Genomic DNA, 288,358 nt, shown 5'->3' with positions numbered 1-288,358 from the left:
TTTGGAATGTGAAAGAAAATGGCTATTATGTCTACAAAAAGAAAAAAAATGGAATTTGGTTGGGACAAGATATTTTAGTGAAATCATAATACAAGAAAGAGACGAGGGAGATGGAGAACTCGGTGAAAAAAAACAAAATACAGCCACAAAATCAACATGATGAGAATATGTAATGGCAGTTACACACTGTGTTCAGTGTGCTCTGTAAAAATGAGCAAATAATATTTGCAATGAATAATTTAGTTTACTAATTTGGCTGTTTATCGCTTTGTGGAGTATTTGCAAGCAGGCTGCAGTGTCCTCAAATCTTAACTGCATGGGAATAAGTTTGCCCAGGGGAAAAAAAATATAAATTATCAAGTGAAGCATTCATTAGGCAGACCATGCAAAGTATGTTTCTGTGGGCTCCTTCAGTGAGGGCAACACAAACTGTTATTGACCTTGTTTGAATTTATCCTTCAGTAAGGAGAGGTTGAAGTAAATATGGGAAAAGAATGTCTGAAATCAGAATCTTTATTAAAAAGAAGGAAAGCCCAGAAATGTGGAGAATTTCCAGGTTCTAGAGTTTTATCTTTGTATGCTAAGAAAACAAAAAGTGGGGGAGCAGGAGTATACTGTGAGAGCTGTAACAAAGAGCTCTGCTAATTAGCAGCAGGAAAAACAACTGTGCCTTCTCTCAAAAGTAATTGTATGCAAAACCATTTTTTTTTCATTCAAAGGAATAATTAATATAGAAGAGGCATAATTACTTTATGTACAGAAGAATAATTAAATCTGGCATCTTAAATGCCTTCTGGGCAACTTCTACAAGACATGACTACATTTTTGGTGCCAGTAGAAACAGTAAGTTTCATTGTGCATCTATTGAGGACATTTACAATTGTTACTTTACCTCTTTAAAACAATAAATAAATAAAAACAATTGAAGAAGGAAATTTCCTGTAGGAAAGGAACGATGCACATTAGCAAAGTTACATAAGATGAAGAGGAGTGGCACTGCCTGCAACTTGGTCTTTACTTACTTTTAGTAGTAAAGTCATGTTAAAATGAAATACCAGTGTCTACAGAGCCTACCCTGAGCTGTTCCACTCAACAGGTGTTACAAATCATGCCATTGTGAAAACTCCTGATCTTTGTGAAACTGGAGGCATGTCCTGGCCACAGTCTGGCAGGTCCTGGGGAAAAGGGAGCCTGCCCCCCTGTGCAGGGCTCTGTCCTGCCCATCCTGTGACCAAGTGGCAGGAAAATCTACCAAGGGCTCAGATCTGCATAGCCTTCAGCACTTCAGCAAGTAACCCTAGGTCTGGGTCTAAAAATACGCAGGACTTTGTGCCTGTTGTGGACTAGAGCCTGGATGGTCAGCATTTTGCATAATGGAGCCCTGCAGGAAAGCCTTTCAGCTGATTTGTTGCAGTGAAGTTGAACAATCTCAGTCAATTCCTTATGAACAGTTTCTGTACACTGGGTTCCACTCAGTTAAAGCAGCTCTGAGGTGTACATTACAATGTGCTTTTTGAATCATAGAATGGTCCAGGTCAGAAGAGACCTTCAAAGGTCACCTAGTGCAGTGCCCGTGTAATAAGCAGGGACATCTTCAATTTGATCAGGTTGCCCAGAACCACATCCAGCCTGGCCTTGGATGTATCCAGGGATGGGGTATCCATCACCTCTGGGCAACCTGTGCCAGTGTTTCATCACCCTCATTTTAAAGGATGTTTTCCTCACATCCAGCTTGAATCTCCTTTCTTTTGATTTAAGACCATCATTCCTTGTCCTGTTGCTATAGGCCCTACTAAAATATCTCTCCCTGCCAGGCCCCTTTTAAAAACTGAAAGTCTGCAAGAAGGTCTCCCTGGAGGCTTTTCCTCTCCAGGCTGAACAACCCCTGCTGTTCCTCAAAGGAGAGATGTTCCAGCCCTCTGACAATTTTTGTGTCCTTTCTCTGGACTCTGTGCAATGGCATCATTTGCTGATTTTAATGGGCAAAGAGAGCTTAGCCCTTTCATGAGTGGTAGAGTATGACTGTGGTAAAAAAACAAAACACTTCCGTCATAAACGTTTTGAACATTCAAGTAAACCAGTTTGGGATAATATTGACAAATATTAAAAATACCAAGACATCGGAATGTCAAAAGACTAAAAATCAGTGGGACTACTCATAAAATAGATGCTAGAGTAAGGCTTTACTTAGATAACTGAGCTTAGATCTGTAAGATATTTAGGTATCCAATTTCAGTTGGATCAACAAGAATTAGAAGCATGAAATTGACTTGATCTTACAGTACTGTGGTGTTCGTGAACTTTTGATTTGGTAGTCTTTGGCTATCCCTGTTTAGTTCAATAGATCTTTTTTTTTTGCCTGAATATCTCTGAGCTCCAGAAACACTATTCTGTCTTGAAATCATTCTTCACCTAAGCCTGTGATAGAAAAATAAATGAAATTGTTCCTCCTCATTCCTTCTTTAATTCTTTACTATAAGAATGAATTATTGCACAATTTAAAAGTCTAGTTTGTTGTGTAATTATGGGGCTGAATGCTATGTATCTGTAAACTGTTCATTCCTTGGTAAACAGACCATTGGAAAGTAATGGGTAAGTTGCAGGAAAGTATTAGTTCAAGCTAAGAGACAAATAGATGAAATGAAAATGCTTCAGATTGGCTATGTGATCATATATGATTACAACAATTTTTGGAAAAGAGATTGTAGATAAATAGACCATCCATTAATTGGAGCTGTAGGTTAAGTACAGTTTCTCCTCTTACTAATAACGATCATGTATGCCTCTCATGAGACACAGGTCATCTAAAGCAGAAAAATCACTATTCAAGCTTTCCTTATGGTTCAAGCTGACACACAAATAGGGGTTCCTCTCTCATTTCTGTAACTTGGCCATCATAACCCCTTCATGTGCCCTAATTCAAGATAAACCAATGATCTCCACCTTCTACTTGTTCAAGTTCTATCCGTAATAAGTGTTCTACATTGGACTGGGACCTGAAAAGGGAATAACACCAGAACTGAGAATTATATTTAACTGCTACACAGCTAGGTTGTGATGCTTTTACTGTTCACAGTTCCTACTGGTATCAGTGTTGCTGGATCCAGCTGGATGTCTATATAGGATAAAAAGAAAACAAAACACTTCCATATTATCTCTCAGTGCTTTTGTAGGAGGTGAGACATTTGGACAATATTTATTTTTAACTAGCTAATGCTTCACACATCAGTTTGCAATTCCATAGAAGTAAAGATGCCAAAGTATTGCTGCTGCTGAAGCAAGATCCTAACCCAAATGTAAGTACCCCTCAGATTACACCTAAAACCCAGAAATCTATAGAAGTCTTTGGTTGTAACAACATGGTTCTTATAAACCAGTGATGATTCCTACAAGCACTTAATTTGGATGCAGTGTTTGTGCCAAAAGATTTAGTGAAAAGTCAACTTAATTTCATGAGTTGCTAGCCATAACCTTAAAGTTTGCTCTCCAGATCCATAGCATCTATATCATTTTAATAGATTCAGCTTCTACATTAAAGACAAAATGTGGGAGACTGACAAACAGAAGTAAAGAAACATGATAAAACTTTTTCCTGGGGACAGAAGAAGTGGTGAATTTGTTCTTTATTAAAAACAAAGTGGAAATACCAGCACCTGAGACAGCTGGGAGGGATCTCTTTATTTTAATGTACATCAGGACATTAAAACAAATCTTGGTGGTCTACGAATTTTAGTGACAGCTTGTGCTTTGCACAACTTTGTTTTTCCAAGGAAGCCATTGTGATTTCTGGCCTCATTTTCTTGATCTGGCCTTGGAATAGAGATTTGACTTTGTCACAATGTGCCAAAATACAGAATTCTATGTTGGTATGACTGAACTTGGAATGGGCTAAAAGTTTAATGTATAGAGCTTTGTTTTCATTTCTGGCATGAACTTTAATAATGTTTTGGCCAAGAAGATCCACCAGGAAACTGAATTAACAAAAAAACCCCACTTTATCACACTGTGACAAACTGAATACAACTAGAAAATAACTGTCAGCTGCAACTAGGAAACAGCTAAATTCAGCCCAATACTATTTACTTCTGTATTGCTCTATTTGATAAGTGGGATGGAAATCTTAGCAGAAGTCCTAAGACTTTACTACTAGAAGAACTTCTGCTGAGAACAGATCCATTCTAGGGGTCCAAGTACCAAGTTTATTTACATAGTTAATTTATTTCTCGAACACTTCAGGTGCAAACTTGATTTATAAATATCACTTCAGTGAAGGACTAAGTATAAGTTTGAGCACTACTGGAGTCCTAGTAACGTTCTCAGAACTATTGCACGTATTAATTGGCATAAAAAATAAATTCAGAATTTTTTAATTAATCTACACATTATTCATTTACCACTGAGACATGGTGAAATCAAAGCTTTAGTTACTCTTAATCTGAACTAAAACACAGGTTTTGTTTTTGTCTTAAATGTTGCATGCTCAGAGATGGGTTGCAACAGTGCATGATTAGTGTATTCCTCCTACTGCCTTTTTCTGGTTATTTTCTTCTTTACAATGATTTCTATCAGTTTCAGGATATCATCCCAAAACTCTCCTTTACTTTTCTTAGTTTGGGATTACGTGAAGTCACGTAGTTTTCCTTGAATCCTTGTGTTCTCTTACATTACTTTAATGAGTTTATGCCAAAGCCCTTAGATTTAGAAAACCTATTTCCTTCAGCAGATTTTGTGTGAAGTTTGGATTATACTTCTTGCTTCTTCCATAAAAGTGGGTGCTACAGTTTCTTGATTATAGGATGCCTGCACTGCTTCTGCCCCCCTCCTCATAAGCAGTGTATATGATACTTGTATGCAAAGAAGTGTCAGGAGTCCAACTTGGTGCCTAGCCAGAAACAGTCACATCATAAACTTTTCTTCTTGAAACTCGAAACTGCTTCCCTTAAGCCCTTAATTGCTCTGTAATGTGTAAAACCAGCTGATAGAGAGCAGACTTTGGCCTCTTCAGGAACCTGCTTAGTGAGGTTCCATAGGATATAGCCCTAGAGGTCAGGGGACACAAGACTTTTGGTTGATATTCAAGGATCACCTACTACAGGCTCAAGAGTGTTGCATCCCAACTAGAAGGAAGTGCAGCAGGAGGGCCAGGAGACCTCCTTGGGTGGATAAGGAGCTCCTGAGGAAAATTCAATTGAAAAAAGAGGCTTATAAAAGGTGGAAGCGAGGACAGGTGGCATGGGAAGAGTACAGGGATGTTGTCCGAGAAGCTAGGGACCAGGTTAGGAAAGCTAAGGCTCAGTTAGAATTAAACTTGGCTGGGGATGTGAAAGATAACAGGAAGGGATTCTACAGGTACATAGCGAATAAAAGACAGACTAGGGACAACATAGGCCCCCTTCGGAAGCTCTCAGGAGAACTGGCTACCCTGGATTTAGAGAAGGCTGAGGTTCTGAATGATTTCTTTGCCTTAGTCTTCACTGGCAAAGACTCTGACTGCACCACCCAAGTTTTGGAAGGCAGATACAGGGACTGTGAGAATGAAGACCTTGCGCCCACTGTAGGAGAGGATCTGGTTCGAGACCATCTTAAGAACCTGAACGTGCACAAGTCCATGGGACTTGATGAAATCAAATCGCGGGTCCTGAAGGAGCTGGCAAATGAAGTTGTCAAGCCACTGTCCATCATATTTGAGAAATCATGGCAGTCAGGTGAAGTTCCCGATGACTGGAAAAAGGGAAATATAACCCCCATTTTCAAAAGGGGAAAATGGATGACCCAGGGAATCACAGACCTGCCAAAATCTTGGAGCAGATTCTCCTGGAAGGCATGCTAAGGCACATGAAAATCAACAAAGTGCTTGGTGACAGCCAGCATGGCTTCACTAAGGGGAAATCCTGCCTGACCAATTTGGTAGCCTTCTATGATGGGGCTACAGAACTGATGGACAGGGGTAGAGCAGTTGATGTCATCTGCCTGGACTTGTGCAAAGAGTTCAACATTGTCCCACACGACATCCTTGTCTCTAAATTGGAGAGACATCAATTGGATAGATGGACCACTCGGTGGATAAAGAACTGGCTGGATGGCCACACACAAAGAGTTGTGGTCAATGGCTCAATGTCCGGCTGGAGACCAGTAACGAGTGGTGTCCCTCAGGGATCGGTGTTGGGACCGGTCTTGTTCAACATCTTTGTTGGTGACATGGACAATGGGATTGAGTGCGCCCTCAGCAAGTTTGCCGATGACACCAAGCTGTGTGGTTCCGTTGATATGCTGGAGGGAAGGAATGCCATCCAGAGGGACCTTGACACACTTGTGAGGTGGGCTGATGCCAATATCATGAAGTTTAACCATGCCAAGTGCAAGGTCTTACACCTGGGTCGGAGCAATCCCAGGCACAACTACAGGTTGGGCAGAGAAGAGATTCAGAGCAGCCCTGTGGAGAAGGACTTGGTGGTGTTGGTCAATGAGAAAATGAACATGGGCTGGCTTCAGTGTGTGCTCGCAGCCCAGAAAGCCAACCGTATCCTGGGCTGCATCAAAAGGAGCGTGACCAGCAGGTCGAAGGAGGTGATCCTGCCCCTCTACTCTGCTCTTGTGAGACCTCACTTGGAGTATTGTGTGCATTTCTGGTGTCCTCAAGATAAAAAGGACATGGAACTGTTGGAACAAGTCCAGAGAAGGACCACGAGGATGATCAGGGGACTGGAGCACCTCCCGTATGAAGACAGGCTGAGGAAGTTGGGGCTGTTCAGCCTGGAGAAGAGAAGGCTGCATGGAGACCTCCTAGCAGCCTTCCAGTATCTGAAGGGGGCCTATAGGGATGCTGGAGAGGGGCTCTTCCTTAGGGACTGTAGTGATAGGACAAGGGGTAACGGGTTCAAACTTAAACAGGGGAAGTTTAGATTGGAAGAAATTCTTTCCTGTAAGGGTGGTGAAGCACTGGAATAGGTTGCCCAGGGAGGTTGTGAATTCTCCATCCCTGGTGTTGTTCAAGGCCAGGCTGGACAGAGCCTGGGGTGACATGGTTTAGTGTGAGGTGTCCCTGCTCATGGCAGGGGGGTTGGAACTAGATGATCTTAAGGTCCTTTCAGGCTCTAACTATTCTATAATTCTATGATTCTATATGTCTTCCCTCAGATGCAGCTGATATGGAGCTTTAAACTCTGCTACCTCCAGTTTCAGATTATTTCTATTTGTCTTGGAGGTGCTCAGCAGGAGATGCTTTCTTTTCTCTCCCATTTAAGCAAGAATGAAACAAGTAGTAAAGCAAGGCAGAAACACTGGTGGATTAATCACACCTTCTTGCAATAGTTGTAAATATTCCTGTAGTCCTATGAATCAGCCATGCTTTTATATATTTTTCTCTTTTTAAATAGAAGAAATGAAGACAAGGAAAAGGCAGATTCCAAAATGTACCGAATACATGAGAATTCGTATGCCTGGTAAACAGCTCCTTGAAGCCTTAGTGAATAAAAGGGGGAACAAAAAATAAAAAAAATCCATCCACAAAAAGAGATAAATTAGGGAAATATCTTGGTAGCAACTAACAAGAAACCTAATTGAATCCATTTATCTGGACAGTTTATTAACACTGTGCTACTGTTATTTGTGTCAACATATCTACACATACAAGCTCATGGGAAGTTCTGATGTTCCACTTGGGGTTTCAGGGTAAATAATTAAGAGCTTTAAATTGCATAGGTGCTCAAGTAAATTAAGATTTGGAATATCTTGATCTTATGTTGGTTTTGTTTCCTTAATACATAACAGTTTGTTTTCACCAAGATAAAAATAGAATAAGGTATCTTCATTTCAGAAAACTGTTTTTTTTAATCTATTTGGGACTGCCAAAAAGCAACCATATCTGGAATGAATTGCCTCAGTGATTTCTGAAGGATTATAATGTATGAAAATAGATTAGGAACTGTTATCAGAATATGATTTAAGCTTTCAATTTTTTGATAGATCTTACTCGATGCAGTACTGATATTACAGCATGTTATAAAAATGTCCTATTGTCTTCAATTACTACCGGTAATTATTCCAGAATTCCAAAGAACAGGCCTTGCTACTGCCTTTCAAAAATTATGAAGTATAGTTAATTTTATTTGCACTTCTTTGGCTTGTCATGTTTTTTCCAGAATTCATAACTCCTCTACCAATGAGACCACAAAAATATCAAATATTCCTTAGTAGCTTTTAACATAAAAAAAAAACAAAAGACAACTATGTTTGCACCTTGAAGGCAATCTGTGTTTCCAACTGTGATGGGGTACAACGTTAACTGAACTGATGTCAAAATTATAATATCTTAATACATTAATAAAATTAATAAAGAAAGCAATTTGTTTTTTTTGAAATGTAAGCATTACCAAATTCACTTTACCACATGTTTATATGGAAGAGAATATAGAATTGATAACATAATAGAAACTAGAATTGATGGCAGTCTCATGCCTATATGCCTTCTAATTTTTGCTTCAGTACCCTTTTACTTGAGAAAAGACTGGAGAATAAATATTGGACATTTTAGTAGCAACTTAATGTTACGTTTTCTCTAAAGTAAATTTCTTTAAACTGCCAATCAAGCTGACAGATATTAAAATTAAATTAATATATTTGTAAATTAGTATAATTTTTAGAAACTTAAGTAAGATTGTCTGTTATAATTGCTAAACAAAACTGCTTGAAACCTAGGAATTATTAACCTAACAACAATAGCAGCTGAGCCTCAAGGTTTCAGGTATTTTGCATGTCAAAATTATGAAGCAGGTAATTAGCTGGACAAAGCAGTGTCAATACAGACAGATGATGGGCTATATGGAATAGTTCTGGCTCCAGTGTCCAGGTGGGCCTCTTGCATGGGAGAGGCCAGCCACAGAAGATCATTCAGGCCTTTTCTAAAATGCAGCAGGTGATGCAGAGCTTTCTGGGCTGAAAGAGGTTACTGGTGATAAACCAGGTTCTGATGGCAACTAATCAAAACAGCTCTATAGCTATTTAAATTGCTGAGAATCCAGATGGGTATTACCTTCAGTGTCTAATAAACCAGAGAACATTGCAAAGCATGCAAAACTTTCCTGCAAAAGGATGGCATGCAAGTTCAATGTCCTATTGCAGTGGACCATTAAAGGTTTGTAACAATCACTTGGAGACCCATTCTGCTTCCCTTACTGATGGAGGCATTTTAATTCTGTAGCTCCAGCTGAATGCGTGATGAACTTAGCTGTCAAAAGCCTAATCCTGTAAAGCTATTACTGTGGACATCTGATGTAAATCCAGTGAAGTGGATGAAAGACTTTTAGTGTTGAGGCCTGAGATGAAGGTTCAGAGTGCTCTGGAACATTTCCTTTTTATGAAGCTTAGTTGTCACATCTTAACTCAAGCATTGAACTGGGAACTAGAGAGGTATATCATTGGCAAACCACAGCAATAGTGTGAACAGGTTTTGTCTCTAATTTGGTGTATTCCAACACTGGAGTTTGAGATAAAAACAAGAAAAGAAAATCTACAATTCTGGGATTCTCCAGGAAAACTTGACTATTATTTCATGCTAAAAGGTGGTTACCAGTAGCAGTAGATGATAAGAACTTTTATTTAAGCTGTAAGTTAGGAATTTCTCTTTTTCATGTACTAGCTTATGCTAGTTTAGACCTTTACAAAAGAGAAACATACTCAGTACTAAAGATGAAAAGTACATGTGTTTCTCACTAATCTTTTCCTTTAGGCTATCCATCCACTATTTTTTTTCTGAGATTTGTGAAAACCTCCAGATCAGCATGTGTATTTCAGTATAGAACTCATCCAGCTCTGAACAGGGGCTGCTGATCTGTTTTCTTTTTCTCCTTTGTCCTTCCTTTAATGCAACCAACTGATCTATGAAGATTCTGGTTAAATTATCTCTGAGGTAATATAGAACTTAAATCCAGGCTGTAAGAAGTGTGAAGCTTCATTTTGTTGCCACCTGTCGTGGTTTAAACCCAGTCAGGTAACTTGTTCACTCAAGTGATAGCTTTAGCTTTTGACAACATGTAGAAAATGTAGAAACCTACAGAAACAAATGAGGCTTTTAGAGATGGAAGTCAAAAGAAATAGCATAGGTAAATTTCTACATCTTTTAACCTATAGAAGGCAAGAAAATCAAGCCTTTCAATATTTGCTTTAAAAATGCATATTTTAATGCTGTTTATCTCTGACTTTAGAATTATGTGCAGACATGATTCAGTTTTGTTCCAGTGCGCAGTATGAGTTAGTTGCATCTTTGTGCTTCTTTCAAGCTAGTAGAGTATCCTAACAGGATGCCTAATAACAGCAGCAAGCATAGAGTAGGACTAGTGAGCTGAAGTATATTTTTTTAAAAGCCTCTGTGTATTTGCTCAATGATATTGCTGCTAAGTTTTGACATCGAGCAGCAGAAGTCTTATTTCTTTCATTCAGTTTTCTTCTAATAGTCTAAATTTTAAAGAGGAAGCCAGCTTCACCAAACAATACAACTGACAGTAGCTGTACCTGGACTGAAAACTTTTGAAATCTGAAACAACCTTTTTTTTTACTCTCTTTTCATGCAGAAATTTGATTTGAAATCTAGTTTATGTAGTATGACATTGCCTTTTGCTACATCTTAACAGAAGGGCTTTTACATGGCAATGCAGCAGCAGGCTGAATAATTCTGGAGTCTGCATTGCAAGTGTATATGTTAGTCTGAAATTGGGTCCAAAGCAATGTCCACTCATATCTGTGGATTAGCTCTGCAAATTGACAAGGCACTTGTCAACTGGTACATATTATGGACTGAATTCCTATACTAGAGAAAAGCTATTTGCACAAATAGTTGCTCTAACCAGAGCTACTTGCATGGCTTATATGTGAAAGACATTCGTGGTTGAATTATTAGCTGCCTAGATTCAAAATGACTGTATTTGCTGCTACTCCTTCCTGCAGCATTTGTCTAGAGAGCTCAAAATTCTGTCAGTTCTGCATGTTGTTGGTGCTCAGTTCAATTGTCTGTAAATGCATCTAGTCACACTGCAGCCTGTTTTTTTCACAGGATGATCAACTTTTCAGAACGTCATCTTGTTCTGTTCAGTTGAGACCTTGACTGAAGGAGGCATTCCTATTTAAAATAGTGATCAAGAGTTTGGTAAATAGATTTCATTTGGGGTTTTCCCCTAATGAGAATGTAAACATGCTGTATTGCTGTCCTGAAAGACAGATGATCTTTGTAGCTTCTGAGAGAATCAGGAATTGACCCAAGGAAGTTATGATATTACTGTACTAAGGAGATAGTGCCCACTTAGGAATTTTCTGTGAGAGGCAGCTGCTCAACTACCAGTGTTACACTGCTTCCCCTTTCCATTAAAATAAAAGACTCAGTCTGGCAGATATTCATTAGCATAAACCTTTGATCAGTGTAATTACCTCTAGGCAAAAAGAGTTCTTTTTTTTCCTCCCAAATTAAATAATGAGCAGAGTATTATAAATTCAAAAAATATAGCCACAACCTACTTTAAAACCTATACCTAACATGTGCTGCAGAATGCTGAGAAAGTAATCCTCTTTCTGAAATCCTCTTTCTGTCACTGATTTGTCACAGGGTTGCTTTTTTTTATCAGTCTCATAGCCAAGGTGAACTTTTACTTCAAAGATTTTTTTTTTGTCTTGTTTTTCAAAATGGCCTCTCCTTTTGGTTTTTTTTTTTTTTTTTTTTGTCTTCCCGCTCCTAGTTAGTACTCTGGAGCAAATTCAACAAAGTCATGAATATTACATCAGGGACAAACTTGACCTTGTATTCCTTGTATTACTTGATACCTTTCAAAGTAATGATGATGAAGTGAGCATACAAAAATAAAACACTTTAAGTGTTCCAACTCTTTAAGTGAGCCTTACTGCTTTAACCAGTTGTTCTCTTATGCTATTTGAGGGGAAAGAAAATCAAGAAGCGTGGATGATATTGTGGCAGGACAAAAGGCTTCAGAGAGTAAATTAAGATCACTATTAGGTGCTGAGAAGAGCTGCTTCCAGTTCTGTTTTTAATTTCTGCTTCCAGGGGCAACTTATTACAAGAGAAAAGGAAAGAGGTTGGTTTGTAAGCCTCCTTCTCACAACAAAGTATGAAATAGAGAAAACTCAAACATTCGAACCTTCTCTCCCTTTGACCTTCTGTCAAAGGGTATTTGCTTACAGCACTTCCTTCTTGAGTTCTCTGAATGTAATTGCCTGTATGCTGAAAGCATTTCTTTATCAACATACTGACCACTGTTCTAAATATTGTGTCACATACAACGTTTGCATGCGTACAAATTAAATCTTGTGTTTTTTTCTTAAACAGTTTGTGTTGCAAACCTGCATGCATATGCATCACGTATCCTGTCGTGTTTATTATGATCAGTTTCTAATGCTACTGGATTTATTCCAAAATAAAGCATGCATATTTCAATTTGAACACATGTTTAAATTAGATTAATCTGAATCTATTTTTTTTTTCTTTCACTCTCCTGGTATTATCTTCAAGATCATTTACTTTAAAATATTTCTGCAGATAGAGGCTTCACGATTTCCCTGTTCAACCTGTTCCATTGTCAAATTAGGCTCATTATGAAAGTGTTTTCCTTATATCCAGCTGGAATTTGCCTTGCTGGAAATTGTGATTATAGTCTCTAGTCCTCTCACTATGTGCTTCCAAGAAGACTCTGATTCCACGTTCTCTGTACTAGCTGCTTAACAGTTAAGGACATGAGTCGCATACTACACTCATACACACTCCCAGAGCTCTTCCCTATGTGGAACAAGTCCGAGCCCTTCTGACCCCGAAGAGCCCTTCACTTGGACTCACTACAGTATGACAAAACTTAGGTTTCGGTTCTCCCCTACATATTGATTTTTTTTTTTTTTTTTTGGGGGGGGAGGGGGTTAATTGATTCATTAGCATTCTGAATAGCATTTCCTCAAATTTCTGAGGAAAAAATGTGGTAGAGTGTCTTATAGGGGATAGTAACCATATTTTATTGAACAGTTGGAAAAATTTATATTCTATTAATCAAGTGTAATAATTAAGTATAAGAATAATTTGAAATCCCAAGTATTTGCAGTGAAAAGCTCTTATATTCTAAATTATAAGAGAGTAGCATATTCTAAATCCTTTCTAATATGATTAAATCAGTTAGAAGCTTTAGGTTTCAGCAGTAATGCGATGCAGTCTGGTTTAAGTAGGCTTCTACCACAGATTAAAAAAGGCATTTTGTTTTCAGGCCAAATAAATAAGGTGCCAGTAAACAGATTTATCCCTTTAAAGTCTAGCATCAGAGATGATGCATAAAAGAATTTAAAAGAATGAGTCATAACTGTACAAAGATTATTAGAGCCAAGCTTTTCTGAAATTACGACTATTTATATGTCCTTCAGACTTTGCCTTTTAATATATTCATACTGAAAATTATGTTCTATATCCCTTTCTGGTTTCAGCTTTCCTTGTATATAAATTCAACAGCAAGAAAATGTGTGTCATGGCCACCTTTACAACAAATGAAGAGAAGTTCCCTGCAACAGTAGTCCTGCTGTGGATCTGTTTTAATTAAAAACACATCTAGAAGTTTTTTATTCAGGTGAATGCAAATCTTCAGTAAGCAAAAGTATGAAAAATGTCTGAAATCTCTATAGCTCTGCAAGTTCAAAGTCTGAAGTCACAGCACTGACAGACCTGTGCTATCCATGTTTTGCAAATAAAAATTACATTTTAAGTTTCCAACTGCTTTTAATTTAAAATCTTGGGAACTAAAGCAATACAAATAAAGTATTTCTGCCTGTCTTCAAAATAATAATGTAGGTCTGGAAAAGACATTCTGGGTTATCGAGTTCTGTCTTTTTCTGCCCTCCTGTTAGAGTTATTCTGCTTCAGTACTGCAGAATATCTTATTTCTCTAGAACACATATAAAACGAATGAACAAATCAAGAGCAATTAAAGGAAATATTTATCTGATCTGCACTCATTTTTTAACTGTACGTCTTTCATGAAAATATTTCTCTAAAAGCAAGGGCCATATAGTATTTAAAACTGTGTAGGCTGTTTTCATGAGCTAGCATTTAATTCAGGAAAGGTTTTGGTCTGGAAGACTCAGTCTTGTATAGACCTATGGAGACTGGTTGTACACCATGTTCTCTACTTTATTGGTAACTGGGAATGGATTGGAATTAGAGCATTGGGGTATATTTTTTGTTATATTATCAGTAGAAACAGGCATAGGAACTGAGAGCCTAAGGCAATCTGAATTTAAGCAGTGAGGAGTCTCACTTATTTCAATGGGAGTTACTTCCACCTGCATCAGAGCTGTGTTTGCTTATTTGGCTTTGTGTTGTTGATACCCATTTTCTTTTGGTTTCACTTCTCACAGCAGATAAAAAACACAGCTAGAGAGGAGAGTAAACTGTATATTTATAAACAATTGTGGTATTTACTTTTGTTATAATTGGGAAGAAAAGAGGAAATCCCAAATAAGTTAGTTTTTTATATGAATTGGTAAAAAACCCAAACCAAATCAAAACCAAAAAACAAACCAGAATTGCTGATTGTAACAGAATAGTCATGATTTTGGAAAGATTTAGGAATACTCATAGCTGTAAGCATGACCTTCGATACCACTGTGGTTTGATGTTTGGGATTTTTTTTTAGCACAACTTTTCAGGCACAGCTTTAGCATCAGTGCTGTCAAGAAAGTTTATTACACTCAACTTCTGTTTTTTTAAGTAGTTTTGACCTAAAATTCTTCCTGGGTTTTTGTTTATTTTCAGTTCAGTCTCTTTTGGGCCCAACGTGTTGCTTAGGGCCATCCAGAGACTTGTTTTCCTTTGATCTGTGTGCTGGAGCACAGGGGCTGTGCAATACCTGTAGATGAGACTTATCTCTCTGGAACACTGATTTACAAACTCTAATTTGTATTCTTGAATGTCTTAGAGGAAGATCAGAGCTGAGCACACGTAGGGGTGACAGGGAAAAGAAAGCACAGCTTGAATGCTGCCTAGGGAGCAACAAAATGTGTATCAAGCAGCCTGTTGCAAGTAGTAACTCCCTCAGTAGTCATCCATGGTGAAATAACCCCTGATAAAAACCTAGAGAAGGCTGAGTCCTCAAATAGGTATAGAATTCATGTAAGCAGAACAGCACTGTGGATTCATGGAGCGGGGCAAACGGAGCCGGCAGCCTTACATCTGCCCCCTGGCCAGCTGAGTGTAAACAGGTCTGGATCAGGAGCTGTATGATTGCATGATGCACTTCACGGGCAGTATTTTTTTTCTATAACCTAAGTTTGAGAATGTGGGTGAGGGGAGGATTCCTCCCTCGCAAGTGCAACTTCCTTTCCTATGGCAGGCCATGCTGATTCCACATCCAGTCCTGGTTTTGGCCACTTCTCTTGCGTTGCATCCTGCCCCACTGCTGCTGTTGTTTTACCATGTACATTGCATATTGAGTTTATGAACTTATTCTTTGACAAATAAATGGCCATATGAAATTAGTATCCCAAGGTTTATGTGAAGATGGAAAATATTTTGCCCATCTTAGTTATTCTCTGCCAGGATGATGTGCACCAATTATATGAAATATCCTGCAGTTCATGCTGGGGGACAGGGATTCAGATGTACTTAACACAGTAGTAACTCTGCATTTGCCTAAAGAACTTTTTTTATTGTTTTCATAAGCAACAGAATTAGGACCATGATGAAATTTTTCAGAATTCTTATAGTTGTAGTCCCTGTTTATTAGCTAATAGCCACAGAATTAGATCTGAACCTTCCTCAATGGAGACTAAACTGGTCCCAGTTGCAGTTATCTCTAGTGGGTTAATCTCCTCGTGAAAGAAACAAACAACAAATCATGTTTTATAATTCTGTGATTCTATGTACGATTTCAATTAGCAGTATGTTTAAGAAATCAAACCAGCCCCACCAATCCAGGAACATAAGTAAGGGGGAAGTAAGTCTTTCCTGTGTAAAACATTAGTCACAGTACGTTGCTTCTCATGCAAAAGTAGATCTGTGAACTGCTGAAGTCAGAGCTGTACATTTTGCCAAGAGGCAAGTGGTCATCAACCCTTCTGCTTTTGTTACTGTGCCCATATAGAGCAATCCATTATCATTATCACTTTGTATAACACTTTTTCACGTTTATAATTTTGGAGCCAGTTTCTTGCATTTGTGCCCTGCTTTGAAATGTTAATTTTCAAATCTTGCCCGTCTCAACAATAGAGATGTAAACCTCTTCAAGAAATCATAAAACACATTCCTCAAACATTTCCATTTCTCCATTTCAAAATGCTTTTTATTAGAAATAGAATATGACCAAAACCAACCCCTAAATTCCCAAGAGACGTTGTTGAACTTCAATGAACTGGGTGACAAGCTGATAGTTCCACAGCAAAGCACAAAATTCACACAGTGAAAATGGGAAGGATTTCAAAGTAAACATCTGTGAAACCCAGAACCCATCTCTGTCAGCAGCACAGATTACCTGAAATTGGTATGAATGATTGCTGGGACTTTTCCAAAGTAGGGCTGAAGATGCTTGAAAACACTCATGATATTAACTAACTGCCTTTTAGCAAAATGCTACACACTTAACCTTTCCTCACCATCCTGTGTCGCAGCCAGTACAAAAGAAGCTGTCAAAATGTCAAAGAATATAAAATAAATACAAGACTTAAATCAGAGTAGGTTTTAATTGCTGATTCTGCTAAAATACTTTGACATCCAGGATTGGGGATTGGTAACTTATTATATATTGAAATTTAGAGCAACAGACACAATAGGAATTCAGTTCCAATATTATTATAGACAAGTTCTCTGTTTTCATCAGGCAGCCATCACACAGTGTCTTGCTGCCTGCCTGTAGCGTGGCCTATTCATAACGGTAGCTACTCCTTCTTGTAAGGTATTGAGCAACAGTATGTGTTTTAAAGTTGGTGTTATTAATGGTGAACTGATAACTGCAAGCATTTTCAGTAACTGTGGATATACATTGTTTTTGCAAGTTGGCATTTCTAAAAGCAGAGTAATTCCTAGCTGTAGGCTGAAGTAATAGAAAAAATAAGAATTTCGTGGCATCAGCTGTGCACAGGTGGAATGGTCTGAGACAAAGCGTGCTCTGAGACTCCATTCTTCTTACACACTATGCACTGTCAAACAATAAATTCAAAACCTGTTTTTGGAAGCGGGATGATTTTATTTTAATACTCATCTGTTTTTGTTTTACATATATATACACACACATCTGTAATTCTTTCATTCATAAAATTCATACATACAATGTAATGTATTTTTTCCCCTTTTCACACTTCACATGTGGCTATTTGGATGTGCCTGCCTCTCTGGTTAAGATCAATAATGTTACATCTTGACGACAGGGATGGCATCTTAGGTTTTCCATGAGGAAACTAAAAGATGTCTTCTAAACAGAACTGAAAGTACATATAATGTAATTAAAGAGACCTACTACAATCTCCTATTGTCAAGAAATTGGTTTTCCTTCTCCCCATCTTGACTTATTTCCAGATGACCTCTTCTTACAGCTTATGCAAGAAGCTGACATGCTAGGCAAGCCCAGAAGGAAGGAGATCTCCAGGGACAAAATGCACTTTAATACTGCTGTTTCTATAATTAGCATATGTGGTAACGTAGGACACTTTCACAGCTGTCACTGGAATCTGTAAAACTTCCTACTGGAAACGACTAGTCCCTAATTCAGTGAGAAGAGGTTTGCATGAAAATCAACAGCAAAGGCCACAAGATCTCATGAAAGAATTGCAGTTTCACAGTTACAACTTTATTCAATCTATATCAATTTGGACACGGGCACTCAGACACATGTTACAAATGTTAAATACAAGTATGAAGTCATTTTGGGTTGTTTGTCTGATTCAGTGCTAATTTTTTGTTCTTTATTTCAGGACCTTTGAGACTGGGTACTTGTGTAAGAACTCATTCCTATTAAGTAGTGCATGAAGGAAATCAATCTTTCTTCTTAGATTTCTGCTTCCATAAGCAATAATTAACCACGTTATACTACTGGTATAAAAATAGATGGTGCGTAAAATAATTTGTTAATTTCCCTGTAGGACTGTCTCTACTTTTCATGGAATTTAATTTTTTTGTTACTGGAAATTTCCTTTGTGAACTGGTGTGTCACTTCCCCCACAATAACGTCTTACACATTTTGATGCATTTAACAACTTTTGCTGAGCACTCTCTCCTGTTAGGTTCTTGCAGCCTTTTATTCCTCCAGGGATGCACTCAGCCTCTTGAAAGATCCAATCCATTCCTTGTCATTGATGAAAATCATTCGAGTATGGATTTTAGAATTCGTCTCACTCAGATCATCAGGTTATGATGAAATTTCAAATATTGCTACATTTTTAATTTTCCTTTTAACCCAGTAGTAAAAGAGATGCCCCTTTGTGATTCAGATCCATAATCTCAATCTTTAATCATATTTAGAATTGGGTGGTTTTGTCTCTGATCACCTGGTTGGATCATGTTTTTCACAAGGTTTTTTATGTCTGGATGAGACTGTATTAATTATGGGCATATGCTTCAGAACTGTGAAATTTCCCCTGAGAATTAGACCTTCTTGTTAGGCTATAGCATATATATGCTTATGAAAGCTGCATTGTGTTCTATAGGTTGGTTATCACAGATGTGTAATACACTTAGGAAGCATAATTGTGTAATAATCATACTTTCTCTGTCATGTTTTGTCCTAAGTGCAAAATGATGTCTGGAGTAGGTCTGTCCTTACAGTGCAGCTTCTGACCATGCTCTGATTTTGCATGTTGAATCACCAGTTTTCAGTTGTTGCATTTACAGGTTGTAGTTTTTTAACTGACATTTCAATAAAATACAATTTTATAAAAATATTTCATATAAAGGGAAACATTTTATTTTAAAAGCTGATGTTTTTTTCTGCTTTGGTTATGAAGGATAGTTGTATTAATTGATAATGGTAGTGTTAGAAACTTATAAACTTTTTTTGTAAAGTCTCAGGCTAGACACATCAATGAAGCAGCTATTTATTAAGTGTTTCTGCAATAAGGGCTGTCTTAGTGAGTAGGCACACCCTGGTTACAAGGCTTTACCTTTTTATCTGCTATTTCCAACCACAAAGTCCCTCCTTGTTTTCCTACTGGCTAGGTAACCCAAGGTTTGTCGCCTATCCAAAGGGCCTGAGTTACCTGTGCAAAGTCCATCCCTGGTTACATCTCCCACTACTATGCTTTAAGCGCCCCTTCCCCTTATTTACTTGTTCCCTTTTATGGTATAGTCATCTAACTCCTTCCTCCCCAACCCTGCTCCCACTTGGGAAACTACATTTTAAGTATCGATCCTTGTTCTAGCCCTTTTATCACTCTGACTACAGTGAGTTTTGCTGAAACCTCCCAGCTATTTGCCACCTTCCTCTTTTATCTTTTGTTATCACACTAGCTATTCTTAGAAAGCTGTAACAGCAATACAGTGGTATTTCTTACAGTGTCATAAACTAATGGATAAAACAGGCTGAATTAAGGAGTAATAGTTTTTACTTCATTTGTTGAAATGATGTCATCAATGTAGGTGTTCTTTGTGTTGTAACCATATGTTCCGTGACACAGACTGAAGTACTATCATGTGAGGTACTCACTGCATTTTCTACATAAAAACGAAAACTCTGCTAGTTACAAAATGAAATGCATCACAAAATCCCAATAATATTTTACTTCATAAATAATAGTTAGGGCTACACCAAGAATATCTGTGAAGGATTGGGTAAGAAATGGTAAGAAATGGTAAGAAAGAAATTAGGTAAGAAAATGTTTCTCGTCAGAGTTTTCATCTTTGTAAGAACCGGAAAGAAATTTGATTTTTTTCAGTATTGAAATATTGGAGACTTTGAGTAACAATAGGGAAGATTTCATGGAAGTTACTTCCAGATCACAACTAACTTCCTGTGGCCAAGGAGCATGAATCTGACTTGAGCCCACTCTTCTCTTCCCTATAGTGCAAGCTGGTTCCCCACTGGTTCTCTTCTGCTTCTGCATTCTGTTAGAAGTCACTAAATGGCTTATACCATGTAGAAGGTATATATATAATTCATCAAATCATTCCTTCTGAGAAGGAATAAAACATACACATCTGAGTATGGGTGAAGAAACTTCCTGTTCTCTTGTAAAGCCTACAATTACTACCTCTGAAAAGGTCTCTGTAGCAGTGCTGAATGATGAAATTCCTATTTTGTACATTGTTTTTTCAGCTAGACCTTTTCTTCCTAAGCTATTAAAGAATTCCATTAAATGGAGACCTTTTTCCTGTGGAGGTCCTGTGGAGCAGCCAAAGAGAGAAAATACAGTGTGCTCTGCAAAAATGCATAACAACTATATTTTGTATGACAAATGAACACTATTCATTTTCCTATAGTGTCTTTCACAGAGATAATCTGTATATAGAAGTCAATTAAATGCTGAAGAGAATAGAAAGGTTTAAATCTGCTATTTTAATTGGTGTATTCCACAGGAAATATACTGAGAAAGCAGCTCAGGTTTTACTCTATCCCTTCCCAGCTGCAAAGATTGACATGGAAGGCTTAAAGAATGTAAGAATGTAAAGAATCACAACAAAAGTCAAAAGAGCTGATTGATAAAATGTCAGCAAATGAAACCTCCAGCGGTCTGAAAGAGCTCCAGGGCCATTTTGTTCAGGTTCAGTGATGGGGACAAAGTTCAGAGGAAAAGAAAAATATTGAGAGTAATATTCTTTTCTGAAAGGATATTTTAATCTATTGCATTGCAAAGAGATGGGAAAGATGATAATAGATTTCTGGTCAAGAAATGTATTTTCAGACTATTAAAACAAACCATTAGATAGAGAAACAATAAAGACTACCAATGTCTGTGTACTGTTGCTACTATAATAACTCTAAATGGATACATTAGAAGATTGTGTAAGAACATATTCCAGAACTGAAAAGAATTTATTAATTTCATAAAATGGATTCTCTAGTGGTTATCTGAAGCACAGTGTTACCATTTGGCAATGTGCAGGTTTTTTTTTAGGGATTGAAGTTGGTTTTATATATTGCTTTTATGCTGAGTTCCAATGGCCAAGCCATTTAAGAGACATTTCCAGAAATAACTTTTCTGGAAAGGTGTTTTCAAGTATAGGATTAATTTCTACTTAGGATTTTGCTTAAGTCAGTTTCGAAAGCGAAGCACAAGTTAGCATTCATCCTGTCTAGATTCATTCATATTAAAAAAAAAAAAAATTATCTATCTAGTGTATTCTTGCTTTTAGGACTCCTTAGTAATGAATAGACACACAGAGGGGACTTTTTATCTCACCCATTATACCTTCCTTCCATCCCTGAGGTCTCTTTTTTCCTGCTCTAATAGGGCTATTATTTCTGTCATGTTTTATATTGGATGTATAATAATCCTCTACATGTCAGTCCAACAGTGTGGTCTGTGTGGTTTGGATTTTACAGGCAGCTGAGGGCTCTGAAGTCATGTGGATAACATGTAACAAAGGGTTTCAACAACCAGCCCTTGGTGGACTCTGGTGAGAATTACAGACTTTTTCAGTATTGTATGTCATTCTAATGCTACATTCAGAAAAAAAGAGAATGAAATGCATCCCTGCTTCTGTACTTAAATTAACTTCAGGAAATACATATAATTTCAGGAGGAATATAAATCAACCACTAAGTGATGGGACTTTGCAAAGAGTTTATCCTGGTGGGAGAATTTTACAGTGTTCAGAAATGCTCAGCTTTTTGGCACATTCACACTTGACTGAGGAAGCCTCAGAAGAGACTTTTATCTGGCTTGATATGTATGGCAAAGGCTACATGCCCTATAATTATTTTATAGTAACCACTAAAGTTTTCATGTACATTACACAACGCTCCTTTGATAATATGATCTGCTTAGGAGACCATCGCATCTATATTTGTAACTTGCCCATGAATAATTCCACTTTTTTCTCTTCCTATTACCATACAATGTTTCAAAACTTCGCAAGTGTACCTAGTTAGTTAAATGCTGATGCTCTGACTCTGAGGAGGTATTTTGTAAATCCTTAGAATCTCACTCACAAATACATTTATTGAGTAATTGCCTGAAATCCGTTGAATTATGTATCAGAAAGCAAGATAATTTGTTTCTTTAAAATTTTCATTTAAAATCATAGAATCACAGAATAGTTAGGGTTGGAAAGGACCTTAAGATCATCTAGTTCCAAACCCCCTGCCATGGGCAGGGACACCTCATACTAAACCATCTCACCCAAGGCCTCATCCAACCTGCCCTTGAACACTGCCAGGGATGGAGAATTCACAACCTCCCTGGGCAACCTATTCCAGGGCCTCACCACCCTAACAGGAAAGAATTTCCTTCTTATATCCAATCTAAACTTCCCCTGTTTAAGTTTTAACCCATTACCCCTTGTCCTGTCACTAGTCTCTAATGAAGAGTCCCTCCCCAGCATCCCTATAGGCCCCCTTCAGATACTGGAAGGCTGCTATGAGGTCTCCACGCAGCCTTCTCTTCTCCAGGCTGAACAGCCCCAACTTCCTCACCCTGTCTTCATACGGGAGGTGCTCCAGTCCCCTGATCATCCTCGTGGCCCTTCTCTGGACTTGTTCCAACAGTTCCATGTCCTTTTTATCTTGAGGACACCAGAAATGCACACAATACTCCAGGTGAGGTCTCACGAGAGCAGAGCAGAGCAGAGGGGCAGGATCACCTCCTTCGACCTGCTGGTCATGCTCCTTTTGATGCAGCCCAGGATACGGTTCGCTTTCTGGGCTGCGAGCACACACTGAAGCCGGCTCATGTTCATTTTCTCATTGACCAACACCACCAAGTCCTTCTCCACAGGGCTGCTCTGAATCTCTTCTCTGCCCAACCTGTAGCTGTGCCTGGGATTGCTCCGACCTAGCTGTAGGACCTTGCACTTGGCATGGTTAAACTTCATGATATTGGCATCAGCCCACCTCACAAGTGTGTCAAGGTCCCTCTGGATGGCATTCCTTCCCTCCAGCATATCAACGGAACCACACAGCTTGGTGTCATCGGCAAACTTGCTGAGGGCACACTCAATCCCACTGTCCATGTCACCAACAAAGATGTTGAACAAGACCAGTCCCAACACTGATCCCTCAGGGACACCACTCGTTACTGGTCTCCAGCTGGACATTGAGCCATTGACCACAACTCTTTGTGTGTGGCCATCCAGCCAGTTCTTTATCCACCGAGTGGTCCATCCATCAAATTGATGTCTCTCCAATTTAGAGACAAGGATGTCGTGTGGGACAGTGTCAAACGCTTTACACAAGTCCAGGCAGATGACATCAACTGCTCTACCCCTGTCCATCAGTTCTGTAGCCCCATCATAGAAGGCTACCAAATTGGTCAGGCAGGATTTCCCCTTAGTGAAGCCATGCTGGCTGTCACCAAGCACTTTGTTGATTTTCATGTGCCTTAGCATGCCTTCCAGGAGAATCTGCTCCAAGATTTTGCCAGGCACAGAGGTGAGACTGACTGCTCTGTAGTTCCCTGGGTCATCCATTTTCCCCTTCTTGAAAATGGGGGTTATATTTCCCTTTTTCCAGTCATCAGGACCTTCACCTGACTGCCATGATTTCTCAAATATGATGGCCAGCGGCTTTGCAACTTCATTTGCCAGCTCCTTCAGGACCCGTGGATGGATCTCATCAGGACCCATGGACTTGTGCACGTTCAGATTTTTAAGATGGTCTCGAACCAGATCCTCTCCTACAGTGGGCGCAAGGTCTTCATTCTCACAGTCCCTGCATCTGCCTTCCAAGACTTGGGTGGTGCAGTCAGAGCCTTTGCCAGTGAAGACCGAGGCAAAGAAGTCATTCAGAACCTCAGCCTTCTCCAAATCCCGTGTAGCCAGTTCTCCTGAGAGCTTCCTGAGGGGGCCTACATGCTCCCTAGTCTGTTTTTTATTTGCTATGTACCTGTAGAATCCCTTCCTGTTATCTTTAATACCTCTAGCTAAGTTTAATTCTAACTGAGCCTTAGCTTTCCTAACCTGGTCCCTAGCTTCTCGGACAACATCCCTGAACTCTTCCCATGCCACATGTCCTTGTTTCCACCTTTTATAAGCCTCTTTTTTTCAATTGAATTTTCCTCAGGAGCTCCTTATCCATCCAAGGAGGTCTCCTGGCCCTCCTGCTGCACTTCCTTCTGGTTGGGATGCAACACTCCTGAGCTTGTAGCAGGTGATCCTTGAATATCAACCAACAGGCTTGGGCCCCCTTGCCCTCTAGGGCTGTATCCCATGGAACCTCCCGAAGCAGGTTCCTGAAGTGGCCAAAGTCTGCTCTTTTGAAGTCCAGTGCAGTGAGCTTGCTGCACGCTTTTCTCACTGTCCTGAGGATCTCAAATTAGAGCATCTCATGATCGCTGCATCCAAGGTTGCCCTGGAGCATCACATTTCCAACGATCCCTTCCCTGTTGGTGAGCACGAGGTCAAGCACGGCACCTCTCCTTGTCAGCTCCTCTGTTACTTGCAGAAGGAAGTTGTCTTCCACACAATCGAGGAACCTCCTGGATTGCTTGTGCCGGGCCGTACCGTCATTCCAACAGATGTCAGGGTGGTTGAAGTCCCCCATGAGAACAAGGGCCTGCGAGTGTGAGGCTGTTCCTATCTGTCTATAGAGTGCTTCATCCGCAGGTTCTTCTTGATCAGGCAGTCTGTAGCAGATCCCCACAGTAATGTCTACCATAGCTATATTCCCTTTAACCCTGACCCACAAACTCTCTGTGGACTGCTCACCTATCCCCAGACAGAGTTCCATACTCTCCAGCCTATCCCTAACATAAAGGGCAACTCCCTCTCCCCATCTGCCGGGCCTGTCTTTTCTAAAGAGCCTGCAACCTTCCATTCCAACACTCCAGTCATAGGAGCCATCCCACCATGTTTCTGTGATGCCTATTATATCATACCCCTGTAGACGTGCACACATCTCTAATTCCTCTTGTTTGTTCCCCATGCTACGGGTGTTTGTATAGAGGCATCTGAGCCGAGCTCCAACTGAAGCTGGCTCATTGGCTGGAGCAGCTGGGATATCTCTACATTGCTCCAAGCATTTATTATAGGTGCTGGCAACTGACTGGGTGTGTTGGGATGGAATGATGCCCCCTCCCCCGACACATCTAGTTTAAAGCATCCTTGACCAGCCTGGCAAGCCTCCTACCAAAACTGCTCTTTCCCTTCTTTATCATCAGACCAGCTCCACCAGCCCCCACTAGACCTGGCCTACAAGCTTGGGTCCTGTCTTCAAGACACCCAAACCCCTGACTATGACACCACCCTTTTAACCAGTTATTAACCTAGCCAATCCTCCTAGCCTTTTTTGGGTCCTCCCCTGTGCCCTGGAGAATTGATGAAAAGACCACCTGAGCTCCAGAGCCCCTAACCACCTCCCCCAGGGCTCTGTAGTCCTTCTTTATGTTCCCCAGGCTACTACTATCTATATCCCTAGCACCCACATGTATCACTAGAAGTGGGTAATAGTCTGTGGGACTTACTAGAGCAGGCAGCCTCTCTGCCACATCCCTGATCCATGCCCCCGGTAGGCAACACACCTCCCTTGAGACGGGATCTGGCCGGCAGACGAGTGCTTCTGTCCCTTTCAGTGTAGAGTCCCCTACTACTACGACCCACCGCTTTTTCCTAGCAGCACCAGTAGAGATCTTCTTTAGGAGTGCATCAGCCGGCTGTTTCTGGCTCGAGCGCGCTTCCTCATTAGCCCCCTGCAGGACAGCAAAGTTGTTCTGCGTGGAGACAGGGGATTTAGGGGGAAGCCCCTCGCTTTTGGTTGTCCTTTTCCTTCTTTTTTTCTTTGTTTTTTTTTTTTTTTTTTTTTTTGTCACTAATTCCCAGCTTCCCAGGTTAACGGCCTCCTTCTTTCCTTCAGGAGGCAGAGGTGAAGCTCGAGGCCCCTGCACAGTTTGGGCCAGGAGCAAGCATTCCTGCTTCCTCTCAGCTTCCACCTGACATCTTGCAGCCTACTGACAGCATCCCGCAGCTCAGCCCCTGCTGCAGGAGGACCTGCACCGGGGAGCACCGAGTGCAGCCCTGCCCATTGCGCACCCTCCCCTCACCAGACCAGTGCAGGCACTCTCTACACCCCGAGCTCTGCACTGCAGCCTCCCCTCTCACCGGCTCTGTCTGGGTGCCTACGCTGCCACCGCCGGGGCAGCCAGAGCAGAGCTCCCGGACCGGGCCCTGGTCATGAGGCGAGTGCTCACCATTCAGCAATTTAGATTGCTTTCTGAGTGTAAATGATCTGTGGAAGACTGAGTACTGTAATATATACCATTCTGTTATTTCAGATAGCTTGAGAAAGGAAAGGTCCATTTAAATATCACTAAGAGATACACAGATGACAGCTACAGGTTACTAAGAATCAACCTGAAGTTAATGTTTGATGGAAAAAGCTCACTGATGCAAAACTACCAAACTCGTGCACACAAACCCAATACAGGGATTATGGCAAAACTTTTACATTAAAAGTTGGCACTTGAAAAACTCCAATTTAACTGGGAATTTTGCTGTCTCTCTAGAAATAGGTATGACTTCAGTAGGATCAGTAGGAGTAGAATCATGCATGTCAATATTTTGCAGCCATTCAGCATTCAGATACTAAAATTTCAAGAAAGCAATGATAAAGAAAGAACGCACATCCCGATTTCCGTATTCATTTTGTCTTTGCTCCCTACGGAGAGCCAGTAGTGGCTGTGTTTTTTACATGACAATAAGTGTTAGTAGTCCATAACAAGCTAAATGCCATTGCCAAAGAGTTGTCATCTAGATTTTTTTCCCGTCATTTCACTTATTCAAAGGGAATGATGTAGTTTGGCCACTTTCAGAGCTTATTTGAACAGAAAAGGTTTATCTGCCCAGTCTCTGTTCTGTAATATGACCGGACTTAATGTGCATGCTCGATACAGTCAGTCTTCAAATGTCCAGTGCTTTCTAGGAAGTGTCAAGTATATTGTGCGCATATACTCTCTATTGCACAAGATGCCATGCGTAGAAAGGATGTGGCTGTCATCTCCAGTATTGCCTTAGGGAAAGCAAACAACCTGAAAATGGGCTGAAACTATTGTGTGAGATGCTTTTGTCAGCATAAGTTATTATGGCTCATGCCAGGCAATTCTGCAGTAGTCGCAGAAGACTTCTAGACACATTTACTTGTTCTGGCAGCAGCAGCTTTTTCAGCTGTCATCATTCCTTGGCATTCAAAAGCACATTTCTGGTTTGTGCCTGGGTATACATTGACAAATATTAACGTGAATTTGAGACACCCTTCTCAGATGGGACCTGCAGGAAAAAAAGGTTCCAGGAATAGACTTGGGAAGGGTTCTTACAGGCTGAGAGCCTCTCCCTAAGGAACTTTTAGGGAAGAAGATGGGGATGGCCTCTTTTTTCACATTTATCTTGGTGGGAATTCATATTATAGAGCATTTTAAATAAGGATGAGCCCCAAAATGGATCTCAGAACTGTATATTTCAAAAGAAGAAGTGCTTTTGTGCATTACTAGATGATTTTCTAACCTAAAAAGTAAAAGGTCAGTTGTCTTTTTTGATAACATTCTGGTATCACTTTCTTGTTGTCAAATAGGAAGGAATATTAGTTCTATTCATTTTAATTATCAGACTTCCAGATCTGACTACAATCTCAAATTGATTGCTGATTTTTTTTTCTCCTGAAAGTTGGTGAAAGGGATAAGTATAAATGTTTTGGTTTGGAATTTTTTTTTTGTTTTAATTTCATAGATGATGTTCTGATTAATTCTATTATGAAACTTTGTGAGGGAAAAAAAATCATATAATTCATGAAAACTTTTCTACTGTATTAAAGACTCATTTATGAAATTGCTTGGTTTTCAGCTGGAGTGGCATGCAAGAACTTTTATTTCAAATACTAACAGGTTTTTGATAAAATCTGAAGTTGTATTTGATTTACTATGAAGGCAAAAGGGGACATTTGGGTGGCAATGGATTTTACTCTTCATTAGTCATATATCCCCCATTTTCCTAAGCAATCCTCATTTACCTAATTGTTTTCAGCTTGTTTTTTTTCTGGCATAATGCAATCAATAAAGAGGAAGAAGTTAACAAAAATGTTTTTCCTTCCACTTAGCAGGAAAGTCTACCCACAGTTATAGCATTTATAACTATACTGTGTTCTGCAAGGTCTGAATGTGGTGTTCTTCCTGTGTTTGAAATCACTGCATTGAAGACTGTTGCAGAAATCAAGATCCTAATTATACAACCTTAATGCCACAAATTAATCGTAATTGGATCAGCATTTAAAATCTAGGCTTTATCGCTCTCATGCAGGCTGTAAATATATGAGCAGGTGTTCATAACCTCCAGCCTAAATATATGGTATTTACATTTACAAGCTGTTCCATTTATATCAGATGAGTATATGTGGCTTTTATGTTCAGCTGTCATTGACAGTTATCAATACTTACAACAGAACAACCTCAAAAGAATCATAGCCCTGCTGGATCAATGGGACCATGACCTGATGCTGTACTTTCTTCAAAGGAGGGAACCAGAGGTTATAGAATTAAGACTAAATATGAAGACTAGGAGCTTATTCAATTTTATGCTTGCATTTCAATGAGAAAGGTGAGTCTTAAAATTTTAGTTAAAAACAAATGCTCATTTTGCTTTTTTTTTTTCTTTCTTGAGTAAAATCTACATCTATTCATAGTATCAGTTTACATTTGTTTAGTCAGAGTGATCGTATCTGTATATGTGTGCTGTGCTGGTAATGATCATAAGATCCGAAGAGTTCACAGATCATATAATGAAATTTAGAGGAACATAAGCATTCTTCCTGTGCTGATACTATTATTGTTTTTATACTAAACTTGCACCTAAAGCAAAAGTGTGTATAGGTAGTCCTATTGCAATTTTAATTCTCTTTGAACACTGTTGTACATAATAGGAATTTAGCTGCATGTTCTAGTTAGCTCTAGTGAGTTAACACTGATTGTCAGAGATGATCCGTCTGATGGCATAGCAAAACATCTGGAAACTGCTGCATCCCCTCAGAGCCCTCCCCAGGGAGTGAGATTCTGGACAATTTTCAGAGCTGCTTTCTGTCTATAATTACAGTGTTTTCCCTCACCTTTTTCACATAATATATTGTGAACAACAGCCTTTCATAACTTCCTATTACCAACACAGTTTGTTCATTTGTTTTGAAATATCAAGGGCATGACTGGTTTTGAAAGTCTTTAGTCTTGTTGATTGAGAACAATAACACTGCACTCCCAAATTTTCTAACTGAGTCATCAGAACTAATCCTGACACTAATCCTAGGTTTAGGTCCAGCTATATAGGTTTTGTACCTTTTTTTCCTGAGGTATAGAAGTTAGGGATTAGTCCTGTAAAGACACAAAACTTTTTTTTTTCCTACAATATAAACTGTATTTTGATGCAAGGACAACACAGGAAAATATTACAAAAACCTATAAAACATACGTAATGGAAAAAAACCATGCATTCATTAATGGCATACTAAGAAACCTTTCTAAACCTGTACCTAGAAAACTTTCTATTCAAGCACATTGTGTTCTTCGAAAAAGAATCTACAGCATTTTCTTCTTTCAAATGCAGCCAGTATAGTAAGGCTAGGAATCAGGTTAATCTAAAACTTCAGGCTGCATAAAATATTTTTCTTCTCTTAGACTGATTTTTTTTTTCAGCTTTCTACTATTTACTCAAATGAAGAATAAAACTGGGCATGATAAATAACATAATTTGACATCTGTTTCTTAAAAAAGGTATGGAAGGAAGAAAAACAGTAGTGGATTGATATATTCAGTTCATTATTTTAACTATATCTAAGAATTTTGCACCAGTATCTGACTTCCAGAGATGAATGACTCCTCTTTTCTTAAAAAATGAGTTTAAAAAAAGTCAATTTTTTTTTGGAATAGACATTCATGCCACTTTAAATTAGGGGCAGTTTGAGCTCTCTATGCAGTTTTAATAAGAATCCACCAGATGGCATAGGAAAAGGAACCTCATTAATAGGACTTTTGGCTTGCTCGATTATTTAGCCAAAAAGTCTTATTTTTAAGCAATATTTTTTTTCTTAAAAGTGTCTTTGTGATATTAAAATGTTTAAAAATCAGTTAAGCATCTTCTCCACTTCTAAGTGGCCAGTGGGGCTGGGGGAGGGATGAAAAAATTAAAAGCATTGCCCCAAAATCTATTTCTCTTTCTCTGTCCTTTTTTAAAATGTCTTTTATTTTTTATTTTTTTTCTTCCTATGGTAATGTAAAGTGATTCCCCATAATCAATGTAATCCTGACCAAACAGAGCATTGAATCATGTTCCTAGCTTTAATTTCCAAGTGCCTTTTCATTTGGGGTAAAATGGGATCAAGATTGAAATGCATCACTTCAGGTTCATCTGTAATTAACCCAGAATACTATGCTTATGGCCACATCTTGGAGTCATTAAACAAAGCTTCATCTTCCCAACCCTAAAGTCAAGCAAAAGCTCTTGTTGAGTTTACATGAAATATTATCACATGCCAATGTTTGGATAAAATTGCTTTGAATTTAAAAGGACAGTATTGGCCATTCAGGCCATGCCTATATTAGCAAGTAGCGAACCACATTAACAAGACACCTGCAGAGCAAAATAGTTGGTGCTGAAGACTCAACATCAACTAACTTTACATTTTGGGACTTATCTCTACCTTACTTCTGTGAATACTGGGGCCTTGGGAAGCTAGAGTGCATTAATGTGCTTTTATGGTATAACTTCCAGTTTAATTTTCAGTAAAGTTCAAGCTAACAAACACTCAGTGAGAAGAAACAGAACATTTGTGTCAGAAATGCACTTAAGACCTGAGCTAAAATGCTGTGAATGTATCCTCTGTCGTTTTAGAGGACATTGGGTTTAAATAGTAAGAACTGAAAGATTTCTTTCTTATTTGCCTTTCAGTAATTTTCAGACTCCAAAAGAAAATGAGAAATACCCACAGGTATATTCTTTCTCACTTCTGACCTGTGAATATTTTTATGATTTGCAATTTTATAAAATATCAACAGTTTCATACGGCTTTGTCCTACATACATTTGCCTAAATTTTAAATATGAAAGGTCAACAATTTTTCAGGCTTTTTCATAATCTCTTGTTCTATTTACCTCAGAAGGAGCTGTAAATTACAATTAAGCAACTTAGATGGGCATCTCAATGCATTTTCCAGTTCCTCATCTTCAATTCAATATAAACAGTCATCTTTACTGAAGAAATACAGCCAGAAATTTGACCTCCCTGCTTAATCAGAACTTCCCTTGTTTCCGCTCATGCCAATTCTCTCTTATCCTCTCACTATCTACATTTGAGAAGAATCCATCTTCTTTAAATCCTCCTATCACAAAACTGCAGACAGCAGTGAGATTCTGTCCCATCCTTAATCCTCCCTTTCCGGAGCTGCGTGAGCCCAGCACTCTCACCTCTCCCCGTGTAACATGTCCTCCAGGCTCTCCACCATCTTGGTGACTGTCTGCTGAACTCACTCCAGTATGACAATGTCTTTCTTGTACAGGGGAGCCCAGAGCTGGACACAGAGCTCCAGATTATGGTTGCCTCAGTTCCAAAAATATTGTCTTTGCTTGAGGTGTTGAAAGGTGTGTTGGAGACGTCTGAGGCAATTTGTGTGTGCAAATTTCAGTCTGATGATATCTCCACGCTAGGCATTCCAGGCGATCAGATCAGTCATTGGGAATTTGTGAGCTTAAGCAGCCAGGAGCAACTAGAGATTGCCCCTTCAAGTTCTGCTGAAGTCTCTTCTCCCCCTGCTCTAGGCAGTGCCACCAGCCTTTGTTAGAGTATCAAGGACTAGATCTTGCAGTGAAACTCTCAAGCCTTTTACTTTCACAAAGAAGATGGAGTTTAGCTCAATGTAAAATTACAAGATGAGCAAAACCTAAAGAAAATTACAACTTTAAGAAGTCATCAGCCAAATATTATGCGGATGATTTCTGAGACTGAAGAAAATCTGGACGCTCATGGATTTTGCACTCTCAGTTTTGTATAGCTGTGAGGACTTTCCAATGGCATAAATGATCACTTATTGATTATATTTGGTAAGTATTGACAAACCCAACATGTGTGGATGAGTCACATGGCATGTATACATATATACGTAGTACACACTCTGCCCCAATTTCCTAAAATCTAAATTACGAGAGATATCAGGTGGAAGAGGTGAGTGGGGTTCATTAGAGAATCCATGCCAAAGTCTGGAAATGAACCTGGTTTTGTGGTATTTGTCCACAAGCCAGGATGTGTACATTACACTGGCTTCAAATAAAGCATGTTCTACCTGCATGTTGGAGAGTCTTCTTCCCACTCTCTGGGGTGGGAGTGACAGCATGAAATCAAAAAGCCCAGTCAGTTTTGTTAAAAGCGTAACACCGTAACACCTGTTGCTTTATTGTGAACTCTTTCAGGTAAAAGCCTAAATTGGCTGATGTTCAGTACTTTAAGCAGAACATGTAGCCAGATAAACGGACAACAAGAAAATAGGCTCACAGCAAAACCAGATAATCCTGTCATCTGAATGGTTATATTATACATCAAGTAGAAGAAATATTATTTTTTGATTGTTAGTGCCAGGTAGAAAAACATTTCATAAGATAATCAGGACACTGTACTTTTATCTATCTAAAGATAGATAAAAGAATTGAAACATTGGTTTGTGTTCTGGGAATTCATAACAGTTCAGAATTGCCTAATGTTATGGGTTTGGTTTTAATCAAACATAATAATAGAGAAATCTGCTTATTATACAAGCAGAACTCTGTTACTGATTGCAGACAGCAAGCTTGTGACATTCAGAAATGTTGATCTTAAGAAGTTAACAATATCAAAAACTCCAGTGTCTACATTTTGGTTTTAGTTCTCAGTTCTTACTTCTGATGGTTCACATTTTCATGTCACAGGATCATTAATTCTTGCTCTCTTCAGGCACCTTTTCCAAAGAATCTGCAGAAAGTTAAACGGTTTTCACCCGGAGAATGCCTTGATAAATAAAAATTGGTCTGTTTTGTTGCTAATAATTTTTAAATGGCACTAGTCCCATAATTCAACATTGTTTATCTGTAAAGAGAAATGCAGCATGTTGAAAACTGACATGACAAACAAATCTTTGTTTTCAGTTTCCAGCAAATAAGAGAATTGAAGAATAGTGTACTGTAGCACCAAGAATAATCTTTGATTCAGCTGCCTGTCTCCCAACACTTCTTATAGCATCATATAGATTTTTTTCAAAGTTGCATGGCTAATAGACACCTCTTACAGAGAAACTTCATATTCTGGGACAAATCTATATATATTGATCTTGTTCCAACTAAAAAATACAATAAGAACTTCCTCTTTTACTGATACCTACCTACTACCATTAAAGAAGATTGAACTTCTTCTACTGGAATAATTTTTTTCTGAGGCAACAAAGTGACTCATGCTTGGAGTTGCCTCATAATTATGATAAGAGACATGCTAAAATTTTATTCCAAGTAATTTCCAGTTTCACTAGAGAAAACTTATTCTGATACAGAAGAGATTCTGACGCTAAACTGATTCTGATACTAAGTCTCAAGGAAAAAATAAAGAATTTTCTAGTCTCAAAATGGCATTTATTAAAAATAATGGGATGATTTTGCTTTCCTTTCACCTTGCCATTTTTCTATCATTTTGATAAAATCAGAATACTTCCCATCTTAATTTTAAAACTTTACTTTAAAATGCAGTTACAAGAAAACTAGACAAATTATTTCAAACTTAACAGCCCTTATTAAAAAAAAAGGCCTGTTGATTTTCTTAATTTAGTTTAGTATTTATGTCAAATGTTGGATCATAGTACAGCTTTTTGTTAATTCAAAGAGATATTTTCAGAAGTCTCTACTACAACTAGTTAACTGTGAACATCTGAGAAAAACCGTGATTGCCTCTTTTCTTATGTAAACATGTTTATTTCAGCCTTCCACATCAAGGGATACTGTCCCTTAATAGCCAGCTCTGCAGTTCTTCTCAACTCTATCCAGTGTAGCCAGTTCTTCTGAGAGAATTCTTACCTGACGCTAGTTTGTCAAAGCACGCTATTTCTTTCTCACTCTTTTTTTTTTTTCCTACAGTAACTCCTGGCTTCAGAAACTGATGTTAGACTGAAGATACCTCACTTGCATAAGTCTGTATAAATAAGTATATTAAGCCTGGTATTTACACTGAAAGAATTATGAACCCTGTGTTGATACAATCACAATAGTTTTGCACTAGTTTCAGTATATTACAAACAATTTGAGCAGAGTAAAGAAAAGAAATGTCTGTTCCCTTATGTGATATGGATTTTTGGTTTTGAGGTTTTTGGAAATTTTGAAGAACGCTGTTTTAGGGGAATATTTCATCTGTTATATTATCTGATTTTACTGTGAGGGTGATGGTTCACTGTGAGGGTGGTGAGGCACTGGAACAGGTTGCCCAAGGAAGTTGTGAATGCTTCATCACTGGCAGTGTTCAAGGCCACGTTGGACAAAGCCTCGGGTGACACGGTTTAGTGTTAGGTGTCCCTGCCCATGGCAGGGGGGTTGGAACTGGATGATCATAATGTCCTTTCCAACCCTAACTATTCTATGATTCCTTCTGGCATCAGTCTGTCATTAGTCACGTAAACCAGGGCTGAGTACCACAGTACTTGAAAATCACATTTACAATTTTTTGTGTTTATTTTTCTTTCACTTTTTTATGACCAGTAGTTATGAGCATGTGCTTACTAAAGTGTCCTTAGGATTTCTCTTTTCCATATAAAGAAAACAAAGGATTAGAGAAGTGTAGTGTTTTTACAAGAGTAAAGATCTTACTTGCATTCCTAAAGTGTTTTGATGGTTGGGTTTTTTCCCACTCTGGTTAATGACATGACTCAGTTCATGTAAAAAGTGGTAAGAATTACTGTTTGCATTTACTAAAATTATTTTGTTACTAAATAAAGAGCTCTGTGGCCCCCTGTGTTATGATAGCTCTTAGTAAGTAATGTGAAAAAAAATCTATATTCTTGATTTATGTTTTATCATTTAATTAGGTGATCCTGGATAATTTTCTAATGACTCAGTGATTTAATTTTTATGGTAATACCCAGTTTTAGAGAGGACAAATAATTCTTGTGATAAATGCAGATTTCTTACAGACTTAGGCTACGAACTCAGTTTTGGTAGAATGCAAAACTACAAGGCATTGATCAGTCTACTCATCACTCTAAATGTGTAGACTATATAATTGCTGTAAATTAATACCTTTGGCAATTTGCCTCTGACTTCCAAAAATGATACGTTAGGCTTTAATATAAAAACACTGTCTCTTTAAAGAGGTATTTTATTCATGAGGTTAAGTAAAATAAAATGGAAATGTTAAAAATGTAAGTACCTTATGTATAACCGGATCTAATATCTGATGAGAACAAGCGCTTCTCTGTGATAAAGCCATTTTTCAAAGGAGCTCATAAAAAAGAACACAGATACGTACTAATAGGTCAACATATGCATTCCATAAACTGAAGCATATCTGGCCTCTTTCTCTAGCAAATATTCTCATTAAGGAAATCTGTAGACAGGATGTCTCCAGCAGCAGTCCAGTTTTTGGCACAGTCCCCAGAGAAAGAGAGATGATTGGAATTCATTTTGTGTCCTTTGAGCAGTGCATAGTATGCAGATAGAGCATAAAGTCATCCTTTGCTTTACACGTAATTGGACAGCAACCATTGAAGAATTTATTCCCTTTTCTGTGATTTGGGCTCCTGAGTTTGCTCTGCCTTCGCAAAAGCCAATTACCCATAATAGAAGACAATGTTGATTTTGTGCTTACTTCATTCTTAATCAAGTAATAGAAATATAATTCCTGTAGGAAGAGATAGTTGGTATCACTGGACCTCAGTCAGAGTTGGACTCTGTGCCTGGCTGTTTTAGTAATAAGAATCACTACTTGTTTATGAAAACCACAGCATGATCTTGAAATAAAAAAAGAATGTGGCAGTTCAAGGTAATTGAGTGTTAAGAGAACCTTTTCTCAAATGAGGAATTTATAGGCTTTGGCTGGATGCAAAATCTTTCTCTGCTCTGTCATGCTGAAGAGCATATGAATTTTGCTATCAGTTTTGCTGTGAAATTATTACACAGCCTATGATTTATAATTATAAACTCTTGCCCTGCGTTCAGCAGCCGCAGTCATTTTTCTGCTTCATAGTACCTGGTGCAGTGCTGTGTTTTTGACTTTAGTCTGGCAACAGTGCTGATAACACCGATGTTTTTATTTGATGCTCAGTAATGTTTACTCTGATCAAGGACTTTTCTGTCTCATGCTCTGCCAGGGAGGAGGAGAAGCTGGGAGGAAGCACAGACAAGACACTTGACCCAAACTAACCAAAGGGGTATTCCATACCACAGCATGTCATGCCCAGTATAAAAACTGGGGGGTGTTACCTGGAAGGCCCAGATTGCTACTTGGGTTGGACTGGGTATTGGTCAGTGGGTGGTGAGCGGTTGTATTCTCTTCCCTTGTTATTTCCCTTCTCATTATTATTATTGGTGGTAGAAGTAGCGGTTTGTGTTATACTTTAGTTACTGGACTGCTCTTATTTCAACCCATGGGAGTTACATTTTTCCTATTCTCCCTCCCCTCCATCTGGGAGTGGGGAGAAGAAGAGATGGTGAAGTGAGCGAGCGGCTGCGCGGTTCTGAGTTGCTGGCTGGGCTTAAACCATAACAACCCTCCATTTCTTTTGTTATTTCAGGATGTTATTTATTTCAAGGAAATAAGGATAGGAAAACAAAAGGAGGATAAACATAAATAATTATTGTGAGTAGAAAATATGAAGTGCATTATCATGGGGAGTAGGCATATGAAAAATATTACTCTGAATTTCAACATCAAGGTCAATTTCTAATTTTCAAGGTCAATAAGATAATACCATACATGCCCAAAACCCTGCTTATATTAATATAGTTAGTCTTTTGCTGAGTTGCCTATCCTGGAATTTTCACAGTGATTATTGATTTGGATTTGGCAATCATGGTTGTTTTTAGATACATTGAGTTTCTGTAAATTGCTTATATTTGACTATCAAAATCCCCACCCAAAGAAATCTGCTGTTATGATTTTCAACTGTTATTTGGGGTGATGCTTATTCTCCATCTCGCTGCTCATCACACATACAAAAAACCCAAATGGATCAATGCATGGTCCACCTCATCCAGTTGTAAGCCTCCAGCAGTGGGAATAGCAGATGCACTCTAGACAGGAAATAGTTAGCATGCAAGCTAGGTCATTTTATGTGGTCCATTCCCCTCATGCTTTCACAGCATTCACAATTTTTACATTAGGATGCCTGACAGAGGATCCTTACCCTGTTTTTTAACATCCATTTTGGAATCTGTTGCCAAAGAATTTCTTTAATCTCTTTTCCAATTCCCTGACACTGCCTCTGCATCCTCATGTGACAGCAAGATCTGGGCATTCACTACTTACTGGTAAAATATTCATGCTTTTATCTGTCTGAAACCCAAATGTGCACATGCCGTCATGATGTGCTGTATATTTTTCAGGAAGGAAGCTCATGCTTCTATTGCGAGCTAGAGCTTTTGAATCTCTTCCAGAGACCCACTGCACCATACCAGGGGTCACTAGTTGCTTGCTGTCAATATAAGGATAACAACAGGCTCAAGACCAATATGAGCTAAAAAGAAAGACTCATTGTACTTCTGAATTACATGGGAAGTCTGCATGTGTTATCCTGTTATTCTCACACCACCAGTGATGCGTTTATGGCTAAAAGTGCCCCTTTCAGGCAGGAATGCCTCTGAATTCTCAAAGATGGCACAGTTTCACATTGTGCTGCAAACCCTGCAGATTTGGCATGATTTCATAATAATATGTTAATTGGTCTTGAGGAGCTTCTTTTCTCCATTAACTTCTCCGCCTTCTACTTTCATGCCAGAGAAATCAGCTTATCTGGTTTGCTTTGACCCTCGGGAACACTAATAAAGTTTCCCTGTGTCTCACTTTAGATCCTTAAATTTAGGACCTTAAATTCTTCTTGGGTCCATCCTTACATACTTTAAATCTTAACCTTAGGCTTATAAGAAAGTCATGGGACTGGGAGTTGACCTTACAACTCATTGATTCTGTCTGGTTTAGTTATTGCAGCAGTAGCAGCAGTGCTGAATCAGAAATCATGTTACAGAGACTCTGCAGTGGTGGTACATCAGCTCAGGGTGTCTCACTGTACTTCTTGGGGAAAAACCCAAGAAAAAACAGTATCATTCATTTAAGTTATTGCATAATCAAGTGTATCGAATTACATTACTGCAACTGAACTTTTATCAGTTCATTTAATCCAAATCATGTTTCATAAAAGAACTAAAATCTGGAAATTGATTTCTTGTAACATACATTTATTACAAGAATATATGATCCTGAATACAAGAATGTTTGATCCTGAAACATTTTTATCCATGTTCTTACACAGTTGCACAGCAGACCTGCTGTTGCTGCAGCAGCAGTGAGTTTGGTCCTGTGAAAGTAAAGATCTTGATCTGTCAGTATGTCCTCATTGAGGAAATGTTAGCAAATTCCTACTAACCAAGGTCTTCCTTGTTTTCTTCTAGGTGAAGATATAATTGTAATAGCTCCACTGGGTTATGCTGAGTCTTCTGGCTTTTACCTGAATGCATATCATATTTTATACTGAATATAGTTCAACAGTCTTCTTATCCTGAGTTACTCTGTACCTATGCACTGTGTGAGATTATTGTAGGTCATGTTATTTCTTAATTTGCAACTAAACCACGCGATTTGTTGCCCTTATGGGAAGCAGTACTTTGGTGAGGGAGCACAGCAGTGGTGCAAACTGCACCTCTTCCATTTCTCAGAACTCTGAAGTCCTTCTGGATAAAAGGATGTGAAGTGAGATCCCACCAGAAGCAGAAGAGTTCAGCTCTGGGTGACACAGGATGCTTAAGCATGTCATAGCTTATTTCCCTCAGTAGGTCAAATAAGTTGCTGTGACTTCATGTGTGTAAAGTTAAATATGTGTTAAGACCTTTCTGCATCAGGGATTAAGTGCTAATCAAGCCCTTTGCATATCCCAGCACTTGAAATGGCACATCCATGCTTGGAGATTTAAATGATACGGTGAATTTAATCAGCACATTTTCCCTCCTTGCATTCTCTTAAACATTGTTCCTGGTTTCAGCATAATAACAGATCAAATTATTCTCTGAGGGACTGGTTTTGTGACTTCTGGATCTTGACTTTCTGTAGGGAAAAGCCGTGCTTCTTAGGGAAAGGCAGTGCTTTTGTTTGGTAGGAGAGTGGAGTCAGTGATTCCTAGCAGTGAGATGTATTAAAGTTCTTAAAGTCCTTCAAGAAAGAGGTAGGGGCTAGTCAGAAGATGTGAACTGTGCTCTCCTCAAAAGCTAAGCATTACCGGCTTAAAAACCAAAGGATTTTTCATAAAAGTACCTGGTAGCTCCTGGTCCTTTAGTGCTACAGCTGTGCTGCATTGGGAACAATTCAGGTGGTGTTTTCTTCTTCGTGGTTGTGTTTCAAGAACTAAAAGATGCCTACTGGCTCCTACAGGGTGGGGGGGTGGGAGGGTGCAGCCCTTCAGAATATTGAAAATGTTACTGTGTAAGTAGTTCAAAACCATGCATACTGAGCTATGTGAGAAAATGAAAGTGTTTATGTGGTTGGGTTTAAATACGGAACAGTACTGAACAGAAAAAAAAAAAAAAGCCCGTGACTGGGATAATACAAACACACTTATCCTGACTCTCTTTCTACTTGCTTGGGCATCATTCCAGATAAAGTGGGTGGAGTTAAGCTGCTGTTTAAATATGGAGAGTTTCATACATTTATACCAAAAGCAATGAGTGTTTGAACTATGTAATGAAATATCATTTATAAACAGCGTATGCTGTCCCATCAACAACTGTCTTCAGTGTCACAAACATCGGCAGCACCCAAAAAATAACCATGGATTTTGAACAGTTACAAACTAACTGGTATTTAATTAATTTTTTAAATCTGAACATATTTAGTACTTGGATAAGAACCGAAGGGCTCATATGGTGTACTCATAGTGAAAGGGAAATGAATTCAGCTCTCCACATTCAGGTGTTCAGGTTTTATGTTAGGCAGGTGTCCTGGGTTCAGCAGTAGCAGTCATTTTTCTCCTTCTTGGTAGCTGGTGCGGTGCAGTGCAGTGTTTTGACTTTCGGCCTGGGAACAGAGCTGATAACACTGATGTTTTGGTTTGGCCAAGGACTTTGTGAGCCTCATGCTCTGCCAGGGAGGAGGGGAAGCCAGGAGGAAGCAGAGACAGGACACCTGACCCAAACTGACCAAAGAGGTATTCCATACCACAGCACCTCATGCCAAGGATGTAACTGAGAGTTACCCGGAAGGGCTGGGAACTGCGGGGTTGGACGAGGTATCGGTCGGTGCTTGGTCAGGCTGGCGGGGGCGAGTTACTGGTTGGCTAGTGCTGAGGTGTTGTATTCTCTTCCCTTGTTATTTCCTTTATCGTTATTGGTGGTAGCAGTAGTGATTTGTGTCATACCTTAGTTACTGAACTGTTCTTATCTCAACCCGTGGGAGTTGCATTCTTTTCGATTCTCCTCTCCATCCCTCCAGGAGTAGGGGAAGGGAAAGAAGGGGGGGAATGAGTGAACGAGCAGCCTGACTGGATTTAAACCATGACAGCAGGGAAGAGCCAAGCATAGCCACTGTTGTCAGTGTATAGAAACCAAGCTTGATATTCCTTTGATATTTTCAAAGGAATAATTCCGTATGAAATACAGTAAGAGTAGACCCCTATAGCTAGCTATCAGGTGAAGAGAGCTAGCAAGCATAAAAACCAGGGTCATTTTGTAAAACATTGCTGTAATGCTACCTGAGATTAAGGAACTCCCTTTCTTGTATCAGCTGCAACAGTGAACTCTTGTAGTTCTGCTGAAATGCTTGCTGTAGTTTTTACCCAGGTTTTTATTCTTGTACTTTGCAGCATGTATCATGGTAACGTACTACAGGCTATCCTGACTTCAGAAAGAGTAAATGAAATAGATGATTCGAGGCTGAATTTTTTTTTACTTTTTTTTTTTTAAAGACAAAACAGATGTTCTCCCCTCCTTCTCACCCTCACCCCCCTGTAAAAAAAGGCAGACAATAACCCCACGTAACTGTAGTGGAAAATAGAGCTGTACACTGTATTGTCACAAGTTATTGCAGTTTCTTGTTAGTGTCTAGTGTTCAAACACTGTTCTCACGTTATAATGGCTAACAAAGAAATGAAACAAAAGAAGTCTGCTTGGAGACCTCATAGCAGCCTTCAAGCAGGGGTCCTACAAGGACGCTGGAGAGGGACTCTTAATTAGGGACTATAGTGATAAGACAAGTGGGAATGGGTTCAAACCTAACTAGGGGAAGTTCACTATAGATATATGGAAGAAGCTCTTTACTGTGTGGGTGGTGAGGCCCCGGAATGGGTTGCCCAAGGAAATTGTGAATGCTCCACCCCTGGAAGTGTTCAAGGCCAGGCTGGACAGAGCCTTGGGTGACATGGTCTAGTGTGAGGCATTCCTGCCCTTGGCAGGGGGGTTGGAACTGGATGATCATAAGGTACTTTCCAACCCTAACTATTCTATGATTCTATGTATGCATAAAATACCACATGTTTATACAAACTAGCATGGAGGTTCACTTTTACTTTTGAACTAAAAAAAACACTACCTTAAACTTTGTTACAATTTTACTTAGGTTGGGTTGTTCATATAAAATTGTAATTCTTCTAATCAATAAAATGATAGTGTATCTTGCTAGTGCACTCCTCAAACTATTACTGTGGTTGTCTTCAATATCTGCAGGTCCCATTTTAATTCAGCTGGCTCTGTTTCTCTCTCTGTAATCCCATTGGTTCTATCTGAAGGCAAACTGCAGCGTGGAACAGTAAAAGAAAAAAAAATCAAAGTGACTTTTTTTTTGCTGAGCTATAGAACAATATGTGCTCTGCAGCTGCCTTGGATTAAAATAATTGCTTTTCATTTGTGTGGTACTTGCACCTAAATTTCCAAGTTCAGAATAATAGAGAAGGTTTAGCGCAGTCTAACAGCTAAAGGAATAAGCAAAGAAATCCTTTTATCAACTACTCTTAAACACAATAAATAAAGGCTTAGAAGCAAACTGTGTAAAGCAGTCCTAGTTGAATGGGCTACTGCCTCTCTTGAATGTATCCTATAGAGAAAGCTGCTTTTACAGCATACTCTAAGTAAAGCTTAATTGCCTCCATTACCGTTTTAGATGGAAAACACCTGACATGCCTATTCCTAGCATGGATTGCTCATTGGATAGATGTTTGGGAAAGGAAGAAGTCAAGTGTTAGACTGTGTTGTTTTTCTGCTATGCTGGGTCACCTGTTCGAGTGCTTTGTGTCTCTGCTTTTAATGTGTGCTATTAACAGGAAATCCCTCTATAAAAGAGTGACTGCAGGTTTCTTGTGACTTTCTCTGTATTTCAGGTAAGATTTTTCACCTATTGTCTTAGATTTGTCAGCAATACTGGAAATCTTGAGCCAACAAAGAGCAGGAGCTGGGGCAGGAGAGGCTGAAAGAATTGCTACTTAATTTGTCTACAAGCGGGCAACAGAAAGTCTATTTGTTTTTTGCTTCCCAGTGGGGAAAGGAATTCTTTAAGCCTACTTTTATTTTAGAGTGGCAGCATAAGATGAGTAGTATCTGTGTTTTGTCCTAAAGCAGTGAGAGGAAGGCAGGATTCAGTGGGTTACATAGATGTCTTAGTCCTCTGTGTTTTAGTATGATTATTTTTTACAGATTACGTGTTGCAGGATGTGGCAAGCGTGAAACAGCCCCAGGGGTTTTCAGATTGTTTTAATGGTAATTAGAGTATGAAAATGTGAATAGTATTTCACAGTGGCCCCAGGTAGACAATGTTGCAGTGACATAACCTAGAGGTCATAAGAAAGGCAGTTTCAAAGTGAAGCTATGTTGCAAAATATGTTCAGGAAGACAGTCTTGAGTCTAGTGCTTGTCCATAACAGTGACCTCTGAAAGGAGCTATGTCTGATAATACCATGCCATACGGCTGTAGCCTTCAGTGAAGCACTCTGTCTATGATAGAGAACATCAAAGAGTTTCTTGCAGCTTTCAAGGTCTTTGTAGAGCACATCTGAATTTTCAGATGGCCTGTTTAGTTTAATAATCCCAGCACATTCTTCACCTAATCATTCCTTGACTGGCTTTTAACTCTGCTCAGCTAATTTAAACTTGCTACGATTTAAGGGCACAGCCTTGTAGTCTCCATTAAATAAGAAGGCTGCTAGCTGAGGATCTGGAGCTGGCAAATACATTATCCTAATTAGCCAGTGAGTAAATTGATAAAATCTCATCAACTGCACTGCATATGCTATTGCAGATGATCAACTCACTGTAAACAAATAAGATTTTGTCAGCTTGCTGTAGGCAGAAAAGGTATCTCTGTGTGTATATATATGTACATAATATTTACTGGGGGGATAGTGAATGGCTCATGTGTGCTGAGTCCACTTGCCCTGTGGCCAGCCAGTTGATACTTATAATTACACCTTGAAGAATCTCTTAAAAAAATAGAATGAAGTTTATTTTTGAACCACAACTTCAGTACAGTTGTCATTAGTTAATAAGGTAATTTGCATATGAAGCATGGTCTTCAATGGCTGTAACTGCATCGTAAACAGAAAACCAAGTGACTTGCTTCACAGTGCTGGGTCACTCATTCTGCTGCTTCTCTCTGAACTTGCCATTTTTACTAAGCTGCTTGTGTGTTGTTTCTTTTTTTGTCGCGACAAAAACTCATCATGAAGGTAGTAGGGGATGAGGTCTTAAAATATTATTAAATTTAAAATGTTCTGGATTTTCAATTACACCGGTGTGGGGGGGTTAACAAGAAGGAAGGGCTTTGTTATCTAATTCGATATCATTAACTATTTGCTATTATTTATCCAAAAGGTACTTGCATCTATCATACATAGAGCATCATATATAGAATAGCATTACAGTAGAATTTATTTGAATTGGCCCACCAATATGGAATTGAAGTTACTAATATTTTGGTCACGGTGCCCATTCAGGGACAAGGTCTACAGACCACTGATGCTTTGTCCTGAAGGTCAAGGTGTTTTTTAGCAAGTAAAAAAGCAATAGGTTGAAAGTAAGTCTTGCACCACAAAATTGAACACAGTTGATGTAATAACCGTGAATCACAAGTGTATTTGGATGCCAAGAAACAGATGCTTTATGTTTCCATTAGAATGTGTAGACAAAATGACAGTTTTCCAATGAAAATATGATCTAAAAGTTGTTAAATTATATTATATTACTGGTGCAGAAACACTGCTAAAAATTCTTGTTTTACAAATAGCTCCTTCACTTTATAACAGAAGTGTCTAAAGGTAGGGTTGTCCTTTGAGCCAGCCAACCTCTCTGCTGTGATAATGTAATTTTTCACTGGTTAAGTATATAACCTCAATCTATGATCAATATTCTGTATGAATGTTTCTTGTCTCAGACTTCTTCAAAAGAATTAACCTGCTCTGATCTGCATATGATATTACAACTGAGATTCTGGACTTCGCTGTTTGATGTAAAAGTTAATAGGAAAACAGAATAAGGAAAGTGACTTTGAGCAGCTCTACGAAAACTGTGGAATATTAGTTTTGTAAAAACAAACATTGGAGATGTTACATATACACTACTTCTGCTTTATATGCATATATTTATATAAAAATAAAAATCATGAATTGTTGAGGGACGTTTGAATATTTATTAGCTTAGTATTTAAAAGCTCTATCTATTTCACTACCAGGCATAGTTTTTACAAGCCAGTGTTACTGAGTAGTAGGTCTCAGTGGGTAATTCAGTGACTAAATTCGTAGCAATATCTAGTCAAAATGTCAGAGGAAATAATTTTCTTAACTGCTTTGTGACTTTTCTTCAGAGATGTATTATTATTATTGTTATTCATATGTTATTTGCTGTCCATATGCTCTGCTCAAAATATGTTTTGTCAGATGACCTGTTATGACTCATAGAATGAATGAAGACTGCCACTTGTTATGCTTGATGTGCAGCTCAGATTAGTTTAACAGTAGCTAACCATGAAGTGTGTAAACAACAAACTCTGCTGCTGAGCAAAAAAAAAAAACAAAACCAAAAATAAGAATACCCAGAGCTATACAGTTAAACCCTACAGCTAAATCTATTTGGGCCAGCTAAAGGTCTTGATCAGCTTGAAAAAAAGAAAGCTGTGTGGTGACCTCATAGCAGCCTGCCAATATCTGTAGGGGACCTATGAAGATGCTGGGGAGGGACTGTTCATCGGGGACTGTAGTGATAGGATAAGGAGTGATGGGTTTAAACTTAGGGGAAGCTCAGGTGGGAAGCTCAGGTTAAATATAAGAAGTTCTTCCCTGTGAGGGTGGTGAGGCACTGGAGCAGGTTGCCCAAGGAAGTTGTGAATGCTCCACATCTGGCAGTGACCAAGGCCAAGCTGGACAGAGCCTTGAGTGATACGGTCTAGTGTGAAGCGTTTCTGCCCTTGGCAGGAGGGTTGGATGATCATAAGGTCCTTTCCAACCCAAACCATTCTATGAATCTGTGATTCTATGATTCCTTCGGTAGTGGTGGGAAGGTAACTGTAAGATCAGTTTCTTTTGTCTCATGTTTATGACAATACGTTGCAATTACAATACTCATTAGAAATAATGAGTACTTGTGTGTGTATGTGCTTTCAGTGACCATATAATGCATGGTTCTCCTTGAGCACTGCTTTGACTGCGCCTTGGCTAAACAATTGCCAGCTCTGCTAGGTGAATCCCTCTTATATCATGCAGGCCAGTTCTAGTGTGAACATGAAAGTGTGTGAGCCCTACTTTTTTCTGTTCTGTCAGAATGACTTCTGTTCACTTACCACTCAGATTATAAAGGGACAAAAGCTCAGCCAGTGTTATTTAACTGTTAAAATTTGATCAAAGGCTTGAGAAAAGAATCCTCTTCTCCCAGCAATGTGGGGAGATAGAAAGACCTGGAGCTACTGTTGAACTGTGCTCTGCATCAAGTCTTTTGAAGTCTGTGGTCTCGCCAAAGGAATAAAGCCGTTTTGCCAAAGCTGGGGCTGTCATGATAGCAAGCCCCCTCTTTCTCAGCTCCTCAAACTCCTGAGCAGATGGTGGCTGGCAGGAAGCCCACTGATAGTGTGAGTAGGGGACTCTGAAGGGTCACTGGTGAAGTCTTGCCCTGCTCCTTTTCATGAGACCGTATGTAAGTGCAGCTTATGGTCAAACAGACGGGGATGGCAAGCTTCATCCTTTCTGAATTGTTGCCCCCCACCAAACACCGAGGTGTTTTGTTGAGGGTTAAAAGCAGGGCATGGGATATTAGTGCATGGAGATTTAAAAGATAAACAAGTCCCTGCAACAGAAAGACTTCATATATGCTACTTTTTTATATGTTACTGTTAGTTTGAGTAGGGAGGATGTGTGAATCTTCCTAAAGACTCACAAGGCACCTCTTAGTGTTGTTATAAGCAATAATGTTCCTTTGCAGACAGGTGTGGGTTTTAGGATTAGTTCCTGCTTCCTCAAATGCAAAAGAAGGACTGTGATGTCTGGGCTGCACGACTGTGTGCTCAGAGTTTCTTGCTTGCTATGCTTCAATCTAAATTTCTTCCTAAATACTTACTGGCATGATAAAACCTGTTACAGTTATGACGTGATGTGTGTGACCTGTGGTACTTTGCTTATTTAGATCTTGTGAGTAAAACTGTATTCTTATTTGTGTATATGCTAAAATTGATTAAAAATTTCGTTGTTTTTTTTTTTCCCACTTCTTCAAATTAAGGAAGTGCTTATTCTAAAAGGAATTAAAATAATGATCTAAAGACTTCCTCAGTGCTTTGTGACAAATTGAAGCTACTACTTATAATGCAGCACCTGTACATCCCAGTTTTATCAGGTATCCCTTCATTGCTGTTGATTCTGCTATAAATCAAGGGTGGAGTGTGTTTTATATGGTTTTCTTTTTTATTTTGTTTTTTTGTTTCCTGCTGACTTTAGAAGGCAGATTCTTAGACATTGAAATACCAGCACTTAGCACTAAAATATGGATAAAAATCTTTGTAATCAGGTTAGGAAATGAGAAAATGACTGCTTGTGGAACCTTCCTTATGATTAAATATCAACATAGCTTCTGAGATACAGTGCTGCTTCAGTAAGAAAAAATAATTTGGAAGAATGTCTTCAGAACACGTTTCCTTGAAAACTCTTATAAGAACAAAACACAGCTAGAACAAAAAGCCCCGTCAGCAGCCAGTTTCTTATAGAGTTCTCCTTCTTTTCTTTTCCTGTAGGCACTGAACAGTACGTGACAGCACTGCAGGTGCCTGCCTAAAGGAAGCTCTGCTGGGATTTATTGATGTAATTTCTGTATAAGCAGGGTAAAGATATTTTTGTGGTATTTTAGAACTCAATCTGCTTTAAAAGTTGTGAGAATTTTTTTATAAAGCAGAATTTGGCAGAAATTTTATGACACAGGACTCAGGATGGTGCTAAGTAGAACTTCAGCATATATTATGGTTATACTTGTTAAACAATTTATCTCTGATCACGGGAAGGGAAGAAGTTAACAGGACATTTGCCTTGATTATAGCTTTTCTAGGTACCCGTTCTGTTGCATTTATTTACAGGATGTTCTGATTGTAGCTTTTCCCTGCCCTGTAGTTGTTTGAGTAGATTGTTATGGTTAGTTGTATAAAGGGATATAATGAGAATGCTCAAGGTCATAGTCAGTGAGGTGATTTATGTAGTACAGTAGAAAACTTTTCTTGTGTTTTTGACATCTCAGATTTTTAACTGTTCTTGGCTAAAAACAAAATTTGGGACAATTTTTCATCTGATAGAGGTAGTATTAGTATTGGGGGAAAAAAATATTAGGTTATTCATAAATGAGCTATGCAACTTCAAATGGGTTTCTGTGCACTTCTTTTCTGGGAGACAGCTTAGGTTAATACAGAAAGATCTTGATCCTGGAAGTAATTCCTCAACAAGGAAAGAGCACAGTAGTAGGTAACTATGTATCATCCACAAAGTCTATGACCAAGTTCATGTGTCCATATGTCTGTATTGGATGATGATGACTAGAACTGTTGACATCAAGAAATAACTGCGGATAACTGGAGTGTTCAGAAAGGGAAGTGGAGACAATAGCAGAAAGAAGTGGGGAAAAACCTACTGCAGGGAGTGCGTGCTAAGGATAATCTCAGGAAGCTGAAAAGATGGTATGATTCTCGTGTACACTGAAGACACTTGTGCTATGATTATATTGGTGTTAATAAACAAAATACACCCCTAAGTGTTGTTTTCTTTTATTAACAGCAGAGGTACTGAAAGAATATATAAAACAGGGTTGGCAGGGAAGTTAAATGGTATTTTTCTAGATGGTGCTCCTTCACCTTGCTTTTTGATATATGAAAGCTCCAATATGGAATTGATACTGAAGAAAGCATATGATTATACAATATTTTTAATTTTCACTCTTTTTTTTACATTGTCTGAGCTATGCATAAGTAAAAGAAGCACCAGACCTGCAATTCACATAGGAGTTCCTCAGTGGCAAAAACGGTTGCTTAGGCTTGAACAGAAGGGAGCTGAATCAAAATTGTAACATGCTGGTTGGACAAGCTGGAAATTCCTTGGATTTGCAAGTGGATCATTTGAAAATGCATAGGATGATAATGAAGCAAATTAGCAATTTGGTGTTCTGAATTTGATCAGCAAAGGAGAGGAGACGTACAGATTTCTGCTCAGAAAGCCATTGTTGGAAGTGACATACTCTAAAACTTGAACAGAAACGAAGTTTACTTATGGTGTGTCTTACTCCCTGGTGTTTGTATTCTAACAATAGTTCTAAAAGGTACATTTCCATCTATGTAATTTTGTACATTGCTTGGCATGCCTGCAAGGAATATAACAGGAGTTTGAGCACTACAAGTATTTTGGGTTTATTAAATTGGTTTTATTTGTGCCTTTATTACCCTCCTGTATATATAAAAGTTGAAGTCGGTGGTTGTCACAAGTCTGGTGAATCTTATTTGGGGACTTGTGCTTAAATGTTCAGAGGAAAAACTAAAAGACATGCTGTTGGTTTTAAACTATTTCATAACAAGACATATGATTCCTGTAGAATTGCTTTGGGAATAGCAATTGTGAATTAGAGCAAGGTATAAATCTGCATTTAATCACAGAAAAAGGAATGTCTGGACTGTGTTCTGTAATGTTTACGTGATAGTGCTTACTGAATGCCAATGAAATGGGAGGATGATTGTGTGTGGAACTTCTGGTTCTGATTAAGCTAAAATCCTATTTGCAGTGTAGCGGCTCTGTCCTCTCACTGGTTCAGTGCTCAGACTTCCACTATTATGCCGTTCTAATAATAACGGCATTTGGTTATCAGAAACATAGTGACTGACCTAGGCTGATTTCAGACTAAATCATATGCAGCTTTATTCCTTTTAAAATATTTTAATGTTTTTCTCAGATGATTTGTGTTAAATGGGCACATCAATCAAGGAATGCACTGGAACATAGAATTGCACTTGACACTGAGTGTTCTTTTGAAATAAGTACTTCTGCAGAGGTGGAGCCATTTGTTAAGCAAATTATAAAACTAGCTTATGAGCAGAAGCCTATCTCGGTGACCAGTATTGCTTATTTCTGTCCTCACTCTGAATTTTGGTAATCTGAAAATTTATTCCTATGTTTAAGAACACCCAAGGCAAGTCAGCTGTCAAGTCTTAAAATACTTTGAAAGCTGAGAAGCAGAACTGCTGATTTACTGAAAGCTTTAATGCTTTTATCTCTTCTCTTGGTTTTAAATTCATTATTCTTTGGATAGTGGTTTTGGTAGTCTCCAGTTACTTTGTAGTGAGGACCTGGGCTTACAGCCCTCTCTCTCAGGTTCTTCCAGTTCGCATTTTGGACCAAAAGACCACTTGGTTAAATTTATCAGCTTGTAGGTTGGTCAGGAACACTGAAAAAAATATCCAAATTAGGCATAGCCAGTCATTGTTCATAAGGAATTGCAGACTACAAAACGTGCTCTGCAGAATGCTCTAAAATATTTTCAGTACAGAGAAACTTACCTATTGCAAATGACCCTTTCCTTTAAAAACTTGGAACACTAGCAAAATACTGGTAATATTTGTGTGCCAGATGTGGCTCTGGGACAAGCAACAGAAGAAATGAAGTGTGTTAGGGCTAAACAGAGTTTGTTCTTTAGGTAAGAGCTGGATCTCTCCACTAAACAAAAATATTCCAACACTTCTGATAGTACCACATCCCTACCTCTTAAAATCCTCTCATGCCTCTTAATATCTGCATAGTGATATTGGCAGAATCTGGAAATTGCAACTTCCATTTAACTTTTTCAGGTTAATGGTTAATTTCGATCTTTTTCAGACCTCAGTATTCCTTCCCCCCCTCCCCCCTTTTCATCCTTTGTCCTGCTGTTCCTTTATGTGTATCTTTATTTTTCTGCCTGTCCTCTGAGGACTGAGGTCTCCAGTTTCCTAAGCCTGGCAACACTGTTACAGGGTGCTATGTTTCCATGAACATGATTATGCACACCTTCAGGCTACATGCATCCTGCTCGTTTCATGAATGCACCTTTCTGAGCCTTCTTTATCAAGGTTAATTTCTTAAAAAGTTTATTAAAAATTGTAAATTTTTTTTTATTTTTTGTTTGTTCTTTTTTTTTTTTTAAATTTGTTGCCTTCAAGTTACATCTCACATTAGCAAGTTTGGTTGTTTTTTTTCCTGTGAATCAGATAACTGCTTCTTAGACAAATTACTGCCACTTTGACAAATCTTGTTGGGCGTGAGTACTTCTGAGGTTTGTGTTATCCATTAGCTTTTTCAGTGGTAATAATAGCTGTACCAGTTTGTTTTGAGTAATGTAGCAGTCCACAGTTTTGAATTATCTATGCAATAAGTCATACATTTTTCTAGTAAGTTTAAATTTTACAATCATGTCCAAAAATGAAACTCTAAGCAAGTTAATTTTCCATTTTTAGCAATGTTTAAACCTAATATGAATGAGATATAGCTTATATTTCCGTAGGTAGTAACTAGTAACTGGAGGGAGGAGAAAGTTGGTATCTTAATAACATTTCAAAACTAAATGAGGTCATATTAAGTTTGCTTCAGATGAAAACATTAACATGAATTATTACACATTCTAATACACTAGAAAATAATAATAAGAAATAAAAGTTTTCTACCCTTTTTTTGTGTCAGTTTTGCCCAGTATGATATAATTTTGCTACAGTTCTGTCATGAAGTAATACGGAGATGCTGAGAGAGATGTACAGCTTGGAGGTAATTATATCTGAGGCTCAGTGTGCATTGGGATACTAATTGGCTCTTATGTTTGTAGCACACTGAAAGCTGGCTAGACTGAAATAGATATTCCTTCTATTTTCTGCTTGATTTCCAGCAGATATTTGACTCATGCAAGAGAGAATACAAGTAGGAAACAGGAAAAAAGTAAGGGAAAGAGATGGCAGTACATGGATAGGATTTTCTATCTGCTTTAAAGACTTGCTAGTGGGAGGGGAGTAAGGCACTGATAGAGCAAAATAACCCATCTGTCTAGATTGTTAGCATTTATTTGTAGATTAAAATAAAGACACTCTGGCCTGTTCATCAACTGTTAGATACTCCAGTAGCAATGAGCTAAATTTAGGATTCTGATGACTTTTGTTAGAGCATCTCTGTAAATTGTCTTTAGCAAGATTATTCACTGTAGGCCATTATGGAGAACTTTGCTTTTATTCCTCTGATTTTCTAGCATACCAGTACTTACTATTTGAACTATATATGTATAAAATGAACTAGCAGTAGAGTAGTGGAGACACTGATTATCTAAATTAGAAATGAAATAGAAGAGAAACCCCTCAGTAACAACATAGAGAGGCCTTTGGATGTGAACATCCATACTGTTAGGGATTTTGAGGATGCAAATATTTATTTTAACTCTTGCTGAGTTTTCGGCTAGCTAGTTCCCTATGTGGGTATGCATGAGAGGAGGTCAGACTTTGACCTTCATGTTTGGAATTCTGCACAGATCTAATTGTACAAGGCAGAACAGTTCGGTGTGAGTTTTCTAATTAAAATATTGCCCTCCTCCCTTTGAACGTATTGTCCAAAAAAATTCTGGTTGTCTTGTACTTAAATAGCTATGCTACCTTTCATAAGCTGGGTGGCTATTTCTGAAAATAGCCACTGAAAAATTTGACATTTAAACCTGAATTATGATCCTTTTCTGTGGACTTATGGATTCACACAGGTCAATATGTAGAACTGGAGAAAGTTTGAAGTATTTTGAATTCTTTTTCATCTAGCCCAAAGTATAAATACCTCTGTCTCAAACTTCTTCCAACTAGCTTTCTTTTCAGCTAAGAGCAAATATTGATTTCTCTTTAGCAAAGAATTACAGGAAAAGGCATTAAATAATCCCCAGATGGCTGTAGGCATTTGTAATGGAAATGCCATGTCAAACAGAAAACTTGATCGCATATTCTACTGTAGAACAAGGAACAGTGCCCTAATGTGTATTATAGAATCATAGAGTAGTTAGGGTTAGAAAGGACCTTAAGTTAATCTAGTTACAACCCCCTTGCCATGGGCAGGGACACCTCACACTAAACCATGCCACCCAAGGCTCTGTCCAACCTGGCTTATGAACACTGCCAGGGATGGAGCATTTACCATTTATTCAAGTATTTAAATATCAAACTTCAATTTAAAGGGCACATTTAAACCTCAGGAGGTTTAAGTAACTTTAACCCTTATGTATTAAGTGCTTCCAAAAATAGGGGCATGCTGAAATGGTCAGTTTTGCATAGTTTGAATATTACTCATTAGTCACAGTTAATGTGCTTAAGGCGTATTATCATGTTAATTTATTAGCTTGAATTGCTTTATATGTTTCTAGGGCCTTTAAGCAAATAAAGCCTTTTATCTGGTACTAGAAATGCTCATTTTATAATGCATAAAGGATTTGCCAGTCTATGATATATTTTCACCTTTGTGGTTTGAGTGATATCTAACCAGTCTTGCATAGGCTTCTCTTTTGAAGTAACTTTAAAGTTTCAGTAAGTGTTCCTTGCCGTTGGAGTCGGATATCTTGCTGAAGCAAGGATGGCAATGCTGTTACATTGTGGATCATAAACACACACATAAAACTTTTTATCATGCTTTTAAGTTGCTGAATTCTCAAAAGACTTTTCAAACAATGAAAAATCACTGTAAGTAATCTGAGATCCTTGTACTTGAAAATAATTTTTGCAGCACAAGGATGTGTGCTCTTTCTTTTCATCAGGTGTGACTGAAGAATCTACCTACAAACTCTCAGTGCATTGATAAAGTGCACTGTTGTACTGAAGGAGTGCTCTTTGTTGGTTTGAGTGCTGCTCTAATAAATGAAAATTCTTTGTCTTAACTCTTTTTTGCTTTAGTTAAAAAAACACAACAAACCGGCATGCACTCCTTCCCTCCCTCCCCTCCAATCCTAACAGAATAAACATGCAAGCTTAGTAATTCTGTTCAGCAGTAAAAGACTGAGCTGGCTATAAAAGCAGAATGAAGAACATAAACATTTTTATTTTAAAGGCCATGATTACCTTGTCTTGTAACAGTGAAGCTGTTTTGGATTCCCAATTCTTCTAGCCTGTGTTCTGTATCGCCTATCATGATACAACTCTCTATCACCTGTATTCACCAAAATGAACTTGATTTTCTATGATTTCTCTGAAGTAGTTGAGCTGAACTGACATAACTGCAGATCAGGGCAAGAGGGATTTCTCCAGCTTTGCTAAGAAATCATGTCATTGATCTGCAGGAGTCTGTATCTGAGTAATTTGCAAACTGTTTCTACATCATCATGAGGCCTGGGAGTGAATCTATGTCCATGCCAAAACAAATTGGGTAAGTTTGACATTTTGTCATTGTGGAGAGATTACACTAATTTCATACAAATGGAATCTGTTTGGTTACTGTGCAGAGGGAAATGGTTTTGTCCTGAGATGATAACTGGGCTAATAGATGCAATTTAAATGTCATTTGCAGCTGCTAATGAGATAATCTAAATTGCACTTTTGTATATAAATTGCTGCTGTATCTGTGGGGAAAGGGGGAACATCATGGGCAAACCTGAAAAAAAAAAGGCAATTTTTTTAAGAAATTCTAACTTTTCAGTATCTCTTCATAAATCAGAATTAATAAGCTGCCATCTTATAGATAAATCATGAGAAAATTAAAAGATCAAAATAAAAAAGAAAAAAAAACAGGGGAAGAAGGAAGAGTTGGAAGTTTCAAACTTGTAAGAAGTGCTGTAGCTGCAGAACAGCCTTTGCTCAGAGCTAAGAAACAGCTAGCTATAGAGTGAAGCCTGCCAGGATGGAATGGAGACACAAAATGCTGGAAATAGATTTTCATGAAACATCAAGTGTATTTCATGCAGCATTTATGTGACACAGCCTGTATTTCTTTAGAGAGGACCCCTGTTTCTTCCCCCACCCAATGTAAAAAACCTGTTATGTTTTCCTGAATTGATCTTTTGCTTGGTGTGTTGGGGGTTTTTGTATTGGGGAGAGGGAAGGGGCTTGTTCGGGGGTTTTTGTTTGTTTTTAATCTTCTGGGGAAAAACATTAAAAACAATTTCATCTGAACTTACATAAGGGTTGGAAACATGAGCTATGTAAGAGGTGTTATAAAATGCTTATGGAAGTCTGATGTCAGTGCACCCAAACAATAAACACTTCACCTTTTTACAGATTTAGTATGAAAGGTTTATTTATGAATAGAAATGAATATCTGCAGTCTCTCTTCAGTGAGAAGAAATGTGCAACAGGGTTTTCTGCTGCTGTTGTTCGGTGTTCAGGCAAGGGTAGAACATGTTTTTCTGCTGTGTTGACCTTCTAAGATCTGTTCTGCGAAATGCAGGTTTCTGTTCTACAGAGAAGCAGGACTGTTTCTACTCTGCTTTAGGAAACACTAGAAGTAATTTCTTTAAATACTTAGATTTACAATATATCATTATACAAAAAAAAAAATTTGGCTAATTTGTAGTTAAAGCTAGGTTTCTGTTATTAAAGCACCCTTGGTTTTTTTTCCACAAAACCTTTGAGTGATATGACCAGCTTGATTGGGGGGGGGGGGGGGGGGGGGGAAATGTGTGCGCAATATATAGATGATGCGCAAATACAAATTCTTTCTATAGCACATTCTTTTAAAATAGAGTGGTTGCTTCTCCATAAATCAAGAATTAAGTAGTATGAAAGCAGCAAGCTGTTGAAAACAGCTGTTGAAAACTCAGAATTGTTAGACTATAGAAAACTGGGTGAATATTTGGTTAAAATACTTGCACCACACTGATAACAACAGTGGTTGTTAAAGTCAGCAGTTGTTAAGTATGGTGGGGTTTTGCTTGTTAAATTAATTGAGGCTCCTACTGTACTGACCTAGTTTGCTTCATCTGTCTTCAGAGGAAAGTACAAGCTGTGTGTATAATCTTGCTCAAACTATATTTATTTTGAAGCTATAGACCTGCAATATGTGGTTTTAAAGTAAATTTACAAGCAATTCTAGAGTATGGTAATCAGCTTTTAGAGCACACCTTATATTGATAGCAAAACTCACTAGTTGTATCAAATGTAGCATTTTTAAAACAATAACCTAAATGCCTTTATCTTAATTTGAGGGTTTGACTGCATTGTAAATGTAACAGTGTTCTGATTCGTTTACCTACTGGATACTTTTTCAGTAATAAACAGAGAAACAGTCTTGCAGAAAGGTGGGAGGCTGGGTGGGTTAGGGAAAAGAAGGGGCAGACAGGATCATTTGAATTGTGTCACTTGGTCTTTTTTTCCATATGTCAGAGCCCATATTTTAAGTTCCAGAGTTGGAAGACACATCCTGTTCCTTTTCCTCTTCACTGCTGGCTGAAGCTCACCTTAGCTTCCCTTCAGACCTTCATCAAATACATGTTTGATACCTGGACTATCTCTCAGTTGTGAGGCTAACGTTTCTCCCTTTTGTAATATTAGAGCTATTGTATAGCTCCCATGACATTGTTGGTAAGCTAGAAATAAGCAATTGAATTGCAAATGGTATGAGAACTTTTTTCAGTTTAAAGACATAGGTAGTTGTATTTCAGCCATGATATTAATATTTTGGTGATGTTCTGCTCTTCTAATAACAGAAAACACAAGTGTCGCATCTGTATCTTTTTGCTTTAGAAGTTTTTTTACTTGATGGAAGAACTTACAGGGAAGGAAGGGGTAGCAGAAGAGATTTCACTCTCTTCTGAGATTTTGGGTTCTGTTTTCAGTTAAAAAGCAAAATATACACCTTTCAGTGATGTGAAAAGAATTAGTAGTAGACATCCTATTTCTACTGTTAGGCACTCTGAGACATGATGATGATTTCTGTCTTAAATCTCAGTTACCCAGGTAAAGAGAAAAATCTTGTGTTGCAGCTGCTGATGCATGGCTGAGGTTGTGTAAGTAGAGCAGAAGGTCCGAGTCTCTGTTATTAGAGATGACTACCAAGTTTTTTTCCTAACTTTTTGCACAGTTTTATACATACCTAGGGGACTGATGTGGATTCCTTAAAAGCAGCTAAAGTGTCTAATACAGAAATGTGGACATGTATGAAAGCACTTCTTCCATGACTGAGTTGGCAGAATATTGTACCTCCTGTGTAAAGTGCAAATATACCTAATTTGCCTCTCCCTATCTTAAAGGTCTATAATTAATATGAATATTAAATTAAAAGTTCTTGATAATTTTACAGCTAGGGGAAAAAATGTCCTTTCTTCCAGGCATCAAAGTACTTCAAGTTTTTATGACTCTGAGATATTGTGTAGTATACTTGATATACTTGATACACTTATAATTGAGGTATTTGGTGAGAAGTATAATATAACCCTACAGAAACAAATATATCATCTTTAATTACTGCATGGTGATATAGAACATATTCATATTTAGATTCATTTTGGAGCAGAGCCCACTGTATAAAAACACAGTGAAAAAGGGACAATTTCTCTGCAAAAGAATTCAAAAACTAAGCACATGTGTTCCCTTACAGGGAAAGGAGAGGAGAGCAACAGGTATCTGAGGCTAAGAGAATGAAATCAATTTGCTGAAGGTCAAACTCTGCAGTCAGGGCAGGAATCGAACCTTAATCTGTTTATTGCTTTATCAGAACACCTGTGCTCTCAATACTAGAGAATTCTTTTCTCAGATTATTTCTTGATTTTCACTATTTGCTGCTTTGAAAAAACATCAAGAAACTTTGTGGAAGGCAATCCTTTATTAATGGTCAATTAAGGGTGGCAGTGACTCCTGAAAAATTAAACAGGCTGTATCTGAATGTGTGGCACATGCAGTCCCATGTTTAATGACTTGTACAGAGTTGAGAAGTTACAATAGATGACCTCTGTTGCAAGGCAAATTGTTGTTTGAGACTCTTGGTAAATACTGAAAGTATTGAAAAATCTGAGTAATCATAGCAGTAACCTTTTCTTTGAGAGTTATGTGATTTACAAGTTCCTATCATGTCTTCAGGAGAAATTCCTGTAATGTCGCACTGCACATGTACTGTACAATATGAAGTTTGTGTAATTACCTGGCTAAATTACTCATTTTCTAATATAATCTGGACTAGATTGCTTTGTGGTCTATCAATCTCATTGCTTTAAGAGACCTGATACAGCCATCTTGGGGCAGTTTCAGAAAACAACTAACTTAGCAGACAGATACATAGTTGGAGAAAAAAATCTGAAGAGTGCTGAGAGGTAGGAGAGCACAACCCTTCCCTGAAAGAATTACTTTTTATACCTAACTTGGAAGCAAGACCGAACCAACTAGGACTGTGCTTCAGATGGGGCAGAGGTTTGAGGATATGAGAGCTAGAGTTTTTAAATATTAAATGTCTCATTTAAGATGCTGCTGCTTTTTCTTTTTTTCTTTTTGTTTTTTTTTTTAAGCCTTGTTAAACACCACTTTCAGCATATCTGACAAATGAGAAGTGAATTCTCATTGAAACTAAGGGGTGAAACTTTGTGCTCTCTGGAAATTCAGTTTGTGATGAAGATCATTCTAAGCCAGATCTGCGCCTTTGTAGACTCCTGCAGTGTCCTCATATAGTTTGTGAAATGCTTCATGATCTTCTAGTAAACAGTTCAGTTTTTGGCTTCTGGATTTTGTATATGTTGCCAGTTCAGCAGGAAATTGCATAGCTGTTAAGTCACAAAAGTAGATTTCCTTGATAGTCAATGAGCAAATTAAGTTGGTTACCTTCATATTGACTCACCTTTCAAATACAGTGGAAAGAAAGAATGATGGTGCAGGATCTACACAGAAATCCATAAAATGAGTGGGAGTTACTGTAGTGACCGAGCCTCTCCATCAAGACTGCTTTGACAATGCTCATACATTACAGCAGCACTCCATAGAATCGGCTACTTGGGAAAAGACCTTTAAGATCAAGTCCAACCATAAATTTCATTTGCATCAGGAAAGTGTCTCTGGTTTCTGGCTTTCCTCAGCACTCTGCACTTTTCCATTGGCAGCAGCAAGAGAGGAAAAAGCTACATTGTGGGAGCTTTCAACGTGGGGTATCATTTTTCCTTACTCCATGTAAAAAGAATTTAGTGAGGCAATATAAAGCCATAAAAGGTAAGTTAGTACATGGTCCCCCAACTGGCTAGCTATACAGTTAACTCCCATTTGCCAATTGGTTTGACACGCAGTTTTCAAGGCAAATTTTTGATTACGCAACTTGTTGTCAGGTAAATAAATCAAAATGTCTGAGATTTGCGAAAGTTTGGCAGAGAGTCTGGGCTTGAGTTAAAAACCGACCACAAAACTAATCAAACAACAACAAAAGACAAAACCAACCAAATCCAAGCAAACAAAAGTCCAAAACCCAACACAAACAGAACAAACAGGATATTTTGAGTTGCTTTCATTCTAATGCCTAATTTTGAATAATTTGGGATGAAATTAAAGGTAACATTGAAGAGCTATGTAGTAAAATATGTAAGGGCATCTTTTTCTTGGGTGTAGCTGGCTAGCATGCTGTCAAATTCACGCAGATAGTGAGCTGTAGTTCAGCTTTGACCCTCAACTTCACCTTCACTTCATAAGGGTTTTCTTTAGGCTGGCAAAGCTATTCAGAGCTCGCTCTGACGTAGCTGGCAAAACAGGCGGGGAGCAAATAGCAGTCTTCTTTCCGAAGCTGTAATTAAGGGGGAGGTATATGAACTAAGATACCCCTAGCACAGTTGCATTTCCTGTTGTAGCAACCCTTTCACTGTGTACAAGGAGAACCGCTTATTTTTTATTTTATTCAATAGGATTTTTCTGAGCTCTCAGGAAAGGTTCCTGGACTCTCTTGCATACTTCCTGTGTAACCATATTGACAGTTTTCCAGTTGGATAGACCTTAATGAAATGCTGAGAGTGGATAGCAATAGGAAAGAGTGTGTTTGGATTAATGCATGCTGTGTAAGAGGAAATAACGAGAAACAAAGGAATGCGTTTTTTCTGACTAGAAGAAAAACATTTAATTTTTATGTTACAGAGCCCTCCTGAGAAACAGGGGATCCATTTGGGGAATTATAAATAAGACAAAACAGCCAATAGAATGTATTATTTAAAAGGAAATGGGAAATTAAGTATTTTATCTGGTTATTTTTTGGATGGATTTTTTTTTAAATTTCATTTAATTTTGAATTAAATTGTACATTTAATTTTGAATTAAATTGTACTCTTGGTTTGTACATTTAGGAAAAATATTGTGTTAGCATACCATGGTTCTCAGTCTTAGCAGTGCCCCATCTTTAACCAAAGAGTACACTTGAACTCATGTATCCAATTAATGTATGTCAGGGATCTGTATACATTTAGCAAGATGGTAATTAACATGATTAATGTATAAGGGTCAATCCTGTAATATGTCAAATGCAAATATGTTTTACCAGCTATGCAAACATACAGCATATGTAAAACTACTTTGAGACATACTCAAAATAAGAGTCTTCATAAAAAGTAGCATTGTTCAGTTAGAGAAATGTGTAACGTCAAGCCACAGAAGTTCAGTGGCATTTCAGAGGGTTTAGTGAAGTTGAGGGTGTAGAGCAGCATAACCATACATCTCCTGATTCTGAGTCCTGAGCTTTAACTACTGTCAAGCCCTGATTCAACATGAATGGGGACATGCACCTTTAGTAGGTGAGTAAAACCTGACCCTTAATTGCCCTTCAGGCTTTTGTGAACCAAACACCTATTTCCAATTGTTTTCTTTTTTTTTAAAATTCCAGGTCCTTTCTGTTAACAGCTTCAGTTGTTCGATTTTTATTGGTTTGTTTTTTTTTTTTCTTAAGGTTAAGCCAGTGAGAAGAACCCCATGTGGTTAGAACTGCAATGTGGTTGGAAAAAAACAAATAAACAAATGAAAAATGAAAAAAACCAAAACCAAACAACAAACAAACAACAGCAAAAACAAACCCCACATGCAAAAAAAAAAAACCCAAGAAAAACTCCAAGCAAACAAACACCACCCCAAAACTCCCAACAAAACAACAAAACAAAAAACAGGAGCTTTTGAACCTGGATTACTCCCTTTATTTTATCAGCTGTCTTCATCATAGCTTTGTGTCTGTAGACATGACATTAATTGTGTTCATTGTAAGCACAATAAATACTTAGAGGTATGCATTTTGTTACTTTATGCAAATGCTGGTCTCATCATACTTGCAAAAATCATTTAATACTCATAAACAGTACGTATTATCCCAAAGTATATACTGCACTACAAAAAGGAAGAAATCAAAAAATCCTATTGTCTCTGTAGTAACTGAACATGTGTTCCTGGAATAGAGAATTCTTGTCAGGGCAGCTGTGTGAGACAAAGGAAGAGGTTTATATTGGGAGGAGGGAAGGTGGGGTAGAGGGTTATCTATTTTATTTCAATTTAAAACTAGTCCTGTTGCTATTATGCTGATAAATAAGGAAATGCTAAGTTTCAGCTTTATAGAGTTTCTCAGTAATATCCTTGGTGTTACTTAAGCCATTAATAAACATACTAGGCAAGGTCAAAATGTCAAGGTAAAATGCCAGACCTGACACTTAAGGTCTTGACATAGGTTTTTATGTCTAACTGTATCAGACAGAAATGGCTTATTCTACTTGTGCTAGTTATGAGATTTGTATTCAGTTCAGTTGCTGCCTCTTGTAAAGGGCTGAACTCAAGGCAGGTGTGCAGCAGATCAAAAGGTGGAGATTCGAGTAGAAAGCTTTTGTATCTGTTCCAGAAACTGCCTCAGACAGTGGGTAGCTCTTATTCAGGTGGATTATATAAAGGTCTATCAACATAAATGTTGTTGCTACTATCTGGTTGTATGGTTGTTGGGGTCTTTTTTCTGTGAGAACATGAAACGCACTGAGCTTCTAAAACAAGCATAAAACTGATGCCCCCATGGCTTGGTCAAGCGTACCTTTTTTGGCTAACCAGTGCTTGTCTCTTTATGACCTCAACTATGAAAGAAAGCTGTGGAGCTTGTCACTGCTCAAAAATTGCATCATCTGTATATGGCTTTGTGTTTCTTTTTATTAACACAGGTAAGTGTGGTGGCGATAACCCCTTTAAGATAGAGGTGGAGGGGGCAGGCAGTCTTATCCTATGTATTCTCATAGGCCTTCTATTCTGCTGGATTGCAATTGAAACTGGAGGTTCTGTAATAATTTTCAGGCCTTTCTGTCTTTTGACAGTTGATACTGGAAATATTGTGAATAATACCTAGAGCAAGTTCTCAGTTTGTCATTTTTGACCACAGTTAAAGGTACTAAAATACCGTGGAGTGTGATGTGTTGGGAGACAACAGAATTACTGACTGTAAAAGCACCCTTGACAAGAAACATATTTCAGTTATGATTAAAACATATTTTGCCCTTTACTCTTGGTCAGTGTATTGCTATGTTTTGAGGTTTCAAGTTGAGCTGAACAAGTAATAAATTATATAAGCCTATGTGTACATGTATATACAAGAAAACCCTCCAACTCTGAGAAATCAAATGGGTGGTATAAAAGAGCAACTAACGAGGACTTCATATTGCAGACTCAGAAGGCTCAAAGGGAGAATAAAAGTACAGAAAGCCAAAGTGAGAGATGAAAGGAAGGTTACAGAAAAGGCTATGGTAAAGAATAAGAAATTTATAAGCAACAAAAGGTCACTGAAGGAAACAGCCAGGTCTCTGTTCAATAGCAGTAGTAATTTATTGACAAAAGAGATTACAGTGCTAAGAAATTAAATGAATTCTGTTTCAGTGCTTGCAAAGGAGAATCAGAGTGAGATGCCAGAACCAGTCATAAATTCCCCCAGAGCTAAGAACTGTAGTGAATAAACCAGGGGTTGTGCTAAAATAAGTGCTCTAGAAATGAGAAGTTTTGAACCTGAGTGCTAACTAGATTGCACAGTTAAAGCCTGTGAGTCTACCTGTGAGCTGTGCTTAGCACAGCTAAGGGAGCTTAGAATCATAGAATCATAGAATGGTTAGGGTTGGAAAGGACCTTAAGATCATCTAGTTCCAACTCCCCTGCCATGGGCAGGGACACCTCACTCTAAACCATCCCACCCAAGGCTCTGTCCAACCTGGCCTTGAACACTGCCAGGGATGGAGCATTCACAACCTCCCTTGGCAAACCTATTCCAGTGCCTCACCACCCTAACCGGGAAAAATTTCCTCCTTATATCCAATCTAAACTTCCTCTGTTTAAGTTTTAACCCATTACCCCTTGTCCTGTCACTACAGTCCCTAATGAAGAGTCCCTCCCCAGCATCCCTATAGGCCCCCTTCAGATACTGGAAGGCTGCTATGAGCTGTCCACGCAGCCTTCTCTTCTCCAGGCTGAACAGCCCCAACTTCCTCAGCCTGTCTTCATATGGGAGGTGCTCCAGTCCCCTGATCATCCTCGTGGCCCTCCTCTGGACTTGTTCCAACAGTTCCATGTCCGTTTTATGCTGAGGACACCAGAACTGCACACAATACTCCAGGTGAGCTCTCACAGGAGCAGAGGAGAGGGGCAGGATCACCTCCTTCGACCTGCTGGTCACGCTCCTTTTGATGCAGCCGAGGGTACGGTTGGCTTTCTGGGCTGCGAGCGCATGCTGCCGGCTCATGTTCATTTTCTCATCAACAAACACCCCCAAGTCCTTCGCCGCAGGGCTGCTCTGAATCTCTTCTCTAAAGAGAAAAAACTTCTTTTTCTTGATCATTTTTATTTATTTCTCTCTCCCCTGGAGGCAGAATCACTCTGGTAATGGAGATGAGGTTCTGCAGGGTCTCCCCTGTTCATTTCAGTAGAGTAGCAGGAAGGAATACTTTTATCTCCCCCTGTTTTCAGCCAAAAGCTGATTATTTATTTTTCTTTTTTCCTTCTCTCAATCGGTAGTTATTGCTGACTGGGAGACAAAATAAGGTGAGTGCTATCACAAAGACTAAGGATAGTTGTCAGGACAGTGATAGAAAAATGAATATCTGGAGATAATCTCCACAGATGAGGAATTGAAGAAGAGTCAGCTTAGGGAAGGCTCTTGTTTTTTTTGTTGTTTTTTTGTTTGTTTGTTTAGGAAAAAAATACAAATTTAGGAGATAGGCAGAACCTTCTGCAGTGAGAATGTTGAAGGACAAGCACTGGCATCATCTTTACCATTTTTATCTTGTATGGGTTTAACTGTGGTAGGAGAATATCAAATGGACAGTGAAAGTACATCTTGCAGGAAGAAAAAGAAGCTAATTGTGAGTGGAGCCCTGGATTTGATGAAAGAATGTCAAGTTGCCCTCTTTTAGGCAATTATAATTACCAGTGACTTTACACACTGGATTTGGAGACCTTCACAGCTGAAAGAAGTCCATGTATTAATATTTTTTGAGACAGAATACCTGTAGCTATAATCAAAACACTGCTGAACTAAGGGTTCTAATATGAGGGTGTTTATATAAAGATTATTGTGGTTTTTCCTAGTCAGTAGTTGTGACATGTAGGTTCTTGCCATACTTGCTGGCTGCTTTGTACTTTAGTGGTTTTGAAGGCAGTTAAAGAACAGAGTAATCTCTCCAGGGAAGTAAATGTGACTGAGAGAAATACAGTAGTAGTAGAAGAATAACCAAGTGGGCACTGTGAGTGTGTGTGGAATAGAGAAGAAGAAAGTTGGAGTGAAAATGAAGTAGAACTTCAGAGAGGTAGAAAATCTATTGACAAGTTAGGGGAGTGTAAAAGATTTTTTTCAGGTTAAAAGGCTTCCTTAAGAGGGAGGAAATGGTAGGAACAGATGAAACCTGTGAACGCTTCAGGAACATGTTACAAGCTGCCTGCTGCAAGTTGAGATAAACCCTTCACTGCTGTTACTTTTCACTCTTGTTCTTGAAGAACTAAACTAGAACAGCTCAGAATTAGGAGAGATTCTGGCAATCCGAAGCTGTTCATCACTAGCCTTCTGCTAGTCTTCTGCTTTCCATAACTGAATGTGGAGAACTTCAGTGAAGCTTGCAGCATTAGTTTTAAAAGTGGTGCACTGCTAAGTGTGGTGGAAAGGACTTATCAAAGGACTAAATGCACTCACCAGCATGAAGTTTGTGAATAAAGACATCCTAATTCACCTTATATTGTCTTTTGTAAAGCAGACTTTCTAAGTTATCTATGCAAACAACACATAAAATATTTATATTTTAAAATGTTTCCCCTATGAATTTATTAATAAAACTTGTGATCAAATATGATAACTGAAAAACTGTGCATAATTTTGTCTCTGGAGCAGATGCAGCTTCATCTAAACAAGTTTATCTGTGGTTTGATAAGACATTTAGAGTGGAAAATGTTATCCAAATTATTTGACATCTGCCTGGACTCAGACATTTCTAAAACTTCTCTTCTGAAATTTCACATTACAACTTGCTATATACGGAATTGAAAAGAAATCTCCATACACCTTTAGTCTGGAATTATTGGATGGAACCTGCGGTCTGAGTGCTTCACTCAGACCAAAGGAAACATTTGGCTTTTTGTGCCTGTATGTGGGGTGGAAGGGGGGACATCACTTTGATTTTCTTTTATCATGAGACCTCTGAATTCATTGCAACGCTGGAAATGTAAGTTATGGCCAGATAAAACCTCTTCCCACATATTATTAATTAAAACATATTAAGATGGGTGTACCCTCATTATAAGTTTGGGGTTATTTTTGTAGTGGAGCAGACAAAGCAGTCATGCATTATTTTAAAGTACTTCCAACTCTATCACTAGAGTCTTGTGTAGTGTGCATCAACACTAGCAGCAAATTCAACAAGTTAGGTGTTTTTACCCCTGTTAGGATCACAAGATGCGAATATTTTATATATATATATATATGAATAAAATGTGTACATACGTATGTCAAAAATCTCAATTTTTATCAACAGGTACAGCACCAATCTTTGTTTAAACAACCTGGGCAATGTTAGTTCTTATTATCTATTATTAGGTAATACAAACAGCGATCTCCAGTGAATGAAATCTGACCTTATGTTGGAAAGCTGAACTTGATGGGAACCTGATGGGAACTTGGTATTCTGTCTTGTTGATGCTGAACTGCCTTTTTTTAAAAAAGTTTTTGAATTTTAAACTTTTGACCTCTGCAATGTGGAGAACTGTGTTTGTGTCAGTCATCCTGAGTTGATTATACCTGATGCAGGGCTAAGAACACTCTTGAAAATGAAACATCTTGTCCCAAGGCAGTGAAGTATGTGCAAAATGAGTTATTCTCCACAGATGCTTATTTTCATTGACTTTATTAATTGCAGAGAGGGTTTAGACTCACCTTTAGGTCTTTTTAGTATAGATGTCTCCATTGAACTAAGATGCATCTCTCAATAACAGCTTTCCTTTTTTGGAATAAGAGCAAGAGTTGACGCTGCTGTTATAACTGAGGCTTTTCTGATGGCTACCTGACTTCACATTGGTAGTGTTTAATAAATGCTAAATAGATATGGAAGACTACATCAGACAAGGATTAGTAAATAAGGGTTTTTTTCCTTTATAATCAGTAGCACTTAATTCCCCCCCCCCCTTTTTGTGAAAGAAAATTTTTTTCTTCATTCACTGTTTTTTTTTTTTTCCAGCTGTTCTTTGTTTTCCTCATTCTTTTCTGCATTTACCCTTCCTTTTCCTACCCCTCCCCCCTTGTTTTATTTTTTCTGGTTCTGCTAGCTGGAACATCTAAATTGATGTTTTAATCAGTGAAGAACTGCTAAGTAAAACATAGGCTTTCATCTGCAAAATTAGGGATATGTATGTGTGTATGTGCTATGTGGGAGAATGCTGGTAAAACTGGATACTGGTTCAGTTGATGTTTAATAAATGCAACTGTGTGCAGCTAAAATGCTTGGGTTTCTTTCTGGGCATCACATGGATGAGGAGTTCATTGTGCAGTGCTCTCCAAGAACAGCTGGAAGATCACAAGATTGAATATTTCTGTTTTTGCAGTGCAATGCCTGAAAGCTCTTAAACTGTTATGCTTTTTTGGACATGATTTTTTTGTGTAGAAGGATTTATTCGATCTTTGTTTTCTGATACTTTTTTTTTTAGTTCTGGCAACTGAGCTCATAGCTTCAATTTTGTTTTCACAGCATTGATTGGGAAACTGGTGCCCCTGCCACATACCACTGTCTGTCAAACACTTGATTCATTCTGCAGTCTGAAAAAGTTTGAGCTCCACAGTCTGCCAGCGTTACCAGAGTGCTGTGGGCTCCTGTTCCAAGGAACTGTCATGCTGTATATCACTCACAGCTTTGGCACATACAGCCCCTTCCCTATGCGACTCTCTCCTTAGAGACAGCTTCCAGTTGGCTCACCTGGTCTTTAGCACCACAAACTGCTGAAAGAAAGCGGGCAGCAAAATGCTTTCCAAAAGTTTTAAATAAGGAAACCATAACTGAATTGAACCGCAAAGCTATACTTGGGTAATGAATCAACTGTTTCATTTAAATGCAAGATCTGCTGCCTTACTCTATTCTTTAGCAAAGGTGATGGGTGTTACTTAGCTCATTTGAAGCATAGTACGGTACAGGTCAGCTGAAACTGAAGAACTGGAAGGATGGCTATAATTTTGCAGTTATGCATATCATCTGATATGCAACCAGGGGAGTGAGCAATAAGAAAGTAGAAATGTCCTCATCAGTGGCCAAAATCCACAGTATTGTGATGTACTTCATAGCTGGAAAAAAACCTGATCCTCCCAGAAGTTCCTATGGTTAATATATTTTTAACTGTTATGGTATAAGGTACTGTTCACATAGTACATGGTTTCTTCGTTGCCAGACTTTAGAGGTGGTTGCATTCATTGGTGAAGAGAGCAATTTCTTTACCATTTTAATCTTGAAAACATTTTTGAGGCTAAATTATTTTAATGCCTTATCCCTTGCAATAATTAGTGTTTTGCTGATTCAGGTGTTGAGGATATTAGCGGATAACTTCTTTAGCCTTTGTAATATCTCAATATACTTGCCAATAAAGACATGGCAGAAGTGTTTAAAATGCTGTTACACAATAACAGAAACATTCTTTAAAGTTAATCCTATATTTGAAATCTTTGGTAATGATATTTTTCTACCTCTGTAATAAGGGACTTCAAGTCCATTTATCTCTAAAATTTTAATGGTATAAACCAGAAGGGCAGGAAACGGATATGAAGGAAAAATCCCAATTTGGGATAACATATCCAACAAAAGAGTCTTTTAAAGCTGATGATAGCTATTTTTGTTCAATGGTGCCAAACAAGAAAATTGAGGTAATGATTAATGATTTGGCAAGATTCTGCTAAGTAATTCACAGTGCTGGAACTGTATATGGATCAGCTCCTTTTTGGATCTGGTTAAAGAGCATAACTTGATTAATGAACAATTTTTTTTTTACTTTTTTTTTATTATTATTAACAAGAGGTTGTTCCCTTCTGCCTTCTTTTTCTTTAGCAGTCACTGCCCTTATTCTCTTTTGGTTGGTATGTTGTGAGTTGATAGCATTGAGTGAGTAGAGAAGAGAATTTTGCAGGAACCATACATCAAAACTGTCAAAAGTTTCTGGATAGTCTTTAGGGGAGCTCTTTTATTCTAAATTATTATCAGTGACAAAGAGGGTTATTTTGTTTTGCATAACTTATTTTCCTACTATATTATCTTAGGCTTCAAAATTCAAAATAAGTGGTCCTAGGCTGTCTGGTATGAGTTGGTTGTGCATGTCTTTCTAAGGACTTGAAATATGGCACCTCCATTTCATTTGGGGTCTTGGATAAAACAGATCTAAAATGCTGCCCATTTATGTCTGGAAAGACACGACTTGGTTTAAAAAGAAAAGAAAAAGTTTCCAAGGGTGTCATTGTATTGTGGTAAATTCACTGTGAACAGAGTTGGCAAAGAACTTGCTGGGTGTAAGTCAGGCATTTCAATGTCATTATGACAGTGGGTTTTGGCCTCCATATAGAGACTTAAAGGAAAAATGTCTTCTGGGAGTTAGAGCTTAGGGTGGGCTCAGCTTCTGAATGTGGATGTGCCAAAAAGTCCACCTCCAGTAATTATAGAACATAAGAATCTGAAAATGAATATAACAATATGAAGTTCTGACTGTTAAGTGCCAGATTATCTGAGAACTTCAGAAATAGTCCTTGATTTACGGTGGCCTAATTTTAATCTAAACCTTGTTGCTGGCATTTCTTTCTATGTCTGCCCCTGCCAATAGATATAAATGTCTAGTAACTGGAACTAGACATATGAGATTTGGTCATGTTTTTTTAAATACACGTTTTGAACTACTTTAAGCAACTCCAAAAACATCAGTTAAAAGAGAGAGCCTTCTCCAGGTATCATTTGTACTAATCATACTACGGAAGCTGAAATTATACCAGTCTGCAGGTGGCTGGTTCAGTGGCTTACTAGTTTGTTTCCAGACTCTTCCTCTGTCAGTAAATTCTAAGAACCATAACAATAGAGAAGAATAGAGAGTATATTGGACAGTGGGATTGAGTGCGCCCTCAGCAAGTTTGACGATGGCGCTAAACTATGTGGTTCAGTTGACACATTGGAGGGAAGGAATGCCATCCAGAGGTGCCTTGACACACTTGCGTCTGATGCCATGACACACTTGTTGGCTGATGCCAACCTCATGAAGTTTAACCATGCCAAGTGCAAGGTCCTACACCTGGGTCAGAGCAATCCCAGGCACAGCTACAGGTTGGGCAGAGAAGAGATTCAGAGCAGCCCTGTGGAGAAGGACTTGGGGGTGTTGGTTGATGAGAAAATGAACATGGGCCGGCTTCAGTGTGCGTCTGCAGCCCAGAAAGCCAACTGTATCCTGGGCTGCATCAAAAGGAGCGTGACCAGCAGGTCAAAGGAGGTGATCCTGCCCCTCTACTCTGCTGTCGTGAGACCTCATTTGGAGTGTTGTGTACAGTTCTGGTGTCCTCAACATAAAACGGGCATGGAACTGTTGGAACAAGTCCAGAGGAGGGCCACGAGGATGATCAGGGGACTGGAGCACCTCTCGTGTGAAGACAGGCTGAGGAAGTTGGGGCTGTTCAGCCTGGAGAAGAGAAGGATGCGTGGAGACCTCATAGCAGCCTTCCAGTATCTGAAGGGGGCCTATAGGGATGCTGGGGAGGGACTCTTCATTAGGGACTGTAGTGATAAGACAAGGGGTAATAGGTTAAAACTTAAACAGGGGAAGTTTAGATTGGATATAAGAAAGAATTTCTTTACTTTAAGAGTGGTGAGGCACTGGAATGGATACCCAGAGAAACTGTGAATGCTCCATCCCTGGCAGTGTTCAAGGCCAGGTTGGACAGAGCCTTGGGTGACGTGGTCTAGTGTGAGGTGTCCCTGCCCATGGCAGGGATGTTGGAACTTGATGATCTTAAAGTCCTTTCCAACCCTAACTATTTTATGATTTTATGATTCTATTTTATTACATTGTTGTTAATCCCACAATAAAATAATAATATCTGAGTTGTTGTGTGCAGCCTTCCCAGATCTTTGTGGTTTACAATCTTTTCTCAGCAGGTTTATCCCAAGTGGACCAGAACTAAGAATACCAGTATGCTTAGGAGGCATTGTTTGATTAATGAATACATATTCTGAGTGATGCATTAGATTTCCTGCCTTTGAGCCTATCTTAATCAGCTTACTGCAATGGCTCTCCTATCAGTGCACAGACAGATTGTGGTATTTTAAAAACAAAAATATGATAAAAAGGATGTTAATCATGTTCAAATAATGAGCAAAAGTATAGCAGGTTGCTCAGGATGTTATTCTTGGGGGACTTTTTATTCTACATAGCTTTGCTTTCTTACATTGTTTATGTATAAGAGGGGTCAGATGTATAGTGTTTGATGCATTTGAAGCATGTCCTAGGAGGCTGGTGGAAAAAATGAGGTGTACTTGAAATGCAGGGAAGTTTGCCAAGGGTGGGACTAGATCTTGAATCCTAACCTACAGACAGGTAGGTGAACATGACAGTCAATACTTGACATTACTGTGTTTTTCAATATTGTCAGTAGGGTGAAAATTCTTTCTAGCTACTAACAGTTTTAACTTTGTGAGAAAAATCAGGGCTGCTTTGGCATGGGACACCTTCATTTGCTAATTCAGTTTGATTATAAATCTAGCCTCCAGTTCTTTTAAATACGGCAGAATGTTATTCTGTGTTAGCTCTGTGCACTTTTTGTCTTGAGAGCAAAAAGTGAAGATGCAGAAGTGAAAATCTGCAGGAATTTTGAGGTGCTTCAGCTTTTCTAGAGTCATCCCACCCCATTCTGGTGGCAAACCAGGAATATTTGGGCAACAATTAGTGCCAAACTGATTTCCAGGCATTCACAAGTATGTGTACATCTTCCTGTAAGCCCTTATCTGCTAGAACAGCTATTCACCTTGGCTCTGGCTGGTTTGTTTCGATGTATTTTTGCTTTGTTTTGTTATACACATGCACATTATAAAAAGTCTACTGAAGAATCTCTGGTTCACTGCAGCTCACACGTTACTCACTCTTCCTTCTTTCACATGCCATTTTTTTAATATCAGTTTTGAGCACCATCAGTCAAAGTAACATGGAAGTGTCAAACATGTCCGGTATTTTAGTAGTTGCTAAAATTGGTACAAAACATGAATATTCCTCTTTACTCAAATTAATTTTCATTGTGAATATAAGTGTGCCTGAAACTTGAATAACAGTTCAGATAAGCTTACAATTTATAACTGCAGTTGATCACTTCTCTGAAATCAAAGGCTTTGAAATTATTATCATCAGAATTCAGAGCAAAGCATTTGCTGCTTTGCTGCTCATTAGGCCAAAGAAGCTAATCTCCTTTTAATGACTTATCTCATTGGTTTGATCTCTATTTGAAGCTGGATGAAAGCTAAGCTGTTATGTTTTTGAGGTGTACCTATCACCTTTCTATCAGTAATGTTGCAAAAAATATTTAAGTTGTTGGCTATACTAAAAATCGTTAGAAAAGGAGGGAATTTCCATTTCAGCTTTTTTATCTGACTGATGTGCTGAATGTATATATTCTAGAATTATTTTAAGTTTCTAGAACAGTCGAAAAGCTGGGGAGTAAGGCATTAAAAATCAGCCTCCAGTTCTCCATTATGAATAATAAAAAAGCCTACTGAAACCAGATTCAATCTGGGCTAGTAAAATATTACAACTCAAGAAAGGTGTTGATAGTTGTAAACACACACTGATAAGCATTGTTTTCTTTGGCTCCAGTGTTTTCCTAATAATTTCTATTATTATAATTATTGAGATTGTCAGCCTGATGAATGTCTCTATTCAAAGTATGCCTAAATCTGCCTTCCTCAATTGCTTCTTGCTCGTAAAGTGCTTACTTGCAGCTTTCATGATTTTTTAGGTTAGGTGCTGAGAGCCCTGTTCTCAGCGTATGCTCTGCGCATCTCAATATGTTGCTGATGGCTAAACTCAAAAAGAATTAAGAAATTTCTGCCAAGCCTTCAGAAAGGGTTCGTCTGCCTTGTCCTGTACTGCACAGGAGCACCCAAATAGAATTCAGCTTCCTATAAACTGGAGAACGCTGAGCTGTAGAAAATACACTTCTGAAGTGAGAAGGGATTTGAACAGGTGTAATTCACTGCCTGGACAAGGGCTCTGACCTTTAACTTGCTTTGTGAGAGCTGGAAGGGAAGCATCAACCTCGCTACCTTGTTTGGCATCCTATAAGAGAAATTTAACCCTGTTTGATTCATTTAAAAAGCTATTTCTACAGCCAATTTGCAGTCTGACTTGAGTAGATAGTGGTGCATCTTGTCAGGCTAACAACTAGAAAGCATTTTATACTTTTTTGTTATTTCAGTTGCTTGTGAAGACTGTACATTTGTAAGTTCATGAGTTTCCTGGAATGTACCCTTTTTTATTGTTCTTTATTGCTTTTTCTGTTAGGTATAGATATCTTTTTTAGGACTATGGAAAATACAGAACAGTAGTTACGATGTGCTTAGCTACACATCAGGGGCTATGCAATAAATATAGTCCAGGCCTGAGTATCAGAATTTGAAGTCTTGTGTATACTGGATTTTTGGTTATCTAGAAGACAAAAATTCTTAACTGGTGTCTCTTTGTTTTGTTCTTCCATCAGTTCTTCAATAGTGACCCAAAAAAACACCAGCCATAACCCCAGAGCTCCTTTGTAGAAATTCCAAATCCTTATCACTGTGATAATGCTAATTATGTGATGCTGGTAGCTGCCCTTGTTGACAGCAGTAACTGTCAGGCAGTCTGGGTAAGCTGGTTGCTGTTTTTCGGGTCTCTCCCTGTGTGAGGAAGGATGCCATAACTAATAAACTGAATTGCACCTTTCCCCTCTTGTTTCATAGCATGGGTTTTGATTTGTTACAGTTAATAGCATGAGGAATCTGTGTCATATTAACTAGGAAATTCTGGAATACTTAGGTGAACAACAGTACAGCCCTCTGAGGTGATTTTGTTAAAGTGTGACCTTAAAAGAGGAAACAAAAAACCTTTAACTTTTTATCTTGTTACTATGAAACAGAATCATAGAATAGTTAGGGTTGGAAAGGACCTTAAGATCATCTAGTTCCAACCCACCTGCTGTGGGCAGGGATGCCTCACCCTAGACCATGTTGACCAAGGCTCTGTCCTACCTGGCCTTGAACACTGCCAGGGATGGGGCATTTACTACACCTTTGGGCAACCTATTCCAGTGCCTCACCACTGTTACAGTAAAGAACTTCTTCCTTGTATCTAACCTGAACTTCCCCTGACAATCCCTAATGAAGAGTCCCTCTCCAGCATCCCTGTAGGCCTTCTTCAGATATTGGAAGGCTGCTATGAGGTCTCCACACAGTTTCTCTTCTCCAAGCTGAACAGCCCAACTCTCTCAAGCCTGACTTTATGCAGGAGGTGTTCCAGTTTCCTGATCATCCTCGTGGCCCTGCTCTGGACTTTTTCAACAGCTCCATCCTTAAGGTGTTGAGGACACCAGAACTGCACACAATACTCCAGATGAGGTCTCATGAGAGCAGAGTAGAGGGGCAGGATCACCTCCTTCGACCTGCTGGTCAAGCTTCTTTTGATGCAGCCCAGCACGGCTGGCTTTCTGTGCTGTGAGCACACACTGAAGCTGGCTCATGTTCCGTTTCTCATCAACCAATACCCCCAAGTCCTTCTCTGCAGGGCTGCTCTGAATCTCTTCTCTGCCCAACCTGTAGCTGTGTCCAAGATTGCCCTTACCCGGGTGTATGACCTTGCACATTGCTTTGTTGAACTTCACGGTAGGGAAAGAAATGTTTTGGACAGGATATTGAATTAAATTCTTATTAAAATACTTGATCTCAAATACTTTATGTATTTTCTGGCTTTTTGAGAAGTGGAAGAAAATCTTGCATTTCTCAGATTCATGCTGGTTTTGCCATCTATGTTAATTTCTCAGTGTTCGTAATGCTATGCTGGGTAATCATGACAGTTGCTCACTAGTTCTCATACATTTTACACTGCAATGGGTTTGTTACCATCTTAATTTGCATTCAGAAACCCAGCTACATCATATTTTCATTTTCCTTTGATGCAGTACATTGCTAATGAAAGAGAGATCATTAGTTGGATTTCAGACCAACAGCTTTATCTTTTAAGGCCATAAATAAATCTTTTCACTTGCTCTTTTGAAACTGGTTCTCTTAGGGCAATTTGAGTAGTTACCTAACACTAACAATGGAGGTGACTGGTCATCAAGCTTCTGGTTGGATTTTGGAGGTTTCTACTGAACTAGTTCAAACAGACTAATACCTGAGAAAGCATTTCAGTACTCCATTGCTAATACAGCAGCTCTTGAAGTAAAACTTGATGGTGGCAGCTTTCTATAAATGAATGACTCCTGCACCTATATTTATTTTAAATGAGTTGAAGGTCTTGCTGAAAGCATAAAAGAAGCTTAAGCAATGAAAACTTATTTTCCCCATTTGTAGTTAGTCCTCAGCACCTCAGAAGTAACAGACCAAAGTGTGTTACTGTTAGTAAAGGAGTAAGGATGCAAGCGTTTAGGTTGACTACATGCTTAACATGAATTCTTCAAATGTGTCATAGTAGGATTTTTAGTGTAAGAAGGAAAAACAAAATTCATCTTGCCCGTTTGCATGCATTTGTCAGTGGAAGACCTGAGTCCATAAGGAGTTCTTTGGCATGACTTTTCCTTGCTAGGTCATTTTGGAGAGATACTACTGAAAAGCTACTTGTTTTAGAGGTTGTCAACAACATAAGATAGCCTAAAGCTGATTCAGTTCTGAATACATAGCTGCATAAACCAGGCAGTGATTTAGCTGTATATAGGTGGTAAGGGATACTGGAGATACATTTTCATTATTGATACTGGTCCATAGACAGTCTGGATTCATGTGCAGTCAGACATGAAGACAAAATTGGAGTTTTCTTTGTAAGTTTTTCAACATGAAGATTACATCTTTTATTTCTTGAAATACAACAGGTAGACACGCCAAAATAAATTTTATTTAGACGTTATGGAGAAAAATCAGGACTGCAGTGAGATGCTTATATATAATAAGCAGTGACAGGGACTTATAGCTGAAGTTGTCAGGACACTGAATTCACAGCTGGGTTGTTAACCCCTGTGCAGCAGGATGATGATCATGCTTTTGAAATGCTGCTTTTGCTACTAGTAAAATGTATTGCTAAAGTCAAGTTTTTCATATAAAAAAATAGATTTGTGTAATAATCTGCCCCCCCCCCCCCCCCCAAAAATGTGGTAGCCATAGATCCATAGATAGACTGTAAAGGCTCCTAGTATCCTTGTACATATGATTTCTGGGGAGAACAGCAACTGTTATCTAGGCTGTGAGTAAGTTAAGTGACTGCTTTAGTTCAGCTAAACTCAAAATATATGCTAACATGAGTTTCAGGTATGGTAATGAACTGATATCATCCTATTTCTCTAAGGAAGGCAAATAGGCAGAATCAAATATTAATGATGGAATTACTCTATATTAAAGTTACTTCTTTCTAGAAAGGCTCTTTACCTGAATAAGGTAAATGACTAACACTGACATCATGATAAGTCTATTAATAGAATCATAGAACAGTTAGGGTTGGAAAGGACCTTAAGATCATCTAGTTCCAACCCCCCTGCCATGGGCGGGGACACCTCACGCTACATATCACCCAAGGCCTCGTCCAACCTGCCCTTGAACACTGCCAGGGATGGAGCATAAACAACTTCCCTGGGAAACCCATTCCAGTGCCTCACCACCCTAGCAGGAAAGAATTTCCTCCTTATATCTAGTCTAAACTTCCCCTGTTTAAGGTTTAAACCGTTACCCCTTGTCCTATCACTACAGTCTCTAAAGAAGTGTCCCTCCCCAGCATCCCTATAGGCCCCCTTCAGATACTGGAAGGCTGCTATGAGGTCTCCACGCAGCCTTCTCTTCTCCAGGCTGAACAGCACCAACTTTCTCAGCCTGTCTTCATACGGGAGGTGCTCCAGTCCCCTGATCATCCTCGTGGCCCTTCTCTGGACTTGTTCCAACAGTTCCATGTCCTTTTTATGCTGAGGACACCAGAACTGCACACAATACTCCTGGTGAGGTCTCATAAGAGCAGAGCAGATGGGCAGAATCACCTCCTTTGACCTGCTGGTCACGCTCCTTTTGATGCAGCCCAGGATACGGTTGGCTTTCTGGGCTGCGAGCACACACTGAAGCCGGCTCATGTTCATTTTCTCATCAACCAACACCCCCAAGTCCTTCCCCACAGGGCTGCTCTGAATCTCTTCTTTGCACAACCTGTAGCTGTGCCTGGGATTCCTCTGACTCAGGTGTAGGACCTTGCACTTGGCATGGTTGAATAATAATCAAATGTAACATAAACCAACATAAACCATGTATATGCCAGTTCCTGCATGTAGAAGAGAATATCCATAAAATGGATTTTATAGAAGGATCTTTACAGGATCAGAGGAAAATTAGCTTGGAACCTGGATGTTATAAAGGTCTAGTCTCTAGGTATTAACAATTATAATATCGCACAAGGAAAGTAGCACTACACTTTAATCTATCATTTGAGTCTTTGTAGTACACCATCAAGTATTCTGGGGCTACTTGCAAAAGAATCCATGCAGAATTGGTGAAAATTGGTGCAAAAATGGGAAATTCATCTGATCCTGTTAATTTAAAATAATGTGCGATTGATGTATAGCACTACTTTCTTCTTTGGAGGTGGAATACTGCTAGTAATAAAGTAATAACAAAGAATGGACAGTCCAAACAGTTGAAAGGAATTTGTGAGAACCACTATTTCATGGTGCATTTTCAATGCATTAATGTTATGGGCCATGTTACCGATGCGGATACTAGCAACATGACAAAAGGCTGCATAGAATGTAAGGTAAAGTGATGTTCCAAACATTGTCAAGTATCTCAAGTTCTTTAAAAATGCTTTTATTGTTTCTCAAATACTTTAATAACTATGAGCCAGTGAGATTGAAGGAGGAAAGCAGAAGTTATGTATCCACTTTACAGATGGCTAGGCCGAGAACCGAAGAGTAAGCGATGTATTGGAGAATCAGGTACAAGCTGGTCCAGACAAAGTTGTTATACTGGGGTTGTTAAGCATGCTGCATCTCAGAACTACTTGTTCCCAGCCTGGAGTGTGGGTTGGTTCTTTTCATGGTTTCGATTTTTTTTGGTTTTAAAAATAAGGTTTCTCTAGTCGTTGCTAAATTTTTGCAGCAGGATTATACCCTGTGACTTTTATTCAGTGCCAATTTGTATTAGATTTTCATTATTGCTAGCTGTCAGTGTTGTTTTGAGGGTTTGTTGTTTTTTTTTTTTTTTCATGTAGCTATTACATTAGGAATCTGGTATGGTGTAGGAGCTTTGGCTCCTATTACTTTTTATGATGTAAAACATGTATTTGGTGTTATGTACTGTACTTAATATTTGCTATTGGCTCTGTCTTAAAAAAACCCTAAACCTGTTATTTGTATAACTAAATATAAAAGACTATTCAAATTTATGTCTAATAAAATCTGGCAATCTAAAAATTCCTTCTTCCTGACTGAAACACTTGATCAAATTATCTGTAAGAGAAATAAGTATCAACTTCTTTTTACTACACTGTGTAGTGAGGGAGAATGACTAAAACTGGGAGTGTTAAGAGTGGTTTTGCCAACACAAGGTACTCATTTGCTGTGGTGGCAGCCCCTGCAGGGTACTTCAAAAGAAAACAGTAAGAAATGTACTGTACACTGCTGCATAAATTTACTCTGAAAAGGAGCTTGATGCCTCTCAGGGAAGAGTGCCACAAAAGTGATTTCTGTCAAGAGAGATGAAGTGAATCTGAGGGACAAATGTGGGCCCAAGGAACATCAAGCAAAGGTTCTGGCTCTAGCTGAAAGTGGTTTAAGGTGGGCCTTGTGCTTACACTGCTGTACTTTTGTGTAGCGGGCAGCAACTCTTATTAAAGGACAGTCATGTGTCACTCTTACAATAGATGTCTGCAGCAGAACTAGAGTAAATGGATGTGTGAGCAGCATCGGTCTTACTTGAAAATCGATCCAAATAGGATGAAATTCTGTGGGTTAAAGGAAGCCCTGGAAAACCTATTGAAAGAGAAGTCCTGTGAGGCCAGAGTAGTGACCTAGTAAATCTGTTCTTCCCAGCTTTCAGTGCCTTTCACTTCATCTGGGTTAAGTTCTTAAGTGATCAGCATTTCCATTTGCTGTCTGAAGCAGAGATGGTCTACATGTCTGGGAAACTATTCTTGAAGTTGTGATTTTTGTATGCTGGATGACTGTGATGTATATAAAAAAATAAAAGCAAAATCCATCCTCCCTTAATACTGAACAGAGTAACTCATGGAAATGTAGAAGCAATTTAAATCTGTGAAAAGGCAGTTAATGTAATGATTGCAGTACTGAAGTAGGAGTAAAACTACTTTTGGATTTAATGGAAGCTTTGGGTTATTTTTTTGTTTTGGCAGGGAGAAATAAGTAAATCTAGAGAGTGTTTCTTTAATGATACAGTAAATATATATATTTAACTTGATTTACACTTTAAGCACACCAAACTCATGTTCTCTATTGTTGCAAAAGTTACTTTGCTTTATGTTTGACTCCAGTCAAGTAAAGTCCCCTATATGCTTTTTTGATCAACACAGCCTACAAAGTTCTGATCTTGTCTGATTTACTTGTGGTGTCATTTATTTTTCCACAGTGAAGAAAAGATTGGCTTTTTTCAACCACATAAAAAACCCTTCTGAATTGAGGAAAAAGTCATTAATACATCTTTGCACTATAGAATCGGCTAAAAGAACAAATTTGACCTGCGCACTCTGATCAACTGTCTCTGAACAACAGATGAGTTGAACAGTGAAGGAGATGATTTTTGGTGAGTTGGTGACTTTTTGCTTTCTTTTCATATTATTGAATATGTAAGTTTCTCCCTATTGTTGAGGCTTTAATTACATCTAATGTAGTCACTTCTGAATAAAAGATGCAACTAAACTATCCACACTTTTTTGAAAAATTGTCAGTGGAAACTTCTAACTTGTTTCTGGTTCAGTGGAAAAATTTTGTCATGGACTGAAATAGTGAAGGAAAGACATTTAAATTCTTACTGTCGTGTCAGGGACAGGAAACTTGTTTCAAAGCCAGCTGTATTGAAGTATGCTATAATAATATTTCTCAGAAGTATGAGTTAAAGAGGATGACTGAAGTGGCAAAATTATAGCATTTTTAACGCATAGCTCTCTCTGTAAAGAAATCTACTTTGAAAGAGATTAAATGTGAAGCAAGGCTTGCTCAAAGATGTTCAGGAAGGAAATTCTTAGTCTCAAGAAATCACATATACTGAGTCACTGTTGAATTAACTCTAAACAACCTGATTCTGCACACAGACTCTAACCACACCAAGATGCTCCCCAGTACTTTGAATTAAGCCTGATCCCTATTCTATGCAAGTTTGCGACTTGATGACTCAGCTGCACTGTCTGGAATGATGCATTTGATGGTGCATGCATCTGATGACTTAGTCACAGCACTTGAGTGTCTCCATTGTGCCCTAGAAAATGTTATGTGAATGCCTCCAGCTGTAGAATTTTGGAGTTGCAAATTCCAAAAGCATCCTGATGATGATTCATGCAGTTAATGGTTGTTAATTCTCTTCTAGAATTTTATTTCTACTGTCTAGCTGACTAACATATCACTGGGAGCAAGAGAGGGGGTGAGTGTGGAGTAAAATCGCAATTCCTTCTTTTATATAGAGTGTTCAAACATAAAGAACAGTCCTGAAGACTTCACATACATGTAAGGAAAACTTTAGACTTTTTCTGTTAACCTCAGTTCCCTTAAGGCAAGCTCATCCTTGTTTTATTTGTGAATTAGTTACCAGGGATTTTTAGTCAAGATCTGCCACTTAGTTACATGAAATAAAAGATAGAAAATGCTACAACTGAAGATGTGTTCCCTTCCTTCTCTGTGGAAATAGTAAAGGGATTAAGGTTATGAGGTAAAGAGAACACGCGGAAACAAGCTTTTTTATTTTCTTTTTCCTTGTGAAAAAGCTGAGCATTGCACATGTAAATTGCAGTTTGCATAGCTTTACGTTGGAGGAAAGCTCATGAGATTTGGACAGGAAGTTAACATTGTCACAAATGATGCACACTTGTAAATTGACTAGACTTCAGGATTGTGGTCATCACTGATTTGACCTAATTCTCATGGCAGGTCAAGTGCATGAGCAGAGCTTCAAAGCATTTTTGTTTGCACTACTTTAATTTGATCCTGAATGATAACTTTAGCAAAAAAACAAGATACTGAAACAAAAAATATCTAAGGAATTATCAGCTTGCAGTCAGAGCTCCTCTAAGCTAGGAAGCTCTTTTGAATAACTCCCTGTGCCTCCTACACTTTTAAAAATGGCAATGATAAATTTTGGACATCCAAACCCACTTTGTAACTTTAGATAATCTATTTCTTTGAATATGAATATCCTGTGTAACAAGTGCTTCTGCAAGTCTCTAACTGCCTGTTATTTCCTTAGGTGGATTACAGTCCAGTAATTTTTTCTATTATTGTTTTTCATGAGGACTGGGATTGTTCCTTCCGAAAAGGGATACATAGATGGAGAAAGAGAAAGAAATTCTCTAGAGCAAGGAAATTTCTCTGGTGTTTTAGGATACATGATAATTGAACCGGCAATGTGCATATATTTTCACGATAGTAACCCAGGTGTAATTGATCTTCCAGATATCCATCCTGAGTATTGAAGAACAATTCAAAGCTTGCAGTTCTTTCTCATAAGTTATTCAGCTTTTGTGTTAGCTGTTAGCCAGAGCAGCTGAGAGCCTTTTCCTTAATTGGCCTAAGCTGCACATTAGAAAAATTAATCACTAACATGAACAAACTGCTTCTGAAAGAGAAGCTGCTTATCATGTCTTATTGTGCAACACAGCAGCACTAGGAGTAATCAGTAGTGAAATACACAGTTAAATAAAGCCAGTTAGAACCCATGAAAATATCATTTTGTAAGGAAAATCCTATCTGTACTGAAGTGATAATTGGAAGGAACCGAAATGTATGAGCATAGTTCCTTTTAAAGCCTTCAACACGTGTGCATAAAATGCTTGCCTGTATTGGAATGGAGGTGTGGAGTTTTACACGTTCATCTACTAAACATTTCTATTATACAGATATACAATAGCATTTCATAAATGAACCTGTAAATTGGTTGGCTCTCAAAGTCTTACAGAGAACTTTATTTCTGCTGAGTCTTCAGGCTGTGTAACTTGCATAGAAATTCAGGTCACCTAGGGGTGGTGGTTATGTTTCAGTGTGGTAAAGGAATACTTTGGGTATTTTGATGGAAAACAAGGAATCTAGCATAGAGAGAGACATGCTTGTAATGTGGTACGTGCTCCTACAGCAAGATAAATATTTGGAACCAAAGCTTGCTTACACAGACTACTCTGCAGGTGAATGTGAACAGATTTGATGTTGAACCTGGGTAAAGGTGAAGTTTTTGGAACACGCGAATTGATCTGTTTACCACTCAATCTTCCCAGAGACACTTGGAAAAAAATCTCAGTTTTGGGAGTGGACTGCCCCTACTATGACCTAAATCCAAATGGTCTTGTTTCTCCACTCCTTAACAATACATTACTGAGAATTTTTCAGTTGTAGACAGTGTGTAGTTCATCTTCTATTTTCTCCTCTCTATGAGGAGATGAGTAACAACATAAATTTGTCACAGTGAATTTTCTAGTAATAGCAGAGGCTAAGTGGCCTTATTTTGAAGCAATATTCATTGGGTATCTGAGGTACATGCAACTTCCTTCTGTGGATGAAATGTAGGGAGTGTTTTTGTGATGCCATGGCTTTGTTTCGGCCCACTGCCAGAGTTGGAAAATACAGTACCTTTTCCAGTAAACATTAATAATTCTATAAGATGGACATAAATATGCACATATAAAGAATAAAAACCTTAAAGTCAATAAGTTATCCAGCCTCATAATGCCAGGAAGTCATTACTTTGTTGCTTATTTTTCCTGTGTTGTTGTTGTGTCTGATTTGCAGTTGATTGGAGGTGTAACCCTTACCTGTTTTGACAGGTAGACTAGAATTTACCTTCCCAAATGGTGAGAAATGGGAATGTGCATTTGCTCTTGTGTAATGAGAACAAACAGAGACGAGACCAAATCCAGTGTACAGTGACTACCACTATAAGGCATGATGCAGTAATCTGTGAAATACAACTTTGTACCTATAACATAAAAACTTCTAGATAAGTTTTGAAGCTATCAAAAACATGACATGATCACTTATAATAATGGGGCTATTGTTTTCCTTTTACAGTGAGAAAACACCTTATGCTTAATTTTTGTTGCCTTTGCCAAAATGATGCCTCAGTTATTTTGTCAGTTTAACCCTAGGAAGAATCAGTATGGGGATAGAACAACATCAGATCAGCCCATTTTGCCTTTAGAACTTCCCAGCAGCTTTAAAGATATAACTGCAATTGCTTAGTCTGCCTTGTGATGGCAGAAAAATCTATTTGGATAAGTCTATCAAAACCACAGCTTTTGTTTCTTCTGTTGAAGGAGCACCAGTTAGACACATTGACAACATATGCAAACATAAGATTAAAAAAAAGAGGGGTTGACAGGAAAAACTGACATGAGGAAAATGTTAGCTTATCCATTAAGTGAGAAGAATAAAAGCAGAGGAAGCAGAGATGGTAAGAGAAACTGATAGTTTTAAAAAATCATATGCTTCTAAAAATAGAGCTAAACCACTTTTGTTAGAATGGAATAAAGTTATTTGTAAGCTTAAACTCCTAAGCTGGAGAAGTGCTACTAGATTTGGGGGCATTTGAAGCTGAGTGCTGAGCTGTCTTGCAAAACAACTCCAGGATAAAATACATGTTATACATCTTTCTTAATCAGACAACGGGCTTGATTACAAGCAGACTATAAGGTTCCTTTTCTTAACAGTCCATAAATGATGAGCAATAGCTGTTGTGTCACTTTGCCATGCAGCCATACATTCCTGCATTCATTCAGGAATACATTTCTATCTAGAGATAAAAATGCAGACACAATAAGAAAAAAAAGTGGAGATAATGCCCAACCTTTCTTTCAGAAAAACCTGCCATTTACTAAGGGGTAATAGGCATATACTGCAACATCTCAAAGCAAAATACAAACTAGAAAATGGTTTCAGAATATTCTTGTAACATAACAGATCATTAAGTTTTTGAATTAACATATAGCTGCAGCAGAAAGTAATAACCAGAGCAATTGTTATTATTTATTGCTCTTATAATTTAATTTCATAAAAATATGAGGTTAAGACTTCATGAATTAACTTCAGGAGACCAAGCAGATTTTTGGCCTTGCTTAACAAAAGAACTTGCAATTGACTAGCTTTTATATGAGATGTCAGAAACTGATAAAGTACAAAGGAAAAACCCTGTATCCCTCAGTGTTAAATGCCTTGAAAATAATGAAGATGAAATAAAAGAATAATAATGTAATTAAACTGAAGCATGACATCAAACCCACACTGGTTTATGTAGCCATGAAAGAAACGGATTGTCTATTACTTTAGGAAACAAATGTATGAAATGGAAAAGTTGCTAATAAACTAGAAAGGTTGTAATTGCTTTCAATCTACCTTTGTAAAGCACACTTGATTTCCATATAGGAATTTAGAGGGAAAGGTATCTCAGAAAGTTCTTTGTTTATTTGGTACTGGAGGCATTTCCTCTATAGAATGGATATTGGGTTACTGTATTCTTTTTAGCTATATAGGTGAGTAATACAGACTAAGTCAATAGTAATATTTGCATTTATTATGGTTCTGTCTCACAGTAGCTTTTCTCCATTAAGTATCAGAGAAGCTAATGCAGTAGACTTAGAGGGCCTTCAAATCTTGTAAGAAAATCCAAATCAAGGATGAAGTAAACTGATGGGGTGGTATTGATGAACTTTGTCTGATGATCTCTATGTTTAACCGTACAAATAGGTAGCAGAAAGTATTTTTGAAAGCAAGGCCAAACACTTGAAAACTGGAGATCAAAGATTAAATTTCTAGAGAGTTTTTCCCCTCTTGCATAAATTCTTCACAAATTTAGTAGGTTTAGCTTCTTAGGGTTGCTTTCTGCTCCCTTTTCCTTTTTAGTAGCTTCCTGGCTATGTACTACAGAACTCACTGGTTACCATTGTGCTTAAAAATACCTCTTACTTGAGATCCTGGTATTAATCACATATTTAAAAAGAATACTTTACTGAAAGTCATACTTTCAGAATCTTTACAAAACATTTTGAGCTACTGAAATATTACTATGAAGAATTTTTTCCTTTCTCAGGCAATTTATTGTTGAGAAAAAAAAAAAGGTTAAGGCTTTCAAGTAAGCTGTAAGGTAGGTATTTCCTTTAACTTTAGTACAAATGCAGCAATCAATGCTTCTAAAGTGTCAACAATATCCTAGTGTAAACTAGGATGAGACTTCTGAGGCCTCAAAGTCCAGCCTAGGACAATAGTTTTTTGGGGATAGCATGAAGCCAGCTACTTTGCAGTATCAGTAAAATGGAGTGCAACAGGATTGTAACAACAAATACATGAAACCTATTTCCTGAAATTGTTCCTTGTACAGCCAAGCACTGTGGTCCAAGCTACATAAATTACAGGTATTGAAAATGTGTCCTTTAGCAGCAGTCACTGGCTGCACATAGCAATCTGGCTGCCTCCTCAGCTGCAAGCATCCCAAAAAATAAGTGACTCACCAAAAAGTAAACCAGAGATCTTGATCCAAAGTACTCAAGGGTGTTTCAGGGGCAACACACTTTTCCTCCCTTGTTTGAAATTCAAGGTGAAATTTTATTTCAGACATAAATGACTGGTTTCTGCTTCCTCTCTTTCCCCCTTTCCTGCTTTCTTGCAAATTCATGGGAAAGATTCCGCAGCATTCATCTTTGCAGCATGATGGTAGTAGGTAGAAGTATGACCCATCAAACAGTGATCAAAGCTGTACTTTGAATACCTTAAATGCATAATATTCTCTGCAGCGTGCCCGTCTGTTCTTGAAAAAACACATACCTAATCATTAAATCTATTAAAACGCATAATGGCTATGTTTGTATTGTGTGACAAGGATCAAACGAGCTTGTGAATATGTGAGCCTGCCAGAAATAATAACCAACTGGCAGAAATAATAACCAATTAAATTTTCTATAATGTCCTGTAGATGAAGCATGTTGAACTAATAATAAAATTAAGTTAATAAAGGAAGCCTGCCTAGTTCAAAGATGCTGGATATCTTTCTCTATAAACATAAGTCATATTAACCTTGTAATTTACATGCTATGAATTCACATGTTGTGAATTACTGATCTTCTGTCTCTGCTGAAGAATGGAAAAAAATATTTTATTATCTGGGGAGTAATCAAGAAAATAAGTTTTCCCATCACTTGGCGACTTAAGGTGGACTGCAAATCAAGGTTACAGGAAAAGTCAGGGATGAACTCATCCTACTCTTTTTTCACTAGGCTCATGAATTCAGATGTGACATGCTATTGGAATATCTTATCTTATGAAGCTAAATATCCAGCACTGCTGCTAGTAACCGGAGATTCTTGAAATCCCAGTGTTTGCTTCTACAAAGAAGAATGTCTTTAACTCAAAAGCTGTGGTTTGAATTAATTTTCAGGGTTTTTCAGTATTAGAAAGTTAGGGATGTTTTATAATTAGGTTTTCTTGCCTTGCATTTGTACGGAGCATTTGTAAATCCCTATATGAAAATTCATGCTGGGATTCAAGGGTGAAATTCTGCATGGTATTCCAGGAATTTTAATTTATGTCACTTTTGGGGCCTTTATTTATGTGGCTTAAGGACTCAGATCCTTAAGGGTCCCATATAAAGAATGATCATCCCCAGAAACAACACTGTGAACACAGAGGCAGGTTTCCCTTTTCTTCCCAGAACCTCTTGCAGCAGATGACGTGGCCACGAGGGTCTGCCTCAACCTTAGCTCTTGAGTTCCTTTAAATTACTTTAAATTAAAGTTCAGCCTCAGGATCAGCAGATGAAGTTACCTTGGCATTCTCTCCCTCTCTGGGCTGATGTGTATATTGTTTAGCCACAGCACTAAGCAAGCATCTCTATTTAAAAAATAAATAAAAAAGAGGAAGTAGAATATAAATGATAGCTCAATTTCTTAAAAGTGTTTGGCAAAATTCCTCAAAGTGGCTTTAAAAAGGAGAAAAAAGTCAATTCATGTGAGTGGTAGGTAAATTTCATGGATCAAACACAAGCAAAAGGAAAAAGACTTTAAGAAAACTAAAGATCTGGTTATGGCATAGGTGTCGTGGTTTAAACCCAGTCAGGCAACTTGTTCACTCACTCCCAGAGAGTGGTGCCAGGCTGACAACAATCAATGCCCCCCCCCTGCCCCCTAGGGCTCTCCCCTTTCCACTCCCGGAGTAACAGGGAGGAGGATCGAAAGGGTGCAACTCCTACAGGTTCACGTTGAGACAAGAACAGTCCAGCAACCAATGTACAACAGAAATCACCACCGCTACCACCAACGACAACAATGATAAGAGAAAATAACAAGGGAAGAGAATACAATACCACCGGCCAAGAAACGAGTTCCACCCGGAAGCCTGTGTCCTTCCGGGTAACTCCCAGTTACCCCCCACCCCGGGCATGACGTGCTGTGGTATGGAATACCTCTTTGGCTAGCCTGGGTCAGGCACCCCGCCTCTGCTTCCTCACGGCTTCCCCTCCTCCCTGGCAGAGCATGAGCCTCACAAAGTCCTTGGTCAGGGTAAACATCACTTAGCAACAACCGAAAACATCGGTATCACCAACATTGCTCCCAGGCTGGAAGTCAAAACACAGCACTGCACCAGCTACCACAAAGGAGAAACATGACTGCTACTGCTGAACCCAGGACACACATGAAAAAAAATATTTTTGAACAGGCCTTGGAGCACAAAGCTTTATTAAAGATTTACGAAGGTGTATTAATCCTTGGTAGGAAAATCGTCACAGTAGGCAGCAGACCATTTGGAAAGAACACAGAAGCTATTCCAGAAGAACTCAACAGAAGCAGATGTCTGGCAGACTTAGGGTTGACAAATGGAGATCAAAACATGCATGGTAAGATTTTATAAACTTGTTACTGGTAGGTCTGAAACTAGTCACAGGGAAAGGACTTACTGTTACTGTGAAAGAGTAGTAATATTTCAACTGCTTACCTGTGCTCCCAGAAAAAAAGGAATGGATACAAATGGGAAAAAAAAAAAAAAACACAAACCCCACCAAAATTAATTATGTAAGTCATTAAAATTACTTTATAAGAATTATAGTGGAAGTACACCTATGCTACTCCTTGACATAAGAATAGTAAATCAAACTGAAAATTAATGAGTTTTAATATTAATTTAACAATTTTTTTTTTATTATGCAACCTTTTTTAATGGGATAGGTCTCTGCAGAATGTCAAATTTTAAGCAACTGACTGGTGGGGGGGGGACATGGTTTGAGCATGAATGAATGTAGTTGTTGTTGGAATAGGTTAAAAAAAACCATAAATGCAAGTTTTCAAGTTTGTTTTACTTAGGCATAAACAGAAAACCAGAGAAAGAAAACAAACAACTACTTACTGAAATTAACCTGACTAGGAATCCTGCATGGGGATTGTTGAATATTCTTCTGAAATAACCCAAACAAGCAGCTATCCAAAGACTATAACAGTCTTACATTAATGATGTTTTTTGCATTCCCGTATTAAAAACTATAGTCTTCTAGAATCTGGCTTTGAGAACACATTTGAAAGACAAAGCTCTAAGTGTATTGCCTCTGGAACTAGCCCATGTTTGAGGCCAAGCATGCTTCTAGATATATGTTGTAGTGATATCTATGGTTTTAAGGTCTGTTATGATAGATTGTGCTCTACTACAACTTCAAGCTTGCAAAATCCTGGAATAATTGGTTCAGTTTGATTTTCATCTTGCATGTGTTAATGTTTGGCCATTGTAAAGTGCTGGAATTGAGATGGTATACAGTATTAGATCTTTTGGATTTATATATAGAATATATATTGAAGTCTCATTAATGGTTACTTCCTATTTTTTTTACAAAGGAGCAGATAATTCTTGTACATACTACATGATAATCAAGGAAATGTGTTCTTTACAAAAATATTCCTTGGAATTATTTGCTGGGTGACAGTCAACAAAGCCAATGTCTGATGCAGCTATATTTGTTAGTACAGCCTAAAAAAGCTTAACTGGAGTGGGGAATGGGGACAAAACCTGTACACTACCCTTATAATCTAGCTGCACTAAAACATCTGTTGCTTGCTTAAATGCTGTTTACAGTGAGATTTTTGTGCAGATGACAAAGAGCTATGCCTCTTCTGAGGAAGTTACACAGCAGTGTTTGTTCATCACCACCTGCTGCTTTGTGAGTAACAAGACACAGAGCTGGTATGTGGTTGAGGAGTATAAATGTCCAAAAAAGAGGATGACTAAAGAAGGGGATGAGAAGGGGGGGAGCATAAATCATATACACAGAATTACCTCCTGTCATCAGTGACATGTCACTTGGATTGGGGAGGTATGCTGCAAGGCTGTCCTGAAAGTCTAAGCAGTATCACCTTGTTTAAAACTGAGTTATGTTGATGTCTGCAATCTGGGTTTCTATGAAGTGCTTAAGTTAAAGCAAAAAGTGCCAGGGTATTAATACATAATTTAACAATGGTTCCATACGGAAATCACTTGGCTTTTCCATAGGTAATTTGGTATTTTGGTTTTTAGGATTTTTTCTTTTTAAGATTTTACTTCAATATTTAAACATTTCTTCAAGTCTTCTTTTCTGCCCTGTGTGTCCTCGTCCTACCCCCCTCCCCTTTTTCTTTTAAAAAGCTCATTCACTCTTATTGCAAGAGCAATGCTGTTAAAATTGTTCTTAAGCAGACACATGGCACAATCCTGCCAATAATTTTGTTTGTGATATGGGTTACTAGCTGAAGGGATGCTGTGTGGCACTGTTTTTCTAAGAACATGCAGGTGTGCAGGATCTAAAGCATCTATTAGACTGGCTGTTGCTCTGCCCTGTCTGCTTCCTGCAAAAGCTGTACGCTGAAGCACAGCACGAGTCCAGCAAGGTACTATTCTGCATATAATGGAAAATGATGTTTAGAAAACTTCAGTTCGCAGAAACTTGAACCAAGTGGACAGACAATTACAGAAAGGACTTTCAAACTGGATAAAAGCCTGCAGGGATATCAAACCTAAATTGCGAGCACTTGTGCTGTAAGCAACTTTCATCTGAGTGTTCTGCATATCACTTTATTTGTAAAGGGCCAGATCCCTTGTCACTGTAGATAGGCTTGAAAGTTACAAATAGTCAACTACTCAGGAGATCAAAGAGCTGCCAAAGGGAGCTTAGTTTATATCATTTTTACATTAGTTTATTTTTGTCATTTATTTAATGAGAAAAATAGTGAGTTTAATATGCTAGAGATCACTTTTTATTGGAGTGGAATTAAGTGTTTCTCTAAAGTAGCATAGGATAATAGCAGGGTTGAGCTGTTTTGTTTTTAAGACATCATAATTATCCTTAGTCTGAATATATTTAAATAGACAGAATAGTAAAATTGAATGAGTACACTAGTTCTGTCTCCTGTTACATAAAAGCCACTGTGGTTACCTAAGCTATCCAATATTTACTTGCTTTAGAGTGTTTCCACAATCAGGCTTAGTCAAGCCTACCAAAGTTGTGGTTCTAAAGGTTTGTGCAGGCTTGGGGAGGCACAATTAATTGTACAGTTTCCCATTGAAGATAATCTGACTGTAAAAATATGGGTTTGAGACTTTTGTATTCAGTACTGTCAACTATTCTGAAGCAGGCTGAGTAGTTCCTTGTGTAGAAGGATGCAAATTGTGAGAAGTCCATGATAGCTTTTAGGAGTTCCAAGAAGAGTACAGTGAAATTTGGAAGACTTTGGTAACGGTCCTCTTCCACAGAGGGCAGCAAAGGTAACTACTCTAAATCCAATGCGTTATGGTTCCCACTTATGTAGTCTATTATCAAATTAATTTTGTGGTGGGCTTCACCTTGTCATATTGCTACACCAGACTGTGCAATTAACATTTTTGTGTGACAGACAATCGCTAGACAGCAGGGGGTGGTAGGGAAAAGCAAATAATTATATGCCTGGTTTGTGACCTGCATAGCACTTTTCTTTATGTTAGAACTGATGATGGAATCAAACCAAGATGAAGGAACTACAATAGCAAAGTTTTGAACCATTCAACATTAAAGGTTATTTAGTACAAAAGTATAAGTAGGTTGGAGAGGATTTAACTATTTAAAACAGAATGTTTTAAAAGATTGAGACTAGCTAATGAAAAGTGATTAACTAGAGGATTATGTAAAAAGTTCTTCATAAACTAAGATGTGATTTAACAGATTTTACAGGGTAAAGATCTAAGATGTCATCATTTGTCTTAGATGAATAACGCATCTCAATAAAAATGCTTAAGTAATGTATTTAGTGAGTTATTCTTGCAGTCACATCAGCCAGGAGAGTCTATGAACAGTATTAATTACATGTTGATACCTCTTTAATACTTCAGAAATGGTAAACAAATCCTTTCATCACTTCCTATCGCCTTATTGGATGAGATTAAATACTAATACACTGCTGCATACTTTGATTTGCATGACCTTGGTAGCAGAGTCAGCCTTTGGAGAGACACAAAATTCAGAATGGATGACAACTTAGCCATAAATTTGGTATTTGAGAAGGGATACAAAGGCTGTGCTGTTTAATTTTAAGGCTAGAGTAAGACGATACCTCAACCTTACTCTCCAAGAATCTCAGCTATATCTCTCCCTAACTGCTGCTTTATTTAAAAAACAAAACGCTTCATTATAAAGGTCTTTCTAGTGAAGCTGTTGTTAGAAGGTGAATATAACCACAAATTCAGATGAAAACATACGAGTAGGTGATTCTGAATACACAATTGCAAATTGTATATTATGTATTTAACATGTAGATTATGTCTTTAACATATGTATTACATATTTGTCATGTGCAGAAGCTGAAATGTGTCAAAGCAGACCTTTAGGAAGCTCAGTATTGGGAGGTTTACCAATGTATCATCACTTTTGAAGTTCTGCCTGAATGTGTTTGGTCTCTGTTTTAAAGAGGCAGCTGAAATGCCTCAAGTGCCTTTAATGCGTAGTGCTCCATATCATGATGTGTACTCACTAGTTTTTCTCAGCTTAAGCCAGAGAGAACTTTTTTTTTTAACTTTTTCTAGTGAATTACACTGTAAAGTGATTTTTTCTGGAGTGTTTTATTGAAATGCCAGGGTACTTAGAGCTAAATCATCCTACTTTATGCAGAGTTCAAATAAATGAGTTTTTCACAGAACCTGTTGTGGTTAAAGAATGGGATTTGAAAGATGCATAGCTACATGTGTAGATGCCATGTTGCGTGCTGTGCTTTAATGCTGACCACTTTTGCGTGAGCATCTTTTTGACATGACAAAAACCCTCATACTCCTTCTCCAACCGTCTAGCCAGTGGTTATTCAACAAGAGTAGTTCTGAGATGTGTTCTTTGTTGCAAGAATCCACCTTTCTTGAAACAAAAGCAGCAATGAGCTGAGCCATAAAATGACCGAACAGAGGTTTTCTCTGTGCCCTGCCAGACAGTCCCTTGTTTCCTTTGTTTCTTCAGTTGAGCTTTCCAGCCATTAGTACTGGTACCTCTTCCTTCTGCTAATAGAAAACTAGACTAGAAAGGAGAGCTGGGAATTAGCAACAGATAAAGAGAGATAAGTGCTCCTCTTGTATTAATGTTCAGCATGACTATTTGGATATTTCTCTTAAAATCTGAAAAGACAGGTCATGAATGAGTACAAACTTACACTTATGACTGAAAGTAATAAAGAAAAATGCCTCTGCTCTTTGATATCTTGCCCATTTTGCTTGTGTAAATTTTCACAAGATGAGTGCACATGGGATGATTCCTTTCACATTTCTTAATGTGTTTCCCTTCTTTCCTGCAGCAATCCCTGTGTGACAGAAGAAAGCTCTTTTCTTTGCCTTTTTCATTACATTTGTCCACATTACTATTTGATGGTTTTCAGCTATCTTAAAAGCAGGTTTATTAAATCATCTTTTCAAATTACATTTTTTTTTGCATTTATAACAGGTTTTATGTTTATGTGATCATAATTTTATGTTCTACTCCAGGTGAAGAAAAGAAATCAGGGAACAATGTCTGGAAGCATGAAAACTCCCATATCACTTTGGTGGCAAGGTGTGCTAGAAAAAGAGATTGCTAAAGGATTACAGTTTAAGCCTCTGGGCTCTGCTGAAATCCATTAATTGAATCAAGTTCAGTTTGATACTGGACCTTGTAGATGACATATGGCACACCTATACTTGACCAGATTCCTAATGATGATGATAAAATGGTGCATTCTATGAACTCTAGTACTGACATTGAAAGGTAAACAGAACCAGAAATGTTGCGTTACACCACTGCTCAAAAGTTCCAGTTCCTTTTGTTTAAAGATTAAGAACAAATTCTTCTAAGGTAAAGAAAAAAAAATAGTACTACTTTTGTTTGTTTATTTGTTTTATTACTTTTTGTAGTGAGGAATTCTGCTGTAAATGTGAAAATCTTGTGGTTATTCAATGCCATTGTAAAACTACGTTCTTTTTTTTTTTTTTAATGTTGAAAAATTGTACCAGTGAAAGACCCCAATCGTCATGTTTGAAATTAAAAAAAATGTAACATTGAGGTTGCTCACTTATTTGTACTATATAAAATATGACTAATTTTGCCACTTAGGTGTCTAATTTGATATACATACTGGCTTTAATTTGAACTGCAAATTAGGAAAGAGAATACAAGATAATTCTTAAGTGTTATGAATCCTTTTTAGGCCATATTTTGAGAAAATAAAACCCAGTGGTTTCTCTGAAGTTAGTGGAACCATCTGGGCATAGTCTGACATGACTGCTTCAGACTGTTCTTTGTGGGTTTTGTAAAAAGCAAAATTGTTCATTATAATTCAGAGATAGTCAAGATTTTTAATGATGCAATTATAACATAATATTAGTGTGAAAATCTCAGCCTTGATAGTAATTTTCACTGTGTTCCCATTAATTCTGTATTAATGACATTTTGATATGGCTTTGATAGTATAATCTTAATGCATTGTCATGTCTAATCAATTTTGAAGTAGGGCTGGAGTTCTAGATTTTTAAAAATCATTTTTTTAACAGGGTTTAAGAGAAAACAGTTAAAAATACTAGGAAATTCTTAACATTTAATCAAAGAAATTAGATTATTGGTTAAAGCCTTACGTTCCTACTTTATTAGGAGAAGTTAATGCAGGGGGGAAGGAACATGGGTTGCTGGTACGAATATCAGCATACAACATGTTCTATCTATAGCTTTGTAAAGAAACCGTGGAACATTCTCTTACTCAGTCTTTTAAAGTAACCTTTATTTGGCCATAAAAACACTATAACAACTTTTATATTATGAACAACATGATAAAGCAAATAAGTATAGAATAAAGTGGAAAATATGACCATCATAAATAGCCATAGCAGTTTCAGAATGACATAATATAGGTATGGTTTACGTGTGTATCTTCTATGCCGCTAGTTGTTATATTGCATTGTTATATTGCATTGTCTGACTCTTCATTTATACTTTCAAGAGACTACTTCTGATGTTATATAACTTGAAGTCAGGAATACTGTAATGCAAGACTTCTTACGAGCAGCTTATCAACAGCAGTTTCTCTGTGTGATTTCCACCTCCACCCCATCAGATTGTTTCAAATTATTACACACCATAGGTTCCCAAAAGGGAAATGGTGATGAAATTATATGTGGATTTACCAAAAATGCTTAAGTACTTTGGGTATAGGAGTCTGAGAAGTACAGATGTGAGCTCTGATATTCGGATCATCTGCATTGGGATGTTTGCAAAGTTCAGGACTGAAATATCCTAATGACTTTGTTGTAATAATTCTCTCTTGGATCACATTCAATCTCATTATAGCTCTAGAAGACCAAGTGGTTTACAACTGATTTAACTGGATTTCATGTCTTTCTACACATGGCTCTTTTGTTTACATTTTTTGTTTTGTTTTTAAAACTGGTGGTCAGTTAGGATCCAAATATACTGAGAGATCATCTGCCCTACATCTAAGCATAGGTACCAGCCTATGTACCTTTAGCCTTTTAAGTTAAGGTGGGGGAAGGATCATGGAGCAAAGTTGTTAAAGGACTATAAATGTTTTAAAGAAGAATACTTGTTCAGCTTTTCAAGGGACTTTTAATCAGTGTTTTAATTCCTAAGTGAAAAAATTTGGATGGTCTAATGAATTGGTGCTAAATATACTGTATGTGACTATGTGGATAGAGTTCTCTTAGGACTTCGCTTTCACAATAAACACCATTGCTTGTTATCAGCCAAATTCAGTCTTATGGACCAATAAAGTATTAGCAAAGCCCTCTGGAACAGCAAACTGATTTTAAAATATAAAAAAAAAAAAAAATTATTTTGAAATGGAAACAAGTCCTTAAAACAGTTTTTAACATACTCTGAAGTCTAGTGAACCTGATACCCAGAATAAGTCCATCCATTGTGAAACTGATAAGAATGATTCTTGACCATTCCAGAACTACTCAGATGTGACAGAAAATTGTTAGTCTTTCCTTGTTTTGTTAAAAATATTATTAAAATCCTATTGCTTAATCTTTTCAGTTTTTAAACCAACTAGTCTCACAGGAATGGAAAAACAAATTGTTCCTGAGATTTGATTTCTATTTTGTCTGGAATGATTATCAGGTAGCTTTTGTTTTGTAGAGGTCAAATTTCTTCAACTTCATACAATATTCATTAAATTAAAGAAGAAATAGTTTCAGAGTTAAACAATAAATAATTCTTTCATGGACCTGTATGTACATTGTCAAACTACCTTGTTATGCATGTGTTGGGTTTTATTCTGCCTTCAGTTTTGAGTCTGTGCTGACCTCAACAATGTTGAGAAGGACAGTTTGCCCTGAGGTGTCTACTGGAAAAAAGCAAATCTCAGCTCTGAGGTTCTAAAAAAAGGAGTTTTAATGTCAGTGACTGCTGACTGAAGTAGTGTTTCTGAATATGTTCTAACTCCTTTTTCTCTATGACCTTGGTGAACCTGGTGGCATGATTAATTTAAATCTCTGTCCATGTAGCTACAAAATGAAAGAGGCCCCTCTGAAACCTTGAAGTGCTTGGTACATTGGGGTCTACATAAACACCAGTTCATGTGACAGCACCTACAAGTTATCAGGAATGACTTGTTTTAGATGGAAAACGAGAGGCATTTGTAACAGCTTCTGAAGCAGGGCTTCAAAAAAAAAAAAAAGTTTCAAGTATTCTAATATCAAGTAGTATACTGCAGGTCATTTGTAGATGTGGAGGGTTGATCCTAGTTCTTATGCTGGCACAGTTTATGCAGCAAGTATTAAAGGACTGGATTTGCCTTGGTTTTATCTGTTTTCTTCTCCTCCTCCCTTTCCTCTACCACATATAAATTTAAATGTAGATACATGGTTCAGCACTGTTGAGTCTGGTCAATATAGGGAAGCCCAGAAATTCTCAAGCAAGTTGGTTTTCTTGTTCTGTTTTCTGACATCCTAGGACGACTTATTACCATATATGTAGTGGTTGGATCAAGTCTTGCTGTCACTACGAGAATTACTGCAGTTGTAGTATTACATGAGGCTCTGAATATTTCTGAGTATGGGTATATGTCTGAGAGGCAATAATATCCAGTCTCACCTGAAATATATACTTTTCAATGAAAATGGAATAGATGCTCCTGAAGGAGACAGTGCAAGAAACTCTTCCACACTCTTTACTTACATTTGACACTCAAGTACCTTCCTTTGCCATGCAACCTCGTCTCCAGGGGTTCACCACTCAGAGCAAATGGATTTTGTGACGTTTAGAAAAGCCTGCATGTTGAAGATTGAGATGGGAATCAGTCACCCAAACCTATTATCTCACAAAGTGGTATCTTTAGTGTGTCAGGTTTCAATCAAGAATAAGCTGCATGCGTTAGTTCTATGAACGTGTTTGTGCTGATTGTGTTTGTACTTGTGGAGATGAACTATCAGGCCCTGCATATTGAAATGCTACTACCTGAGACTTATGCTTTGCCTTCCTGTTTTGGTGAGAACGTTTGCCCTTCTGTTGTTTAACAGATTTGTCAAGAGTTTAGTTAAATCAAGGAGTGCTTCCAAAGGCAGGGAAATTCTCCACTGAGGGAAAAGAAACGAGAAGATGCAGTGAGAAAAGCAGGTGAAAAATTGGGAAAAGGAATGTCAAATCTGTTTTCAAAGTTAAAGTGAAATCTTTCTTCGGGGGGATAAAGAAACATGGATAAGAGCTGAAGAAGTGTCCTCTCTAAGCTTTTTGTCTCTTCTGCTCCTGCTCCACCAGTAATGTTGCCTCAGAACTCTACTTAGAATCATAGAAGTTAGGGTTGGAAAGGAACTTAAGATCATCTAGGTCCAACCCCCCTGCCATGGGCAGGGACATCTCGCATTAAACCATGACACCCAAGGCCTTGTCCAACCTGCCCTTGAACACTGCCAGGGATGGAGCATTCACAACCTCCCTGGGCAACCCATTCCAGTGCCTCACCAGCCTAACAGGAAAGAATTTCTTCCTTATATCCAATTTAAACCTCCCCTGTTTAAGTTTTAACCCGTTACCCCTTGTCCTGTCACTACAGTCCCTAAAGAAGAGTCCCTCCCCAGCATCCCTGTAGGCCCCCTTCAGATACTGGAAGGCTGCTATGAGGTCTCCACGCATCCTTCTCTTCTCCAGGCTGAACAGCCCAAACTTTCTCAGCCTAGCCCCAACTTTCTCAGGGATGCACCTTGAATCCCTGAAGCGTGCAAGGTTAACTAGCTCACAACAGCCGTTCTATAGAAGAGAGTACTGATGTCTGTGGCTTTGTACAAAGATAAGATACTATTAATCATGCTGTATTTCAGAGATTATTTTATTACTTGGGAGCTTGGTGTGTCTGGACAGTCTTCTCAAGACAGAAATGCAATATGTGGTACAGACTGTGTAAAAATGTATTAAGTCACTGTTCTAGTTACCTAAACTGGTGCTTCAGTTCAGTGAAAATATGTATGTGCATTTTTGTATTCACACGCATATACAAACACATTTAAAAGGTGGCATTCTGCAGTGGCAATACGCTGTCTACATGATAACGTAGTCTGACTCACCAAGCACAGGGCATGAAATTGGAATAGCTGAGTTAAGCCCATGGCTTTGCGTCTCTTGTAGATTCCTTTCACAAATATGTATTTCCTAATTGCATTTGTAAAGCACCCTGAAATAAAATGTACTGGATTTTTTCTAATGGTTGTGCCTTTATTCTTCTTGAAATCTTTTGTGCCAAGTCTTGTGAAGGCTTCAACATTGAGAATTTTAGTATTCAACAGTGAGATACATTAATAGTCTTTGATAAATATGTGTATAGAAATTTCTATTACCATATATGCATTCAAAATAACTGAATACAATATACACCATCATTTCATTATTTCTTCTTTTATTGCCATTATTTCTTCTTTTATTGCCATTATTTCGTCTTTTATTGCCATTATTTCCAAAGAATGAAAATAAAATTAGGACTCCTGTTAGAGCAGTTACTACATAAATACAGGCATAAGTGGATGTCTTTCTGCCCTGGCAAGCAGAAGCTTGCGCTGCCTTTTGCCAAGGGAGACAGTTGATTCATTTTCCTTTCTGAAGTAAGCAATGATATTCCTACACTATCAGTATATTTAGCCAAACTTGCAAGAACCTGCGTGACAACTGGTGTTTGAAATGCCTTGAAATTTTTAAGCAATAGTTCCATTGTTTTCTTCTTATTTATATTTTCTGTTTATGGTTATTTGTAAAAGCATGTGTAATCACCTTCTGCTTGCTAATCTAGGAGTAATTATTTATTTAGTAAGACTGTCAATAAATTTGAGCCAAGAAACAGAAAGCCTTTAATTATACAAATGAAAATATGATCTTTCTTAAGGCTTTCACATATCTCATGTGTTTATATGGAATGTTTCTAGTCAAGGTCTTTGAATTTGTTATACTTCAATGTTTGACCATGCTTTAAGTGTACGCAGCCCTAAACAAATTGACTATACAGTAAAATCTGCAAACAGTTCTCTTCCATTTTTTGATATGTGTTATTCTTAAGTCACATGTTACACTGTTAAAATACACCTCTAAAAACCAAACTGAAAGAAAATCCATCAAACATCAAAACAATACAAAGATACAGATCAAGGTCAGTTAGTTGAATATGAGGGGGAAAAGGACGCTTTTCTTAATGTCTTCAGGCAAGCAGCTTGAGCACAATCAAATCTGACAAGAGTAGCATTTAAGTGCCTGGTCCTTAATTAAACATATTTGCCTCTAAAAATGCAGGTTTTCCTATTGTCCTACCTGCCTTCACTTCTGAGCATTTCTCTCCAGTTTTATCTGGGTGTATGTCAATGATTAGGGTTACAGTTGCTGCACTCCCTGCTTGGCCCTTGCTGCCATCTCCAAGCCCCACCTGGGGTGGGAAAGCTTACTACACATCCTTTACATTGAGCCCTTGAGGTGTTCATGGGCTGAAACTAAGCTGTGACAGTCTTTGTAGAATATTCTCATCGGAGCAGTAGCGTTAGTAAGCACAAAAAGTTGATAATCGTTTAATTGATTTGGATCAGAAGGGAGAATCATAGACTGGTTTAGGTTGGAAGGGACCTTAAAGCTCACCACTTCCAATCCCCTGCCACAGGCAGTGACACCTTCCACTAGACTAGGTCCTGTCCAGCCTTGCCTTGAACACTGCCAGGGATGGGGCAGCCACAGCTTCTCTGGGCAACCTGTGCCACGGCCTCAGCACCCTCACAGGGAAGAACTTCTTCCTAATACCTAATTTAGTGATGTGGCACTATTATGGATGCTCACTACTGGTACTGCAGCCACTAAACCACTTGTGGAGATGGCTCTCCTGTGAAAGCATGGTAAAATATCTGACATGAAACCAGGACATAGCAACAGGCCTCTTTATTCCACCTCACCACTCCCACAAACAAACAAACAAACAAAAGGCAGAGTAGTAATAGAATTAAATAAATACACTCTTACATTGCAAAATTTCACACTTCAGCTCACTCAGCATCATCAGACATAATTTACTCCCTTGATGCACTGGTACCTTCTCTCCTCTCCCTCCCTGTCTGTGTGCACATAAAAGGAAAAGTGGAAGAAGCCTCAGCTGCTGGTCCATGGCTGTGAAACGCTTGGTAGCTTGGTAAAGGCTGGCTTTTTCTGGAAGAGAAAATAACATGCTGACTCCACTTTTTCTGACCTTTCCACTATTCTATCATAAGTATCCATGGTAACATGACTATTCTTTCATGTTGGTATGTAGCATCAAAATAACAATAAATGCTGATTTAAATTAATATGGTTGAATAGAACATGCTGCGAGGTGTGCTGAAAACAGACACTACAGTTGGGACACAAGGAAGAGGTGTCAGAAATACATTAATTTCTTCCTTGTTGGTTATGTGCATTGTGTTTTCTTCTTTTTATGTCCTCTCCTTTTCAGTTTACTGATGAGGAACGTAACCAGTAATTTAATTTATTAATTCTATTTGTATGCCATGTGAATATCTTATTAGGGTCAATACTAATTTCAGCAAGGTTTCCATTCACTTCAAACAGTGAACTTCTTTATGCTTTGATGGCATCCAAAATTTCTCTTCAATTAATAGTTGGATGCAATGACACACCAGCTGAAGCTATGGAAACTTTTGTTTTATGGTTCTGATGTATAATGTAGCTCCTGGATGGCCTTTCATATGGCCAGGAAAGCACATAGATGACCAGAACTCCTTCTTGTAATGCTTTCATTTCATTCACTTGTAGACAAGTTTGTTTGGGATTTTGTGTTTGGCTTTTTGGAGTTTTTGTTTTTTTTTTGTGTTTGTGTGTTTGGGTTTTTTTTGTACTGCAGGGAAAGATGATTTTTGTTTAAATATTAAACTTTGACATCATCTGCCATCTGATCAGCTTCACTTGTGTCAAGGCGAGGAATACTTAAAAAGTCTGAAAACATCTTTAACCAATACAGATTTATTTAAAAGGAAATTAAGATCAGAAGACATACAAACAGGGAAAGCAGGAAAATAGTCTTAATTGCTCTGAAGGCCTTATCAGGGGCTTCAAGTGATGAAGGGCATTTAGTGATGACATCACTGTTTGAAAGTATTATTTAGGATTCTATTGCCCTCAACCTGGTGTGGTTCTGGGGTAAATGAATACTTCATTGAAACAGTAACTTCTGAACACCTGCTTTGCAGACAAGATGCCCTTACAAATTCAGTGTCAGGCTGAGCTGTGCCTTGACACCTGCTTGAGACAATCCCTGTCTCTGGGTTATCTGTTTTGTCTGGATTCACTTCAAATAAAGACACTAAATAGTGGTAGGGGTTTCATTGTAATCTTTTCTCTTTTCTTTTTTCTGTTTTCTTTCCATTTTTTTTTAATTTTCTTTTCTCCTTTTTTTTTTTTTCTGTTTTCTTCTCCCTTTTCTTCTCTTTTCCCTTTTCTCTTTTCTGTTTCTTCTTTTCTTTTTCTTTTCTTTTTTTCCCTTTTCCTTTTTTCTTCTTTTCTTTCTTTCTCATTATTTACCTTTTTGCTTCTTTATACTCTTCCCCCCCCTTTTTTTTTCTTTCTTTTCCCCCATTTCTCCCCTCTTGCCCCTATTTCACGCCCTTTTCCTCCCTCTTTCCTTATTTCCTCCTCTTGCTTTCCCTTTTTCACCCCTTTTCTTCAGGAAGCGTTTCCCCGCTCTGTCCTGCTGCAGCTCCGAAGCGACTTCGCTGCAGTCTGTGCCCACCCCTCTCCGCGTCCCTGCCGCCGCGGTGCCGGGGCTGAAGCCGGCGGGAGAGGGAAGGGGAGGACGCGGCGCCTGCTGCCATCCCCCGCGGCGCTCGCTGTGTCGGCACCAGCGGAGAGAGGGAACCTCCCCCAGGTCCGGGCGAGGCTCTGCTTGGGAGCCGCCTCGGGAGGAGGAGGAAGGAAGAGTCGCTGTGAGCAGCTGAGTGAGGAGCAGAACGCACGAGAGGAGCTCCAGCATGAAATTCATCTCTGCTTATTACTTGCTGCTGCTTTTCCCCTCACTGGTCTTCGGCGCTAGGTGAGTACTGAGAGCTATTTTGCTTAGAGTTTCCCTGGTTTCTTTGCTCTTTGTTTTTTTTTTAGATACAGTGCTGTCGTGAAATAGAGATGTCAGCTGGGGTAGGAAGTTTAGAGCAGATACCTTGTCTGATTCTGCTCTCTTCCCCTCTCTGAAGGGGGGGGGGGGGGAAGAGCAGAAGATACTGAGGCGTCTCTGGGTGTTTCTATGCTTTTTAATTAATGATGTGAAAGAGCTGTATAAGTTGACCTACAGTGTGTGTGATAGAAGGCAGTAACAAACATAAGCTTTACATATACAGCAGTAAAACCAGATAGACTGTTTCATTGGAAATAGGGAAGCCAAACATCTGAAATCGAGAACATGCTAACGTTTTGCCTTACAGAGTGCAATACCCAGAAATACTTGACCAATCTCATCTCGGTTCAGGTTTCAATATCTGAGCATAGACCTAGGGCTTACCTTTTTTACCTGTGAAATGCTGGGGAGATGTTGCAGCATTATGTCAATGTGTTTAGAAGTTGCTGCAACCCACAAGTATTCCTTTCTCTGCAAGTATAATCATGGAGAAAACAGGAACAAAACCTACTGCAGCTTAAAAATAAAACCTTGTCCTGACCATGCAGTGTTCTGATAAGATAACGTGTACGGCACACTTGCTCAGAGATAATAACATTCTTCATGCTCTAGACATAACATGTTCAGCAAAGAAAAGATAAAGCTGAGACACTCTGTCCTGGGTGTCTTGATTTACAAGTTAACACCCTACGGAGCAGCTCTGTTATTAGTGACACTCCTCTCGGTTCAGACTTAACTTCCAGTTACTTGTCAGAAAACCAAGCCCAAATTTTGACTGCTATTTCTCTGCTGTGCTAGAAGTTTATAGGGTAGTTGGTAGTAAGTCCATAAAGCATATTACCAGAAGATATATGTGTGTACCTTCATCAGGGGGATGTGTCTTTTCCCTTATTCTTCATCTCTTCCTGTAAAATCAGCATGTAAGCAGCTTTTTGCAGAAGCGCTGCCCGTTTTAAGTCTTAAATGGTCACTGAGACTTAAATAGTGTGTGCCTGCAAGTACTCAATGTCAGGGACAGCAGGAGCACATCTCTGCCCATACTTCAACAGTGGGAGGTAATAACTGAAAATCTCTGGGTGATAAAAGGCCGGAATGCAGGGGGAAATTTGGAATATCAAAATGATTCACTTAAATGCTTTGCTCTTTTGGAAGGGGATGTTACTGATGAAGAAAGAATACTTTTTTTGGGATAACACTTCACAGTGCCAGTCCATACTAGCTGCTCTGATGTTCTTTGAAATAGAGCACTTGGAAGGATATTGTAATATGTTGTGATATCATCCATGCTGATATAGCAAGTGGTCTAAGGAAACATTCAATAAAACTTCTTGGCAATTTGGATTAATAATTTTACATTTGTGTAAGAGTGATACGTTCTTTGTTAAATTATTTCAGAGTCAGAAAGTGGAGGGAAGCACCAAGCCAGCTTTTGCAAATGAGGGTTTATGCCTTGCATGAGCTTTTGCAGATGGAACTGTAGTGGAAAGAGATATGGAAAACCATTCTAAATGTTTATATTTTCTTGGTTTTATGAAGTGTTTTACAAACTACTTGAACATTTAGGGGACTAAGATGGGACAAGGTAAAGCCCTAAAATCTTCTTTAGAAGATAATACCTGTACAAAAAATGAACTGTGGCACATTCTTGATAACTGTAAAATAAAATTGAAGTCCGTCCCCACCTTTCAAAAACAGTTGGTAAGAAAACGAAGTTTGAGTTGGCATGTGAATCCTAATTATGAACAGTATCACTGATCATAAGTGCATAATTTTGTGGCACATGATGATTTATGTGTTTGTGCAGCTGAGGGATGAAAATTATCAGTGTGGGAGAAATTCCAGTTAAAATTTTCCCCAGGCACAGGTTGTGTTGCAAAGTGAAGTTTTGGTTTTGATACTAGGTTGGCAGTTGTTAAAAAGGAGACTGAAACTCTGCTGTGGAGTAGGATATTTATAAAAGCCCTGGACTACTCTGTTCAGAACGCAGTTGCTTTCTGTCACTTGATTTTGAACTGGCTGTATAGGACATAGAGTAATTTTTCAACAGCACATGATGGAAGTTTAAAAAATGATATGGTGCTATCAATATGCCATCTACTGGAAAGAGACTGTGCTTTAATCAGCAGAAGGCAGCTCTGTCTGTGGTAGTATTACTTGTAAACATGGTTAATTCATTGGTCGGACACAGAGTAGGTTTGCACGACTGGTTGTGTTTGCAAAAAGCAGGGTTTGATAATCCTGCTGTATGAAAGTGCTCAGTGAAGGCGAAGTGTCAGTTTTGCAGCACAGAAAGTTTTCCATTGCGAGGAATTATTTATCTTGAAAGCTGGTACGGTATCTCAGTTTCATATGTTGGTGCTGAAATCAGCCAGCACAGTACTTGCTGCAGAGGTGGACAGCTGCTGCTTTTTGTTCCTTCTCATGTGGTGATGCCATCTTTGCATCATGTCGTGGGAATAGTTTCAGAAGAGCTCAGCATGTGTTCAAGCCTCATTGTAAACAAACATGAACTGATGAGTTCAGCTATGTTAACACAGCATGCCATTTTTTCCTATTTTATAGTATTGTCAAAGAGAGAAAAATACACAGCTATCACTTCTAAGATTGTGTTCAATGTTAACCTGATTTTTAGAACTGTATGCAGCTGACTTGTCAGCATGGTCTGAAATCACAGGTGTGAACCAGATGCCTGTCAAATTACAGAAAGTTCATGTTTTTGTAATGAACAGCCTTTTTTTCCCCATATTATCTAAACTTGGTTTTGGTGCAGCTTTGAAACACAACGGTGACTGTCGTATTTCCATTTGGTTGCAGTAGTCTCATACAAAGTTCGGGGGAATGTTTTTGAAGGTGAATTTAACTTGGTGAAACTTCTCTGAAGTTTGGCTTATCCTGTCCACTTTTGTATTTCCTTAGACATTTTGGTTTTAGCACATGTAAAGTGATGTTTGTGTGTTACTTTTGTCACACTGTGCTGAAGGCAGCATAATTCTTTAATACTACTTAAGGAATGGGTCTCACTGAGTGTATGATAGGCTCAGGGTCTGATTCTGCAGCCAGCTGGTGCTTTTGTGGCCCCAGACACCAAAACATTCTGACTGGAAAACTATTTGTAGAAGGGAATGCTTGCATGAAGTTAGTCATATGGCTTAGTATGTAAGATCCTTGGTCCAAACTATCTTGGCTAACAAGGCTTCCCTACTTTTAGCAAAAAGGACAGTTTCCTGAACATTACTATTGAAAGACTGGATACTTCAATCTTATTTGATCACCAAAAAATTTCTTTTCTCCAAAGGATAGTGAAGCTCGATGTGAAACAGAGCTTGTTTTTTGTTATCCCCCCCCCCGACAGCTAATTCTTTTCTGTCCTAACATGAAATATGACAAAGATTCAAGACATTGAATAATGTTATTTAAGTAGAATGCTTTATAGCTGAGAACAGGACCATAAAACCAACAAGATGCACTTTTAATAGCAATATTACTACTACAACTCATTAAATGTATACACAGACAACAGGGCTGTAAAACCCAATTTATTTTAATGGCAGAGAAATGTTTTTTTTCTGCAAGTGCAGTTCACTGGCAGTCTTGCTACACTTATGTGACAAAGCAATCTGTAAACTGTAGTTTTTTTGTGGGAAAACTAAGTAGTGTGCTCTTCTCTTGCAGGTGGATGTTGGTCAATGAACTTATATGGGTGTTGATCTGGTGTATGTCTATTGTTGGAAGTGAATTCCCTTACCTTGTTAGACATGAGAACCCCACTTAAGTGATTGCTTTTTTCCTGGATGTTTTCAAGGCTGACTGTTTTCTTGGTTTGTTGGGTTTGGTAATTATTTTTTAAGGAATATGAAAGCACTAATATTTTCTCCTCTAAGGTAAGGGTGTGTGAAGGACTCAGTCTGAGACTTGAGGAAAGATGATGGGGAACGTCTTTGATGTTCTTATGCTGGGGGAGAGATGGAGAATGTTCAAAATCCTTGTTTCTAGTTCTCCAGGTCTTTCCCATCTTAGAAGCAGTGTTTGGGCTATAATCAACCCAAATTATATTTATATATAATTTTGAAAGTAACTTTTTCATTTGGACTGCTATGAGAGTAGAGGGAACCCTACTCCTTTCTAGATCATGGATTGGAAGGACGAGGGTCACTGTGTTCTAATGCCCTTGACTGTAGCCCCACAATTGTTTTATGCAGGTAGCCAAAAGTGATTCCCACTTCTGACATCTCAGGCTGAGGTCCAGCAGTGTCCTTCCCTTCCCCAAGATTGAAGGTCAACTCTGCAGAGTGGTAGCAAGCTACTTCTTCAGAATCTTTCAGAAAAGATTTCAAAGCTAGGTTGGATGGGGCTTGGAGCAACCTGGTCTAGTGGAAGGTGTCCATGCCCCTGCCAGGGGATTGGAACTAGATGAGCCTTAAGGTCCCTTCCAAAACAAATTATTATGTGATTCTGTGATGCATTTTTGCTATAGGCTTGGTGGATAACAAAGACCCTCTTAATACCGTGCTTTATGAATTCTTCCAGAAATACAGGGGCATTATCTTTTATCATTTGTCTTCTGCTTAGAATTCCTTTCACGCTTACTTTTGCTGCCTGAGTTTCCTGAGCCGTGAAAGCTTTCCGATTCCTATCAATGTGGATGATGATGCATGTTTGGTTAATGGCTTGTAAGGACTTATGTTTGAGGTACGGAAGTGGCATTTATCATATGGCTTGTGAGTTTACCTAAAGAACCATGTGCTTTGTTGTTGAACTGTATTTAAACATAACGGGATAAATTTACCAGTGGCACAACTCCATTATTTCAAGGAATGTGTTTCGCTTTATTGTGATGGCTTTATTATGATGACTTACAAGCAAGTGCCTAATACAGCAACCTAGAAGCTATCTGGTGAAACAAAGCCTTTTTCTTCTTCTGGGAGACAAGTTATGAGCTCCAGTTTAAAAGAACAAACCCCCCAAAGCCCAACAGCCACTCCCCTGGTCTAAGATACTTAATAGTGCTTTACAGGTTTAAGCTCAGCAACCGAAATTAGAAATGCAGAAAGAAAATAATTCTCAGTTTGGCCAGAAATACTAAAAATAGATTATTTTGTGATGGTTTGTCATTTATGTTCCTGATTTTTGGAATATGAAAGGAAGAAAAGAAAAAAAAAAGGGAAAAATGGATGCCACAAAAAATTTGTAACTTTCAGGAAAGACTTATTTCAGATTTGATCTAATCTACAGTTAAAATATTCTTGAAGTTCTTGGGTATATTATGAGTGTCTCTAGAATGCAGTGTTAATGTAATAGAACAGTTGGAATTCTGCTTGTTATGCTATGTATAATGCATTTCTGCCCAGGAGACTTGCTGAGGAGTTAATTTTGACATTTTAATGTATTCTTAGTGTTTAGGGAAATTATAATGCTGACACTTACCTGCTTATTTCTCGTGTATTAATTTATAGCTAGGGCAGAATATAAAGCAATTTTAATCTAAATTTGTAATCCCAGTTTCTGTGAGATTGTGGGTTTGATATTATCTTCTGTATTTAACAGAAACATGTTCACAGACGGTAATCCTTGTGATGTACCACTGCAGCCAAATAAATCTCATTTATGGAGCTTGTCAAAACCAGTGTTTCTTCTCATTGTCTAGTTTTGCACAATGCATGCATCAGCTGTCTTGTAAGGGGTCAGATCTGTAACTATTCTCTGTATGGAAGACAAGTAATACGTTTGTCATAAAGAAGAAAGATTTTTTCATAGTATATTTCAATCTTAATATTGTGTGAAGGTTTGTGATGTGTATTGTTATATTTGCTTTTTCAAACATATTGGAGTGGCAAGTACCTTTTAGGAATGCTTAAGAATAAATATGATGCTGCATCAAATAGCAGTTTTTGTGTGCTGCTACAGATTTTTGTCCCTTTTTTGTGCTATTACTTACTCATCTTAACCCTTAGCTCATGTCACTCCTGTGTTTATTAATCTTTATACCTACTGTGTATTAGCAATGTTTTTTGTAGCGTTCCCTCTCAAGTCTCTGCTGTGTTTATTGAAATACGCAATGCTTTGTTGAATCATGAGAGATATCAATGTGTGTGACTTACAAGCTGAAGAAACAGGCGTGTATGGTGTGCATTTTCTCAGTTGCTTGTCAATACTGATCAACAGCTTCTATGGAAAGTAGAAGTGTCAAAAAAATCTGTTGTGTTTTGTCTCTGCACGCTACCGTAGGAAGGTAAGGCTAGTATGCTGCCAGCTACTATATTTCACCCAAATTGTTATTTTTTCCAGCCGTTTATATATTTTTCTCATTGTTACTTAAGAATTATTGTATTTGGTCGATTTATGTTCACAATTTCCTTCTAGGAAATAGGTAGGCTTCCTTTTCACTTGCTGCTTATGTAAGGGGAAGCTGGTTGAAAAACAGATTGCCAGACACTGTGCAGCACTTAAGAAACTGAGCCCCTGTTTGCTGCATCCTGTCTAATGGTAGAACTCACACCTTTCCTTTTGAGTTGAAGATGGAGCTGCAGCAGAAATTCTTCTAACATATCCATACAAAATCTTCTAGGCCACCACACGTTTACCCAGTGGTGTGTGTTATCACTTGCATTTTTACTGTGCCCTTACCTAGGGAGCATCAAGAAAGGACGGGCAAATGGGGGTTTATGATGGGGCATAGCTTCTGTAATTTCATATCACTATAATGTAACACAATACATTTTTAGTAGCTGTTACGAGTCTTGATAAAACTTGGTGTGGTGTTGGTGGAGAAACAAATTACCTGGTGCTGTAAGTACTAAGCAATATGTGGTCATGAGCTAGTAATATATAGCTGTGGATTCTCAAAACTTGATACTGCTTTTCAGGTGTTTCTGTGATTTTGTTGATATGAATGAGTACAGAAGTCAGAGCTGGGACTTTGTACCTCAGAATTGCTGGGTGGAACAAGTCAAACAAGGGACATAGAGTGACTGTAAGCCCAGTAATACACTGTAATACACCTATGTAATACATCATGTGTGAATGCTTTTACAGTCATGGGGTTTGTTTCAGGCTACCCTGTGCCAACAAACAAGGGGGAAAAAAAAAGCGAGACTTTACAGAAATGTAGAAGAGAAAAGAAAAAATTGTGTGTAGAAATAATAACTGACAAGACTGAAAAGCAGCTGTGCTCTGGGTGGCTTTAGATTGTCTGTTGTTGAAGTTTCTTCTTCCTGATGCAGCGTAATGAAATGTGTGCTTGATGTGGAAAGAGAGAATTTCTCTCTTGAAAATGGAGTAATAAAATCAGTTTTACTACTGCTTTGCTTACAGCTTTTTTTTGGAAAGTAGTATTTTTCAGGATGGGGTGAAGCTCAACCAGGGTGCGTATCAAATAGCTGTGTTTAGTAACCAGCTGAACCTCAGCTGCTTTGCTGAAACTGATCAGTTGATGATTAATTTTTATTTTATATGTCAAAATCTGAGTCTAATCTGATGATGCCATTGCAATTGCAGAAGGGGACAGCATGTTAGCTGCACTGACTTAAATCTGAGCACAAATGAGATGTATCCTTTGATATTTAGCCTGTTATTTAGTTGCTGCTGTGTATGGGGGATACCCAATTGTCCTCACTGTTAGCAATCCACCATGACCTCTTTTAGAAAGTCTAGCTTTGCTGCTTGCTTTGTTTACTCTCAGCTGAGGAATAAGGTTGTTTGGCTTAATGTAAATGGTAAAGCTTGGGAAATGAAACTGTAACCACGGTACCCAGATGACAGTGGGGCAAGGGGGGGTCAGAACTCCCTTCTGCTTCTTTCATTAAGCATCTCTAACTCTGCAATCAATGCAGCCTGTAATATTTAGTGAAAATCAGTCTCAGATAATGCCTTCTGTGAAATTTCGGCATTCCTACATGAACGATGTATGAAAAAATACTCCTCAAGTGCACAGATAGTGAACAGGGACTCTCTGCAGTTGCTGTTTTGTTTACTTTTAAAGCAACTATTTGCTGTTTGGTATACACAGATGTGCTGTGTTTGGCTCAGGAAAGTTTATGAAAGCAGACATTTAATTTACTATTTTTCTTTAACTCATGCCTCCCTCTCTGTTTCAAACATACTAGTTCCTTCCTGAATTACTGCTCAGCTGCAGCTCTTGTGGCTCAAGGGAAGGTTATTATCTGTTCCTGGAAGCAGAATTATTAAATTGCTGTAAAAATTAAAAGGTAAAATAAAAAAATACTAATCAGTTATTCAAATAGACTCAGAAAAACTTACATTTCTATCTGCTTTAATGTGATAATATGTAATATTGCCTGTTTCAGAAGTACCTAGCCTGACAAAATTTAAATAGCTTCTGAAATTGCTGTGAAGAAACACAAGACATGTATACCAGAACTGAGTACTTAAGGAATATACATTACTTTTGTGAGAGAGGAATCCCCCAGCGCTGGCTTATCAAGCATAATCTGAAAGACTTAACCCATTTCCATCAAATAAGTGATGTACAGAAGCTGGTAACAGGAGTCAGGGTTAAATATTACAGCATTTACTCTTCTTTACTGTAGGGTGATAGTTTCTTTGCTGCTTCAACTTGATTATATCACATGGTAAAATGGTACTTCTATTTGTAATGGAAAACCTTTCCCAATAACTTTCAGTCATTACAGGAACATGAAGGTTTTGTTGCACTGTATTAAACCTCTGCTTAAGAATGGCTGCTACCAGAAGGAGGTGAAAAAAACTTGGAATAAGCAGTGTGGAGTAACTCAATCTGTTCTGCGGAATGAAATGATCCTTAAGGTAGCTTGAGCCATTCCTGTAGAGTAATACTCAGACAGGTAACAGAATCTTTGCTCTTGTAACATAAATAGATGCATGCACAGTAATTCATTTGATGACTACGCTGGAAACAAGAATACATGCCCAAGCAATCCCCTTAGCCACTTGATTTGCAGGGAAACTGTTGGGAGGTTTCAGTATATAAAGTCAGAAGTGAGAAATTCCATAGCCGTTCTGGGACCTGATAGAATGAAATAAAATATCAAAGGAGGGTGATGGGAAAACAGACAATTTTGAACAGACTAATTTAGAAGGACATAGATAAAGGCACATTACATGGTGAATGAGTAACTTTGATTATTGATATGAGGCTAGAGATACTCTATTTACTGGTACCTTACCACAGGCTAGCTACATCCAGGTGCAACTCCTTCTGTATACAAAGAGGAATTAAAAAGCTATGTATGTAGATTGTGAGAAAACACTGGAGGAAAGGAGAATTTTTCTGCTTTGCGTGTTACTGCTCCTGACTTAGAAATTACAGTATTGATGCAGGTTTAATTCTTAAAAGCTTAAAAAATTATTAAAAAATAGAGCTTGGCAGTCTCTTCATGAGAAAGCAGTACAAAGTTAGCCCCTTCACCTCAATTCCAGGGCAGTAGAACATATTCCTCCTGTGCTACAAATTCCTGTGCTCCATACGCTTTAAAGCTCATAAATGATGTAAACCTAATGCTAACTTAATAGTAAATCTTTCAGTGTTCTACAGACAAGAATAGATTGTATGTGTGAAATCTCCTTAGTGCTTATTACTTACCACACACTAATGAGGATGGAGCGAATTCTTACCTGTTTCTTGTTAATTTAATGAAAAAGAGTGGCAGTGGGAAAGTCTCTTCATCTGGAGCAGATGCCAAACCATTTTGTGGATGCTGATAAACAGAAACTAGAGACTGCAAAATTGTATCCAATTCCATTAGTGTATTTTTCTGAATGTAAAAAAGTTGTTTTGCTCAAGGGAAAATACATAAATATGTATAGCATATGTGCCTCTGTGTAAAGGATTTCTAGTTGTAAATGCATAATGAAGTATGAAAAATTGATTTTTGGCTGTCTTTTCTCAGTGGCTTGAATAGATACATATACTTTTGTATAGAGTGAGATGCTCTAAAACAGGTGAATCTTTGGATATGCCTTTTGCAGATAAAAATATCAAAGTATTTCTACAGATGACATTGGGCTTTAATGTTTTAATATAATGCAGCTTCCTTAAAATACAAGAAATTGTACTGGAAATAAACATTGCTTCTGACAAATAAATTATTCTGGAATTATTCTGCTAACTTATACTTTTGCACCCTTTAGGTTGTGCATTTTTGCACTTTGGTGAAAAAGATAAAAAACTTTCTGTAGATGCCTTGTATTTCAACTAAATATTATGTTTATGTTGATAATGACCATTAATTGCTGCTATTATGGCATAGGTTTAACACTGCTGAAGAAGTAGTGTTATGTTAAGTGCTTATAACCTCTAAATCCATGTTAAAAATGTTAGTGGCAGTACTGAAAATGACTATGCTTAAAAAATTGGATTCCAAGCATGATTGGACCAATAGGTGGGATGAGCAGAATCCTGCATCTGCTTTTGAGTAATAATAAAAGACATACTGAGGCACCTTCTGTATGAAGACAGGCTGAGGAAGTTGGGGCTGTTCAGCCTGGAGAAGAGAAGGCTGCCTGGAGACCTCATAGCAGCCTTCCAGTATCTGAAGGGGGCCTATAGGGATGCTGGAGAGGGACTCTTCATTAGGGACTGTAGTGACAGGACAAGGGGTAACGGGTTAAAACTTAAACAGGGGAAGTTTAGATTGGATATGAGGAGGAAATTCTTTCCTGTTAGGGTGGTGAGGCACTGGAATGGGTTGCCCAGGGAGGTTGTGAATGCTCCATCCCTGGCAGTGTTCAAGGGCAGGTTGGACGAGGCCTTGGGTGATATCATATAGCGTGAGGTGTCCCTGCCCATGGCAGGGGGTTTGGAACTAGATGATCTTAAGGTCCTTTCCAACCCTAACTATTCTATGATTCTATGAAAAGTTAAAGATAAGAAATAAAAAATCATGCTTACACTACTTGGGACAGCTGGGCTTTAAGGTATCTCTGTGTTACCTTTGTTAATGAATGAAAATGTCAGTTTTCATACCATATTTACATACAATGATAAGGCCTTAATAAAAGGGGTTAGTGGTCCTAGATACATAAGTAATAAATGACGAGGCAAGGGTATTATGGGAAAAAATTGTTAATAAAATTTGGGCAGTCTAGTCTCCTTTGGACAGGTATCAGTTATTACAAGTTGGTAAATTTACATGTAATCAATATGCATTTCACTGCTTATTTTCTTGAGAGCTGCTGCTCTTACCATACTGTAATCATACTGTAATTTCAGAAATAGTAGAACTAGTAACCTCCTGTGATTAATTTGTTTGTACTTATCCTGATTTGCAATGGCTGAGTATTTAACACTGTCTTTGAATGGGTATTTCAATGATTATTTGCTCATTGCAGTACTTCAGCCTATTGATCCGTGTTACACTGGATTGAAAGGAAAAGAGTAAAGCAATGGAAGCTTTCAGTCAACTATTAGGGATATATACTTTCAGAAGCCACTGGGATTAAAAGATACTTATCTATAAAATTGTATTAAATAATGCCATACTAACTTCAGCAAGAGAGTTTATAGGAGCCAAGAACAGTGTTTGTTCTTTTACCATCATTACAATGCCTTGCAGCATTGTTTTACATTGAGATAATTTGGAACTGATGAAGTGCTCTGTGTTAGCTTCAGATTTTTGTGTGGAGAAGATAAGTAGGAAGATTTCTTTTTCTATTTGCTTTCTGTTATTCTCTTCCTCCAAGATCCTGTGTGGCTATTAAGTTATAAAACTTGGTGAAATCCTGCCTTCATATAAAGCATGGACATGGTTAGGGTCATGCCTGCTTCATTTGATTTGGGTTTTCAGATCAGCAGTAGTCCAAGGATCATTCTTAATATGCTTGTGTAACCACCTGTTTCTTAAAATGCTCAGGAGGTCCAGATTTCCATTACAACTTCATTTGGAATATTGGAAAAAATGAGTGGTATAAAGCAAATGAATTGGTGGGTCTGGTACATTTCTGGCTAAACTGTTTACTTGGTTAAACCTATATGAGTGTTTGTTGCTACAGCCTTGGGTATGTATAAGAAGTGGAGATTGGTTTTGGAGGTTCAGTTGTCTTATAGATGTTGAAGCAGGAAAAATAGAAGAAAATAACTTGGTAATGTATGAAAATATATATATATATATATATATATATATATATATATGAATAATGACCATCAAGATGCAATCTTTGAAAGATTAATCTCAAAAAAACCCCAAACAACAAGAAATCCCAGTAACTCACAAACACTTCAAAAATTATTACTTAAATGGATATTACAGTGTTAGAAGTGTGTTCTGTCTCACCCTTAATCTTTGCTTAATGATTGCATATTCATTTTAAAACTTCAGGCCATGTTCACAAGACCACTGTGTTCACAACTGTGGACTCTGAAATAAATTTCAGAGTGAATAAACTTTCAGTCTGAAGTATAGAGCCTCACACTACACCAGTCCTTTGCCCACCTGTGGTTTGAATTGCTTTTTTATTTTTTTGGTTTACTTTTGTCATAGTAAAGGACTTCCTTTTGTATACAGAAACCACTTTGAACAGCTAAAGTGCCTTGTATATAGCATGTGTAAGACTGAGTTTGATACTTGGTTTCAAAATTCTGGTGGAACAAACAACACAGGACTTTCTCTCTTGTAAGAAAGAGCAACAGATTTGTAACTGCATTTTACCAATGAGGGAGGACCGTGGGCTAAGATATTTTAGGTTAAAAAAAACAAACAAACGGTAAAAACAACCATTCCAAAACTTCATTGTTTTACAATCTCTGTGGGTCAAGGTCATGGAAGTTTCAGCAGATATATAGCCCTGGGAATATTAACTAATTGGCAGGATTCCACTGGAGTAAAACTCTGTAAGGACTGGATCTTTAAATCAATTATTTGGTCACCTTCAGTAATTACTAACAAAAACACCCATCTGACACCTTTGGAATCATTGTACCATCCACTGACTTTACTGACTCACCATGACTCTTGCATTAATGTAAAGCTCTCAAGGGCATCCTTCTAGCACAGATAGTGAGAGAACAAGAAAGAGAGTGAGAAATTGGCTCTCAGTTTAGAAAGTCAAAACCAAGGCAACACTCAAAGATCTTTTTGGGTGGAGAACTTTTTCTTATTTATAGGCAAGATGGTTACAGATTATTTTTCAGTTTGGCCTTCTGATATTTTGCTCTAATTTCTTTGATACTGAAAATCGCACTGGGCTGAGGCTTCTTCTGTGAAATATGGTTGGCTTTTTAATTCTTTATTTTATATTCTTTAATTCTTATGTTGATCCCCCATGGTCCCATTTTTTGCTAATGCATGTCTGATTTACTACACAATTTAAAGTCTAAGGAACCACAGTAAACGTGGAACATGTGATAACACAGGTGTGTCTCCTCTTTTGCTCAGCAAGTTTCTCGTTTTACAACCTGCCAGTATACTCTTTTGTTCTTGGTTTGGGACATATGGAGAAAGTTCATGCATTTACTTGAATCTGGGGCTGTGGGGAGAAAAGGCAGGCTCTTGATACAGATCAGATTAACTGTCACTTTATTATGGGAGTAATCTTTCAGGCTTTGCCCACTTCCCCTTTGACTTTTGACACATTTGGTATCCTGAAGGATACATTTCTTCAGTAGTTTAATGATTTTCTGTTTGAATAAGAAGTACAGATACTAACTGTGTTCTCACTGTCTCCGCTTCTTGGTGTCCTGCTAACAAACACACAAGGGCACTTGGGTATACGAAGCAGTCTAACTTAACTTCCTTTTATCTTTCTCTGAGAGCCATCTCATTCTGTGAAATAAAAGGCATTCTGCTTTCAAATTTGTGGTGTTTCTTTTTATTTTGTGAGTAATACTTATAACACTCTGAAATGTTTGCCTTTTAATGGGTATGGAATAGGTCTTACAGTAGATGTGAGACACCTGTGAAATCTAGTGTCCCAGATACATCTTGAACAGCTTTGGTTTGTTTGTCAAATATTTTAAGCCTTTGATGCTTTAAAAGTTGTTTTCCTGTTACTTTTCTTTACATGTGCTACTAAGAGTGGTTCACAGGTTATCGCTAGTCCTCAGAATAACAAGAACAGTGAAAACAACAATGGAGAAAATGTTTAGCACCCATCAAATTAGTACCGATGAATCTGATGTGCCTTCTAATGCACAGAAGTGAAGAATGCAGGCATGGCAAGGCCTGTGAATCTTACAATTCAGTAACTCAAAGGAATAAAGTGTGTATCTCTAAGTAATTGGATATCGCATGTCAACAGACAGAGTTGTACATCATAGCTGAAGGATGGCTCTGTTGGAAACTTATTCTTGATACTTTAATGTTTAAATTGTGGTTGGATCTGTGCCAATGAGTAAAGAGGAAAACAGTACTCCCCAGTTAAGACTATTTGAGGTCAGTGACTACATTGCAGTTTCAGAAAAACTGTAGTTCCTTCCAGTGTAGAAGAAAGAAACGCAGCACTGTGTTTCAGAGTGGAACTGGCTCGGATCATCAGCTGGCATCTGCAACTTTATTCCAGCTATGGGTCTGGCCGCTAACCAAATGGAGACATTTTTTAATTGTGACCATTGTATCTTTGCCAGCTCAATTAGCACTTTCAACATTTTGATCCAAATTGGTATTTAAGACTTGATTCTTAGGCTGAACTGTGTAAGAACAGCCAGTGTTTAACATCAAACATGAAAAATAATGTTAGGTGACCTCTTGTTTCCAACACTAAACAAGCGCCTTTGAGGTAACTGCAGCTTAGAAACTGAGCTCACTCCAGACTTCTTATGCGGGAATATGTTCTTGCCTGTTTGCTGTTTTCAACGCTTCCACAGTGTATCCAACTTTGTGTGATATTGATCGGTCTGGTGCCTATCTGCCTTCTTTCTTATTCACCTGCGCAGCTACTTCAAAAGATTCCATGTATCTTCTTCACAGGCAGAAGATGTGGAGATGGAGAAGAGAAAATAAAGTGTTTATGTGGGATATAATGATATCTAATATATCTTTCCCTAGCTGCTCACTATATTTAATAGAGACGATTTGTGCTAAGAGTAGGCTGTTAATTTAAATAAATTGTAGTAGGTGAGTCTGCTTTTGTGGGTGATGTCTTTTCCCTTTACCTGCTTAAGTATTTGCAACATCTGGAAACATGATTAGGTTGTCAAAATTATTCCCTGATGCTAAATCAGTGGTGGAGATCACCTAGGAGCTAATATTAATCTTGACAACTTTAGGGTATTTGGGTGGAAATCAGTATTTGTTTATTCCAGTAAATGCTCTTAAGACTCTGAAATAAAGATTAATTTATAATCTGTTACTGTTTTTAATATATTGAGCACAAAAACATAGTCTTTAGTGTTTTCTGAACTTACTTCATGCGGTGTATGGAAAGCCTAATGTTTGTTTGATGTTTATTGCTAATGAAGCAGTACTAAACAAGCAGGGTTGTAGGTCTCTGCATTGAACATGATTTGAAGCTAGAAGCAAGGCTGTTTTACCCCCATACTCTGGTGACCAATAAGATTTCTGTGAAGACTCATAGCTTTTAGGTTTGCTGTCTTTTTCCCTTTGTATTCACATATTTCCTGCTTAAAGGAGATAATAGTGTGTGTTTCTTCAAGAGAATTGTTCATGCTTTAAGCTTCTAGGTATTGCTGTCAGTTGGCTTGTGCCATAGTTGGTGGGGTGTTTTTTGGTAATGTTATGACAGATGCTGGGTTAGTTCCTAGTCTGATGTACTTGTTACCCTTTAAACATGAGGAAAGAGAGCGTACTCTAATTAAAAATACTGCTTTATGGTGCCATACGAAAATACCAGAAAATTCTCAGATTTCCCCTAGCAGTGTCAGAATGCATACAGATATATTGGGGAGAGCAGAATGTCGATCTAAGATGCTGCACTTGTGGGGAATTATAAGGTAGGATGGAGATAGCTGAGACGCAGTATATAGTAGAGATGCTACAGTGCAACAGGACTGCAGAAGTACTTTTGTGTTACCTTGCAGTATCTTTGCCCAGCTCTATTCTGAATCAGATTCAGTGTTCATGCCTTTGCCTTCAAACCTAACTTTGTCAAGGAGGAAAGGGTTTTGTAATGTTTTTGTGTATATATCCCAATGTAATAGGCAGTATGTATGCTTCAAGTGCATGTGTCTTGAAATGTACAGAAAATAACTGCATCATTAAAGTATCTTACATTCAGGGAACTGAGTTGAAAATATTTCTGGGTTTGCTTACCTTATAGGATGAAAGGAATAGGGATAGAAAATCAGTTCTGCTTCAGGAAAGAGGAAGAGAGAAGACAGGTAATAGAGTGAGAGACTGAGATTGAAATCCCATTTATTTCTCTTAGCAGTGCTCTGACAGTGATGTCATATATTAAATACTATTGTCAGGAAAGATTCTTATGGTTTCACTAGGTGACTAACATATGTTCTTTACACTGCAGTGAGAGAGAAACAGGTTCTTTTTTCTCTGAAGGCAAGACTGTAACTGGATTTTAATTCCTGCATGAGCTGAAGCATGAATTCTTGAAGAACTTGGTAAATGAAGCACAACTGAAACAATGGGGATGCAAAATAATGTGTCCCATTTGTTGCTCTGCTGTGGTTTGAGCTTGATGGTTTATGCAGCTTGGAAGAGAAGCTGCATGTTAGGATCTGTGCATTTGGAGATTCTCATGGTGAGTGTGATCTGCTCAGATGCTGCCTGGAGAAGCAAGTGGTACTGGAAGGGTAATTGGAGAAATACAGCTGTCATAATTCAGCAGAGTTATTTGCAGCAGGTAACAGAGACAAAGTGCCGTAGCACTGGAGGAACTGATAAGTAGTGAAGGATGAAGAGGAACATTGCTTGGCAGAGAAACAGAGATCTGAAAACAGGTGACTTGGTAAAAGATGGAGTTGTTGTATTGGAGTTTCTTTTGAGAATGACCATAACATTTAGGAAGAGTCATAGAGATAAGTTAGGGGCAGAACTGAAACATGAAGTCATATGCACGTGTTTCTCTAATTTAAATAGTGAAGGAACATAAATGCCTTGAGTTTGCCAGTACAATGGAAGAAGAGCCAATTTACTGCTTTCTTCTGCTTTACCTTACTAGTGTTGAAATATTAGATCAGAAATATACTTGTCTTGGTTGTAGAGCATTGTCTGGATGGATTTCAACCCAGGATCAGATTCATGAAAATACAACTGGTCTAAGGGAGCTGGTATTGTACCCATATATTTGTTTGCTATGATTTGGTTTGTCTGATGGTCTTAAGTTTGTCTGAACTCGAATCCCTGTTATCCTTACGGCTTTTAATGTCATGCTGCTTTGTTTCCCTCTAAAGATAGGTAAGGAAAGAGGATGAGGGAGAAATTTTTTAGATAAGCCAAATGTGTGATGAAAATGATAGACAATACCATAAAAATGCTGAGAGGGATGTGCTGATGAAACAGAATACTTGTTTTTCTTTTGGCTTATTCCACTGGCCTTAGGAAATTACCTTTCTAAATCATGGAATCACAGAACCACAACATTTCTATTTTTTTTTTTTCTTTTTGAGCAGTTTCATTAGAGCTGTGCTTTGAAGGATAATGAGCAAAACTTAGAGAAATCAAGGTATGAAAATTTATGCTATTTAGAGGAAGAAAAGAAGGAAAATTGTCTTTTGAGAGGAAGACAGGGAGATCTGATCTGCATGAAATAAACTGAGGAGCAGAGAAATGCTACATTTTAAATGGATCTTGAATCAAAACCACACAAGATATTATTTTGGGGTAGTTGTTACTCTATGACATTTTCAACAATTAATGTACTGTCCAAGTAATGCCTGCCTGGGTGAAACTAGGAAGAAGTTACTTGCTTTGTTCAAGTTTGTCAGTGCGCATTTGCCTGCTTCCCATGTTTCTCAGCATTATGCTAAAGTCAAAACCTACTCCAGCTGCAGCCCCTTCTATCCTTGCACCCATTTGCCCTAACACACCCCCCCCCCCGGGTCAGTATCCTGCTGTGACAAAATGATAAAGAAGCTGTTACGCTTCAGTTTCTTCATCATGGAAAGCCTGTGCTGTGATTGGAGGACATGGTTTTAACTGTGGATGCAGTTCTTTTCAGAAGGCCTGTGCACCAGCTGAGTTAGCATTTTTGAGTGTTGTAGGGGAAATGGTATGGCTGAAATGGTGCCTTTTAGGTACAGATGTGTCTTTCTAGGAAATATTTCCGAGGTAACATGTTTATCTTAATAATGCCCAGCTTTACCTTCATATACTCAGCTAAAATAATGGAAAGTGTTGCTGTTGATGCTGATAGAAGTACAGTCAGTTACCTGGTGCTTTTCATGGGCCTTCCTCTTGAAGGGTTGAGCACACTAAAGTATATACTCTTTCCTTATAAAGTAAAAAAATTCAGATACTGAAAAGAAACTTGTCTCCAAAAAATACATTTTTAAATATATACCAGTTAAAACTTATTCTAGGGAATAAAAAAATGCTACTAACTTAGATATTTTATCAGTATTAAGAATCTTTTATTTTGTGAGGATAAAATGTACTATGAATGTAGAATTTATAGTATGAATATAGTCTTTAGTCCTTAAAACCAGCATTCCTCAGGTAGTGTTTTCTTTGAGTTACAAAAAGAATTGTAGGAGAGAACTGAAGTATAAAATCATAGAATAGTTAGGGTTGGAAAGGACCTTAAGATCATCTAGTTCCAACTCCCCTGCCAGGGGCAGGGACACCTCACACTAAACCATGCCCCCCAAGGCTCTGTCCAGCCTGGCCTTGAACACTGCCAGGGATGGAGCATTCACAACCTCCCTGGGCAACCCATTCCAGTGCCTCACCACCCTAACAGGAAAGAATTTCCTCATTATATCCAATCTAAACTTCCCCTGTTTAAGTTTTAACCCATGAAGTATGTTTTGAATTACTCATGTTCTTCCTGAAGAATATTAGTAGGCTTTAGATTGAAATTATGTGGATCTTTTTCTGAAATATATAGTGCTTACCTCATCTTTGTCTCTTTGTGCTGTTTTATAGGCACACAGGATAGTGTAGTATTTGTAGCTTTGGATCATAATTTATGTTATAGGGTTATGATGGTTAGCTCTGAGTAACTAGAGAGGTTTTCTTTAAATGAAAAATCTATAGTTAAGTTTTCCAAATTTTGATTTGCTTCCATTGAAGTAGGTGATAATGACATAGCAGTTAATTTACATTTCCAAACAAAAGGCTTTTTTTCCTTCAGCCTCTTGTAAGGCTATTTTCTCTTCAGGTATTTAATTTTGGAGTTTCAATAGGAAACTGGGGCAAAATGACATACAGTGACTTGCAGCCTGCTGTAAAAGCTGGAAGGCACTAGAGCCCACCTGTTCCAGGCAGTCACAAATGTTTGTTCACTCTTTCACTCCTGCAGTCTCCATTTAAATGTGTGCCTTTATTAAACACTAATGCACAGCATGTTTTAGTGAAATGTAGTTTCTGATGAAATTCAGTGGTTACTGTTGAATTCCTTAATAAAAAAAGATGGTAAATATTCCTCACAAAGGAAGCAGTTTCCCATCAATTAACATGCGGCGTCATCATGTAATTTTTCTGCAACTCATCAGTTGGAACTTTAAATTGACATTTTAGATTAAGCATATAATTTTCAGGACAAAATATTGTGTTAGAATCCTGTTGTGAATGAAGATTGCAAAATTATTTTTACTTAGCTGGTGTATTTGTAGAGATTGGTAACGTATTATCTGCTGCTTACCCAATTTCAAAATTAGCCCTGGGGTTTTGTAGGTCAAAATCACATTTCTTATAAGATGTTATGAGCCTATTATTTTTTTTTAAAAAGTCACTCTTCTTGTCAATCTGCTGTACTTGTTTGCTAACAGTTCAGTATTTTATTAAATAAGAGATGATCTCAAATAATTATGTAATGGTAAATTGGAAATATAAAATAAATGAGGTTAAGAAAGTCTAGGAAAAGGTGGGGTCTGATCCTGTATTGGACATGGCTTTCTTCCTTTTACGGTCTTTTTTTACTTTTGAAGTGTGGTGTTGCAGCTCTAGTACTTCTTTCAATTCTGTCTTTGTAGGCACTATGATGAAACATTTATGTTACTACTACAGAAACATAAGATCATGGAGTATTAAACTATCACATTGGTTGCAACTTTTGAGACTTGATAGAATCCCAGACTGGTTTGGGTTGGAAGGGACCTTAAAGCTCATCCAGTTCTGACCCCTTGCCGTGGGCAGGGACACCTCCCACTAGACCAGGTTGCTTCAAGCTCCATACAGCCTGGCCTTGAACACTGCCAGGGATGGGGCATTACTTGTTTCTTTTCTGTTGCATGATGACTTGACTTGGGAGTACTGAGCACAATATTTCAAAAAAAAAACCCCAACCAAACAAAACCCCACAAAAAACCCTCAAAACCAAACGAACAGAAAGCATTAACACCACAAATCCCCCAAGCCCAAAATTTCCAAACCAAAAAACCAGATAAAGTGAAAGCTTTGAAAAAGCAGTAACAAGTAATATTTGAATTTGTTTGTTTGAATAGCTTTTAGAGACAGACATTCTTAAGCTGATATAAACCCCCATATATGCATAAGTAAAAATGACACAAATAATGAAACTACACTATTACAGTAATAATTTGGTTTTATATTTTGTGACTGAATGTTGGCCTTGCTTTAGAGTCCAAAAGAAACCATGTCATATACTTGACTGAAATCAGAACTTGTTCCTATTATCAAGAACTGTGTGTAAGCATTTATTGGATGAATCCTTCCTGACAACACAGTAATAGCAAAATAGAAGTTTGTTTCTTTTTTTTTCTGAAGACAAAACAAGCTTTCAGTTTCTGTGATCAGGTTACAGTTCAGACAATGAAATTAGAATTCTCCATCAACTCTACTGTTGTGAATTAACACCTAAATGTTCTAGGAACTTGGTGTATGATACATAAGTAAACTCTGAAAGAACGTTCATATAAATGTACTTAAAAGTGTGCTTTCCAAACCAGCAAAGTATGGTTATGTAGTAGCAGCACCACTGTGCAAATTAACGCTTAACTGTATTCTGATGGAGAAAAGTTGAAATGTAAACTTTCTCCCAAGTAAGAGTCTTTGCATAGTTAGGATGATCCCAGTTATAATATCAGAGTTCAAGATGAAGAATATGTGCAACCACTCCTACTGAAAATGAAAAAAAAAAAAAATTCCTGAGGTAATATTGATAGTTCAGGCAGCCTGGGGACCCTGGAGTTATTAGAGATGTGTCATCAGCCTTGGTAACTCTAGAGGTCCATGTGTTGCTTCAAAGTATGAGCATGTAAAGGTTTATTTTTACTCAGGATATTTAGGAAATGATGATGTTCCTGGAGGGAGTTAGTCTGTTCTGTGTGTAGCATGTAGCAACCTGAGATTGTTTCCAGGTTTATCTGAGCACTCCTCTGCTAAAGATCCCAACCAAATGTAACTTTTCCTTAAGATATTTCATCTATGACTGTGAGGAAATTACCTGCTCTTTTTGTTTCCAGACAACAAAGAGGTTATAGGAAATATCTCTCCTTCTCTTACATGATAAAACCTAATAAACTCTTTAGAAATAGGTATTTATTCTGGTTTCACAGGGGAGAGAACAAGAACTCTCATATCGCATATAGTTCTGTGTACTGTAGAATGATGTGAAATATGTTCATGAGGTGTTGTTTAGAATGCTTAGAGTATAAATACATACTTTTTTTTAACTTTAATCTGATACTGTGAAGGTAACCAAATGGTGGTTGGTCCTATAATGTAGCCTTTCTGATTTAGTACATGATTCCTTCTGATGGAAGTACAAAGTTCATTTTAATTTTTCATACATGTCATCTCTACCATGTTGTTATTTGGCTACAAACATTTTATAAAGTTGTTTCTTGAAAATAGTAACAGTGAATATTATTCACAAATCAATATTAGATTAAAAACCTTACTGTTTAAAAAAAGAAAAAATAAAACTGAGAACATACTAACAACATCTGCAGATGTAATTGTTGAATTTATGCAGATAGCCTGTGTAATTTTTCATTGACAGTATAGATTTAGACCTGTGAAATTGCTACAGAGGTCAAGCTGATGGGACATCAGTTGAACTTGTGCACAATAACTTGTGCTATGTATTTAACCCACACAGAATCTGTGCAGTAATGAGGATAAGGGTAATAAGCCTTTTAAGTGAGTTCAAAATGGAAGAGCCTGCCTTTTAAACTCAGGAATCCAACAGTTTTTTAAATCACCCACTCTCCTGGAGGATTTTAATGCAGACATGTCGCAGCAAAATAGCCAGCAGTCAGAAAGGATATCTTTTCAAGTTTAGTTACTATTAATATTGCATATGCAAATCATGCATTAAGAGGCTTCTACAAGAATTAAATGTAAAAACTGAGTGACAAAAGCAGAATTAGGCATTGTGAATCATCAGGCTGTTATCATGCAGAAGAGTAGCTCAGACCTATTTTCTTAGGTTTTAGGATATTAGTTTAATAGGAGCCTTTTGGTTTTGGACTTGGCATATGGTTAATGACCTTTGAATTAGCAAATGAGCTTTGGTGGTCAGACATTGGCGCAGGTTGCTGTGGCTGCCTCCTCCCTGACAGTGTTCAAGGCCAGGTTCAACAGGGCTTGGAAGCAACTTGGTCTAGTGAAAGGTGTCCCTGCCCATGGCAGGGGTTTGGAACTGGATGAGCTTTAAGGTCCCTTCCAACCCAAACTGTTCTGATTTACTATGTACAATGCAAGTAATCACAATTTTTTTCCTCATGAGTGGAATAATTCCTTTTGTTACAAATTTCAAGTCATGACACAGGTGCCCACCCAATGGAAATAAAGGAATGACTAAATATGAGGCATTTGTTCCCTGTTTGTTGCTTTCTAATGTCACATCTCATGTCACTTAACTTGCTAATTTCACATTTAATGTCACATCAAAGCTATTTTTCATCTCTCTCCAGATAGAAGTTAGAGCTCTAGTTAAATTTGGGGAACAGCGAGAGGAAGATCTAACTTTATTTCAGCTCCTGATAGGAGAACTTGACTGGCACCTGAAATAAATAACAGTACTCCTCCTTCACATCAGTCAGAAATGATAAGCAAGTTGAAGTAGGTGATCCTGCCCCTCAACTCTGCTTTCGTGAGACCTCACTTAGAGTATTGTGTACAGTTCTGGTGTCTTCAACATAAAAAGGACATGGAACTGTTGGAACAAGTCCAGAGGAGGGCCACGAGGATGATCAGGGGCCTGGAGCACCTCCTGTATGAAGACAGACTGAGAAAGTTGGGGCTGTTCAGCCTGGAGAAGAAAAGGCTGCGTGGAGACCTCATAGCAGCCTTCCAGTATCTGAAGGGGGCCTATAAGGATGCTTATAGGGGTGGGACTCTTCATTAGGGACTGTAGTAATAGGACAAGGGGTGGCGGGTTAAAACTTAAACAGGGGAAGTTTAGATTGGATATAAGGAAGAAGTTCTCTGCTGTAAGGGTGGTGAGGCACTGGAATGGGTTGCCCGGGGGGTGTGTGTGTGTGAATGCTCCATCCCCGGTGGTGTTCAAGGCCTCTGGATGCGATGGTTTAGTGTGAGGTGTCCCTGCCCATGGCAGGGGGGCTGGAACTTGATGATCTTAAGGTCCTTTCCAACCCTAACTATTCTATGATACTTGCAATTTGTTTTTTACTTTTTGTGGTTTCATTTATAAATGGACATGGCCCCTAAAATACATACATCATTAATTTAATTTTCCTTTGTCACAATTATTGATGAACACCTAATATATTTTGTTCTTATTTGGTAGAACTAGTTTTACTAGTACTATCGCTTATGTAAAAAAAAATCACACAGCAAGTATATATAAAATGGATTCCCCATGAGTATTTGCAGCAGAGACTAGGACTAAGAATTATCCTAGAGTGGTCAGAAGGAAAGAAGCCGTAACGTGAATGTTTTCCTCTTTTCTGAACTGTAAAAATACTTGTGCATTTACTGCATGGACCAAAGCGGAGTGTGATGGTGGTTTGTTAAATAAATGGGTTTTACTACCTCTGAGAAATAAATGGACATTGTGGAAAGAAGCTTTCAGCTCTCCCTGAGGGTCAACTTACATGCCTGTGACTGGAGAAGGTAAAACTGAGTGATGGTTGGAGTGTGCAGGAGCGTGGCGGCTCTGGACAGCACTGCAGGTGGTTGTTGTGAAAGCATGTGTTACTAGGAATCCTGGGAGATGCGAGTTAGGCTGGAGCCTTCACTGGCTCATGGAAGAGAACTTATTAGGGAAGGTAGGACTCTTTCAGATCACTTATGTGGGTCAATGACATTCCAGTAACAGGGTTTAAATCTTATATTTATTTTTCCACATAGAATATAGTTGACAAATATTTTATGTACAGATGTAAATCTGTTTCCTGTATTTCAAACTGTGACCAATAGTCTAAGGCTATGAGTGTTGATAGGATTCTGTAATACCTCAGAGAAGTGCTGATACTTGCATGATGCTGGTCTGATGGTCTTTGCTGCTGCTACTTTTCATATCAGATAAAGGTTTGTTCAGACTCTTGTTATTTTCATTGCCTATTTTTTTACATTGTCCTAAAACCTGCTTTCCTCTTCTGTCACTTGTCTTCTTCGCTTGTAATGTCTCTTTTAAGTTATTCACTAGGTAAGCATAATGAAGAAAGTGTACATTTATAATCTTGGTCAACTCCATTGATGGGCTCCTAGCACACCTAAGAAAGACTCAAATCCAGTCAAAAGCTGGATTCTCTTCTTACATGAAGAGAAGCACGTAGAAACCACAGAAACAGGCAACTGGAAGATTGGATAGTTTTCATGAAGACATAGCAAGTTCATAGCATCATAAAACAAAATGATTATCATAAAACATGATTTGTATGCTTTATTTCTTTTCCTGAGTTTGGTCTTAAATATAGGCATTTGGGAATTTTACAGAGAAAAGGAGGTTTGTATCTGTAGAAATTACGGCATGAATTAACATCCTTCTGGTCTTTTAATGTCAAAGATGGCTTGTAAACAATAATTCCAGAATCATAAAGTGTGTTACAAGCCATTTGTACAGTCTTAGGTGACTTACAGCTTGATATGCTGTAGTTGAGATCAAATTAATTTGAACGTTTTTCTAAAACTATTTCAACTTAAACTTTGAATTTAGTTTGATTCTTCTGTTCATGCTGTTATATAGAAATGCTACGTGGCATGCAAATGTAGTTCCTGTAGACTGCTGAATGTAAATATAACTAGTAACAGGTATAAATAAAGCAAAGTGCAAAATACATTCCTTGTGCTTCTTAAGACTCCTGCATTAAGGATCATTTAGGAGTAGTTTCAATATTATCTGCGGATCAGAAAATTGTTAAGAGTTAGTAGTATGCATTTTATTAAGATGTAGTTAAGAGATAAAGATCTAGATTTTATGAAGTTCCATCTAGAAAAGCTTTATGTAGCTCCATTCTCACATAAATACAAATTTGAATTTGTGCTACAGCTTTACCATACACATCTGCCTGTCTTGGTAGCTGTGGCATCTTCCTTCAGCTCTGCACTGCCTCTTACCTATTAGTATTATGTACTGTGAGTACTGGTAGGTCGCATAAATGTTACTCAGAAGGTTGCAAATAAACATAACTAAATGTGTCAAAATATTTATTATTGATTTTCTACTAAAACTGTTAACCACCGAAGAGCCAGGGAGGTCAAATCTTCAAAACGTCAACATGTATTTATCACTGTGCCATTTTATACAGAACATATTGATTTCTGTTTATATGGACAGGGATAAACTAATCCTTAAAGTCACATCATTGCTGTGCTATATTTGGTGTTGACTGAGCAGTTACTGCCTGCCTCTTCAGCATCAAGCAGAAGCAACTTGCTAGACTTTAATGTGTGCATCTCATCTCATTCAATTTTTGTTTAATAAACTTTGATGGTAAAGTGATTATCTAGATTGTAGCCCCTGAAGGATACCAAGAGTATGCCTTACTTTGAAAGTTCATTTAGACTGTTAGACCCATATTTATGGAAACAAATTACTCAGGAAGATGTTTTTTGTTCCTCTACCCTGTACTGTTTTCATCATATTCCTGTCTTTCAAGACTTTGTGTCAGAGGCAACAGAGCAACAGATGATTTTTGTAATTTCTAGGAACGTGTTTTGCTAAACATATTTATATCTAGAGGAAGAAGCATTAAATAAGTACCAATTCTTGAAGAGAAATAATGGAGTACTTAAAAGTTAAACAGAGAAAATATGAAGAAAATATAAAAGATCTGAAATTCTGTCTGTTGCTGTTGGAGGCTTGGTTATCTTGATCAGTACCTCACTTGTGTTGAATGAAAATGTTTTTCCTATGTTGTAGTGGATTTGGCCATGGCTTTCAATAATCCCTTCTGAGGTGGGTTTGTTAAGTTTTATTCTTCTTTGGAATGAAAATGTCTAGAGATGGTGTCAAGAATAGGTTGTTCCATCACCTTTCCAGGGATGGAGGTAAGGCTGACCGGTCTATAATTACCCGGGTAACTATTAAGATACTTTTTTTCTAAACAAAAGAAGGGAATTCTTGCTGGGTTAATGAACTCTCTTGGGATGAAAACGCCTTCCCTTCAGAATGAAACAAAACAAAACATGCAGCTTGGCAGACGCTTATTTCCCCAAGTGGGGGTTTTGGTGGGTTTGCCAGTGAGTGGTTTGGTTTTTTGTTTGGTTTTGTTGGCTTTGTTGTTGTTTTTTTTCCCCTTGGGAGTGGGTTGTGTTCATTGTGTCTTTGGGGGTTTGTTTAGAGGGAGCTTTTTGCTATGTGGAGGGAAGGCTTGCTGTCTGGAGGGTTTTTGTTGTTAAGTAATTCGTAATAATGAATAGCTAACAATGATCCCTGAAAGCTGAATATTTTTTTTCTTTTCATTTTCTTCAAAGGTATTAACACAAGTGTTTTCTGGAAGTAATGAGTTCTCTGAAAGCATGTTTGTGAGTTAATATAAGGCTGAGTGTATTTAGGGCCCTTGCTGGAAGCTTGAGCAATTTGATTCTTTTGAATTGGTAAAATTATGCAAGGAAATTGAGACGGCTCATGTACTTGTGTCACTTTGGTACATTAGAAGTACTGGAAGCGTTCAGCAGCGCATCTGCTGTGCTCCTCTGGTGGCAACTGCTGTTTCTTTGGCTTTCCATGTGTCATTTCATCTTGTTTGTGTCGTCCACATAAGCTTTAATTTTACTGTAAGAATGCTTTATTAATGGAAAATGCACTTAGACTTTCAAATTTGTATATGAGAAATAATAGAAGGCCAGTCAGCCAGTTTTGTTTTCACCTGTTTCATTCTGTGTATTTCTAGTCTGTACTTCCTTTCAGAAAACCACCCTGAATAAAATTACATGCATAAATGGCTGCAGGCATTTTAATCTCTTGAGAGAATAATACAGTACAGGAGAAACATGCACTAGGGCACAAAACAAGAATTCAGATAATATGGGATTTATTCCCAATTCTGTGTTTATTTTGTCCTCCCCCTGTGATGTTAGTAATGCCATTTTTGGTTTGGTTTTGGTTTAGATCTTTTTGTTTGTTTGTGTCTGCTATCTTTTCTTCAATTGTTTGTTCCAGAAAAATGCTTGAGGGTCCAACAGTATTAATTAATTAGCCATTGTGCTTCACAGAGGAGAGGACATCTGTAATATGGAGGTAAAATGTGAGTTTGGCAGGCAAGTTGAAAATTGAGCTATAAAACTACCTGAAAGATAAATTCAGAGTGATTTGGGTTGGAAAGGACCTTAAAGATAATTTAATTCCACCCCCCCGCCATGATAATAGTCTAATTGCCGAACTAGAATCAATTTGCTCTTCTCTTCAGGGTTAATCTGAAATCTCTATCTTCTACTGCAGAAAAACAGTAATTTCTGGTCCAGAATCCATTACCAGTACTTTTAGAATACAGTTGGATTGAAATAATAGTGACAGCATTGTGCACTTGAGCAGAATGTTCAGTCGGTCTCTTGATACTGAATGAAGCAATAAAGCACAATTACCCCGCCTTGCATAAAGCTCACAATTATGCAAGCAGTTAATTTTAAAAATTGGGACTAGGATATTTTCCAAACAAATGTGCTTTAAAGACCTTCATAAAAATAGGTTGCTGAGTAGGTGGAATTATTGCTCAACACTAGACTGGGACTTAAAATTTAGACTTTATACTCAACAAACTGTTAAAAAAATCAGTTTGGGAACCCAAGGTGATTTTGATTAAACATGAAAAGTAAAGTTTTACCTTTTATATAATAACTGTTCGTATGGAATCAAATTATTAGTGTTTTCTTGGGGAAGAACTCAAAGCCAAACAATGGTTGGTTTACATTATATGTTGTATACATATGTGATAAATGAAAACATCAAGCCTCCAGAAACTTACTTTGCTGTACCCATAATGTCTGGTGCAATGCTTTTTGAATTCATAGAAATACATGACAAATCCAAATTGAAAACCTGAATTGAGAAAGGCCCTGGATTTTTTTTGCTTTGAAAATTGACATATTGAGTAGAAATTTGATTGTGGAAGCCAGTGAAGTGTGGTGAATCAAAAAAAAGAAAGGCAGCCTCTTAATGCTTTAGCATTGTCTTAGAAGAAAACTCATTGTCAAACTGAAGCAGTCACAAGTTGGTCATAGCTGGCATGCATTTGCAGGGATTTATCTTGGCACAGTCCTCAAAAAGTGCATATGGTCAAGTGATTAAGGCAGAATGAGGAGACATGAAGGTCATCAATGAAGGCAGTAGAAGAGTAATAAGTAGGTCCTGACTCTCAAGATGAAGCGTGCATTAGTTTTAGCAGTAAAACCTATTTCCAAGCATTTCTGTTTCTGGACAGGCCAGTTCGGATTCCTGATGTTGCTTTATTGGCACAACGCTGTGAAGTAGGTAGACATAATATATGAAATGGTGCTGCTGTCAAAACCAATGGACATCACTATACCATCCCATGAAATATGCACATTGTGAGCTTTCATCCACAGTTCTACCAGCTGAAGAATATTTAGGTAGTTCCTATGTTACATGAATAATGTATCTGCTTGTGCTAGATGAAACGCTAAAGCATAGCAAAAACACTTAATTCTAAGTGACAGTGTGGCAATCAAAGTGGAAGTAACTTCTTGCGCAGTTGTTGCTGCTGACAGCAAGAAGTCGTGCTGAAACAGAGCAAGGCTGCCTTCTAAACTCTTCTGGAATAGTGTGAATTCCGTATTGGAGAGTCAGAAAAGTATGTTGAAAAAAATAAGAGTAAGAAAGATTTATGTGGCAATATTTAGCAATGGCTCTGTGAAGTACAGAAAATATGAAGTGTGAGCCTACGACATTGACATCTTCAGGCAGGAGAAAGCCATCAACTACCTAAAATCAATGATGCAATGGATTGGGTTTGTTTTTCTTTTTCCCATTTAGTGAGCACATCAAGCCAGTTGGCATGAGTAACAACTACAAATGTAAATGTGTGGGTCAGAGAGAGGCCAAATTAGAGACATTAACCTTGAATGTTTTGTTTGATTATGATTTCAGAAAGTGGAATACCGGTGGTGTTTAAAATTCAGTGTGCATTTGAGATTTTTGACAGACATCAGCAGGTGAAGCTAGAAGTACTTAGGAAGATAAAAAATGTTGAGAATGTGTACTGTAGGGCACAGTAATTTGTTGAATATTTATAGGTAAACAAATGATTAACAGCAAGTAAAACCAAAACCCCAACCCCCTTAACCCCAAGTCCATTAATTTTAGTTGTAAAATTCCTGCTTATTTTTAAGTTGCATTCAGAAATCTTCACTTCAGGAAACCTCAGCTATTGCAGAAAGCTGCTTAGAAATGTGATTCATGTAAAAATATGCAAAGTCCCACTCTTCTGAAGTAGAAGTTTTGTACCTATGAATTTTATGAACTTTTAGCATAGGTAAATGTTAAGATTCAACTTTTACTTTCTGCAATTAGATATGAATGACTGAAAGTAAGTTTGAAAGCTCATTTTGACAGTTAATCACTGTGTATTTGTGGTAACTGAAAAAACGAATTTTGTTGGAAATACAGAGATTTGGAAATGATTTCATTCTATACATATATTTGACTGCATTTGCTCTGATTTAAGTGCATATGGGCACTGGGCCCAGAGTTTTTTAAAGTGGACTATTTGGCTCTTAAAAAATAATTAAAGCATGCTTGGTATTATAGCAATATATACTTCTAAAGTGATGTTTAGGCTTTAATGTGCAAATAGATTATGTTTAAAAGAAATCTTGAAAGGCAAAAATAATTGATTGCTGTGTGATGTCCATCTATAATGACTTTAGCACTGTAATATTCATAGAATCGTAGAACCACAGACTGGTTTGGGTTGGAAGGGACCTTAAAGCTCATCCAGTTCCAATCCTCTGCCATGGGCAGGGACACCTTCCGCTAGATTGGGTTGCTCCAAGCCCCATCCAGCCTGGCCTTGAACCCTGCCAGATATGGGCAGCCACAGCTTCCTTGAGAGTATTAAATATGCATAGTTGAATACCACTTTTTCTGGTATCGCTCAAGTTAGAAAATGTAGGTGCTTGATGCACAAACATTTTCTGTTTATCGCCTGTTTCCCCTCAATGCACAATTAAGAAAATACATATTTGTAGGTTAGATGGAGTGAACAGGTCTGTACGCTACAGAACACATGACTGTAGCTGTGCAGCCAGCTTATTTAGAACCAGCAGGCATTCTGGAATCTAGAAAATAGCCAGGATTTTGTGATTTAGTCTGAGGTAAAACAGTATCTCTTTCTTTTTTCTGTCTAGCGCAGCTTTCAGTTAGAACTTTTGAAGAGTGCGAGTTACTTTCTGATCTAGAGATCTACAGTGAGAGCACGTTTGACCCTTGAGCAATCACTTTTCATAAACTGTTAAGGAGAGAGGGGGCTAGTGGGAGCCCACCTCCAAGAAAATAAAAAAAACCTGCAGAAAAATCTCACCCCCCCAAAAAAAAACCAAATCCAACAGAAAAAAAAACAGAGGCACTAATAAAAACTGGATTTTCTCTCCTGGAGTATTTTGAGATGCCAAATAAACTTGCTTGTTCATTTAAAGACACAACTTGTTTTTCAAGTGGAGTATTAAAATATTGTGGTCTTGACTGGTGATTTCAAACATCTCCTCTCTTGAAAAGTCATGTTTATATACCATACTAAGTGTTAATTTATATTTATTTATTCCACCCAGAAGTTGTCAGATGTCATACTATACTTCAGTATCTGGTATTAGCATACTGAGGAACTTAATTAGGACCATATATATATATATATATAAAATATATATATATTTTTACTAGGTGGGTTTTTGATGACATGTACATGTGTTGGTTTCCAGCTCTTCATGGCTTCTATGGTTCATTTTACTAGTAAATGACATTGCTTGGCCAGCAAAGAAGGTCTTAGTGTGTTACCAAGCTCTCTACAACAGAAAGTCGCAAACAAAAAGGATGCATTGATGGGAGAAATCATTAGAAAAATTATATGCAACCCTCCCTACTTGTGGAATTTCAGGTGCTCGTGCTTTTTCTTCCTGTATGAGGGTGAAAGAAGTTGGTGAATGGTGAGGATTTCAAAGGAAATGATATGCAAATACCTGGTGAACCACTCTGTCCCTTTTTTGGGACCAAGACCGTCAGAATGTTTGACTGTCCTGGGTTCAGCAGTAGCAGTCATTTTTGTCCTTAGTAGCTAGTGCAGTGCTGTGTTTTTGACTTTCAGACTGGGAGCAACACGGATAACACTGATGTTTTTGGTTGGTGCTAAGCAATGGTTATCATGCTCTGCCAGTGAGGAGGGGCAGAAGAAGGTGCAAGGGAGCAGAGACAGGACACCTGACCCAAACTAGCCAAAGGGGTATTCCATGCCACAGCATGTTATGGCCAGTATAGAAACTGGGGGGAATTATCCTGAAGACCCAGATTGCTGCTGGTTTCAGGCTGGGTATCAGTTGACAGGTAGTGAGCAATTGAGTTGTGCATCACTTGTGTTTATTAGTTTCTTTTCTTTTTCTGCTCTCAGTTTTATATTCTCTTCCCTTGTTATTTCCTTTATCATTATTATTATTGGTGGTAGCAGTAGTGATTTGTGTTATACCTTAGTTACTGGACTGTTCTTATCTCAACCTGTGGGAGTTAACATTCTTTCGACTCTTCCTCTCCATCCCTCCAACACTTGGGGGGATGGAATAAAAGGGGGGGAGTGAGGAGGTGACTGCATGGTTCTGAGTTACCGGCTGGACTTAAACCAGGACAGTGACCCTGCAGAGCTAAATACAGGAAAAAAAAAATGCAACTATGTCAGATCTTTTAGTAGAATTGTTTTGTGTCTGTGCAGTAGCTGCACAGGTTTTATCTTTGTCTAACAATGTGAGTAGACCTTTGGTGTGGATGGCCTGAAACATGACTGAACAAGAGAGCCCTGTGCTAGCAATTTCTACAGGGCGGTCTAGGACTACAAATACCTTGTAACTTTAGATCATGCAGGTAGTGAGATTGTTCAGCTATAAGCCAGTGTGTATTATAATCACACACAAAATCCCATCCTCCTTGTCCTCTAGCACATCAAATAATGTGTGTTTTTTGTCTTCATGCTGACAGAGGCTACAAGGTTTTACAGGAGTTGTACTCTGTTTTAATAAATAAAATTTCATTCTGATTCTAACAATGCTACATAGAGAAGTGAAAGTGCTTTGCATTCAAATGATTAAGAGGCAGTGAGTATTACTGAAACGGGGAGAAAAATCCACACAAGCAGTCTGCCTATTCAGTACTGTTCTGTGGGAAGGAATTAGTATCTGGCATAATCAACTAAGTTCCTAAATCATGTTCTGTTTAGCAAAGCATAAAAACCAGGGACTGTAGAAGAAAAAAAATACGAATTTAAAAAAACCCACTAGTTGTATGAGTTGAGAGTGAGTTGTGGTGAGGGTTTTTTTTACTCTAAAGAAGCTTGGACTGGGTTTGTATGCCCCTGAGATTTTTAAAACTTGTTATTCCCTGGCAGGCATTCTCAAAGGAAAAGACAAACTGTTATTTCATAAGTTGTACTAGTTTGGGTTGGAAGGGACCTTAAAGCTCATCCAGTTCCAACCCCCTGACACAAGCAGAAACACCTTGCACTAGACCAGGTTGGAAGTGGTGTGAATAACAAACATGAACCTGTGATTAAGTAGCAGAGAAAATACCCTTCATGGTAGAGTAAGATAGGAAATAAAAAATGGTCTGGCTCTACTTTCCTTATTCTTGCTGATGTCAGTGGAATTGGCCCCATGCACAGGGATCTAGATCTCTTTATCTTATACCTGCATTATAAACATGAAGTACCACGTGAAGAAACATAGAAGAGGACCTTGAGTATTTTTATTCTAGGCTCAGAGACGCAGAGAGAGGGAAGCTACAAACTACAGCTAAGAGAATGTAATATGAAAACCTATGCGTGAAGTTTGCACATCCATTCTTCATTTTCTGTTTTAACCTTTGTAGGGAGAAGAGATTCACAGAACCATGCAGGTAGGTAGTACTATAAATCAAACCAGGGCTAGAAAAGAGCATCCTCCGAAATGCTCAGAATTTCAGGATCTGTTTTGATATTATTCTAAGGCACTTGTCAGGACATCCATTACTCCTGGATTATATCGCCACCTCCCATAATAGCTCACACCACATTCTGTGCCAAAAGAATTTAGGTACCAGTGAAGTCGGACCACACAATCTCTTTTTGGGTAGACACTGAGACTTGTACAGTTTACCCCAGCATGGCAATGAGTCCTCTTAAGTATGAAATTGGCTTCATACACAAGTTACCATTTTACAGTGTGGAGGATTTCTCCAAATTCCTTCCAACAGTAAAATTATACTGAGCAAGCAGCTGTGCTGGCTGAGACACAATACCTCATTTTACATGAGTATCTTCTAACAGAAAAGCAATATAGGTAATCTTGGCAAGCTTTCCTGGAAGCCCAGATTATGTTTATCTCCTTACCCCTTATTTGTCTTAATTTTCCTGTCTCAGATGAAACCTCAGTCACTGTTAATATGGATGTTAGCTTTGAGGTGGGTGGTGTGACTGTGCAACTGAGGCGATTTCTTCTGTTTAGCTTGTGATTTTGGTGGAGTAGCAATATTCTTAGGTACTAGTACAGCATCTGGGGTGTAATAGCATGCAAGATTTCCTTAAACAGTAGTTCTAATACATGGGGTTGAGACAGAGAAAAGAATAGCTGTGCATGGAACTTAACTTTTATAGGTAATGATAATTTTTTTTTATAACTGACATGCACTCATATGGCAATTTAAATTGCCTTTATAACACTAGGATTTAATTCATACAAACCCTCCAAATAAAAATTCAGTACACAGTGGAATACTGACTTTTTTAGCAAGACTCTTTGAAGACTACTTACAGAGAACACGCCACATTTTCCTCACTCCCAGTATTACTTTGGGATAGAATTTCTGTTGTAGCTATATGTTATATACACTATGTAAGAAAGAATGATGTATTTGTAGGTTTAAATCCTCTAATTAAGAGCAGTTTGGGCCAACCTTTTTAAAAACAGGAGGCAAGTGCAGAATACTATATATTGAGGTGAAATATGCTCCACAGTGGAATGATAAAACTGTGTCGTGGTTTAAACCCAGTCAGGTAATTCGTTCACTCACTTCCCCCCCTTTCTTGCCCTCCCCCTGCTCCCGGAGGGAAGGGGAGGAGAATCGAAAAGAATGCAACTCCCACGGGTTGGGATAAGAACAGTTTAGTAACTAAGGTATAACACAGATCACTACTGCTACCATCAATGATAATAATGATAAAGGAAATAACAAGGGAAGAGAATGCAACACCTCAGCACCAGCTGACCGATAACTCGCCCCCCAAGCCCGACCAAGCTCCGACCGATACCTCCTCCAACCCTGCAGTCTCCCAGCCCTTCCGGCTAACTCCCAGTTACATCCTGGGCATGACGTGCTGTGGTATGGAATAGCTCTTTGGTCAGTTTGGGTCAGGTGTCCTGTCTCTGCTTCCTCCTGGCTTCCCCTCCTCCCTGGCAGAGCATGAGGCTCACAAAGTCCTTGGCCAAACCAAAACATCGCTATCAGCTCTGTTCCCGAGCTGAAAGTCAAAACACTGCACTACACCAGCTAGCAAGAAGGAGAAAAATGACTGCTACTGCTGAACCCAGGACAAACTGTAACACAAAACGTGGTTTTGTAGTTATAATGCACATAAAAGTTTCTGCATGCAGCTGCAAACCTGTATTCTCTACAGAATCTGTCCCAGTCTGGTAATTTAAAATGAGAATATCCTAGTTGTATGACAGTTCATTTTTTCTGATAGAGGGTTCTCAGAAATTTTACATGGTTGTGGTTTACAAGTATTGGCTTTCGTGGTGGTGGATTTTGTTAGGGTGTTTTTTTTTGGGGGGGGAGGGGGGTGTTTTGTTTTAAACTAACCTAGTAAAAATGAAGGCACTTGTTATGTTTCCATTTGCTATTATAGTCAGCTAATATTTTTTACTGAAAAGTACTAGAAATGTTAGTTTATTAAATGCTTAATAAATTAACTGTCCTCATTAATACTAGTATACATGAAGATAAAAAGAATTTCGGACTACTGCTCAGTAAGAAGATTGCATGGTCTTAGGTAGCCAAGGTTACAAATTAGTAGTCTTATGCAATAAAATTATTTTAGAAGTCTATGGCCGTTCATAAGCAAGGGAAGTGTAATTTTTGTTCATGCTTTATGAAATAGAAGACTTCTTAGGTAGCAGAGATATCATTGCAGCTTTCAAAGGCTTTAGAAAGAAGAATGATTGCTAATCATAAACATACTGTTGAATTTTCTATCTACTTACCAGTAATTTCACTGTAAAAAAGGCATTCTTTTAATCACTTTTGATCAGCTTGTTTTACCAAATAGGGTACTTCAGTTGATATTAAGAGACATGATTCCTGTTCTTAGCTTTGCTAGGGACCTCTTATCTGACCTTAAGCAATTTACTGCACTTGTGTATCCCTCTTGCCCCACTTCTAATTTCTGATCTGTCGATTAAGTAATGTAAGGCAGAAGTAGTTACTTTTCTTATTATTTGGTATTGTGCCTTTCAATGTCAGTATTTCAATCCTCTGGGCACTAGTGTTGCAAAAATAAACAATAGATTATCATAATTGAATTTTAGATGGTAAAGCAGAAAGAATACTTGAGCTGTTAGTTTTTAGCAACAAATTATAATGGAGCCTTTATTTTGCTTCTACTGTATGTATTAGAAATATTTCTGTTCCACCTGTTTATCTACAAACCTTGATTATAGGGAAAACCGAATCAGAAATTAATAGCTTTAATCTCTAAAGCTTGGAAATAACGGTACATTTATCAATGTGACACCTTTTTCCAGTGATGATGGTGTTGCATTTGTCCAATTAGATTTTGCTTATCTTCTGAAGCCATATAAACTTTGCTTATCTTAAATCATGGACTAGACCAGCTCAGCTGTAGTTGTAACTACTCTTTGTTCTCAGCTTTATGAAGCACAAACTCATTAAAGAGATTAAAACTCAGAGTATGTTTTCAGCATATGCTGAATATCTTCCACAGACTATCTTGAAAACTCTTTGACTTATTTCTAGCAAGTGCTTCTTTTAAATACAAACTCCTGGTTGGTAAGACAAATGCAATAACATTATCAGAAAGTAGGTTAAAGGCACTACCTCTTTAGTAACAAATTTGAATAGACTTTATATAGTTTTCATGGCAATGTGATTAATTTATGGATTTGACCTGATAAAGTTCCACTCCTATTTTTCCAGCATCTAGATGTTTGAGTGTTATTACAGGTAATGCTGTTTCCCAAATAGTAAAATAACACTCATTCAGTCAGTTATGAAAATAGATTCAGTTGTACAGGTGTATAATATTGTAGAATTATCTGTAAACTCTTCTTAAACTCAAGGTCTGTCCTATTTCCTGTTTATTCTACTGCCTATTTATATTGCCTGCATCAAATTATTCATACGAAAATTCCTTAGGAAAAGCAATTTGTGAATGACAAAAGGTTCTAGTTTACTCTGAGGTGCTCTCTGGTGTGTGTTGTCTTGCTCTGTAGGATGTCATTAGACGCCTTCTACAAAAGCACACTAAGACTGGAAAGTCTCTGGTTGTTTTGTTCTTGATGTGCTTGAGTGAGAGGAGAGGGAAATAACATACACCAACTAAACACAACATGGTGGTGGAAAGTCTTAATTGCATGCTACCTGTCACTTAAGTGACAGAAAACTTCAGGTGAATATAGTTGGAGCACAAAACCCATGCAGCACAAAGAAAATATTTTTTTATTCGTAAGCAAGGTGTTCTTAGCAGGTGGCTGAGACTGGTGTATGATTTTTGTTCAGCATGGATTTTAAAGGAAAAATAAACAGCCAAAATAGTGTAATAAGAATAATGGCTTCAACTACCCCTGCCCCTTTCCCCACCCTCCTCCACATGACTAGCGCATATTGTTGGATTGATAGTGATGATAGTCAGTGATGCTATTATTGGATTGATGGTGATGATTAGTCAGTGAGATAATCTGCAATGGTAGTTGTTTCTTGGCACAGATAAAATTTAGACAGTTTCACCCTTGAGACTCAGGCCTGAAACACTGAAAACATCAATAAAGATTGGAAGTTAAGACTAATGCTCTGAGTAGCAGAGGTGAAGAATGAAAAGAGCAGATGAAGATGAGAGCTCAGGATGTGCTATTTCATGATCGGTAAGCAATTAATGAGCATAATGGAACAGTGCATCCAGAACCAGGCATTGCTGAAAGTGACAAATGCAGGAGTTAAAAGCATACTGCTTTTCTTGTTTGGTTTGTGATTTGGTTTTGTAGTGTTTGTTGGTTTTTTTTCAGTTTGGTCAGAAGTTAGTAGTACGTGACCATCATCAATGTCTCCATTTATCTTTGCTTAAGAATATTTGAAATTAATAACCTGAGGAGAAAGAAAAACAAACAGGGAGAAGCCTGACCTACTAATAAACACATGCTGCTGTAAAGAAGGATCAGGAAAATTGGTGCTGTGAAAGGAGATAAAATTGCAAGCATAAATGTATGGTGCTAAATAACTATGAAAGACACAAATATTCCTAGGGAATTTATACAAAAGTACCTTGTAAATAACTGCAGTGGGTTGTCCTTTCACTCTGGGGAATTATTGTGCATGGTTTTGTATATTTTTCTTGTTTGCTCTTGCCTCCGTGGGTTAGTGTTGCCTACGTGGGATTTTGTTAGATGACAGATTTTGTGCATGGACATAATTTGGAAACTTCAGTGATGGTTTATGGCATGATAAATAAACATGGAAGACTTCTTCAAGGCAGGAATTTTCTCTACATTTCCAGAGGTAGAATGACACACAGGCATGGTGTCAGTGTCAGCACCTGTATTGTCAATTTTGAAGAAATACCAACTCTTCCTTTTTGCATGAATGTTTATTAGTTTCTGAAAAACATCATTTGTTGGGTGAAATGCAACACCAACATTTTAATCACATCTGCAAAATAAATTTTTTTTTTTCTTATTTCTGTATGTGCCTGCTGCAAAATGCAGTTTACGGAAAGTAAGCAAAGTAGAACTGATGAACTATTTCTGTAAACGCTGAATCTGTTCCAGAGGTCCAATCTATTTAATGTCAAGGCATGTTTGAGGATCTCTTCTTATATCTGTTCTTAGCATCCTCTTAAAGCTGTTCTAAAAAAGGTTGGACATTCTGTCCAACCATCTGTGATGCATAATAAAATTTTTCTGTGGGTAGCATAAAAGGAAAAGGGAGCTTTGTGAGATTTTCCAGGCTAATATTATTTTCCCAGTGCATTCTGGTTTGTCCTTACTCCAAAGCTCAAATTGGAGTAATCTTATAGCACTTTTACATGCAGGTAACATTTAGCTGATACTGATGTAGTTTATTTTGAAGGGAGTGGAGGACTGATCTGGTTGGCAGAGATGTTCATTACTAAGGATGACTTTAAAGTATTGTCCAGATGAGACCGGTAATAATGGATAACTGTTGCAAGGTAAATCAATTAATCAAGAGAATAGTTATAAGTATTTATAAACCTGAAAATTAGGCAAGTAGCAGTTCATCCCTAAGTATTAGAGTTCCGTGAAATGGGAATTCTTAAGTTGAGCACAAGAATGTAATTTGGCTTTAATCATTAGTCTGCTCTTGAAAAGGTTTCTGACCTTTCTTGAAAATCTGTAGTGTATTCTCAACCAAATAACCTTTCCTTAAAAAAAAATCCCCCCCCCCCCCCCCCGTAAGCAAATATTTCATTAAAGCAAATATGTCATTATTTTACCTTCTGCTGATCACTCTTTTTGGAGCATGTTGGGAGCACCTCATATGGAAGTTAGGAGGTACTTGGCAAAACATTAAACTGTAACTATGCAGCTTTAATAATTCGAAACATGCAGCCAGGCTGGATGTGACTTTGAGCAACCTCCTCTATCACTCTACGATTCATTCATACTATGACCATGTATGAGATTATACTTGGCATTAGTATCATAAAATATCAGCAAAATGTAATGGTTAAGTTTCATTCATTTCAGATACAGATTCTTAACTAATTTTTAGTTTTAGCTATGTGATATTAACATCCTCACTAATCTCTACTCTTAACCTGACATCACTATCTTTTTGTTTTTTCCTAGTTATTTGGAAGGAGAGTGGCGAGAGTAAGAGATTTCATCGTAACCATACTGAAGCATTTTTCATATACGCTAAACTGCTCTTGGCTTTACCGAATTATTAATTTATTTATTGTTGCAAGAGGAGCAGTCGATTTCTCAAGTGAAAGGACAGCTGGTTTGATTGAAATTACTTAGGTAGTAGCAGTGCTACTCTTTTGAGTCAGCAATTTTGTGAATAGCCAGCACTTAATCTGATATCAAAACAGTGTCATACTTCTGTTTTCAGATGAGCATTTCCTTATATATGCATCAGTGTACTTGCTTATGAGGTGTATCAAGGAAATGATCTGGCTGAAGTTTTCTTTATGCTCCTCTATGTGTCTGCACATAACCACTGCTGTTGGCATAAACAAGGAAAGAGGGTCATGTGGTGATTGATAGTCTGTCTGAGACTTATTACAGGTGATAGTCTGTCTTAGACTTATTACAGGTGAAACAAATAAGAGATGCTCCTTGATGTTGTCTTTAAGTTGCTAAGCTAACCGATGTGACATTAAGGTCTATGTACGGACCTGGCAAAAGAATTCCAACTTGATTTCCAGTTCTAAATGTTGTGATGTATTTAACCTGAAATGAGAGGGGCAAAAACTTTCAAGACATGTTTAGCATGTTGTAGCTACTGGAGCATACATGTGTCTAGTATTACTTTCTCCTTTCTGTATGTGCTTCTGTTTCATATGAAAGAGCTCTGTGGATAGCAGTATGATGCCTGATGCTCTCCGAGCCTTACGGAGTTCCCCCTTTGCATCTGTCCATGTTGATGTGAAAACAGGTCTGCCCCGTTGGCTACTGAAAACGGAATGATTTGGGCATTTGTCAGTGCCTAGAAACTGAAAACACAAGGACCTTGCAACTGAGTACATGAAACTTGTACCCTACAGTAACAGAGTATCACCATCTAGGTGAGAATGCTCAGATAATAAAGACTCCTTTAGAGTTAAGGTTTCATTTAGATACTCTATAGCCAATTTCTTTAGTTTTATTAACTCTGTCAAGTAAAAGGTTTCTAAATTTAAATAGACATTTTCTAGGGTTTACTACTAAGTCAGCATATTGATACAGAAATACATGGCAGAGCTTTGGTACCGATACAGACACGTAAGCAAAGAATTAGTGGGGGGGTTTATTTTTCTCATTCAAATGGAAAGTGACATTATTAAAATGCTTTCTGTAATTGTTCAGAAACCTGCAAAGCTACAATTAGAAGTAAAAGCCCTGTGCATCTATTACACACAATATTGTAAAGATTCATTTTCTCCCTCCATTATCTGTCAGCTCAAATTAACAGCCTGTTAGTTTATCTATGATAAATGCACTATATTTAATGCAATGGGACAGTCCCTTAATTTGAGGACCTAGCATGGTGTCAGCCTAAATCTCCTTCAGCTGATTTAATTAGCAAAGCTCCATGTTAATCAATTTGCAATTAAACTTTCAGACTAGTGCTAGAAAAAAAGAATCCCTTCACAAAAGAAAAAGAATTGGGCCAGTGATAGAAGTAATTTACATGCATTTATTTTTAGTGCATGTGTTAAACAGTTGATGAATTGTTTAACACTAGGTGTCTGTAACAGATTTACAGATTTTAATGGGCTTTCCTAATTTGACTTCCTATACTAAATTGTACTGTTTCTTGCATATTTATTAATTGAAAGGATTCATTAGGAAAAATTATTCGTTGATATATAATCTCCTACAAATGATGGCAGTATTTTTTTCCATATTCAGTGATTTATTAACTCAGTGATGCATAAAAATATCATCCTTTTTTTTGTTGTTGTTTTTTCTTTCCTATGGACTAAAATTATTAAACTAGTTTGCTGCTTTCTTTGTGAGGAGTAAAAGGATTATTTTTACTGCAGTTGTCAAAGCTCTTGTCTGGATGTGTTTAATGTTAACGAATACAGGATCCAGTTGTAGGTGCTTCCTCTTAGTTGCTGCTCTTCAAGCTCAAAGATACCAAGTTCTTCACATTGCTGTAAATGTGAAATTCATGGGAGTACGTAAGTCCCTCCTGGGATGCTACTTTCCTGATGTAAAAGAAGCCCCACTGTCTCAAAACCTCCCTTGACTCTCTCAGTGGGATACTCTGGGCCCTTACTGTAGTTTGTGACATCTGTGGGTTACAAAGTGTGCACTCCTGGGGTGGATTTATGTTCTTGCGCAACATTCAGTGGTGTTGGTGCTTTACTGTACCCCAGGCAGACTGGACATAGTATTTGCTGATTTGTGGGTTCTGTCCCCTCCCTCTCTTCTGCCCCTTCATTACAGTCTCTTTGCAACTTCCTCCATGGGTGGAGTTTTGTTGCCTTTTTGTGTGTGTGTGTGGGGGGGGTGTGGTGGTTATTTTTTTGTTGTTGTTGGTTGTTTTTGTGGGTTTAGTTTTTTTTTTTTAATTTTTTTTACTGCTACCTATGATACTATGGCTTGAATCTCTCTTGGCTGCAACGTGTGAAGGAAACTCATTACATTGCTTTTTTAGAGATTTTTTTTTTTTTTTCCTTTCAGGCATATGGTGGTACACCATATATGTTCACATAGAAAATGTCTATTTTAAAATGTTAATTATATATCATGTTGGAGAAGTTACTGTTAATTTTAAAGTAAATCTCTACTTTTAAGCTATTATCAGTTTTGACAGAACTACTTTGAGAAACTCGCAGCTGCTACCATCTGTATACTAAGTCCTCATGTTGAGTGTAACTATATTGGTGGAAAAATGAACTACCAATCAAATGTATTTTAATAGTGTAGCTTTTTGAAGTTCCACTTTGATGTTCCAGTTTAAGTGAACATTTGAAATAATCCAGCCTATATATTCTTGTATAAATTTGTCTCAGTAAGTTAGGTTTTTTAGCACTTCATGTGTTTGTAAATGATGAAAAAGGAGATAAATACAAGAAAGTAACTCATAGAAAATAATAGAAAGAGACGGTAACAGAACCACATTTCCACCTCTCTCTCTGATGTATCCTGCCTTTTTTGAGCATATGTTTTTCTAACATTAGGGCAGTCATAATTACTGGGATGTGCTACATGGGAGAGTGAATTAAGGCAAGCTTGTTACCTTCAAAGAGCCCTGATACTTGGAAAAAGCACAACTCAACATGTGCTAAATTGGGGTGTTCCACCAGATTAACCATATGTTTCTTTGCTCATCTGAGATTAATTGGGGATTTGAACATAATGTAGTTTACAGTTAAAATAAATCCACTCCTAAAAACTGTATGCACACATGTAACGGAAGAGATTTTTTATTTCCATAATGGATGACTGTCTGTATCTGAAATGGGAAAAACAAACTAAGTGTATACAGGTGTGAGTAGGATAATTTGTGCAGCTCAGAGCTGTACTTGCTCAGGTTTCTTTGGTTTCATTGGGTATATCCAAGGAGTTTGCTTGTGAATCAGTAGTGAGAATCAAAATCAAATTAAGTACTACTCCTGAGATTTCCTGTTGTGTCACATTTCACATCATTCAGATGAACAGAGGATTTCCTCATTTAGGGTTTATTTCTCAGACTTGTGGTTGTTATAAATCCAGGGTTCCCTTTATAATGAGTGATGTTTCCATGATCTTTTGTCTCCTTCCATAGATATTTTCTCTCCTTTTTTATTTTTATTTTTTTTTTTGGCAGGGGGTTGGATCAGCAGCTCTGAGGCACAGAAATATGGTGGGAATATGAAGCAATGCCTTCAAAATCAAGGACATGCTCTAAGTATGAAACTGTGTTGAGGCAGTAAGAATATCCTGGAAGAAGCAGTTAGCATGATATGCTTGGGTGTTGACTGCTGAACGGATACAATCTCATGTGTTTGTATGTAGGACCAAATTGCAGATACCAGCTGTGGTCACATAGCTGAGCACTTACCAGATGGAAAGGTTTGTCTATTACTGCCAATTACTGAAATTACTGCCAAAATTACTGAAATTACTGAAATTTGAAGCTGTTTCAGTGAGATAGAAAATAATTTTCCTTTTCTGACCTGCATCCCAGTACATTTATGCCATTCTTTTCCTCCTAGATTATATCCACAAAACAAGGTCTAGTGTAGTGTCAAACCAGGAAACCCAGGAAGAGACAATCGAGAGATAACCTGTGGGAGAATTGATGCATATTTTTGCTATGTGATAAAATAATGTTGAGAATTCTAGGCGAACTTTGGAACTTGTTTGAGGGGCAGAGCTGCTGACCAGGGTTAAGTACTTTAGAAACCACAGTCCTTATGTTTGCCTGGTGTGGTATACTCTTGTGTGGGGTCTGTATTCAGAGTTGTAAGTATCTAGGTAAATGTTTTGAAGTCTTGTTTGTATTGCATGTTACTTGCTTTGCCTTGAGCCTGGCCTTGAACACTGCCAGGGATGGGACATCCACAACATCTCTGGGTAGTATGTTTCTAATGCTTTGCCCTGGCTCCTCCCAGGCTCACCATAGCAGCCACCAGCCATCCAAATCTCCACAAGCCCAGATGAGCACATTTACATTGCCTCTCAGGGCATTTTTAATATAAGGAATATTTCCATCCTGTTCCCTGAACTTCATGGGTGCATCACCCTTGCCAGTCTCCTCTGGGCCTTCTGTCATTGTAGAGGTTTATGGGCCAATCATGATGAGTCAAGGACTCTCTTCAGCTGGCACTTTTACACCTTATTAACGAGAACTCCTCTGCTTGTTTGGTTTAGCTGGAGAGGCTTAATGAATGCTAATGATTGAAGAAGTTGATTCTGTATTTTACATGGTGTTTCTTCTCTCATTTATAGTGCTAGTAATAGAGGCAAGGTCAAGCCATGTTGGTAAAATTTGATTTGAAATTTCCCTACACTCTAACTTTTCAGTTAAATTAATTGATCCATGAAATGCCATGGTAAATGGCACTGGAAAAACATTGAAGGAGACACCGTAAGTAGCTTTCATAGTGCAAAGTGTTTTAGGGTCATCTTTGTGCAGAGGGAAGTGGACTGGTTCCATCCAAGTGGCTTTGGCAGATGAAGACTCTGGATCTCCTCGAGCTTCATGTGTTTTGGGGGATTTTTCTAGTAACACCTAGAGACTAGGTACATCAAGTGAATCAGCATCGCTGAGCAGATTTTCCCATTCTTATTCCCTTGTATGGTGCTGCCTGGCCTTACATGATACCAGAATTAACCAGATTTTTTATCTGCAGTTTCACTTGAATAACTTGGAAATGTTAATGGAAACGTGTCATGTTGGGGTAAAGGCTAGGTGCAAGATACATCACTGATAAAGCAATTGCTACCGAACAGCAAGTTGCTGAAGTGTCATACCAATAGAGATACTTCTTGAGGCTTTTTTCCATTTTTTTTTCCCTGTATTTTTAGACGCCTTTTTCACCTTTTAAAATAATTCTTCTATTACTTTGTTTTGTTTTGGTTTTTGGTTTGTGGGTTTTGTTGGTTTTTCCCCCTGTTTCATTTGGCTTCACTTACATTTGTATTGTCATAATCTGTTTTGGTAGCCAGTGAAAAAATAAGGTGTAATTAGTAAGAGAAAACAGTGCTGCAGGTCCTGCCGGGAAGAAAGAATCCTCTTCAGTATTTTCAGGATGCTCAAGATCTTTTCTGAGCTGCTTTTGTTCTGTCCTTCTCTTCCTTTATGTTCTTTTTTCACATAGTTCAGTACCTATGGCAGAAATAAACCAACTGAAACAGTCTGCTGTTCATGCCTATTGCCACTGTAATTAGCTGTATAGCAATATGAATAACTCCGATTCTTTCCTTTTGGCTCATGCAGGAGCGCTGCTGCTTTCATTCTGTGGATAGTCTTCCTGCTGTTTAATTACCTCTCAGTCTTTTCTCCTGTTAAAGCTGCTTTACTTCTCCAGGGCCATGTAGGTCACGTTACCATCCAATATGATGGTTTGTATTCTTGGCACCAGGACTCTATTTTGGCATGTTCTGTGTCCATGGGCTGATGGGAACATCATTACTGGTTTCCAGACAAGCACCTAGCCTGTAGGTCAAAAGGCTTAGACAATCCAATTCCAGAGCAATATGATCAAACTGGTGTTTCTTTGATGAAATAGCTGGTAACAGGCATGTATATATTTGCATATTGATTCTTACAGGAACCATTATGACTGGGGATGAATACCCTGTCAGAGTTTGAGAATAACGTTAAGGTGCCTCCTACACTGAGTATTTTTATTCATGTCAACTAAACACAAACCCTTTAAATCAGAAAATTGCCAGTAACTGCACACAAGTGTAGTTATTAAGTGTGAGAGCGTAAAAGAAAATCAAACTTCCTTCCCTCATTTTGTTCATTTGGCTTTAAAGCCTGTGGATATTCATCATTCATGTAGATGAAAAACTGTGTTTAAAACCTAGGATTTGCATACTCTGGGCAGCTCAGTGTTTTTGTTTTAGCTTTGTCACCATTTCTGGGGAGAAAAGAAATCAAACTAGGCTAACTAAGAAATGCTGAATCAAAAATGCCAAAAATTTTACTTAAGTATTTTAGATCAAAAGCAGAAACTTTGTTCAGGTGAGGATAACATTTAGTAAATGGGGCTCCTTTGCTTCGATAGCTATGGGAAATGATTGGTTTTTGGTTTTGGTTTTGTTTTTTTTCTTGTAAGCACTATTCTTCTGTTAGCTCATTTAACTACTTTCCCAAAACTGTTAATTCTGGGATGGTTGAGAGCAGCAGAGTGAATGAGATATCTCATTTTATCTCTTGATGCCAGTATTACACTTTAGCTGTTGTTTTCCAGAGCAGGCTGAAGTTATTGTTTTGGTTTTAAATTAATTGGAGAAAAACTCCCATCATCTATAGCAGCTCTGCTGCTGTACATTGCTCCAGGGCCCTGCTTGAATTTATTTTATGCAACTATGGTTTAAAAGAAAAGAGAAAAAAGGGATAACAGCAAAACATAGGCCATATGTAAGGATGGTAGCTCATGTTAGAAGAAAGGCAATGCTACTATGCTTGGACAAACATTCTTTCTATGTTCCTAGTCTGAGATAGAACAGTAGTTACGAGCTCCTCGGATAGAAATTTCAAGTGAAGATCTTGTTTGGATGATAGATTATTATAATTGTCTCTTCTTTACTACTTTTTTAATGGTGGTGTATATTGGATAAGGTAATAACAAAGTTCTACAGAAAATGAACTTGTTCTTACAGGATGGAATACTGTGGAGAGAAAATGCCTATATCTTGAGTCACTTGGAAAGCTTGTATATTTGATTTTATGCTGACTGCTGTTCTTTGTGGGATTTATTTTCACTGTAGTCCCTTCATTAAAGTGGAGGAAGACTTGACAAAGTGAATGGGTGGAGGAGGGGAAAGACTTTGTTGTCTCTGAGACTAATGGGCTTTATATTTAGCAATATCAGTGACAGCTCTTGGGCTTTGTGTCAGCTCAAAGTAAGTAAAAATCCAGGCTGATTTAAAGGCATGGAAATTCTCCTTGCAAAGGTGTATAACTGATTGCACAAAGTAACGAACAGTGGAGATTGTCTTCCTTCTCATTTAATTCCTACTCATTTACTGAGACCTTTCCAGTAACCTTTACTGTTTCCAGTATAGCGTCCCAGTTCTGCAAAAGGGATATCTGTATGCAAAAGACACAGAAGCTGTTTCAGACCCATACCCAAGGAGTATTTCTTGAATCTCTTCAGAAGATAAAATGCACAGTGCTGTGCATCCCTATCACTTAGATTTGAAAAATATGAGCAAGCATGCCTTCTGTACATTCATATTTAGGCTTCAGAGTGGGAGAAAATTATTACAAACCAAAAAACCTTTTATGAAGCATTTAAGCAAACATAAAATACCCACCCATTTTCAGGGGTGTGTGAAAACAAGTTCATTATGAATCTGTTTACTGCCAGTGATTTGCCTTTTTTATCCTGATCTGTGGAACAGCTACTCAGAAGCAAGCTGAGAGATGTGAGTGTTCACCGAGAGGCGAAATAAAAATACAGCACTAAGGAATATTTTCAAAGCGTTCCATTTCAATTTGGAACCCTGCTTTCTTGATTTATTTCTTTATCCTAGCTTTCTCTCTTCCATATTTTCTGGAATGACTAGACATTGAGGACAGCTGTTTATTTTGTAGTCACTGACCTCTATTTTGTCGTCATAAAAACAACCCTCTTAAAGTTCCAAGACATTTAATGACTGAAATCTGTTAAAGGGACTGGCAATTCTGTTTCACTCAGGTTGCTCTGTCATTGCTTTTAATCTCTACTGCAAATTCTTGGAAATGCAGATCAGCAAGATGAACAGGATGGCAAGTAAAGTATTTGTTTCCTGAAATGTTAACCTTCAAATTTGCGCATTGATGAGAGACGTGCTTGCATAGGAAAATAACCCCCCAAAACCAGAAGCAACCTCAAATTTGTTCTCTGTACTGCTCAATCTGTGTTGTATTATCTGTAGTAACTCACTGGCTATCTTTTATATTGCTTTTAAATGGCAATCCTGATCAAAGATGAAGGTGAATTTTTATAGATTCTCAAAAGTAAAGATGTCTGGTTTTGTGGAGATGATTTCTGTACTTATTTATAGACTTGCTGTCCTTTAGAACTTACCTTTTAGTTATAGAGTGGTCAAGTCTATCAGAGAATTTAAGTTCTACTATGTGTGTGTCAGACATCCAATGCTTTATAAATCTGACCTAAGGTTTTAATACTGGGTCATGGATTGTTGCTGCAGCTGTGCAGCTCATGCATATGTAAAATCTCAAAATACTTGTAAGATGTTGCTAGCTATGTTGCCTTACGCTCGGAAGAGTGGCGTTTCCCACGTATTACTGTTATTTGTTAACCTGGGTGTTGATGAGAAAATGAACATGGGCTGGCAGTGTGTGCTTGCAGCCCAGAAAGCCAACCGTATCCTGGGCTGCATCAAAAAGAGCGTGACCAGCAGGTCGAAGGAGGTGATCCTGCCCCTCTGCTCTGGTCTTGTGAGACCTCACCTGGAGTATTGTGTGCAGTTCTGGTGTCCTCAACATAAAAAGGACATGGAACTGTTGGAACAAGTCCAGAGAAGGGCCATGACGATGATCAGGGGACTGGAGCACCTCCTGTATGAAGACAGGCTGAGAAAGTTGGGGCTGTTCAGCGTGGAGAAGAGAAGGCTGCGTGGAGACCTCCTAGCAGCCTTCCAGTATCTGAAGGGGGCCTATAGGAATGCTGGAGAGGGATTCTTCATTAGGGACTGTAGTGATAGGACAAGGGGTAACGGTTTAAAATTTAAACCGGGGAAGTTTAGATTGGATATAAGGAGGCAATTCTTTCCTGTAAGTGTGGTGAGGGACTGGAATAGGTTGCCCAGGGAGGTTGTGAATGCTCCATCCATGGCAGTGTTCAAGACCAGGTTGGATGCGGCCTTGGGTGGTATGATTTAGCGTAAGGTATCCCTGCCCATGGCAGGGGGTTGGAACTAGATGATCTTAAGGTCCTTTCCAACCCTAATTATTCTATGATTCTGTGATTCTATGATCATCTTTATCGGACAGATAAAGAATGTCAAAGATCACTCTTTCTCTAAGTGATAATTTAATAAGCTTTTAATTTTCCTGTATGTATATTAATTCCAACAGGAATTTAATAAATATTGTTGTGAAGCTCTCAGGTTAAGATTAAAAAGTTAAATAACCAATTAAAGCCAAAGAAACCTGGGAATTCTTTTCTTTTTTTTTTTTTTTTTTCATATGGGAAGAGTAATGATATTTTCAATATGGTCCTGAAAATAAGAGAGACAGGACACCGTTATGCTTCTCTTCTATATATTTAATTTAACTGCAGGTATTCTGACTTTAGTTGTTCATAAAATGCATCAAATTGTTTGAATTCTAGTCTAATGCTTTCTATAGCATATACTCCTAGATAATATGAAAATATGCAACCATCATCACTGGCTGGAGGATGTTTGTATATATGTATACTTATACTACAAAAGGCTTTCTAATTCAAAAGCCTTTGCAAGAACTCTTCTTCATATGACAGGGTTTTCATTATTCGTGTCACAGATAACCATCAATGTGTGAACAAATCCCTCTTTTGGCCAATAGTTATTTTTATGAAGTGTAATTTACAATCAATATTCAGGGTAGGCATGTCACTAAAACTGAGAACAGACTGTCTTCTGTAAGATGGTATTTTGCCCTACTGTTATTGAAGTTCTATTGAGACCAACATGTGAAGTAGAAGATGTGTCAGAGCAGTAATTGATTCCATTAGTACTTCTGAAATCAAATCATGTACAGCCTGACATAAACCTGGCATGACTAGACGCAGTTAGACATTAAGTTAGAAAAATTCAGAGGTGTAGACATTAATCAAGATATTTTCATGGCATGATTCCTGAGCAGCTCACTATAGGTCTTTACTGAAGAGGTGAGAATAATTCCATACAGAGATCTCGTGTGTCTAGAGGGAGATCACAGGATTTCACAGTAATCGGAAGTTTACTATTTAATGCTTCTGTTTAAATGGATGCTCAGTTTAAAAACAAGGAAAATGTAAACTGGAAAATATAATACTTGTGATATTTTAGGTTACTTCCCTGTAAGCTCTGTTTCTGATGGGAAGCTGATGTAGTATACAGCTGTGATAGCATTGTCCCTTTACAGGGTTAAAAGGTCTACAAAAAGAAAACGGTTGTACCACCTTAGGCTGTCAAGTGCATTAAATTAGTAGCAGGAAAATGGTGTGCTTTAATTTCATGTAAGTGTTACATATTGCAGGTGTTTTTAAAGAATATTTTTTTGGAAACAAAATTCTTTGTGACAGCCAGAATCATATAATCATTGGTGAAGTCACAAACTTGGAACATTTGCGTTTTCTTTTTCTTTTAAATAATATTTAGTATTAAAAATACGTATGTGACTTGATTGCAGATGTTTTTATGCATATTATCTTTGCTGCAGATTGTATTTAAAGTGTTGGAAAACACAGTCTAATGCTGGTGCTTCAGTTGTGTCTCTGGGACAGTTCATGTACTTTTTACTACACGCAAGTCCACAGCAGCAAAATCATGGGATCTGTGGCTTTTTGGAAATGCCATTATGAAACACAGGATTTAATTCCATTCTGTTCTTGGAGTTTTATCTGTGCTGTTAGCTCCATCTTTGCATTTCCATTGACCCACTGAACTTACTTTTAATAAAATGCGAAGAACATAATTTTAGTTTTAACATAGCCCATGGAGTCACTATCCACTTATGCCTGTAAGAGCTTTGGTGATGAAAATTCCTCAGAGTGTAATCCTGTTTCTTGGTGGTGTCAAGTGTTTTCACTGCTTTTGCATTGTACAAATAATAGGTTGGTGTCTCTCTTGAAAATGGAAAGAAACTGATTATGAGCCTGTACATTCCTATATAGCACTAATATGTATGCCCCCTTGTGACATTGTGTCACTGTCACTGCTATTAGAACAGCTTAAAGACATGTAAAATAGAAGTCACAAGTTGTAACAGCATGGAGTAATAATTTTTCTTTAGGAATTTTCCCTTAAATATTGTTTCTTCTAAACTTATTTTTTTTTAATGGAAAATAAAGTGTTAATTTTTCAAAGGTGATTAATTTTCCTAAACTTATGCTCGGAGAATGCATCTAACCTAAAGTGATAATGTTACAGATTGAAAATAACCAGCCAGAATGGTAATATGATTGCTTTGATTTATAAGGTATTTCAATAAATATCTGGACAACAGCATTCTCTGGGCTTGTTACATTATCATTTTATGTTTTGATAAGTGGTTTGTGCGATGTCCTCAAGTATTCTGACATATCTTTAACCCATAGTGTTACAAATCATATAGTAGGTTTTACAGAGTGGCATGCATTGAAGTTGGATCAAGTGCCTGTTAAAGTCAGAAAAGTAACCCACTGAACACTGAAACTAGCTACTCAACTGTGTGACTTTTGTGTATCTTACTAATTAACAAAGAACGTAGCTTAAACTCTTCTTGAGTGTTAATAAGAAAACTATCAAAGCATTCTTACTTTAGGTGACTGTTTTTCTGGATTATCCAGCATGTGTTCAAAAATGTATTGCTGACTGGAGAAGATGCACCTAGAAATGAATAATGCCAACTAGTAAATGATGGATCTGGTTTTGTGCCAGACAGGAGTGAGTTATGAGCCAAAATCAGTAACTCTCAAAGCACACACATGGCTTTATACTGACCGTAAATATCGACATGCTACCTAATGGATGAAGTAGCTGTGCTTTAAATCAGATGTCAAATAGAGCAGGAAATGTGTCCATTGTTGACATCTGAATTTGCTGAGAGAATATGGATTTGTGTCTAATACCCAGTACTGGTTTTTTTTTAGTTGATGAGCAGGTGGATGTTATTTTCTGTTAAATTTGTTTAGTAGGTAAAAATATAAAATCCTCAATTAAAAAGGGAGGAGCAGAAAGGGCTTAAATGCATGTTAGCAGTCCTTGTAAGTGTGGAAACTATTGGGAATTGAGAAACTCTAAAGTTTACAACATTTATCAGTATTCATTAAAAGTTCTTAAAGGAAAGAAAAAAAAAACAAAAAAACAGAACCAAAACTAGAACCACAAAACCACAGCAAGTTGAGGAAACTTATATTCTATGTATCAGTTGCATTTTGGTATAATAGTAAAAGACATTTAGCTCTGCAATGGACTTAGTTATGAAAGCAGTATCATTAAGACAGTGAGAGCCATCTGCCATTAACAGAAAATAGCAGAGAGAGTCTATTTTTCAGAGCAAGTGGGAGAAGACTAGGAAACGAGAAACGAAATTCCAGGCTGTAGGATCCATATGTGAAAATGTGTGAGTTTTGCTGTGTTCAAGCTCTAAGATAATCAGATGATTTGGGATTGAAATTCTTAATGCACTAGACATTCAGATATTCTTTTAAATAATAAAAGTATCCCTTTGTTTATAATAGTTGCAGCAGGTATTAGTCTGAATTCGTACAACTCTTGAATTTGTTAGACCACATTAGGTATTTAATTGCTTAAAATGGATTGCTGACTTTGAGGGTGTCATGACTTAAGTTGTTTCCTGCATAACAGGCACCAATCAGCTTGAGTATAACCGACCTTGGCAGAGACCTTGAGAGCGTGCTGCAGCTCAGTGACGTGATGAACATTCTAGGAAAGGATCACAGTTTAAAATAGCTCCAGATATAATTAGCACACCTTTGCTTCCACAGGAGGAGAGAGTGGCAGCAGAGTAAAGCAGTGTCGTTGGCTAAGTGGTGTAAGGCTTGGTCTGTTAAGGTTGTCATTGGTCAAAGTGTCCAAGTAAAAGTGCTGGAATAATATTAAAGTTGTCATATATATTCTATCTTTTGAGACTTGTGGAGAGTGTTAGGTTGGGTAACTGTACTGAAGCATGTGTGAGCATGGAATGTATCATCTCTAGGAAAAAAAAATAAATAATTTAGCAATACCTTTGTACAATCTTGCTTAAAAAAAAAAAAAAACAACCCAAAAACATGACCTTTGTGGGGCTCTGGTTAGTTCCTGGTTTTGGTTTAGTCCCTTTATTCTCTTGTATTTCACTTTTCTCTTTTGAACAAATGGATTTGTTACTCAGAGCAAGATTTTGGTTGGTGCTTTTACCTCAGGAGCAAGCAAAGTCAATTAAAACATATATAAAGTTTCTGACATGTTAAAATATTCTTTAAATAAGTGAAAATAAAGTGCACTGTGACAGTTTCTCTGATGAATTATGTAAACACAATATTTACATCATGAAAGATGAAAAGATACCATTATTGTTTGAATATGACATAAATTAGTGCACTGATTTAAAACACAGCGTAGGTATAATATGTGATAAATGCAGGCAATTATATGAACATGGATGGCCTATATTTGCAGTAAAGTCAGTCCTTGATGGAAAATCATTTTCAAATGACCAAGGACTGGCCTTTCTGGTTTTCTCCATTCTGCCAAACTTTTCAGGAAGACTGATGCATCCTTTATTAACTAAGTTGTTATATTGAAGAATGTGTTACATTTTTTCCCTCTCCATATGAGGAAAGCAACCAAGGAATTTTTTAAACTGTTTCTGCAGACCCCTTTAGGTCAGGAAAGTATTTGTTTCTTGATAATTTTTATTTTTATCTTTTTACCTATCTAATTGTCTGTGTTTTGTGTTTCATATCCTAGCTTAGGGTTGGTTGGTTGTTTTTTTTTTTTTGGGGGGGGGGTGCAGTTTGATTTTGTATAGGTTTTTTTTTTGTTTTTGTTTTGTTTTTTAATACAAGTGAAAAATTAATTAGTATGTTGCACTTGTTAGAAGTATATCTTTTATTACAGTGTCTGATGACTGTCAGTTATGATTAACTCCTCAGGAGGGTCCATAGGGCACTTCAGTGGTAGCTGTGAATCCTGAAGTACTCGTCTTCTTGCTTTTAGCCTGCCCCTAGCGTGTGTGCTCTATTAAGGCTTGTGAAGTGTTTCCTCTTTTCAGCTCTTATTGTAGATAATCAAATATGATCCCATCCAAAATTTGTTCTGGCATTTTGAACCACCTCTTCTTCTGATTATCAACAGTATTTGAATTTAAGATGTATTATAAAAAGATGTTGTAGTAGTATTATTATTATTGTTATTATTACCCAGTTATCTTGATTACATTTGGATACTTTATTGATCATTTATAGTACCCTCTTTAGGGAATGCAAGTATTAAGAAGTGTATTTTAACTCAATATTAGCAAGAAATTCAATCGGATGCCAGTAAATCGTTTGAAAAAATAGTTGAGCATCTTATGTACCTTCTTGACCTTTCCTGCATTTGCTGCAACTATTACAAAGTTACAGCTGCAGTGACACTGATAATGTGTCTTATGTATTGACATATTAGGAGATGTTAATTGTTGTTTTCATTTTTTATCAGTGGGTAATTATACCCTCAATCTAGATCTGATCATCGTTAGGTGAATACACATAGAGGCAATACAAAACAGTTCTGGATCTGAGCATTTGCTGGTCATAGAATCATAGAATCATTAGGGTTGGAAAGGACCTTAAGATCATTATTAAGAAGGCAAATAGGCAGAATCAAATATTAATGATGGACTTACTCTATATTAAAGTTACTTCTTTCTAGAAAGGCTCTTAACCTGAATAAGGTAAATGACTAACACTGACATCATGATAAGTCTATTAATCGAATCACAGAATAGTTAGGGTTGGAAAGGACTTTAAGATCATCTAGTTCCAACCCCCCTGCCATGGGCAGGGACGCCTTACGCTAAATCATATCACCCAAGGCCTCGTCCAACCTGGCCTTGAACACTGCCAGGGATGGAGCATAAACAACTTCCCTGGGCAACCTATTCCAGTGCCTCACCACCCTAACAGGAATGAATTTCTTCCTTATATCCAATCTAAACTTCCCCTGTTTAAGTTTTAACCCATTACCCCTTGTCCTATCACTACAGTCTCTAAAGAAGTGTCCCTCCCCAGCATCCCTATAGGCCTCCCTCAGATACTGGAAGGCTGCTATGAGGTCTCCACGCAGCCTTCTCTTCTCCAGGCGGAACAGCCCCAACTTTCTCAGCCTGTCTTCATACGGGAGGTGCTCCAGTCCCCTGATCGTCCTTGTGGCCCTTCTCTGGACTTGTTCCAGCAGTTCCATGTTCTTTTTATGTTGAGGACACCAGAACTGCACACAATATTCCAGGTGAGGTCTCACAAGAGCAGAGTAGAGGGGCAGGATCACCTCCTTCGACCTGCTGGTCACGCTCCTTTTGATGCAGCCCAGGATACAGTTGGCTTTCTGGGCTGCAAGCACACACTGAAGCCGGCTCATGTTCATTTTCTCATCAACCAACACCCCCAAGTCCTTCTCCCAGGGCTGCTCTGAATCTCTTCTCTGGCCAACCTGTAGCTGTGCCTGGAATTGCTCCGACCTAGCTGTAGGACCTGTGTAGGACAAGTGTGTCATGGTTAAACTTCATGAGGTTGGCATCAGCCTACCTCACAAGTGTGTCAAGGTCCCTCTGGATGGCATTCCTTCCCTCCAGGGTATCAACCGAACCACACAGCTTGGTGTCATCGGCAAACTTGCTGAGGGCGCACTCAATCCCACTGTCCATGTCAGCGACCAAGATGTTGAACAAGACCGGTCCCAACGCCGATCCCTGAGGGACACCACTCGTTACTGGTCTCCAGCCGGACATTGAGCCATTGACCACAACTCTTTGCGTGCGGCCATCCAGCCAGTTCTTTATCCACTGAGTGGTGCATCCATCAAATTGATGTCTCTCCAATTTAGAGACAAGGATGTCGTGTGGGACAGTGTTGAACGCTTTACACAAGTCCAGGTAGATGACATCAACTGCTCTACCCCTGTCCATCTGTTCTGTAGCCCCATCATAGAAGACCACCAAATTGGTCAGGCAGGATTTCCCCTTAGTGAAGCCATGCTGGCTGTCACCAAGCACTTTGTTGTTTTTCATGTGCCTTAGCATGCCTTCCAGGAGAATCTGCTCCAAGATTTTGCCAGGCACAGAGGTGAGACTGACTGGTCTGTAATTCCCTGGGTCATCCATTTTGCCCTTCTTGAAAATGGGGGTTATATTTCCCTTTCTCCAGTCATCGGGAACTTCACCTGACTGCCATGATTTTTCAAATATGATGGCCAGTGGCTTCGCAACTTCATTTGCCAGCTCCTTCAGGACCCATGGATGGATTTCATCAGGACCCATGGACTTGTGCACGTTCAGATTTTTAAGATGGTCTCAAACCAGATCCTCTCCTACAGTGGGCGCAAGGTCTTCATTCTCACAGTCCCTGCATCTGCCTTCCAAGACTTGGGTGGTGCAGTCAGAGCCTTTGGCAGTGAAGACTGAAGCAAAGAAGTCATTCAGAACCTCAGCCTTCTCCAAATCCTGTGTAGCCAGTTCTCCTGAGAGCTTCCTGAGGGGCCTGCATTCTCCCTAGTCTGTTTTTTATTTGCTATGTACCTGTGGAATCCCTTCCTGTTATCTTTAATTCCTCTAGCTAAGTTTAATTCTAACTGAGCCTTAGCTTTCCTAACCTGGTCCCTAGCTTCTCAGACAACATCCCTGAACTCTTCCCATGCCACCTGTCCTTGCTTCCACTTATTATAAGCCTCTTTTTACAATTGAATTTTCCTCAGGAGCTCCTTATCCATCCAAGGAGGTCTCCTGGCCCTCCTGCTGCACTTCCTTCTGGTTGGGATGCAACACTCCTGAGCTTGTAGCAGGTGATCCCTGAATATCAACCAACAGGCTTGGGCCCCTCTGCCCTCTAGGGCTATATCCCATGGAACCTTCCTAAGCAGGTTCCTGAAGAGGCCAAAGTCTGCTCTTTTGAAGTCCAGTGCAGTGAGCTTGCTGCATGCTCTTCTCACTGTCCTGAGGATCACAAATTCGAGCATCTCATGATCACTGCATCCAAGGCTGCCCTGGAGCATCACATTTCCAACCAGCCCTTCCCTGTTGGTGAGCACGACGTCAATCACGGCACCTCTCCTTGTCGGCTCCTCTGTTACTTGCAGAAGGAAGTTGTCTTCCACACAATCGAGGAACCTCCTGGATTGCTTGTGCCGGGCCGTACCGTCATTCCAACATATGTCAGGGTGGTTGAAGTCACCTTCCAGTCTCTTCTAAAAGTCTGGCTAGAAGTCCTAGGTCCTTCTGAACTCTTGTTAACATGAGAAGGTAGAAATTGCCATCCTGTAATGGTGTAAAGATGCATCTAGTCCTATGTTCTCAGTGTCAGCTACTTCAGAGGAAGGAGTATCTGTACACACATGTAGAATAAAATAATTGCAATCATCACTATTATATCGAGTTCAGATGTTCTAATTCATTTATTTATCTGCATTTTGGCCATTCACTGAACTTTTAGGAGCTTCCTAAAATATGAGAAGAATATGATGATAAAGGAAAGTTTTCAATAAAAAGATAAAAGATTACTTCCACTCTGTAAAACATACACTTTTTTTCCTAATGCATGCTGAGCCATTCCTTTTCTCTGGCTTTCATTTTGAAGGCAGGTGAAATATGTAGAAATAGTAGTCATTCACATGTTGTAACTATTGTAAATGACTGAGTCAGCGATGATCTTTCTGATACAGAATCATAGAATGGTTTGGGTTGGAAGGGACCTTAAAGCTCATCTAGTTCCAGCCCCCTGCAATGGACAGGGACACCTTCCACTAGACCAGCTTGCTCCAGGCCCCATCCAACCTGGCCTTGAACACTGCCAGGGATGAGGCGTGGAATAAATGGGGATGGGGGGAAATTGAGGAATCCTAGTTTCTTTCTAAATCTGAAAGGATTTTGTCTTCCAGAGAACGTCTTCCTACCCTTCTCCTTATGGAAGAAGGTGTTGCGTGTCAGAGTGGGGTCATTTCTGAAGGGGTGTCACCCACACTAGGACAGGGCCATCCTAAAGGGAAGGCAGCCTATGGGACAAACATGCCCAAGCAGGAGCTCCCCTGAGTGAGTGCAGACATAGAGGACAGATGCTGGAGCAAAAAAAAGCACCAAGAAGCAAAGAGCAGTAGGGGAAAACAGTTGTGCACTGCGCCAGGTCTCCTGTGGCGGCTCAAGAGTAATCTGTCACGCACATAGGGAAAGTTGAGATGAGAGTGGGGGGGGAGATGTTTGGTGTAGGATGAGTGTGGGGAAGAGGAAGGAAGAGTATTTACTGAAGTACTGATTTGGAGGTTTTTCTTTTCATGCTCCCCTTCTTTCCTTATACCCAAATCAGTTATCAGAAGCTGGTGTTGAGAGCAACAATAAATAAAGTGGTTAAAAAAAATTTCCCCAGGCTGAAACAGTTTTTTCAATGTCAGACCCTAGCAAAGCAAACAATAGCATTTTGATTCAGTGACTTCAGAAGTGGAGTTCCCAGATTCTCTGCTTAAGGAGCATGCAGGTATTCCCCACTTAAACTTGTATCGAAGGAAGAAAATTATTGATACTATGGTATCTTTGAGAACTGTAGAAATGAAAAGCCAACTTCAAGGTCAGGGTTTCAGTTCAATTTCTGACTATTTATTTATTTAACCAGGAGAAAACTCATGAGATGTAAAACGTTTGACTTCCAGTGTGATTCTTGAGAGAGGTGATATTCTGATACTTGTACAAAACCACTCAATATAAAGGGCAGCTATCAAAAATTATTATATAATGAAGCCAGGCTTAGAGGGAAAAATCTGAGTTCAAATCCAGGATCCCAATCCAGTTAAATGATAAATACAAATGCACTGGATCTTTCCAGTTTTTGTGTTTGTTGTTTGGTTTTGTTTTTTTTTCAATTGAAAGGGAGGCTGTTTGCAGGAGTTTGTCTTTCATTTCAGAACTGCAAACAGAACATCTGGAAGAAGAGTTTGTAGCTATAATAGGAAAGTCAGATTCAGGTCACTCAAAATGTGTGTAAGTAAAATTGTTTTGGCTGTATTTAGTGTAGATGCTTGTTTGGTGTTTGCCACACCTTTTTGAGGCAAGAAAGGTTTCACTTAAATTGGAAACATCAGTGGAAAATCTGGTCTCTTGCTTGTTTATGCTGTTCCTAGTAATTTCATAAACAAGGCAGTGCTTTCTAGGAGGGAGGGAGTCAGCAGGGCTTGTGAGAGCATTAGCTTGTGCATGAGGAGGTTCAGATATGTATGAAAAGACAAATAAATGCATAGAAATAATTGTTCTATGTTATCTAAGTAACTATAAGCAAATGCTGAATGGTTGCTTGCCTGAAACTGTCAATATGGCAGCTTCTCCATGTATTTTTTTAAAACTGTAAATATATATAAAGACATAATAGGGTTATAGAAAAACCATTAGCAGTGCCTGATCCTCTCTGGCAGAAGACAGGGAACTAATTTTTTTTGATACCAAGTTCTGATGCTAAGTTCTCAAACCAGGGAGATCTAGGTTAGGTATAAGGAAGAAGTTCTTCCCTGTGAGGGTGCTGAGGCGCTGACACAGGGTGCCCAGAGAAGCTGTGGCTGCCCCATCTCTGGCAGTGCTCAAGGCCAAGTTGGATGGGGCTTAGAGAAACCTGGTCTAGAGGAAGCTGTCACTGCCTGTGGCAGCGGGTTGGAACTGAATGAGCTTTAAGGCCCCTTCCAACCCAAACCATTCTATGATTTTGTATGGGCAGACACATAGCTGAAATGTTTCTACTTTGACTTGGTTCTAGTTTAAAGATTGTGATACGCTTCCTGAAATTCTGCAGTTTTTTTTCTTATTTTCTAAATGCAGAATGTGTGTTGAAAAGCCAAGTCTTGTATTCCTGTCAGCAGAATGTGAACTGAGAATACTCATGAGGTGAGTAGCAGGGTAGTAACTGAAGCCATCAGAACTTTATAACAAGTGATTTAGTATATATGCAAAAAGCTCTGAGGTGTTCTATGATGTGCCTAAAAACAATGCAGAAACAAGAGATATATTTGAGATGGATGGGAAGTATGTGATAGCAATGCTGACAGTTAAAAGTATTTAAAAATCCTTTGACGTAAATGTACGTGTACATGTGGTTATCAGTGTGGTTGTATTTATGTGTGTATATATATACACATGGAATCACAGAATCGGTTAGGACAGCAAAGACCTTTAAGATCATCCTATATGTATGTGTGTGAGTGTCCCATGATAGAAAAAATATTAGGAATTATAGGAAACACCAGTGCTATATTATTTATTAACGTATATATTTCTCCCATGCCATGCTGCAGAACACCCTTCCTAGAGGTTGGCAGTAGGTGGTTGTCTTGAATTCAGAATGTCAGTGTTCTCTAGAAAACTAACAAGATGGACAGAATAGTTGGAATAAGATCCTTTTCTTGAAAGTCAGAATGTACATGAGCAGAGTAGCTTGATTTGGCTGAATGAAATGTTGCAACCACTTTTTTTTGCATACCCAAATATTACATTCATCTGTGGGAATAAGCATAGGTGAATTTGGTTTTTGTTATTCAATTTGAAACTGTCTATTATTCTTCCTTGTGGTTTTGAATCATCCAAAGAAACTTCAGTTTTCAGGGGCCAAGTGCTGTGTGAAGGTTGGTTTGGACTATTTTTTAAGTTTTGTAATAACTTGTAAAATAGGTCCAGGTCAGTTTCATGGCTTTACAGCTATTTTCAGAAAAGGTACTGCTGTTGAACTTCCATTCATCCCCTTAATGTCCTCTCACTGTTGTAGAATTCTGGAAGAATGGTTGTACAGGATAAAGTTTCTGTTCATATGCATCTAATATTGATATCAGACATGCCAAGAACTGAAATGGAGGAATGGGATATGAAAATATAGTGATGATGAAATATAACTGTGTTTGGTATTGTACTTACAAAAAGCATTTAAATGCCAGTCTTTATATATGGTTTAGTCCTGATTATCTCATACATCAGTTTTATCCTGGTGCACATGCACTGACCTAGTGGTCACTTATTTTATTCTACCACAGACAGAGCAGGATCAGGACAGACTCTTTACCTATAAGAGCATGATCTCAATATTTTTTTCTTTTTCAGTGGCATTTCAATTCTCTTATACTAGAATGCAGCTCATGAATAACTACCATTGTGGATATGTACTGAGGTTAAAAAGGAAAAATCAGTTATCTGATCAAAGCACACCTGAACAAAAATGAGTAAAAGGAGCAAATACTTATTGACCTTGCAACTTTGTTCTCAGATTTGTCAAAGGCAGCTGTTTTCTTTCACTATTTAAATAAGAGAAACTGGGAATATAAGTGACATCATGCGGGTATTAGAAGCATCCAGTTGATTTTAGAGCAATAAATGTTATGAAAAGAAATTATTTGTGCTTTGGGGAGAATTTTTGAACAGAAACATTTCAGTAGATGAAAGGGGAAAAATATGATAGTGGGAGGGGATATTAATAGGATTAACAGGACTTTGGTTAGATTTAATTAAATGAAACTGTTCTGTAGAATTTCTGGACCAATTGAACTTAGATGCTAAGAAAACTGTTCATTTGTTCTAACTGTTCTAGGGCAGCCCCTAAAGTTTGGGGGGCTTGGGGTAGACAATAGCACTGGATGTCAAACTCAGTGCACTTCATCTGATTCTCATTAGATTTATCACATCATTGATAACCAGATCTACTCATTAGGGATAGAAAAGACAGTATTGGAACAAAATAAATAAAATCTTGTATTTGTAAAGGCGACTTCTTACTGTGGCATCTGGCAAGGCTCTGAAAAGATAGACAAATTAGGCTGCTTAAGCTAATGAACTTCTTGTGCTAAGTAATCAGACCTTAATGTTGTGTGTTTTGTGTGCCGGTGTTTTGTTTTTGTTTTTTTTTTCTTCAGTCTGGTGTTTCTCTATTTTAGACTTTCCTTCCCTTCTGCATCTGAATTCCTGCCATGTGAGTTCTAGGTGTCTCATTACAGGTTGGAAGGTGAGCAAGGAAAGCTTGACAGCAGGCAGCAGAGTGCCATTTGAACAGAGTCTACTGTATTACTGCCAGTCACCTTCTCAGGTATTTTAATAAGTTAGGGTGTCCTCTGTCTTTTGTTTGAATGCAAGGGTAAAAGTGCTATAAATGAGGGGAATATTTTTACTCTACTTAAGAAATATTGTTTAGTTAGGAGACTTTAATGAATTGAAACATTTCCGGAGAGGTGAAACACTTTCCATTTTACCTAGGCGTTAGACCTGTTATTCTACTCCTGCTTCTGGCTTCTTTTTGATTAGCTGACAAAAATATTGCTCGTTTTTCCAGTTAGTAAGTATGGAGTAGAACATAAAGGTTAGATTGGAAGATAGATGGTACTTTAAATAAATGCTTCTAGGTCAATACTGGGATGGAGATGGTTTTTGTTACAGGTTACAGACCTATAACAGTATAATTGACAAATCTACTCTTTCTTTGTTTCAGAGTTTAAGTATGCCTTAGAAATCTGCTTTATTTCAGTAAAAATTGTGTTATCCTTGATGGGTGTAAGTGCTGACTATGACTGTCATTTTAGTGATGCTTGCCATTGTCTTTGGATCTTGCTTCATTTTTATTTGGAAACAAATTGTTTATGAAGCTGTCTTTAGAGACTGAAATAATAATGCCTATGTTTCTTCCTGCCGCCAATCTACAGTTTTCTAAGTTAAGAAAAAAAAAAGCCAAAAAATCAAACCAAAAGGGGGAGGGAATCAGGAAATTAAGAATTATGTGGATTTATATTTCATATCTTTGTACCCACCATAGTTGCTTGATCTTAAAGCAGGTTTATAAATTAATAATTTGCATAGTACCAAATTAGTTTCCTTGAAGGTGTTTGTTAGTTCTCTGAAGGTATGATTCATTACCGTGGAAATGACAACATAGTCTGTTTTCAAGCTAATTGCTGTGTAGAACATAAAACTAAGTTCCTTGAGGTTTAAATTGCTCATACAATTCACATCAGATGTCAATCTGTGTTTGCCCAGTCTACCTCAAATACTAATTATAGCGGTAATAAAAATGGTCTGTTAGTACCTCAGCAGACAAGCTGCTCAACTGCCAGGAACCTGCAGGTTGAGAACATCTGGAGTAGGTTTAGGTACAAAGCATTAGACTACCAGGATCTGACTCATTAAATAACAGATTCAATGTAAAAAATTAGCCTTTTGGCATGAAGCTAATGTTAATAAATCCTAGCTCCTGGGTAGAGTGCATTCGTATTTTCTGTTCAGCTGCTGGAACCCTGAGGACAACTAATTTCTATATACATGCCTTGGTAGTGTTATGTACCTTCCTTGGTGGGCTGTGGACAGGAGAGCTCGTATGAACTGAATACAACAAAAAGAAAGCGTAGAAAGCCTGTTTAGCATAATACTAGATCATCTATCAATCTTTAAGTGTATCTTTGGGATTGACAGCAGCATTGTACTCTGGGGACTATAAAAGTAAAATGGACCATGTTTGCTAGAAAGAGCCAGACACTGCATTGGTTTTGAAATGAGGGTTTGTTTCTGTTTCTTCTGTGGTGTTTACATCAGGGATTTGCCTGGCTACTCGCAGTTCTGCTCCACTGGTGTGTAAACAGGGTAGCTTCAGGCCTTAGATGCCCCTTTCTGTGTGGATCATCCTTCCCTGTACTTAAAATGTGATGCCTTTCCTACCATTTGGCAGTTTTCAGCCTTCAGAGGAAGCACTTTAAAAGAAGAGGCTAGGCAAACATAGTGGCTGGACTTGTAACAGGCTGCTTCACTGTAATTGGACTGGTGTGGATGGCCTGTGAGTTAAATTTTATAGGGAAAGCATGTATTGTAAGCTTAGCAAGAGATTAGAGGACCAAGGGTATGTGTCTCTTGCACTGAATATTTACATATTACAGAGCAAAATAAACCTGCTCTTTGAGTTTGTTTCATTAAACAAAGGCAATTTCTGTGAGAGATATTCTATGTTAAGATTTCACCGTTAAAGCCATCAGATCCAGATGCTACTTTTTTCTACTCGCCTTTGTCTGCTTAATGTAGATATTTTTGATGCTGCTCTTCTTCAAACCCATAAGGTAAATAGACAGCTTTGCCAAAGATAGATAGCTTAAACGTAAGTTATAAACAGGCTTTACAGGGCAAAGCTTAAATATGTGGAGGAGGATACTGAGTTGATCAGGGAGTTTCAGTAGGTAGAAAATTGGACTGGTTCTTGCTAGAAACAATTGAAAACGTAGCTCCCTGCCTTTCTCCACCAAAAGAAGAATTTTATCAGTTCTTTTTTTTTTTTCCTTACTGCATCTGAATTATATTTGCTGAAAAGCCTTAACTTCACAGCTTATTCTAGTGGAAGGTGTGCAGGAACATTGGAACTGGATGATCTTTAAGGTCCTTTCCAACTCAAACCATTTTAAGATTCTACTTCAGACTGTGTAGTAGAAAATGAACCATTAGTGATTAATCAGACCCCAGATTTTGAACACCTAGAGTCTGGTGATCATAATTTCTTCAGTTTGGCTACATGAAAAATGGAAAGATAAAAATACTTAAACTAGACTGTATTCACTCAGTGCTGGACTTAAAAAAAAGACTCCAGTGTGACTAATAACAGATGAGAATTAATACACCCATCAAAACTGGCAGTAGAGAAGTATTCGAAGATCTCAGGCAGGTGTATAAGCTTTCTTAATACAGCACTAAAGCAAAAGTGATGAGACATATTCAGTATGGAGCTCTTTTGTGCCTCCAAAACTTGGGAATAAAATAATAATAATTAAAAAAAAAAGAAGAATTGAAGAGAGGATGGACAGAAAAGCATTTTTTATGAAATTAAATTTTCTTTTAAATTTGCTATCAGTATTTGATTGTTTCACTAAAGTTTGTGTTAGTAATGATGGGTGAGGAGGAATCTTTGCAAGTGACCCTGTAAAAGCCGTGTGTACCAAGAAATCAGCTGCCGTTAATGAAGAATTCTTGCTTCAGGCTTGCAGCATAAACAAGACACTAGACAACTACACACAAAATAATTGGCTGCTCCCAGTCCACCTGTCCTTTCTCTTGCTTAGATCTCTATAGCTAAACAGTAAAAGTGAAACTAATTTGAAAAGAACCTAAAAAATTACTTAACTTCAACCAGGAACTTTTGGTCAAATGTGTTGCCTTCAACAGAACTGTGTTGCTCTATGCTAGTCTTGCCTTGGGGCTGATGTAAAACCCTAGTACCAAATGCCCAAACTACCATTCTCCAAGCAGTATGTTTGAGAACGCATGTTTCTTAATGCAATGTTAGCAGGGCCTGGTGTGCCAATACCTACTGCCAGTTTAACAGATGATTTTTTATGGAGCTAAGACTTCTTTCTTCCTTCCTCAGACGTATTGTGCAGGATCTACTGCAAGCCGGTAGTTGGTTTCATAAAGCTTTTCCCCCCAAGGCTTACTTGCCTAAAGAGAGAGAGGTGATTGAGCCAAATTATCACCCCAAAAGTGACATGTATTTTTCTTACGGGAAAGGTACATTGGACCCTTGATATTTGCCATGTGCATTGAAACAAATGTGTCAAAACAAAGCAAATGCCAGTGGAACCACAAAGGAAACTCTGACTCCTTCTGAGGGTTAGGGTTTTTTGCAACTAATAACTTGTATTAAGCATCTTGTATTTTAAAACATGAATTTTTGAGTATGAGTTAAAAGTAGAATGAATAATTATTTTTTATTTATTAGCCAAACAGCATTCAAATAAATAATATTTCTTTTTTCATAACCTCCCACTCTCCAATATTACAAAATCCTTGAAGTGTCTGTTATGCAGGCTGTGGATTTGTACTACTTTTGAAGTTTAATATATGAAATATGAAGTTAATTAATTACTTTGAATAGTGAGAATGTGAAATATCAAACCCATTTATTTATAGCTGTTTTACTTTGTATGAAATAGGCTACATTGAGAATCATTCTGTTTTTTTCTTCTTAAAAGAATCACTCACATGAGGGATGGGATTTTTGTACTTTCACTACTGTGACTCTATTAATTGTGAAAAACATCAGTAAGAACTGCAGTGTTACCTGTAAGTGCTTTAAAATCTGGTTGCTTTACATTATTGTCAGAGATAAGAGCTCAAGTAGTTGAAAATATCAGTTTAAATCTTCTACATACTCATAACTGGGCCATTGAATATGAGCAATATAACTCATATATATAGCTCTTGATTGCTTTTGTAGCTTCTTTGCTACCTTTTCCTTTCAGCAAGAGCTATTTAATGAGTCAGATCAAATTAAACTAATTTGGAAATTACTCATACTGTGTCATTTAGTATTGTGCTCTCTCTTCTTCCATACTTTTCCAGCTTGAACTTAAAATATGGGTACCTTCAGAAGATGATCTTAGGGAATGCAGTTTGTAGATCCATTTGGAAAATTTGCAGTGATTCAGCACAACACGATGTTGCATCAGGTTTGTTTAGGCACATTCAGCTTTAATGATAGAGTTGTGTTAGTAACAATAAGACTACTTCAGATATGAGTAGTTAGTACTTAATAGCTGTCCCTTCAAGAAAGGACATTGCATTTTAGGCCAACATGCATTAGTATAGTGGGCTGTGCAAGGAAAGCAATTGAAATGATGTCATACTTTGAGTTCATAATGTCAGACCTGTGCTACGCTTCTCATGACTATTTCATGTCACCAAGCACCCTGGAGGAAAAAGAGTGAATGAATACTAAAATTATTTCTGTTTTCTCCCCTCCCCTTTATAAAATTGATCACAAAAAATTCTGAAATCAAAAATGCCAACTTTTTGTTTATAATAGAAATAAAAGATAAGAAGTTAAACAGCAAGCACAGGGTTGTGTAATGAATTGGTGAGTTTGATACACAGTTTTATAACTTAAACACTAAATGTTATGCTACCAAACATTTGGATCTCTTTAACTGAAGTAGATTTCCAAAGGTACTGTCCTTTCTACGAGATATGTAGGTACAATTCAGTTTGTCTGATTTTGTTATTGGAGATTGTGTTACTGGAAAAATACAGGCTTTTGTACCTAGTACAATTTCTGTAGAACTCTATTCAAATATTTAAAATGCCATTGCTCTTAGTGCATTTAATTGTTTGGGGTTTTTCCTATGGGAATGGAAGATCTTGACTCATATTTCATGTGGTGCTACAAAATACTTATTATCAGGGTGTGGTGCCAAACCAACTTTGACTTTAAAGCCTGAATTTTGCTATTAATTAGTAACCACTTTTAATATTAAGTGAACACAAATTACTGACAAGTGAGTATTCATCCAAAAAGACATAGATCATTATATGGCTCCTAATGTAGCTTCCACTGCGGTCAGTGCCAACCACTCTGTTGGTGTAATAGTTAAGTTGGCCTCTCTGCTGTAATTAATGTGATGCAACTCGCTTTCCTGTTTTCACGTTTTCATAGTCTATGATAACCTGACGTATAAGGATGTACTGTATGTAAATAAGAGCAATCTCTGTTTGTTCAGAGAATAGTCTTGCTGGTCTGACATGGTCTGCCACCTCTTTTTGCTACTGCTGTGTGTCAATTATTTGATCTTAATAACAGTCTTAGTAATTGAACCACACGCTGTAAATAAACTCTTACAGACAAGTGTGATGATTACTTCCTGGAGAATGTGGGTGTCAGCCAAGTCTTACAACAACAGCAGGGAACAGAAGAGACAGGTGAAAGATGTGTTGGGCTTTGAGCAAACCTGTAAGAAATAGACTCCTCAGGTCTCGATCTTAGTAATGCTTTAGAACTCACACCTCCTAACTCCAGCATTTCTGCACATGTGTGAGGGCACCTGCTGTGTGTTACTTGTGGTGTAAGTGAATGTGTGCAGTATGGGAGTTTGGAGTGTCACTATCCAAGTCTTTTGTCACAAATAGCACTTGATTTCTGAGCTATGAAGGTATGCCTGATTTTGTATGTGCAAGCATTTTTTCCTAACTTCTCCTACCTGGGAGTGTGTAAATATATCATCAAGGCTTTACATCACCTCTGCTTTTCTGAAATTAATGAATTAAATACAAGATTCTTCCCATGATAATGAATAACTAAAAAAGCATGGGTTTTGTAGCATTTCAAGTGTGTTCAGTATAGTCCCCAAGAAAAAGAAATATAGAGGAAAATACCTCGTATTTTGGCTCGGAGCAAGTGATGACAGAATTATCAGGAAGTCAATACCCCAGATTTTGTAGTCAGCGCAAATCATAAAATGGCTACGTTAAATACAGCTTTCAGCCTGTAAGCAACTAGTCCTTTCTCATATCTAATAATACTATAATTTTCTAGCATTAAACCCCTTCATGTGTATTTGCTTTAGTTAGCCGTTTGGTTATATATACTACAAGGCAAAATAACATCGCTCTCAAAAAGAGTGAACTTGGCCTTGATAAATGATCTCATATTGTAATTCCCCATGAGAAAACCATTCTGCAGTTCAGGTACAAGCTAAATCAATAAGCCGTTTAAGTTGCTGGTGAGTTATACAGGTTATACTCACTTTCCAACTTTCTTGGAATTCATAGTGGTAAATAAAAGTGTCTCCTTTACAGCCTCCTGTAAGACTGACTACTGTTCACTTTGATTGTGGGAATTTGTAACTAAACTCTGCTAAAGATTGGATAGTTTCTCACAGTCAGGCTGCTTTTCAGTGATACTTCCAAGTGCAGCAGGAAAGGTTTTTCATACCAAGGACTTATACTGGGGGATAGGATCTTCCCCAGGACTCTGTCTGCACTATCTGAGGTCAGGTAATAGTTATTTTAAGATCTCAATGCTTCCAGAAAAGCAATTAACATTTTTAATTCCCTCAAGACTAAGCTGTTATCAGTGGGAAGTTGAATATATGTTCAGACTAACTGATGTAGGTTATTTAAATAAGCTACTTAACTGAAGAGAGATATTTAAGTGCAGTTTGGCATTGCCTTTTTTTTTTTCCTGACATTTTTACGTATTTATTGCAGAGGAACACAGTTTTCTGAGATGGGAATACATGCAGTTTAGCTAGCCTAGATATTTCTGTGATCTTGATTTTTTTTTTTTTTTTTGGTAGGGAATTAACATAATTAAATTTAATTAAATTCCTGAATATCTTTTGACTGTAACTCATTACTTTTTAGTTGTATATTGCTTTTATATAAGAAACAATCATCTGAATGAAGAAATCTGATATTTTGAGCAGTTCAGAAAATGTAAATCCTGCAGTAACATCTGTAGTTGGACAGCATGCCTGTAATAGTATGCTGATAACCTGGGAAATCTCTCCACTATGAATTTGCATATTACAGTAGTTACATGTAACATGTAAATTTAACAGTGCTACAGCCTGTTCTTTCCAATTTTTATAGGATTGATTTGGAGATCACTTGAATGAGGATTACAAAAGACAATGCAAAACTTGCAGAACTGTGTGACAGTCATGCTGAGAAATATTAGAAATATAGATAAGTTCATGTTCTAGTATAGATCAAGTTCTGATCTAGTAAAAATGGGCTGAATACAGAGTGAAGGAAGCTGCTCTTTTTCAGGAAAGAACTGATAGAAATATATTGAACCATCCTCCTTGGTCTGCATATATGGCAAATATCAGCCATGTTCATGTACGGTTCTCAAGAAGAAACTTTTGATCTCACAAAGTGTATTGATGAAAAAGTTAGCCATGTAGCATTTTCTTCCTTTAAATCTGTGATGGAGATGTCATTCAAAACAGATATGAAATGAGAGGGGAAAAATGAATGTATGGGCAGAGCTGCTCTGTGTCAGTTACTCTCTGTGCTGGTTTAGTACACATAATTCTTGATGCAACTGGAGAAGTATTTGTGTCACTGGGAACCTAATAAAAATAAAAACTCAGCAGTGAAGTTGCATTTTGTTCCATCTGGAAGATGTAGCTGGTGCTGGCTGCTGATGGGAGCAGATGTGTAGGGAAGAGTTAGTGTCTCAGAAAAGGAAAATCTGCAGGAAGTGAGCTGGGCATTTGTTTTCAGCATTTGCTTTTTATATCTGCTTATTAACATAGTTGCATTTCAGCAATTCAGAAGGATTTTCTCAACAGCAAAGACAAATTCTCTTGAAACTTGATAAGAACATTGTTCTGTAGCACTTCATTTGCACATTCTGTGTGTGATAAATTTAGCTGTTTCTTCCCTCCCCATGTAATTCTCATTATGATGTATTCAGAAAAAATAAGTATTTTTAATGAATTAAAGATTTTTGTAGGAAGGGTTAGAAAAATTTATATTTGAGCCTGATAATGCTTTACATTATAAATTATGCTATGACCTTTCAAAAACCTCTCACGTATCTGTAGTGCCCACAAAGTCTATAAAAAGCAGAGGGAAAAGTTGTGAAGTTATTGATATTTTTTTCATGTTCAGAGTCACTTAAGGATGAAACTGCTGTGGAATGAATCTGCAGTTGAAACTATGGCATGCATCTGTAGTTTGTCTTTTAGTTCTTTCTTCCTTCTGGTCACAGGAGCATGGTGACCTTGATCAAGAGTTGAGTAACTTGAGTGTGGCAAGTCTTGGCAAACAGGAGTATTCAAACAGAAACTCAGTGCTTTAGGCAGTAGAAAAGAAAACAGTGATGGAGAGAACACTGATGGAAAGAAGGAAGCAAATTGACTGACTGCTTTGTCAGAGCCCTTAAGTGTTTTCTGAAATAGAAGTGTTAAGTGAAAATCACCAAAGATTTCATTCAGAATTGATCCAAATCTCACCAAAGTCCTACACACTAGTAAGATAAGTTTCAGAATGGATGGACAACATGGTGATTAGTAAATGTAATTCCCACTAATCTAGAATTTTTGTTAGAAATATCAAAATTTCTGTCCAGGTTTCTGGAAATACAGATTTGTCTTAGAAAAAATATATATAGATAAACCTAATGTAAAATAGTAAAGTGTGCCTCCTATTCTATCATGTTATCCATCGGTGTCTATCCATTCACACGTTATTCTGTTTATTCAGGTATATTGCTGATGAATTGTCAATCTGTAAATAGCACAGGCACTTCTTATTAGACAATTATATTTTACTAAGCTTAATTGTATGAAGACTAGCTTCATACAGACTTTATAAAGAGGAAAATCAAAATGGTTGTAGATATTGGTCCAGTGGGAATAGAAGCTGTTACTTAACTTACTATGTATCACTTATTTTTAAACTTGAGTTTCAGTACATTTTTCAGGGAAACGAAGCATTTCACAGGATAAAGAAGTGTTGAAGTAATATACATAGCTCTGTATGGCATTTGTTGAAAGGAGAGCCAGAGAACAGATAGATGCTGTGAGATGCTGCAGTATTTTCTGCATACAGTTATTTCTGGATCATTTTCTGTGGTTGAATTAGAGAGGACTCTATCACTTAAAGAAATCTGCAATATTTTTACAAATGTTAGAAAAATGATTTTCTTTTTATGATCCTTTATTTTTCATTTCCTGTTCTTTAAAATCTACCCAATTTCTTTGTTGTTGTTTTTAGTTTTCAGCATTTCTATTTCATATTTTGGATGTTAACATGTTTTTGAACTGCCAGTTCTCTGGCTGTTCTTGTGTCTGTTCCTCATAATTTGTGTTCAGTAGCTGGTTTACATTTTGCTACTCCAAATTCCACTGATGTAAATTATGCTGAGAGCAGTATTTTGTTAAGGACTCAGAAACACAGCAGCAGACTGCAAGATCTTTATTTAGCCCCTTCATTGCTTACCCAGGACTTGCTAGTTTCTTATGAGCTCTTCATATATTTCCGACTCTGATGGAGTGTTCCGGTGGCTCTTCAGGACTTCATATTTATTTTCTGCTGCTTCTGCATCTTCTTTTCCACCTGATGACTTTTGTCCTGTTTCTGTCTTTCTACAGTCCACCTTTTCTCCTGGGACTGTACCTTGATCCTTAGCAGATACAGTTATATTTTTCATTTCAGCTAGCCTGTCTTTTCTTTTTTGCCTGGTGGTTGAGATATAGAAATGAAGTGACATTATGGCTAAAGTCAAGGTAACAGTTTTGGCTGGTTGGTCAGTTAGTGTATGATCCTAAAAAGCAATGCATTTTGGAGCATTGTAATTAAAATAGAAATATAGTACCTCTATACAATTCAAGAGAAATTATCAATAGTGTAGCAAGAAAAACAAATTCAGTTGTTCTCAGTTAGGTTAGGGGCCTTCAGTGAAGTACAGGTTATAAGAACATGGATTTTTATCCACAACAGCACTTATACGTAACAAGGCTTTATGAGTACTGTAAGCAAGTATTTGAAATGTAGTGAGGGCAAAGTTCAAGATGTGGAGAAATTTTTTTGTAAGTTACAAAAACTTCCGTGGAAAAAAACATCCTGAATGTGTCAGTGGAACAGCATCATTGTTGTGCTGAAAAGTAACAAAGAATTATTTTGTGTGTTTTGGAATATATTAAGGATCCTGAAGAAATTAATTGCAGCATGCATGGTCCTGATTTTTGTACAAGCAGAGGATAATAGTATCTTGAGATAATCTGTGTTCACAGTGGAGTGAACAAAGCTAAAAGTGGTTTGATAAAGATAGATTTAATAGTAAATTGTTCAAAGTTGTCCTTTCTAGCAGAAAATGAACTATAGGATTGTTTCTATCTATGCTGCTTATTATTGTAATGCCACAATAAAGGGGTCAAGAGCAGGCACGAGGAGAGACCTGCCTCGTGGGTGGCTTGCATTATAAGGAGAATTGGTTTTCATTTTCCTCATTTTGTGCCAGTTTGAGTAAAACAAGTATCCAGAATTCCTGCTGCTAGATAGAACAGAATATTCCTACTGTGTTTCCTTTAAAAAGTGGTCTTCTACTGAAGGGATTTGCAAGCTTTTTCTTTTGCATAATTCACTAGCAGATGGATTAAAAAATGAAACACAGGAGGTTTACTGCTGGCCAGCTTACCCTCAGACGGTCCTGAAAAATTCACCAAAAGTCCAGGACAGATTCTGGTGTTCCCTTGGATGAGGCTTTTATATTCTAAGACCGAGAATGTGTTGTCAGAAAAGTCATCTAAAACTGATGACAAATTTTTTACCGATGTCTGGAAGCCATGACATGAACTTTTCTATATTTCTTACGTTATGTGGCTTTTGTAACATTTCTATACAGAAAGAAGTTGGTTTTATCAGGTTGTTGATATTGTCTTTTCCAGACAGACATGTGCCTGCTCTGACTCAATGGTAGTCAGAAGACAATTTAACACAGGGCTGATGGTAGGGTAATGAGAGACAGTCCTCTAAAGAGCTGGGGCTCAGTGATGTGCTATGATGCATTTAAAAAAATAAATAAATTATTTGCCAACAAGTTGTGGGACACCTACAATGTAGCATACTTTACATCCCTCTTTTGGGAATCGTATAATCAATATGTAATTAATAGCTTGTGGAAATAATGGTTTGGCTTGGTGATCTATTGACATACTGAAGTAATATTTTAGAGTGAGATGTCCCAATTGATTTGAAAAATGGAATCAAGATGAAGAAATAGTTACCCTCAAAGCAAACAATATGCAGAACCGTCATTCTCTGATTAGAACAGAATGCACTCAGTTGTTCCAGGTCAGCCACGTTCAGTAGCAAATAAGACTCTCATACTTGTGATACTCCTTATTCTCAGATGTCAAAATGCATAAACAAAAATCTAAGTAAGTTTTAAACTAGCCATGTGACTTGCCTACAAACCACAATAAGAAAATAAGTTGAATATATTTTATGTCTTTATAACCATAAGACTGTCCTTTATGTGCCTAGCATAGTTTTAATTTATAGCCCCATGAAGGAGAAAAAGGAGACAGTAAACTTAGATGTGACAGATTTGTTGGCAAGGGTTTCCATGATTCAGGGAAAGAAAAGAAAAATACAGGCTGAAAGTCAGGAAGCTTTTTATTATTATTATTATTATTAAAATATTCTAGGTTTGCTAGAAGTTCCGAGGTTTTGAGCCACTGTGAAATTGAAAGGGCTGAAATGCTAAATGCTATCAACTGTACAACACAGAAGAGTAAGGTCTCAGCAGAAGATGATGGAGCATTTCTTCAATAAACTTTTCCTTCTTTAATTTCTAAATTTCTGTGAGAATGTCTGTAACAATTTTAATCAAATGGACGGGTTTTTTAATTTCTTCGGTTAAAAAACATTAATGCTTGTTTTTTGTAATGATCTAGGGTTAATCACATTAGCACCAGAGCATGTGAGAGACAAGAGGAAGAATTCTACTGAACAGGCTGAACACTTTTGAGCAGAGTTAATGTAAAAGACACATGCAACAGCAATTTCAAATATTTGGAAATTGGTAAATTGGAAAATCAAATAATTTGGGAAAATGGGAAATTACTACTGGACAAACCTAATAAATTTTGTAATAGTAAGACTATAAATAGCAACGATATTTCTTTCTCCCAACACTTAACACATATCTCTGTTGGTAGTAACCCAGTTATTAATACCTGCTATCTCAAATGTGAGAGAGATGGACTAGAAATAGAGGTGCAGATACATCTTCCCTAAATTCTTAAACAGCGTGAGGATTTTGGTAATCTGTAACTAAAGTTATGTTGCCTTTCGAGCAAGTCACTAGGCTTTGGTGGTGGGGACAGTTGTGTTGGTTTACTGCTGCGATCTGGCTATTTCTGCAATTACTGCTGTTGTGGCTGAATTCAGTTATATTCAGCAGCTTTGTTTTGTCTTCACTCTTTTACAGTAAATATCACCCTGATGGAGCTTATCGCTAAGCTTCCTTTGCAGTCATCAGGAAAGAGAAATCTTTCTGCAGAGGGGTTCATTCCTGAGCCATGGAGTCATAGAATGGTTTGGGTGGGAAAGGACATTAAGATCATTCAGATCCAACCCCCTGCCACAAGCAGGGACACTTTTCACTAGACCAGGTTGCTCCAGGCCCCTCCAACCTGACCTTGAACACTGCCAGGGATGGAGCATTCCCAACTTCCTTGGGCAGCCTGTGCCAGTGCCTCACCACCCTCACAGGGAAGAGCTTCTTTCTTATATCCAGTTTAAACTTCCCCTTTTTCAGTTTAAACCCATCACTCCTTGTCCTATTGCTACAGTCCCTGATGAAGAGTCCTTCTCCAGCATCCTTGTAGGCTCCCTTCAGATACTGGAAGGCTGCTCTGAGGCCTCCACACAGCCTTCTCTTCTCCAGGCTGAAGAGCCCCAACTTTCTCAGCTTTTCTTCATAAGTGAGATGCTCCAGCCCCCTGATCATAGAATCATAGAATAGTTATGGTTGGAAAGGACCTTAAGATCATCTAGTTCCAACCCCCCTGCCATGGGCAGGGACACCTCACACTAAAGCATATCACCCAGGGCTCTGTCCAACCTAGTCTTGAACACTGCCTGGATGGAGCATTCACAACCTCCCTGGGCAAGCCCCTTCCAGTGCCTCGCCACCCTAACAGGAAAGAATTTCCTCCTTATATCCAACCTAAACTTCCCCTGTTTAAGTTTTAACCCATTACCCCTTGTCCTATCACTACAGTCCCTAATGAAGAGTCCCTCTCCAGCATCCCTATAGGCCCCCTTCAGATACTGGAAGGCTGCTATGAGGTCTCCACGCAGCCTTCTCTTCTCCAGGCTGAACAGCCCCAGCTTTCTCAGTCTGTCTTCATACGGGATGTGCTCCAGTCCCCTGATCATCCTCGTGGCCCTCCTCTGCACTTGTTCCAACAGTTCCATGTCCTTTTTATGTTGAGGACACCAGAACTGCACACAATACTCCAGGTGAGGTCTCACGAGAGCAGAGCAGAGGGGCAGGATCACCTCCTTCGACCTGCTGGTCACGCTCCTTTTGATGCAGCCCAGGATACAGTTGGCTTTCTGGGCTGCAAGTGCACACTGAAGCTGGCTCATGTTCATTTTCTCATCGACCAACACCCCCAAGTCCTTCTCCTCAGGGCTGCTCTGAATCTCTTCTCTGCCCAACCTATAGCTGTGCCTGGGATTGCTCTGACCTCGTGGCTTCCTATGGACTCGCTCCAACAGCTCCATGTCCCTCTTGTGTTGTTGCAGGACTGGAGGGAGGTTTCCCCAGAGCACAGTAGAGGGGGAGAATCTGCTCCCTTGACCTGCTGCTCATGCTGCTGGGGATGCAGCCCAGCGCATGGGGATTTTCTGTGCTGCAAATACATGGTGCTGGGTCATGGGGAGCTTCGCATCACCCATCACCCCCAGGTCCTTCTCTGCAGGGCTGCTCTGAATCACTTCTCTGCCCAACCAGTAGCTGTGCTCCAGTCACTGTATTTCCTGCCTGAAGGGTTGTTCCTCTCCTTCGTATATCACAGAATATAAGGAAATATGTGCCATATAACACAAAGTGGGTATCTTATCATTAGGACACATTTATGTTTATAAATAGAGTAGGGGAAAGTAATTTAAATAGCTGACCTTATATTGTGTTGTTTGCCCTTCCACAGCCACTAGAAAAGTTCAGTGGACTTGGGAAATCTGCATCATAGATCGAATCATAAAATGGTTTGAGTTGGAAAGGACCTTAAGATCATCTAGTTCCAACCTTCCTGCCATGAGCAGCTGATCTCAGTATGCATGTTCTTAACACAGTTATAGAATAGCAGCTTTAATTTAAAAAGAATACTCCTGCAGCTTGTCTCTGCCTAGAAATGGTTTTGTGCTAGGTTTATACATCTCATTTTGTGCATGTTTATATATGTGCATAGTGTGTGTGCATAGTTATGTGTACATAATCGAATGATCTGGGACTCATATCTTGTTGCCTCGGTTAAAAAAAAATAAAATAATGTTTTCACAGGTTCTGTTTCTAAAGCTTGATAATAGCTGATCAGTGAACTTTACTGAACTAGATTATTAAACAGTAAATAGGCTTTCAGAGGATATCCATTAGCAGTTTTGTCAGGTAAGGTAGAGATACTTCAATTTTATATCAACTGAGAGAACAGCTTACATAGAGAGTGAAATTTACTATAGATGGCATGATGTTGGGAAGTCTTCCTTTTATTAAAAAGCAGAATTAAAGGTAAAATTCCAAACTAGCTATGAGATCAAACTATACAGCTAGCTGAGACAGGAATGTTAACCTGTACTGAAAGAAATGTTGGTAAAAGGCGCTGCTGGTTGTCTGAGAGACTGGTGTAACAGTGCTATATTTAAGAGTAAAATATTGAAGCCATAGTCAGAAATTTTAGACAAGCAGTAGAAAATCAGACCAAAGGCAGGATTATGGACATAAACAATGAAGAATGTCAGAACTGAAAAGGGTAACGTTAGCTATCAAAAAAGAATGGGTTTGGTTTGAATGGGTTTCCCACTAAAGACTCAAGACTAAATCCTGTAGAACTGACATGAAAAATCAGCTCTACGTACAGAGGACAAGCCTGTATTGATGCAGTCTGTATTTGAATGGTTGTAAAGAATTTAATAACTTCCTTTATGGAAGAAACCTGTTCCATATTACAAGTGTATAAATTCAGTCAGGATTCATTGCTCTAGGTGAAGTCCCTTCTGAATGATAGCTTGAAGCAGAAGAAAGGCTCAACACACCTCTCTCTGGGGGCAGGAGTTATTTTTCTGTTGGGTCAGTCACAGGGTTTTGCACAGTCCTCCTTGTGATGTTCACTCTTTGCTTTTGTGGCCTTTTGTGGCTTTTGTGGTGTTCAGTGAATAAATACAAACTGTTTTTTCCATTGAGTCATTATATTCAGTATCGCGTTCTTCATAGTGATTGAACCTGCAGTTCCATTTCCTGGGGCCAGATGCATGTGCCAGATGCAAGTTTTCAGAAACCTTCTTTTGCTCTTTTACTTATTGATGGGAACTGACAGTTGCATCTTTTCCCTGATCAGTCATTGATTCTACACAGCCAAGAGTCTGTCAAAAAAGAGGTTAGATTGTTTTGGTTTATTTATGCTGAGTCATTAAAAAGAAGATGAAAGAAAAGTGCTGAGTCTCTAGTGCTAGCTGTGTAGAACCCAAACAAAATACACAAGCAGTGCTTCCATTTTGGGGCTATTAAAGATACAGGAGGTTGGGTACTTAAAGTCTTGAGTGGTCATAACTTGTTGTAGTCATATGCATACTGACAATGTGATTTTTACCTGAAGTGGTTGTAAATCAAGCCTGGACCACAAGGGCATACATTATTCTCAGTAGATAGAGATGAAACATCCCAACCAAATATTTAGCTCAATTATGAAGGTCAGGTAAAGAAAAATTTTCCTTGTCTTGCATTAAATCCCCAAGTTTTCTCTTAATTATTCTTCCTCTCTGCTCTCCCCCTCAGTCTGAAACACAGTGTTTAGATAATGCCCGAATACACAACATATAATGTAAATGCCATTTATATTTCAGCAACAGCTGATCTCATAATGAACTTGATCTTTGTTTTTTTCCCAGATGCAATTGTTCAGTCAGAATTGACTGAAATCAGATCAAAGTAGGTGACACTTGGCTTGAATACCATTATAATACGCTGTCTATATATACACGCACTATAATTGTATATATACTGTATATTGCATACTTGATAATTAGATAACCTGTTCATTCTGCTTATTGATCATTAATAAATTACTTTCCTCCTACTGAATTTCGAGATTAAAAAATGCCTATATTTACGAAGAGAGAAAAAGCAGCATCGCAGTGCCCTGTTACCATTATAAATTATTTCTATTTCGTTTGCTTGTTTTACAGTTTTAAAGGTTCTTATATTCAGCTTCCAGATGTTGATTTAGAACTGTGATGAATCTTTTTCTCACTTGAATGTAAGCCACATTCATGTGTTCACATCCGCCACCAACAATATATTCAAAGGATTGCTTTAAAGACACGTAAAGGTGGTCGTGCACTTTGCAAGTGTACCTGTAAGCACTATTTTCTATGTATGATGCATAAAGATGTATGTAGTCTACGATATTTTAACTGTTGCTGCTTTAAAAAATGGCCAAACCCAAGAGGGTGTGACCATCTCATCATCTCACCTAATTTACTTTAAATTTACAGTAGATTGCCTAAACTTTGTAATTGCAATTAGAGCAGAAACGTTTTGTAAAAAGAGTGGCTAAAAGAACGTAAGTGGCAATAGATTTGATGAAAGAGACATCTAAATTAGTCTTAAACTGCAGATTGTATTTGAGTTTTCTCTTTTGTATTTAAGGGTTGGGGTTTGTTTTGGTGTTTTTTTTGTTGTTTTGGTTTTTTTTCTTGGCCAGGGACACTTATGTACCATAAATAATTGAAATCTTTATAAAAATTTTATTTCAAAGGCAGGCTTTGTAAACCTAGTGGGAAAACAAAATCAATTTTCATTTGGCCTGACATAGTACATGTTATTCAGTGAGAAATAAACATCCTTATTTTGAAGACTAAAAGCTTTGTTTCCAATATGTAGAGAAATAATAGCCTGAGGTGGAGTGATCTGTGGGGTGCAAGTCTTTGGAGTTACTAGACGTTAATCTCTGTTGCATACTGCAAATTAGACTCTGTTTAAATGTTTACTATATTGTATTAAATCATGTCAGTAAGAAGAATAGTCAAAACAGCTGACTAAGCTCAACATTCTATGTGAATATCATTCCCTTAAAAATGAATTATATTGGAATTTACACTAATACTACATCAACAGCCTGATAGTAAAAATGAAACAACCTGGAATTAGAGTACTAGAAGAGACCTTAACATGCAGAGTATTGTTAAATTGTTCTGTTTCATAATAAACATTTTTTAAAGCACAATCATGTGCTAAAATGCTACACACTCATTTTAATCCTAGGTGGATATGCTGATAATGGCACTTTATTTTGCAGAATGGTGTAACTGACATAACCCAATATTTAGAGAACAGCTGTGATCTGTTTATAATTACATTCCGGGTTTCCTAGGGATGGGTTTTAACTTATATTGGCATTATTATTTATGTTATACTGAAAAATGAGTAGAGAACCGTCAACAGTTTTTGAGAATTGGAAGTTTTCAGAAAGTCCCAGGATTTTATTGTGTTCGTGGCAGAGTGGTACAGTGGTGATGCCTCGTATGCACTGAGTCACCTGTAGCACGAGACTGGCATGCAAGTTCAGTGTGAGCAAATTGTTCAGTTTAGAGCTTGTATTTCTGGCAGCAAGAATCCACTGTCCCCCCACACCCACATAACTTGTCATAGTTTAACATTTCACTTCTTTCCTAGTGAAGTTCCTTCTCTTACTTTCTCCCACGTGGTGACAGATGATGACATCCTTCTTAAAGATCCATATGGTTCCTTCACACAGGTACCTAGGTACAGGTTAGGTATTCCTTCCATTTAACTTTTCGGTGATTTCGGAGGAATTACGCTGATTAAGTCTTGTTGATACCTGGTGCAATTGCTTTACATCTTGCAGTTTTTTCTTAATGAGACAAATAATTTTAGTTAGCGAGATTCAGAGGAGTTTGCTGATACTCATCAGGACAAAATTCTGTGTATGTGATTATATAGTTTGCAATTGATGTGTTTTCAAATATAAAAGAAATACTAATATGTCATGGTGGAAATATTATTTTAACCTAAATTAGTTCCAGAAAATATACTATGCTTTTCATATAGTAGCACAGCTGTGGAATATGGGTGTGCTGGTGCAGGAAAGTGACTTTCCTTCTAGTATGGCCTGCCTATCCATACTTATGTGCCAATTATATTGCACATATATATGAGTATGAAACGTTTTAAAGAGTGCTCTTCGAATACTTAGGAGACTAAAATATGGACCTTTAGAATTCAAGAAGGGAAGAAAATGAAAACCAGTGGATCACAGATCTTTCTTTAGACCCAATCCTGAGAAAAGTAGTATAAAGGAAGTATAAAAGTGAAGATATATTGATATTTGTGGGAGAATATGAGTTAGTTAATAATCTAAATGATTCATGATTAGACAACCATATTTATAAACTTACCCTTTTCCACTTAAATGTCACTTTATTTTGTTGGTCTAAATGATGCAAGTTTGTAATGTAGAAATGGAGGTGACCAAAGTATATGGGCTAATCTAAGGGTTTGTTGGTTGTCATGCAGTTGCAGAGTAGACTTTTACTGTCTTCAAACACATGAGCACTGTTATTGGACACAATGCTAAGTGTCAAAGCTTCATATCACAGATAATATTGTCCAGAATTAAAAAAGCACTGAGGACCTAATAGTTAACAGATGATAGCTATCTTTTATCTTCATCCTTTTTTCCTTTTTAAGTTACCTTCTAATCGTTCTCAGGGTTTGATTTGTTTGTGGCTCTCAAGTAGTAAGTTGTTTGTTGGCTTTTTGTCTCCTCACTGCCCAGTATGTTATAAAAGATAATAAGGTGGAAAATATAAGTGCATGCATAGTTTATATTAAATTTAATGTAGAACTTTGGGAAATATCCTCATTGATGCAAATTGATAGGTATCAGTATTTACAAGACAATAGGGTGAAACCTGTGCCAACTGGATACTCATGGGCAGTACAGTCCGCTGCTTGGGAAAGATGGCCTTTAACTGCTCAAGCTCAACTGGAATCGGAGCAGGGTGTTACTTTAAAGTGATCATTAAAACGAAGTGTTACTACTTTTTCTTTAAATACAGGTTTTAACTTGAAAAAAAAAGCATGATGTTTCAGTGGCAAAAGAGACTATTAAGTGTAACTTTTTGCAGTGCTTAAAGAGGAATGAAAGTGATGACCTTGTTGAACATCCCTGATTACTTTAGCAGGGGGAAATTCCTCCTTGACCTCTGTTCATCAGCAAATTAAAATGAGAGTATTCTCTGAAGCTGATTGGGCTGATTACGCACAATGTTGTTACTGCTGAGGTGAGCCAGCTCTGTTACAGTGATACTGGTTTAAAATACATGTGGTTACCATCTGCTGGAATGGTAACAACCCCCCCAAAACTACAGGTGTTTCTACAAAAAAATGAATGCAGGATGTTTTATTTACATTGCCTGTATCAACCAGAATTCTAATATTTATCAGATATTATAGCACTAGCTGGATTTAATTTATATAGATTCTTTCATTCAATTTGATAGAAAAATTTGGGCCAAACCCTCCATGTAAATCATGCTAAATTCTGGAAGGTTTTAACCTCTACGTATAGATTTTCCTGTAAACCCATCTTGAGTTTTAACTCCCTGACCTCTATTTGAGACAACTTATTTTTGATAAAACGAGTCATCCAGATCAAGACAGGTAAGCATAGCTGAGTTCTGGCATTATCTCCTTCCACTGATTTAATGCCATGTCTTCTTACAGTCATTCTCAGAGGTACTTGTTGTTCCCCCACTAGACCTGCAGTTTTTGCTTTCCTCTGGTGGACAAACATAACTGAAATAGTCTGAAGCTATGATTTCTTGAAATACAGTTCATGCACATATTGAAAGAAAAAGCAACACTTACCAAGAGACTAAAGTATTTTACTGACAGCTGAGCTTTTTATCTACCAGCTATGGAATGTATTAGAAAGGCTGCAGTTTTTATTTAACCACCCTGGGAAAACTTACTTTTGGAAGGGGAAGGATGTCTCTCCTGTTTTCAATTTCATCTTTCCTTTAAAAGGGAATTTCTACTGTGAAATAAAATACATGACCTAGCAGTTGTGCCGAATTTTGCAGCAGCAAGCAGAAATTTGAGCTGTTTTGTGTTTCATTAGTGATGCAAACCCAAAGAACTCATTTTAATTTGCAACATTCTGTCAAAGCCAAATATAATTATTGCTGTAATTCCAATACAATATTAAGATTCTTTGCCTAAAGTCTTATGTTGATGAAAGAGATGTTCACTTTCATCTCTTCTAGGTATCCAAAGTATGATTTAATAAAGAATTATTTTTTTTTGTAAATATATTCTGTGACCTATTGTTAAAAAAGGACTAATGCTAGATAACATTTCATTTGCTTTACTGAGTTTCCTTGCTAAAGTTCATTAAAGGAGTGTTAAGATTCCTGTTTAACTTCAAGGTCTTGATTCTGATAACAGAGTAATACTGATGTGTTGCAGAGCTGAGGTTCTTGTTTCCCCCTTATTAAGCCAGAGGTACAGAAAGGAGGAGAATAATTAACAAAAATTCAGTTGTAGAAAGATCAGATTTTTGAATTCATTGTGGATCTCATAAAAAAATGTAAAATGTATAGCTGCATTCCACGTAAAAATTACCATTTTGAAAAAAATAGAGTGTTTTGACTTACCCATTAATTAATAATTAGGTTTAAGTCTTATTGGTCTATTTGTCAGCTCTTGTTTATACTGTAAGGAGGTTTAAGTGAGGAGAAGCTGTCATATGTAATAAATACTACAAATTTGAAATGAATATGAATCATCCTTCCCTCAAATTACTGGGTGTCACAAACCTTCATACTTCCCAAGTGTTGCTTGGTTTCTTGCATGGGATATCTTTTCAAACAAGAAAAATTTTATGCTATGTATGATCACTTTTGTTAAAGACATCCTTTCTGTCTTCTGTTCATCCTGGACAATACACCATTGGCAGTGACTCAGGCTGATAATTTGCAAACTCAGATTCAGCACATAAACACATGCAAAACATCTATTCATCTACGTTAGGAGAAATCAAGTTGTTATATAAGTGAACAGAGGGATATACTCCAATTTGGAATCTATAATGTGAGTTGGAATTAATTCAATTTGGATGAACTGAGTCTGTTTTCAAATGCATTGAGGAATGTTTTGAGAAGATCTCATGCTTTTATTTTCTGTGTTAGACAGGGTTATGAAGAACTGGAAAGACAGCTGAAAGAAGTCTTTAAAGAAAGGAGCAATATCCTTCGTCAACTGTCGAAGACATCTAAGGAACTTGAGGGAATTAAAGTAAACCTCCAGGTCAGGTTCTGTCTCTGTTTCTGTAAGATTACTTTCCTTAGCTTTTTTTTATTGATATCTATTTATTAAAACAAATTTGGCGGGTTTAGTTTTGTTTTTAGTATGTGGATAATTGTTTTCTTGTTGCTGTTGTGCTTCACATAAACTGGATGTTTTTATGGAAAACATAATCCTAATGAATTGGGCTGTTTGCCCACTTAAAAATGATATGAAAATAGAGCATAGCAGAACAAAAGAGGAAGGGAAGTAAAAAAATAAGCTGTCTTAGTGGAGTTACCACCTGTTTGTCCTGGCAGTCACTATAAAGGATCTTTTGCTGTTGCAGGTTGCATCTTTGCTGACGAGTCACATTATGTTCAGCCTAGTTTAGGTGCTCACTTTACCTTCCTAAAATACCATCTGGACGGACTGACTGGATATACTGCAGGGCATTACTTTGCAAGTTTAGATGACAAATTGTGCTAGACGAGCCTGCAGCTAGAGCTGAGACACTTCTGCATTTAACTTTTGGGTATCACGAATAGGCTGAAAGGGCAATAGTCTGATAATATCTCTAGAGTAAAATCAGGTCCTTCGAGCGAAAAGTAGATTATAAATCTGGCTCTGGATTTGAGGTCCTGAAATCACCAGATGTTCATTTATGAGCATGCCTGTCCTTCCAGATAGAGTCTGTTGGTCTGGTGAAAACATTCAGACACATTATCACTTGAGATTGGTCTCTGTACTTCCATGCTAATTTAAAGGTTTTCTGAAATTGCGCTTTTATCTTCATGTTGATGTAAGCCAGATGGGAAAAATATTGAGGAGTAGATTCCTTGTATCTGTTCACAGAAGAATACTGCTACTGTGTATTATTACTGGGCTAAATTATGTTATATTGTCTTATATTTCAGATTGTGGTTCTAATCAATGTCAGTTCTTAATCATTTATTTCTCCCCTCCCCCCCTTTTTTTTTTTCTGGGTGCTTTACCACTCTTTATTATCATAGGTGTTTTCTTCTTTTTAGATAAATGTGCTGCTCCTTGTAACTAAGTTATTTTAGAACTGGATTTACTGTGCAGCGCAGTTGAAGATATCAGTTAGCAAAATGCTACTGTAAGATATTTTAGACTGATCACTGGAGAGATCCAGATACAGGCAAAGAGCTGTAGTATTATCTTCTGTATATACACACTTGTTTTTGTCATAAAATTTTAATGCATTGTCATTTATTTCTAAATCTGCTTCTTTTATTTGATTTATTCACATTTAATATTTGAAAAACAGCTGCGTACAGTTAGCTGTGCTTGAGTTAGAGTAAAGGAAAAGTCAGGCTATTCCTGTGTTTCTCACAAGCGGCAATAACTGTAATTCACTGGGAGCATTTTATGAAAGAGGACCAAATGGATCATTTCACAGATTAATAATATTAAAGATCTCTTTAGTAATAGAGTTGTTTCTTTTCTATTAGTCACTGAAAAATGATGAAGCATCAGCCAAAAATGATGTGCAGAAACTTCTGGAACTGGGCCAAAAGCAAAGGTAAGACCCCTATCTCCACCCTTCTCTTTCCATTTCCAGACTGAAAACCAGCAGACTAGGAAATGCCATCTTTCCTTTTACTTCAATTTTTGCTGTATTCCATAGTCTGCTGATTATAACAGTAAAGTGAAGGCAGGGAATGCTATTTTGGGAAGTTATTTAAACAAATGATGTATTTGCTGATATTTGGCTAATGCTCGGAGAAGATATTAAAATGCTATAGTGAGATATCCACTGAAGAAAGGGATTTTGAATTTCTCATGAAGAGTTAGTCATGAAATCACTAGGATCCTTCCAGTATTCCAAACAAATCTATTAAATGATAAAAGCAAAACTTCAACTAATGCCCAATTTAAACATGCGTTATATGGCTTGGGTGCAGCTGGAGGTATACATCATAGCTGCCCTTGTCCATCCTTCATACATTAATGTATTTTTGTAGTGGTTTGATTGATGTGCAGCTCTGATGAAATAGATTAATCTATTAGAAGTATTAAGGGGGTGTTTAGTAAATAGATCTTATTTGCAGATGGGAGAATTGAGTCTGCAAGTTTTGCAAACTGCAAGTATTCTTCCCAATCTCTGCCTTAAGTCAGTCCTTAAAGTCTCTCCAGGACTACCTAAAAGTACATGTTGACTTTTGCTTCTAAGGGATTCAACTATTGAGTATACTGCACCATAGCAATTCTCAGAGATAGACCCTGGATGGGTGAAAAATGCTGCTGAGCATCCCTCATCTTCCTTCACAAATAAAAGGCTTTTACAATATACCCCAAGAAAATGCCTTGGAGCTACTGCAGGTGCTTGACAGCTCTTCACAGGCTTACTGGATTTCACTTCCAGAGAGGTGTGGAAGTTCAGTGTAAGAAGGTGGTATTAAAAATGTTCCAGGGAATCTCCCTCATAGAATTTTGTTAAGGAGGGGTCACAGTTTATTTGCCAGTAGGCCTCAGGCTGTACTTCATCTGGAGTAAGTAAAGAACAGTGAACATAATGTTATGCTTAAACCTATTGTACTTGAACCAAAATTCAAGATATATCCCAATATTAAATTTATGATCTTCTTTGTTTGAACAAATGTGAGCTATGTTTGGTCTGTGAGCGCTACTCTGATTATTCTCTACAGTGATGGATGATACAGTAAAGTTTAGAGTGCTGGAGTCTCAGCTTGTAGATATAGTTCTGCTGACTTCAAATTAATTTGTTTTTTTTTTAACCCTTTTGTGTGAATTCTTCAGTACTTACTAAATTGCAAGTAAAACTTCACTCACTTACTGTGGTGCCTCAAGTGTTATTCTTTCTGTGCCCCATCAGCACTTTGGAATGATCGCATCTGTATGATAAAAGAGGTCTATTGTACTGGTGATGCATTGGTTTCATGCTGCTCTATCACTATTTCCATTAAATCTGTTCTGTACTAGTGTTGCTAAGCATAATTTATTTAACTATTTTAAATCAGGTAAAAACTAGTTCTCAATAGTATGGTTCCATTTCAGTGTGTTTTCAGTAGCCCTCTTCCCTCACTTATTTGATGCCAATCCTTTTTGCTAGAAATGATACACTGGCAGATGTTTTGCACAGCAGGCAATTCAGTTGATGCAAAAGGTGGCCAATTTCCATCATAGATAATTTTTGTCTTCTGTTGGCACTGTGGATCATGGGGTCATCATGATGTTATTAGCAAGACTCATAGACACAGTACATCTGTATGTTACTTTGAAAAATGAAAGGTGTCTTTTTTTGAAACTGAAGAATTATTTCTTAATGAACACTTGAGATGAAGTTTGTGTTCTGTGTTTTCAAAAAACTAGGGAAGAAATGAAATCTCTCCAGGAGTCCTTTCAAAAGCAGCTTAATGAGGCAGCTGAGAAAGCAGAAAAGCAGCAGGCTACCGTGAGTGATTCCCTGTCCCTCTTTCATTATTTTTGTTTGTTGTCTTTTTTTAACCATTTTGCCTTGAATTTGCCATTAGCTCAAGTAACTTTGCATGTAAAAACTTATTTCAAGTATGTGTTGGTATGCTAAGCTTCAGAAAAAAAGGAGCTCAAGAAAGTTCGTATGTTTACAAGCGCCAAGATCCCCATCGACTAATTTCGGTGGAATGTAGGTATATGTATATACTGATGGAGATTCGGCCTTGGAGACTTGGGTCTAAGTCCTTTCCCTGATGAGGTACTTGTCTCTCATCTATACCAGTGTACGCTGCCATGCATCCGTTGACTTTTTTGGAATCACTACTGATTTTCAGCAACAAAATAGTAGTGTGTCTGATTTTGACCATAGTAGATCTAATTAGCACTATAGGAAGCTGTTAAGTCCCATTCAGAGGGAATGGATGCATTAATGAAATTGTGTTTCTGGATAAATTGTACAATTGGTTGGATTTTTGAATAGCGCTGTAATGTTGTGGGGCATAAATAGCCATGTTTTGCTATTGCAGGAAAAAAAAAACAACAAAAAACCAGCCAAAAAGTAGAATCATGCTTTCTGTTTAATTTTAAGATGCAAAAAGGAAATTTTTCCTGTCTTGGTTAGTAGTGTTTCTATAGCATGAATGCCACTGAGCGTAAGTTGACTAGATAATCTTCAGAGGTCCCTTCAAACGTCAAGTTTTATGTGATTCTTACTCTGGATTTGAAAACAATCTGCTAGAAGGATTTCTAGACCTAGTTTGAGTTTCATATTAGATAATTCTGGTTTATTTAGTAAGATTTTAGTGTCATCCAGGCTCATAAAACAACAGTTTCTCCAAGAGAAACGTTTGAAGATAAATTACTAAATTTAGGAAATATTTACAAATGCCTTCTTCTATATGAATGTGATTTGTATGTGGCTTCCTACCCTTGGTGAACAAGATACGAGTGTGCACGTTTCACATGCTACCTTCTAATTAGAAACAGATTGAATTAGAAAATGTAGATTTTGAGCTGACGTATTCCTTTACAGGTTTCTTTCAGTTAACGTGATTTTTGCAAACACTTTTTTTTCCCGTTGTTGCTCAAAAGTCTGAAGGGTAAAGATACTGCTTTACCTATTCTTGTCACCTGAACAGCATATACTTAGTGGAGTTTTGGTCATTGCAATTTTGTCTAGAGAACAAAAACCCTCTTGAGGGGAGAAAAGTAGTAAACTAAATGATGTATTGAACTTGAAAAGGATAGCATATTTTAGGGTCTTTCTGTTTTACGATGGTTTTATGCTGAGGCAAGATATATAGTGCTGAAATAATTAAAAATGAGAACCCCGTTATCTCTGACAAGTACTCAGAACATGCTGGTTGAAAGTTGTCTTTTTTTCAGGTGCATGGTCACAATCTCGTCTAGTCCTACAAATTAAATTTGGAAAACATATTTCATTATTTAATCTCTGCATCAGATTTTGATATTCAAGACTAATTCAACTGTGGGTTAAATAAATCTCAGATGGAGTCAAAGGATTATTAGCTCTGTCCTTTGTAATATTAGTTTTTTTGAAACTTGAGCAGCAGTACCGTGTATAAATTCAGTTCACGCCACAGTGCACAAATCAAAGAAAATCTACTGTTAACTGTAAGAAAAAATATTACCTAATGCAGACACTAGGAAAAGCCCATCTGAGTTTATAATAGAATTTGGTGTGGAATGGTTATAAACCTGAATTCTTGTATTCTAAAACTTCTCCATAATAGAATATGAAATTTGCAACTGATTTTAAGGAAGGTAGCACTGTGTCCTTGGTTTGTGACATTTATTTCTTTATGCCTCAGGGTACAGTGTACATAATGAAGCTCACCAGTGCAGTAAGACTGAATATTCAAAAAGTGCTTCAGAATCCTCAGATGAAAGTTGCAGTAGAACTGGAAATAAATATTATTTCTGTCACACAGGACTACTTTACACCTGGTTTCTCCCATGTGTTTCATGTTTTTCTGAGAGTAATATGCGTGCTATGAAAGAAAGTCTTAGGTACTTTGATGCAGGCATAGCTAGAGAATGGGAGCTTGAATTTAATTCTAATTCAATATATTGTGAATGTTGTTTCTAATCCAATTTAAGCGCATTTTATTCTACGGGATTTGGTGAAGTAAATCTTGATTTCAGTCAGGGTAAAGAAGAATAGAATTACATTTCTCAAAGCCAAATGAAGAAAACACTGGATGAGGGAGTTGGAAATACATACTTATTTGCTGCACTTGCCAAGGAGGCATAGTACAATGCGCACTGTATGCTAATTAGGTGTATATATTCAACAAGGAATACTTGCCTGAAGGTGTTCTTTATTAGGTACATCCCAAGGTGTAAGTAAGAATTTACAAGAATTAAGTCAAATTATGTGGAAAAATAACCTAAAAAGTTAGGAAAAGGAATCTGACCAAACTAAAAGAGGAAAGGAGATCCACCAATACATTACACTTTGCATCCACCTCTTGTGCAATGTTTGGCAAGACTCTTCACTATTAGTTGTATAAATGATTCATCAGAAATTATATTATCAATATTATCATGTATCCTTATCCATTTCGCCTCCCCGCTCTTTTAGACTAGAGAGGCCAAGGAGGGTGGGCAGCTGAGCAGTTGCTGTTCAGAGTTTCTCCTGGAGTGTTTGTTGGTGGGTACAGTCTCAGAGAGCAGCCGGTGGAGCTGTTGCTAGGGTAGTAGCAACCTTCTGAGAGTAGAAGCAGGAACTCAGGCTTGAGAAAATGAGGTGTAAAGACATTCCTGACCTTTGCAGTCCTGAGGACTGACCTGGGGGCTCTTAGCAGGAGTGAGCACTCTGTTTCCTGGGTTCTTTGGTCTTCTGCTTCAGTAGTACTAACATATGAAGAACAAGAGCAGCAGCCTGTCTTGCGACGGGTCTTTTCTAGAAAATACATGGCAGACCTCAGCTGCTCTATTTGGGATAATGCAGTGTGCAGAGGAATGCTAGTTATGATAAGGGTGGCTTAAATTTTACAGTAATCCTATGTTGCGAAGTTCAGCATCTTCCAGAAAGCCTTAGGTTGTGAGGGAGCTTCTCTACAGGCCATCTCAGAATAAAATTATGGATTATTTGTATACCAAAAACCATTTCTTAAATAGATAAAGCTTGTTAGTCAGAAGCACCAAACTGGGTTTAGTTATACAGTATGCATATAAAACATGTAAGCCATCATTCCAAATAGCCTGCTGTCCTCTTTAACAGTTGATGAAGATTGACAGAGCTTTTTGTTATGCATTTAATATCAAATGCCTAAGCAATTTATAATATATTGTTATGTGGTAAAAAAAAGTATTAATAATGTCAGGCTATATCTCTAAATGTGAAGTGGAACCGCTGCTTCCAGAAACGGGATTAGGGACCATGGACTAATTTTCACTTTTCTTTTCAAAAAGGCAGATGGCAAATGACACATGGAACTTTGAAGTGTTTTTTTGTCCCAAGTAGATATGACCAAATAGAGTAATGAGTGATTCTGTATCTCTGCATTAGGTTAACAGACTCTTAGAGCTTTTTGGTGAAGGGTTCTTCACTTGACTTGTGTTTTATGCTGAGTGCTTGTATCTAATAGTTGGGTTTTTTTTAGTAAGAGACCTCGAGATGTGTAAAGTTGTTTCCCACTATCTGCAGTTAAAGTTCATAAAAAGAGCTGGATAGCACCGGTTGAGACAGAAAATAAAGAATGAAATAGGGAATTAATCAAAAATAGTTTGGCTAAGTAGAGTAAGTTTAGTCTGTATTTACATTCTGTTACTGCTGGTATTTTATATCATGTTTACAGTTTTAAAAAGACGTGGTGGAATGAAAATACAGTTACAGTACAGTCTGTCAAAATAAAGTAGAAATGGGAACTAAGTAATGCGTTACGTAAGACTTGTAAAAATAAGCAATAAGCGATCTGGTTATCTTGAAATTAGTAGGGTTTTTATAAGGAATAGAAGACAAGCAGAATACAGGGAATTTAATTTGGACATATCCACTACCAAAGAAGAATCTTAAGAACCATCACAAGCTCATGTGAGCAGTATTTTTTATAAAAAAATCAGATGTTCATTCACTTGTTTCTTTGACAAAATTTTATTTAACCACAATATAATTTACATTTGATTAATTACATTTAAGAATTCCTAGTTGGTAGCAATACATTTAGCTTAGCTTTTAAAAGCATTTAACACTTTGTAGAACACTTATTGCCCAAGGAAATAGTATTTCCTATGATTTAGGTAATAGCCTAAGGAGTTCACTCTGGCTTTTAGAGTCAATTCTTATGTTATAACTTGAAAATGAGACCATGAAGATTAATATGGAGTATAGTAGGGTTTCCAGATATGGCTAAAATAGATGTTAATAAATGTATTCCAATCCTGTATTAATTGCTCGTGTCTTAGTCCTCAGCAAGATAGAAGAAGTCTGGAGATAAGCAAATATGCATGCAGCTGAACTTGGACTGTGTGGTAATATGCTATATTGGTATTCCTCCATCCTTCATCTATGGTGAATAACTATTGTCTGACTCTTAGAATTACATCCCTGCCATCTGCTCAAGTATTCTGTATTTCGATGGGGGGAAATTTAATTTCAACATTTCAAGGTCACAGACTGCTGTGAGTAAAGGCCACTGGATGGAAGCTGTTGCCTTTAATAAACGTAATGAGCTCTGAAACACACAAAGCTCTGCTCCAGGAGACAGAAGCAGTGTCCTTGCTTAATATTGCAAAGTTCAGCCTTAGAACAACAGATTTTCATTACTTATTTTCATAATTACAACTAGATAGAAATTAACGGCAGCCAACGTGGGGAAAGGTGAATGTCAAATAAGAAGGAAGAGTGGGTGGGAAGGAGGAAGAGCTGTAGAAAGTTTCTCAGTTTCAATTGTTCAGTTTCTGTGCCTTTTATTTTGGAGCTGGGTATAAATGTCTATTCTTGTTTATGATGCTGTCGGGTTTATGGTGCTGTCGGGATTTGGTGACTGAAGGTAGAAGTTTTACATTTCTTCTGGAAAATTGTATTATGCCTTGGCCTTACGACTACCTAAAAGCAGCATGAAATGGTCTGATACAGACTGATCTTCCTTAAAGTATGAAATTATAGACATAGATGCTTTTAATTGTAGGGTTATCTCTGTATTAGCTCCAGTAGCCAAGCCATATAAATCTCTCCTATGTGGGTCTCTGTAACTATTACTTTATGACTAAGTGGTCCTTCAGTTGTTAGAAATTTGCTAGAAGCTTTAAAAAGGTTGTTTTAGTATGAAAGTAAAAATTAAATACTTCATAATTAATGTTATTGTTTTTTTTAAAAGGGTTGTATTTTTTTTTCCTGAAACAGTAATTCTGCACGATTTAAGATCCATATCAGTGATACAAGATGTGTGTATGTTAATAGTAATTAATAAATATTGCTGGTTTAACTAATGTAGATTGCTGGTTAAATTAACAGCCTTGCAATGTCTTAAATATCTCTTTCTGACAAAAATCCAAGCTGATACTTACAACCTGTTCACACAAATAATAATTTTGGGGGATATGTCTAATTATTTAATATATATTAAGCTTTAGAAGTGAAGTGCTTTCAAGGAATATTAGTAGTCTTTTAAGAGTGATGACTAAGAAAGAGAACACTCTTTAACAGAGGTCATTATATTATTTTTGTCAGTATTTAATGGTAGCTGGAAAACCCTTTGAACAGCTGAAAAATCAAACCCCACCATGTGAATAGTTATTTATGTTTCTCCCTGTTAATCCTGATCTTATAGTTTGATCGTGACCTTTATTTTTTGTTCTGAAAAAAAAATCTTATTTATTATACAGTATACACAGACTAAATGTCAGTACTCCTGGATGTGATTGCTAGGCAAGTGCTGACTAAATTAATGTTCTGTCAAAATCATCACCCTCAGTGGTCGCTGTATGTCCAGTTAGGATTTCCACAACCAAACCACTTCAAATTTTGCAAGACTTTGCAAAACAAGTTCCATTTATGCATGTCAGGTGGCACTAGTCTCATGGACCCCCACCTACTTTCCTCTCTTAAGTGATGATGATGCTCTCTGAGTTCACTTTTGATACACATGAGAGTGATGTCATGTTTGGTGATGGTTTTAACTTACTGACATTTGTCTACTTGAGTGTGGGCATGATTCTAAGAGCAGCTGTCATAGCATGCAAATTCAGTTTCATTTTTCATCTGCAGGACATTCAAATTAATCTTTAGGTCAGTGTCTCTGTGATCTAAATCTGTTTTCTTACAGAGGGTTTGGGTTTTTAACAAGTCTGCTGAAATGTGAGAGCACCTGTAATAAATATCCTGTGAATGTAGATCCTTTTGTATCAGCGGGGGAGAGAAAGTGACATTGGGTACATAGGGATGAACATTTTTCTAATTAAGGTATTCATCAGTATCCCCCTTCAAAGTGAAATGAATGCCGTATTTTAATCTTAGTTATTAGAATTACACCCTCCTTTCTCCTAGTAAATTCTATAATCCAGGAGGAAAGCTCAATTGTGAAAGAAACTTAGTTTGATTTGTAAGCATAGTCTTTTAAACTGTGTTTTATTAAATTCAGTCTTAAGACTGGAATTTTTACTTTCCATGGCAAGTCATTGAACTACATGGGGACTAAAGACCCGATTTGAAAGCTTTCACATATAATACACTTTATTCCACAGCTGAGTCTGATCAGAATTAGGGGGTTGTTAATCTCATAAGGACCGGTACTATAGCTTTCAAAAAAAAATAAATAACTGCATTAGAAACCTGCTATGATAGATTTTGTGTTCTTAGAGGGTAAAGCCAGAATTTAGATTGTAAAATAAGTTACTATCATTGTAAAAATCCGTAGTTCTCTGAAGATCATTACAGAAAAATAACTGCTATATCTACTGGTGCAAAAGTAAGCCTGCTTATGTACACTGATTTTCTTCTCTTGATTATAAGTTTTCTAGTAAATAATGCTACATGTTTGTAGCAAATACCTAACTGTGGCCTATACCAATGTGGTATAAGTTTGGGGTTGGTTGTGTTTTTGTTGTTGTTCTGTTTTCAAAGCTGTGAATGGAATAAAAGTATGAATGGTTATCTGATGTTTAGGTACATTTCAACAACTCACACTCAGCATTTCCTTAAACTTATAGATCAACTTTTTGAAGACTGAAATGGAAAGGAAAAGCAAAATGATCCGTGACCTCCAAAACGAGGTAAGAGGAACAGAGGATTCTCCTCTTCAGTCAGAGTTTACACTGGAAGATATTATAGTTTGTTTTCATGTTCAAAACACGTGTTGTTTAATAGAAAGGTAAAGCTCCAGTGAAATACTGTAAAGAAAAAAAAAACAATAAAAAAATAGAGATGCCTAATAAAATTTACCCTGCCACACATTCCTAAGATGTTTTCCCAAGCTTTCTGTATCATGAATATTAATCCCAGATACATCCCCAAATCCCAAATAAAACAGAAATTATATTTTCTTTAATTCATGTTCGTATTAAGCTGAATTTATTTTGAAATTTGATTTTGGAGTAGAAACTTAAAACCTCTGAACAGCATAACATTATTTTTATAATTTTTTTCTCCCCAGACAAGTTGTCTGTATCAGGATATAGTTTCCTGTTCCACTGATTTGTTTTGCAAAGAACTTTGCACTTGAAAACATGCAGTTGACCTCTTGTTCTCTTACCAGTCAGGCTTGTCTTTATCTCTGCAGTTCTTACAGTTTACTCATTTAAACTGTTCTGAGTTTGATGTGTATGAAAACTTGATGTCCCTAAAGCGCTTGTTTAAACAGTGTTCTCTGATGTCTTTGGTCTATGGCAATGTATATATATATAGGTTTAATCTGAAAGAAGTTGAGAACTCTTTTTAAGTTGCAAAGGAAATACGGTTAATTTTAATTGTTGACATTATTTAAGCTGAGTTCACAGTTGTGTTGTCTTCAACTACAGTCATAAATGTGTTGCTTGCTTTTTCCACCTGTGATCACTGGATGCTTTGCACTTAAGCCTGTTGTCGTGGTTTAAACCCAGTCAGGTAACTCGTTCGCTCACTTCCCCCCCTTTCTTGCCCTCCCCCTGCTCTTGGAGGGACGGAGAGGAGAATCAAAAGAATGCAACTCCCACGGGTTGAGATAAGAACAGTTTAGTAACTAAGGTATAACACAAATCACTACTGCTACCACCAATGATAATAATGATAAAGGAAATAACAAGGGAAGAGAATACAACACCTCAGCACCAGCTGACCGATAACTCGCCCCCAAGCCCGACCAAGCTCCGACCGATACCTCCTCCCACCCTGCAGTCTCTCAGCCCTTCCGGCTCACTCCCAGTTACATCCTGGGCATGACGTGCTGTGGTATGGAATAGCTCTTTGGTCAGTTTGGGTCAGGTGTCCTGTCTCTGCTTCCTCCCGGCTTCCCCTCCTCCCTGGCAGAGCATGAGGCTCACAAAGTCCTTGGCCAAACCAAAACATCCTTGTTATCAGCTCTGTTCCCGAGCTGAAAGTCAAAACACTGCACTGCACCAGCTACCAAGAAGGAGAAAAAATGACTGCTACTGCTGAACCCAGGACACCTGTTAATTCTAATAAATCATATCAGTAGAATCCTATTGACCAGCCATAAAAAAAGAAAAACATCCTATTGCTTCCTGCACACAAAGGTACATCACGAATCCAGGCCTGTGGCAGACCCCAGGAGTCACCATGTTCTGGTAGATGGTGCTCTGGTATGACTTCTCCTGTCTTCTGAATTACAAGAGCATAAGAAATGCTCAACATCTGGAATCACTGGGTTTGGGATGCTAGAAAAGACGTGTCTCTGTAGAATATCCTACGAGCCTGTTGTCTATTAATTTCTCTAAGTCCTTTTTTGATACCAGATACTTCCATAACTTCTTACACTGCCAAATTCCCTCTTACTTTGCTCTCTATGTTTAACTTGTTTTTTTTTAATATTTTCCTGTTCTCCTCCTTTGAGCAAGTTTTTCTAAATTCTGAATTGTTCCTTGTGTAGCCACCTTAGCTTTATTGAGTCATTCAAGGTTTTAAATGCCTCTAATACAGCATTTTTTTTACAGCTTCTAGGCAGTTTGTATGTTTTTGATTGTCTGACTGTTCCTTTCAGAGTTTGTTACTGTTTGCTTTATTTATATGTAGTACTCATCCATGAAATAAGAGTGTCCGCATACTGGATTTATGTGTGTTTTGCTGTCCTGCCACAGTAGTACATGTGACTACACTTTGTTAGCAGTTCTGAACCCATGGAAATCCTTGAGAAAAAGACGGAATAATGTCTTTTTGGGAGGGAGGGTTGCAGGGCTGGCTGTAGTAATTTACTGTGTAGCTTCTTTCAGTCATGTTGCAAATGTCTGGTGCTAAATGAAGCTTCAGTCTGGTTGAGGTCTCTCTGCTAAATGAAGAATGTAAGAGAGTATGATTTTTCTTTGATAACTTTGCAAATCCTTAGAGGGTAGATAAACACACAGAAGAAAAGCATAGAAGTATAAAAAAAAGAAAATATAAGCTTTATAATATAAACAGTATAAAGTTTTGCTTATAAAACTGTAAAGTGAGTGAGTGACTGTCCTGGGCTCAGCTGTAGCAGTCATTTTTCTCCTTCTTAGTAGCCAGTGCAGTGCTGTGTTTTTGACTGATAACAGTGCTGATAACACCAGCATAATAATAGCCATAATAACCAGTGGTTCTAGTTGTTGCTAAGTAATGTTTACTCTTATCAAGGACTTTTCAGTCTCTCATACTCTGCCTGTGAGGGGGGGGGCACAGGAAGCTGGGAGGAAGCAGAGACAGGACAGCTGACCCAAACTAACCAAAGGGGTATTCCATACCACAGCATGTCATGCCCAGCGTATAAACTGGAGGGAGTTACCCGGAAGGGCCAGATTGCTGCTCAGGTCAGGCTGGATATTGGTTGGTGCCTGATGAGCAATTGTATTCGCTCCACTTATTTCCCTTATCATTATTATTATTGGTGGTAGCAGTAGTGGTTTTGTGTTATGCCTTAGTTACTGGGCTGTTCTTATCTCATCCTGTGGGAGTTGCATTATTTCAATTCTCCTCCCCATCCCTCTGGGTTCTGAGTTGCCTCCTGAGCTTAAACCACAACACTGACATTTGTAAGATCATAAATATTTAAGGAGTACTTTTAATATGCGTCGCTACTATCCTGCCACATTTGCCTGAGTTTTTAGGGAAGTGCTTCAATGACAAAACAGCAGAAAAGACGGACGGGGGTTTTGTGAGTCTCCGAGTGAAGTTTCTAGAGTCCTGTGTAAATGTTATTTGGGACATCTGCAATTGAGACTTCTCAAAATGCAAAAATAGAAATAGCTTATAGAAAAAATATAATTAACCTTAGAGAGGTGATTAGACTAGAGGTATTGGTATAGGTGGAAGTAGAACACAACAAGCGAATACATTTCCAGTGTCCTGAGGCCTTCAGTGCTGTGTGTTCTAGTCTAGCTCATCTTCTTCTCCTTCCGCCATATATCCAAATTACATAGGACTTAATTGTCATTAAAATGGTCTTGGAATTATTAAAAAAGATGTCTGATTTATATTACTCACCTCTTTTAGGTTGTAAAATTAAAAAGGTGGTGGTGGGGAGTTCTACTGAGGAGAAGAAAAAGGCCACATTCTTCTCTAGGGAAATCATGAATTAATGTCTAGATGCACTAAGTGGAGCTACATACTCTTCCAGTGCTTTCTCTACAGATGTATCAAACTCGATGTAGGGACAAAAGGATTAAATCTTCAAGAAGGAGTATAATAACACAGACGTAACTAAGGGAGAGAGACTTAATACCATATGCAGCAAAGAAGAAATGAGGTGTAGAAAAAATGCAATCAATATCTGGTCTTCCAGATTTTCAAAATTGCATGGGAAATGATAAAGGCCAGTTTCTCCTGTGCTCACCAAATATAACCCACCTCCCCAAGAGACAAGGGTTTTGCACACCTATGTGTGTAAAAGCATCAATGATATGTAGCTAAATATATATGTATATAAAAAGCAGGAAAAACTTTGTTGCAAGTGCTCAACAGCACTTGCATTCAGGTGATGCATTTGCCATTCTTTTATTCCTACTCTATCCAAACACATTCATGTGATACATAGTGGAAAAGTCTGCACAAGTGATCAGTTTTTTGTTTCCAGTTAATCAAATTAACTCAAATGTTTCCATATTTTAATGTTACTAACTTGCAAGGTATTCCAAGAGCTGAAGGAGAAAACTGTTGGCACTTTTTATTCTGCACTTATTTGAAGAGAAAACACAGAATAGTACTTGTGATAAAAGCAGCAGTATGGTCATAGCGTGCCCTGGAAATCGGAAGCTTCAGCATTCTGTTTTCGGCTCAGCCAGCTAAACTTGAGTTTAGAGAAATTTGATTTGAGACCATTGCTCAGTACTTCTGTGCATCAGCTACCATGTGGAAATGGAACCAATAGCTACCTTACAGCTTTCTATTAAACTTATATACTATGTTTGATGGTTCCCTAAATGTTAAGTCCATTAATACCAGTTTGCTCAAATTTCAGTAATTGTTTTTGAGAGTTTCAATAGGGACTTCATATTTTGACAAAGATTTAGATGGATTTAAATGGTATGATTTCAAGGAAACATGTTATCTAGGTCTTGCCTCTAATCACTGAATATACAGTATGCTTTAAAAAATCTTGGGATTAAGATTGGATATGCTATATATTTAAATAATAGCATTTTATATGCATATTTTTAGAAGTGCCATCTGCATATAGGTAGATAGAGTCCACTAATGAAAATGGATTTCCTTTCATAGCTACTTTTTTCCTTTCAAATAGCACATTCATCCTCAGTTTGTATTGGCAAATGATGAATTTTGCAATCTCTGCTCTTCCATGGCTGGAAAAATAATTCCCTATTTATTTCTGTTCTTTTAAGTGTGTGCCCTACTGCCATTCAACTTTGCAATTCAGGGATAGGAATAGAAAACAGCAGCCTTACAACTGAATGCTGCAGCTGTGGTGCAGTGTATGAGGAGAGACATTGTACAGAAAGGCAATTTTTAGTCTATTCAAGGCTTTGGGAAAAACAGTTAACAGCAAGAATAGTCGTTTCTGTGAAAGGAAAAATGTTCCAGATAGACTGTATAGGGATTATGTGTCTAAAAATCCTGTCTATTAGGGCTCTCCAAGTGCTTCCTGCAGTAGCAGGAAAAAATCTGTCAGACTTCCAGCTGTTCCATCACGTGGGCTGTGTTAATGTAGTCTAATAAAGGATGACATGTAAGCAGATAAGCTCTTATTTTAACAAGCTTCCACTGTTGACAAGAGTCAAGAGGTCTGCAAATTCAGAAGCAATGGTGGATCTAAGAAACTTGACCAGGATGTAAAGTGAAATAGAATATATATAAAATACTTCCAAAGTTTTCACTTTTGGGGATGGTCTGTTACAGAGTGAGAAGCTCACTTCTGTCAGTCATATATAATTGTGGCAAATGATGCCAAAGCTGTTCTAACAATGAAGCTATAGCAGGATGTGATGGTAACCTTTGTTTAGATCAGAAAAATTATGGGCCTTTCCATTTGCTATTTGGCATTCAGAACTGTTTGTTTTGGGTGCAACTGTGAATATGCATATACCTGATAACATTAATCTCGTAGAGGAATGTCTTCTCTGAATTGATGTGTTGTGCATGTGGTAGTTTGCCGTTCATTTCCTACTGGTACACCTCTAAAAGCCATCTTCAGTTGAAGGTAAATGTCCTAGCGGATGTATACTTCTATGCAGTTTCCATGAGCTGAATCATGAACTTTCCCTGAAAATAAATAAATGGTATGTATTCTCTACTGAAGGGTAGTGAAATGTTTATTCAACTTTGTTACATTTGACTTAGAAGTGTGTATCAAAAAAAAAATCTTGCTTTTACTTGTACCATTTAATCACATTTCATTAAATCAGAAATTACTGTCTAGCTTGCTATATTATTTTTCTTGTGTATACTATATCTCTTCTGTATACTTACATTAAGGTATGTTAATATATTTATAGATTTACAACAATCCCATGTACTTATAAAGTTAATCCTGTCATTTATATCAAACAATATATTTCGTTGCTTTTCAGGCTGTGGCAGAACTTTGAAAAATGTGAATTACATAAAAGATGTACAGTAGTACAGGCAATACAAAGTAAACCAGGAACGGGAAATGAATTTGACTGTAGCTCTTTGTAATCTGTGTTCTTTTTGCTAAGAAGCACAGTTTTAAATAACTACCTTGTAAACAATGGGTTTGCTCTATTCATGTATAAATTGTGGTTATAGCTTTAGTGTTGAGTAAATTGTCCTAAAATAGAATTTTCTCCAAGCTCTCTGTGCTTAGCTGCACTAAGAAAAGGTAAAGTCACAGCAATTTAAAGTCTCACCTGATCTATTGGGAATTTCATGCCCTGCAGGATGATTTCAATTGAATTGCATTGAATTGTGGTGGCGAAAAAAAAACATGAGGAAACCACCCTTAGTAAAGCAGAAATAAAATTTTAAGGCTTTGAGACTGTATGCGGATACTGTTCTGTAAAGGAGGACATTGTAGTCCTTCATTCTCATTATTCTGCAGATGAAACAGACTTTTTTTAACTAAGTATAATATCCCATCCCCCCTGAGGAGAAAATTGAGTGTAGTCCTGTTCCCTCTTTGGGTGGTGCATTGGTTCTACAATCAGAAAACATCTACAAGTGTCAGAGGTGGAGGCATTGCCCAGGAAAAGGTGAAAGAACAGAAAGACTGCAGGAGCAGCTTCAGACACCATATTCTGGCATAGCTTGGCCTGAGAAGCTGTGCCTGCTCCATCCCTGGCAGTGTTCAAGGCCAGGTTGGACATGGTCTAGTGGAAGGTGTCCCTGCCTGTGTCAGGGGGTTTCAACTGGATGAGCTTTAAGGTCCCTTCCAGCCCAAACCAGTGTATGATTCTATGAAAAGCAGTTTAATCAGTTGAAAATGGCTCTTAGGGGACAGCATATGAGATCATAGAGACAACAAATCCTTCTGCATCAAGATTGTCAGTGAGATATAGTGATAGAGTAGCAACTGTAGGGAATGTTAAAATGAGCTTTTGTTTTTTAAAGTTTTTTTTTCCTGACCTTGTTAGACTAAAGAGCTTGGGACATATTTTCTCAGTTGAATGATAATTGGAATCAGAGCAGTAATTAATGGAATATAATGGCTCTCCTGTGGACTGCCAAATTTTGGAGTATTCATTTTTTTACATCCTGATCCAGGGTTTAAAGATTCACAGCCATGAGTTTCTAGAAAGTGAAGGAGATGTTCAAATAAGAACATTTAGGTTAAATGTATCCTTAATAAATGTGAAGATTAAAAATCAAATATATACCTATTAAGTCTATCTTTTCATCCTGTACTTAGCCTAAACTGTCTAAATTTAGACTAAACCGTCTTCTTGGATTTTGCCCAATATTCTTTGTCTGTCATCATTTCAATTGACTGCAGTGTTGAAAATCACAGCAGTGTTCTTTGCAATCTTGCTGAAGTCATACTGACCTCATGACTCAGTTTCCCCGTGCTTCCCAGGGCACTATTAAATTCTTATTTCTGAAGTCCTCCTTCAATAAGTAAAAAAATATGAGATAGGTCTGAATTATTTATTTTTCTTACTCATCTAGTCTCAAATCTCTGTAATGGGCTTTTTATCCCTGAAGCTTAGTCTTTTTCAATTGTCATTTGTAATAAAATATCATCCATGGAGAAAAGAGAGAGTAATTTCCATTCTGTGGCTTCATTTCCTTTCATAGGAACTTGCTACTGGTAATTAGTGCTCCTGGATATTGATGCGACATAATGTGGTGGTGTCTAATGTAAACTTCAATGAGCATTTCAAAGATCAGATTTTCTATGTGTTTGGAAAAAGGGAGGCAGCTTATTTTTATGGAAGCAAAACTACTAGCTCCTTCACTACATCTTATTTCAAAAAGGCAGCAAAATATGAAGTATAAGAGATCATCTTGAATAGTGAAGTTTAGAACTGTATTCTGCCCTTCACACAGCTCTCAAGGACATCTGTTGCAGCTTCATACCAGGTACCAGGGGCAGCATGAAACCTAATTAAAATCTTTGATCTTTGAACTTGTACAGAGAGTTCTGTGAAACTCTGTGTTATCCAAATCAGTGTTTTCCAGCATGAAAGATTTCAGGAGCAAGGTGGCGTGATCAGAGCCAAGCTTCAAAGAACTTGAAGCATAGATAAAATTTTATAATTAATGGAAAACTTTCCCTGAAGCTAGCATAAGTTTTGCTAAACAGGAAAAGTGCTGAACTTATTTATTCATGTTATGCAGACAAGTGGAAAAATTTGCTTTTAGTTCCAAGATGTTAAAATTCCATAGTGGAAAGACCACTAAAAAGGAAGTAACAGTGATAGATGTGGTTAAAAGGAAAAAGAAAAAAAAGTAAATCACTAACTTCAAGGTGTTGCCACTATTGATTTTTATCCTTAGATGAAATAATAAAAGAGTGCTTAACAATCATCTTTCCGTGGTTCATAAAGAAAGAGAAGGTGAGCTGTTGATTTCGTCATTACAAATAATGCTATTCAATTACTGGTGTTTGTCTCTTAAGATCAAAAAAGAGAGACTGCTCCTGAGAAGCTCTGAGTCATCCATATTCAGTGTCAGGTATTCTTTGCTTCTGAAAACACTGTATGTGCTTAATATATAGCCACAACAGTTGATAAAAGTATGAGACATAAAATAAACTTTGCTTATTAAGTGAAGAAGTTGCTTGATAAAGTTGTACTGCACCTGGATTGCTCCTGTTCTGGGCTGAGATCTCTCCAGCAACTGTGAAGCTCAAACGACTGCATTAGTTGGCAGGGACATGGCTGTCATAGTCATAACTAGATTTCCATGACAGTCAATAAGAATGTAGAGAAAAAAGACTAGGAAGCCCCAGATTGATCATATTACAGTACATCATACAAAACTTCCATTAAGTTCCAGGGAGAAGGCTTGGGGTGTTTGCGTTTCCTTTAGGATCATGGGGTTTAATGCAGATATTTTCTTGCTAAGTGCAGTGGGACCAGAAAGTGATTTTTTTTTTTTTTTAATATTTTCTGCCATTCAGAGGTTCAAATTGACTACTACTGTCGTGTACTTTTTAATTTTAATCAGGAGGTGTAGCTGGAATATGTCCACTTTATATGGTGAAGTAGTTTTCAACTGCAGGTTGATAGCCTGTGTCTTTATAAAGATTAGAGTCCTCTCTTGAGACTCATTATCCTCTAGCTGTAATTTGATCAACTAGATACAATATTTGGAATGATAATTCTAATTATGTGTAGAGATTCAAAGAGGATAAAAAGATAATAAAAAATACTTAACTGAAATTCATGTTAAATTATTCTAGAAAAAAGCCTCACATGAAATTCCTAAGTTGTGAGTCATCTTATGACCTGAGCTGTCTATTCAAGCTGTTCAGTTGTGACCCCTCCATGTTGTTATAAAAGAACTAGAAGCACATGCAACTTTCTTCTCGACAGCAAAAGGAACTGATTCTCACATACTTCGGATCTATTTAAGCTTGAAAACCTGGACTATTCTCAAATGCAGACATCTTTGTTCCTGCAAAGAAAAGATCAGCAGTCTTAGGAGGGGTATTCAAATTTGTTCAACTCAAGTACTGATGTAGCATTTTTCCTAAGGAATAGCTCAGCCTTTCTAGGGAGCTGCTTGCCTTAAAAATGTAAAAACCTTTATTGTGCAGGGCAGCACAAACAAAAAAGTCAAATTTGACTGGCCTCTTCCTATAAAATCACTGCAGCAGTTCACTACGTGATAGGAAATCGTTCACCCTCTATGTCCAGTCAACTTCGTACTTAAATTAGTAGAGATTGTGCTGTTCTGGGCCAAAATTGCCAGTTTTCTGTTAGCCAGTAACATCTTAAGCATTTCAATCTTCTCTTCCACGCTCATTTTGAACACTGTTCAACAATATTTGGGGCTGCAGATGTTACTGGAGAAGGAAATATTAAGTAGATCAATCGACTTGTCATAATTTTTGGCATAATACTTAAGGTGAGTTGCATTGATTGTATTTAGTTGTTGTGTAAGTACTGTATTGATATTAAGAAAGCTGGTTTTATAGCTATGCTATAATTCAGAAGTACTGATTTCATTAGATTACTTCTAAGTGGCTTTGCCATATCTGTCCCAATGATTTGGCCCATTTGTCAAGTTTACCTATAAAAGCCTTCCCATGGAATGAATCTTCTGTTCTTCAGAACTTGATTTCATGGTTTTTACAACCAAAAATGCTTGAAAGAACAACCACATTAATACGTGAATTACTGCCTTTTTTAATGATCTCTGTCTTGTAAACTTTTTAAAACACTCAGAGTTTAATAGATGTGGAAATGTTTCTAAGTGAAATTATAAGGGTTTAATCAAGCAGGTGCTCCTTAAGTATTCTGGAAGGTGTTGTCTTATCTCAGTTTTCTTTTGTGAGTAAGAATCTAAGTAGAATTTTATCAAATAGCTACATGTACTCAGGAAAGGTCTGCATGGATTAAAAAGAAATATTGTGTAAAAGACAGCTGTGCTGTCTTTTATGTATTGTGATTACTTTCTTATAATGTAAAATAGTTATTAAATTTCAGACTATAAATTTAATCCTGTGTCAGGTGTCCACTTCCTGTGCATGCGTATTTGCACATATATTTGTATGGAAGTATTTTTCTGTACTTTTAAGTCAAAACCACCCTTTACATATAGATTCTGGTATGTGTTTATGTGTGTACAAGAATATAACATAAAGCTAAAAAACAGGTTAAAAGTACCATGATGTCAGCAGTTGACCCACTGAAAACTAATGGCTCAGTTTCTTTGGATATGCCTAGGAAACTTTTGCTTGTATCAATTTGCTGATCTTATTTCTTGTATAAAAACTTCAAACCTTCCCATGTCATTCTCAAGTTATTCTGTTTCTGGCAGAATTTTTGGTCCTTATGTGAGGTTATTTTTCAGTTTCTTTCAGTGCGGTTTTGCTCATTTGCTGAAGAAGATGATTTGATCTTAAATTTTAAGTCCTTCAGTGTAGCACTGATCTAGAAAATCCACATTTTCTGAATTAGCCTTAGCAATTGTCTCAAGTATTACTTTATCCATTTAGTTTTTCTTAAAATCATATCAGCCTGCCATCCTTAATTTTGACAGTGAAGAGCTGGTACTCTGCAAGAACCTTTAAACACAAAGGATTTTATGCCAGGGCCCATATTTTAGTGCAAAAATTAAAGCATCTTCCTGAGAAGCAGAACAGTCATTAACAACTTCCTTTGGTCTGGGTGTGTGTTCTTTTGGGCTGTTTACTTGTATTTTAAAGGTCAAAGCAAGATGGTAAAAAAAAATTGTGAGGAAAATGAGGATGTCTTCCTGCTAGCGTGAATGCAGGTGCTAGGATTATTTTTTGTTCATTTCCAGTTTCAAAGAATCCCAGACTGGTCTGGGTTGGAAATGACCTTAAAGATCATACAGTTCCAAACCCCTGCTATGGGCAGGGACACCTTCCACTAGACCAGGTTGCTCCAAGCTCCATCCAGCCTGGCCTTTAACACTGCCAGGGATGGGGCAGCCACAGCGTCTCTGGGCAACCTGTGCCAGCGCCTCAGCATCCTCGCAGGGAAGAACTTCTGCCTAAGATCTCATCTCAGTCTCTCCTCTGTCAGGTTAAAGCCATTCCCCCTTGTCCTGTCCTTACAGGCCCTTGTCAAAAGCCCCTCTGCAGATTTCTTGTCAGCCCCTTTAGTCACTGGAAGCTGCTCTAAGGTCTCCCAGAAGCCTTCTCTTCTCAAGGCTGAACAAGCCCAGCTCCCTCTGCTTGTCTCCAGAGCAGAGGTGCTCCAGCCCTAGGAGCATCATCTGGTTGATTACTGATAAGAAACTGCTTTCCATTTAAAATTATGTATGTGGACAGCAAAAAAATGGATATTGGATATAGTAAGAGTTGTGTAGAACAAAATTCCCAGGAGCAATGTGATGATGCCCTGTTTGATGGCTAGTTGTGCCTTCAGTTTGGCCCAAATGAACAATAGGAGTAGATGGATGGTGAGTTGGCCTCTGCTCATATGCTGCTGCATTGCTTCAGTAGTCACAGTGGCCAGATGATCCCCATCAGGTTTCTGAGGTAACTCCTGTGTATCGTTGGTATTGAATCAAATGCTTGCTATGCTGTAAATGTCTTTTTTTTTAATTGCTGCATGCAGTCAGTAGGCAGATTAAATATAAAGGACTTTCTTTTGGTGTTTTTTTTTTCCCTCCCTGAATTCCCTACAGCATAATCTGTTCTTTTATAAAAAAAATATCTTTTCTTGCGTGTTACAGTTGTGAAATTTTGTGTATTTGGTTTGGCCAATGCAAGGTGCTTAGCGTTTAAACTTTAGATTTTATGCTGATGCATTTTAAGTCTCAGGGGAAAAGAAGTGAAGATCCAGAACCTGAGAGTTAGAATCTTCTCCTTCCGTTGCCAGAAGATGAGCTTAACTAGAACAAGGAAATATTAGCACTCAGGCATTAAATTGATATCCTGTAGCTGTTCAATGGATGCATATTAGTTTTGAGTAAAAGCTTTAACCTCCTGTTTACCAGTGCTTCCTTCCTATAGTGATGTCTGTCTTGAGGAATCAGAATGGGGATTCAATAAGATACTGAATCTTGCTTTGAAAGACACTTTTTTGTTCACAATGCTGCCACCCTATTATAATTTTACAGGAAGATAAAGCATGGCATGGAAATTCATTGTGAAAAGGACATTATCTGTAGCAAAAATGTAAATGCAGCATACCACAGAACCAGTCAAAACCTGAATTGCTGAGACAGACATAAGAATGGAGTGATTCAATACTTTTCATAGACTAGTTCTGCAAGTCCCCTTATCTATAGTATGTCTTCTTGGTATACTCTACGGAAAATGAGTTGTTTTTTTTTTGTAAGCTTCATGCTGCTCCTTTAAGCATCATTTCAACAACACACAAGAATTGGCTGATATGATGACAGATAATTGCATCCTTTGCTGGGTTAGAAGGTGACTGTTTTCTGTGGCTACAGAAGGAGAAAAAAAAGATTTCTTGAGCTTACTATTGTTGCAAGAAGCAAAAGTAGATCTAGTTTGATTGTTAAAATACAGCTAGATTAGAAGCAGAATTATGGCATTGTATTTCACCAAAATGTTTAGTTAGAAAACACATTGTGATGATTTTTCTCTTTGTTGATGCAGATTTCCATGGACTGTTGCCAACTGTTGTTTTTATCATTTGAGTAAAGCCACAACTTATTTACATGGGAAAGAGGCAGGTGTGTATGTGCAGTTCATAGTGATCTTATTTGCACTGCATTGCTTACTATGGCTTTCATCCTCTACAGAGAGCAAGTACAGTAGGAAACAGTCAGTTGGGTAGCACTTTGTGTATTACAGATACATGGTTACTGTGTGTTCTGTAAAATTGCTGTGAAATAACACCCAGTTGTGTTGGTTTAATCTTAGTGAGTGATGTAGAAATCAATAATTTTAAATTAATGATTTTTAATTATTAAGCAGACCACATTTTTTCTTTTGGATTTTTTTTTTAATTTTCCTCTAGTCATTCTGCTCTTCCTAATGTAAGTAGAAGTAGTCCTGTAAGTGTTAAAAGGAAGGAAATTAAAACGTATCTTTGCCCTGACCTTTGGGGTTTTTCTTCTGTTATTTTTAATGATGCTTTAGAGCATATATTTCTCATTCTAATACTAATATTCTTTTAAAGTTTGATTACATATACTTTAATACAGCCCAAGTGATATTACTTTGTTCCATTCAATTAAAGTTGACTTTAAAATAGTGCTCTGCCATTTTCATGCTGTAACTCTTTGTTCCAAAGGTGAGTGGAGGAGACAGACAGGACGCTCAACATTGAACTGCGAAGTACTGTTAGTCTTTGCAAGCTTATAAACAGAAATATGTATTTGTGGAGAGAATTCAAGACCATGTGCTTAAAAGAAAGAGACTTTTGCTATTTGGTAGGTGGCTTAGAGTGTGAAATGTTTGCCTTTTATAAGGGCTGCAGTCATCTTGTAGAAATCTTAAGGAAAGTTTTTAAAGCATATGAATAACATTTATTTTGTGATTCCTAAAGTGAATGTCTACTTTCTGCTGTCTTTGATTGTGGTTTGTTGTTTGTTTTGGCTTTTAAAAAAAAAAATAAATCTCAGGATGTAGGCTTCCTAATTTACAAATAGTGTAAAAACAGTATTTGTATCTGATAATTTTAATAACCAACTAATCACCTCTGCAGCTGTATACCTCTTCTACTTTCAGGCCTCAGCAGAGGCAGTTCAGGCCTCTTGAGGTCCCACCAGAAGTTTGTGAAGTAGCGGGACAGTTAGTTTCATCTGCTGACCTTTGCATCAGGATCCCTGAAGTGTTTGCTGAGTCTCATCTGTTTGAGCTGTGGTATGAGCATCACCTCTGTGATGAATGCCTTTGCTGCAGTGTGGGCCATGACAGCTTGGTTGGCTGTTCTTCACTAGTCCCTAATCGAGATGCTGATTTTTCTGTGGCTTGGATTGCCTTTTTCTTACTTGCTATATACCTTATTTGTATGTTTAATCAGTTATTCCGAAGAACAATGAGTAGAACCAATTCTTAAATTAAGCAAAATGAGCTAGTATCACATGTGTTAAATATCACAACAGGGGATAGGACCACATACCTGCCTGGCATGCCAGGCATACTTACATATAATTTCCAGAATTATTAGTCTATGAATCTGTGAATTTAAATCCTGAACTTGTAGGAATTTGGAAAGGCACAGCTTTAGGAGTGATGTGAGGTTTGGATTTTGAGAAATAATTACAGATTCCAAGACATTCAGCTGTTGGAGCAGTAAGATTATGAAAAGATTGCTCCTCTGAAAATCCAGCTGTGTTCAGAAGTAGTGACATAAAACGTGCCACTTTTGAACAGTATGTGAAGTCAGCTGTAGCTTTAAGAAGCATTCAGCAGAAGTACACCCTCTGTGACCTGGAGCCAGATCTCTAAGATAGTTCTGAGAAGTATATGAGCATAAAAGTTATTAAATTTGCTGGGCAGATGCATTACTTAGATTGCTTTCCTATGACTGACAGACCAATATTCTATTTGATATCATCAGATTGGGTAAATTACATTTTTACACCCTTTCTTTTCCAAGACAAGTATTAATGTGAAATCTGCTGACTGTCAAATTTGCTTTCCTGTCCAAACCTATTAAGACTTACTTTCAACAAAACTAAAAAGTAAAAATCTAATAGGTATTGAAATATAAAGAGCTGTTGAATAAAAAAAAAAGGGATGGGAGGATGATGAAAAAATCCTGCACACATTTTTGTGGGTACTGTCTTCATGTATTTTGTGCAAAGTGCAATAACTTTCATAAAGGGGATTAGAGCTTCTAAACTTTTCCTTCCATGACCCTAAAGTAGCAAAAATTCCCTGGTGCTGAGCCTGGCCAGAAGCACCATATTAGTCCTATGAAGTTTTAATATTGTGGCTTGAGAGACTAGAGAGCAGAGAGAGAAGATGAACAAATATATACGTATTTGAAGTATTTACCTGTGTGGTTATAATGTAATGCAACTTGCATTTTATATGATGGTGAAAACCACCAACCACAGTAAGACCTGTTGTGTAACACTTGCTTAGCATTAAATCAGTGTAATTCAGTAAGTAATTTCAGTTAAGCTACCTGACTACAGCAGCTGCTTGGACCTGTATTGAAGAAAATATGCCTCATCTCCTGCACTGTTTTTGTGCTTATTGTTTTTTCTAGGCTCTTACTAGCTTATTTTGCTGTTTTCATTTCACTCCAGAATATACACTTAATGAGCACATATTTGACACACTTGGCCTTTTGCTTTCTGTGTAAGCCTTTTCCCATTATGGGAACAGTAAACAGAATTCGGCTGTTCTACATCATTTACCTCTCCCTGCCTTTGTAGAGGCGGTATCATTTGTATCTTTTACTTGTGTGTGCAGTCATGGATTTTCTTAAAGTAGTGTATGGATAAATAATGTGTATTTGTCATTTTTTTTTCTTTGCTGTATTTCGTAGTACTTTATTCAGCTAACAGACTCCTTTAGGATTGTGAAGCCTTTGCTGTTGGGGGAAGGCTACAACAATGCTCTCCATGGTTATAGCTGCATGCGCCAGCTGCCTGAGATGAAATTTCAGCCTGAGTCATGAATTTCATGCAGCTGCATAGAAATTTCTGTGTTTGTTAATTCAAGGCTCTACACAGGAATGATTGACCTCATGCATAGTCTTCTTAATTACTTCCCCTCTCCTCCTTTTGCCTTACATATTTGTGTTGTTTTATACATAGCTTTGGCATCACTTATTGTGTCAGTGTGTCCCTGTGGTTAGCCAGCACTGCTGTCTGTGAGTGGGGGGATGTGTTCAACTTATTACTGACATTGCACATACTGATCCAGTCCTCCAAGGATAGACTGTCTGAGTGGCTTCTGGTTTTCCTGGTTTCTCTTCTGGTTTTGCTAGTCTTTCTTGGGACTCTTTTTAATTATGGATCTGCAAGGTATCAGTCCTAACCAGATGAGGTTTTTAAAGCATTTGTGGTAGTTCTCCAGATTCATAACTGTCTTCAATTTTTCCAGTCAATCAGCATGTAGTGTTTTACTGTCTCAGTTCTGAATCTGGAAGGAATCAGGAAAGTGCAAACAGGCATTAGTTCTAATATAATTTTATACATCAGTTGCCACATTCAGCAAAATCTTTTGCATCATGATAATCTCAAGCGGGAACATAAATGTTTCTTATGCACATTCATAGTCCTCTGAATATTTTGTCAGCTTTGATGCTGAGATGGGAAAACTGGAGAGTGATCTCTTTCTTATTCCACAGATTTATTTTTTTTTGTTTCTATTTTTATCATGAAAGGTCCTCTGAAGGTTTATGTAAATCAATGCAAAAATAATTGCTATTATGATTAATATGCTTATATTCTAGCTAGCAAAATAACAAGATCATAAATCTAGAAAATGGCAAGTTTGTTCCTCATAAAGCATGTTTCCGGTCCTAAAAATACCTTGTCAATGTCTGTTGACTGCTCTTAAGCTACAGAAAACACAGCTAAGCATATTTTATAAATACTATTTTGAGTTAGATACAGTTGAGATTGATAACATATTGACAGTTGATACTGCTTTTTTGTTTGCTTGTTTTACAATGATTAAAATAAGGGAAAACAAACTTAGAGAAAATTTCCATCTGCAAACCACTCCTGTGCTAATTCTTGCTATATTACACCATTTGCAGTGTAACTATAGTGTACACTATAGTGTAACTATGCAGTGTGTACATTTAAACTTAACGTTACCAAAGTAAAGCTAGTCTAGTAGACTGACTGGAATGCTGTATTTTTATTTTGAACCTTTTCTAAAAATGTAAGGCTCTTGGTCTTATCAAGACTTGTCTAAAGATGATCAAGGGACAGTTAAAATAGATCAAAATGAAATGGATTCTGCCATTTATCCTCTGCTTTGGGAAGGTGAAAGTAGGGCAAAGAAAGGCAAGATGCTCATTTCAGAATGCTAATTCCACATGCTAAGATGGCAAAATAGCTGGACTCATGGCTGAGGTTCTGATTTATGGTGCTAATAGTAACTTGAACTGAATTGATTATGACCTAATTTACGAAAATAGGTTTAGAGGAAGCTTTGGTATCAAGCAGTCTGAAACTTGTTTTCTTGCCAAACCAAAAGGGAAGTTAATAAAAAATAACATTTTTTTTTAACATTTAAATACAGTAATTGGCCCTGGCACATTGAGGCAAATTACTTTTTGATGCTTGCACATCAGTACAGCTATTCAGAGAACATTATCAGTGATAGATGGCATTTGGAATGTGCACAAAAGCAGGATGCCAGGAGATAACAGTAAAGACGTGTGCTTTGATACTTCAAATATTTGGGGCTTTGTCCTTCTAAATATAATTCAGAATTGTGGTCTGTGTAATTTCACAGTTACATAGTATAACCTCTATTGTTTAATTATATGAGATAAATGATCAACAAATTCCCTTTGTGCTTTACAGAACATCAATACTGAATCAAGTCATCAATGTGAAAAAATGTGGTAGTTTATCTACAGAGAAATCTGTTTTGTGGGAATAATTTCAAAGAACATTGCTATATCATATAATAGTACTTCTAAAAACTACTAACAAAATGTTTCTTCTGTAATATTAAATTGTTACTGATTTAGGGCATGGCCCCAAGTATCACTGATGCCCTCCATTGACTCTGAGATACTGACTCAAGTCATATTCATGGCATCATTAATGAAACAAAGATATTCCTGTCAGAAGTAGGAATTAATAAACAGATGAACAGGCAGATCACCTTCTATTCCACATGTTCTTAGAATAAGGTTGTCCCATGTCCTCTTGATTGATTAGGCTTTCTTGTAAGTACTAAGGAATGTTGTCTTCAACTTTTTGTATGATGGTCTTTAACTTCAGTTTTTCACCAAAATACTATTTATTAGTTTGTTGGTTTTTTTTTTCTGAAAATATTTAGTTAGCTTAAATGTGGTAAAGTACAAGGTGTCTGCATCTTATATTCCTGTACTAAGCTTCAATAGGCGGAAACACTTTTCAATAACATGGAAAACTAGCTTTGTTTAAGATACGCTCCTTTCCTCCTCCTTTCCCAAGATGAGTGATACTGGCATAAAAAAGGTAAATGGGTAGGTCAGTAATTCCTGAAGAAATTGTGTTAATGACTCAATTAACTGGCTGTTGCAGTCAGGCCACATTAAGGCTGAAGACAACTCATGTCTTGCCAGCTTCAGTTATAGGTAGAGCTTGTGTTGCTGCCTGCACCTGACATAGTAGGCCAGTGGATGGTATTTAGGATACTCCTGATGTTTTGAAAATACATAGATGTGGCTTATGGTTTTGCTATGCATATGCTGACTGTGGTAAATTGCTACCATGATCTGTTTATCAAGCTACAAGAGAAAGCAACCTCATTTCTACTTCATCTGTTCCAAAGAGGGAGCCATCATTGCATTGCCTTCTGATAGAAACTCTACTCACAGAAGTCTCGACACCTTTCAAACCTTGTAGCACCAGAGATAGTGCCTGTATTGAATTTTTAATAAAAAATAATAATTTAGAAAGTGCTGAAATAGCGTAACATGAAAGTTAGTATACTTGTGAAAATCACTCTGTACTCTATGTAAGTGGGGACAGAGACAAGAAGAGGGTATTATCTAGTACCTGTTATGTAGGTACTTACCTCTCAGTGTATTGAACAAGCACAGCATGATGGAAATATGTTTCTCTCTGCCTCATAGATCTTGATCTCCTGATTGAAAGATACTGTAGTAACTCTTTCAAAACAGATGATGTGTATTTGATGTCTGTAGATGATACTTGCAAAACCAATTTTAAAATTAGATATATTGGTGAAAAGTTTTGTAACAGCGAATATTCAGTGCACTGCTACTGAGAGAATTCTGGAGACAGAGCCTATTAACGTTAAATTGAACCTGAGTGATATGACTACACAGAGAGCAGCATAAATGTATTCCTTAGTCATCTCCTGCCCTTCTCTTTTTATAAATGTCCCATTTATTTTTAAGACAGATGTTGACAATTCTGAATCTAAAATATATTTAATGCAGCATTTCTTCCCATGCTGCTGGTACAGCAGGAAAAGTGAAGTTGTAGAACACACTGTAACCAGTATGACCCTTCACTCCTCTGCTGATAGAGCAGCTTGTGGTTTTCAGAGTCAGAAATGTGTTTTATGTTTAGATTATTGTTATCTACGTGTTTGGTTGCATTCGGCATGCTCTTCTCATTTCTGTCACCTAGAGCTCTCACTGAGGGCTTTTTCTTTTGCAGCATCATCAGCTGCTTTTCACCATTCTGTTCACAACTGCTGAACAAATGAAAAGTAGGAGCTTCAGGCTTACATCTACCTTATGAGGTGTTCTGTTTTAGTGGTCCCACAAACCATCCCCGGGACACTCAGCCACCTCTACTAAAGGGAAAGATCAAAGAATTGCCACATTTCTTCTCTAGGTAATCCTGCGTGGAGTAGGCAATTAACCTCAATTCAGATGTAAATTTTCTAAAATGGGATGCTGTATTTAATATGTTGCTATGTTTTTAATTAGAATAGCTGACACAGAAAGATTTGGAAATGGCATTTGCTTTCCCATAACAAAGTCCTGTTGAAATGACTGGAAAGGTGTAATTGCAAAGTAAATCAGTCCAGTAAATATTTTTGTGTATCATTTTCTCATCCGGAGCTATCTTGACTCAGAGATAAGGAAAATAAATGGCCCTGACCTCTTTCAATCCAAAAGAAAAACAACCTGGAAAAAATTAACCCTTGGTCCAGTACACTGATTCACTGCTGTGAATCCACTGTTCCTGAGTGCTGGGAGTTTGAGAGAATTTTTTTCCCCATTGAACTATTTAAATTATGCATAGGAAAGATTGCATGTACCGACATTTGATATAGTATCTGAACCCTGTAAACAGTAATGGTCATTCAGGAATGTTCTTTTTTTTCTAAAACATTTTTTTTGTTCTGTGGATATATATTTGCAAACTCTGACAGAATATTAATATTCAGATGTATGTGTGAAGGCTTGGGTACAAGTGTGAAAAGTTGCCCAATTTCAGTGAAAAGAAAAGCCTTGGATTAAGGAAGTGAAGCAAGTTCCCAGGCATTAGAGAAGTATCAGTATGCTATAATCTGCCTTTTGTTTTCTTTTTATTTTAATTTTATTGGTACATGAAGATGACAGCAGGAAGAGGCAAGCTGCTTTACAGGTGATAGTGAAAACTAAATTCCACCTGCAAAGAGGAGGAATGAGGCTAGCTCCCAAATAACTGTTCTCCATGAATGAATTGCAGTGTTCTGGGTTAGCATATCTCTCCAATGCTTCTAATTGCGAGGATTAGGCAAGAAATATATCTCACCTTAGATGAATGCTGTAGAGCAAAACTTGCTGTGACTTCAAGACACACAATTCAAAACCCAGGATAAAAGGGATGAAAAACAAACCCCACATCTTTAAATGTTGTGAAAATAGTAATTAAATATAGTAATAATTACTAAAATTAAGGTATTTGATCAGAACTTTAATGAGCTTTTCAAACACTTTTTTTATCGGAAAAAGTTAGTCCCAGAGGCTGCCAGATAGCTGGTGCCTGACAAACTGTGTTACGAATTTCTCTTGAATTCAGAGCACAAGTATTTCTAATAACAGTCATGAAAGATTGAGCCCTAAAGTGACCTGATTCCTTAGATCTTTTTAATATAAAAGACTGTGATGGAAAAAATCAGCATCTTAAATCATTCTGTAAAAATGTTATAAACCGCAGCAGAGGTTCTTTAATCCTGTTCAGAATACTAATGGTTTGTTGATGACTAGCAAGGGTGGAGGGCATCTTAAATCCAGCTGCCTTTGAAGAGATCTTAAATACTTCATCCTGGGTAGGAGAGAATGGTTTCATGCCAGTCTTGATATTCCTGTGCTTGCCTGTGTTCTGAATGTGGAAGAGCCAGTTATCTATGGGGTTTGGTCTGCAACTAGCTATCTAGGTAATTGTCATGCAAATGCTAATCCCGATGGCAACTAGACTGTGAATTAAACCTTCCTATTAAGTCATTAAACCTTAATATTAAACATTTTCAATGCAAGCTATCAACGATTTGTGCTTTAGAGACACAAATCCCACTTAAAACACTTTTGTAGGGATGAGCTTTTGTCGAGAAGCCAGTGATGAAATATGGTTTTTTAGCTATAGAAAGATTTCTGGCTGCCTCTGAACTTTTGTTTCCCTATGAGTGTTAAGCAGTCTCCTTTTTACACCCTGCTGCCTTCCACAGTTTGGGTGGAATCAAATCTCAACATGTCCTATGGTTTTTTTTTCTGTATTATACTTCCAAGGTTTTTTACATGATCAAGTGGGAATGACATGACTAAGAATTTACAGTGTATAATTAATCCAATCCAACGTGCTGCAATATATCAGCTTGTTGTGACTTTAAATATATATATATATTTACCATCTCAAGTTTCAATTTAGAGAAAGAATAGAGATTGGGGGAAAAAAAAACAAATACTCAAAATGCATACTTTATATTATTGTTATTCTACATCTCCTTACTCTGATTCATTTAACATTCTGCTGTCATTGTTTTATGCAATGCATAAAAGCAACTGTTTTATGATGGAACAAACCACAGTTATATTGACGGCTAAAAGATGTCTTCAGCCTCATGCTGCTTCATGCGTGCAGACCAAACAAAACTTCCTTAATGGAGAGGTTTGGAGGTGATGCACAGGGATAGCAGAGGCCACCTGCAACAAACTTGTCAGGACTTGAATAGCAGTGGTGCATGAATTAGCAATGTCATCTGGCAAGTGCTGATTAACTGATAAAGCACTGACAGAAGAAAGTGGTGTTGAATTTCAGTCATACACCATGGGATTATATGGGACACAACTGCAGGCCATGCTGTGTCTCATACATAAGGAATTGCTTATTTGCTAGGGCAGAGACCTTCATATTGACTTAGGCTATTGCTGTGCTTAACTGTCATATACACACAAAGACAAGGGGAAACCAGCAAAACCTGTTTTTCTCGGGAGGAAGCTCCATGTGCTTAGCGATATTTCTGACTCTGCCCTTTCTTTTCAATGCCTGCTTCCAGATTAATGTTTGGAAGAAGTTGTGAACACAGCACTTCTCAACCAAACAACGGGAGTCTACTCAGTTCACTAGAAAATTGCATTGTTACTTCCAAATTCATGGAGTTAGTGTGTATCTAAATACTTGTACCTGTGTCCTGTGGCACCCACCACAAAATTCTAGCTAAAATCTCAGATACAATATTTTAGTGTTTTGCCTATCAACTCCTTCAGCTCATCTGCACTACCTGTAATTCAGAACTAAAGATAGCAGCTTCTATGGTGAAAGTGGGCTTTTCCCAGAAATTCAGAGCTGGAAGGACAATTGTGCTTTCTGAGTTTAGATCCAGACAGATGTGAAAAGTGTGCAGTTCATATGTGCATCAGCACTAAAATACATTGGTGGGACACAGTCCTTCAGCTGTTTGGCACACTTGACCACTGAAAATCTGGGGGAAAAAAGACTCAAAACATCCTCAAGAATATCTAAGGAAGCGCCTATTAAAAAAGACAGTGTCTTCACTGATCATAAAGAAAGTAGAACTGCAGTTCTTCAGGTCTTATCTGAAAAACCTCACATAGTAGAGTGCAGGAAACTCAATTTACCTGTCCCACAAAGATGAAGGGCTGAGCCAACCCTGCTGGCATTAAAGCCGTCACTGTTTCATGCTGCTAAAAACATTTTTCATCATCATGAAGTACAAAGCTAATATCCAGAGCAAAATGGATACCAATACATGGTGATATCAGATAACTCCAGATATTTGATTTTGGTCTGTTACTGCCTTCTCATTTCCCTCCTAAAGGTGCAGTGAACCACTTTGGTTTAACAGGAGATGGAAAACAGTTCATCTTGGCAATTGGCCCTGACGCTTCTGATAAGCAAGTTCAAGGTTTTGTTGTTGGTTTTTTTACTCTTCACTTTTTGTTTTTAATACGATGCCCATAAGAGAGAAATGTGCCTGTAATGAGCAGGGGCTCCTCATAGTAGGGTTTGTGCTATTCATCAAGGGGAGGCAGAGCCAGATTTATCTTGTATACAACAAACAACCTCTGTCAGACCTCAGATAAATGTGTGAATTGAAGTTGGTTGCTGGGAATAATTTTCTGAGAAAGTGATTTTCTTTCCTTGAACATACCTTATGTCCTCGTGCTTTTCAAAGACTAGCAGGCAAACAAACTTGTTATGTACTGTTGTTTGTACATTATATAGTTTGTTCATCGTGTGTTGACATCTGATGCTGTTTCAAAATACTGGTGTTTCTCATTATGAAACATAAACATAAGAGTATTAAAGCACTCATCTGTGTGGCCAGAGGTCAAGGTAACTTAACCTCAAGAAATCGCATCTGAAAATTTATGCCTTTTACATCGTGGCATAATCTGACCTTCCCATTAGAGAATATATGATACATCAATTAAACATTAATCCCCATAACTTCAGATTTACAGTGATGATAACCCCCTTCAAACGGAATGCAGGGATAGTTTGTCACACTTAATGCCTATAAACTGTGACTCTTGCCTCATACGGTACTTACTGTATATGCTAAATTAAAAAAGGATATTACAAAAAATACAGCGTAGCTATGTAACTAATGATTTTAATAAAATGAGTTTACAGAGAAAGAAAGAACTAAAACTGCAACTGTAAAAGTGATTCTGTTGAGTTTTCAAGTTTATACTTTGTGCTTTTCTTTCTAAGTCTTTCTGAGTTTTGTGACAGGGAGATGGGAATAAAAAAAAAGAAAACAAAACCCAACTCACTAAAACACCTTCTTTCACGCCTTTCAGCCATTATCCATTGATACTGTAGAGAGAAAGAGATAGGAGAGGGAAAGAGACCTCAATTTTACTGAGCTAAAAGTCAGTAAAATTATTTAACAACATGGAAAGAAAGGACCTCTGGCATCATGGCTCTTGTTTTCTAGGAATGTGAAGGTAGTGACAGTCCTCTGTATTTTACTTCCTTCTCTCCCCCTTCTCTGGAGAGGTGACATGCTCAGTCCAGCATGTTAGGGTTTGCTCCTTTTGTAATAACATGGGTGCTGGCTGCTGGCCTTTGATTCAGGAGAGTAAATGATAGAAACGGAGGGATTATTTTCCACAGTTGGGAATATAAGGGAATATATATGCCTCTAGCCAGCAAGCATGGTTGTTTGTTGTTTTTTTTTCTTGCGGGTTCCAAAGGCATGATGGCAGAGCAGCTATGATGCTACAGCTTCTTTTATGTGCTTTTGTGGGAGATCTTTAGGCAGCCTAAATGTAGGGTTACTGTCAGTGTTCATAGAATGAATTCAGCTTCTGTTAAGCCTGGTCTCACGTATTGAAGGTAATAGCAGAATAAAACTGGAACCCAAACATAAGATAAGAATGTTATTTCAGTATAAGGAGAAAAAAAAAAAAACAACAACTGCCCAGGGACTGACTGAAATATCTATTTAGGAATGAGGAAAAAAGCTTTTTATTTTCAATATGGAAGCTCTATGGGGAATATGTTAACAAATCTGACTAGCTGTCACTGAGAGTTCTCATGGTTTTTGAGGACACAGAATAGACACTGTACTTCGGTGTGGTATATTTCTTGAGTGCAGGTACCAGGACAGTAAGAATTGACTGCATGGAAAGAGACAACAGGTTTCTTGCAGATGTGGCAACTGCTGACAGCAGTTTTCTGCGCCTGAATTTAGGGATGCACTGAAACTACTGGTACAAAACGAGCTAAAAGAATTAATAAATTCAGAGTTAGCTACTGCAGTTACTTGGCTGAATATTATGATTGCATGCAAACACTCCAGCTAACAGTTTGTGCTATAAGCTTTCTAAGATAGTAAAATAAATTAAAATACCTATTTATTTTGAATATAATAGTATCCATTCTCTAAACCTAAAAGGCCATGTCTATTTAAAATAATTATGCTGTATAATTTTAGAAGAGGCTATTAAAAACATGCTTACAGATACTTAACTCATTTGTTAAACTTTCATACTTTTTTATTTTTTAAACTTGAAATGTAAAGATCTTTTCCATCGAAGCACTTATCAAGAAATGAAATAAGTGTAATAAAAACTGTGTAAAATTCTGTTTAGTTTAACTTCTTTGTTGTTGTTCTTTGAAGGATACTTAGTAGGATAATAGGAAGCATCATCTTGAACCCTTACGTAAAACTTTAAAGTCAGAACTTCTGTTGTGACTCAGTAAGCGTTTATAACTTAAAAATTTCATTGATGGATTGATCTGATTTTGAATAGTCCCTTTCTATCAAACTTACAGAATATATATCTGATCAGAATTCATTTTGCCACATTTAACTAAGAATTCCCGTCAAACCAGGCTCTGACACTTCACGTGTTCATACTGGTATACTCAGCATTCTGCTATAGAAAATTACCACTAATAATCAGGATGCAAAGCTATTTTTAACACTGACGTGATTTTAAAATAACATTAAATCACTCAAATTGTAAGCAAGAAGTTGTCATCTACCTCTGACAAGCTCCTGCTTACTGTGCTCTTGATAACTGTAATCTTTGATGCTTGCTCTCATTTATCACATTATTAAGTGCAAATTAATTAAATCATTACTATTTTGCCTGCATTCTGGTAACTCTGGTTTTTGTTTTGTTGCTGATAGACTGCACAGATAATGAAACAGAATTGGTGAATCCTCTTAAACCTCCAAAATGCAGTCCATCCCCTAATTTACAATACTTTCATCAAGTTTTGATTCTGAACAAATTCTTTCAACTATATTCTTTTCCAGGCTACTTTGGCACAAAATGTGGAAATTGTGACAACTGTCTACTAAATTTATGTCCTGTTGAGATGGTAGGAATTCAGTTCTTCGTGTTCTGGTTGCTGCAGGGTCTTCTCAAAATAGCACATGTAGAAGTTACTTGTTAATATACCAATAGAACTATTTCTTATAGCAGCTTAGGCTTCGCAAAAGGAACATAAAAGAGTAAAAAATGTAAGGATTGCAGGTCATTCTTACTTTAGATCTGAAATATGAACAGAGTCTGTTACCTAAGCCAACCATCACCAGGCTTTAGGGGGACTGGAGAATACTTAAGCTAGTTAGTCAAAACAAGACTTCCTGAGTTAATTAAGTATGGTTCCTTAATGCAAAAGTGCCTTTGGCACAAGTGTTTGGCCATCATCCCAAGAGGTGATGCTGATCTTTTATGTGAAACCGGTCTCATCTACTGTGTGATCACAGTACAACAGAGCTCTTTTAGATGTACCCCTGGTGAGCAACAGATGTGTTGGGTGTGCTTCATCTCTTTGGTTTCTGTTTGATATATCTCTGTTCATCTTGTATCTGCTACTTAATCCCCTTTGTGCAGAGCCAGTTGTCATGTTCTGTATTTCTACAGTGGTTAGTATGATAAGGTGCTGCTCTGTGATGAGCTACAACATCATTTTCAAATGAAGAACAAACAGTAAGAGTGTGAAACTTAGTAGAGCAGTATTTCTTCTCTCTCCACAAACAAACAGCCCTTTGTAAATCATATTTTGTGAGGCAGAATCTGGGTTGCCTCAAAGTAACATCCCAATTCTTTTCTGCTGCATTAAGAACTGTGGGTATCTGTGTCAAACAGCTGGAAAAGATTTATTGTTTCTGCAGCAGTGTGTATTGCTGCACAATAGGTAGTGACAGTGAAACATCTGAAAAGATGTTATTTTTATTTTGATGTATCTTTACTTTATTTTGGAATTGTGCAAAGGAGGCTTCAATGGAATTTTAGTTTCTTTGCATTTGCTTTAATAAGAAAAGTTGGGTTTTTTTTCCCAAGAAAACCTCCAAGCTTTTAATTTTGGAAGTAAAGCTTCCAGAGTGTCGTGGTTTAAACCCAGTCAGGTAATTCGTTCGCTCACTTCCCCCCCTTTCTTGCCCTCCCCCTGCTCTCGGAGGGACGGAGAGGAGAATCAAAAGAATGCAACTCCCACGGGTTGAGATAAGAACAGTTTAGTAACTAAGGTATAACACAAATCACTACTGCTACCACCAATGATAATAATGATAAAGGAAATAACAAGGGAAGAGAATACAACACCTCACCACCCGCTGACCGATAACTCTCCCCCCAAGCCCGACCAAGCTCCGACCGATACCTCCTCCAACCCTGCAGTCTCCCAGCCCTTCCGGCTAACTCCCAGTTACATCCTGGACATGATGTGCTGTGGTATGGAATAGCTCTTTGGTCAGTTTGGGTCAGGTGTCCTGTCTCTGCTTCCTCCCGGCTTCCCCTCCTCCCTGGCAGAGCATGAGGCTCACAAAGTCCTTGGCCAAACCAAAACATCACTATCAGCTCTGTTCCCGAGCCGAAAGTCAAAACACTGCACTGCACCAGCTACCAAGGAGGAGAAACATGACTGCTACTGCTGAACCCAGGACACAGAGTTTCAGTGGGATGTGGACCTCAATTTGAGCTGGGTGGAATGACCTGTTTTTTCTCTAATGCTAGCTTGTTCTCATGCAGAATGTTCAAGAAAGTTACTGCTATTCAATAATATTCAATAATAACTACTCATTCCCGAAATGCAGTGTAGCATATGAGAGGTTGGTTTTGGTGTTCTTTTAATTTTCTTTTAGTGTTCAGCATATTATGACCAGCACTTGAAGATCTGCTTATTGAATACTCATGTTTCTGAACAGTTTTGATAGATATTCTCACTGCAGAGAAGTCTTTACATGTCACTGTCAATTATTCAATATCACACACAGTATCACAGTATGCTAGAGATTGGAAGGGACCTCGAAAGATCATCTAGTCCAATCCCCCTGCCGGAGCAGGAACACCTAGATAATGTTACACAGGAATGTGTCCAGGCGAGTTTTGAACGTCTCCAGGGAAGGAGACTTCACAACCTCCCTGGGCAGCCTGTTCCAGTGTTTCGTCACCCTCACTGAGAAGAAGTTTCTTCTCAAGTTTAAGTGGAACCTCTTGTGTTCCAGTTTGTACCCATTACCCCTTGTCCTATCATTGTTTGCCACTGAGTAGAGCCTGGCTCCATCCTCGTGACACTCCCCCTTTATATATTTATAGACACTAATAAGGTCACCCCTCAGTCTCCTCTTCTCTAAACTATAGAGACCCAGCTCCCTCAGTCTTTCCTCATAAGGGAGATGCTCCACTCCCTTAATCATCTTTGTTGCCCTGCGCTGGACTCTCTCCAGCAGCTCCCTGTCCTTCTTGAACTGAGGGGCCCAGAACTGGACACAATATTCCAGATGGGGTCTCACCAGGGCAGAGTAGAGGGGAAGATTGAGGAGTGCAGGAAGAATTACCAGACTATTGAAAACTCATTTTATCAGGGTTTATTCTTTTTCCTGAAAATGAGAAGAAATACAGTTAAAACTCCTACATGAAAAATCATGTTGAGTTGGAAAAATGCTATCAGGTATTTAGCAGAAAGACCCCATGAATTTGATCAAGGTCAAGTGGTGAGATCTTGGCCCTATTACTCAGTTGCTATAATGATTTACTGAAAATTATATTGAGCTACGTAGTTGACACCGGGAAAGAACTAGAGGGATTTTTTTTTCCTTTTTTTACCTCAATGTATCCAATCTAAATTGCTTCAGTTGCTACATTGCTAGGTTTCTATGTGCAGTGCTGTTCCCCTGAAAGCAGGGTTTAATGCAAAGTTATAGAATCATAGAATCCTGTAAGAGAGGACACTGTGCCAGGATACATATATCTTATTTGTGTCTGCTGGGGACTGGAAGGTGTTATCCATGTGTAAAATAAAACCAGTATGTTTTACTGTTCTCTTAATATTTCAGTAACTCTCAGTAATAAAACTGTATTTTTTTTTCCCTCTTAGAACAAAAGCCTCAAAACCAAGCTCTTATCAGGAAACAAGCTTTGTGGTATTCATGCAGAAGAAGTAAGTAAGTTTCTTCTATATTCTAAATCTAACATACTCAAAAGAAGTTTGCATCAAAGTCTTTTGTGCTGAGGTATTAGTATAGATTATAGATTCTGAATGTATGGTGAGCATTCTTAAAGTGCTCTTATCTCAGTTCATTTCTGTGACTTCACTAGAAGAAACTGAAATGTGTTAGCAAGCTGCAAACTCAAGTTTTAGACAAATAAAATAATGTCTGGGGATGCTAATGAAAAGTATATATAGCTCTGTTGATGTATATTATACACCTATAACATATATAAACCTCATTTCCTTTCACTGCTCTCCATGCCTAGACTAAGACAGGAAAAGCTAAATCTCTTTTGAAATTAATGAAGAGACAGGAAAGATTTATTATTATAGATTACTATAATGTTTCATTACTTCAAGGAGAAAGGGTCACTGTATGAAAAAGAGGGAAAGAAATTTTCTCTGTACTGAGGAGCAAGGTAGTAAAGACAGTCTGTGATAAAAAAGCCCTTTTTTTTTGCTAATACATAAATCTACCAGTGAGTGCATTCATGCGAGCAGTCCCTTTAGCTATTTAACTTTTCATGAAAGAGTGTATTACTGTATACGAATCTGGTTTACTCATTTACATTACTTTAGTTATGGTTTTTGCATCTGTAATTTCTGTAACCTCGCTGGAATGAAACGCAAACGTAACACTTTGCTTCTTGGGTAAAATTTTCATAATGATGCTTGAACGTGTTTTCTGCATTAAAGGCTCTACCTTTTAACTCAGAGGTCAATGCTATGAGGTCAAAATAGTGATTTCTAGTTATATTAGCTATTTGGCCTAACTGAATATCTGCAACCATGGTTACTTAGCAATCCTCAGTTGGAAATAACAGGGTTTTGGGGTATTTTTTTGTAGCTCCTCAAAATCTATGTTGTCTTCCTATCCCACCATTGTTGCTTTCAAACATGCCACAGTATATGAATACAAACATTCTTCCTTCCCTTGTTTACTACTTAAAAAATCAGCGTGTGCAACATAGCTTTTGTTTATCCGTTTTTTTTCAAGTTTGTTTTTCCTAGTTGCATAATGTCTTCAGTGTTTGGTGATTAACTTGAAGATCTTTTCCCTGATTATGTCTGTAATATTTGCTGCATAAATGTTGTCAAATCTAAGGGCAAAGCCTCAAATTAAATTTATTGTAGTCTGACAAGTCTGGCTGTCGGAGAATTTCAGCAAAATAAACCTAAGATAACTAACACTCAGGGCAGTGGATTGTGAGTGTATTTTAAACTTTCAGAATCTCAGGTTATGAATCATCCTAGCAAGTTTGTGGCTTTTAAGCAGGTTAGTGCCATTAGAACCAGCAAAGTTACTGCAGGAGCATCCTCCTCTTGTTGTTTTGCCAGTTAGGTGGTGTCAGCCAGAGAAACACAGTGTATTTTCTGCTATTTAATTAAGTAGTATAGTCACCATGTGTAACAACTGTGTGAAATCAGTATCCTTCTAGTTCTTAGATCAAATAGCCTTCATGGATAGATTTGCCTACCAGGAAGCTCCTGCTTTGTTCTGCTCTCTGGGGCTGCATGCAGACAGCTGTAATGAGCCCTGTGATTCCTTTTTGTCCAGTTGCATAGATGAGAGCATGCTTGTGTTCCTGCACAGTTCACAGGGCTGGGTTTGCTTCTCTGAGAATTCAGAGCCCTGGAGAGGGTGGTGCAAGTGGTGCAAACCTCAGGCTTCCCAGAACACAGAAAGGGGTATGCTCTAGGAAATGCTCCCACATGCTTTGGTTTAAAGTTTGATATCGCCCAGGTTTTTATGAGGATCTTATCCCACTGACTGCACTAAAAGGTGTCAGTTTTTTTGAGTCCTCTCCCAGGAAATGCAGAAAACCCCCAAACCAACCAAATTTTATCACAAAGAATGACAGGTCATATGCGGGCTTTTGAGTCTAAACTTAAATTACACACTAAATACATTTAGCTCTGTAACTCTTAATTTCATCACAGGTTTGTGATTGAGCAAATGAGTGATACCTTAATTGTAACTGTTAGATCCCACTATAGCCACTATAGAACAGCCATCAGGCTGTGTAACAGAAACTGTATATTTTCTTAAGCACAACTCATGGAACAATTTAAGTTGGTTAAGGTTTTCTATGTGGCCTATGTGCAAGTGGAATATATTCCATAGGTCTACTGATCATATGGTCCAGGTCCAGACCAGAGGACACTTCTAGTTGCACTCTAGATGAATTCTAGATGGCTCTGTAGATGAAATAACAGCAAATATAGTTACAGAAGAAAGAACTGAACTGAGCTTATCTTAGCTATTTTTTTCATATCTTACAGAATGTGATAACCCATATGGCATTCCTCCTTAACTACTTGAAGTGGGTTCTAAAATTTTACCTTTAAATTCGTTCATCCATCCCAGAAGCCTGTCACTGAATTTGGCGGCACCAGTTGGAAAGACATAAAATCTTCCCAAAAGCTTCAGTTTGTTTATGAAAGATATACTATCATCTGTAATATATTATGTTTATGGATCTGCTATTTCAGTAAACGGACTTCTAATCCATTCCAAGGAGCTCTAAATATTTGGCATTAACTAATAAATGTACTGAATATCAGTTGAGACTCTGGATTTTGTTTAAAAAAGTAATATTACTTTGGAAGGATTTGTAGATAAAGGGTGAAATAATGCTCCTTGGATAGTTTGGTGCAGTATTAAAAAGCCCCATTTCTATTTTGTTGTGTATAAATAAATACAATAACGTATAAATCATTACTTTAAATTATTTAAGGATAAATGTGACAGTATTTAAAATAAATATCATCCTAAACGGATATAAATCAGTGTAACTATGCCTGTTTTGGAGCACAGGGTCACAGACTGAGAACCTAGTTCTTTTGGGTACCACATGGAAATTCCTGGTCGTTACAAAGAACATGCTTAATGCTATGGAACCTTTTTCCCTCTTGGAAAAAGATGATCGAAGGTGATGCCTTCAGTTACATTTCAAGGAAGTATTGAGAACATCTCATGTTGAAAATGTGTAATCCACATAGTTATTCACAGAAGTATCATCTCATGTACGTGCTTTAGGTGAGTGTCCTTTTACATTTCTCTTGGCACTTTTGCCTGGTTTATACCTGCTACCCTGGAAAAGCAGTTGACATTGGTTTTGGTTCTTCTTCTGCATTTTAAAGCTGATCTAGTTTCTGCTGTTTTCAGAACTGGCTACCTTTTTTTCTGACTTTAAAAGTAAGTAGCTAAAAAAAAAAAAAAACAAAAAACCCCAACAACCTGATTTTGCATTCCTCATTTTCAGTCAAAAAAGATCCAAGCCCAGCTGAAAGAGCTTCGTTATGGGAAAAAGGATTTGATTTTTAAGGTAAGTTCTATTTCTCTATACTTAGCTAAGGTGTTAGAGTTACTATAGTATTAAAGTAATCTAGGAGTATAATAGCTGCCTTTATTACTGTAGTTGTAAGGAATCATTTCCTTCTCACCACACAGAAAAGAGCTCAAAGCACCAAAACCAGACATAAAATCATCATGCAATTTCAGAAATATCATGTATTCTTATTTCTCTTTTTTCCTTTTTTTTTTTAATTTCACAAACCACTATAACAGGGACAGTGCTTTTTATTATATTGCTTTCTGAGGCAAAAAAAAAGAGAAGATTCAAAGCCTAAATCCTTGTCTGGTGTCTTTGTTTTTAAATAGAGAAATGCAGTGGCAAGTATTTAATTTATGAATATCTGTATTTACATGCTCACATAAAGCAATGCTCCAGTTTCCTGCTGGTGGCCAAAAGGTATTGCCCTATTCTATATATTCTGTAACATGTTTCTCAACTTTCTAACTGAACAATAGTATATTTTAGAGATGGTTCTTGTATTTTCTTTGATTAGCAGTCCTCCATGGCCCTGATAAAAAAAAAAAAAATGTGGGAGGGGAGGGTACATGACAAAACATACACTGCTGAAGCGCAGCAAATCCTTGTTAACACAGGGAGAAGTTAATCCCTGTTAAAGAAGGAGGGAGATTCAGGTCACCTCGCTGGAGACTGCTAATTGAGCAGTGCTTTTATTCCTGGCATAAAGGATGAAGATAAGTAGTCATCTTCAAAGTGACTAGAGATAGAATTACTTGCAAAGTAATTCAGCTCAATATGAGGTCCAAATTGCCTTCTGTAAGTGTTTAACTGTCTCTACTGTCTCTCTATTGTATGTATAGTACTGTGAAGATGAAATATCATAGCTCATTTAAAAAACACAGTATGATTTGTGTAACTTTTTTTTCTTGCAGAGGTTGATTCCAAGGTTTGTCAGGAGCATTTATTTCTGGTCATCATAAGGCCCAGACCAGGGGAATAGATTTAGAGATAAAAACTAGGCATATTATGCACCTGGACAGTTAAATTTTAATACCAACTAGCATTAACAAAAATAATATATTTTTCTTCAGGCTCAGTTTAGGTATATTTGAAAGCTTGAGCAGAGGAAAAGGTTCTAATTTCTAATCCTGCCTGGGTGTGAAAGCTTGTTTTCTTTAGCTGAAGCAGGATTGTTCAGTACTGGTATCTACTTGTTTTCATTATGCTAATATGCACTGATCCCCAAAATGAATCAGAATTGTGCTAGGTTGCATAGTAATGCTTCGCAAGGTGCGACACTTGGTAAGTGCTGCCCACCTGAAAACAACTCAGAGAAGAGGAAAAGGATGACAGGAGCACAAAGAAGTGAACAAATAAATGGGAAAGGCTGTCTGGCAAGCTGCTGGCATACATAAACCAACCATCCATCTTAATCCAGTAAACCATGACAGTTAAGGTTCAGATGTAAAGATCAGAGGTTTGTGGTGGAGGGGTGTATGTTACTTGTGTTATAATGGCAGCAATGCAGCATGTGAATGTGAATAGAAGTGGTTCTTATCTGAACAGGTATGGATGTCTGCACAACAGGCTCTGTTTCTTCTTGGAGAGTTATCCAGTACTGCTGTGGGAGTATGGGGTATTTATCTTCTCCTAAAGACTATGTCTACATTTGGCCAAATGAGTTATGCCTTAAACTCTTTGGCCTATGTTGAATAGACATAGATCTTGAATATGAAGAGATATTCAGGCTACCAGCTCAGTTGTAGGTCCCAAGTTACGTAGGGCAAGTTCTGCTCTGAATGCACTTACTTGCAAAATAGGGAAAATGTTAACATGCCTTTTAGGGAAATTATGAACTAATGTAATTAAAAATGCTTTGAGAACTTTATGCGAATGATGTTAATGAATCGCAAAATGGACTCCAAAGTCCCACATACTGAGAACTGCATATGCAAATACCTGAAACATCTCTTGACCATATTCAATTCTGTATGATACTGACTGCCTGATTTGCTAATTCGATACATCATTTATTGTAGCCAAAAATATTTTTCCTGTGTTGATCTTTTTCCTGACTAAGGGAGGATTTATGCAGAAAAGGGAGCAGCAAGTTTATGCTATCCTCCTAAATAATTGTGTAAAATATGGAAAAGGGGAGATTAAGGGAGATTGAGCATGCTGATTTGTGTGTGTGTGCCTGTCTTCAGACCTGAAACACCAAACAGAGTGGAAGCCATTTGATAGAGGGTGGAAAGCTTGTTTAGATACAACCTCTGCTCACAGTGGTCTAGCTTGTTTCTGTGGTGGTACACTTGAATTCACGTTTCTATGGATTGCAGTATCACAAATTAAGAGCAGATTGTTACTTGCCTTCATTTCTCTTTTGTGCTTGTAAGTAGTGTTTCAGTTACTGAGCATTCAGTTTCTCTAAAGGACTAAGCCGAACCATGTCAACACCTCAAATTTAGACTTATACTTGCTTACACAGACTAATATAAGGAAGAGAAGACAGATTAATCTTTTTTCTTTTCTTGTTTCAAGGACTTGTTTCAAGAAAATATTTCTGTCTGGGAAACACCTGAATTGACTTTATATGTAAGATGCAAAGGATATTCTTTACTGTGAGAGTGGTGAGGCACTGGAATGGGTTGCCCAAGGAAGTTGTGAATGCTCCATCCCTGGCAGTGTTCAAGGCCAGGTTGGGCAGAGCCTTGGGTGGCACGGTTTAGTGTGAGGTGTCCCAGCCCCTGCCAGTGGGGTTGGAACTTGATGATCCTAAGGTCCTTTACAACCCTGACTATTCTATGATTCTATGATATGTTTTAAAAACTTAACCTAGCTAAACTGACATTTATAGTCAAAACCATTTTACAGCAGAGTCAAAAAAAAAAGCAAATCTATGTGAAATTGTTTTTACATCATACTGACTGGATGTGGTAAATATTTATATGATACCATTCCTGCATCCAAAGTCAAATTGATGCTACCATGTGCATTCTGCTCCTTAACAGTAGTTAATTATGTGCCTCAGCAAACCTGTTTCCTGGAGTTGCAAAGTATTTATTTCTGTAACACAGACTTTGAGATTCTGCATTCTCTAATGAGAAAGGGGTGAAATGAGTCAAGAAAAAGAAACTCAAAACCACCCCAGAAAAATATCAAAGGCCTGACTTAGTAGAGAGCTTGTGTTAAACTTGAACATTGTTGTCTGAGCTTCAAGTAATTGGGTAAATGATTTTAGATTTGTGATAACCTTCTACAGAAGGGCTTTGTGTGTTTGCACATGTTATGAAGATGAAAAATTTTTCAATACAGTTCTATTTGTATACAGTTGGCACTCAGGCTTGACCCAAATCCAGCCATTTTGTAAATGTATGTTTACTTCACCCATGACTTCCACTTACTTGTATTAAAACTGTTATCAACTGCAGAATTCAGCTGACTTCATATGTTCGAAAAATGAGCCTGTTTAATGCATTTTAAAGGATTCTTCATTATGTTCCAAGTACCATAAAACTCCTTCTTTGCTTGAAGAAAATTTTGTAAGAAAGCATCATTGTTTTCCTTAAACTTTATTTATACATTGATTTATTTAGGACAAAACCAATGTTCTTATCTTTGCTGTTACATTTGCATTGCCCTGTAATGCTAAATGTAACTTCGATAGCTCAGTGTTAAAAGGAGATGATAAGAGAAAACTGAGGGCAGCTTCCTATGGGCCTTTCAAACCAAATTTCCAGAGAGAAGACTACAACTCATCTACATTTCAGACAGGATGTCCTGACTGTAGTGTGCTTATTCATCCGTTTTGTTTCCTCAGCATTGGGATCTTTTGTGACCTCCCTTGGGAATCTCTGCAATGTGGCTTAGGAAAACCAAAACAAACTATTACAAAATAACAGTTGCAAACATAACTGTAATGCAAAATAATAGTTTTATTTTTATTTTTTTTTCCCCCAGATGTCTTAAACCAGTGACTTTTTTAGGGATAAGAAGCGGGCTGATCTCAGCACGTCATATAGCAACTGAATAGAATCTGGTTTGTTGTTTCTTTTTATTATTAAACTTTTAATGTATAGCTTTCTTTTTTTTTTTTTGAAGGATTACTATCAAAGACTTCTCTAAAGTTTCCTTTGACTTTGTCAGAAATGACAACCGAATTAATAAAATAGCAAACTGAACCTCCTTTAGCTATATTTTTGTACTTATTTTATGATATTTTCTATTTGATAAAATTCATCTCATTGGTCTCATGTGGCTTGTATGTTATTCTTTGATCATTTTATTAGTCAAAAAAGAATTTATTTTTCTTTGAGCAATTTTTTTTTTTTTTTTAGTTTATTTTTTCTAAAGGCCTTTTCTTATGAAGGATGAAGATGAAGAGTGCCTACAATACAGAATCCGATAAGCAATGAATTGAAAAGTCTGAAAATATTCTTACAGACTTTTCCTTTTAAATACATAAATAAGGGAAGTTACTTTGTATTTACTAAGATTAAAAATTCTTTTCTGGCAATCCCATCACTGGTTCAGTTCTGGCAAAAGCTGTTTTTTAGGAGGTGATGGAAAACAGAAAGGATGGTCCATGTTCTCTGACTCCAAAGAAAGTTCAATTATATGCATGGCATTCTTTCACAATGCTTATCTAAGCTTTTTAGAACTATCATCAGTTCAAACTCGATGTATTTCTGCTGCTTTTGTCTCTTCTAGTCATTTAGCCTTAGTAGTAGGAAATGTTTTGTTATATGCATAGAATCTTTCTTACTGAAATTGAAGCCAATCAGTTACTATGCTGTCATAGACTTTGAGAGTAGCTTGTTTTTCATTTAAACCCCTTCCTTTAAAGCCATTCTTTGCATATTTTGAGATTATTACCCCATGTCTCTCACAGAGTGTACTTTTTAATTTAACGTATGTAGATAGATATTTGCATTCTAGTCTTGCTTCTCAGTACATGTTTACATACCATTAGTGCCTCATGTTAGTCACATCTGAACTTTTTTTCTTTGTTTTCAGTTCATTTGCAATGCCCTAAAATCACTCAAGTCCAACTGGACATTTCATTCATGCTGAGCAGAGCAGAAGGATTTTTATAGCCTGTACCCACAGAGTTCTTTGCCTTTTCTATGACACATTCAGTGGTGATGTCATCTTGAGTCAGTCATCCCTACTGTTCTATAGTCTGTATTTGTTTTATTGATTATTCCTGTCTGTATTTAGCATCTTAAGACTTGTCTTTAGTGAATGTCATCCTGTTTTTTTTCCAGTTTGTCGGGATAAATTTAAACAAGTCCTGTCTTCTGTGACACACAGAGTTCTGGATTGATGCCACCAGAATATTTAATGAGTATATGTTTAGTTTGCTGTTGCATTCATAGATGGTACATATACCAAATAAAACTCTTTGCCCTAGAGAGGTAGCCTGATTATTCTTTTCAGCATGTTTTACTAATGGATCTGTAAGTCATGACATCTTCAATTTCTCGCTTTTTGAAGATGGGTATCACACCTATTCTTTTCCAGTCTTCTGATTCTTCATCCACTCTACTGAGTCTGTAAGGAACTTTGACCTTAGAGCCAAATACCACTTCATAAAGCAATAAAAGTGATGATGCACAACCATGATGAACAGAAAACAATCAAGTGAAAACTCTTATCAATCTGTAGCTGGACAGAGTTGTAGTAGACAGAAAAATTATCTTTTGCCTAAGGCAATTTGCTTAAAAGTTTAGGACTACATGAAAAAAAACAAACCAAAACAAAAAAAAAATGTTCTGTGTGCCATGGCATTCAAATTTGGCTGAAAAGGGGTGGAGATGATAGTGAAAATAAATCCTATATCAACTCACCAAAACCCACCACTATTTAATACTTTCTCATAAGTCATCTGAAAGATGGGAGCAAGTGTACCCTGATGAAGTCTGCTGACAACCTAAGTGCAGAAGTGGAAATTTTGGAAGGGAGAGCCACCCTGCAGGAATGCCTGGATAATCTGGAAGAGTGGGCTGACAAGAAACTCACAAAGTTCAACAAGAACAAGCATAAGGTTTTGCACCTGGAAAAATATAATCCAGGAGTGCAGCACAGGCTGGGATGTACCTGGCTGGGGAGCTGCTCCTGGAAAGGGGCCTGGGAGGCCTGGTGCATAAGCTTGATAAGAGTCCTTACCAACCTGGTATTTTAGGATTCTATGAAATATTTCAAGGAATTTGCCCCCACCTTAGGAGATGGCCTTGGTAGTACTATTTTGAGTAATTATTTCAAATTATGATTTTTTCCCTTCTAGTGAAGGTCTTTGAGTGAAGGTGACAGCATGATGACTACAAGTATTGTAAAATGCTTTTCTTCATCTTTAGCTCAGGGGTGAACATCTTTGTGCTAGCATCACTAAACATTTGTGAGTAATTGTTGCAGTGATTTGATTGTTAAACATGTAGATCAAGCCCAGAATTAGAGAGTGATTTACATTTCATGCTCTGATTCTGTTTATGTACATTGGTTTGTGCAAAGCCAGATAGAAAGATTGATGACCTTTTCTTTCAAAGCATTTTCAATACAAGGTAATTACAAAATCAGTCAAGTTATATGTTTAATAGCTCCTCCACAGAAGTTGCTGTATCTGGTGATATATGACAGCCAGGAGCATGTTGTTAGGGAAAGTTGAATTTTCAAGTTGCAGTGTGGTAATGTACAGCTATTACTTTGGCTTCCTTGAAGATACACATGTTTTCTTCAAGGGGTATCCTTTTTTTTTGAAAGTCATCAGGATAGCAGGAAGAAAACTAAGTATTTTCCTCAAAGCAATTGCATTTGATGGCTGAGGGAATAGAAGTATAGTGTAGATTTTGCTCATCTTTGAAGTTGTGGGTATGTGAAATTATTCTACTTATCTGTGGATTTCTGGAATGTGATAACTTCGCAGAAGTCAATTTCTGCTGTTTTGAGAATAGTAGGATTGCATATACACTTTGTGCCAGTTTGGGGTATTTTGCTGATGAATCTGGCAGGCTGTTCCCCGAGGTGGATGACTGATGGGCTCAGCTGTGCAGGATTTATGGGTTGATATATCATGAGTGAAAACTGATGTTTTTGACCTCTAGGATAAGAGATTGTGGAATCTTCCTTTTGAGGCATTTCTGTTTTGTCACATAAGGAGCGTTGAACATAGTCTTCATGGTTTAGGATCCCTATAACTCCTACTAGATACTGTATTTCAGTCTTAGAAACTGCTAGGAGTTTTTTTTCCATTCCAAATGAGGTGGCTTATGATACTTTTTTTTTTTAATAATGTTTTTATTAATTTTTCACTTGGAGATCTTTTTCCTTGATCAAGTCAATGTGTTTGCACATTTTAGATACATAGTTGTTTGCTGCCCACTGGATGTATGATTTTGGGTTTTGGGTTATTAATAATTTGTGATTACATCTGGCTACTTACTGGAAGTAGAAAAATGCTCTAAGACAGGATATTATTGAGTTGTTTGTCTCAGTAGAAGCTGAGGCCTCTGGGAGAGACAGGAAATTGAGATTTGTTTAGTTGATTTTTGTAAAATACGTTAGGGCTGTTGCATAAATATCTGTAGAGGATATTTGGGTAGTAAGAGATGCCATGATTACTTTTCAGATACCTATCATGTTGAGATAACATAGTTAAGATAGGGACCATTTCTTCATCTTCTGGTACGTGGTCTGTTGTCACTGTATTGTGAGTACTTCTTGTTTTCATGAAGCCCAAGATTATTATTTTTAATTTTATTTCTTTAGTAGTGGCTATTTTTTTATTTTCCCCTGAAGGCTGAAATAGTGTGATATCATAACCTTGAGAAAAAAAATGTATATAGAAAGTCTTATCTAGGTTATCTGTGTTTTGCTTAGAAAGTAGATGCCACTGTCTACACTGGCATCTTTCTCCTGGTGCATATTTTTATTTCAAATGCTGCATATTAGCATTTTGGATGTTGTTACTATGATATAATCATTACTAATATGTTAATACTTGCACATTATGCTAGCAACGCAGGGGGAACCTAAAGATCTAGACAAAATTGGCTGCTGAAAAATACAGGGTACTTGCGGATGGGGGATTTTTTTTTTAATTTGAAGAAATAAGTGACATAAAGAAGGTAGAAGGGCATCCTCATAGGTATTTCCCAGTAAGGACATAAATTACATAATAACAAAATGAATATATATCCTTACTGAAACAAAATCTCCGTCTACTGTCCTATTTTTTGAATGGTTTCATGCAGTTTTTGAAATCACAGACTTGTGAAATATGAATATGATTTAAGTACTTAGTAACTCAGGTCTGTTAATTTATTGACAGTGCATATTTCACAACACAGTTGTAAACTTTGTATAACTTTTTTAATGAACTGAAAAATCCAGGTTTAAAAGTTTCCATATGGTCCTGAGAATCCGGCCTTAAGGACTTGGACTTGCATTAGACTGTGATGTAGTCTTAAGTAGCTATGTCTAAGTCACTGTGAGACAAGGTTACTTAAGTCTACTGGCAGCAGCTCCACATTTAACCAGTACAGCTACTCAATCAACTTACAGACTTGGTCCAGCTCCTACTGAAAAATAAGGAGAGGTTTATCACTGATATCAAATTGGAATTGATTTGGACTTTGGCTGACATTTTCCAAATGTTTTCATTATAATGATGATTGTCTATGTGCCCAGTAGGATTGAAAAGTTTCAAAATTTTCTGATATAAAATATTGTCAAATTCCAAACTGCCCAAAGATCAGGGAAAAAAATTGGATGGCAGGAAAGACATATATCATTGAATGGTTAGGGTTGGAAAGGACCTTAAGATCATCTAGTTCCAACCCCCAATCTGAAGCTGAAAGATGAGTCAAAGCCTTTTCTTGTGTAAACGTGTAGCAGGAAAACCATATGTGAACTAATCTTCTCCCAAAAAGAGGAAGTAAATGTTTCCTTTGCACTACTGGTGGAAATGTAGAAAGTTCTGGCATGCTTAATGTGAATTTTAAAATGCTTACCCCCTCAGTGTTTGTTCTGTTACTGCTAAAATAAGCAAGACAATTGTTTAAATACTGACTTCCAAAAGAGAGAGCAGCAGGTATCTGTAATCAATCATGTGGATTAGTTTTCCATTGGAAACGACAAGTGGTGTTATACAAGCAAAGGTGTTCTGGCCTGATCAGAAGGGAGAGAAATCCCCTACAGGAGATAAACAGGCAGCCCAGGCGCAAAGGTCAGTGAGGTGGCTCTTCATGCACATTTTTATAACACATTTCTGAAGAGAAACCAGTTATCTTCCTTTAGTTAGAGGTCTAGTATTTCATTAAAACCCTAGAGAACTGCTGATTCATTGCTTTCATTGGAATGAGTTCTATGTGAAGGAAACACATGAGGGTTGGGGAAGGAAAAGTGACATTTGAGCTAATAAAAAAGCATATAGGTCTTATTTCCTTTTTTTTTTTAATGTACATCTAGAATAGTTACAAATGAGAGAGAGAAGCATTGTGCCACTAATGGGCGTTAAGAAAATGTACAAGCTGTGAGCTTTGCAGAAATTATGTTTTTAACTGACTTTTGTTCTAAGTGCTTAAAATACTACGCAGATGTTGCTGAATGTCTGGATTTCACGGCACATCTGATTAAAAGGAATAGCTGCCATAAAGTGTTGTTTTCAGTTACATTTAACACCCTAAACAGTGCAATTTAGAAGCACAAGTCTCTGTTTCTCTAAGATACAAATAACACAGAATAAGCACAGTGGAACTGTGTTTACCAGATAATTTATTCCAGTTTCCGGTCAAGTGGTTTCCAATTTCAAAAGTTGTCAAGTAAATTTTTTTTTTTTTCTTAAACATTTTTTTTAAGGCTTGTGTGGGGAAAAAATGGAATTTGCAATATCCAATCTATTTAACATGTGATTAAACATCACTTAGTCAATCATGGAATCACAGACTGGTTTGGGTTGGAAGGGACCTTAAATCTCATCCAGTTCCAGCCCCCTGCTATAGGTAGGGACACCTTCCACTAGACCAGATGGCTCCAATCCCGATTCAACCTGGCCTTGAACACTGCCAGGGACTGGGCATTATTCTGCAGTTTCAGGACTAAGATGTTAATAAATATCACTCTTTTCAAGTGAGTGGTTCATGAAAAATACATTTTTAATACTAGGCTTTTATTCTCACTTGATGTCAGGTGGATTGATATCACTGACCTATTGGCTCAGTAATCTGTGAAATAAAATAAATATACATGAAAGTTCAAGTCCATCAAAATACAACAGTGTTACAAAAAATAAGGCTTGATAAACAATGCAATCAGAAATACTTTATTAATACATATGAACCTGTCCTTTGGAAGAATACCTCTTCAGCATAAACTGCAGGTGTTTTCCTTGATGTGAGCAATGTTATTACAATATATTAATTCTTTATAATGGCAGGCATAAATTAAAGACTTTTCTTCCAGCTTTACTTTTTACATGGCTGCAGTTTCATTGAATACAATCTATTAAATAGCACTAGACTTTCCCCTGCAAGGAAAGAAGCAGCAGTCACCTAGAACTACCATTACCTGCTTTCTGTCAGCTACTCAATTTTTCAGTGGTACTAATTTGTGTAAGTAAGTATGCTGTAAAGACAGTTTAATAAGTAGCAATGACTAAAATGATGATGTGAGCAATTACTTGGTCTAGTTCCAGTACCCAGTGAAAACTGTCTCTGCATCAGAAAGAGCCAAGTTTAATGTTTATTTTGACCATGTTTATTGGAACCATGTTTATTGTGAGTGTATATTGTGAGTACTATATTTAGTAATAAATGCAAATATTACTAAACTCTAGAAAGATTCTTGTATGTTAGGAAGTTTTTCTCTAATGAGCCAGTGGTAAGTCCAGTTAAATGTTGCAAATTCTAATGAAATGGAAGGATTCTTTCTGTACTGGATGGTCAGTAGCCAAACTGAGGAACCAAACCAGTGTTCTGTGTGTGGGGAGTGTGTGTTAGTGACTGATTTCAGGTGTAAGAAATGTGATGCAGTGGAAATTAGGGGCATTCACAAGAGACTTCTCTGCACTTGAGTAAGCAGTTGACTTCTACTTTGAAGCAAGATTGCCTAATTGTACATGGTTTTGACTAATGAAACTGGCTGATCTGATAAATCTGCAGATAAATGCCTAATCCTGTTTTAAAATGTGACTAAGTACTTTAAATGAGCAGGAAACTGAAAATTCCAGGCTCTTGTTATTTTATCAGCCAGTACAGCCTGTGCCTAATGCAATAAATGCCACTTGAGGTATCTCCTGACAACTACAGGCTTGCCTAGGGTAATACACATCACCTCTGGCCTATGATATGTTGGTCATTGCCTCAATACAGAGACAAAGTTTAACCACATTTTGTAGGGTTTACCCTAAACAGCACTTATGTGATGTGGCTATACATTAAGCTAGGCTACAGTCAGCAGAGTACATGTGATCTTGAAAAGTCTGGTAAGAAAACAGTATCTGGCTGGGGATGAACTTTGGTCAAAATTACAATGTGTTGCTCTTTAACTGGGAAATGAGAACTTTATCCAATTATTTTATATGCACAAAATATGTATTACCTAATGAAGAGTTTAAGAGAGAAATGCGAACTGGTTAGTCAAGTGTCTTCCTCTGTGGTTACCTTCATAAACATGGAAAACAGCTAGTGGACTGTATTTTGCAACTACAACAATGAAAGAAACCTGTACTTTACTCCTTTTGGTTGCATAGTATGTGTTACTAATGACAGGGCTAAGAACTGCAGGAGTTTGGGAGCTCCTACTTCTCTAAATTGTAAAGTTTATGCAAAGAATGTATTTCCCTAAAGTCCGAGTGTACCTAGCCCTTAGGGAAGGGGAGAGGAAATAATCATTTTTATTTACTGAGCATTTAAAAGCATTTTCTGAACCCCTGCACTCAGTGCATTGTCTGTACATTGTAAAAAGCCAGATTTCCTTCTGAAGGACTAAGCAGGAAAATAATGTTATATCATATAAAAAGCCAACAGCCCCTCTGCACAGGGTGCAGGCTACTTGAACCAAAATGCTTTCTTCCTACGCAGTTGCATAATTGCATAACATTCTTCTGAATTTTCCTTTCATATCTCCAGGGAAGTAGATGGAGAAACAACTCTGGAGTTCACCCCATGTATGCCAGCAGATAGTAGCCTTTTATAAGGTGCCTACATGGATGAACATTTGGGTGTTATCTATTTGGGAGTTACATTTATGTTAGCATCTCAATGTTGAAAACTAGAAAACAGTGGTTCAAATTGCAGACAGAAGTCAAATAAATTAACAAAATAATAGAAATCGATTGAATACTTTGAATTTTCCATAAGGATGTTGTGGCTTATTTCTAAATACTCTGTTGTATGGAATTACTTTTGCTGTTGACACTGAAATTAGACTGAACTTGAATTCACATAAATGGAGCAGATTTGAGCCCAGTTTCCACATAAAAACTCACATTTTTCTCAGGAAAAAAAAACAGGCCCATGAGGCCTGGTCTTTTTGCAAGCAGTTCTGACCCAATTCATATATATTACTTGTAAAATTTATATCCTTTCCTCTCTCACCAGCACTGCATGAAAAATTAAGGTGGGAAAAAAAACCACTGTAGATTGCATCAGCTTTTTCCTCTTTATTCCCGCAGGCACAACAGCTAACAGATCTGGAACAAAAACTAGCAGTTGCAAAAGATGAACTGGAAAAGGCAGCCCTTGACAAAGTAAGAAGTGTACGGTACCGTAAGAATGTTTATCAGCTGTGAATATTCCGGTGTAATTTGACAAAATAAATCAAAGTCTTTCAATGATTTAGATGCATACTTGATTGCATGTACCTGGGAGTAATGTACTGAAAACGGTGGAACTAATTACGGTGCATGGAGTTAAGTACTGCTGCAAAGTTATTTAAGAGGAGGGCGACCAAATTAGAAACATCTCAAAAACCCACAGCAAGCCAAATGATGCAATTCTTCATGAAGAAAAATACACTAATGTGAATGTGTAACTGAGATGATTTTTATTTAAGGTTTAGTTATAGTTCCAAGGAAAATGCAGTATAGAAACGGGTCAGTATCTTGTTTGGGGAGTAAATGTCATGCAATAAGGAAGCAGTTTATCAGAAAGGAAAACAGCTTCACTATGCTATCAAAGATTACTTTTTCTTTGTTTGGCTTCCTGGTATTTTCAGTTTCCATTAGACATCTAACGAAAAGTATGCCTCTTGCACTAAAAGCATTTTTCTTTCATCTTCCATATTGTAATCATTTAAATCAATCCATCACCCCTTGAGTGAGGGTTTGCATCTAGCATTGCAAGATGTCATTTGTGTAAGCAGTGCTCACAGCAGCATTATTCAAACCTCTGTGTGAGTCTGGTGCTATGTCATGTCACATGTTTCTTGTTAGCACACTGAACTCAATTGTTCCACATCTTAATTTAAAAATTAAGCATGTTCCTTCTTTGCTCGTATAACACTCACGGGCATGGTATCTCACTAGTGCCAACACACCATCTGTGGCAATGGCAAGAGAGCAATACTTGCCCTAAATATCCTCCAAATGCAGTTATTCATTATAATGCAAGCAGTTGTGAAGGAGAAAGCAAAGAACATATGATACCAGGAACTTTTAATGAGACTGCTAATAAGGGATTCTGCCTGCACATTGATTGATCGCAGCTGACTTCTCTGACTCTCTGTTTCTTTCCTATTAAAAATTATGGGATTTTAATTCAGGGCTCCGTTACGGTTCTGTAGGCTTTCCAGAGGCCTGGCACCTTCTTCTTGTAAATCATCATGGAGTCAGCCTGTACACTGCATACATGCTGCAAAATGGCAAGCAGGAGTTAAAAAGAACAGTGCAAGTGAAGGAAAAGTTCATGCCAGTGAGAATTATCAGACTAGAAATACACGTTTGACTAGTTCTAACTACAGAGCAATAACACCATTTAAGTCATAGGTACCTTTTTTCCCTGGTTAAGACCTTTTCTTTATGACCTGTGTACTGAAAAGAGACAGTCAGCGGTCCATCCATGTCTTAAGTGGCAGGTGTGGGAGATGAGAGGATGAGAAATTATCCAGGGGGATATCTGGATGAGAGAGCTATGGTTTCAAATCAGTATGATTTGCAGGGAGCATGAGAATCATACAGTGCTGTATTGGCTGAGTCCACATCCTCAAGAAAAATCAGTCTTCTACCTCTGCCAGTTTCATGTTTGAGGTTATTTTGACTTTGTTAGATGGTGATTTATGTTCTTCATGCAGTAACTTATTGAAAAGGTAGGGGAGAAGACATATTACAGAAAGAAGTCAATTAGAAATTAAAAGATCCTGGAGATGGATAAAGTAATTCTTTCACTTTTCAACTGCCATTAGGTCAGAGACGTATCAGTCTGACTTAAGGTTCATACATTTTAGTAAGTAATTCGTACAAAATCTGATCTCTTTGATAATCCAGCATTCCTTCTCACTGCACACATCTTAAGGGAAAGTCATTCAGTTTTGTCTGTTTGCAAACAAACCAAACTTAATTCCATCTCCTGTTTCTTTGATTTTCCTTATTGTGCTGTGCATTAGATTTCTTATGGTTGTCTTTGATCCTACCATTGAAATGTACCCTACTAACTGGTTTTGTTTGCTTATTTTTAAAGAAACCTTCAGTTTTTTCCCAGTTAGGAGATACATTCTGTGGTCCCAGTTCAGGGTACGTTCGTCTGATGTAAAACATGGTATATTTGTCAGGTTCTAAAGAGTACTTGTTTAGCAAATAAACTAAAACAAGGTGATGTATGCAAATACCATTGCTTAGGATTTGTACAACTGTGAAATATTTTTATGTTGTATACGTAATATTTCACGTATGCAGTATGTAGTGTGGCATGTTCCTCATACCCGTATCTTCCGTCAACTTTTGCCATGGTATACTTTGATTTATGAATCTTTAAAAATTCTTTGAAAGTTATTATGAAAAGTTTATTTGCTATACACTGCTGCAGCATGTGATGCTCATGGGGGAAGTCATCTTTATCGGATTAAAATCAATCTTTATAACCTATGGAAAAAATACCAATTAGGATGAATGTTATAAACAAAATTCCATGCAAACTCTATGCCTTTGCAATACTTGGAAAAGTTTAATTCTTTGTAACTATTATATATAAAAGGCTGGACAGTCTATGACATTTTATAGATTATATTGTTTTCAGAGAAAATATTTAATAATTATTTGCGATAATGTGAGTAAAATTGCATGGAGGAAGAAGGGAAGAGTGCAGTGACTTTTAGGGAGTTTGGGGTGCAAGGCATGGTAACTTAACAGTATTAAAAAACCTGCTTTAAACTGCCTTAATTTGTTCCATTAATAAGAAGCAGCAGCAGCTGCTTGTAAATGTTTGGTTTAATGCAGAGGGATAAAGCAAGCAATTCTGTTCATAATAATATATTTTAGAGAACTGGTAATTTCTTCTTTTCCCCAGGAGTCACAGCTGAAAGCTCTGAAGGAGACTGTGCAGCTTTGCCTGTCTTCCGTTCTGCACAGTCAGCCTTCTGCTAGGAATCTAATCCCTGCCAAACCAGCTGGGAAGCTAACCCCTGTTGGAAAGGGCTCAAAAGTTCCATTTCAAGTGACAAGCACCAAGGTAGGATTTCTGTCTTGTTCTTTTTTTAAACATCTTTGGAAGTTTGTCCTGTAAGAACATCAGACTGCAACTAAGGAGGATTTTAAATTCATTGAAAGATTAGGATGAATTTTGAGGATAATTCTAAACCCGTTTCTGATGTCACTAAACTTCATTTAAAACTTGGGAAACAGCTACTTTTTTTGCTGAGGAACAAAATCCCGTCTATCACTTGCTAAATGGACTGTGTCTGCATAATAAATCTATAAGGAAGATGGATTTGCATCTAAAATAAGGGAGGATGTTAATTCATAAGATTATTTACCTGTCAGGCACTGATAGTAAGTTTGTAGTAATACAGAAATAAACAGTAAGATGGTTTTTCCATATTGTGGTTTCTTAGTGAAAAATACTGATACAGAAACAAAAAATAGTCTGGGAGACCCAAATCAAACTTGTCAAAAGGGATCTATATGATTGATAATAGGCCATAGGGAATATTCTGGTCATGCAAATTGGGAAGGGCAGATTATGAGAAAACATGGGGGAAAAAAAAAAAAAAAAAAAAAAAGATGAAAAAAAAAGATTATTAAAAATGTTTTGATTCAATAAGTTCAAGCATTTTAATACAGTCCAGATAGGCAGTAATTAACAGCTGTCCTGAGGGGTTGCCTTTTGGTCAAGTATTCAACTGATTCAAAAGATGTAGAAGAAATCTGTGATTTCTTTAAATGAAAATTTCCTTTCAGTTAAAAAGGAATTTATACAGAAGAATGGCTGAAGGATACTTCGGTGTCCTCCCTAAATTTCAGAACTCCTTCCTGAAATATAAATAGGAATTGCTAACTGAAAGCGAATTTTTTATATGGCAGCTGTTGATACTCACTGTTAGTACAGATGCTGAAACCAAAAATTAGTAATCTTTCTGTACGTAATTAAAGCTGAAATATAATTTCATAAAGCAGAGCAGAATTATAAAACTAGATCTCACATTATTACTCTTAAAATCGTAATGATTGTCTATCCTTTAATAACTATTTTATAGGAAAAATCCTTCATTCCCAAAAGTTACTGTCTGTAGAAACAAAGCACTGTTTTAATTAATAGCAGCACATGGAGGCATTAGTGCTCACTTAGATTAAGATCATTGGTTCTGTGTTCTTCAGGAGAGCAGATTCTTGTAGGTGATGCAGACTGAGCTTCACTCTGGGATCTCAGGAGCACAGTTTTCCTAATTGATGTGGCTGTAGAATTGTCTGTCTTCTTGTCTTAATAAGTTTCCTTGTCATGTTGGAAGGGTTTGTGCATACATCATGAAAGTGTAGGTGTACTTGAGGGTAAGGCTGAGCAAGCCACTATACCTGTTGTTTAAGATTTTTATAGGGTCAGAGACTTTGAAGCATTTGAGGTCTCCTTGCTTTTACAGCTATTACTGCAGTGAAGCAAAGGAAATGGGAATACAGTGTAGAGGTTAGAACTAGGGTTTTTTTTATATTTGACTGATAGTCAGAATAGTCCTCACATATATTTTGTGTTTAGTGTCCCTATCTGGAAAATCTATGAGTATTTTGTGCTTCAGCCTTTTGAGAACCAGCACTTAGTCCTCTGTGTTGAAAAGGGCTTGAACAAGTTATATCACCTCTTTAATAGACATTGCTCTGCACTTAGCATATGTCATGAAAATGTCAGAGAGAATAAGGGTCTGCAGTCCTCTCGTTCCACACGTTGACACCTCATTATAATAAATCTGTTCATTATCTATGATTATAAAACCACTGAAATCTGCTACTGTGAAATAGGTTGTCAAAGAATCCTAGTCAGTCCAGAATTATACCGTTTGCACTTGAGCTGTATTATAGAAGGCTTTTTTTTTTTATGATGGCATCCACTCTTAAGTATCTTTTCCTTGGCTTTTTCCTCCTTTTCAAACTAACCAACTCCTAACTACAGAGGTATAGCTTGCTGTTTTTTTAATTTATTATTATATTTGCATACACATTTTGATATAGCGGGCTAGTATTTTTAAGTGAATATGAATGTGTGTGATTACGTAAATATGTGTTTGTATGTAAAAATGGGAGCTTGAGATGAATCTTGTCATGTCTGATAAGTAGCAGTTTCACTTTCAGGGAAGAAATGATTATTTGTCTGGTAAACTTCTTATTTCAAAGATGTTCTCATCCAGGCTAAAATTTGCTTTCTGAAGATGTCAAACTTATTTTTAATCCATTGTCGGGTACATCATACAATGTATGATACCTGTATCACCTGGGGACAGTCATCCCTGGGATTGGAGTTCTTCCTGATTAAATAAATTTTTAAAAAAGCAGGTTATATATTTGTATTCATAATTGGTAACCATAATACCCATATGCTCATTAGAGTTATTTAACACAAGAAAATGGTATAGAAAGGATAAATAGGAAAACCAAGTGCCAAATTTCTTAGAGAAGTTCATTTGAAAAATATTTTCTGGTAAGGTATTTTAGTCTTTCTAGAGAATGTGATATAAAGAAGTATAAATCATGCTTAAAAAAATAAATCAGTACAAATCCATGCATAGAAGTCCCTGAATCAGTGTAAAAAAGTTGCTGTTCTGGATAGCTCAGTAATTTGGAAGAGTGCATAGTAATGGGAAATTCTTACCTTTAAATCACAGAAAAACTTTCTTTAAAGTGGATGAAAAGCAGCATCAGTCTGAAGTGCATTTTGTGACATGTCTTAAATGAGTTAATATTTACACTGTACAAGAACATAAATAGAGAATTTAACATTTTCAGATCAAAACTATTTTACGTGTCATGTACCTGTCATAACACCAACACTGGTGTTGAAAGCACTGACCATTACAAATGGATTTAGGGCTCTGTTCATACAAGGTCCATGATGCTAACAGTTGAACCTGAGCATAACCAGATGACTGATCATTAATCCTGAGCTATGAGGTCCTTAACTTTGTGGATTATTGACAGTTATTTTTATTATATAGTTTCTCTTGCACTGTAATTTCTCAGCAATAATCATTCTGTGTTCTGCCAGTGGAAGATGCTTCAAGCTAGCTGTTAGATGTTGGATCTGCTTTTTCTTGTAGCAATTTCCTTGCCTCATTCCCATTACCGAGGTGATGAGGAAAGAGGAAAAGGAAGAGAAGAGAGGAGGACTGAAACTCTGCTTTCCTTTTTAATCTCCAGATGAGTGCCTAAGGACCTGGGCACTGAAAGGGTATTGTTAATGAATGGATACTGTAAGATTTACTAGGCTACTTGCTGTGGGAAATGTGGTTTAGTATAACCTGTGAATCAGAGCACTGGTATTGACTTCCTATTGAGGCATTTTCTGCACTTACTGTACCTCGGCACAACAAACAGTGCTGTGAATTTGGATGGAGCTAGTAGATGGAAAACATTCTTACTCCATTTGTTTTATTCTTTAAAAGGTTAACCTTATGGAAAAAAATATTGTAATAATAGCTATCATTCAAATATCTTTGGTTGTGTATGCCTGTGCTCCAAATACAACAAAATGAGCTTTAGTAAAACTACGGAAAATCAACGGCAAAGCAAAATCAGAGTGAAACAGAAGAAAAGCTGGTTTCCATTAGCAAAGTGAATACAGAAATGATGGGGAATACATTGACACAGATAGCAGAATAATAGTGATTGCTTTGCTTTATAGTGTGTTTGCCTAATGCAAAAACATTTTCATGTGTTCCCCAAATGAATTCCTTCATTATAGATACCCTGCGGTGTTTGTGTATTTTGTGAATTGCACTATTTTAAGAATGGAAATACAAATTAATTTCAAACTGTGAAGAATAAAACCCCATCTCATATTGCACATGACGCAGGTGGAAAGACCAGCCATGAATGCCTCTTCAGTGTTCTTGTCTTGAGAAAGAATGAGGACTATCCTTCTATAGAAATGTATAGCACAGACTGAAAGGGAACTACCACTCCATTTTTGAAAGATATAAGCATCTCACAAGACAATGCATTGCTTCTGTGGTAAAAACTGCTGTAAGGAGCCATCACCTCTGCATCACATATATTGTCAATATTATGGATTCCAGCATACTGATCAGGGTAAAAATTGAGAAACGTTAAAGTACTGGGGGCCATCCTCTTTTTATCTGGAAATAAGTACTTCATTTATTCCCCACCATAGTAGGTTTGGGGAACTTCGTCTTTATCAAGCCTAAGAAAGTGTTCTTGTTGGAACAGGCGTATGAGGCTGTTCAAAGAAGGTTGGTTAAGAGCAAGAAAGACTTTGAAAAGTGCTTTGCAATGGCTGCATAGGAAATTAAGAGGGCGATTTTTCTATGTTCATAGAGAAATAATGTGTCTGGTTTAAATTTCAGTTATTCTGAGTGCATAGAGACTTAGCAGACACAGTAAGGCTGCTAAAACAGTAAGATGATCGTTGTATGAGGAGTCTTCACTGATTTCATCAGGAACTTGAAGTTTTTTTCTTAAAAACCTCTTTATAAAGGATCTATGATTTATCTAGGAAGCCAGAATATTTCTAAGGCTCTAGAGTTTATCCATTTCATTCTACAAAAGCAGAAATTATTGGTATTATTAAGTGTATAATATGTGTATGTTTCTGCAAAGTATACGAGTACATTTTGAAAGAATGAAAAAATGTCTGAAATGTGTATTTTGGACTCAATCCATGTTTGTAAAGGCTGAACAAAGGAGTTTTTAATTGTATTTTAAGTGTTTCTGTAGATCCTAGAATAAGTAACAGATTAATGAAAAGTTAACCAGCTGAATGTTGACAGTGTATCATCTCCTCTCTCCCTCTTTGTTGAACAGAAAAGAAACCTAAATTGGAGCAAATTACTTAAGGAAGTAATTTCGGTTTTCTAAAATCAAGAGCTGTTGCCGTTCATGTAATTTATCATAATATTCCATTATAAATGAAGTTCTGACCCTTTGAACAAAGTGATTGTGAATTCTTTGCTCAAGAACCTATGAAACAACACCAAATATAGTTATGGGCTTTGTTTTGTCCTTGTAGGAAAGAGTAAGACTCTGAAAGCTTTTCTAATGTGTCTGATTACTTTTACTCAAGGTGACTTCTGTATAACATGCTGAAAACATAACTTGGAAGTTACCTCTCTTGAGGCATTACATTTAAAATGACTTTATGGCATGATGTCGGGAAGGACCCCAAGTCCTGTGTGTAATAACACCAACCCAGAGGCAGAAAGATAGGCAAATGGGCATCTGAAAAATAAGAGATCCTTGTATGGATTTAAAAAGATATTAGTGAAATGAATCAAGTATCTGAAATTCACAGTATGTGTATTTTTGGTGACACAGTCTTTGTTTTGTGGATTTGCAAAAACAAAGTTTTAAAATGTAAAGTAGTTGTGACTCTTCCAATTTTCCGTGGATTTTTGCTGTGTACTTCCTTACTATTGCCTGAATCATCCTCTGCATCTGTCTGGTATTTCAGACCATGAGAAAGGCTCTGATAGTCAGGTGTTTTCCTTTATTTCCCTGCTTGCTTTTATTCTCCTGTTCTTTGTCGTTAAATACACCTCATCATTCCTCCTAACTTAGTACTTTTCAGCATTATGCTCTCATTCAGTCTAGCTAAGTATTCTCTTTTGACATTTACTCTCTCCTTAAGGGACTTAAGAACAATAAACCTCATTATGCTATTTCTTTTCCTATAAAATGAGCATTCAGATCTCAGAGGGTCCAGCATTGTCTGAGGCAGCTTTTTCTTACAGGGTCACTTTTGAAGGTATCACAAAATATAAGGTTAGATGTGGAACAGTCACAGTTTTTAAACAAAAATTAAACCTGTTTTGTTGGCTGCTGTGGTAAATGAAATTTCATGTAGTTGTGAATAACAGAGAACAATTTTTCATTTAATTGAGCTCCAGGATATTACAAAAGAATACAGATACAGCATCGTGTGCTCAGATTTATTTGGAAATTAATAGTATGCACACAGTTGAGGAAAAAAGAATAATAGTTTGTACCCTTATAAGTTTATCAAAGGGAACATAGATTGAACCTAAGGACACAAAAGTATCTGTAGTATCTGTGGTCAGTGATCAGTAAACAGCAAGAGTATTGAGGGCAGTGAACAGATTTCTGCTTCATTAAAGCCTTAGGAAGTTGGCCTCTGGTACTCAGAGCTTTTCCACTTCTGTTGATTCAAACTTTGCTTCTGCCAGAGTTAATGAGGTGCTACTGACACCTGCAGCTTCAATGCCCTCTAGATGATTGCGTTCAGCATGTCAATTGGAAACCCATAATTAAAAAAAAAAGCAAAAGGTAATTACTAAATGCAGAGTCAGACACATTTTGTAATACCCAGTAATGACATATAATCATGTAGCCCTTTCCTAATGCATAAACATTATGAGAATAAAATAGCATTGAAAAATGACAGTAGCCATTGTTTTAGGATTTAATTTCAAAGTGAGTAAGGAATATGTGTTTCCTAAAATACTTGTAAGGCTGAACAGGACAAGTAAGAATTATTTTTTTTAAGGGAAAAAGTTAATAGCAGAAGCATGAGTAGCATGACCTATTTCTTCATCTAAGTCTCTGCTGTTCTGCTTTTTATAGCTTTCTTTGGGCTTACAGACTCTTACTTTCATTAAGATCAATTAGATGCCAACCATAGTCTTGTATTACTGTCAATGATGATTCATAAGAGTATGGGAACTCTGTCTATATATATTTTTATTTCCAGAATTCGCTTCTGATTGAGTATGTTTTTGGAAAGCTCAGAAAGCTTCCACGGAACTTTTCCTACAGGCCTTTTCCTTCAGTGACAAATTTTTAATAAAACTTTATTGCATGCTGGAAAACACTAAAGACCAGAGATCATTAAATTGAAAGCTGAAGCTCTTTGCTTATATTACTTACTTTAAAGAAGTCTTCATTATTAGCACATTATCTTGATAGTAAATGAGTTTTAGAGTTTTTTCTCAGCTGAGTACAATCAAGGGAATTTGGAAAAAAGCACCTGGCATCTCTTATTTAGTCCATAACCCAGACCAAATGTAAATCTCCTTCAAGTTTTAGTGTCACAATCTTTAGAATTATCTTCAGTTCTTCATTTCACAGAACCATAGAATCAACTAGGTTGACAATTTGACCTTACTGCTCTTTGTTCTGCAGTATAAGTAGCTGAACTGGCCCATTACCCCAGGGTTCAACTCTGAAATTAGCAGTGGGCTAATGTCCTGAAGAAGTAAGTGTTAACTGTTTATTGCTGCACTTTTTGTGGCTATTAACCGCAGGTCAGTTTGCCTGTGTATGAAGAATACTCCCAAAGTCTCACTCCAAATATCCTCTTCTTTAATTAATGTCTTTACTTATCAGATGTTTCTACAAAGTCTCCACAATATAGTACATAATGTGTCTCAAAAATACTGTGGGTTACTGCGTGACAGAGGTTGAAAAGAGATATGAATATATAAAATTTGTATTTCTTAAGGGATGTTTTAAATAACATCAAAAATACAGATTGTTAGGTATCGCTAATGGTCTCCCATGGACCTGGGGCTCAGCATGGACAGCTTACATCCATCTTCTCAAATTCTGCTTCAGTCTAAGGCCAGGTCCCTATGCCTAGAGCTTTCTGTGACCTTCAGCAGCTTTCTGGACAAGCTTACTTGTCTTTTCCCCTATCAAAAGGCAGGAAAGAAGATGCCCTTAATTACTTTTCAAATAATTATTTGAGAGAAAACTTTCCTCACCTACTCATATATCAAGAGATGATTTTTTAATGTTTCTCTCTCCCCTGTCCCAGTAGCAGTGGAGACAATTTGGGAAATGTACAGTATTTCTCATTTCAGTTAAAGTTGCACTTAGTAGAAAATAGTAACGTTTTGTCTTATCCTGTGACTTTCCTAGCTGATGTGTTTCTTACATGTTCTGTTAAAAAATAAGGGGATGTGAGCAATGAAACTGAATTTATATGTCTTTGCAGTTGCACATTAGTAAAACTATTTTAAGATTTGTTACTATTAGCATTTTTTTCTACCAATGTTACATGTAAGACACATAATCAGTGAAAGATCTAATGAATCATTTTAAGTGGCTTACAAATCTGAATGCAATTGTGACAGTAGTCCCAAGGAAATTTTACTACCCAAGGATATAATAAAGATTTATTAGAAAAGTATTAATGTGGGAATCATAGAATAGTTAGGTATGTATTACTAATCTACTGTTACAAAGCTTCAGTCAGTATGTGTGTATGGAGCCAGGTGGGAAACATTAGAGATAATTAGGTGATCATTTTCTTTGATTTCAGCAAAGATGTGATTTGGAAAATACTCACAAAAGAAATCTTGATTGACTCTGGGCATTTTGTATATTAGTAGGAACTTTCTAGCAATCTGATTGAAAACATTACATTGAATCACAAAGCATAAGAAATACAGAATTGGCTGGTGATAAACCCAAGGCACTCAAGTTCAATTTAGTCTTGAGCAATATAAGAAAACTTCTACTGGCCTTTACCTGAAGTCTTATCTTCCAGAATTGTTAAGCTCCCCTGTTCTGGGTTCCTGGAAGTTACTTTCTCTTCTTAGTAGCTATGTTTTTGACTTTAGTCTGAGAACAACACTGATAACACACTGGCGTTTTTAGTTGTTGCTTACTCTGATCAACGACTTTTCAGTCTCATGCTCTGCCAGTGAGGAAGGGCACAAGAAGCCAGGAGGAAGCAGAGACAGGACACCTGACCCAAACTAGCCAAAGGGGTATTCCATACTACAGCACACCTTGTCCAGTACAGAAACTGGGGGAAATCACCCTGAAGGCCCAGGTCACTGCTCGGGTGAGGCTGGGTATCAGTCAGCAGGTGCTGAGAGGTTGTATTATGCATCATTTGTGTTTATTGTTTTCTTCTACTTTTCCCCTTTTAGTTTTATATTCTCTCCCCTTGTTATTTCCCTTATCATTATTATTATTGGTGGTAGCAGCAGTGGTTTGTGTTATACCTTAGTTACTGGACTGTTCTTATCTCAACCCATGGGATTTACATTCTTTCTATTCTCCTCCCCATCTCTCCAGGAGTGGGGGGAAGAAAGGGGAGGAGGGAGCGAGCAAGCGTCTGCATGGTTCTGAGTTACAGGCTGGGCTTAAACCAGGAAATCCCCGTTATTCTACTACATTTACTATTTTATGTTAAAATAACAATAAATAAAATGCAAAATAAAGAAATAAAAATGTTATTGTCAATGAGAAAGTAACAGTCTGAAGGAACGTGCTCTCATATAATGGAAAAGCAGACTTCAATTAAAACAAAAATCTTATAGTATCAAGCCTGTATTTGTTCAAATCCTTAAAAATTAAATGGATGGTACGTAAATAGAATGTTTAAAGTGGTAAAAAATGGAGTCATATGATAGATGACTGTTGAGTCTTTTTTATTATTAAGTAGTTTGAGGTAGTTTACGGCTTGGTTATGGAATCCTCTATTCTCCTATCTTTTGAAAAGTAATAGTCCTCATCTCTGTTGATGGAACTGTGGTCATGATGATCATCATATTGCCAGCTGTTCTTTTAGAAGAACAGCGGTCTTTTAAGAAGGGACTTAACAGACAGTTGCAAATGGATAGAGTTTATTTTTGAAACCTTCCTCTATCTTTTCTTAATAAGAAAGCCTTTTTTAAGGCATGACTGGGGGAAAAAATCAAAGTCTCAATGGGAAAATCAGTTCTCCAAATGACCTCATTTATGAAACTCAGTTTGTGGTTCAGAAGGGTTCCAGCTTCACTGAGTTGATCCTCCTGGGGTCTGTAACTCTTCTGATGTTGGGCATCTTTGGCTTTGTCTTCTGAAATCACAGATGTTCATGTCTGTGCCTGTAACTTCGGGAGCTGGTTTGTTCATCTGGGAAGACTGTAATTGCCTGTAAATTCTGACTGTGTATTACTGCTGCTCTTAAGTGTAAGAGGTGTTATACAACATTCATTATCACACAGATAATAGCTTTTTCCCTTGTTGTGGCTGTAGAAAATCGAGACTTACTGAAGAAATGTGTGTGTTTGGTTGTTTGAAAAAAAAACCCCACCAAACCCACCTTAAGATGCTGAAGTATCTTAATAGTCTTATAAAATACTGTTTTGACACTTTCTCCTCTGCTGTGAAGGATAGCCTGTTTTAGGACTTGAGACGTGGTGGAAAAATAATGATTAGCACAAAATGCACTTATACATGAAATGGAAGGTGTATTTATACCTGTAGTTGTACCCTTGAACATATATCCATCTCCCTAGCCACACTTTAATTTTATTTGCCACAAAATATTAGGTATGTAAGCTTGCATGCCCTGTAAGAAAAAATGATGCTAAAATTTAGCTGTTATTAGGGAATGTGAAATGATAGGTTTAGATATAATATAGGCAATGGACTTGTATAAACATATTAATGTACTTTTTCTTTAGTAGTACTGAGTATGATGATCCAACAAAATCTTCCAGTTTTCAAGCCTAATTAATTCTATTTCCTCTTCTTGTTGTTTTAGCTACAAACACATTAACAATAGAAATCTAGAATTACTGCTAAATAAATGGTTGTTAGAAGAAATTTGAAGAGAAATGATCCGTATCAAGTGAGCTAATTGCATTCTGGCATTGGACATAAGCATTCACAAATAACTAGGCCACTCAAAAATAGACTTATGATGTCTAAACCTGTCTCTGATACCATGTTTGAGTAATAGTTTGTCAGTGAAAGTTGCCTTACACTGTGAATTTAATATATTATCTAACACAGTAAGGACAGAAGAAACCCTTTTAAACATCTAGTCTCACCTGACGTAGTATTTGCCACAAAGGTTTCCTATAAAAGTTTTGATGTATACCTTGAAAATTTTATTCTACCAGTTCACCACTTGTACAAAAACTCCTTAAAAATTCTTTCATCCATATCCTTAGCACCACCAGAAATGCAGCAAAAAGGAGTTCTAAACGCATGACTTGGACCTTAATTCCTATCTTGCATGTTGTGAACAGTGAAACAAGTCCAGATTCTGCTCGTTCTTACATGGACATTCATTAGAAGAAAAAAAGTAGGTAACTCTTCCTCTTCATTTACAGTCTAGCTCAGCTAGGCAGAATTAGGCAGATTTATAACCACCAGTTATTATCTATTACTCTTAAGCGTACTTTGGTCTTTAGATACTAGATAAAAGAGCTGACCAGACAAAATATAGACAAGGGCAGTAAATTTCATTACAGAATAATTTAGCATCTGACATACTGTGTCATCACTGCTGAGTGCTTCTAGAAGTATTCTACTGCTCCGAAGAAAATGCTGCCTGCTGTCCAGCCCATTATTATTTATTATTTAAATTGGACTAATGTGAGTTCTTTCCAGACACATGGAATGATGTCATACTTTTAGGAGCCTATATGGAAATGTCTTGCTCTGTCAAGCCAATATATCCCAGCTGACTCCAGTGCACCCTGGCAAATTTCATACTGGCACATAATCCTGGGAACAGCTCAAAATGTTGAAGAGAAAGGACACAGATAAGCAGGTGACATAATACCCGAGTCAAAAGTGATTAGGAAAAAACATATTTAAATAAATAATGTGGAAACAAGTTAATGTATTAGTAAACAGTATGTCCTCTCTACCCTCTCCCTTGTAAATGCTGCCTGTTCTTTATTATGGAGGTTGCCACTATCTTGAAATTTGGGTTTAGACTACCTTTCATTATTCTAAATTGTTTTGTCACACTAATCATTAGGCATAAGATCAAGAATAATGGAAAACTTTGAAAGGCAGAGGTGTTAAAACTTAAGCTTTTCTAATTATAGTCCTGTTTTTTATTTAATCTTCTTTCATTTCAAATTTCATAGTGACAACTTCCTGATTTAACACTTCACCACACACTTAATGCAAATGGAGCCAGGAGTACTATGGGATTATGTGTATTTTGTAAAATGGCTTTAAAAGCACTTTGTACTTACAGGAATGCATTATCAGGTAATTTGTCAGAAAACACACTCTAGAACATAAGTGCTGTAAGCTACATATAGTGGCATTAATCTTGGCTGAATTTACGCACAAGTTCTGCTGTGCTGTCTAACACAACTGTGTAACTGTCAGTTTGGAAATATATGGTGGCATTCCAGCAGGAATGCATTTTTTGCCGTTCTGGTACCTTTCAGCTATTTAGTAGCAGGGGGCTGAAGTGTGTAATACTTAGTACACCTGCATAAATGAAGAGAGCAGTAAGAGCTTTACAAGTTTTGTTTCTTCATAAATTTATGTTTATGATACAGTAATAAAGTACAAATAATAACTGCAGCTGTCTTGTAATTGAGCTGACCTGAACATCCAGAGCAGTCCAGCATCAGCTGATAGAAAAAGCAGCAGAAACAGCTCACAAAAGAGAACTAGCAGCCTGGCTGATCTGAAGCAAACTCCCCCCAGCGACATGCCACTCAGTGTTTTCTGGTTGTCCTTGGTTTGTAGGCAGATTACACATCCTTTGTTGGTTTTTGTTTGTTTTTTTTGTAAGAGTTTTCCAGTATAGAATAATAGACTCACAGACTGGTTTGGGTTGGAAGGGACCTTAAAGCTCATCCAGTTCCAACACCCTGCCATGGGCAGGGACACCTTCCACTAGACCAAGTTGCTCCAAGCCCTGTGCAGCCTGGCCCAGTAGTTAGTTACTTGAGTAGAAAAGTTCTTAACAGGAACATAGATGAATGCTGGTGATATCAGCAGGCCTGTGAGGGATATATTGGCAGTATCAGATGATAAACCATGCTTGTAAGTACAGCGTAACTGTGCTTACAGTGAGCATACTAACTCACCAGGAGTTAGTAACTCCCTTTTAGATAGGAAAGCTTTCTTGTATTTTAATTAAACAGTGCAATAAAAATACTTGATGCATTTCTAAAATGCCCATGGTTTGATAGAAGCACACATGTATCAAGGAGACCTGGGAGTTATAATGCAAAAAACTACAGTACAACATCTTTTCCTTCTATTTCCCCCTGCCTGTATTTGCCTGCCCAGGTATTGCCAACATTGTTGTTAGTGATTTTACTGCCTTTAAACAATTCAGATAAAATACAGCTGCAAGGTATGCCTACAACCTCACCCATCCACATCTCCAAACATATCTGGAGTACTTAAAACGTTTTTGCTTAGTATTTCTAGTTTCTTTGTTTACGGTGACGTGACTTTAAGTGCATGAAGTATGAGCTCATTTACTTATTTGAACTTTTTATTTACCACCTTTCCTGTATTGCAGCTCCTGATATGAAGTCCAGAAGTATTTATCGTATTTCTTTCCTGTGTATTATTGAAAATATAGGATTTCTACTTCAATTTCTTGTCACAAATTCTGTGATAAAGGAATGTCTGTAATTGAAATACCAACCACTAGGTAAAACTGAAATTAGCCTGGTTTTGAATAGAGTATTCTGTATTTTTTAACTGCAAGGTCATATTTTTGGTTCAAAAGGAAGATTTTTCTTTTATTTTTCTTTTTTTTTTACTTTATCATGTTATCCAGATGTATCACCTATCAAGTACAATTAGAATGAAAATACCAGTGGTTATATATATGTTTATACAGACATAAGTTTTTTACTATCTGCATGTATCTATAGAATCATGTATTATTAAAATTAGACTTACTGTTTTCTGTTTTCTGATCAAATAGTCTGCTTTTCAAAAAACACTGTTGCTCTGTGCTTGTATACAGCAGTTTCTTTGCATGTACAGTAAACAGTGATTCTTGCACAGCATGAATAAAATCTGCCCACAAGAAACTTTTAATGAGTTTTTGGTCATAGCTTATCTGGGAGAAAAGTTAATAAGAGGGAAATTTGTTTGGTAATTATTACTAATACTCATGTAGTGAAGCTGATTTAATAGATGAATGTTAGAGCTGCCTCCTCTCTGGGTAGGAATTGCATTAGGTGCTCATTGAATCCAACACAAAAGCGTTTGCAAATGGGATTATGGTTGCTTATGCAGGCAATTACTCAAATTTATTCAGTTACCTGAAGAACATCTACATTCATATTTAGAACATAGTCTAGTCATAACAAAAAGAGTGATAAATATAAAGAGATTAAAAGATTTTATTTCAACTGACCCATCTCCAAATCTAAACTTTGCTTTAATCTTGGTTGATTGTGAAAAGCTTGTGCTACATGATGAAGGGATGGGTTATTCAAGGAATTAAAAAGCCCATATAGAAGTGTGGAAGGAAGTGACTGTCGTGGTTTAAGCCCAGCCGTAAATCAGAACCATGCAGTCTCTGTCTCACTCCCCCCCTTCCCCCCTCCTCCCAGAGGGATGGGGAGGAGAATCGAAAGAATGTAACTCCCACGGGTTGAGATAAGCACAGTCCAGTAACTAAGGTATAACACAAAACCACTACTGCTGCCACCAATGATAACAATGATAAAGGAAATAACAAGGGAAGAGAATACAACCGCTCACCACCTGCTGAAAGATACCCAGCCCGACCCGAGCAGCAATCTAGCCCTTCTGGGTAACTGCCCTCGGTTTACATAGTGGGCATGAGGTGCTGTGGTATGGAATACCTCTTTGGCTAGTTTGGGTCAGGTGTCCTGTCTCTGCTTCCTCCTGGCTTCCCCTCCTCCCTGTCAGAGCATGAGGCTCACAAAGTCCTTGGTCAGAATAAACATTACTGAGCAACAACTGAAAACATCGGTGTTATCAGTGCTGTTCTCAGGCTGAAAGTCAAAACCACAGCGCTGCGCCAGCTACTAAGAAGGAGGAAAATGACTGCTACTGCTGAACCCAGGACAGTGACATAATCTGGATAATTTAACACTAGGAGAGAAATCTTTTAGATTTAACGATTCCTTTGAATTCAAACGACTGAGAATTGTGCATAATTCAGAAGTAAGCTTACATGAAGGCCTGGGTTTATTATTTGGAAACTGTTTTGTGTATGAAATTATCAGTGTGAGGCTATAGAACACCTCACCACTGAAGAAATATTAATTGAATAAGGGGTAAATCCTTTGTGATTGTAAGGCAGGATACTTGCACTAGCTGACAACTCGACATAAATTGTCACTGGCTGTGCTAGCTGTACAGAGAAAAGAGCTGTTCTCTCCTTGTGCTTTGTGCTGGAAGTTGTGTCTTTGCTTCTGCCCTCAATGTTTCTAAGGGAGGGCCAATAACCAAAGGGATCCTGTTCCCTGTTCTTATAAGGGTAGGAATATCAAGGTCAAGGGTAGTCCTTCCTTGCATTTAGGAGTTTTATTCTGTCAAGTGTTGATAAAATATTAATGGAGGAATACTGAAGCAGATGTGTCTATATTGTATGCTTTTCCAGTTTGATTCTTTTAACTGGTGCCCCTCTATTTTTTTTTGCCTTAGGCAAAATGGCACCAGTATGAACAGCTAAGGAAACCTTTTGGATTAAATCAGTTTTTCACAAAAGAGGATTTGGGTGTATTGCACCACATCCATATACATCTATAAATGCTCCCTCTACTGAAAATATAAACAAAATCCACCACACCTATTCTTAAACTTTGAGACTGCTACTTTTCACTTGCAAGTTTTCCTATGGAGGAACTGGACTATTCTGGTTTTAGAAGTCCAAGACTTGAACGTGTGTTCATTATTTACTGAGCAAACCTGTTAAAAATGTATTACATTTTTTAAGATTTCTACTTTTTTTTTTCCTTCTGAGAACACAGTTTTCAATATTGCTTTTCCATGTATTCCATAGCCCTTTGACCGTAGTGGATGCCTTGTCTGATTTACACTAAAACCAGAAATAGGCTGACAGCATTTTAAAGCATCCTATATGCAATTGGAACTACAGGTGTGTCTTTTCATGGAAGTTTTAACATTTTATTCCTTTATTTTAAAAACTCACTGGGATTTCTGATGTTTCAGATTAACTAAATTGGTTGAGTTTTATACTGTGGGTTTAGATAATTTTTTGATTTTAGATTCATTCTGAAAAATGCATTAGAACTGCAGAGTCCTTGAACATATGAATTTCTTGATAGCATACCTTGCAGAAACACAGTCCAGCTTCCCAGCTGATTCATATTGATATTGCTCTGTTTCAATTATGTGTTATTTCTTTATTAATGTCGAGGATCCAAGTCAGAACAACTCATGCTGCTTTTACAACCCTTAGTTGTGCGAGCTCAAGGTCTCTCTGGGAACGATGTAATGGAAAAACTATTACATTTCTGAGACTGACCAGCTGAAAGCGTGGGTACAGAAAAAAGAAACTTCTGTCTGTAGTTAAGAGGACTTTATAGCTGCTGTTTTGTCCCTTTGAAGGTGTGAAAGGAGGTATCTATTAGTATGTCACACTCATCAAATTTTGCAGTTTGTCTGATTTTTGGCAATTCAGTATGTATTGCTGCAGCACCGAGTGAATACCAAAGGTACAGGATGATATAGTCACCATACATTGCAAATTAATTATTTACATGTTGGCATCCTCTGCTGTGCAACAAATTAAGAGATGCCAGAGTACTTGTAGTTCATTATTTGAGAACTTGAGCTCAATTGTGCAAATGTTAACCTCAAGGGAACCAACCTCTGCCTTCTCCATTTCAATGGTGAAGGTAATGTCATAATTTGGACTGTCCTGAAGTTTAGTATAGCTGCAGTTCCAAATTATGAGACAATTGGAAAAAATACATGTGGCTTGGTGATTCTGTGGTTCATATTCCTTCAGGTTTCTCCCACAGAGTGTCACAGCACTGCCCTAGAGACCTGCAAAGAAAGAAAGAAAAGTTCAATGCAAGGCAAGTGGGAGAAAAAAGTGGAAAAACATCTCCAACACATGATTTTAAGATTAGCCTAGCCTCCATAGGGTTGCATAAAATTGTTTCAGTGTCAATTTAGAGCCCAAAATAGCAGAAGCACATCAATTAGCTTTGTTTGAAGTAATCTTCAAAACAAAGTTACTGACTTGCATAGAAATTCTGTCGTAAGGTTACATAAGTGCCAAAAGCAATTTAACTGGGTCAAGGTGATCCTTCATCCTCAAACAATAACATTATGCCTAAATATTTACAGCATATTCAGTGTTCTGTATTACACAAGCTGATCAAAGAGCTGCAAACACAGCAAGCAAGCCTAAATCTCTATTAGGAAGTCATTAAGAAACCCAGCTTATTTCCCTATGCATCATTTAGGTATTGAAGTGTATATATTATTTATTGAGGAAGTTTTGGTGATTGGTTGTGGGGCTTTTTTGATTTTTTTCTTAAAGTGCTAGAAGCTCTAGAGAAATGTAGAATACTGATCTGGTAGGTATCTTAGCATGTATTACAAATGGAAGTCTGGACCCCACCTGCTATGCTGTATTGTACTTGTACAAATGATGTACAGCCTGTGCTCTGCAGCTGGATAGTTTAAATTTTTTAACTTTTTAATATAGTGTATTTCTCAAGCTTTGATATTCCTGTGCAGAATGTAAACTGCACTTTACCTGACACCCTGATTTCTGTCTGTTCCCATCTTTATATTTTAAATGCACATGAAGGCTCAGGAAGCCTAAAATGTATTCCCTCATTTCACATATTTAGGGCCTAAAAAAATGCTTATTATTTGTTTGGAGATGGAATTATTTCTGTATTTTACCACAGTATTCTTAAATTTGATGAACTGCTATTTCACTTATTGTCCCTGTGTGGGGAAGGCCATGTAAAATGCAGCATGGGCATCTGAATGAAACAAAGTTCTATTCCTATTACTTCCACTAATTAAGTGGTCCTGTAGTTTGCCATGCAGTACTTTGGTTTTCTCACCTGTGAAATAAGGGGCACTTTCTACTCCAAAACACAGTAGGAGAGCTATTTTGAGCATGCTGCTTGTTATCAGGTTTACACCTGTGGACTCATCCAAATAAGTTTCAGTTTATGATGTGACAAGCAAGAATTCAAAAGAGGGAGATGAGATAGAGACATCCTTGCATGGGTAACTCTATTAGTGACATGCAGATGCATTTTATTATTTTTTAATATTGCACTGGTTGCCTTGTTCCTTATATGTTTTCTGACATCCTTAATTTCTGGGTTGGGGTGAGCTGGTGATTTGGGATTCTGGGATAGGGGTGGGGTGGTTTTGCTTCATTTTTTAATGAACAGCACTATCTAGGTGATAAATTTTCAGGTACCCAAAGGCTGTGATTTGTACAGGTGAGTCAAACAGTGCTCTGTATCTGTCTTTGTAATCCTTCAGGTACTCTGACTGCTAAATTGCGTATCAGTTGGGGTTGATCTTGGCAGATGATGTCAAGTATGTCAAAAGTATAATATCCAAAGCAGACAGAACATTCTGGTGGTACTGAAAGGAGCTGCAGGGGATTCGCAGTCTCAAAGTACATACTCAGAGCTGTTGTAGTCAAGGTGTGATGGAGGAAAAATATTTTAAAATAAAATAAGCTAGAATATTTTAAAATCTGTTGTTTATACTTAGGATGATCTCCTGGAAATAAAGTTCATGTAATACCATGACAAATGGCCATAGAAGACCCTGAAAATCATGCTGGAGTTTACTCTTTCTTAGATTTCAAAAATGTACTCAGAAGTAAGATTTGAAGGACACTTTTCATAGTGGGAGGCAGCAAAACATTGTAGAGCTAATCCTGCCTTTCAAAAAAGTATTAGGAAAATACTGATCTCTAAGTGCTTAGTATCAGGTCTGCAGCATAGATAATGTTCCACAAAACTGCTCTTTGAATAATTATGGGATATGAAAAGTAGATACAGCTTTTACGATGTCCAAACCCAGTCATTTCTCAGGTTGCCCCCAGTACTTTTGCTTGACTTAAAGGAACAACAAATTACAACTTGATAATTGAAATACAAATGATTAATGATGCAGATTCCAGAAGTCTATTTCTACGTCATTTAAGGGCACAATAATTCAAGAAAGGCTTGATGTCCTAAGTGGCAAATCCAGTTATATTTCTAGGCCAACCACGCAGAGCTTTCAGTAAGAAATGTAATTCTTGGCCATTTTAGAAGTTACTCTACTTTTCCTTTTATCTAGGTAATACAGGTTTAGGTGTATTTGGTGTAATAAAGTGCCTTGAAGGCAGTTTAGCAGTGATATTTTTATGCTTTTAAACATATCCAATAGCATATGCACTCCTATGTGATATAAACAAAGGTTTTAGGATCTACTTCCCCTGGGATATTTACACAAAAGATGTCTGTGGACCTTAACAGCACACTATCAGACGAATTATAAAAATGTCTGCTGCATAACTTTATGGTAACCCTGTGACCTAACTGTAGTGCCATGAGGTCTGAACTCAGGACTGAAACCCTGTAGTACTACACAAACTTTCTTTAAAATCTGTGTCAGAGTAGGAAATTAATCTAAGGGAAATCTCAGACTGGAAAGGGCATAGAAAAGAGCTGCATTTGGGAATTAAAAAAAACTAGACGTAAGAGATGTCTTACAGGAATCACACCCATTTTTGTAAGGCACTGAACCTGCTCAGCTTCCACTGAAACTGCAATGGTGATGCCTTGGAGTTTGCAGTACCAAACCTCTAACATCTTATCAACAGCTTTCCCACAGCACTTAGCTGTCCTCAAAATCCATGATATATATGCAGCTCACACTTCACTACATCATTAGAGGCAGCACTACCCTTCAGAAGATGTTTGTATCATTAGCCCAGTTGACTTCAAAGAAAGCAAACTGTATAGCAATAGAACATTTCTGTCACCTGCGAGAGTCAGGATTAACAAAAGCTCCACCTATGGACAGAGCAGAGGAGACCTAATAGGACTTGGATTGTATGAGGTGTAATTCAGTTTTTCTTCTTTAAGGCACAAACTTTGCTATACTGGTATAAACTCCTAAAATAGGAGATGTTTTTCAGAAGGTATTTTCCTCCTTTTTTACATATCAGCCAAATGATTAGAGTGAGACAGAAGCTGTAGACAGCTGTAGGAACACCTACCCAGTTACGAGCAAAATCCCAAGAGATAATCATTATAAAGGAAATATTTTACCAACTCCACTGGCATTATTTTATGCAATGCTGTGTCACTTGCTGATGATTGTACTGAAAGCTTGTATTGTTTTTTTTCCTGACAAGATTTAATTTCTGTTTCCATGGGCTCATTTTACAAATCCTTACATATATACAAAATTTAACCTGGTTGACATACTTTGCTGAGTTTGCTGTACGAATAACAAGATTGGATATTTTTAGCAAAGAAATACCTGTTTTGACAGAACATAAGACAAATGCCCTTTAAATTCACTTTGCATATATGTTCTCTACTAAAATAGAGTGGGTAAACAATAGGCTAAATTAGTAGAGGTAATAAATGAGAAATTATGTAGACTTGTGATGCTTAATATCTTGCATTTTTCATTGGATTAACACAAAATTACTGGGCACAGGTGCATTTGTAATTGGGACTCATTTGGAAAATGTTAGTGTTTAGTGACCCTCAAAGTTGAATAGCTGGGTTTTGTGGTGGTGTTAGGATGCAGCGCCATTTGAGTAATGTCGGAATGCCATCTGTCTTCACATTTCAGTAGCTCTTCTTTCATTGCCAAAGTGTTTCATATGTATTTAGCTGCAGGTCTCAGTTCTGTTATCTGCAGAAAATTGCAAATGTCTTTTCTATTGAGAATCTTTCTCGTTACTGCACAAGTTCTCATAACCCAAAAGTGTCTGGCAGTAGAAGAATTACCTTGTACATAAAACATGCTTGAATATCCTCTATAGTAAACTAGTTATACATTTCAGTCTTAACACAGGTTAGTTCTTTTACCACTGGAATCAAGCTGCACTTTAAATGAATTTGGTTTTTGTTTGATTTGGTTTTAAATCCTAAGGAGGCACACAGAAAAAAAGTGCAAGCTAGAAAATCTGGCAACCACATTGATCCTACAGAGCAAATCTAGCTTGTCAGAATGTACCTAAACTTAAAATTTTGCTGGGCTATTATTAGGTCTTTTATAAGTCTAATGGAAGTGATTAAAGATTTCCATGGCAGTAAGAGCCTTAAAGAAATGCTGTCTGATAAGTTCTAGATTTCAGACTGTTCTTTGGACAGTTGTGATTTTTCACTCTGTTGATGTGAAAGAAAGTAAAGTTAATCTACGCGTAAGCTGTTTAAGCCAGCAGTGTTTTGGGGGAAGCTGGTGTATGGGGGTATTCACAGCTTTAGAGATAGTAACAGACGTAAACTGGAATGCAACTTTCTATTAATGGTAAAAATACTTTATTGCTTTGACTTTCTTTTTTTTTTTTTTTCATGCAAGAGATTCCAGTAATAGAAGGGTGAAGCATAAAACAAGAGGACAATTAATTGCTGCAGTGAACCAGTAAAGCCTAAAAAAAGTTGTGGGCGATCAAATAGCTTTTAATGCTTTGGTCTTGTATTATTACACATCTATGCAAACTCAAAAAGTATTGGTGTCAATCCTATTTTTCCACCCACTGCAAAGAGGTGAATAAAATTGTCTCAGCTCTGTTTCTATTTAGAGTACTTGATAGGCTGGGCATTTTAAACATTTACTTTGGAAACTATTGCATAGGCTACTCAAGACGTACAACTTTAGAACAAAAAAAAAAGAATTCACCATGAATAGTTTGATTATTTTTTCTGTTTTTTCCTGTAAGCCATCATAAGCCATCTACAAATTGTTTTTTTTTTTTTTATTGCTATTATTATTATCATTAGGAAATAGTCTAAGACATAAGAGCCATTCAACTCCTGGTAAAAATAAATAATAATGGCAAAAACCCCACTAGGAAATTGCTTCCTTACTGTCCTTTGTGCAAGTGAATATCTTACTGTGTTAACCACAGAGTATTTGAAAATATAAAATGGGTACTGCCAAAAAAACCCAAACCCAATACAAAAGAGCAGTGTATGCTCTAGAGAACTTGCAGTGACCTTCAGATCTAAACATTGACAAGTGTAATAGCAGTTGGTTCAAAATCAACCATATCTTCTGGAAGAAAACAGGAAAATACAGAAAAGAACAAAGCCACCATTTTCTCTAACTCTTAGGTAATTGTCACCTTGTGGAACTTACAAAATGCTCAGATAGGTTTTTTTTCTTAAATACTGTAAATATACCTTTAAATATAACATGGTTTCTTAAACTTTATCCTGTCAACTAGGAAGAATAAGGACCAGGACATAAGCATGACCTGATTAATAAATTAATTTTGTAATTTGACTGCTGGTATTTAATCTCCATCTTGTGCCATCTCTTTCTTCTCTCACAGCTGTGCACACACATGCAATTATATATAAATTACTACATTATTCATATCAAGTTTATATATCATGCTATATTTTAGGTATTATGCATGATTATGTATGCACACATGTGGGGTAGCTGTTTGCCAAGCATTACTTAGAACTACTTAGATTCTATTATGGTGGTCATTATTGATTAAAATATAGTTCTGACTGTAAATGTTTAGCCTCACTAGGTTCCAAACTTCTGTGATGTATGGGCTTCTCCTTAGTGTTTAATTTTCCTGAGCAGCATTACCTAACAGGTGACTCCAATAATTTCAGTTTTTAATTGTCTCATATGCTTTATACAAACGTATGCACGTCTGCTATGTGACTAGCAGATTGTGATGTTTTGTCCTGAGCTTACTGTAGATTATTTCTTATGGGTTTCACAAGGTCAGTATGAGGAAAAGTATTCCTAAGTTTTGTTTTCAGTTAATATAGGTACTTTTAGCTCTCTCTGTTGTATAATCTTACCAGAATTTTGTGTTGTTTACTTTGCTTCATCTTCTCAAAGCATGAGACTTAGATATCCTTTATCTTGTAGTTAAATAGAAATAAATACATCATATTGGCTCTGTGTTGAAAACTGAGGCACAATGAATTGTCACACAGCTGCTCTCACTGATCCTGAGAAAATGGATTGTGTACATGAGGGGGCTTCACCCCTCAATTTCATGGAAATATAAATGAGAAACTGCAGTTTTACAAGGAAGTGAGGCAATTGAAATAGTTGAGTTAGGGTTCTACTAGAAAACATGTATTTATATTGTCAGAAATATGCAACACTTTCAAAATAAGCTGTGCTAGGAAAAAAAAAACAGCAGAATTTAAAGCACAGTGATAAACAGATGTGGCTCCTTTTTGTTTGTGCATAGCTAGGTATTTTGGGAATTGTTTAAAATTGGCATCTATTCCCTATTTAGATTCCTAGAATAGCTCTCCAGCTACTTCTGGAGAAGGGCACTGCTCTCCTGCAAGACCTGTCTCCTTTACCAACCCCTTGTGGCTGCCTTGGAGGCATTTGGGTATCAACTTAAATATTGTATGCCTAAATAGTTAATGGAGTTCCACTCCCTACTGTAAATTCAAATATATTCTGTATACTACCAGAGGAAGATGAGCTATTGCTATTTTCATCTTCTGTTTCTGTGCTGCTTTCTTACACATTGTGAGTCTGCTACTTTTCGTGATGGATTCCCCTGGAGTGGATGCTTTGCTCTGAGTTCTAACAGCATGTCTCATCCTCCACCTCTCTGGAGTTCAGGGAGCACTGCACTGGCTCTTATATAGAAAGGATGTTCAATCAGAGACAAGTTCCACTGGTTTGAGGTGTTTAGTAACTGTTTTGGTTTTTTTCCCTGAGGAGGTGGACTTTAACAGAAGAATTACCTAGTAGGGAATACTTCAAACAGCACTTGAAAACTTCAAGATATCTTCCCCAGATCTTGACAAATGAGGCTTCTTTTTTTTTTTTTATTTTAGAGTAGTTTTTTGAAGAGAGGAAGGACCCCAGAACACTTAACAAAGAAAAAAAAATAAACAATAATGTACATGTTATGTCCAGCATGATATCCTGCTGGGAGGCAGCTGCATATGTGAGGTAAAATTCTGCACTCATAGTAATACGATGAAAAGGGTGATTTGGGAAATCAACATCTAAATATGTCATCTGTCATCCCAAGTGATTTATTTGAAAGAACAAGTCCATTGCCTCTGATGGATGTTCAGCCATTCGAGGTCATAGTGAATGTTCAACTCAGAGGAATTACAGCCAACACAAATGCCTGTGAAATGTGAAGAAAAGAAAATACAGTCTTTTGGTACCCAAGTTAAAGATGTCCTGACAATTTTCACTTCTAATGGGAGTGAGATGCAGAACTTCTGATTGTTGTGCTTAGTGTTAGCATAACATATACCACCAGTAAGCAGCTATTTTCCACCTGAAGTGTATATAGTGCAAATAAAAGATAAACCAAGGGTAATTCTGTTTGCTTTAGAAAAAATCATGTAGAAGTTAAATGATCTGGTACACTGCAGAATTTGTAGTCTTTTGAGAAGAACTGCCCTATAAAAGTGTAACTCTGTAGATGGGCATTAAATCAAAATAAATATAAATTAAAATTAAAGATATAAATTAAACATTGAATAGAAATAGAGATAAAAACTGAGCAATGTCTCTCACACTTATTACTGAATACTATTGACTGTGCAATAGAGAAAAACTAGTTACCTGTGCTGTAAACACAGATAAATACATGTGTATTTGTGGCTGCCCCATCCCTGGCAGTGTTCAAGGCCAGGTTGGACAGGGTTTGGAGCAACCTGGTCTAGTGGAAGGCATCCCTGTTTGTGGCAGGGTGTTGGGACTGGACAAGTTTTAAGGTCCCTTCCAGTCCAAACAAGTCCATGATTCTTTATACATATAAAATGTCCATCACTGTCATGGAAATACATAGGGAGTTCTCATTTATTTCTGCATGTGAGTTGAACTTGCAAGATTCAAGTCTGGTTATAAAGAAATGTGATAACAATTATTTCCTTTATACTATATGTAGATGGTAATACTTATTTGTCTGTGATGTCTGTTTAAAATATCTGAAATTTGTAGGGCTAGGAGGACAAGTCAAAATTCTATAATACAATCCGAAACACTGCTGTGAACTTCTGTAGTTGCAAATGATACTGCTCAAAAAAGAGGGGGGGAGAAGGAAAATGACTAATTGTGAGACATTACATGGCAATTGGCCTTTGTCCATGTGTGATATACCGACATCCTGGTTTCCAGGAGCAGTCAGACAGAACCGACTCTGGAAAGGAGGTATTTCTGGCTCTTGAACTATGCACCTTGACCAGAAAAACTCTGACAGCTTCATCCACCTGCTACATACAAACCTGCTCTAGTTGTTCACAGTAAGTGCTACAAAGCCTTGAGCAATTTTGGATTTCCTAGATGTGGCAATAAGACATTTCCATCCCAAAGGAACAAGACGACCTAAGGAACACAAAATAAGTGCAGTGATGGAACCCGTATTTGTGTTGGAGGGTCATCTGGCAAGCAGTTCTGTCAACAACGCTCTGGCATCTCACATGAACAAATGCTGACTAGAAAGTAAAAGTTGTGCAGTCATGCCAAATTTTTGCTACATGGGAAGAAGAAAAATCCAATAAGACTATTTCTAATACAGGAAAGAACTGAACTCCATATCAAAGTAAAAAAAGACACATTGAGATCATCAAAAAAACACGTGCAGATCATGACCAGCTTTGACTAACAATATGATAAATAACTGGTGATAATGGTTGTGCAACAGCTGAAGGAGTGTGATGTTCATCAATTTGAAACCAGACAGGTAATGCAGCAGACCTGTTGCTGCTCCCTGGCTTGGCAGGATTCTGAGCAGTGCAGCTGTGGCAAGTAGTTTTTAAAAGGCTGTTAGAGTCTCTGGTCCTACTGGGTAAGTAATCATATGAAAACTGAAACACCTCAAAAAAATTGGGTTTTCGTTTGGGAGAGAAAAAAGAGGAAGATTACTAGGATACAGTATTACACTTGAATCATTTTCAGGATGAAAGATGGTGAGAATTGGAATTTTTTCTGTTTTCTACTTTGCTAGAGATAGGAAATGCTGTGAACACTTGAAAAGGTGACACTGGGGAAGTGCTTTCTTGAAGGCAGCCTCACCTAAATACGCCAAGCTTCCCTTTGTTGTGTAGAAATGAGTGCAGCATGCTGAGAAGTCAGGCATATATGCTGTGTTTATAATTTGCTAATCTTGAGCAATCTTGAGCAGGAATCAGATTCTGAAACAGGAAGCATTATGCACAGGCATTTATTCCATTCATAAAATTTGCTGAAAATGCAGTGTATAAAGTATTTAACAATTTACAATACCTGATTTCTTAGTTTTTTATCATTATCCTGACTTTTCAAATGTGACTTTCTTGCAATGTAATTTATATGACCTTTCTTTTCTCTTTTTGTTTCGCATGTCCAGCAAAATGCCTCAGCAGAGAAAGAGAATTTTCATGTGGCATTGAGAAAGGAGGAAAATCAGAGCTTTCAGGACTGCGATTCTCAAGATGTAAGCTTCTCTCACCTAAAAATCAGAGTCTAATCTAAATTGTATGAAAACGTTAATGCCTTAGACGATTAGCAATGTAACTTACTTTTCCTACTCAAGCCGATTTCATAAACCAGTCATATTCTGCACTAAAGTGCTGAGGAGCAAATGCTCTTTGCTGTCAGTCTGTGCAGGTATACTCTCTGGGTTTCGTTTCAAGACTGCTTAATGGAACTTGTAGAGCTATCACAGGAAGGGCAGCAGTGGAAAAGATGTGATTTGATGTTCAACCATTTCAAGAATTGGCCTGTTCCTGAAGAGTTGTCACATTACATTGAGATCCAGAACCTTGTTTACATATTCTTTCCACTGATAATCAGGCACAGCTGTCACAGATGCATCATTTGATAAAACCTTCAGGGAGATGTAAGAGGTGACAGTGTAATAACTGACAATATGTAATCTTGTCCACTGCCAGTCTAAGAAAGCTGCAACTGTGCTTTTCTTATGACACATCAGACAGAAAGCTGAATCTGCTGCTTTTACTAAGGCAAACTGTAATTGAAACAGCATGGTGGTAGATGTCAAGAGAAATCCCAAATGCATGTATTATGCCTGAAATTGTAACTACACAGATAGAACATGAAAAAAAAAAAAAAAAAGAAAGAATGAGACACGCAAAATTTGTTGAGTGTATTGTCTGCTCTGTAGTCCAAAAAGTATAGTGCTACCTTGACTAATCTGCAGGTGAAGTATAGAATACAGCAGGAACTACTAAACACATTGCCTACCTCCAAATATAACAAACTTCTCTGGAGGTAGCTGGGCAGCTTGCTAGTAGCAATCATAGCAATGTGAGGAAAAGTTTGGAGTGCAAATCTTAGATAATTCAGTATCCAAAAAAATATAAAAATTTGTATATATTGTCCATTTATTACAAATATGTCAGAAGTTTATTCAATTATAAGTGATCGCCCCTCTGCCACAGCCTCTAGAGGGAGGCAGAGACAAGGAGAAATTGAGTATCCAGGAGAAGAGTGTACATGCTGTTGCACCTTTCTCAATGTCTAAAGAGGGGATGAGGGAAATTTCATTTTTTATTAATAAAAATGGAAGGAGGAGAAGAAAGAATAAGATGTAAAATTCTGAATTTGGAGTGAACTCCATTTAGATTATGACTAGAGGTTGGTTGCCATCTGGGAAATTTACGGAAGTTTAATTTAGGTAGAGGCTGAATTGATTTTGTCGAGTATTAGTGGAAGGAGGTTCAAGCTGCTATTTTTTACAGAAGTGGATACATTAAAGCGGAGAGAAAAAAGGAAAGTTGTTAATGCATTTCACAAATCAAGAGTGTTTAATTTCTGTGTCAAATAATGCAATGAAGGATACTTAAAAGATGCACTTTTCCATAAAATCAAGGATTTAGGAATTTTGATTAGGGAATAGTGGTGGCTTTTTGTGATTCTAGCAACTAGTATTTTTAGCCAGTTAATCAGTATGGAATGTTTCTTGGTATGAAAAATTTGTCAGAGAAAGCAGAAAATTACTCCAACTAGAGTTAAAAGTCATGAGGAGTCAAACTGTTTTTCAGAATTCAAGTTAAATTAGAATCTAAGCCTGTTCTCTGACTTTGTCTAAGTGACACTGTAATTCAAAGAAAAGGATGTTAGGCTAAATTTGAATAATAGGATTAAGTTTTATATCATTTTATCTCTCAATTATCATATTTTAAAACAATTCTATATTCTAGGGGACTTGAATTTTCTTTAAGTTTTAAATCTTTTAAGGTTTGTTAAGTCCATATTTAACAAAACCTCCTGTATGGAGGAAAAAATAGTAAAATTAGAGAAAGCTTACCAAAGGGGTATTCAAATTCACTGTGCCTTACTAGATAATGCTCCTCATTGGAAAATTAAGAAGGCAATAGTACCATCAGTCTTATCTTGCTTTTAAACAAATTTCATTTTCCAACTGAAAAAAATGGGTATTGTGTAGCATTTATAGTTCTATTCTGTTCATATTTGTTAAGAAATCAATCTAGGATTCACACTAATGCCCAAAGATTTCACTGCTCTGCTTGCAGTATCTGTTGGAGGAATGGCTTTGAGAGCTAAGTCACAAAAAAATTAAGACAATCACACCTTCAAGCAAGGAAGCCATAAATAGTGTGGTATTCCAGTCAGAAACAGAATCTCCAGTGTAATACACACACACACACACATATGTATATATAAATTGTTCAGTTCACTATTTTTTACAGTTGATTGATGTGGTCCAAAGAGAATTCCAGGAGTTAATTCTTAGTGCAGAGAGCTTCAAAGCAATATTTAGCCAGGAACTGTTTTGGAGAGCAGCAAGCTGCACGGTGTAGCAGCATGGCCTCTGGCACACAGGACAACCTACAACAGCCCTGTCCTACAAGTGAAAGAGTAGATCTATGAATATAGCTCAGGTAATACACAACATATATCATAATTTTAGAGAAATGCTTATTTTCAAATTGTGGCTGCACTCCAAGGGCTGGATTTTATTGCCAGAGGGGTATTAAATAATTATTTTCTCTAGAGAATTTTCTCAGTTTCTGTGCTACCATCCCCACGCTGACCTGTGAAGTTTTATAAGAAATCCATCCATGTTCACAAGATTCCACACTTGAACCTTTGACAACAGTTCATCTGGAGTCTGTCATGGGAGAATAAAACATCCCAGTTTGTCAGAATCCCCTGATTTTGCTTTAAATACCTCACAAACTTCAATAATGGAAATGGGAAGGTTCTCTTCCAGGGATTGATTTAAGAGAGGCAGTAAAACTTTTTAAGAGAACTAAAGCATCAAAATATGTTTTCCATGACTGTTTCAACTATTTTACATGTCTATGGACCTACCTTGACTACTTTTTGGCCTATGGGTTGCTCACAGTGATGAGTAAAGTAATTTTCCTGGTCGTTAAGTTGAAGCTTTTTATTTTTTCTCTTATACACACTGACCATTGGAACATGGGCTGCGTGGGCCATAAAAATAGTGCAGATGGTGACACTGGGCTGTCAACCTCCTTCCACCTTTTATTTATTTTTTTTTTTTTTATATCTTAACAGATATATATTCTTTAGAGACAAGGAATAATTCAAATTATTTAGAGAAATGACTAAAAATGCTTCTTTCTTGAAAAGTCTTGATGACTTTAGAGATACCACCTTAAATCCTGAAATAACCAAAAGTGATTTATTTTCCTGAAGGAACATAGTACTTCTGTAATACAAGGCTGTGAACACTCTTGCTTTTAGAAAATTCCAGACTTGGGGATGCAGTAGGGATTTTTGTCATATTTTTGTTATTACTTGATTGTGTGTGTTTGTTCTTATCTGAAGTTTTTACAGCTGCTAAACTCTCAATGAAGGAGGTATAGGCCAGATGGCTGAGAACATATGACAGTCTCTCATGTGCCATTTCTTTAAGAAAAATAAGTGAAGGTTGAGGCCAAGATAAAAAACCATGAATATGCTTAATTCAGTGGTGCTTAGAAATGTAGTATTTTGCAACACTTTCTCAGAACTTTGCAAAGATCCTCTGATTGTGTCTCTGATTAACAAAATGTGATTTATATTTTGGAAGAATTAGTGTAGTAAAGACTGACTAGAGAAGAACGCTCAGTGTGTCACTTCTGAAGGCAAAAAGAAAGGGAAAAGGTAGCTAGTTGCTGGTCTCAGCTGATATTTTTTCAGTCTATATGGTTAGGTATCTGTGATCTCTCTCTTTCTCAAACCCTAATGCTACTACAATTTTTTTCTTTGTGATTTTATGCATGTTCATAATAATTAATGTAATTTACATTGGAATGCATGCAAATGAAGATTTGTTCACAAATGGGATACAGGCAAGCCAAATTATATTAGTAGGTTTTTAAATTAAATATGACGATACCTTACCTGTCATGAAATTTGACATGGGGCCTCTATTTAGATTATTATTATTCTGCTAGAGGAACCTTGTCAATATTACTTTTTTTTCTTAGTCTTGTCTGAAGATGTTTTCCCTTTGACCAGCTGAGAGTCTCTGTGCAGAACCAGAATTCTGCAGAGCTCTTTTCCTGGTATCATTTCCCTTTTCCCTCTTTCCAGAAGCTTTGGGAACTGTTGGGGTTTTTTTGCCTTTTACAGGAGACTGTGGTGGCCCTTCTTCATATCAGTTAATTTTTGTATGTAACACGTAATTTAAATCCACCTATTCAGTAGTGCTAAAACATCAAACAATTTATAAAGTGATTATTTATTCTCAGTTCTCATCTTAGATTTCTTGCTCTTTGTACTTGTAGGCTCTTCTCTGTTAAATAAAAGTGCTTATGCTTTTATTTACTGCCTTAATTTCCTGCAGTAAACAAATACTGCATGCTCATTAATCATTCAGACAAAGGATGCTGAGTATTGGAGCAAAACTTGGAACATGTTCTAAGCACCCACATTTTTTTGCTTCATTTTTCTCCAGAAAATCGCAGAGCTTTGATCACATTGTGTTCTCCCATTGTTTTCCCAAGGGAGTAAGGAGAGAAAAAAAAGTCATCGTTATAACAGAATTTCAACCTAATAAAATTCTTCAAGTGAATTCAGTAATTCTATTCCCTAAATGAGGAATAGAAGGTCGTAAGAGTTACATCATCTTAGTCTGATGTCCTGGGTTCAGCAGTAGCAGTCGTTTTTCTCCTTCTTGGTGGCTGGTGCAGTGCTGTGTTTTGACTTTCAGCTCGGGAAGAGAGCTGATAACACTGATGTTTTGGTTTGGCCAAGGACTTTGTGAGCCTTGTGCTCTGCCGGGGAGGAGGGGAAGCCGGGAGGGGGTGGAAACAGGACACCTGACCCAAGCTAGCCAAAGAGGTATTCCATACCACAGCATGTCATGCCCAGGATGTAACTGGGAGTTACCCTTAAGGGCTGGGAGACTGCAGGGTTGGAGGAGGTATGGGTCGGTGCTTGGTCAGGCTGGGGGGGGAGGCACGAGTTATCGGTTGGGTGGTGGTGAGGTGTTGCAGTTTGCAGATCAAATTGCATAATTTACTACCCAAGAGACAGGCTGAATTTTAACTGGCTTTTTGATAATTCTTTTTAAACGAAGATGCACAGTTGGCTGATGCACCTTTGTAATTTATACATCCAGCTGTGAACTGCTCCAGCTTTGCTGTATAATTCAGTAGGTGAAATGTATACCCTCACTTGTGATACTTTGCTTTCTTTACTGATCAAGCAGTGGTTTTTATAACCAGAACTTCACACAGATACTTCCTTAATCAAACAGTTCACATAACTAAAGTAGGACAAGATTTCAAGATATGGTCCACCTCAATTGTCCTATCTTGTTAAATTACTCACTGTTGCTAACATTTTCTCGTCTTGCATATACAAAATGTATTCCTTAAAACAAAATGCACTTGTTGCATGAAAATCTTGGTTTACAAACACAATAGATCATTAATGTGTTTCTTAAAGTTTATGTACAGCAAGTAATAAGCATTCAACTTCACTAAATTTCATCTGTTTCTCATCTATGTAGAAGAAAATCAGAATAAGACTTCTGTTGTGCTTAGGCATAAAAATTGTAAATGTTGGCCAAGCTAAATTCTGGGATCTGTCACTAATGGTTAGGGTACAACACATTAAATTATTATAAATTTTCTTAAAATAAGGAAATATTAGGGAAAAGCAGAAGAGATAAGCTTCAGAGAAATCTGTCTTTCTGTCTTTTTTCACTGCTCTGAGTCATAAAACTACTTCAAGGACTACTCATTTACTTAACTGTGTACATGGATTAAGTACTGACTGTGATTATAAGCATGAAAGGTTTGCTTTCTGAACATAGAAAAAAGGGGATTGCTTGTGTAGGCACATGCTATTGAAGCTAAGAGGAAACATACTTTATTGACAAGTCTTTAGGAAAAGAAGAAAATATGTATAGCAAAATTCCTCTTCATCTGATGAACCTATGAATGTGACTGTTGCAGTTCAAGTTTTGATAAATGGTGAGTTTAGCTGGGTGAGGAAGACAATGAAATGGTGCAAATGCTCCTTCCACCCTGGGGAGGGAAGCATTGTTTGTGGCCAGTGAATACAGAAAACACTAATTGAATTGCCATCTCTGGAGACATTCAGGGCCAGGCTGGATGTGGTTCTGGCAACCTGATCTAGTTGAAGACGTCCCTGCTCATTGCAGGGGGTTGGACTAGATGAGCTTTGAAGGTCCCTTCCAACCCAAAGCATTCTATGGTTCTCTCATCTCTGAAATACCAGGGATTGTGCTTCTGAATGAGACTAGGAGTTATTCTGAAAGCCCTGCACCTTTTGAAACCGACAACCTCAGGCTCTTTAAAGGAAGGCAGAAGAAAGCACGGAACAGTTAAGGATAAACTGCCTGTTTTGTTGCAAATGCCAGTGGCAGGAAATAGACTTCTGTAATGAAGTTAAAATTTGAAAATACTATTAGGCTTTTTGCTGTTGGTTTTGTAATGCAAAATAGTACACTTTTTTTCTTTTATAATCTTGTATGAAAAGTTGATTATAAGACAGCTTTTCACCATGCTAACAATAATCTGCAGTTTTAAAAATGCTGCAAGATTTTAGTCATCTAGTGCTTTTCTACTAGATTAAAGCATGTGTGTTAAATTATCTTCTCCTTAAGAGCTTCCCAGCTGCTTAGTCTTGCCAACCTCTACCACGTCCTCTGTCTTTTGATCTGCATTCTTTATCCACCTGTCACTTCAGGCACAAACAGAAAAATAGCCAATTTTATTTAGTTGTATTACTATGTTGACCCTACATCTGCATCCTGCCCGCATGGATCCTTGGAAAGACATTAGCTAAGGGACAAGGATCAGTCATTGTGCCTTCATTTCCCATAGGTATTAGATACTTTTTTTTTCTTATTTTGTTTTTGGTATCTAGCTTAAGAACCTGGATGAAGGGGGACAGGCAAAAAAAAATTCATATTTACTCCAAACTTTAAATCATTACACTGAGTTTGAGATATGAGACTGCTCTGCCTGAAGAGTTACCTGGGTCTTGCTCAGTCTTTAGATGGTGACAATGCAGTAGTGCCTGTTCCCTGCCCTCCCATGAAGCCAGCACAGATTTAAAACTTAACCTGTGACCAAGAGGGATTATGCTCAGACAAAACTCTTTTCATCTTCTGTGTGACATTCCCACTCTTCACCATGTGGCTTTCTACACAACAGCAGGAGAAACAGTCCATGTAAAATGTGTTACACTTGGTATGAAAACTAGAGCATTCTTGAAGTATTGCTGACAGGATTTTAAATTGCAACCTGTTTTGTTATGATGCTACTAGAGGATTCAGTGGGGTTGCATTAAAGTAACAAGACTGACTTGAGACCTTTTTTTCAGGGACTTACTGCCTTTTTTATTATTATCTGTTGAACACTGTTTCTGCTTGGATGAGTCTAGTTTTTGTTCTAGTCTTTAGAAGTGCCTAATAAAGCATTTTATTGGCTTTACTAGTAATAGTCTTTCAAAAAAATTGTTCATTCTTTGGGAGAAAAGTGATTTATTTTCTCTGAGAGAAATGCCCAGGTGTCTGTATTTCTATACAAGGGTATGTTGAGGGGGTAGTTTTGTACTGTGCTTCCTCCTCCTTGGTGGTACAAGGAGGGTGACAAGGGTTGAGGGTGTGTTCTACTGTATTCCATAGCATTAGAGGGTTTGTGAATGAGCTGGAAGAATGTCCTGCGTAGCAGCTTTCGCTGTTGGCATCTTCCCATTCCTCTCCCCTTCCTCACCCTCCTGTTCCCCAAACAGCACAGCAGGAATGCCTGCACCTAGAGGCCAAACACACAGGTAGGAGTCCACCCTCATATCCCTGATATGCTGAAGTCTCAGTTCAAAGCTTGGCAAAATCTCAGTATCTCTTCCACTAGGCACTTCTAAAAATCTCATCTTCATAAAACACACCCAAAAATTTGGAGGTTGGAACTAGATAATCTTACGGTCTTTCCAACCCAGGCCATTCCATAAAACAGAAAAGCCACGCATTTCAACAACATTTCAACCCTTTTATTTTCAAAAAGCAATTATCTTCCTTTCTGCTGGTTTCCACCATTTCAGGCTATCATTCTGTATTTTTGTTATTAGTGTACCTCTCACAGGACTGAACCTGACTCGGAGAGGGCAGGCAAAACAAGTTTAATATATGGAGGATTTTGTCTGTCATTCATGGCTGTGAAAGGTATTCTAGTGCATTAGTACTGTACCTCCCCATTGGTCTGTGTTCTTTAGCTGAGGGAAAAGGGGGGTGGTGGTGTTTGAACATTTATGTGTTTATATATAGAGACCTGCACCTATATATACACACTTTTGTGTGTATATAGAATCATAGAATAGTTAGGGTTGGAAAGGACCTTAAGATCATCTAGTTCCAACCCCCCTGCCATGGGCAGGGACACCTCACACTAACAACGTCACCCAAGGCTCTGACCAGCCCAGCCTTGAACACTGCCAGGGATGGAGCATTCACAACTTCCTTGGGCGACTTTAAAAAAAAAAAAAAAAACAAAACTTCTTTTGCATATGTCTTAAATAGTTAACATATGCTTTTATTAATATCAGTATTTTTGGATTCCTATTTTCTCTGTATTGTCTTGGTGACAATCAGGTTACCTGATCTATTTTTTTTTAGTATGTGCCACTAGATTTTGGATTTTTAAATGACCTTATATTGCAGTGGCATTATTTCTGTCCTCTTCATTATACAAACTGAAAAGCTCTTCTTTTGTTGACCTGTAACATTTTTTGTCCTCAAGCTGCTCACCTGGAAGTTTTTCAAACCCTCAAATTTTTCTCAACATAACTAAGTGGAAAACATTTTCTTTAATCTAGCTGATTGGCAAACATTTTAAATACAAGTACTGCCAGGACCACCCTTTCAAGCTTTTGAAGTATGAAAATTTTATTTTAAATGTCTACTCTTAATATAAACCCCCTGTTGTTACTTGATTTTTCTTTCATAAAACTTGTAGATCATCTTTATCAATACATTATCAATAGATTATCTTTTTTATCAATGCTACCCATATTAGTCCCCATAATGTAATATTAATCAAACTTTCATTAGCAATTATGTATCATGGGAGAATTTTGGGAGTCCTCACCATCAATCACTTCAATTGCACCATCTCAGAGGCTCACTTCAGTAGCTTAAACATTACTAAACCCTGCCTGAAGTGCTGTAAAATCCTTGGCAGTACCAGTGTCTCTCTAGAAGCTTTCAGGAAGGACGCAGCTGCCTTCTCTCAAAGTAGTTTTCTGAATAACAGGCTTCATTTTGGTATTCACACCTGTTTATAGATCAACTTTGTTACAGGCGAGGGACTGTCAGAATTTCTCAAGTGCAAAAACTTAATGAATTTTCTTCCCCCTTGTCAATCTCTTTACTTTTTAATTAACTCCAACCTAATGTCAATTCTACTCAAATGATATTTATGAATTTTCTTGCTATTCAATTTGCATGTGAGGATGTTTATAATGTTTTCTGCTGAGTGAAGTATTTTTAGCAGTGTGATTTGAGCTGTTATAGGATGAATTCAAATTTACTTTCTGGGTTTGTTTCTTTTTGGTTTTGTGTTTTTGTTGGTTTGGTTTTTGGTTTTGGTTTTTCAAGAAAATCTGTCAAAAAAAAGCCTCAAAACATACGAGTTAGAGATTTTTTTCTCTCTTTGTCCTTTGGACCCCTAGATACAAATAATTTATTCTATCCCAAACCAATGTTATCAACCATAATTTAAAAAAAAATAAGTAAATCAGAAATGCCAACAAACATTTTAGTGGATATTATTGGAAGCTTCTTGTTGAAGATATGTTTGCATTCATATTCCTATGAGCAAAGCTCATGTCCATATACTAATGATTTTTTTTCAGCTTTTTTCATTAATATGTTGGATTATGTCTGATGTGTAAAAACTGTTCTGCCTAGGCTATAATTAGATTCACAAATCTTCAAGGGCTCATGCTAAATAGGAAACATCTCAGAGGAAGAGTTATGTTTAAAATAAACAAAATTACTATTATTTTGAGAAGAGTCTTGATGACTTAAAACTTTAAAAAGCCCCTCATTTATTTTCACCTTGAGAGTCATCTAACTTCCCCATTTAGGGAATTATTATATCTAAGAGATCCAGCCTTTTAGACAAGAGAATTGTAATGGAGAAGTCCTAACTGTAATGCTGGTTTTCAGCTGTTTGTTACCATTTCCTCACCCGTAACAGACAATTATAATTACTTATCTGTTCCATGGGACCACTGTAAGGATAAACTTTGTGATGAGATTTAAACATGAGGAAAAAAAAGTGATATAAGTGTTGTTAACTTGTAGCCACATTAGACTATTATCAGACACATTAGAGATGATGGGAGTATGGGATTCACTTAGCTATGAAAACTTTGTTTTACTTCACTTCATCAACTACGCTAACATGGGGTAGTTGGGTCTTTTTGGTGGTTTTGGGGTCTTTTTTTGTGGGTTTTTGTTTTCGGGTTGTTTGGGGTTTTTTTTTAGGAAAACCATGGATATTTTAGGAAAAAAATACAAAGTAGTTAACTCTGACATTTGTACTGACAGATTGGCAAGACATGTTTGGGGAATCGCAGTAATTCAACATCCCGTTTGAAGACAGCAGAATCAGCGACAAGCTTTCAGGTATTCTGTTTCTGAGTAATTCTAGAGGTTTTATTAAAAGGTAAAGCATGCAGTTACTTGAAGTATATTTATACATTCTACGCTACTGGTTTTGAGACAGAACTACTTTCTCAATTCAGGCTTTGACTGTATGGGATTGCAGTTCCTCAGTTCAAGATGGGTTCTGGTTGGTAACAATTACAAAACTATTTAATACTTGAAGAACTGAACTATCCTACTGGTCAAATGGCTTAATTTGATAATGTGATGTCCATAGCCCTGGGAACAGAAAAGGGAGAGGTTTCTAAAATAAATATGTATCTGTAATTATGTGAAACTGTATGCAGCCATGTTACCATTGGAGGAAGTTGTTCACAAGTTGTACATCTGAGTTCTTCGATTTGACAGACCAAGAGAAGAAGGTAAAATTCAAGGCCAGGTTGGACAGGGCTTTGAGCAACCTGGTCTAGCGGAGCATGCCCCTGCCCAAAGCAGGAGGGATGGAACTAGCTGATCTTTAAGATCCCTTCCAACCTGGACCAGTCCGTGATTCTATGAAATCACAGTGATTATACAGCAGCATCAGACTTGTGTGGTTTTGCACTGTCAAAGATTATTAAATACACTTCCATTTGTAGAGACCAGAATCCTTTTCTAGATGCAGTTGACGAATATCACATTCAGCCACAGTATTTTAAGGCTGGTACATCAGTTGAACAGAAACGCAGCTCTATGCACTATTGTCATGGATTTTTAACACACTTCTTTCTTTGCTTACATATGTGCATAGTGTGTGTGCAGTATTTACACTGATGATGTTTTCACCTTCAGCAGAAGTCGCACAGCCCTCCATGGACTAAACCCGAAGATAAAAACTCACCTGAAAGGAATGAGAAAAAAATCGAGGAGCCTATTCGTACAAAAGGAAAAAAACTCTAAGCACTACTAATTTCCATTTGAAATGCCCATGACTTGCTTCCATCTTCATATTGTTTTTAGTCCAGAGGCATGAAATATATCAGGCTTCTAAAGCATGCATTTTTCACTGTTTTATGAATGTTTGTAAATTAGTCTAGAATAGACCAATTAGTACCTTCCAGCAATAATCCAAAATGGATGTTTGAAGAAATGCTTTGTAATACAGTCTGGTTTTCAAACTCTTGTTCTACTTGATCAGTAATTGCACACTATAAATTAGTTTCTTTGTTAACTGTCATTCTCAAGTATTTTCACAATCTGTTCTGTTTCATGTATTTTTATTGCAGGTTAGGTTTTAAATCAAGTTCAGAATTAAGTTACTATGGGGAAAAATATATCTGTGTAAATGTAGTCTAAGTACAGTGTAACTCATAAGAGAACTGTAAAAACAGAATAGTGGAGGTCCATGTATACTTACCTTTCAGTAATACCATTTCAAATCTGAGTACTTAAACAATAAAAGACATTTGATTGGTGTTTTTTTATTTAACTGCTATCACAACTAGTCCATTTTTGAGCACTAAAGTTCTGACAGAAATGCAAACTTAGGAAATTGGAGATAGAGTTGGTCATGGCTTTTAGGGTTCAACCAAAGACTTTTGCATGTGCAACTGCCTTAAAATTTTATAGCTTGGGTACCAGTCATGGGAAGCCAGTTCCATCTTCTGTATTCATGCTAATCTCAACAGGATAAATATACTTTAAGTGGTAAAACCCCATGTTGTCCACTACAGGTGACTTTTGGTCACTCCAGCAAAGCAGAGCATTTGGATTGGGTAAGCTCTGTGATTCCTAAGGTTCTTGCTGTTTCTCATGGGTCACATGCTCTATGAAAAGAAACCAGAAAGGGAGGAGAAGGAGAAAGAATGTTTTTGCTTCTTTGTGTGTATATCATTATTAGTCTAATGTAGGAATGCATATGCCTCATCTTGTTGAGATGCAAAGCTTTCAAGACCTAGTGCCTTAGGAACAGTTAGTTGCCTGATGCAATACTTTGCAATGCTTTCCTCTTTCTTGTAACTTGTAAACTCCCACCCTCCTCTTACTACATGAAGCAGCATATTACAACTGCTATTAGATTGAAGGTAGTTTACTTATATTTGATTTTCCTTGCTTTTGAATCAGTTTTAAAAGAAATAGATCCTTTTCTTCAGTGGTGCTCTCTGCTCCAGTATTAAGATTTCACCTATCCTTCAAGGGTCTCATGCTATAGCTTGCTCCTTGCTGGTGTGAATAATAGTTCACCTTGATGTCTTCTTGTATATGCTCACCTACTTGAAGGTAGGTATTGCAGAATGGTGGGTCTCTCTGCCTAGAGATACTGTAACAATTTTAAAAAAGAAAAGCAACTCATGAGCTGACCAAATGATGCCAACAATGTTGTACCACTATCAGAGAAAAGATTATCCACGTTAAGTGTCTAAAGAAGTTAAATCCTGGCCACAGAAATAATCAGAAAAGAGATGTGGCTTTTCACATGTGATCCTAAAATCAGTCATCATCGAATCATACTTATCAAATACAATATGAATTTGTTTCAGGCAAATGTAGGCCACATTTCCTGCATTTCAGTTACAGTCACAGCAAACATGGCTGAAGTCAGTCTGCCCTACTTCAGAATTTTTAGTGAGCAGGTGACTTGTGATCCTATCGTATCTACAGCGGGCATTAATTCCTAGTCATGTCATAACCAGCATGGCTTTGCATATGAAACACTTTAATTGAAATATCTGAGGTATGGTTCTGAAAAGGGCACTGAAACTGTTTAAGTCATCTGTCTACAAAGGACATGGATCTTCATGTATCTGTCCCAGGAGAATGAGGTAAGCTGTACTACCTGGCATTCATTTCACCTTTCTAAAGAATTCATTTATTTGAAACATACGTGATGAAAGCAGTGAACGGTTGTGCAGTTCTGGGACTGTGCATCATGTAGTGGTATTTCATCACCAAGTAATTAAAGGAAAAAATCTGTTTAACATCAGAAAAACAACAGAAAATACTGGAGAGGGTGGGGTGCTGTGAGGTTAGGTTTTGCTTTCTTTTCTTTCCAAAAGGCTTAACTGTTAAAAGCTTTACTCTAGCCATGGGACCATACATGCATGCATGTAGGCTTTCACTTCTGTATGTCTCTTTCCCTAGATAACAATGAAGATCAGTTGAGACAGAACGAAGAAAGCCATGTTGGTGGGAGAATTAATCCTCTTGCTTTGATTATAGCTGTAGAATCGATTTTGTCTAGTTTGAGGATTAATTTATCACTTTCTGATGGGACATTGGTTGACACTTGTTTTCAGTGTGATTAATAGTTCCACTTGAAGATGATGACTCTGCTTAGCTTCATACCTACCATTTTTAGAACAATCTGCATAATGATACTGAATTAAGGAAAATAACGATGGATAAATTAATCCTTTATCAGTATATGATGTAAGTATATCTGATATATTTTGTAGGTATGACTTAACAAATATTGCTATTCTGAAGATTCTAGTCTTGTATCGAGAGGTTGGTACATGCCTAAAGCAAAATCTATCCTTGATGGTTTTATCTCAGAAAACTACAGTTCAAAAACATACTAACATCTTTTGAGCTTGAAAGGAAACTTCTCTTCAGTTTATAAATGGAAAAGAGAGAAAGTATTTTAGAGAGGACACTGGAATGTATAAGAATTTGTGTGGTAAAAGTCAAGGAATTTAAAAACAAAGAAAACCCCCTCACAAAACAGTAAAGCTTCCAAGCACTAACATTGCTTGTCACTAGCAAAGAAGTGTATATTTTCCCTCAGTGGATCAATAACCATTCTTTAATTTCAGTCATGAGAGTGCGCAGTTTCACATAACAGTCCTGGGATGAAGCTAAACAGACTTTGCTGTTTCCTCTGATTTGTAGTTATTCAACATTATAAAGAACATGGTCATAAAGGAACTTAATTTTATAAATTTAGGTTATTTGGTCTCTCTAGAACACTCTAAAAGCTCTTTATGATCAGTCTCAAAGAGAACCATGTCACTGGCTCTGTTTCATAGAATCACAGAATAGGTAGGATTAGAAAGGACCTTAAGATCATCAAATTCCAACCCCCTGTCATGGGCAGGGACACCTCACGCTAAACCATGTCACGCAAGGCTCTGTCCAACCCGGCCCTGAACACCACCAGGGATGGAGCATTCACAACTTCCTTGGGCAACCCAGCCAAGCACCTTAATCCAACAAGTGACTTGTTCCAACATTTCCATGTCCTTTTTATGTCGAGGACACCAAAACTGCACACAACACTCCAAGTGATGTCTCACAAGAGCAGAGCAGAGGAGCAGGATCACCTCCTTCGACCTGCTGGTCACGCTCCTTTTGATGCAGCCCAGGATACAGTTGGCTTTCTGGGCTGCGAGAGCACACTGCTGGCTCATGTTCAGTTTCTCATCAACCAACACCCCCAAGTCCTTCCCCGCATGGCTGCTCTGAATCTCTTCTCTGCCCAACCTGTAGCTGTCCCTGGGATTGCTCTGACCCAGGTGTAGGACCTTGCACTTGGCATGGTTAAGCTTCATAAGGTTGGCATCAGCCCAACTCACAAGCATGTCAAGGTCCCTCTGGATGGCATTCCTTCCCTCCAGTGTATCAACCAAACCACACAGCTTGGTGTCATCGGCAAACTTGCTGAGGGCACACTCAATCCCACTGTCCATGTCAGCGACCAAGATGTTAAACAAGACTGGTTCCAACACCGATCCCTCAGGGACGCCACTCGTTACTGGTCTCCAGCCGGACATTGAGCCATTGACCACAACTCTTTGTGTGCGACCATCCAGCCACTTCTTTACCCACCAAATGGTCCATCCATCAAATTGATGTCTCTGCAGTTTAGAGACAAGGATGTCATGCAGGACAGTGTCAAAGGCTTTGCACAAGTCCAGGTAGATGACGTCAGCTGCTCTACCCCTGTCCATCACTTCTATAGACCCATCATAGAAGGCCACCAAATTGGTCAGGCAGGATTTCCCCTTAGTGAAGCCATGCTGGCTGTCACCAAGCACTTTGTTGTTTTTCATGTGCCTTAGCATGCCATCCAGGAGAATCTGCTCCAAGATTTTGCCAGGCACAGAGGTGAGACTGACTGTCTGTAGTTCCCTGGGTCATCCATTTTCCCCTTCTTGAAAATGGGGGTTATATTATTGTTTTTCCAGTCATTGGGAACTGCCATGATCTTTCAAATATGATGGCCAGTGGCTTAGCAACTTCATTTGCCAGTTCCTTCAGGACCCGTGGATGGATTTCATCAGGCCCCATGGACTTGTACACGTTCAGGCTCTTAAGATGATCTTGAACCAGATCCTCTCCTACAGTGGGCCTAAGGTCTCCTTTCCCACAGTTCCTGCATCTGCCTTCCAAGACTTGGGTGGTGTGGTCAGAGCATTTGCCAGTGAAGACCGAGACAAAGAAGTCATTAAGAACTTCAGCCTTCTCCAAATCCAGGGTAGCTAGTTCTCCCGATAGCTTCCAGAGAGGGGCCACATTGCCCTTAGTCTGTCTTTTATTTGGAGTGTACCTATAGAATCCCTTCCTGTTATCTTTCATATCCCTAGACAAGTTTAATTTTAACTGGGCCTTAGCTTTCCTGACCTGTTCCCTAGCTTCCCAAACAACATCCCTGTACTCTTCCCAGGCCACCTGTCCTTGCTTCCACCTTTTATAAGCATGTTTTTTTTTCTCTCTACGTTTCCTCAGCAACTCCTTATCTATGCATGGAGGTCTCCTGGCCGTTCTGTCACGTTTCCTTCTATTTAGGACACAACACTCCTGAGCTTGCAGCAGGTGATCCTTGAATATCAGCCAACAGTCTTGGGCCCCTCTGCCCTCTAGGGCTATATCCCATGGAACCTTACCAAGCAGGTTCCTGAAAAGGCCAAAGTCTGCTCTCTTCAAGTCCAGGGCAGTGAGCTTGCTGCACGCTCTTCTCACCGTCCTGAGGATCTTGAACTCGACCCATCTCATGGTTGCTACAACCAAGGCTGCCCTGGTTGTACACATTTCCAACATTTCCAACAAGCCCTTCCCCGTTGGTGAGTCCGAGGTCAAGCATGGCACCTCTCCTTGTCGGCTCCTCTATTACTTGCAGAAGGAAGTTGTCTTCCACACAATCGAGGAACCTCCTGGATTGCTTGTGCTGGGCTGTACCGTCCCTCCAACAGATATCAGGGTGTCCTGATAGTGTACTGAAGTCCCCCATGAGGACAAAGGCCTGCGAGCGTGAGGCTGTTCCTATCTGTCTATAGAGCTCTTCATCCACAGAGTCCTCTTGATCAGGCAGCCTTTAACAGAACCCCACAGTAATGTCCCCCATAGCTGTCCTCCCTTTGACCCTGACCCACAAGCTCTCTGTTAACTGATCACCTGTCCCCAGACAGAGTTCCATACTCTCCAGCCTATCCTTAACATAAAGGGCAACTCCCCCTCCCCATCTGCTGGACCTGTCTTTTCTAAAGAGCCTGTAAGCTTCCATTCCAACACTCCAGTCATAGGAGCCATCCCACCATGTTTCTGTGATACCTATCA

The 288,358-nt window shown here is 37.6% G+C and overlaps 1 protein-coding gene across 1 annotated transcript; it reads left to right on the top strand.

The window, feature by feature from the left end:
• Positions 1–101,497: 101,497 nt before the first annotated feature.
• LUZP2 (leucine zipper protein 2) lies at positions 101,498–283,292 on the top strand. Its single transcript, XM_057414394.1, has 12 exons — positions 101,498–101,629; positions 185,588–185,705; positions 187,157–187,227; positions 189,039–189,120; positions 196,317–196,379; positions 225,763–225,825; positions 229,143–229,205; positions 241,864–241,938; positions 244,691–244,852; positions 271,091–271,177; positions 281,768–281,845; positions 282,659–283,292. The coding sequence occupies exons 1-12, from the start codon at positions 101,568–101,570 to the stop codon at positions 282,761–282,763; spliced, it is 1,029 nt and encodes a 342-aa protein (XP_057270377.1). The 5' UTR covers positions 101,498–101,567; the 3' UTR covers positions 282,764–283,292.
• Positions 283,293–288,358: the final 5,066 nt, after the last annotated feature.

Source organism: Pezoporus wallicus, unplaced genomic scaffold (assembly GCF_028554395.1).
Source record: "Pezoporus wallicus isolate ANWC-B61680 ecotype Strahan unplaced genomic scaffold, APGP_CSIRO_Pwel_v1 contig_5967, whole genome shotgun sequence".
Taxonomy (NCBI): Eukaryota; Metazoa; Chordata; class Aves; order Psittaciformes; family Psittacidae; genus Pezoporus; species Pezoporus wallicus.
This window is presented reverse-complemented; position numbering and strand designations above follow the sequence as displayed.

Excerpts from the sequence above, each read along its gene's own strand:
- LUZP2 (XM_057414394.1), top strand. The coding sequence starts at position 101,568 with ATGAAATTCATCTCTGCTTATTACTTGCTGCTGCTTTTCCCCTCACTG. Across the intron at positions 241,939-244,690 it reads AAAAGGCAGCCCTTGACAAA|GAGTCACAGCTGAAAGCTCT; the intron begins GTAAGAAGTGTA and ends TCTTTTCCCCAG. Across the intron at positions 244,853-271,090 it reads TTCAAGTGACAAGCACCAAG|CAAAATGCCTCAGCAGAGAA; the intron begins GTAGGATTTCTG and ends TCGCATGTCCAG.